This window comes from Saccopteryx bilineata, chromosome 2, assembly GCF_036850765.1.
Source record: "Saccopteryx bilineata isolate mSacBil1 chromosome 2, mSacBil1_pri_phased_curated, whole genome shotgun sequence".
Classification (NCBI taxonomy): domain Eukaryota; kingdom Metazoa; phylum Chordata; class Mammalia; order Chiroptera; family Emballonuridae; genus Saccopteryx; species Saccopteryx bilineata.
In genome coordinates this window covers 262,895,777-263,107,202 of record NC_089491.1, presented here as the reverse complement: position 1 = coordinate 263,107,202, position 211,426 = coordinate 262,895,777, and the positions used below count along the sequence as shown (strand labels likewise).

The 211,426-nt window shown below is 45.1% G+C and overlaps 6 protein-coding genes and 1 pseudogene across 17 annotated transcripts; 3 read left to right on the top strand and 4 right to left on the bottom strand.

Moving 5' to 3' along the window:
• Positions 1–1,512: 1,512 nt before the first annotated feature.
• OASL (2'-5'-oligoadenylate synthetase like) lies at positions 1,513–20,664 on the bottom strand. The gene is made up of 6 exons (XM_066255053.1): positions 20,269–20,664; positions 14,708–14,990; positions 13,349–13,524; positions 7,592–7,833; positions 4,772–4,919; positions 1,513–2,868 (listed from the first exon to the last, which is right to left on the bottom strand). Exons 1-6 carry the CDS (start codon positions 20,461–20,463, stop codon positions 2,380–2,382), a joined length of 1,533 nt encoding a protein of 510 aa, XP_066111150.1. The 5' UTR covers positions 20,464–20,664; the 3' UTR covers positions 1,513–2,379.
• Positions 20,665–31,300: 10,636 nt separating this feature from the next.
• LOC136323226 (sterol-4-alpha-carboxylate 3-dehydrogenase, decarboxylating pseudogene) lies at positions 31,301–32,399 on the bottom strand (annotated as a pseudogene).
• Positions 32,400–38,399: 6,000 nt separating this feature from the next.
• C2H12orf76 (chromosome 2 C12orf76 homolog) lies at positions 38,400–43,621 on the top strand. The gene is made up of 2 exons (XM_066260422.1): positions 38,400–38,583; positions 43,193–43,621. Exons 1-2 carry the CDS (start codon positions 38,451–38,453, stop codon positions 43,276–43,278), a joined length of 219 nt encoding a protein of 72 aa, XP_066116519.1. The 5' UTR covers positions 38,400–38,450; the 3' UTR covers positions 43,279–43,621.
• Positions 43,622–46,077: 2,456 nt separating this feature from the next.
• On the bottom strand, positions 46,078–79,821 carry ANKRD13A (ankyrin repeat domain 13A). Its single transcript, XM_066260405.1, has 15 exons — positions 79,463–79,821; positions 70,317–70,449; positions 69,194–69,318; positions 66,625–66,670; positions 64,871–65,014; positions 64,207–64,396; positions 59,559–59,625; positions 57,837–57,918; positions 56,849–56,910; positions 55,208–55,338; positions 54,175–54,332; positions 53,322–53,435; positions 51,865–52,025; positions 49,488–49,555; positions 46,078–48,406 (listed from the first exon to the last, which is right to left on the bottom strand). Exons 1-15 carry the CDS (start codon positions 79,556–79,558, stop codon positions 48,211–48,213), a joined length of 1,773 nt encoding a protein of 590 aa, XP_066116502.1. The 5' UTR covers positions 79,559–79,821; the 3' UTR covers positions 46,078–48,210.
• Positions 79,822–83,422: 3,601 nt separating this feature from the next.
• Positions 83,423–139,847, top strand: GIT2 (GIT ArfGAP 2). 9 transcript variants are annotated; one of them, XM_066260395.1, is made up of 20 exons: positions 83,423–83,666; positions 87,525–87,658; positions 91,156–91,268; positions 91,876–91,981; positions 94,147–94,233; positions 94,346–94,476; positions 96,138–96,232; positions 102,473–102,518; positions 103,993–104,041; positions 107,703–107,775; positions 108,025–108,122; positions 109,349–109,460; positions 114,890–115,032; positions 117,819–117,968; positions 121,646–121,894; positions 123,643–123,732; positions 127,527–127,609; positions 128,200–128,388; positions 135,640–135,703; positions 136,444–139,847. In XM_066260395.1, exons 1-20 carry the CDS (start codon positions 83,615–83,617, stop codon positions 136,654–136,656), a joined length of 2,277 nt encoding a protein of 758 aa, XP_066116492.1. In that variant the 5' UTR covers positions 83,423–83,614; the 3' UTR covers positions 136,657–139,847. The 9 variants fall into 9 exon arrangements, with proteins under 9 accessions (XP_066116492.1, XP_066116493.1, XP_066116496.1 ...); XM_066260396.1 differs by having other exon boundaries at positions 103,990–104,041; positions 117,819–117,923; XM_066260394.1 differs by having other exon boundaries at positions 83,424–83,666; positions 103,990–104,041.
• A 4,156-nt stretch (positions 139,848–144,003) lies between these two features.
• TCHP (trichoplein keratin filament binding) lies at positions 144,004–160,646 on the bottom strand. 4 transcript variants are annotated; one of them, XM_066260383.1, is made up of 14 exons: positions 160,494–160,646; positions 159,999–160,073; positions 157,403–157,561; positions 156,429–156,639; positions 155,361–155,417; positions 153,525–153,593; positions 152,752–152,925; positions 151,804–151,916; positions 151,572–151,638; positions 150,788–150,960; positions 149,304–149,385; positions 147,378–147,563; positions 146,682–146,825; positions 144,004–145,811 (listed from the first exon to the last, which is right to left on the bottom strand). In XM_066260383.1, the coding sequence occupies exons 3-14, from the start codon at positions 157,462–157,464 to the stop codon at positions 145,779–145,781; spliced, it is 1,371 nt and encodes a 456-aa protein (XP_066116480.1). In that variant the 5' UTR covers positions 157,465–157,561; positions 159,999–160,073; positions 160,494–160,646; the 3' UTR covers positions 144,004–145,778. The 4 variants fall into 4 exon arrangements, with proteins under 4 accessions (XP_066116480.1, XP_066116479.1, XP_066116481.1 ...); XM_066260380.1 differs by having other exon boundaries at positions 144,005–145,811; positions 157,403–157,596; XM_066260382.1 differs by lacking the exon at positions 159,999–160,073 and having other exon boundaries at positions 157,403–157,596.
• Positions 160,647–173,946: 13,300 nt separating this feature from the next.
• GLTP (glycolipid transfer protein) lies at positions 173,947–201,092 on the top strand. Its single transcript, XM_066260379.1, has 5 exons — positions 173,947–174,213; positions 194,988–195,046; positions 196,130–196,263; positions 197,984–198,134; positions 199,949–201,092. The coding sequence occupies exons 1-5, from the start codon at positions 174,111–174,113 to the stop codon at positions 200,129–200,131; spliced, it is 630 nt and encodes a 209-aa protein (XP_066116476.1). The 5' UTR covers positions 173,947–174,110; the 3' UTR covers positions 200,132–201,092.
• Positions 201,093–211,426: the final 10,334 nt, after the last annotated feature.

The window sequence follows — 211,426 nt, the reverse complement described above, 5'->3', positions numbered from 1 at the left end:
GGGTTGTCCCCTCCCTTGGGGCAGAGAGTGGCCTACACCATGCCAGAGAGTAAATGAGTAGCTGGATGAGGGCAGGTGGGTGATCTCTAAGCTGCAGAAACTGTGCTGTCCTTGTGAGGTCACTGCCTGGACCTGGTGCCCTGGCTGCCTTCCTGTGCCCAGAAAAGAAAGGGCTGTTGCCCACTCCCAGACATGTTCCCTTTTCCTCCTCTCCCTGCTGTGGATTCTCCCATCATCCACCTGGTTTTCCTCTTAAGGCCAGTTGAAGATGGTTTCTTGTAGTTTTCCAAGTTAGGTTTGTAATATGAAATGCTCCTGCCCCTAGCCCTACCTCTTTCCCTGTCCCCACCCCTGCAGAAGGCAATTACTGGTTTTTCCTCTGAATTCTTTTCTTTTCTTTTCTTTTCTTTTTTTTTGCATTTTTCTGAAGCTGGAAACAGGGAGAGACAGTCAGACAGACTCCCGCATGCGCCCGACCGGGATCCACCCAGCACGCCCACCAGGGGCAACGCTCTGCCCACCAGGGCGTCGCCATGTTGCGACCAGAGCCACTCTAGCGCCTGAGGCAGAGGCCACAGAGCCATCCCCAGCGCCCGGGCCATCTTTGCTCCAATGGAGCCTTGGCTGCGGGAGGGGAAGAGAGAGACAGAGAGGAAGGCGCGGCGGAGGGGTGGAGAAGCAAATGGGCGCTTCTCCCGTGTGCCCTGGCCGGGAATCGAACCCGGGTCCTCCGCACGCTAGGCCGACGCTCTACCGCTGAGCCAACCGGCCAGGGCTGAATTCTTTTCTATATAGGTTTTGTTTACTCCTGAAATCCCTGAGTCCAGACAAGGTACATATAGGACAAGCAATCTATGAACAACTAAAGTGAGGCACCTATGAGTGCCATCCCTCACTCTTCTCCTCTCCCTACAGGGAGGGGAAGGAAATCAGTAAGTCAAATTAAAAAATAATAATAATCCCCGTGCCAGATGTGGGGTGCCTACACTCCCAAACCCTGAGTGCCTCGCCTTACCCCTGTTGAGTTTTTAGTCTCTTGTGCTGTGCCTAGTGGCACATGGGCCGGGGAAGGAGACTGCCCCTCTCTAGGTTTCTATAAATGTCTTATTCAAGTTCAAACCTCCAGCTTGTGAATCAAATGTGTCTTTTTTTTTATTTGGTAAGCAAGTATTAAACTTTGGAATGGGGTGGGGTGAGGAAGTCTGTAATATGAAATAACTTGTTTTCCTCTCCCATTATTGTAAATAACTTTTAATGGCCAAACCCCAGATTTGTGCTTTTTTCTTACCTAGCTGCTAAAACCATTCTCTTCCACCTGATTTTACATTGGGGAAAGGTTATAAATGTTGTTCCTTTAAAGAAAAAATGGAGTCAATGGAACTTTAAAAAATTTATTGATTGATTTTATTTTATATTTTAAATATTTATTTTATTTGTTTAGGCATTTCAGAGAGATAGAAACACTGATTTATGTTTCACTTATTTATGCATTCACTGGTTGATTCTCCCCCCCCCCCCCCACTGGTTGATTCTTGTATGTGCCCTGACTGGGAAATCAAACCTGGAGCCTTTGTGTATCAGAACGATGCTCTAATCAGCTGAACTCCCTGGCCAGGGCCTGTCAGTGGGATTTTTTATACTGTGTTCTCCTTGCTCTCCCAGACTACCTCTCTTTTTCTCAGTTTCTATAGTTTTCACTCTCAGAGTTGAGAAAATAGAGGGATTAAGCAATCACCACTAGGACAGCATGAAGACCATCCAAAAGAGAATAAATAAAGGTTTGGGGTTTTTTTTTTTAGAATTTCTATGAGTTTATTTGAGCCAAACTGATGACAATTGCTGGGAAGCAAGATCTCAAATACTTCCCAAACAAAGGTTATTTAATCCCAACGTGCTATAGCAAGGGAGTCAGCCAACATCCCCTGCATTGGGCATAGACTCGAAGATAGGCAGTGGGCAGGTTTTACAGTGGAGAAGAGAGAAGACCTCAGGTATGCCTTGACTGGTGGTGGCATGGGGAAGCCGGAAGTGGGCTCTCCAGAGGCAGGGCATCATTCTATGTGACTATAGAGAGCTTATTTGAATCTTTCTGGTTGGGGCTGAGTTGGAAGGGATAGGGGGAGATTAGGGAAGCTGGTAGTTATTGATCAAGTCTTGACAAGTTTGGGTTGATTGCTGCATAGGTTGTGGTTTGGCTTCCCAAACTGGTGGCTGCGGAGCTTGTGGGTCAGAACCCTCTGGACATATATGGTCTGGTCATTTGTATATCTGATCTTTCACACCCGTCCTCATCCCTCCACTGGCTAGGATAACTCCAGCAGAGCTGGAAGGAGAGATGGAGAACCGCACAGAGAGGTTTTCCAGAAGAAATTAGCTGAGTTAAAATGGAACATATATGACTTTCTCAAAAAGAACGAGGGTGTCACTGTCCTTGATCCCATAGCTCCTAAAAACCGAACAATCCTGCAGGACTTGGCCTTGAAACTCCAGCTGTTGCTGATTTATAAACAGCCCCTGCTTGTCTTCTATCTGCTCCTTCAGGCCCAGGACGAAGCTGTTGGGGTCAATGGCATAGGCATGGCTTCCACCATTGGTATTCTTCACAAAGATCTGGATCTCGGGGGAGATGGTCTCCAGGAGATAGATGCGAGTGTCGGAAAAGATCCCGCCATCGGCCAGGGTGCTGCGGCTGCTAAGGAGCTGCCGCTCGCCGCCGGGCGTCTGGAAGGACAGACGCTGCAGGCCGAAGCAGCCCTGCCGCTGCCGGATCTTCTCTTTAACCTTCTTGATGGACTCATAAGGGTTCACTGTGAGGACCAAATCTCGGTAACCCTTCTGCTCCACAGTCATCTGGATGTCTCGTGCCCTCTGCACGGGAAGAGAAGAGAGAGGGGTTGAATCCATACTCCTCTGTCTGACATGCAGAAGTTCCCTTCCCCTGTCCTTACCTTTTCAACAGCAACAGCAGCAGCAGCAGCAGCAGCAAACATTTACCAAACATTGGAAGGGAGTGCCAACCACCTTCCGGGCTCTGTGCTGGGTGCCTTTTATACTCTTCTTAATGCATTTTATTCTCCCAGCAGCCCTATGAGGGGTGGCTTCTCCTATTACCCCATTTTACAGATGAGGAAATTATGGTCTAGTAGGGTGAAGTGATTCATGGAACATCATAGAGGTAGTAAGGAGCAGAGCAGGTGTATGAGCCCTCTCCAAGGTCTGTTCTTCACCATCAGAGGCCACACTCAGGGGCCCGAGAGTCCCAGGTGGCTGAAGAACACACCTGGAGGGTGCTAGGGAGGGCCAGCCCGCTAGCTGATCCTTTCTAGAAGGAATAGAGGCCTAGCATGGCCAAATCGTCTGATGTTTTGAGATAAAAATCTTTGCACAGCCCTGGCCAGGTAGCTCATTTGCTTAGAGCATCATCCCGATACTCAAAGAGTGTGGGTTTGATCTGCAGTCAGGGCACAGACAGGAACAAATCGATGTTTCTGTCTCTCTGTGTCCCTTTTTCTCTCTCTAACATCAGTAAATAAAAAAATTTTTTTAAATCTTTGCATGATGGTTTGTCCAGTCAGGAAAAATCCAGAGGCATACACTTCCTTGCCCATCTGTGGGTTTGTTGGGCTGGTGGGCTCCTGTCTATAATCTCTGCACCTTATTAGAGAACCTCTGGTTCTACCTGCCCCTGCTCCAAGCAAGCCTGACTTTTGTTCCTGCTCACACCTCTAGTCCTTTGGCTCTCAGCCCCCGCCTCAATCCTCTACCTGAACAGACTGCCTTTTTTTCTGAGTGTCTATATCCCTCCCTAGCTTCTAAGGCCCACCTCTGGCCCTCTCTTCTTCAAGAACCTTCTCTGGTGACTTCAGAGATAATATTTATGTCCCATTTCCAGAGCCCCACAAAGACCTGGCTGTGAACCCTGCTGCCTCTTAGCAGTGTGACCTTGGTCAATTAACCCATTTGAGCCTCAGTTTCCTCATCTGTAAAATGATGGTGATAATAATAATAATAATAATAATAATACTTGACATTTCTACTTTACAGAACTATCCTGGCTGAGCACGTTGCAAATTGTGAAGTACAGTGTGAATAAAATAGATTATTATGGCCTTTACCTCTCCCATATGTAGGTTTGGGTTCACATTATATTATTTAGCATTTTACTTTGTTTTCTGAGTATCTCCTCTTGTAATTCTTTCTAGAAGTTTCTTTTGCCCCCAGAGTTTGGGGCAAGGAAAGGTTTATTGATCGAGAAGGCTTAGCTCAATCACTTCTTGGCCTTTTGGCTAAGATCAAGGGAGAAGGCCAAGCTTGAAAATATGAGAGAACTAATTCTATAATTCATTTTATATGCACAAAATTCAGGTTTTGTGCATATTTCTTTCAGAGACTATTGTCCCCTTGCCCCCTTGCTCCCACCACCCACCCCACCCCAAGCCCAGTGCTGGAACAAAACAGCTGACTGAATCCACCTGCCTGGGTTCAGCTCGTGCAAGGAATGATTGGGCGCATGCAACTGATGCCCTGGTAGGTATGGGAAGAAGAGAGGAAAGGAGGACAAGAATTTGAAGATAAGAAATCTGAGGCTTAGAGAATAATGTCCCCAAGTTCACAGAGCTGGTGGGTGGTGCAGCCAGGCCTCAAACGGTCGGATTCTAATGCCCTATTGACTCTGTTGACACAGAAATAAATAAGTAAATGCCGTGTATTTATCTCATTATCTCATTCTGGGCTTCAAGCTCCTGGCAGAAGCCAGGAAAGGAGCCATTACCTTCACATTCCAACTGGTGACTGGGTTGTCCTTGTCATCGTAGCAACAGTCCTGCTTCAGGCACTGGCAGGCCCTCTGAGCGACTATGTCCCATCTGTACCCTTCTGCCACATTGTAGGTGGGGTCAGCCGGATCCAGGATGATGGGCCTGAAACACAGGGAGAGGGTATCCAGGCTCTTTCTGGTTTGGAGGCTTGCAAGCCAGAAAGAAACCTTCTCAGACATCATCTCTTCAAGCCCCTGAGCATCTGCTATGTCCAGATCCCTGGGCCAGGAAGGCCCAACAGCATTGTTTGAGAATAATGGGACAGAGATGATTAGATTTCCAAGAATTCCTCTTTGGGAGAGTTTTGTAGGTGTTTGTAAGGAATTTTGGTGACGTGTGTGGTAGGGGAAAGAGGATGAGTTGTCAAAAGGCATGCTGAAGCAATAAAGAATGCCCACTCAGGTAGATGGGCCTCTTAAGTTCAAAGACTTTGTTTTGCTGACAGGCTACATTATGTTTGAGGCTAGAGCAGCTGAATTGCTTTGGATAACAATAACAACAACACCCCTAACTACTGATACTGAGGCATTGGGCCAAACCCTATGTGAATTAACTTATTTTAATCCTTACAACAATTCTATAGGTAGGGACTAGTATTATTGTTGCTATTTCTATTTTCAGATGAGAAAACTGAGGCACAGGCCTTCCTAAGTTCTCACAACCAGTACATGGGATTCCTCCTCAACAAAGGAGAGGTTGGGCTGCCTCCAAGTGTCTTTCCTTTATATAAATGTTTAATAAATATATATATTTTAAAATTTTTTATTAATTGATTTTAGAGAGAGAGGAAGGGAGAGCAAGAGAGAGAGAGAGAGAGAGAGAGAGAGACATCGATTTGTTGTCCCATTTATCTACGCATTCACTGGTTGACTCATGTATGTGCCCTGACCGGGGATTGAACCTGCAACCTTGGTGTATCGAGATGACACTCTAACCAACTGAGCTACTCAGCCAGAGCTTGAATGAATATTTTAAACAATGTAGGCTTGAAGAGGGTCCAGTACACCTCCTTGGGTTGCTTGGCATGACCACATGTGTTGGATGCCAAGCCCATGATAAGCGCTAGCCTTGTGCTCCTATGGCTTTTGACTTAGAAGGGAGCTGCGACTTTATCTATGTGATAGAATGTGATAGTAGGCTATTGGAGTGAACTGAACATTTTAGGCTCCACGCTTGCTACTCCTAACATCCCTGGCTCCCTGAAATCATCCTGTCAGTAGGAGAGCCAGACTGTCTTATGGGATGGAGTCACCTGACCTAAAGCGATCAACTAGAGAGCCTTGTACCTAGTGATCAGACTGGTTCTGTCTGGAGTTTGTACCAGGGATGTTAGAGGCCTCAGACCTGGGAGTCAGAGGGGAGTAGGCAGGTGTGGAGAGAGCAGAAGCAGAGAGGAAAGCAGTGTGCGGGCAGTGAGACACAGTCAGGGAGAGAGGAATCTATAGGTTTGCCTCAGGTCCCAATAGTTTTGCAGCCTCGATTTTCTGGGCATCCTTATTATCAAGCCTCTTTTCATAAGGAGACCAGGTTTGTCTTCCTTGTATTTAAAAAAATAAAAAATAATAAAAAAGCAAGTCTAACTAGGCGGTGGTGCAGTGGATAGAGCATCAGCCTGGGACACTGAGAACCCAGGTTCAAAACCCCAAAGTCACCAGCTTGAGCGCAGGCTCACCAGCTTGAGTGCAGGGTCGCTGGCTTGAGTGTGGGATCATAGACATGACCCCATGGTCACCAGCTTGAGCCCAAGGTCTCTGGCTTGAGCAAGGGGTCACTGGCTCTGCTGGAGTACCCCTCACTCTCAGTCAAGGCACATATGAGAAAAGCAATCAATAAAAAACTAAGGTGCCTGACTGGGCGGTGGTACAGTGGATAGAGTGTCAGACTGGAATGCGGAAGGACCCAGGTTTGAAACCCGGAGGTCGCCAGCTTGAGCGAGGGCTCATCTGGTTTGAGCAAAGCTCACCAGCTTGAGCCCAAGGTCACTGGCTCGAGCAAGGGGTTGCTCGGTCTGTGAAGGCCCGTGGTCAAGGCACATATGAGAAAGCAATCAATGAACAACTAAGGTGTCGCAATGTGCAACGAAAAACTAATGATTGATGCTTCTCATCTCTCCGTTCCTGTCTGTCTGTCCCTGTGTATCCTTCTCTCTGATTCTCTCTCTGTATCTGTAAAAAAAAACACACACACACAAAAAAAACCTAAGGTGCCACAACTATGAGTTGATGCTTCTCATCTCTCTCCCTTTCTGTTTATCTGTTCCTGTCTGTCCTTCTATCTCTCTCTCTCACTAAAAAAAAAAAATAAATTCTAAAATGGTTTTCTGAGGGTAAGAAGGCTAAGTAAGGTAGGGAAGAACAGTGGTTTGAGGTACAAAGAAAAAGCTTATAACTGCTAAGATCCTGGTGATTTTGAAAGGAGGCCAACCAACCTGAGAAGTCAACTGTCAGTACAAGATTTCAGTGCAGCCCAGGATGGGTAGGTAGCTCAGTTGGTTCGAGAGTCATCCTGATATACCAAGGTTGTGGGTTTGATCCCGGTCAGGGCACATACAAGAATCAACCAGTGAATGCATAAATAAAGTGGAACAACAAATCTCTCTCTCTCTCTCTCTCTCTCTCTCTCTTTCCAAAAGCAATAAATTTAAAAAAAGTTTCAGTATAGCCTTAATACTTAATAAAGCCCCCTCCCCTGGAAAAGAGACACTCGATACTGCCTCTCCGTCAATTCTCTTTCTTCTCTCTCTGACATGTGATAGGCAAGCAGGGGTCCAGTACCTCTCTCTTTGGAGCTGTTTTCTGACACAGCCCTCAATGATTGGGTTCTGGAATGTGTAGTGCCTGGTCCAGTAGATACAGAGGAGCTTATAGTCCTGGAGTAGCTCCATCACAGTGGTGAGGCCTTCATCCAACCCAAAACTCTGATCCTCCTGTGTTCCCATTTCCCAGGCGTAGATGGTCAGTAGTTCGAGGGCATAGAGAGGGGGCAGCATGGCTCTGGGGCATCTGGCTTTCACATACTGTCAAAGAGATAAGAAGAGAGAGACCCCAAGAATCTGTTATAAGATGGCACAGGATGATAAACCGGAATATCCAAGTTTTTGTCTCAGTTCTGCCATCTACTGGCTGTGTAAGCTTGGCCAAGTCTGTCTCTCTGGCCCTAGATGGATTTCCCCATTTTAGAATTAAGGGGCTAGGTTAGTCCTGTGGGTTTCCAATTGTGCTTGACATAATTCCTGGGTTGGAGTTATGATGAGGTGTCTCAAGAAGTGAGCAGGATCCCAGCCTAAGCAGCTCTGGTTAATTCAATTTAAGGTACTAGATTTCAGAAAGATTTTCTTTAAAGAAAAGCTTCTTGCTCTGATTGGGTAGCTCGGTTGGTTAGTGTCATCCTGATATGCCAAAGTGATGAGTTCAATTCCTGGTCAGGGCACAGGCAAGAATCAAGCAATGAGTGCATAAATAAGTGGAAGAACAAATTGATTTCTCTCTCTCTCTGAATTTAAACGGAGCCATACAATTTATTTTCTCCATTATGAGTTAGATTTTAGTGGGATTCTTAAAACTTAGATGATGAATTGTAAGCCTTGGGAAGAATGAGGCCTTTGTTTCATTTTGGATCTTCGCTAGACCATTTAATGGTACATAAAAACAAAACAAACAAAGATCAAACCAGAAGAAAAGGTCTATGTTCCCTGCCTGGGCTGATGTTCATTCAGGATACTCTGATTTCCTCATGTTTAGGAGATACTGGGCTCCTCTAACGTTGCTGTCTGGGATATGTCCTGACCCTTTTTGGTATGATAAGCATGTGAGAAAATTGCTATTTTCCCACCACGAGCAGATACTAACTATAAACCTAGTAATCTTGGTAATCATTTCTTTCAACACCCATTATATTTTTTCATTGCATTGAGGCTTTTCTCCACAACCTGATTCCCTTGCTATTTCTCTGCAAGTTATTATTTAATACATGATTTTTGTTTCAGTTTCTTTCTGCAGTTGGAGGTCCCACTGAGGTTGTCCATCATGGGGGGACCTATTTCCCAAACTGTCTAAACTGTGTTGCCTGAGAAATGCACCACCCCCTCCCTAGACTGTTCACACTCAGACACGCCCCCCTTTCAACTCTGAGGGTGAATCTTGAATGCCAATAGATTTTATTCTTTTTTTTTTTTTTTTTTCTTTTTCTGAAGCTGGAAACGGGGAGAGACAGTCAGACAGACTCCCGCATGCGCCCGACCGGGATCCACCGGCACGCCCACCAGGGGCTAGCTCTGCCCACCAGGGGGCGATGCTCTGCCCCTCCGGGGCGTCGCTTTGCCGCGACCAGAGCCACTCCAGCGCCTGGGGCAGAGGCCAAGGAGCCATCCCCAGCGCCCGGCCCATCTTTGCTCCAATGGAGCCTCGGCTGTGGGAGGGGAAGAGAGAGAAAGAGAGGAAGGAGGGGGTGGGGGGTGGAGAAGCAAATGGGCGCTTCTCCTATGTGCCCTGGCCGGGAATCGAACCCGGGTCCCTCGCACGCCAGGCCGACGCTCTACCGCTGAGCCAACTGGCCAGGGCCAATTCTTGCTGCTGTCTCTCTCCTTCCTCCCTAAATCTACTCTGTTGCTATTTTTGTTTCTTCTTAGATTTTATTTATTCATTTTTAGAGAGAAAAGAGAGAGAGAGAGAGAGAGAGAGAGAGAGAGAGAGAGAGAGAGAAAGAAGGGAGGAGGAGCAGGAAGCATCAACTCCCATATGTGCCTTGACCAGGCAAGCCCAGGTATTCAAACTGGCGACCTCAGCACTACAGGTCAACATTTTATCCACTGTGCCACCACAGGTCAGGCTCTGTTGCTATTTTTGATTTTGGATTAGATCTGACTTTCGGCCAATTCTGATTCTCGTTCTTGTTCCTATTGTAGAGTGCCGAGTGCCACTTATGTCCCTGTTGATGACAACAATCTGTGAATATGGTTTTATGGTTTGACTACCCCATGATCTCTATTGGAAAATGGATATTAAGATATTAGGAATTATTTTCTGTTGTGTGGCCATCAAATAAGGTTTTTATAATATTTTGTATTTTTCTTTCTTTCTCTTACTTTATGTGCATCTTGAAAATTCTGTTATCTCCTGGGAGCCTCACTATTGTTGTCTTGCATATCATTATGAATATAAATGACTCAAAAATTTGTCTGCATGTCTGTATGTGACTCCCGGAATATAGCCTATAAGATTAGGAGCTGACTGATAGATGGATTTTATGCTATGTTAATTTTGACCCTTAATTAAAATAAAAAACCAAAAGGGTTAATTCTTTTTTTTTTTATAAAAGTTCAGAATTCTTTTTTTTTATTTTATTTATTCATTTTAGAGAGGAGAGAGAGAGAAAGAGAGAGAGGAGAGACAGAGAGAGAGAAGGGGGAGGAGCTGGAAGCATCAACTCCCATATGTGCCTTGACCAGGCAAGCCCAGGGTTTCAAACCGGCGACCTCAGCATTTCCAGGTCGACACTTTATCCACTGCGCCATCACAGGTCAGGCCAAAAAGGGTTAATTCTTTTTGTCTTCATGTATATAAAAGAAAAAGAATGATCTGATAACAATTTAATCTATCTGTGGGCAGATCCCTCTCTCCCCCCTCCACTATGGGGTATTTATGGAGTCTTATTGGGAATAAATTCATGGATAAAGGTTCATATCTTTACCAAAAAGGATTGAGTCAGAATTTCACCAGATTCTTCTATTCCAGAAGTAGATGACTTCATAAAAGCAGTTATTTAACCAAGGTCAAAAAAACAAGAATTGATTACCCTGGTTAATATTCTGTTTGATGGATATGTAAGAAAATAACTCTATTTAATGTATCTCCTATCTTCTCTATAGGGCTGTACTTGTGCAAACTAAGACTAAACATTCTTTGAGTGATATATTATTCCAACTGAAACCTCAGGATAAAAATTTATATAAAAATTTCTACTATAGGTTATAAACTAACAATCCTCAGAAAAACAAAGATAAGTATTTTGCAAAATAATAGCATATATAAAGTGGCTCTTTTTACAAAACTATTCAGAATGGTGGTTAAATATTCACAAAGTGACCTTAAGTTCCTTTTTTCAGGACAAAGTCATATTTACATTAGCTCAATAAAAAAAAAAAAATGTCCTCCTTCTTGCCTGACCAGGCAGTGGCGCAGTGGATAGAGCGTCAGACTGGGATGTGGAAGGACCCAGGTTCGAGACCTCAAGGTCACCAGCTTGAGCGCAGGCTCATCTGGTTTGAGCAAAGCTCACCAGCTTGAGCCCAAGGTCGCTGGCTCCAGCAAGGGGTTACTCAGTCTGCTGAAGGCCCGCGGTCAAGGCACACATGAGAAAGCAATCAATGAACAACTAAGCAGTCTCAATGCGCAACGAAAAACTAATGATTGATGCTTCTCATCTCTCCGTTCCTGTCTGTCTGTCCCTGTCTAAACCTCTCTGACTCTCTCTGTCTCTGTAAAAAAAAAAAAAAAAAAAAAGTCCTTCTTTCTACCAGGATAGAATTAGGAAAGTCAATTTATCAATAAATCAATAAAAATAAATTAAATCCATGAACAAATGTGTGTTTATGCCAGAGATCTCATCCAATTAGGTATAATCATCAATCTCACTATTACAAATTAAGGACAAAAAAACCCCCAAAACAGACCAAAAAGACAAATATTGTATGATTGCACTTATCTGAGGAAGCTAGAATAGGTCAATTCATAGAGACAGGAAGTAAGATGGTGGTTGCCAGGGGCTGGGGGAGGGGAGAATGGGGAGTTAGTGTCTGATGGGTACAGAGTTTCTATGTGGGGTGATGAAAAAGTTCTGAAAATTGAATGCAGTTGTGTTTACGCAACATTGTGAATGTAACTGCCACTGAATTGTACACTAAAAATGGCAAAAAACATTCTCTCAAACAAACGAAGAACTGAAGTCAAAAGGCTCAACTGAAAATACTTGGGGTAGTAAATTCCATCTTGTTCCCATAACTGTGCTAAATTAAACACTTCAAAGTATAAAAAGAAAACATCAGTTTGTTGGTAAATTTTTTAAAAAAATCAAGGACAGATCCTCGTATGTGGAAATGATGCCTATAAAGTCCTTCCTGATACCGACCTGATAGTGCTCTAAGGCTTATGAAAGCCAGCATTATAGATAGTAAAAATAACACTTTTTAGGCAGGCATAAGCGAGTATCAACAAACTTGGGACATCTCTGAGATCAGTGACATCCCTACAGTTAAGATTGGACAGATGAAACCTAAGGATCTAAATTACATGCTCCTGTGATGAGAAAAACACCTTTTGAAAATCAGCTTTGTTTTTCTGAGTTGCTGCCTCCACATTTCTCAGTATGATAACCCTGCTCACACCCAGAGTCTGACCATTTAGATAGAACTTGTGTTTCAGATTCCCATCATAAGTTCCTGCTTTGCTTTTCTCAGGGCACCTTTTAAAATAAAATAATTTAAGCCCAGGAAAAATTAGTGACCTGCATGCACTCCAACCACCTTATAAATAATAAGTACTACCTTGTTAACTTGGTGGACAGCCTGCACCGCCCCCACCCTCCCCTCCTCATTAAACCCCCTTGCTTCTGGGATCTGTAAGTAATAAATCTTGTGACTACTTCCTTTGTGTAGTTATATTGAAACTGCACCTTCAATCAGAACCACCCTATGGGTTTTGGTTTTCGCTTTCCCAAAGTGGGAGCTCAGATGCTAAGGAAGCTACCTGCTGACCCCTCACTCAGCAAGTTATATAATCTGCATATTCTTAATTCAATACACCAGTTTCAGCTTCTCAACGCAGTTCTTCGGTCCCTGGCAACCCCCTCTCCTCCCTGGACATGAACTGATAACACTAAACTACTACTGGCCATGAACTGATAACACTAAACTACTACTGGCCATGAAAGTCAGTAATGACACCAGGGACTATACAAAACTCCAGACAAAAACAAACTGATCCTTCCCAGCCCTATGTATGGGACTTTTTCATTCCATCATACAATACGAACTGTTTATGTCTCTATGTGTCTGTCCATCAACACATCTAACACTTAGCTAAATAAAACTTGTTGAATAAAACATCAATAATACCGAATCAAAGAACAGGTTGGTGTGAGTGAAATTAAATGAATCTTCCTCTTGTTAGTCCTTAACAGGTTAACGTGCAGCTATCTCAGTGAAATTAACATTAGCCAGTCTTAAATTGTGTAACTGGATGGAGCATGCCAAGTACTTGTTTACCGAAATTCTGTAAATTCTTTGTTTTCTTCCTTCCATCTGTTTTTCTTATCGCCCTCCCCTTCTCCCCCTCTTCCTCCTCTTTCTCTAGCTTCTTCATTATTTCATTATATAGTTCTAAAGACTAGCATTCTCCCCCCCTGCCCCCCCCCCCACCTACCTCCATTTCACCTTGAGGCAGTTGCCTGAGATGACAAATCGGGCCTTTGCCTCCACACACCCCCACCCCCGCCCTCCACACCTCCTCCGGCCCCCCTCCTGGCAGTCCCCTCACCTGCAGGTACCAGTGTTTTACCAACCGCAGCAGGCTCTTCAGCTTGGTTGGCCGATGTTTCACGAAGTTCCTCTGCAACTCGCAGAAGGAAGGAGAGAAATGTCCAGGGTCACCGTAGGTTTCAATCAGATTCACATAGACCTCAGGGTGTAACTGAGAGTTGGGAACAGAAGACCCTAGAGTGAGAGGAAGCAAAGGGAGAGGGTGTGGATTGAGGAAGCCTCAGGTTGCTATAATGCCCTGGCGTATTTCTACTTATAGCCTGAGAGAATAAAGAGAATTGTCCTTTTGGAGAAAAAATGCAGTTTTCTAATTCTTAGGCCACTCAAGGAGTATTGTCTTCCCTCAATGTCTCCAACACTTTCCCTTAATCAGAGGCGGATTAAGGTGGGTTGAGGCCCCGGGCACAGAAGAAAATATTGGGCCCCTTACATTAGAAAAAAGTGTAGAGTTGGGGTTTTGCGGGGCCCTTCAGAAGTTGGGGCCCAGGGCGCCTGCCAGGTGCGCCCACCTTAAATCTGCTTCTGCCCTTAATGTCTGTTTTGGATCTCTCTCTCAGATTTATTTGAACCTCCCATCACCATAGGGGACACCCAGTTCCAGGTAAGAAAGCCGGGCTCTGAAAACACATTTGCTGAGGGGTGTGCTGTTTTGGGGCATGCATCACGAATTCCTTGCCTCTGTCCCCCACTGTAGCTCTATGTGTTAATTTTTTTTTTAAAGTAAAGATTTTATTATTGATTTTTCAGAGAGAGGAGTGGTGGGAGGAGTGAGAAGTATCAACTCATAGTTGCTTCACTTGAGTTGTTCATTGAGTGCTTGTCCTATGTGCCTTGACCGAGCAAGCTCGGGGTTTTGCACCAGCGATCTCAGCATTCCAGGTCAACATTTTATCCACTGTGCCACCAAAGGTCAGGCTATGTGTTGATTTATCACGTGCCTTCCCTTTCTGTTCCATTCCCCTTCCCTCCCAGCATTTCCTGGGACTGCCTGCCCTCAAACCATTGGATCAGAGGCTGCTTCTGGAAAAGCCCAAACAATGACAGCCTCCACCCCCACCCCCCACCTATGATAAGTGCTACAGAAGCAGCTGAGGTTACTCTTCTAACTCCTTCCCCTCCATGGGCCTTGCCTCCTCTTGCAATCATATATTTATCTGTGTGATTCTTTGAGAAATCTGTTTCCCAAGTTGAGCTGCATGACAGCCTGAGCTGGATCAGTCCCATGCGTTGTGGTCACCAGCCCCGAGCATGACACGGGTTGAAGGGGATGAATGTGGCCATGAATGAGAAATGAGGCCGTTGCAGGTCTCTCGGGAAGGGCAAATGTGTGAGTTGGGTGGGCTGCCTCTCCCCTTACCCAGAGCCTTATAGGCAGGCACGATGGTGACAGTGATGAGCTCCTCCTTCCATCTGGTCTGGATGGTAAACACGAGAGCATCAGGGACTCCCGGGAACACCCCCAAGATCTGGAGCCCGAGGTCCAGCAGGTCCTGGCAAGTCATCAGCTTTCTCAATATCTTTCTCAAAACAGCATGGTGGTACCTGGCCTCCTCCTGGAAGCTGTGGAAACAGCTCAGGAACACCACCAGCTCCACCTCCGTGCTGCTCCTGAGCACTGTGCCGTTCCCGAAGGAGCCCACCTGCAGAACACAGAGCCTGGTTACCCTAGGCCACTGTCTGTACCAGGCAATCCCTGAGTCTCTTTATATGTTTAATAATCTCTACACCCCTGACGGATGGGGTGGGCAGTACCAATACTCACTCTTTACAGGTGAGAAAATTGAGATGTCAAGAAGGTAAGCCACTTGCCCAAGGTCACACAGAACATAGCCTGACTCCAGAGCCTAAGCTTCATATTTACCACACTGCATTGCTCTGATTCTGTCTTCTCATCTGCAGAGTCATGTTAGTTTCAAGAGAATATGAATGACTACTCCACAGGGCTGTTTGACAACTGGGGGAGGAGGGTCGGTCTGAGTAATGTTATGACATTAACAAAAGGGGCGTAGGATTGCTTGGTGGATAAGAGCCACAGCTGTAAGATGGAGCAACCTAACTTTGACCTCGACTCCTGCCCTTGTTTTTCAGCTATGTGATCATCCTGAATCCTACGTCTGTAAAATGGGAGAAATGAAAATGATAGACCATGAGTCACTGGGTAACTGGGATAATTAGATGAGGGAGTGTGTGCCAAAGGTTTGCTGTGCTGCCCACACACAGGAAGTCAGCAATATATTTATTTCTTCTCTCTCCTTTTTTTTTTTTTTTCTTTTACAGTGACAGAGAGAGAGAGTCAGAGAGAGGGATAGACAGGCAGGAACGGAGAGATGAGAAGCATCAATTATTAGTTTTTCATTGCACGTTGCAACACCTTAGTTGTTCATTGATTGCTTTCTCATATGTGCCTTGACCGTGGACCTTCAGTGGACCAAGTAACCCCTTGTTGGACCCAGCGACCTTGGGTTCAAGCTGGTGGACTTTTACTCAAACCAGATGAGCCCACACTCAAGCTGGCGACCTTGGGGTCTCGAACCTGGGTCTTCCGCATCCCAGTCCGATGCTTTACCCACTGCGCCACCGCCTGGTCAGGCTCTCCTTTTTTATTTAACTATTTAAAAAATTGATTTTTGAGAGACACAGAGAGAGAAGCATTCATGTGTTGTTCCACTTAGTTGTGTGTTCATTAGCCACTTCCTGTATGTGCCCTGGCGGGGGATCAAACCCACAGCCTTGGTGTTTCAGGATGATGTTCTAACCCAGTGGTCCCCAACCTTTTTTGGGCCACGGACTGGTTTAATGTCAGAATATATTTTCATGGACCGGCCTTTAGGTTGGGACGGATAAATGCACAAAATAAAATTATGCGACTGGCATAAAAACTGTGGTATTTTTAAATATAATTGTCGAACTTACGAGACAAGCATCAAGAGTGAGTCTTAGACAGATGTAACAGAGGAAATCTGGTCATTTTTTTAAAAAATAAAACATCGTTCAGACTTAGATATAAATAAAACAGAAATAATGTAAGTTATTTGTTTTTTTCTCTACGGACCGGTACCAAATGGCCCACGGACCGGTACTGGTCCACGGCTCGGGGTTGGGGACCACTGTTCTAACCGACTGAGCTAACTGGCTAGGATTCATTTCTTCCTCTTTATCTGGTTGACTTATATCATTCCTTCTGCTGCTTGGGATTCAGTTTCCTCATATGAATGGAAGGAGCCCAAGTTAGAGGATTTTGAAGGGGTCTCTTTGATATTCTGAGAGTCTGCTTGCTCTCCAGCCCCTGTTGCCTCTGGTATACAAAAGACCCACAACTCTCTGGCCTTCCTTCTTTCTCACTTTGGACTGCGAGGCGGAATTGCTGGAGTGAACAGACCTCAGGTCAGTTACTTCTCCTGGTGGGATGAATACTCACTGTGTCTGGCACTCCTGAAAGCCCTTTATAAATAACAAGACCTTTTCATCCTCACACCCACTAATGGACGTGACTACTAGTATAATTATCCCCAAAGTACAGATGAGAAACCTGAAGCAGTGGAGGCTCATTAACTTGCTATGGGTTCCTAGCTAGGAGTTATAGTCGTAGTTAAAGAAGCAGAATACAGGGTGGGGCTTTTTGATATTTTGCTTCCCTGGGCCTAAGTCCATGAGTCAGGCTCTGCTTCTGAGAAGGAGGAGTCTGCCATCCCCCTCCCCCGCTACTTTTTCCATTCTCATTTTCTACCTGCATTCAGACTCAGTGTTTCTGCCCCGTGTGAGAGGGTTGAGGATGGGTCCCTGTGTGCAGACGAGGACCACATTCCCTTGAAGACCTTTCTCAGTATTAAGACCCAGACAGAGAGGAAAGACCATTTAGAATAGGCTTCTTGTCCTGGCTGGGTAGCTCAGTTAATTAGAGCATCGTCTTGACGTCTTGATACACCAAGGCTGTGAGTTCAATCCCCAGTCAGGGCACATGCAAGAATCAACCAATAAATACATAAGTAAGTGGAACAACAATCGATGTTTCTATATTTCTTCTTTTCTCTCTCTCTCAAATCAATTTTTAAAACCTCATCTGACTGTATTATATGCCTTTACTTAAATCTTACCAAAAAAACCCCAGGTTTCATTATTTGCTTTAGTTCAAACCTATTTAGTTCAAACCCAACTCATTCAGGAACAAGCATTCACTCACATGGACCAGCCCAGGTCACCAGACTTTTAGGGTGAGGGGAGGGTTTAGAGGACAAATAAAGTATTATTTCTCATTAGCCATTGCTCTTTGGGTGTCTATATTATTTCATGGTTTCAAGGTGAGAAGTAGATATGGTCTGTGGGCAGAATTTGAGAGCTGGGTAAATGTCATTTCCTAATGTCAAAACTCATTCTGTTCGTAGCATCCTCCTGTCTGCAGACTTCCCTCGTTACATCTGCTACTGCAGTGGTCCCCAACCCCTGGGCTGCGACTGGTACCGGTCTGTAGGCCATTTGGTACCGGTCCTCAGAGAAAGAATAAATAACTTACATTATTTCCGTTTTATTTACATTTAAGTCTGAACGATGTTTTAATTTTTAAAAATGACCAGATTCCCTCTGTTATATCCGTCTAAGACTCACTCTTGACATTTGTCTTGGTCACGTGATACATTTATCTGTCCCACCCTACAGGCCGGTCCATGAAAATATTTTCTGACATTAAAGCGGTCCGTGACCCAAAAAAGGTTGGGGACTACTGTGCTACTGCATCATCTGGGTAGTCGGCCAGGTGGTCTGGGAGGATCTGTCTGACTCAGACTGGTGCCCCAGACCAAAAAGATAGCTCAGGCAAGAATTTATAACAATACTTTTTTTTTTTAAAGCATTTACCATGTGCTAATCAGTTAGCCTGCTTCCCCATTTGCTTGATGAGGGAGAGATGATGGTGTTGCTGAGGCTCCTGCCCAATTACAGATGAGGAGACCCAGGGTTTGAGAGATAAGGTGATGAATCTATGGTCACACAGCCAGTAAAGGAAGAAGCCAAGAATCACACCTTGGTCTGGCTGATGTCAAAATGCATGATTTTTTTACTTCTAAATCACATGACCACCAGCTTCAGATGCTGAGGATGGGTACAAAGAAAAGATGTAGGGGGTCGGAGGTGGTGTCTATGGCTTTTAAATCTTTCCCCAAGGCGGCTGCCCCTGGACATAAAACTAGAGCACTGGGCTGGAAACCATAATTCAGGGTGGGGGGTCTTAATTCCAGTCTTGCCTTTGTCACAAGCCTGCCGTGTGACCTTGGGACATCTGTCACCCTCTCTGTGCCTCAGTTTCCTTAATGCTTAAAAGAGGGATTGACTGAGACTGTCAGAGTCTCATGCCCTTTTTAGTTTTGACTCTATTGAATTTTGATTTTAACTAGGACAGGAGGTGACATAAGGCAGCTGGAGAAAGGGCCTGGGGAAAAATCTCTCTGGGGCACTCTGGAGCCCTTGCTATGGAGTCAGATAGACCCTGGGTCAAATCCCAGCTCTACCACTAGCTGTGTGACCTTGAGCAAATCACTTCACCTTTCTGTGCTTTCATTTAAAAAAACCTTTTTGGCCCTGGCCGGTTGGCTCAGCAGTAGAGCGTCGGCCTGGCGTGCGGGGGACCCGGGTTCGATTCCCGGCCAGGGCACATAGGAGAAGCGCCCATTTGCTTCTCCACCCCCCTCCCCTTCCTCTCTGTCTCTCTCTTCCCCTCCCGCAGCCGCAGCCGAGGCTCCATTGGAGCAAAGATGGCCCTGGCGCTGGGGATGGCTCCTTGGTCTCTGCCCCAGGCGCTAGAGTGGCTCTGGTCGCTGCAGAGCGACGCCCCAGAGGGGCAGAGCATCGCCCCCTGGTGGGCAGAGCGTCACCCCTGGTGGGCGTGCCGGGTGGATCCCGGTCGGGCGCATGCAGGAGTCTGTCTGACTGTCTCTCCCAGTTTCCAGCTTCAGAAAAATACAAAAAAAACCCCACCTTTTTATTATAAAAATTGGAAATATAGAGAATGGAATACAATGAACATGTGTATGTGTGTGTGTGTGTGTGTGTGTGTGTATACACACATATACAGTCAGCGATAGATTCAGCAAGTCTGAATTCCTCGCCACATTTGCTTCATTTAAACAAGTGTTTTCCAACCCCCAGTCCGTGGACCCATCTGCCAAAAATTTCGTGCTAGTTCACAAAAGAGTTAACTACCCTGATGTCATATGAAAATTATAGACCCAATGATCTTAGTTGAATTTGCTTATGCTCAGGGTGATTCCTGCCTTAGCGGTTCTAGAAATAATTTCCCTATTTTCATCAGTCCCAAGTGTAAAAAAAAGCTGAAAACCACTGAAACTACATTAAATTACAAACACCAAGAAACTTTGTCCAATATTTTAGCATTTGTGTCCAACAAAAGAGAACGTTTCCCCTATAACCTCAGAGCTATTACACTTAACAAAATCAACAATGATGTCCTTACATTGTCTAACATCCAGGTCATATTAAAATATCCCCAATTGTTTCTAAAGGGTATTTTATGGATGATCTATTCCCACCAGGAGCCAGTCAAAGACCTTGCTTTGCATTTAGTTGTTAGGAATCTTACATCTCTGAGCCTCTATTTTGCTCATCTGAAAAACGGGGAAAGAATAGTATTTACCTCACAGGGTGCACAAATTAGTGGCAATATATCACTATATTCTATGTAATAAGGGGTTAGAGGCTAGTGTACCCTGAAAAGTGAACTGTTATTAGCTTCCTTACCAGGTTGTTCTGCTCAAGGCAGCAGTGTGGTGACGTGCAGGCAGCTAAGGTGGGGTGTCTTAAGATGTTAGCAGCAGGGGCTAGGCAAGAGGTCTCCAGCATCCTCCGGGATGAGGACCCTCATACTGGGTTTGCCTGGCCCTGGCTAGGGACAGAGAAGATCAGCCTCACCTTCACCAACTTTAGCACCCGCACTGTCTCCGACCCACGCTTCTCCTCAATGGGCTCATCCCGCAGGAACTGCTCCACGATCCGCACAGCCTCCAGCACCTCTTCTTTCCACTCCCGGCTGGGCTGCAGCCACTGAGCCACGAAGGAGTCCAGCTTGGAGGCAGAGGTTTCATACAGCTCTGGGGACAGTGCCATCTCTGTCTGAGAGTACTACTCCTAGACAGATATATAGCCACACACTCAGCTCCTGGCATACACTCCCTCCCTTAAGGAGGCTCTTCCTCTGTTGTCCTCCAGCATCCTGTTACGATAAAGTCACATAGTGGAGAGTAACCAGGAGTGACCAGGCTGATCTGGGGATCCCTTCTTGGAGACCCCTCGCTGTAGCAGAGGCATTGAGGGACACTTGAGCTGAGGCCAGAAAGTTGGGGCCACCTTAACAGGCTTGGCTTCCAGCTTACCTTTTCTGCTATTGGTTTCGATTCTCAACTTTTTTGAGTTTCCCTTTGATGACGTTTGGAAAGTGAAATTGGCTTGAGTTTGGCCCTTAGAGGAGGCAACTCTCCTAATAGGTCAAAGCTGGATGGTATCTGGCAATCCAGTCACCCCATCTTGTCACACAAACTGAAGTTCAGAAAGAAAATGGACTTGTTCATGGTTGGGATGGGCACTAGGACCTCTGGAATCAGACAGAACAGACTTTATTTATTTACTAGCTGTACCTGGCCACGAGCCTCACGTTGCTGTGGCTCAGTCTGGTTAAATGGAAAAGAAAGAAAAGAGAAAGCTCACATTTCTAATATGTTTAATTTCACAATGCTTGTGGGTATACAATATTTTTTGTTGTTCCATTGTCTGTGCAGATATAGAGACTGTCTGGTTTGCCAAGTCTAGAACACGCAACATATAATTGTCCATGTGAGAAGCAATCTGTGTGTAGATCTAAAAATTTTAAAAAAATTTTTTTTTTTTTTAAATTTTATTTATTCATTTTTAGAGAGGAGAGAGAAAGGGAGAGAGAGAGAGGGAGGGAGAGAGGGAGAGAGAGAGGAGAGAGAGACAGAGATAGAAGGTGGGGAGGAGCTAGAAGCATCAACTCCCATATGTGCCCTGACCAGGCAAGCCCAGGGTTTCGAACCGGCGACCCCAGCATTTCCACGTCAACGCTCTATCCACTGCGCCACCACAGGTCAGGCCTGTGTGTAGATCTAAAGTGCACAGTTCTAAAGATTGGCCCTGATCCTTGTTGATGGTGATTGCAAACGCCACTCGAATTAGGAATTGCAATCTCTTAAATTGAAATGGTATATACATTAGAATCATAGGAATGTGAGAGGAATGAGGACATCTTCACCTTCGAAAGGTCCTGTCAAGATTGTTGCTTCTATGACGTTGCTCATTAATTTTTTTATAACACACAGATCCAAACACTTCATGTTTTACCATGAAATCCATCAGCGATTTCAGCTTCTGTCTGAAAGCACGTGCTGTGATGTCATACCTATCCACCTGCGATTGCCCAGGAAGTAAGAGCTGTTGTATATCGTCCCAAGCTGGATTACACACCCATAGTGACGAACATACGCAATTGCATCTTGAGCATACTCATGCATATGACGTGAACTGCTTATATATGAAGATGACAAAATCGTTAGTCTTCCAACGTTAGTTGTATTACCATCATTTACAACTGCATCTCACAAATGAATGTATTCTTCAGAGCGAAGCTTGGTCTGACTCAAACAGATGAATATCAAATGTTCTGTTTCAATTTTCGCATACATATCTACGATGTTTGGTAAAACAATTGACGGCATTTCAAAATGTGATTATCTTCATTCTCTCGAATCATTAATTGGTATGAATAATAGTTCATTGCGCTGCATTTCATATTTGTTTCTTCGCCACTGACTGGATTTATCATCTTAATGTTGAAGTGATATCCATCAGCACCATCCCAAAAAATGATTGGATATAGCATGGCATTGTAGCATCAATGAGTTTCTGCAACTTTTGTCAATTGATTGTTTCTTCAATGAAGAACAATATCTCTAGGTTGGAATTGATCTCCGACTATAACAATTGTCACTTCGTCTATACTTGAAGCATTGAATCTTCACACATGTTCTCCAGCAGCCGTTTTGTCAGCATGAATAACAATCTTGTGTGTATCAGATGACATCATGTCAATTGCTGTTTTGAACAAACGCACTAAATTGTTGTTTCATGAAGAAGCTCTTGCAGTTGGTAAATGATGGACCTTTTTATGCTGGTAGAAATTCTGCAGCGTGCATTTAATTCATCTTTGCCATCACCGATGAAATACATTTGTAGGAATTTATGTTGACCAACTGGGAATTGAAGCAGGGAGCCGACTTTATGATAAATTTGACCTTTCACTTTGAAAGTTGGCATGAATTGAGCTGTTACGATTTCTGCACTGAACGATGTCATTTGGAAACATGAGTTCTATTTCCTGATGTTAGATAGGAAATGCTTTGATTCGGCGGTATATCTGGCAAGCTAAGTTTTTAATGGCTCTGATAGTTCTTCAAGTTGAGGCAGTTTAATTTTTCTGGTGGCGCAACACATTTCTTTTGTTTCTCCATTAACTTTTAGAGCCTTACAATAAGGACACACTTCAGTCATAGTGCCGATGAGAACATGCCAGCTCAAACTATAATCATCAGCTGGGTTGTACCGGAATGTAAGGCGACGGTAATCGCGTGATTGCTGAGCACGGAGTCATGTTTGACGCTGATCTGCTGTTTCTCGTTGACATCTTTCAGCCACTTTCAGCCTGTCGCGTTCATTCTGTTGAGAAAAGCAGATCTGAAGCTGCAGAACATGATCGCCATGCTCGCAGCCATGCATCCTCAAGTTTGGCTGCATGTAAATGGATCGTAAATCGGAAACATTGAAATGGAATTGTAAAATATTTAGTATAGCGTGTATTACTTTTACGTCCAACAGATGGTGCTGTTTTTCAAAAAAGCATGTCTTTACCTGTCACAGGTGTGACATCTATATCTATATAATAGTGTGTATATAAAAAAGAGCGTATTTGAATGCAACGTTGTATCAAATTTCAAAGCAATTGGTGAAGAACTTACGATTTTGAACAAATGAACATTTACATTTTTATTTATATAGATTTTTAAATTTTTTAACGTTTTGGGGTTTTTTTTGAGAGAGAGCAAGAGAGTGAGGGACAGAAGGGACAAACAGACAGGGAGAGAGAGAGAGATGAGAAGCATTAACTCCTACTTGCGGAACCTTAGTTGTTCGTTGATTGCGTTCTTATATGTGCCTTGATGAGGGGGCTACAGCAGAGCAAGTGACCCCTTGCTCAAGCCAGCGACCTTGGACTCAAGCCAGCAACCTTTGGGCTTAAGCCAGCAACCATGGGGTTATGTCTTTGATCCCACACTCAAGCCAGCAATCTCAGGGTTTCAAAACTGGGTCCTGGCCTGACCTGTGGTGGCGCAGTGGATAAAGTGTCAACCTGGAATGCTGAGGTCGCCAGTTCAAAACCCTGGGCTTGCCTGTTCAAGGCACATATGGGAGTTGATGCTTCCTGCTCCTCCCCCTGTTCTCTCTCTATCTATCCCTCTCTCTCTCTCTCTAATAAAAATGAATAAATAAAATCTAAAAAAGTAAATAAATAAAAAAATAAAAATAAAATAAATTAAAAAAAAAAAAACTGGGTCCTTACCATCCCAGGCCGATGCTCTAGCCACTATGCCACTGCCTAGTCACACTTTCTAATTTTTTTTCAATTACAGTTTAGATTCAGTGTGTATTTGTATTAGTTTCAGGTGTACAGCATAGTGGTTAGACAATCATATACTTTATAAAGTATTCCCTTGATATTTCCAATGCCCACCTGGCACCATCCATAGTTGTTATTACAATATTATTGACTATATTTCCTATGCTATACTTTACATGCCCATGACTATTTTGTAACTACCACTCTGTACTTCTCAATTCAGTCCCCCAACACCCCTCCTCTCTGGAAACTATCAGTCTGTTCTCTGTATCTATGAATGTTTCTGTTTTGTTTGTTCATTTACATTATTCTTTAGATTCCACATATAAGTGAAATCAAATGGTATTTGTCTTTCTCTGACTTATTTCAGCTAGCATAATGCCCTCTAGGTCCATCCATGCTGTCACAAAGAGTAAGATTTCATTCTTTTTATGGCTGAGTAATATTCCATTGTACATATGTACCACAGCTTTATTTATTTATTTATTTATTCATTTTTCTGAAGCTGGAAACAGGGAGAGACAGTCAGACAGACTCCCGCATGCGCCCGACCGGGATCCACCTGGCCCGCCCACCAGGGGCGACGCTCTGCCCACCAGGGGGCAATGCTCTGCCCATCCTGGGCATCGCCATGTTGTGACCAGAGCCACTCTAGCGCCTGAGGCAGAGGCCACAGAGCCATTCCCAGCGCCCGGGCCATCTTTGCTCCAATGGAGCCCCAGCTGCGGGAGGGGAAGAGAGAGACAGAGAGGAAAGCGTGGCGGAGGGGTGGAGAAGCAAATGGGCGCCTCTCCTGTGTGCCCTGGCCGGGAATCGAACCCGGGTCCTCCGCACGCTAGGCTGACGCTCTACCGCTGAGCCAACCGGCCAGGGCCTGTACCACAGCTTTTATGTCTCATCCACTTGTCTATTGATGGGCACTTGGGTTGCTTCCATAGCTTGGGTATTGTAAATAACACTGCAATGAACATTGGTGTGTGTGTGTGTGTGTGTGTGTGTGTGTGTGTTGAATTGTTTAAGTTCTTATAAATTTTGGATATTAACCCCTTATCAATGTTTCATTGGCGAATATCTTCTTCCACTAAGTGTATTGTCTTTTCATTTTGTTGGTGGTTTCCTGTGCTGTGAAAACACTTTTTAGTTTGATGTAGTCCTATTTGACTACTTTTTTCTTTTGTTTCCTTCACCCAAGGAGATATATTGGAAAAAAAATATGAAGTGAAATGTTCATGATTGTACTGACTTTGTTTTCTTCTAGGAGTTTTATGGTTTCGAGTCCTATATTTAAGTCTTTGATCCATTTTGAGTTTATTCTTGCATATAGTATAAGAAGGTGGTTGAGTTTCATATTTTTCCATGTATCTGTCTCATTTTCCAAATACCATTTATTTGTTTTGTTTTGTATTTTTCTGAAGTTGGAAATGGGGAGGCAGTCAGACAGATTCCCGCATGCGCCCGACCGGGATCCACCCAGCACACCCACCAGGGGGCAATGCTCTGCCTATCTGGGATATTGCTCTGTCACAACGAGAGCCATTCTAGTGCCTGAGGCAGAGGCCATGGAGCCATCCTCAGTGCCCGGGCCAACCTTGCTCCAATGGAGCCTTGGCTGCAGGAGGGGAAGAGAGAGACAGAGGAAGGAGAGGGGGAGGGGTAGAGAAGCAGATGGGCATTTCTCCTGTGTGCCCTGGCCAGGAATCGAACCCAGGACTCTGGCACGCCAGGCCGATGCTCTACTACTGAGCCAACCGGCCAGGGCCCCAAATACCATTTATTGAATAGACTATCTTTATCCCTTTGTATGTTCTTGCCTCCTTTGCCAATTATTACTTGACCATTTAGGCATTGGTTTATTTTTGGGCTCTCTATTCTTTAAATGATGACTTGGAGGTATCCATGGGTGATAAGGAATGTGAGCAATCCATGTGAAGACAAATTTGGTTTTCCTCAGCATATGGATGAATCATTGGTGCTTTAAGGAAGGATGATTGATACCAAAATTAAGTGATAGGAAAGAAAATGAAACTTGAAGTACCAGTTGGGGTGGCCAAAGAGATGTGACAAATCCAGAGAACTTAAAAACCTCTGCTAAGTTGAGAAATACAGATCTGAGAAGTACCCAAGAAGCCACTGGTGACTACAGAGGATGCGGTCTTAGGGAGAGCTGGGAGCAGAGCTAGATTAGGGAGGGCTGAGGAGTAAGTGGGTGAGTGCAATGGAGACCAGGAGTGTAGCCCACCCTTGTAAGAAGTTTGTCATGAAAGGGAGGAGAAAGACAGGGTGTGAGCTAGAGGAGGTTGTAGGATGGAGGGTGTTCATTGTTTGAAATTTCAGTTTGAAAAAACCCTCACATGGCCAGATAGCTCTGGTTGATTGCCCGTTCAATCCCCAGTCAGGATACATAAAAGAAGAGATTGATGTTCCTGTCTGTCTCTTTCTCTCCCTTCCTCTTTCACTAAAATCAATAAATAAATGTGTTTTTCTTTTTAAGAGGCCCTGGTTGGTTGGCTCAGTGATAGAGCATTGGCCTGGTGTGTGGAAGTCCCAGGTTCGATTTCCCATCAGGGCACATAGGAGAAGTGACCATCTCCATCCCTCCCCTTCCCCTTCCCCTTCTCTCTCTTTCTCTCTCTCTTTCTCTCTCCCCACACACACACAGCCATGGTTCGAATGAGCAAGTTAGCCCCAGGTGCTGAGGAGGCCTCCGTGGCTTTGCCTCAGTTGTTAAAATAGCTCTGTTGGCCCTGGCCGGTTGGCTCAGCGGTAGAGCATCGGCCTGGTGTGCAGGAGTCCTGGGTTCGATTTCCGGCCAGAGCACACAGGAGAAACGCCCATCTGCTTCTCTATCCCTCCCCCTCTCCCCCTTTCTGTCTCTCTCTTCCCCTCCCACAGCCAAGGCTCCATTGGAGCAAAGATGGCCCAGGCACTGAGGATGGTTCTGTGGCCTCTGCCTCAGGCGCTAGAATGGCTCTGGATGCAACAGAGTGATGCCCCAGAGGGGCAGAGCATCGCCCCCTGGTGGGCATGCCGGTGGATCCCGGTTGGGCGCAGGCTGGAGTCTGTCTGACTGCCTCCCTGTTTCCAGCTTCAGAAAAATGAAAAATAAAAATAAAAATAAAAATAATAAAATAGCTCTGTTGCTGAGCAATGGAGCAGTGGCACCAGATGGGCAGAACATCATTCTGGACCGGGGTTGCTGGGTGTATCCCGGTTGGGGTGCATGCGGGAATCTGCCTCTCTGCCTCTCCCTTGATAAAAAACAAACAAACAAACAAAAACCTCAATCAAGACACATTTTAATTTAAAATTTTAAACTGACTATGTCCAAATTTGCATAAATTTGAATGGTCCCCCTATTGCCAATGATTGGTAGTAGGTTGTTTCAAACTCTAACAGTTTAAAGAGCAGTGGCAATTTCGCAAACCTCAGTCAACATTAAACTAGGTCTACAGACATCTGCCACATATTTATGATGATAGATAATTAGCTTCAAGACAATGTAAAGTTATTCAAACAATAAACATTTGGGACTCATATACTGTTTTTTTGTTCAGTTTTGTGAAATCTATGAGAGTTGAGCAGCTTTCAGTTATTTGAGTGCTAACACAGTAGATGGCATTTGAAGATTTTAAAAGGGAACTTAGAGTTGGTAATGTGTTGGTTTTATGGTTTGTCAAGATGCCAACCAGTTGGGCATGTTTCTATGGGGAGGGAGAAGAGCCAGTGGATAAGAAGGGGTGGGCTAGATTTGGGGTCTGCTACACAGGGCATGCTCAGTTGAGGATACTGTGGATTTTTTTTTTTGCTATTATTCCATCTTGTCCAAAGAAAGTATTTATTAATTTTAGAAAGTTTTATTTTAGAAACTTCTTACATCTGCAATCCTCCATGCTGGCTATCAGATATACTGAGCAGGTGGCCAGGACATAGAGGAAACTGATGAGCATTTGAATGTTCCCAGTGAATGGTGAGTTCTCAAAGACCTGCATCCTCTGCTTCACTGTGGGGGTCTCCACTCCATCCTTCAGGCTGGACATATCTCTACAGAGCTCTGAACAGCAGATTAAAGGTCCACCAGGGTAATTAGGCCAAGGGCATGTCCCAGGTTTCCCAGCAGGATACTGAGCTGAGGCAATGAGCACAGCCCTCATCCTGTCAGCTGTCTTATCAATAATTGTACCTGCTTCAGGGGGTGGGGTTGGCAGAGGTGGCCTCCCTGCATGGTGTAGGGAAAGAGGCTGAGCCATGGCTCCATGGCCTTACGCTAACTTCTCTGGGTTTCAGTTTCCTCGATGGTAGAGTGAGAGGTCAAGGCTGTGTATCAGTTATCTTCTGCTGTATAACAAATCACCCCAAAGTGTTAGTGGCTTAAAAAAACATACATCATTAAGCTCTCCTCTTTGGGGGCTGGCTTAGCTATGTGTTTGCTCTAACATTATGGTGAGCAAAACATGGAGGACCTAAAAGAGTATGTACTGTAAAATTTCACTTACATGAAATTTATAAAAGAGACAAAACTTCTCTATGGTGGTAGAAGATAGACTAGGCCAATTTGGAGATTACTGACTAGGAGGCATACAAGGAAGCTTTCTGTAGGCCTAGAAATGTTCCATGTCTTGATATGGGTGGTGGTTACATGCTGTGTACACATATAAACATGGATAAAGTTTACATTTCCTTTACTATATGCAAGTCACTCTCAAGAAAACAAAACCTAAAATTTTCAGTGGTGCCTGGGTGCTCAGGATATAAAGTCACACCCTTCACCATAGCCCTGCATAATCTGCTCCTGCCCACCCCCAGGACCTCTGGCCAAATCTGCCCCTCTTTCTCCTGGCTCTGCTTATCCTGGAGATCAGTTTGCTTTAACCTGGAGGGAGTCAGAATCTGTATAAATTCCACCCTCGATGAGAAAAGAGACCTGCAGGAAATCGCCAGTCACCTTCTCTTTTTCCTGAGTGATGTCAGTACCTACTCTTGGTAATGCAGCAACAGTGCTCTGATTAGATGCCTCTTCTTCCAGGAAGTCTTCCCAGACTGCCCACTCACACCCCTGGTAGGTTCTGGTTCCCTCAACTCTCAGCTTCTTTGTGATATTGATCTCACTGTTTTAAGCCTGTTTACTTATCTGCCTTGCGCCGTGAAGGCTGAGATCCACTCTGTCCTGTTCCCTCCTTTATCAACAGAGCTTAGCAAGGTGCCTGGAACGTAGTAGGTACACAGTAAACATTCGCTGAAATAAATGAATGTTTGAATGAGAGAATGAGTCATTTGATGGAGGATAAGAATGCAATGGGGCCAATAGTGATTCTATGCAACCTCCCTGGTATACAGAAGGTGAAATCTGGTTCCAGAGAGGGCAAGTGACTTAACTAAGATCATACAGTCAGTTAAGTACAAATTCAGCATAGCACCTTCAGGAGACATTGTTGTTCCCTGCCTCCCACACAACCCCAGATCTTGGGTAAAAGCTGGAACAGGTCACCTGTCCCTGGTCAGAGCTACTGAGCTGTTTCACCTGAGCCACAGTCGCCCTCTGCCTGCAGGAGGCAGCAAAGCTCATCACCTGTTACCACCAAGGGAAGAGGCTGCCCAGTCCCAGGTGCTGATGGAGCCCCACCCAAACCCTCCTGGCACAGGTGGACAACTTTTTCATGCTGGTGGGACAATTTAGAGGTGTGTTCTACAGTCTCTGCATTTCCAGTATCACTCTCTTCAAACATCCTATGCTCAGCTACCAGAATGATCTTCCTAAAGTCCAGCTCAAGGAGGTCACTGCATGCTCAAAAACCTTCACAGGCTTCCACTGTGGGACAGGACGATGTCCAAACTTCCTTAACTGGGAGTCGCAGGGATTTATAGTCTCTTCCCAATTTATCTTCACAGTCTTACCCACCACCCAGTACTTCTTCCTCTCCAACCACATCGAGGTGTTGTACAAATGAGCACATGTTCATGCCCCTGTACTTTTGCCGTAGCAGTTTCCTGTCTGGAATTCCCATCTGTTCCTTAGTAATAATAGCTAATACTGAGAATTTTCTGTTTACTCAGTAAATATACCAACTGACCTACTGGGCCAGGCAAGTATAACCTTTGACTCCCCAAAATTTAACTATGAATAGCCTACTGTGGACAAGAAGCCTTGCCAAGAACATAAACAGATGATTGAATAATTTTGTACATTATTGTATTATATACTGTATTCTTTTTTTTTAATAAAAACTTTAATAAACAATGTCTTTATTCCAGCCTCGCCAACTTAGGACAAAGGCAGAGAACAGAAGTTTTTAAGATTACATATCAATTAGTCTAAGAAGAAACCAGGTTCTGTAAGCAGAATATCACCGGAAAATAGAGAACACTGAATCATATGTGCTTGGCATTCTGGAAATTGGTGTAAGGGTTGTGAGTATGAAGGGTTCTATGAGGGAAGTCAACCTCTCTGCACCACCTAATAGAATTTCTGCCCAAACTCCAAAGAGATAAAGAAGGCTCTCTTCTGTCCGACCTTCCTGATGCCTCAGTCAAGCAGCCAGATGTCCTGTATCAGGAGAGCAGCTGAACAGCTCAGTTAACATGCCACAGGTGCAGCCCACCTCTGTGCCACTAAGGACAACAGGTCCCTGTTGATAAAGAGAAATGTGTCCATGACAGAGTACTTTATGAAACACCAATGCAGGCAGGCACTGCCACTGGGCCTGAGAGAACTTGGAGGCATGTAGAGGAACAACCAGGGACTGGGGAGGAGGGTTACAGTTGTTTTAGCTTTTTAAAAGTGTTTGCTCTAAACTCTGTCTCTATTTAAAATATACATTTGAAGTTTCACCATGTGTTTCTGACTTGCATTTCTTCTGCAAAATTTGTACTGTAGCTCCTTGAATAGTCTGTGGCTTCTATTCTTGTAATGGTTTGCATGGAAATAAATCTAGTTCTCCATTCTCAATTAGCAAAGGGGTTGTTTCTTGCCTACAGCTTCCTTCATTATGCACAAGGACAGTGGGCCTGATAAGAAATGCAGGGGAGAGGGGGGATGGGAGAACACAAAACAGTAGAATGCAAAGCTGCCTGCTAAAAGAAGTCCAAATATGATCCTACAAAGAGAGAAATGTCTGCTGTTTTTGCCCTGCTTATGGTCATGGAAAGGCTGAGTGTGCTCCCATTTAACTGGCAGGAGGGACCCAAGATCTGAGGAAATTTATTGATTCACAGGGGAGAGCTACTGGCAGGAAAATGTGGTGAGAGGGCCCACTTTTGGGGGCCTCACTTGACCCTCCGCAGGTGGTGGAAGCTCTGCACAGTTCCTTCCACAGCGTCGCCCATGTTGACTAGTGGCTGGTAGCCCAGGACCTTTTTGGCTTTCTCACAGCTGTAGTAGTGGAATGTGCCAGCCAGTGCAACCCGCATTGGTGTGAAAGTGGGCTGGAGCTGGACGACAGGACTGATCACCATCACCAGGAAGGACAGCAGGATGGCCAGGTGGTAGGCCACCCAGTAGGGGATGTGGTACTTGGGGGCTTCATAATTCAGGCCTGTCAGGATGCGGGACAGGAACGTCCAGAAAGGGATGGGTTCGTCATTGGTGATGTGGAATGCCTTTCCACACAAGGCTGTGTCTTGGGAGAGGTGCTCTGCAGCCAGAATGTGTCCGTGTACCACGTTCTCCACAAAGGTGAAGTCCACCAAGTTCTTCCCATTTCCAATCATGAACTTCATCTTGCCATTTTTGGCTGCCTCAATGAGGATGGGGACCAGTTGGGGGTCCCTTGGACCAAAAATGCCATGGGGGCGGATGGCTGTGGTTAAGAAATTCCTCTCAGGATCATTGGCACCCAGAACTTCTTTCTCCTGTAAGATCTTTGTCTCCGTGTAGTAGTCAATGGGTTTCATGGCGTAAGGAGGTCCTCAGTTCCATTCTTGATGTCAATGCCCTCAAAGATGACACTAGCACTGCTGGTTAAAACAAGTTTCTGAACACGAGCCTTTTTGCAAGTTTCAATGACATTCTTGGTGCCAATGTAAATCACTCTATAAGAGTTTCTTGTTACTGGATGGTGGGGGTGATGCACAGTGGAAAACTGTGCTTACACCTTTCAGAGCTGGGTACAAGTCCTGTTGGCTGCAGAGGTCACCCAGAAAGAACTGCACCTGGGGGTTGTCGAAGCCCTGACGCATATCGAATACATTGACGGTGTAGCCTCTTGCCAGCAACTGCTGCTCCACCATGTGCTGTCCCAGGAACCCAGAGCCTCCGATCACTGGGCACTTCTTGGATTTTGGAATGTCTTCTGACAAATATGTCCCTGTGACCTGATCTCTCATTGGTTCGCAAACAGCTTGTTCTATTTCAGCTCTAGATATGGTCCTGTTCGTGATCAACCCTTCCATCCTCAGTGGTCTCCCTTGCCAGTTTCAGCACAACTGCAGCCCAACTCTGGTCACTGGCTGCCACCCTTTTCCTCATATACTGTATTCTTATAATAAAGTAAGCTAGAGAAAAATCATAAGAAAGAGAAAATACATTTACAGTATTGTACATATTATTGAAAAGAAATCCATATATAAGCAGACCTCTGCAATTTAAACCCATGTTGTTCAGGGTCAGTTACACATCAAATACAATGGAAAAATCTACAGAATACATCTCAAAGATTTACCTGTGATTCTTTGTGCCCTTAAGTACAAAGACAAAAACAGACGATGTAAGACCATGTCACTTGAAATATTTCTTCTCTGTGTCACCAATTTGATTTACTATTAGTTTCAAGTGTTTCTGTTTTTTAATTTCTTCTTGATTAAATTGCTTTAAATTATGTAAAAACAATTTACCTAATTGGAGAGTCAAAACTAGAAAACAAGGTACATTCAGGAAAATGTAGCTTCTTTCCCAGCTCTCATGCCCCATTTGATTAGTTTCTGGTTTACCTTCCATTGGTTTTGAAAACAAAAGCAATGCATGCACATATTAATATTTCTCCTTTTTACACAAAAAGTGGCATAGTATGCACATTCTTTGCACTTTGATCTTTTCTTCAATATCTCAGTTAACATCCCCTTTCATTGAATGAAATGGAAAGCTGTTGAACCATACATATAATAGTGCTTATGTAGAAAATTTAAGATTACCCAAACTTTCAATATATATTCTGTGTGCATATTGTCTATATATGTCTCTGTATATAAAGTCATGCAGAAGGGTCTGTAAGGGAACATGGCAAACTGATGAGAGCAGTGTCATTTCTAGGGAGGGCAAGTGGGGCTTAAGGGTGGTCAGAGACATGTTTAACTTTCTCTGCAATAATTTTATTTGTCCTTACAATAGCTATATAAAATAAGCACTAGTGTTCCCATTTGGTGGAGGAATGAACTGAGGCATGTGTGGTTGTCATTAAATAATATTTCTGGTTTCTGTTTCTGGGAGCATGGGAAGACTGCACTTCCTGGCCCCTCATGGATAGGGCCAATGAAGTATGAGTAGAAATGACAGTGGGAATAGACATTTGGGTTGGAGCATTTAATTGTTGGCTCAGGTCCCTCCAAGCTAAAGCTACCTTTCTCTCTCTCACTGTGATTGGCAATATTTAAAATGGTGGTGGCTCCATCAGTGGGGCCCTTTAACGTGGAGAAAGCAGTCTCCAACTGACCCATAATAGACACATGGCTTGCATGACAAATAAACCTTTGTTGTAAAAGCCACTGAGATTTTAGGACTGTTTGTTATTGTGACATATATTGTTTATCCTGGCTGATATATGTTAGGAAGCTCCAACAGCTAGGACTTCACCAGGGTAGGATCTAACCTAGACTTGGATGATTCCATAGCCTTTGAAGTCCAGGCAGGGTAAGCAATGGGCATCTTCAAATCTTTGGCAAATCTTTCCATTCTCTCCTAACACAGCTTAAGCCCCTCCTACCTCTTACGGTTGCAGCTACTGGTTGAGCCACTATCAGCCAAGCCACTCTGTGAACAGGTTGAGCAAGAGAATTTGTGGAGACTGGGTTGCCATAGGGGCGGCAGGCTGCTCACAAGACATCCATCAGGTCCTGGGGGGCTGTGGGGTTTAGAAAGGGCAGAGAAAGAACCCTAGTTGAACCTAAATGGGTCACAGAAACCTCACCCCAAAGCAAGCAGCTCACTTGTAGTCCAGCACAGAGATAGGAAAAGCCCCTGAATGTTACAGTAGGAAACAGCAACCTCAGTCATTGTCTGACCCAAGTCCTTGAGCCTACCTGATCAGTTGAAAGCCACCACCATGATTTGGGGCCCCCCAGCAAATAGGCAGAGCTGTTGACAGTGACATGAAGAAAGGGGAGCCTGCTGGGACTTTCTGGGTAAAGATGGACGGTCTCCAGACCCCATAGATAGACTCTCTAGTGGTGAGAAGAGGAGACTAACTCATTGGATGAGACAGAGCTCATAAGGGCACCTGCGCTGTCCGTGGTTCTGAGCCATACAGCTTCTCCACAGGAGTCACAAAGAAGTTGGTAAACCCCCCCAAATCATGGGGGGGGGGCTTGTTAAAAGCCATAAGTCTGTATGTAAAACTTTCTGGTGATTCACAAATTAGAAACCAGAGATCATTTGTTTAAAAAATGCATCCGCTCACACCTGCAAAGACCTAGTGGAGAGTCTAGACTTCCACATTCGCCAGGCTGTAACAAGGAGGCACCTCAACCTCTTTCTGGAGGGGAGGCAGTTGGTGGTGGTGTCAGAGAAGGCTGCGTGGAAAGCCAGGACATTTATTTCTGTTGGATACTGAGGAAATCAGTTCTCTACTTCCTGGTGTCAGTCAAGTTTGGAGAGAGCCAGGAGTTCACTTCCACCTCCACCCAGAAGTAAAGAGGACCATCCTCTCTCCACCAGGGAGATGTTAGAAGAGGCTTTCTCCACCACACAGTGGCAATAAGGACGTCGCCCTATCTATGGTGTCAGTGAGGTCACAGGGAAGCACTAAATAATACACTCATACTATTACCGGCGAAGGGGTTCTTGCCTTCCCTTGAGCCCCCAAGTATGAAACAAGAGAGGAGGCGAAACATCCAAATAAGGAGTTTACTGAAAACAAAGTGGTGGGAAAGGAGAGAGAGCTTGATGCATCAAGGGAGCATACACTAATAAAGAATATGGCTCCCCTAACTGCTGCCAGGGTCTAGCTTATTTAAGTATCGCGTCTTCATTGCAGGAGCCCAGTGGATTTCTTTGCTTAACAGGTTCCCGCCCGGAACTATTATCTCGACCCCGCGCAGGCGCGGAGGTATTTGCTTTTCATTTTCCGGCCGTTGCTTTCCAGAAATGGCCTGGTTCTGCCGTGGCCTGGTATCCACCGCGCAGGTGCAAAACCGAGCTCTTTGCTTACAGGGATTCTTTGCAAACTCCCGCAAGAGTCCATCAGCGCATGCGCAGAGGGAAGCTCTGCTTTCTAGGAACGAGCCGTTTGCTTTCCCGAGCATTTGACCAACAGCACATTTGCAAAGCGGAGTTCTTTAGGGCTTGCTTTAAATTTAACCAGGCGAGGCAACAAACAAACAAACGAAAAACCCACAAAAAACAAGACGACGACAACAAAAACACTGAGCAGCATTGCCATTCGTTTAAGAGAGGCTCAGCCTGTCTCAGTACTGGTCCTTACTATTGAGGGGTCACTACAGCCCTGATGAGTAGTTGTAGTATCTTCCACCACTCCACCACTAAAGAAAACCTCACCACTCAGGAGTTAATAAAAGACCAAGTGGGGAACTTGGATGTCCACACTCACCTGGGAGCAATGAGGCAGGACCTTCAACCTTTCAGCAGTGTCAGAAAGTCCAGCTGAAACAGAACGTTTAAATAAGGCCCAGAGTCTGCTACAACATACCCCAAATGTTCAGTTTTTAATAAAATATTATTCATCATACCAAGAACCAGGAAGATCTGAATGGACTGAACAAAGACAATCAATAGATGCCAACCCTGAGATAACAGAGGTGTTGGAAATGTTGAGCAAGGATTTTTTTAAATTTTTTAATTAAAAAATTTTTTTTTTATTTTTGTATTTTTTTGAAGTTGGAAATGGGGAGGCAGTCAGACAGACTCCCGCATACGCCCGACCGGGATCCACCCAGCACGCCCACCAGGGGGCGATGCTCTGCCCATCTGGGGCATCGCTCTGCCGCAATCAGAGTCATTCTAGAGCCTGAGGCAGAGGCCACAGAGCCATCCACAGCGCCCGGGCAAACCTTGCTCCAATGGAGCCTTGGCTGCAGGAGGGGAAGGGAGAGACAGAGAGGAAGGAGAGGGGGAGGGGTGGAGAAACAGATGGCCGCTTCTCCTGTGTGCCCTGGCCGGGGATCAAACCCGGGACTCCTGCACGCCAGGCCAACACTCTACTACTGAGCTAACCGGCCAGGGCCTAATTTTTAAAAATTGATTTGAGAGAGAGAGGAAGGGAGACAGAGGAAAAACATCGATTTGTTCTTCCACTTATTTATGCATTCATTGGTTGATTCTTGTATGTGCCCTGATCGGAAATTGAACTCACAACCTTGGTTTACTTTAACCAACTGAACCTGGCCAGAGCCTCGGACAAAGATTTTAAAGCAGCCATCATAAAAATGCTCAAAGGAACAGTTAAGAATATGTTTGAAACAAACGAGAAGCTGGTGGGTATGGTTATCAAAAGGCAACGTGATAACTTAGCATCCTGTTGTTACTATTATCCCTCTTGATGGCATGTATCACAATTTTGAATTACATAATTCTCCTAACTAGACTACTAGACTAGAAGCTGTATGAGAGCAGGCACTTTATGAGACAGACACTAGAGAGGAGAGAAAGAGGACGGGGGTGGGGGGGTGGGGGGAAGGAGCAGGAAGCATCAATTCCCATATGTGCCTTGACCCTACAAGTCCAGGGTTTTCCAGGGTTTTGAAGCAATGACCTCAGTATTCCAAGTTGACGCTTTATCCATTGCACTACCACAGGTCAGGCAGCACTTTATATATATTATTTATTTATTTACAGAGACAGAGAGAGAGTCAGAGAGAGGGATAGCCAGGGACAGACAGACAAAAACGGAGAGATGAGAAGCATCAATCATTAGTTTTTCCTTGCACCTTGCGACACCTTAGTAGTTCATTGATTGCTTTCTCATATGTGCCTTGACTGCTGGCCTTCAGCAGACCGAGTAACAGCCAGCGACCTTGGGTCTAAGTTGGTGAGCTTTGCTCAAACCAGATGAGCCCGCGCTCAAGTGGGCAACCTCGGGGTCTCGAACCTGAGTCTTCCGCATCCCAGTCCGACGCTCTATATTCACTGCGCCACCGCCTGATCAGGCAGCACGTAATATTTTTTTAGTAAATGAAGACAATTTCCTTTGGGATCTCCTTTAGGTATAATCATCTAGTGTTGACAGAGTGCTTTTCTATCATTTTTTTTTTTTTTTTTTTTTTGCATCACACATCCATTGTGAAGTAGATATCAACAGCATAACTACAGATTAAGCCTTAACAAAAATGTGAGGTGGTAAATCCTAGGAACTCAGAACTATACTTTGTCAAATTCTAATGTTTGGGCCAAACACTTAACTAAGTTTAATTTCCTCATTTATTCAGCAAACAGTCGTTGAACATAATATGCTATTGTTGTGGGCTCTGGGACAGAGCAGGAAGCCATAAAAAAATGTTTACGATAAATGGTGATGAATTAAGAGAGATGGAGAATGAAAGAGGGAATAAGAGTAGCGAGTGTGTATATTGAGAGAAGGGGGGAGTTGTAGTTCTGGCAAAGGATGTCCAGGTAAGGGCCCTCAGACAAGATGGGATTTGTAAATGGGAATACAGTGTCTATTTTAGAGACTTGTGGAGAAGATTTAATATCGAAATGCACGGATTCGTAAAAAAATTTCGATAGGTCCAGTCTGACCTGTGGTGGCGCAGTGGATAAAGCGTCAACCTGGAAACACTGAGGTTGCCGGTTCGAAACCCTGAGCTTCCCTGGTCAAGGCACATATGGGAGTTGATGCTTCCTGCTCCTCCCCCTTCTCTCTCTCTCTCTCTCTCTCTCTTTCTCTCTCTCCCCCCCTCTCTAAAATGAATAAATAAATAAAAATTATTAAAAAAAAAATTTCGATAGGTCCAAAATGAACCTAAAGAACCTCTACGGAGGGAGGCCTGGGGCCCAAAGGAAGGGGGAACGTGGGGCATGGCGGAACGGTGATAGATGCGTACATTGCTCTGGACGGAACAGTGACTCAGCGGAAAGCTGGCCGGGGTGGAAACGCTGATTCTTGAAGAATCGTGACCGGGGCGGCCCTATAGTTACCCTGGCAGCGGCGCGCTTTTGACCAAAGGAAGTAGCGGCGGAGGGCGGTACGCGGGTGGAGACAGTGGCGGGGCTTCCGGAGGAAGTGGACTCGGCAGCCACGAGCTCGGGAATATGCTGCGTGCTGTCTGGTGGTGGTTGTTCCTCGGACTGTGCAGCCTCCTAGTGGGGCAGGCGGAGGCCCCGAGCCCAGTGGATTCCCCAGAGCAGAGTCGGCCGTACGCGGTGCTGCGTGGGCAGAACCTGGGTGAGCGGCTGCGGGCTGACAGGCGGCGGGATTGGGCCTGCGCTTCCGCCTCTTGGGGCATCGGGAGCCTGGCACGCGCGGGGCGGACGGCGGGGGATGTGTAAGGGCTGGGAATTCAGATGCGACTTCCCCTCGGAAGGTCTGAGCTTTACCGCTCAGTGCAAGGCTTGGTACCCACTAGGCTCTCAAATATGTGTTGGTTGTATGAATGACCTGCGAGTCCGGAGACCTGGGTCTCGGTCTGGGTCCCCTGCTATTTAGCTGGGAGGCCCAGGCTGGCAGCAAGGCGTATAATAGTAATATCCTATTTCTTCTTTTCTAATGGAGGCAAAAGTCATAGTAACAACGGTAATTGACGTTTGTTGAGCATTTCCTGTATACCGTGTGCTGTGCTAAACACTTTTTTTTGCTAAGCACTTTGTATATGCGATTTCATTTAAGACTCACAGTAAATAAGAAAGGGATGGTTTTCAGCTGTATTTTACACATAAGAAAAATGAGTGGTGGCGGCTAGTACTAAAACCTAGGGTTTGTATGGCATCTGTTAAACACATACCTACATACATGGCTAGGGAAGAGACCCTGTAGCTTAAAGCTTGGCAAACTTCAAAGTAACTCTGTCTCCTGTTTGGCCAAAGTCCTTCCTTTCCACTGTATCTCACTGGTGGAAATAAGTTGGCAAGACTTATCTAGAGATTGGGATGAACCTGGGATGGATCCACATACTTACAAACACATAAACGTACATTTGCTTGTTAAAAGTAACATCATTTTGAACTCTTCCCACAATCTGAGATAGTCACACAATTGGGAGTGCATGTAACTTCCAGCAGGTTGCTGCTTATGTTAATTTAAAGCCCAATTCCATATATATATAGTCCTGTACCACAGATCAACTTGAATTATCAGTTGTAGGTCCCATTTCTCGCTTGAGCACATTGTAAATTTTAGTTGTGAGATTTCCCCTCAAAAATATAGTAGGTTTATGAAGTTAGTAAATTGCTTCTTTAATCAGAAGGCTCTTGGCAAGACTTATCTGGATGTCTACAGAGTGTCTACATAGTATCATTTCTGGATTATCTTGACTCTACATGGACTCAGTGTCTATCATGTATTAGTGTACCTAGCACTCTTCTAAAATGGTTTCCACACATTGCCCTGCTTTATTCTTTAAAATAGGGTTTCTCAATCTCGGTACTACTGATATGTTGGACCAGATCATTCATTGTTGGGATGGGGTAGTGGAGACACATTCGTCTGCCTACTGTAAGATACTTTGTCTACGGCCATACCACCCTGAACACGCCCGATCTCATCTGTAAGATACTTAGCAGCATACCTAGCCTTTACCCACTAGATGTCAGTAGCACACCCTACTCCCAGTCCAGATAATCAGAATATCTCCAGACATTACCAAATGTCCACCGGGGTTAAAATTCCCCTTGGTTGAGAACCATTGCTGCAGAATAGTACTATTCAAAGGGTGATCTGCATACCAGTGAGACCTGAAAACTGCTACCTAAAAAGAGATGACTGCAGAAATTGAGATTGTGCAGAAATTTAACAAGTTGACATTATTACAACACCCAAGCAAGTAGAGACCAGTTGTAGGGCCCTGAACTGGAATGATTAGTTATGCATAGTGGGGCTGCTTAGTGGTCTGGGATAGAGTAAAAGTTATAAAACTCATCCTTTACTAAGATCATTTGAGAAACACTGCCCTAGACAATCCTGTGCAATGGTTAATTTTACAGAAGAGGAAACAAAGATAGTGTGTAACTTAATGTAAGGTCACATAGTCTGTAAATGTAGGTGGGAATCCAGACAGTCTGACCTTTTTTTTTTTTTTTTTTTACAGAGACAGAGTCAGAAAGAGGGATAGACAAGGACAGACAGACAGGAACGGAGAGATGAGAAGCATCAATCATTAGTTTTTCCTTGCAACACCTTAGTTGTTCATTGATTGCTTTCTCATATGTGCCTTGACTGCGGGCCTTCAGCAGACCAAGTAACCCCTTGCTCGAGCCAGTGACCTTGGGTCCAAGCTGGTGAGCTTTGCTCAAACCAGAGCCTACGCTCAAGCTGGCTACCTCGGGGTCTCAAACCGAGGTCCTCGGCATCCCAGTCCGACGCTCTGTCCACTGTGCTACGGCCTGGTCAGGCTAAACCCTGAATTCTTAACCATTGTGCTGTGCTGCCTATCTTGGTCATAATGATGGCGGCTTTCATTTATTGTGTGCTTATTATATGTCCTGCACTTCATTAAATGCTTTTCATAGATTACCATATTTAGGCCGCAAGAAACCTTTGAGAGATGGGTTTCATTTCTCCATTTTACAGATGTGGACAACTAGTCAACAGTGGAGAGTGACTATAAGGAAGGATCTCAGTAGTCTTAAGATTCTGTCTGGGTCTGCCATTCAGGCAACTAATAATACATGCAAAGTACAGGAGAGGTAGAAAGATAAAGAATGGGAGAAATGATCAAGCCCCAAATGGATATTGTATACCTAACAACTCATGGTTTTAAGTGCTTTTAAAAAAAAGAGACAAGATTTCCATTCTCCAATTTCAGTGTCCTGCATTCCTGTTTGAGGAGTTTTGTTTAGAGCCTTTCCAAAATGCAAGAAAATGGTTTAAATGGAATAAGACAGCTTTAGGTCCAAGTGCAGTCAGAATCTTAGAAACTTGTGGAATTGAGGACTTTGAAAGTTAGGGCAGCCTGGCCTGTGGTGGCGCAGTGGATAGAGCGTGGACCTGGAATGCTGAAGTTGCTGGTTCAAAACCCTGGGCTTGCCTGGTAAAGCACATAGGATAAACAACCAAAGAACAGCTAAAGTGAAGCAACTATGAGTTGATACTTCTCACTCCCCACTCCCCCTTCTCTCTCCGTAAAATCAGTAAATAAAATCTTAAAAAAAAAAAAAGGCAGCTATTTAAGTAACAAAGGCTCTTTAGCTCATAACTCATAGTTTTTAACACACACCTTTAACATTACTTTTGGCCTTTTGGAGTTATGACACATTGTCTTTGTCACCTTCATGAGACACTGAAAATGATGTGATTTCTATGTGGTTAGTTTTTAAATAATAACTGGGTGCAGTGAGGGGGAATTGGTTGGGTGGGTCACAGATACCCACAACTTCCTGATTTAGATAAAACTATGGTCAAATCTTAGAGTTTTGAAAGGAACAGTAACTGGACTGGAAAACTAGGCTCCAGCTGGAACCTGGGATGGATCCACATACTTACAAACACATAAATGTACATTTGCTTGTTAAAAGTAACATCATTTTGAACTCTTCCCACAATCTGAGATAGTCACACAATTGGGAGTGCATGTAACTTCCAGCAGGTTGCTGCTTATGTTAATTTAAAGCCCAATTCCATATATATATAGTCCTGTACCACAGATCAACTTGAACTATCAGTTGTAGGTCCCATTTCTCGCTTGAGCACATTGTAAATTTTAGTTGTGAGATTTCCCCTCAAAAATATAGTAGGTTTATGAAGTTAGTAAATTGCTTCTTTAATCAGAAGGCCCTTGGCAAGACTTATCTAGAGATTGGAATACTTTATTCTTTAATGAATCTCCAGTTTTTATAAAACATAGTTGGGCTCCCTGCTTTATTCAGTTCATGTCAGTCTTTGCTTACAACCCTTTTTCTTTCCTTTTTTCTTTTTCTTTCTCTTTCTCTCTTTCTTTTTTTTTTTTTTGTATCAAGTGAGAAGCAGGGAGGTAGAGAGACAGACTCTCGCATGCACCCCGACCAGGATCCACCCAGCAAATCCACTAGGGAGCGATGCTATGCCCATCTGAGGCCATTGCTCTGTTGCAACCGGAACCATTCTAGATCCTGAGGTGGAAGCCATGGAACCATCCTCAGCACCCAGGCAAACTCTGCTCCAGTGGAGCCTTGGCTGAGGGAGGGGAAGGGAGAGAGGGAAAAGAGAGAGGGAAGGTTGAAGAAGCAGATGGTTGCTTCTCCTGTGTGCTCTGGCTGGGAATTGAACCTGGGACATTCACATGCCGGGTCGACACTCTACCGATGAGCCAGCTGGCCAGCGCTAACCCTTTCAATTTAGAATAAAATCTATGTTTCCTTCTACATGGGCTGGCTGCAGCCTTCCTCTCTGGCTTCATTTTCTGCCTGTCTTCCCTCACTGTTCCCACTTCTGCCACGCATGCCTGCTATTCATTGCCTTTTTGGCTTGCTCTGGCTTCAGGGTCCTTTGATGATCTTGGGGCCTGCACTGCTCTCCCTGAAGATCTTCACATGGCCAGCTCCTTCATTTCACTAGGTCTCAGCTTGTGTGTCCCCCCTTCAGATGCTTCCTCCACCACCATACCTACTGTTGCCCAACCCGACCCCATCGCTGTCACATTAGTTATTTTTCATGGTGGCTCTTCAGACTATGTAAAATGCTCTTATTTGTTTACATTCTCTTCCCCAATGCATGGAGACTTCCAGAGAAAGGGTCTATTCATGGCTGTTTCCACCCACGCAGTGCCTGGCACCGGGTGGCATTTGGTACATCATCGCCAGTGAATGGATGACTTGTAGAAGCTGGAGCTGCCATTAGGAGGTAACCTGTATTCCTTTTGCAGTGTTGATGGGAACCATTTTCAGCATCCTGCTAGTGACCATGATCCTTATGGCATTTTGTGTCTACAAGCCCATTCGGCGTCGATGACAGCTGAGCAAGCAAGTTCTTCCACGAGTATTTGGGAACAGAGTCAGATGTGTTGCACACAAGTCAGTGGAGAAGTTGGAATCCAAACTTTCCTGCTTGGAAATGACCTTTGGTCTGGACAGTTGGTAAATGCTAATTGATTTAGAAAAAACATCTAGCAATTATTTTTTCCTAACACTGTAATGCAAATAATTGGCCACTGAGTCTGCTTCTCAATGTTTCTTTTTATATGTGGCTATACTTGTTAAAAGTAAGACCTAAAGCTCAGTGTAAAGATGGAGTGCTCATGAGAAAAAAAAACACGGTAACCTTATGAGTGATGTAAAAACCACATTGGAAAGGGCTAATCATTAATGTTTGAGACAATTAAGAGGAGGACAACATGTAAAGACATTTATTACTTATGAAACCATTTGGTGACAATAGGTTGAACATCACAAATATTTTTTTAAATGTTTTAGAGAAAGATGAAGGGAGAGAGAGATAAGAACATTGATCTGTTCTTGTACGTGCCCTGACCAGGGTTCAAACTGGCAACCTCTGTGCTTTGGGACAGTGGTCTAAGCATCCACGCTTTCCGTCCGGGGCACAAATATTTTTATGTATACTGAGTTTGCCTAGAGTACTCTGGTTGCAAAGAGTGTCAGTTGTGAGGAGCTTAGGCCCTCACTACTCCTGTAGCATGAGGCTCTGCACTCAATGCCCCAAATGACGTCAGGGTCACGTCAGGTAGGCCTATGGTCATGTGTACCCTTGGACTGAAAGGCTATGCGGTTGGACTGAAAATGTTTCTAGTTGGCCCATCTGGAAAAGAACTTCCTGCTCAAACATATGGGTCTCCTTTGTATGGCACTTAAATCTTTTCTAAAAGTTGTGGCAACTTTTCAGTTTTGGAATCTAAGAGACTCAGCAGGAACTCTTTCTTTTCGGCCCTGGGTGGGGAGGATTCATCCAACTTAAGTACCTGTTTACTGTACCAGGCAGAGTGGTGGGTATATAGATAGCGTTTACACATATTTAACTTCAACTTTGAAAATGCTGCTGTTTGTTTGCACTGTTGGTGAACTGGATTTTTCTCCCTGTTGAAATGACACTTTTGTACTTCTGTATTTATTTTAAAGGTGCTAGGTTTAATTTTGTTATTAAATTGAAATGCTTATCTTGTGTTCCATTCAGGCACAGCACTGATATTTTTTAATAACCCACACTTAATGTGAAATAACTGATGTTGGATTTCGTAACTTTTTGACTTAAATATTTTGTTTATAACCCTTACATTGAGCCATTCAAATGTCAAGTCCTCTGTACTTTTCAGCAAATGCCAATTAAAATTAAAGTCTTATTGTTTTATTCCGAATTATGTTCCAAGCATTTAAAATGCAGGTGTGTATTTGAATCTGATTTCATAAGGAAGCACTGTGAAGTGGAATTTAAATTCATATGTGAAATAATAGTGTCTCTACGGCAAGATATTTCAGAAAACTGAGCCCGAATTAATCTCTTAGGCTGGCCTAGGGCTTGGAAGTCCTGGATTCTTGTCCCAGCTCCTGTTACAAACAGGCTTAACTTCTCCAGAGCCTCAGTTTCTTGTCTGTGAAATGGTGATACCCACTTTATCTTTCTTAATTATGGTGAAGATGAAGTGATTAGAAAACTAACCCAAGTGAAGGTGGGATTACTGCCCTTAGCCTGTCCCGTAGAAATCTGTGGTTACTGAGTAGCAGGAGTGGGTGGGACTCCGGGAGACTGGCATTGACAACTAAGTCCCATCTCCTCTGGAATGCCACATTTTGATGCACTGCCAAGAAATATCTTGCCACTTTTAGGATTTTAAAAGGAAATGGCACAAACTTGTCAGGCCTGTAAACCTTATGACCTGCTCTTTGTTAAGTAATCACCAGCCAGGCAGTAGGATCATGTTCATTTTCTGAAAAGGCTTTACAATAGTTATTACACATACAATCCCAAAACTCAGCCTACGTCTTTATTCCAATGTTACCATCTGTTCAGTATGAGATTTCAAGCCAAAGAAAGACATTATAATCTTTGTAGGAAGAGGCTTATTACAGAGACAAAACCATCAATTCTGGGAATTAGGCCGAAAACCTTTCTGTACCAGAGACCGACCACCTAGTACCTTCAAATAGAATTATTTTCCTGACCATCTTTGGGAGTGTGGAGGAGGGTGATAGTCAAACCCTTGACCTCATAAAACTGAACTATACTCAGAATACCTACCACATATCCAGATGCACACATAGGACTGATTTATTTACACCAATCATTAAAATGAGTTATTTTAGCAAACACTAATCTTAACTTTCTTTGAAGTTGAGACTAAGAAATCTGCAAATGCTGCTTGATGTTTAGGGGCTCTGGAGTCATATTTTTCCTGGCTGGATCTCAGTTTTAAATTACACCTATTTCTAGACGTAGGCCTAGTTTGGACTTTGAACTCCATCGCTGTGCTACTGACATTTGAAGTTGCCATAGTCCAACTTGTCTTTGATTCATCTGTGTTCTGCAGGAAACTTTTCAAATTAAGTAATCCCTAGGTATTGTGTTTTGACCAGAGTAACAGTTTTCTTCATAGTGCCCCCCCCCCCCGCCTCAAAGTATGGCTGTTTACTTTCCCTCTAAAGCAAGGCAGTGTTGTTCTGTTCCCAGAAATACCAAGGTCTTGTTTAATATCAAAATATTTGGTGTAGTTAAGCCTAGAAGCCCTAATCATCACCCGAACTTCTAACAACAGCCTCACAAAGCACTTGGGCTTCAAAGGAGAGAGCATATTCAGTCACGTTAGAAAGTTGATATTGGCTTGGTTTTCCTTACTCCACAAGAGCCAGTCCATCTCCAAGAGGAGGTTGGCTGCAGAGGTCTCAGAGCAGCCCTGACAATGGCCTGCTATCAGTTTGAAACCAGGAACACTGGGCTGTGGACAGTGATTGGGCAGGAAGGCTGAGAGGAGCATGTCCATTTGTGATATACAAAAGGGCACTGGGAGGGCTTTCTAATATTCCAATAACACAGGAAGTGTGGGTTCATTCAGGCACTAGAAAACAACGTGAAAAGACAAAACTCAAAGGTTGTCTAGGATATTATATGAGCACCCTCTAAGGAAGCAGTCTTTATTTGCATTTGAAGAGTGAACACAAACGGAACAGGTTGACCAAAAGCTCAGTCCCTTTTTAATTGACTTCCTGGGACAAAGAGACATGGGGAAGCAACAATGGAATGCAAACATAAAAGATTACCTATGGTTCACCTCAGTGAGTAAACAGTGCGGCCTAACTGCAGCCATTCCCAAGAAGTGTCCTCACACAAGGTAAACGCTAAGTAAACAAAATGCCAAGGTATGTATCTGAAACAAATGTGATGCTGTATATACTGGCCTGGTGTGCAGAAGAGCAATTTTGGTCAGACCATGACAAAAAAAAGGTGATTATATGGAATCAAAAGCACATTTCTTTGTGACTAGGAACGTTGTACTGGCAATGCTAACTGTGTAATACAGTCTGTAACCGGAACAGGACTTTTAGGTTTCTCTTCACACCCCAAAAAGAAGCCCAACAGATACCACACTGATGTAAAACAGAGGACAGTTTACCAGGCAATTTCAGTGCATCCCGTGGGATTGAGCACAGAGCAGGCCGGAGGGAGCACACCCTCAGCTGTTCCCCAGGGTTCTGCATGTTCTGCAATGGTTATTTACAGAAGGGTTAGACAAAATAGTTAACTACCAAAGGTATCCCAAAAAGGCCTGAGAAAATCTGGTTAAAATGTATAACCTTGTATTGCTACTGATGGGAATAGTTTTTATATCGTTTAAAAATAATAAAAAGATTCTGTTAAAAAATATATTTATCCAGAAAGATGTTGATTTGAACTCTAAAAAGCAATGTGAATCACCACTTTCCCTTTTGAATGCAGAGCCATTGAGTTCCTTTTGTTGCTTCCTTTCTAATTTCCACCCCTTCCCAAGGGAGCCCAGGGCTCACAGAGGGTGGGTCTCCCTGGACCTCTGCATGGAAATCCTGCACCAGAGGTGTGGGGCACACGTGCGTGGTTTGGTTTTATGCTGTCTGGTAGTTTGGCCAACCTGCCCACTGCAAAAACAAAGCTCGGGTTCTTCCAGCTGTTCCTTCAGGGCCAGGATTAGCTGCCTTGGATTTAGCCTGGAGGATCCTGCTCTCAAAGGAACTGCTTCACAAAATCAAATCAGATCCTTCAATAAGTAAAGTGAGGTGGTTTGAAATTAGTAATTTTTTAAGGCTAAGGCAACATCCATGGTCATTAGTATATCTTAATTTGATGCAAATAGCCCTCATCTAAAATAAATTGTTGTACACCACTCCTCTCTAACTTCAGCTGGGGACGGAAGGAATGGAATAAGGTAGAGATGGAGGAGGAACAGTGATGGTATCCTAGAAACCCTGTATAAAGGTAAAAATAAGAGGAGGTCGGCACAGATAACCCATTTCTTTGGTGAACTGTGAAGAAGGATCATAAATTTTCATAAACCACACTCTACAAAGGCTGCTGCTCTCAGATAGAAAAGCACCCTGACTCTGCAATAACTAGTTCTGTTATTACTCCTTGGTAACAATTAACCTACAAACCTGCGGGGATTGGGGTTTTTGTCTAAAGCTGGTAGTAAAAATGTGACCTGCAAGCCAGTATAGCTCATGGAAAGTGACGATACTCTCCTCCCCTTAGCCTGGGGATGCGGCCTGCCGGTCCCCAGCCCGTTAACTGGGGAGTGTCGTGGCTGGACCTGGGAGTCCCTGGTCCTGCACCTCTGCATAAAGAAGCAGGCAGCTGCCGTCTGCTGTGCACATGGAAGGTGCAGTCCCTTAGCCCCAGGGCCCTGCTAATGCAGCACCCGCGTGCAGCCCAGAGCCTCCGCGGCATGCAGCCCGTGGGCAGAAAGGTCTATTTCTCAGTGAGAGACAGCTCTAAGACTTGCTGCAGCTCTGCCTCCTCCTCCTGGAGCCGGAGCTCCTGCTCCACCAGCTCTTTGGCAGAGAGCTCCATGGCCAGCTGTAAGTCGCTATCAAAACTGCTTGTCTCGCGTGCGGTACCAGGGCATAGGCCTTCTGAGCTGGTGAGGAGGCTTTCCTGGATGGCCCTGGGTTGGAAAAAGAGGGAGGAAAAGAAACAGTGATTATCATCATCATCATAGTGGAGGCAGCACTAACTACCCTTCTTAATGGCTTCTCAAGTGCATGCTGTGCCAGCCACTTTATGCATGATGTGCATGATGCCATTGGATCCCACATAACTCTGGGGGCGTAGGTGCTATATACAGATGAAACCTGAGGCTCAGAGAGGTTAAGAAACCTGCCCAAGGTCAATTAGTTACTAAGTGATGGGGCTAGGAATTGAACTTGGATCTATTTTGAAGCAAAACTCAAGTTCTTCAACAGGTTTTCATATGCCCAAAGTTTAAGAAAATGCTTTGTAGCCTGACTAGGCGGTGGTGCAGTGGATAGAGCGTCGGACTCGGATGCGGAATACCCATGTTCGAGAGGTCGCCAGCTTGAGTGAGGGCTCATCTGCTTTGAGCAAAAGCTCACCAGCTTGAGCCCAAGGTCACTGGCTCGAGCAAGGGGTTACTCAGTCTGCTGAAGGCCCGCAGTCAAGGCACATATGAGAAGGCAATCAATGAACAATTGAGGTGTTGCAATGTGCAACGAAAAACTAATGATTGATGCTTCTCATCTCTCTGTTCCTGTCTGTCTGTCCCTGTCTATCCCTCTCTCTGAATCTCTCTCTGTCTCTGTAAAAAAAATAAAAAATTTAAAAAATTAAAAAAAAAAGAAAATGCTTTATAAAATGAATCTTTCTGGTTTCCTTCCTTAAAAAGAAAGAAAATGTAATCATCTCTGTAGCTCTTCCCCAAAATGCCATCATTCTTAAAATTATATAAATATCCCACTGAGGACATTGAGACCCTGTGTGATCAGTCATTGCAGATCAGACCAATCAAAATACATTTCCTTGAGGCCTGTCTGCCAATGGCACTGGCCCATGAACAAGTCAGCACTTCTGCCCATTTCTGGAAACTCAGCCACCAAGAGATCAGAACTATTTAATGCCACAAGGAAGCAGGGAGCTAACACTTTATCAAGTTTCCCCCATCGGGCAGTGTTACGTGTACAAAGTGCCTGTGCCAACCTCGGTTTAATCATCAGGATTATGTCAATTACCTCTCATACTGAGCATCATAGACATGTGTCCGGCCAATCCCTCCATTCGAAGCTGGTCCTGAAAGGTCCTAGGAAAAACAAACATGATGGATGTGAATACCCCTTAGAAGGAATAGGTGTCATAAGGAAATGACAGCAATGAGAATGAAATTAAAAGTATTGACATGTCCGTATTGACAGTGCTCTGTGAAACAGGGGCTTTGGTTATCTTTAAAATGACACAGTGCAAGGTAGCACATGGTTCTCTACCCACAGCTTCTCATACTTGATACAAAATAAGTCTATTAAAAGCAAAGTTTAAATGAACAAAGCAGGTGACTTCTAAGGTTAGAATATATAATTCAATACCGTCATGTACCACATAACAAGGTTTCGGTCAATGATGTATATACATCAGGGGTAGTCAACCTTTTTATTTTTTTTTAATTTTAATTTTTGGTAGTCAATCTTTTTATATATCTACTGCCCACTTTTTTTTTTTTTTTTCTTTTTCTTTCTGAAGCTGGAAACGGGGAGAGACAGTCAGACAGACTCCCGCATGCGCCCGACCGGGATCCACCCGGCACGCCCACTAGGGGCGACGCTCTGCCCACCAGGGGGCGATGCTCTGCCCATCCTGGGCGTCGCCATGTTGCGACCAGAGCCACTCTAGCGCCTGGGGCAGAGGCCAAGAAGCCATCCCCAGCGCCCGGGCCATCTTTGCTCCAATGGAGCCTTGGCTGCGGGAGGGGAAGAGAGAGACAGAGAGGAAGGAGGGGGGGCGGGGGTGGAGAAGCAAATGGGCGCTTCTCCTATGTGCCCTGGCCGGGAATCGAACCCGGGTCCCCTGCACGCCAGGCCGACGCTCTACTGCTAAGCCAACCGGCCAGGGCCTACTGCCCACTTTTGATTCACTGTTAGTAGTAAAATTTTCTAACCACCTACCGGTTCCACAGTAATGGTGATTTATAAAGTAGGGAAGTAACTTTACTTTATAAAATTTATAAAGCAGAGTTACAGCAAGTTAAAGCATATAATAATAATTACTTACCAAGTACTTTATGTTGGATTTTTGCTAAGTTTGGCAGAATAAATCTTTATAAAACAACTTACTATAGTTAAATCTATCTTTTATTTATACTTTGGTTGCTCTTCTACCACCAACCATGAAAGCGGGAACGCCCACTAGTGGGCAGTAGGGACCAGGTTGACTAGCACTGGTATACATGATGGTGGTATAACATATAGCCTAGGTATGTAGTAAGCTATACCACCTAGGTTTATGTAAATGCATTTATGATGTTCACACAACAATGAAATCACCTAATAATGCATTCCTTGTATCCCCATTGCCCTTCGTCAAGCATTACATAACTGAATCTGTTGTCTGTGACTCTGACTACTGCCCTCTGCAAAACTATGATCAACAGGTTATGTAAATATTGGAGGAAAAAATAAGCTTACTTATTAAAGAAAAGAAAAGGCGTACTGGGCTGATAGTGATGTCCAGGGCTGGGTCTTCTCCCAGGAGGCCTCTCAAAGGAAATAGGCTCTGGGGTGTGGCCCTTGGCCAGGTAGCCTCAGAAAACTGAATGGCTCTAAGAATGGGTCCATAGGAAGGGCGAAGAGTTGGGCTCACATTACTCAAGCTCTGAGGTTCAAGGAGAAAACCAGAATGCAAAAAACCTGAGCCTGGGACGTCCCAGGAGGGAGGGGACAGGAGTCTAGACCTCATGCCCTGGATTGTCCCTGGCAGGTGAGGCCTTAAGGAAGATCCACAAAAGAAAACAAAGGCAACTGTTCTTAACGCTGGTCTGTCCTGTCCTTGGCTCTACTTTTAGCTAGACTCAAAAGAGTTTGGGATTATACCCCTTATAACAGAATAAAACATCTGAGTAAAAAAAAGAAAATGTTGACAAAGAATCCACCCACACTTTCATCACACCCTTAATTGGGCAATCAAACACAATGATTGGTCTTCCTTAGGGAAGAGTAGTCTCCAAATACCTTATTATGAGCCTAATGACACATAATAATATTCTAGGGAAAATATGACAGTTTAAATTAGCACGAATTGACTGTTTCAGTACCATAAAATCATATAGTACATCCCACAAAATACATAATGATTAGTTACACGGGTGAATATAAGGAAAAGGCAGGTTTGTCAGCAGATATCCTGGAATGAGCTGATGGGGCTATGCAGATTGTATGAGATATGCATAGCTCATATAATTACCTTTTGGAAAACACCAGGTATATAAAATGCAAAACCATCTCTGTCAATACCAGAAATGTGCCAAAGTTGTTATTTAAAGTAATATTTTCAGGTCAGCTTCAAAGGCCAAACAGGAGGGTAAAACCTGCCATGTCCTGCCATTTATTCTGAGGAATGCACCTGACTCCTGCTAGACTCCAGTAAGCTCTGCTGGATGGCAAACTGCATTATCTCGTAATCTTCATCCTGCAAATGCATGTTTTTGCCATTGTCTTGAACATGGTACGATTCAGGAACTTCAAACACAGACTGATCAACCTCAAAGTTGGTGCCCGGGGAAGCTGAAACACAAAAGGGGACAGTCCGGTGCCTGGGTTAGTAAAATAAATTTCCACATCAACTCTGTATACACATTTTTTAAATTAAAAAAAAAAAGATAAAATTAAAACGATTAAAAGTTTGCTGCTATGTGAGAGAGATTTTGAAGAATAATCCTGACAGACAAAAGTACCAGAATACTGCTTTCCTCTTTTTGCTTTGATTATATTTAGTGATAAAATTAATGCAGTCATAAAAAATACAGAAGAATATACAGTAAAAAGTGAAGATCTCCGTACATTCTCCTATTTCCAAATTTCAGAGGTAACAAGTGTTTTACGCATATGTCCTTTGAGAAAAGTGCTATGTATATATAGTCACACCAGTGTTTTTTCTTTTTTTATTATGAAATACAGTGAAGATATAAGAGAGAGATAATGTGTCTGTGTGTGAACTTAAATTCAATTATATTCCTATATACTAGCAATGAATAATGGGAAAATAACAAGAATAAATCCATGTACAATAAAATCCACAGTATCAATGGGGTTGATGGGAAAGCCTGAGGAAGTTTAGGGGGGATAATGGAAATGCTCTTGGTCGTGACTGCGGTGGTGGTTACGTGTGTACATTTGTCAAAATGCATTGAACTGTCAAACTTAAAAAGGAGAGCATTTTAGCCCTGGCCGGTTGGCTCAGCGGTAGAGTGTCGGCCTAGCGTGCGGAGGACCCGGGTTCGATTCCCAGCCAGGGCACACAGGAGAAGCGCCCATTTGCTTCTCCACCCCTCCGCCGCGCTTTCCTCTGTCTCTCTCTTCCCCTCCCGCAGCCAAGGCTCCATTGGAGCAAAGATGGCCCGGGCGCTGGGGATGGCTCTGTGGCCTCTGCCTCAGGCGCTAGAGTGGCTCTGGTCGCAACATGGAGACACCCAGGATGGGCAGAGCATCGCCCCCTGGTGGGCAGAGCCTCGCCCCTGGTGGGTGTGCCGGGTGGATCCCGGTGGGGCGCATGCGGGAGTCTGTCAGACTGTCTCTCCCTGTTTCCAACTTCAGAAAAATGAAAAAAAAAAAAAAGGAGAGCATTTTATTGTATACGCATTACACGTGAATAGTCATTTTTAAAGAATATATTGCATTCTTAATACAAGTAGGGTCATACATAATCTCAAATTTTGTTTCACTTAATCTAAACTAAATCTATAATTTTCTTGATTCAGCCTGGAGAGCTACTTTATAAGATACCCCAATTTCAACCACAATAATTAGTGTAATGACTAAATGTCTGAATTAAAGAAGAAAAAAATAAATCACACAACCCACCTGAATCAGCCTGGGTCCCGTCCACATTTTGAGCTACAGTTTCTTCAGCAGTGCTACAGCCGTTAACATTTCCAAATGTAATCCGTGCATTTAAGACATGAAACAAGGGAATTTCTAACAAAATAAAAGCTTTTATGAATAACTCTCCTGCAAATAATAATTAGCCATCATTTAATAGTTAGCTATGAGTGCTTACTATGCTGGGACCATGCCAAGTATATTTTGTAAGAATGATGTCACATAATCCTCATAACAACCCTTCCCAGTATATAAATAGGAAAATCAAGACTCAGAGAGATTAAGCATCTTTTCCTAGATCACAGTGAGTAAATGATCGAGCCAGGGTTCAAGTCTCATGAATGTATAACGATCCAAAATGTAAATTCCTCATCGCTTCTCAGCCTTTTGGCTAAGATCAAGTGCAAAATGTAAATTCCTCACAAGTAACATGCACTGTATATCATATCATGAATACTACTTCAGGCCCTAAAACATATTTATGTATCAAAGATCATGGTGTCAATTGTCTTCCTCAATTAACTACCTAATTTAAAGTTTCACTTAAGATCTGATACTGAAGAAATGCATGTGTCACATTTTTGGGTTTTTTTTACATCGGTCAGCGCCATCAATAAATAGAACTGATGGATAGGTAATCTCCTAATGTTGATATGGAAAATGACCAAGAATCATGACACTTCTTTAAGCCAAGTTAAACTAGAGGATTCTGACCTCCTCTATTATGTCCACTGCATGCTACTTTTGATTCAAGTGCTCCATTCCCTAGAGCACATTCTGTCACCCCCACAAAGTACAAAACCTACAAGTGCTCCTCTGGTTCATTCAATGGTACCTATTTTGACAGGAAATCCAGATGGGAATTCCAATTTGATGAAATCTCTCAGTCTTGCAAAATGAGCGCTAGTTCTGGCCATCAGGTCAATGATGGGAATGACCTGCTCCACGAGAGAGAGAGGAAATTCCTCACACATCCACAGCGTTGCTTTAAACCTGCAGGATTTGACCAAGAAAAGATGAGTTCTACAAAGTAGTCTAAACAACACCAGCCTCCTTACGCCACAGTCTTCCCTGTTATCTTACATCTCAACTCAGTGCTATGATGGGACTAGCTCTACGAGGAATCCAGAACACTCTGAAATCCAGCAGTCAGGGAAACAACCTCTACTACAACCTGCAAGAGCCTTAACTGAGGGCAGGCATGAAGAAACTGCTACTGTAGAAACCATTTCGTTTGATCAGCTAAAGCTTGCTGGCAGTAAAATGAAGAATTCTTATATCCAATCTATATTCTACTTGGAGAAGGGCTAATAAGATGGGCAATCTACTGTTAGCCTTTGTCAAATAAAGGAATTTAAATTTTTTTTTTTTTTTCATTTTTCTGAAGCTGGAAACAGAGAGAGACAGTCAGACAGACTCCCACATGCGCCCCACCAGGATCCACCTGGCACGCCCACCAGGGGCGACGCTCTGCCCACCAGGGGGCGATGCTCTGCCCATCCTGGGCGTCGCCACGTTGCAACCAGAGCCACTCCAGCGCCTGAGGCAGAGGCCAAGGAGCCATCCCCAGCACCCGGGCCATCTTTGCTCCAATGGAGCCTTGGCTGCGGGAGGGGAAGAGAGAGACAGAGAGGAAAGCGCGGCGGAGGGGTGGAGAAGCAAATGGGTGCTTCTCCTGTGTGCCCTGGCCGGGAATCGAACCCAGGTCCTCCGCACGCTAGGCCGATGCTCTACCGCTGAGCCAACCGGCCAGGGTCTAAAATTATTTTTAAAGGGACAGAATAATGACTGAACATGACCTGTAAGACATCAGAATTCTGAAACAAATAAGAATCTGAAGTTGAAAATGGCCATTGAATCTTTCTTACTTTTGTGTTCTAATCGTCAGCTCCTTCGGCCTTCCGATGTCCCTGTCTTTCAGGTCAAACTCTTCACTGAAGTATTCGTCTGGTGTGATGGCTGTAGGGTTGTTTGCAGAGGCACATTCTGTGGTGAGGTCCTGCCGAGCCAGAACTCAGGGGAATCAGAAATGCCAACTGATGCTCACAAGTGGAGGCCTATGGCACTCAGTCTCTGAGGTGGGCATGTTAACCAGCTACAGATCAGGAAGTTCTAGTCATTAACTTTTTTTTATTAAGTTACTGCACAGAACAAGAAAATCTATGAACATATATTATCAAACTACATGGTGAGTCTAATGGATTTCTCCATCTCAAAATATTTCTCCATTCTTTTGTACTTTTATCTCTGGATTATAAGAGAGAGAGAGAAATATATGAAAGCATAGGAGATCTGGGGGGGGGGGGCGGCTGGAGTTTAAGTTCTAGCTGTCATTCTCTAGCTTGGGACCCTGGAAAGGTAGTTTCATTTTTCTCACCCTCAGTGACATCCATTGTAGCAATTTCACATAGTTATTGTGAGGATCACATGAGAAAATATTTGTTAAGCTGCTCTGTTAAAATGTGAAGTCCTGCCTGATCAGGCGGTAGCACAGTGGACAGAGCATCGGACTGGAATGCAGAGGACCCAGGTTCGAAACCCCGAGGTTGCCAGCTTGAGCGTGGGATCATGGACATGACCTCATGGTTGCTGGTTTGAGTCCAAAGGTGGTTGGCTTGAAGCCCAAGATCGCTGGCTTGAGCAAGGGGTCACTCGCTCTGCTGGAGCCCTCCCCCAACCCCAGTCAAAGCACATTTGAGAAAGCAATCAATGAACAAGTAAGAAGTCACAACAAAGAATTGGTGTTTCTCATCTCTCTCCCTTCTTGTCTGTCTGTCCTTATCTGTCCCTCTATCACCAAAAAAAAAAAGTGAAATCCTGAAATCCTTTTGTTTTCATTTTTTTTTTTTTTTTTTTTGTATTTTTTTTTTCCGAAGCTGGAAACAGGGAGAGACAGTCAGACAGACTCCCGCATACGCCCGACCGGGATCCACCTGGCACGCCCACCAGGGGGCGACGCTCTGCCCACCAGGGGGCGATGCTCTGCCCCTCCGGGGCGTCGCTCTTCCGCGACCAGAGCCACTCTAGCGCCTGGGGCAGAGGCCAAGGAGCCATCCCCAGCGCCCGGGCCATCTTTGCTCCAATGGAGCCTCGGCTGCAGGAGGGGAAGAGAGAGACAGAGAGGAAGGGGGGGGGGTGGAGAAGCAGATGGGTGCTTCTCCTGTGTGCCCTGGCCGGGAATCGAACCCGGGACCCCTGCACGCCAGGCCGACGCTCTACCACTGAGCCAACCGGCCAGGGTTGTTTTCATTTTTACAGATAGATACTAGTTTATAACATATAAGAAAGAAAGCCCCTGATTTCTAGAATCACTACCCTTCCCCTAAAATCTTTATTTTTAAAGACTCACTCATCTAATTCTCTTCCAAGAGAGTGTCTCAAATTCCGCTTGGGAGTATTCTTTAGCCTTTTCAAATACAGTGGTCCGTTCCAGATTCAGTAAATGCCATCCCAAGGACAGAAAAGTCATCTCCTTTACACTGCGCTGAAAGCATGCTGCTTCAACTTACCCCTTGAGCACCAAACTGGTGTTCCACAGTTCCCAACAAAGACTCCAGTGGGTTCCTGTCCGCTATAGAGGGGGGAAACGTTTAATGTCTAATATTATACTCAACTTGTGACTACAGATTCTCATCATATTTTAAAGTTGCTGATCCAAGCTACCTGCATTAGGAAATCCATTTATGGAAAGACTCATAAAAACCACCCACAATAACCATCAGCTATAATTTATCCTTTGGAGGACACTTTTATTAGGGTCTCTAAACTAGATGAACAACAGTTATAAGAATTAAAGCAGATAGTGAAAGAGGCTGGATTTGAGAGTGAGCCAGATCTGGATTCCTATCTCATCTTGGTTGGTCACTGCCCATGTGTCCTGGGCCTCAGTTTCCTCATTTGTCAAACTGCAGTAATTATATTGTGGTAGTTACAGTGAACAACAGCGGTGATGGTAGTTAACACTCACTGTGTGCTAGTCACACACAGCAGGCACTGCTCTAAATACTTACATGAAGTAACTCATCAGCTCCTTCCAATAACTCTAAGAAAGGCATGAGAGCACCTCCATTTCATTGCTGAGGAAACTGAGGCACAGAGGGTCAGCAACTTCACAAAGCCGCAGAAGCAGCCACTGGTGCAGGTGGGAAATGGCACCCATTTATTAGCAGTGTTTTGACTCAGAGTCCAAGTTCTGTCCAAATCTTTCAATTTGATAGTTTGGACCAAATCATTTATTCCAATGACAAATATTCTCCAATAACCGTATCGACTTTTTCATCCAACAATTGTTCTCCGTAACATATAAATAAGCCCTCATGAATGGTTTTAATTATGGCTGAAGCCAACTATGAGAAATATCTCCAAGAATGAGTCAGACTAAGGCATGTTTTATAAATGGATGTGATGGTTAGGATTAGCACAACCAATCACATCAACCCCCAAATTTAACAGAGCCAACCAAAGTTCTCTCTAGATTTAAAAGGTGAGGAGGATTACCTTTATATCTCTTTTTTTCTTCCTCAGTCAGATGTTCAGTCCGTATTTTGGTTATCACGCTCACATTATTTACTGTGTAAACCTTGAGAGACGTGTGCAAGAGAAAACAGTGATACAGGGAATCAAAACTCAAAAAATAAACATAGTAAGAGCAAAAATGCTGAAGCCAAAAAAAAAAAAATCCAGCCAAATAAAAATGAGAAATGGTTAACAATCATTAGGACCCTTCAGAGGAAATACACAAGCGATAAGCTTAGAAATGCATCAGCAGTCACTTTGCATGTCTGAGAATTTTAAATACTGAGGAGTTAACAGAGACAAGTTGCATCTTCCTACTGGCCCTTCCTGTTGCTAAACACTCTCAAAGAATGTCCTGCAATTTAGGTCTCCCCACTGGACTTCTATTGTGCTAACACATCCCAGCCTGTATTCATTTGTCTACTGCAGGGGTCAGGAACCTATGGCTCGCGAGCCAGATGTGGCTCCTTTGATGGCTGCATCTGGCTCACAGACAAATCTTTAATAAAAAAATAACAATGTTAAAAATATAAATGTTCTCATGTATTACAATCCATTCATTTCCTACTGCTCATATTCATGGTTGCGGGTGGCTGGAGCCAATCACAGCTGTCCTCTGGGACAACACCACATTTTTATTGGATAATGCGTAACATACATGGGTCGTATGGCTCTCACGGAATTACATTTTAAAATATGTGGCATTCATGGCTCTCTCAGCCAAAAAGGTTCCCGACCACTGGTCTACTGATTTCTGGTCCCCTTATAAGAGGACTGACTTAGACAGCCATCTGCTGGCAGAAGGGAAAAGGAATGAACACAAGTTTCTCTACACTGATGAGCTTTACAACCAACAAGTCACTATTTAAAATGTATGCTAGATAGTGACAAAAAAGATTAACTGCCAGTGTAGATGCTCTGTTATCAAGGTTGACTTGGGAACCATGGGGGTTAACAGAGAATTAATTGTATTGGCCATATGTTCAAAGGTTTACGAAACGCACTCGGCACTGGAACAACTGTTACTAAATGTATTTTGCTGAGCATGATGTAAGTATTCTTTGCTGCCCAGAGGTCACCAGAGGATTCTGCAGTGCCTGGCTCCATCACCAGGAGCCATCAATCCCTGCTGTACTGCAGGGCCCAGGAGGGGCCAGGAAACAGGGCTGTCCTGCAGACACAATGCCAGCTGTCGTCTCCACTATGACAACTATGTTCTAAATTCACCGATGACATGTCAGTGGGCTATAAGCCAGTTGGTTACAACTAGGCTAACTTTAAAAAAAAAAATCCATAAAAGTTATTTTACGATTTTTAAAAAAATCCACTCAGGTTATAAAAAATGATGAACAATTATGCTAAATCTAATCATCTATTTTTTTTCCTTTCTTCCTTTCTTTTCTTACTTTCCTTCTCTCTCTCCATCTCTTTTTTTTGTGATTCCTACCAGGACAACTGGTACCTGTACTCATTTCTCTAAAATGCTGTTTCTGTTTGGCATAACTCTCTAGTCCTCTTTGGGACATACTATGGCATTTTCTGAAAGTCAAATAAAATAAACATCCAAGTGAGGGACACGTTAGACAGTATGCAGTCCCCAGATAATCTCCATGGCACAGAAGCATGACAAAATCTGAACAGACTCCGCATTTGCATAGAAGCTAAATTGCTATAATAAATCTTATTTTAAGAGTTTCCTTTTACCTTTGCTTCGTAACCATTAACAACTTCTGCTTTATCTGTCCTCCAGCCCCAGAATCCGGATTTAGTTCTGATAAAAAGTGAACACCACAAATTTCTACATGTACAACATGCCATTCAGATTTATCCCTGCAGCCTTTATAGTTTTTTTCCCCAGCTTAAGTTAGTGAAGGGCCCCTGGAAACTATGGTCCAACTGTCCACAAAAGGATGTTATGAATAACAGATGGCTTATGCATCCCCTGCCCCCCTCCCAGCTATTAATCAGTTGGCCTCACCCCGGCACAGCCAGCCTCCGTTCTTGGCTTCTTTACAAAAACTACCAGCATAGGTGACAGAGGTGGTGACATTTATCGAACAGCTGTCCTAAAGAAGGGAGTGAAGATGACCCGTGTCTAAGGGCTCGCCACACAGTGGTGTCTGGGTCAGAGCATATATCTGGGTCATCTTAACCAGAGGCACAGATGTCCCCATATACAGCCACAGCTCAATTGAGGAATTCTTAGAACGAGGAGGCACTGGCCATCCTTGTTCCCCAGGAAAGAGTGGGCAGGACGGGAACTCATCCAGCAAGCCGCTTGGAGAAACCATCAATGCCTGCAAAATGGCTTGGGAGTCAGTCATGTGTTTTATCAGGCTTGGTGCAGCAGGGGGGAGGGATGTTAAAAGCAGTTTTTCAGCCCAGCCATTGATCTGTGGAACTGCTTTTAAAGTAGCCCAGCATTCCAGCAGCAGCTGCAGCATTGGTAAAGTGCCCAAAAACCCAGTTATTCCACTCAACACACTCCTGGAAAAACTGAACACGGGAACCAAGAGCAGCCAAGAAGCTCTAACTCTTTTTCAAAGCAGCACACCCTACCACTGAGGGGAGGCCTGGCCAAACTGCCCCTTTGTTTATGACCCTGGTCGGCCAACTGCGGCTCGCGAGCCACATGCGGCTCTTTGGCCCCTTGAGTGTAGCTCTTCCACAAAATACCACATGCAGGTGCTATGATAAGGAATGTACCTACCTATATAGTTTAAGTTTAAAAAACTTGGCTCTAAAAAGAAATTTCAATCGTTGTACTTTTGATATTTGGCTCTGTTGACTAATGAGTTTGCTGACCACTGGTCTAAGACATCACATCCTAGCTCTATTGAGACTGCTGCACTTGGCCCTGTGTAGGGCAACTTCCTGCCTCGTGCTCTGATCCTGGACATGGGTGAAGTGGAACATCACATGGGAAGCTCCAGGAATGGTAGCAGGTTAGTCAAGTCACAAAAAAGGTCCGTGATTATTTGCATATTGTGTTTCTAAACAGTTTGCTTCTCTTCTAATGGGATTTGGTAAATAAAAGGCCAGATGAGGTATAAAATGTTTTATGTGTGTATTACCACCATCATCAGAGAAAGGACCCAAGTTTAGTTTTCCTATTAGTTGTTCGCAATTAATACACCATGACCCTCGGAGGGAATGAAGGAAATCCTAAAGGGATTATACAAACTACAAACTATGTCCAAGTGACATTTCAGAAACAAAATAATCCTGGGGTACAGGGGGCCAGGGACCACACTAACTGATTAATAAACTAGAGCCCTCTCTTACTCATTGATAATTGAAAATCAAGATATTCCTTTCGGTGAACAAATTCAATCCTTGGTTCCTTGTCACTAAGTCACTTGAGATTTCAGCACGGGAAATAATACTTTCCTGGCGCACAGTCATCTGAAGGACCAAAGGGGGACTAGATCTGTTCCCCTTCATCCTTCACACTTCACATCTGCTGAGAAACAGAGCTGCGCTTTCCTCCCTGGAAACCACACCCCCCACTCACCTTCATCCGCTCTGGCCACAATCCTGACTATTTCACTTCCTTTTCCATTCCTACTCTCTGGTAGTTCAGTTTTACTTATTTGAAAAACTAAAGAACTTATTTTGATATTTCTTCAATAACGATGCAAGACCCTGAATTCCATCTTGTACAGTAACCTCCTCTGGGGTAATCTAAACAAATACCAATCCCGATAGCAACATGCCCCGATCCGGCACCAACTCCTCCACAAAGGCCGTTCACTTCTCCACCATCCTGCCCATAAATCCACTGACAGTTTAGTTATTAAATTCAATGTCTACCTCCTAGTTTAAAACCAGGATTCTAATAACTTTTTGGCACTTGACTAACTTTACATGTAGAGGCATCTGAAAATGATATGAGAACTCCCAGCTTCCCTCTTTTGCCAATTTCCCCTCTGCTTGTCGCTGCTGAGACCACACACCAAAGGCCACGTAGCAAGTGCTGTGGTTTGGAGGCTGCAATACAATTTGGAGAAAAGCTATGATGGTGGCAGGGAGTGTTTTGTTTAAGGTGAGCTGAGCATAATCTTTCAGAGAAGAGAAAAACCCAAACTGCAACCAGAGGGTAAATATTAGGTCAAAAATTTATGCAGGGCCCTGGCCGGTTGGCTCAGTGGTAGAGCGTCGGCCTGGCATGCAGGAGTCCCGGGTTCAATTCCCGGCCAGGGCACACAGAAGCACCCATCTGCTTCTCCACCCCTCCCCCTCTCCTTCCTCTCTGTCTCTCTCTTCCCCTCCCACAGCCAAGGCTCCATTGGAGCAAAGTTTGCCCAGGTGCTGAGGATGGCTCCATGGCCTCTGCCTCAGGTGCTAGAATGGCTCTGGTTGCAACAAAGCAACGCCCCAGATGGGCAGAGCATTGCCCCCTGGTGGGCGTGCTGGGTGGATCCTGGTCAGGCGCATGCGGGAGTCTGTCTGACTGCCTCCCCGTTTCCAACTTCAGAAAAATACAAAAAAAAAAAAAAAAAAATATGCGGGAAAGGCATTAATTTACAACCATCAAGCCCCAAGTAACAGATTAGAAAAAATAAATGGATGAAAATGACTATCATAATATAAGTGATTCACATCCAAATTCAAGCAAATGAATACTCTTCCAAAAAGGAGGAGATATGCACAATTCTATGTAGCAAACCTCACTCAAGAGTGCTTTACTCGTACTCAAATCCGTAATGCACGTGAAGCTCACTGATCATAGTTTAATTCTGAGTACCACCAAAAAAGCAGCTCTTCTATAAATTCTCTCAGCAACCCGTCAGTAGCAAAAGGACAGTTAGCTTGAACCATCTGAAAACCATGTTTATACAAAATGCGACTTAGTCTTCAGGACAAATGGAACATGCCATCTTCTCCCATCCACCCTCAGTGGGAAACAGCCAATAACTAGCACACTCTCTTCAGAAACTGTATTCAAGAACAACTAGCAACTCTGCTGACAAACTAGAGGGAACGGCGGCTCTTCTCATAACCTCTTAGGGCGTAGACTTCAGAGACTTCATCTCTAAGTTCACTTCTTTTTTTTCGGCTGAAGAAACAGAAACCTGGAGAGATTAAGCCACTTGCCCAAAGCCGCACAGTTAGGAGCATGCTCAGTTCTTTCAGCTCCTGTCGCCACTGCTGGGATGTCGCATTGACAGCAGGCTCCTCTATCTGTCAGCTTTATGAACAGAGCTCTGTGCTAAAAGTGCCCTCCTCTCTGCAGAGGCATACACCAAAGACTAGAGATGTCTTCCCAAGACCTGTACTGGTAAAGCCATGGTCAGTCCCTAAACCGTGCTACCCCGGAAGACAATGGCTGTCATCTGGAGAGGCTAGTGACCAAAGGCTGGCAATGGGGCACTGACTCCGCCTCAGGAGGGGTGCCTCTACCAAAACAGCAGCACACCTGGTGTTTGGGTTTTCTCTTCTGCTACAAACAGATACCCTAATTCCACTGCTTGATGTAAAATGAAAGAAATAGGGCACTTAAGAAGTCTTATATTTGACTAAACAGAAAACTCAGTTTTATTAATGTATTTTATATTGGCAACAAGAAAAGAAAAAGAAAGGACAGTTAGTATACTTATGAAGAGAAAAGGAAGCCTGAATCCAGGATAACGTTCTTTGTGTTAGCTCACGTACTGCTTGGTATACAGAGAGCTGGATGTGACACCCTCACTCCGGCCCATACAGACTCCCGGCTCAGCGAGCCCTACGGCAGAGACACTCAGGTTAGCGGCTGACAGCGTCTACTTCCCTTATGAATGCCCTACACACTTCTGCACAGCCCAGAGGCAGATGACCACACACATCTGGGTTAACCGAGGTTTCTTCGGGGAGAATGTGGAATAGAACTGAAACCCTCCAGACTCTTGTTCTAAACTATTAGGTCTCACTGTAGGGGAGATGGGGAGACAGAACCACATTTAACTCTCTGAACGGTGTGAACATGACTGATATCCACATAACCACATTTAATACTGGATCACTTCTAGCTTCTGGAAACTCAAAGTTCCATGGTTTGGGACTAGGGAGTCTGGTGGATCCCCAAAAACCAAAACAAAAATAAAATTCAAGTAAAATCCTTTAGAAAGGGCCCATAAAAGAATATGAAGACATTTCTTGAAGATTTAACCAATGTACTATAAAAATGATATAAGATGAAGGACTTCAGCTTTGGTTTGTTTGGTGAGAGCAGAGATTAACTTTAAAACACTAGTGGTTAAACTGCCCTATTAGAAAAATCCCAAACCACCCATAACTTCCAATCAATACATACATGCCACTCAAGATGGCAGTAAAGGAGTGAGACATTAAAATGCAGAACCTACATTCGTACCTTTCAAAAGCAATATTTTTAGTATCAAGACTGGTGTTAATGATTGGGCTCGTGAGTCGCCTCTCCACCTCCCTGGCTGATGGCTTCATCATGTCCAGAGAGAGGCGCTCCATTTCCTGGGAAAGATCAAAGTGTTCAGTGGTGACCACTCTGTCATCATGGTTAACTTCCATCAACTCCGCCCAGTTGTCTGTTCATGGAAACAAGGGCATAACTAAGTACAATACAAGTAAGATGCAAAAACAAGAAAGCCTCATATGTTAAAATGCATCATCCTTTTCCACAACTCATAAGAGGCTTTGGGTCATTTTCCCCAAAGATGCAGACTTTTAAAATAATTTGCATTCTTTGTTAGCAACACATTATCTGTATACTTTTTAATATATATGATCATAGGCCCTGGTCAGGTAGCTCAGTGAGTTAGAGCGCCGTCTGATATGTATGCTAAGCTCACAGGTTTGATCCCCAGTCAGGGCATATACAAGAAGGAATCAGTGAGTGCACAACTAAATGAAACAACTAAGTGAAACAAGCTGATGCTTCTCTCTCTCTCTCTCTCTCTCTCTCTCCCTTCCTTTCTCTCTCAAATCAATGAAAAAACATAAAAAGAAAATCACTATAGCTTAGTGTGAGCAGTGATTATTACTACAGTGGAATCACTTACCTTCTCCCTTAAATATAAAACTGCGCCTCCCTCTAATCCAGCTCATGTTCTCAAATCCCAGCAACGTGATATCAACCCGCAGTTTGGCACCGCTTTTCCAAATGCGACAGACATCATTCGGGCACATTCTGGAAACCAAGGGCACTGAAGAAGAGAAGCGTACTACTGAGAGAAACTGAGGGCCAAGCAGGATACCCAGGCCCAGGAAATCAGGTTTCTGATTTTAATGAAAGGATAGGAGTAGCAAGAAGCTGGCCATCATATAGAACTGGACCTGGCCCCCACACTTTGCTACAAGAAGTCACTCTTAAAAAAACAAATTCAAATAATAAATAAATAAATAAAAATATTTGATCCCTGGTCAGGGCACATACTGAATCTCTATAAAATATATATATATATTTAAAAAAACAAAATGCCTGACCTGTGGTAGAGCAGTGGACAAAGTGTCAATCTGGAATGCTGAGGTTGCCAGAAAACCCCCGACTTCCTCAGCCAAGGCATATAAAAAAAGCAACTACTACTAGGAGTTGATGCTTCCCAATCTTCCCCCCTTTCTCTCTCTCTCTCTGCTCTCTCTAAAATCAATAAATCTTTAAAATAAATTAAAAAAAAAAGAGAAATGGACCTTCTGTTCAATAGCTCTTTATAAAAGTGCATGTCTATGGCCCAAGAAAGCTCTAAATGAATTCCCCAAGCGTATTCTCAATCCCAAAATGAGCCCCTCTTGTTGATTGCCATCAGAGCTAAACTGTGTCCATCTGGCCTTTCTTGTTTGCATATGCTATGCTTGCCAAATGGCTGCACCCTACCACCATATTGTCATATCCACCATTCAAAATATCAAGTGTCTGAAATGTGCTGCCTTTTAACAAAACCTGAAATCAGAGTGATTATTTGCATTAGAAAAAACTCATTCATTTCACAGTAGAATCTGAAGTTCTCTTCCTTTATATACTTTTTACTTCAAGGTTTCATTACAAATACGACTTCTTGCCTGAAAGGGAAGTCTGGATGTGAAAATGGCTGAAAACTGGGAATTAAGAGCTGTCGTTAACTGATCTACAAGAAATAAAAGTAGAACAGCTATAGCCCTGGCCAGACGGCTTGGCTGGTTAGAGCATCATCCTGATGTGCAAAGGTTGTGGGTTTGATTTCCAGTCGGGGCACATTCAGGAACAGACTGATGTTTCTGTCTCTCTCCCTAATCCTCTCTCTCTTTAAAATCAATAAATAAATTTTAAAATAAGTAGAACATCTATAAAAATTACTGTCAGTCCATTTCCCTTATATAAGATTTTGGAGAAATACATCCATTTTGTAAAAAAACAAGCTAACCCAATATTCATCTCATCTTCTTCCTTAGACTAACAAATTTAAAAGAATCAAGCTTAAGGAAATTAGTATCTAAATTATGACATATCTTACTAAAATATTAGCCTCTTGAGAACTAATAATATAGACAAATGTCAGCTAGAAACGATGAAAGACAAAATTGTCTATATGTTACATTTATGGATGCTTGGGAGAAAAAAGTCCTGTGGTGTTGGAAAAAGACCAGAAGGAAAACACCCGAGGCATTGACCGTAGTTGTGCTTAAGTGAAGTAAGAGGTGACTATCTTTTCTTATTCTTACCTATACATCTTCTAGATTTAAAAAAAATACATGTCACTTTTATAAAGAAAAAATAAACCTATTTTCAGGCTAAAGAAATTTGAAAATAGTAATAAATTACCAGCCCACAGCCACTCACCCCAGCTGGTGAACTCCCATTTCATTTGCACATAGAAATCCGGAGTCTGAAGGACAAAGGTTTAAAAGAAATTACCGTTGGTACTATTAACTAAACACAAACATAGTAAGGGTTAATAGAATTTTATAAGTGGAGGAGGGAGAGAGAACAGAGAAAATAAGAAGAAGCACAAATTGCAAATCCATCAAAACAAATGCTTACTTTATATTCAGGCTGTGATTTGTTCATGATATAAAATGTCTAGACAGTTAATAAAGTTAATTGAAAGCAGTAAGTTTGGAGGGGGATAAAAGTCAAATCTGATTTAGGGGCTTAGTCAAGTTCCTAACAGTAACAGAAAGAGGAGCATGGGAGGATGGGCTGAAGTACCAGCAGGCAATGAACATAACAGGCTGCTCTAAGCAAAGAGAAATGAAGGTCAGTTCCATCTATAATATATATTAAAACAGGAACTTGACTGTAAAAGGCTTTGTGTTCTGGAAAAGAGCTTCGCATTTATCAGACCACTCTGTGAAACCAAAAAGAAGCAGCTAGACATCCCTTCCCCAAGGAGTTGATATTTTCCTCCAGTTAAAAGACTGCTGCCCCCACTTTCCCCTTACACTTCTAGAATTTGGCTTTTTGAAGTTTTACACCATCATGGCAGCCCCATCTAAGATGATTTTCTGACCTGCTATGAATTTTACAGAAGGTGCTTGGAGCGCTATTTCATTTCTTAACTACCATCTTTTTTCATTTCAACAGTTAACATTCAAGAAGAGAACTGCTAGAAATTCCAGGTTGGTTTTCTGTTCCCTCCCATTTCCAAGGTTTTGCTGTGGTTTTTACAGAAACAGGGCAGGAAGACCAAGACTGTGGCCTGGTTTAAAACCAGCTCTTCCAATGATGGGTGATGACACTCTCCAAGGGCAGCGGATAAGAAAGGCAAGCATGTTAGGAGACAAAACCTCAACAGCCTCTGCTGCCAATAAGAACACAGTTCATTTTATCCCGCCCGTAACTTCAAGCAGAGAACATAACTCAGTGTGGTTCACTGTTATGGATCAATACAGGTACAAAAAAAAAAATAAAGAAAGAAAAAGGAAAAGAAAACCATTTACACTGGATTTTTAAAATGAAGGGTGACTTCATGTTAAGTAATTTTTGTTTTGTCAAATGGATGAATGAAGTTTTTAGTTACTCCTGCAGTAAGTTAGATAATCCATGTGATCGTTGTACACTCAAACACACATCTATTTTAAAAACAATGCAGCCTGATCAGGTGGTGGCGCAGTGGATAGTGTTGGACTAGGATGCGGAGGACCCAAGTTAGAGACCCTGAGGTCGCCAGCTTGAGTGAGGGCTCATCTGGTTTGAGCAAAGCTTACCAGCTTGGACTCAAGGTCGCTGGCTTGAGCAAGGGGTTAGTTACTTGGTCTGCTGTAGCCCCACGGTCAAGGCACATATGAGAAAGCAATCAATGAACAACTAAAGTGCCACAACGAAAAACTGATGCTTCTCATCTCTCTCCATTCCTGCCTGTCTGTCCCTATCTATCCCCCTCTCTGACTCTCTGTCTCTGTCAAAAACAAAACGATGCATATAATAATAAAAAACCCAATGCATATAACCAATTCATATGTCATGGAAGGCTTCTTTGCAGTACATGGAAAATTAGTATCTTAGGCAGGCTTTAGTTTGTATGAAATAGAAATATTTTCTGAAAGAGTGCTCAGATAATGAGCAGTGATAGTCTAACCTCTAGAAAAATTGTTCTTTTATCAACAGAACTGTGTTTTGACTAACACTGTAAAGCCGATTTATCAACAAATATCTTTGGAGCTATTTGGGGGAGCTCACTTCTAAGTGCTTAAATTGAAAACAAATGACATGAAAACTGAACCACTAGCACTTTTGTGTCTTCTTCTTCCCTAGGAATATTGCACATGGTTGACTGATAAGATGATTTTTTCAGTAACAAAGATGATCTGAAGAATGGCAACCATCATCCACAACAATCCAGAAGCCTAGAAGTAAGATTTTTTAGAGAAACTTCTCTAAGTGTCACAGAGCCCATACAGTTTAATTCGCAAGACAGGGAAACTTCCCCAAAGCCAAAAACTGTACATAAAATAAGGCAATGGATTAGAAGTTGCAAAATACTAACGGCTAGAAGTGACAGGTGTGACCAGGAGAAGTTGCACACAGAAGACTTCTCAGACTCAACAGACCCTGAAAATCACTAATGCCTAACACAATCGCCCCAAGATGACCTATGCACAGGATGCTACCTTTAAGAAACCAGACACCTATACAAATTGCCTGATGTCCATTTGTCTAAGTTCTAATTCTTAAATAGCACTTAAAAGGGTAAGCCTAATGGCCTAGAAATATAATTTGTGGAGGACCTTATACTTTAACAAATTGGAAAGGAAAGAAATAATGCTACTTAGTATTCAATACATCACATTCACATTAGCAATTCATAAAACTCTTTAGGAAGGCACACAGGAATGTCAAACTGTGACTCTGGCTCGAGTGTCAGCATTTAACTTGAATGATAGCAGTGTCTTGAGGTATTTATGAATACCTCAAGAAGTTTCTGGAGCAGTTCGGGAACTCCTTCGAGGGCCATGGATGTGTTGTTGTAGTCTCGATGTTGAAGAACTGTGTACACCATCTCAGGGTCACTGGTGCTCACAGCCTCGTGTAAAACTGGAAACAAAAAGATGAAATTTAATCACCTAGTGTTCTCACTCTTCCTGACCAATTCCAAAGCTAGTATGGAAAATATCCATATAGATCAAAGAAAGACCAACACTTTCCTCCTGGGGGACAGAGGCTGCAGTCCCACATTATCATTTATGACCATCATTTATTTTCTTTTTTTTTAATGTTTATTTTATTGATTCTAGAGAGAGAGAAGGGAGACAGAGATACAGGAACATCAAACTGTTCCTGTATGTGCCATGACCAGGGACTGAACCCGCAACCTCTGCACTTCAGGACGATGCTCTAAACAGCTGAGCTATCTGGCCAGAGCTGACCATGATTTCTTATTGCTAGCACTTAAATAGGTAAAAAAAGAAGAAACTAGAGAACTCTTCACTTGGTCAAACCCCTTCCATCCTTCCCTTATCCTCCTTTCTTACCACTGGTCATGAAATCCTGACGTCTTCAGAGAGCTGGCTTTAAACATGTGATCGAACAACCATCCATACATACAGACCAAGCAGGTGGGTCTTGTGCTTCTACAATCCCTGGCTCAGGCAACACAAAGCTACCCTGATTAATAATGGGAGAACTTGCAAACAAAAAAAGTGACATGCCAGTATTTCACTGGAAAGGCCATTTTAGCCAACATTTCTTTTTGATTTTGCCAATCCTGATGGATTCATCATAGTTACCACCAGATTTCTCGGGGGAATCAGGTCTCCACACTTGTGTGTAGTGGGAAGGGTTTGCACTGAGAGCTATTTTCTAGATGAGAAGTTGCTGTTCACCCAAGGGCTTTTGGCCCAGGGTACAATTCAGGCCATTGTGCTGCAGATCAGTCAGCAGCATCTGAAGTTTTCATCTCCTCGCCCCAGCCCCTTGTCTCAAGAGAGAAAGTCTTATGATAAAGATGGCACGGAGGACAGTGATGACTGAGACCAGCCTTTATTCAGAGCACCTGAAATGAAAGGCTTTAAAGATTTTAAAAGCACACTTGCCTGTCCATCCCTCGCGATTTTCTTTTGTAACATCAGCTTTATGGCGGAGCAAGACTCTAGCAGATTCCAAATGTCCCAAAGAAACAGCAAGATGCAATAAGGTCCGACCTCGTGGATCCAGCACCTCCACATTCTGTAAAGGAAACACTGGCATTTATATAACTGGATGTATTTTATAAAAATTTGGCATTGTATTTGAGAGATCATATAAGTATAAAAACAGAAGACAGTGTTTACACATTAATTGCAGCAATAGATAGAAACATCAAAACCTGCATGTGGGCACAGTAGAAATAGGAATTTAGAGACTACAAATAAAGATGAATGTTACTGAGTTCCTTTTTCTTTAGAAGTAAGTGCCTAATGAATAAATGCTGGTTGTAGGCCTCAGATCATCAAACACAATCTTAAGCTCTCAACCACACTCAAATTAAGTCTAAATAAGGCTGTCATGAAATACCACCACCCTACAACAAGAAACGTAGGGGATTTCTTAAGCACATATCAGCATTCAAGTGTAGAATAGGAAGTGCAGGCCTTTAATCAAAACTGAAAGTAGAGAAATTTGGGTCAGAATAAATTATATTCCCTAGCTGGATCCCCCACCAAAACACCACTCTCATGATTGTGTCTTGAGTTCCAAGTGGACTGAAGTAGCCACATTCATGGGTCCTGCGGACAAGAAGCATCATCTGCCAGGTATGGATGAGGACATATTTATTTATTTATTTATTTTAGAGACAGAGAGAGAGTCAGAGAGAGGGATAGACAGACAGGAATGGAGAGAGATGAGAAGCATCAATCATTAATTTTTCATTGCGCATTGCGACACCTTAGTTGTTCATTGATTGCTTTCTCATATGTGCCTTGACCGCGGGGCTACAGCAGACCAAGTAACCCCTTGCTTGAGCCAGTGACCTTGGGTCCAAGCTGGTGAGCTTTGCTCAAACCAGATGAGCCCGCGCTCAAGCTGGCGACCTCAGGGTTTCAAACCTGGGCCCTCCGCATCCCAGTCCAACACTCTATCCACTACGCCACCGCCTGGTCAGGCAGATGAGGACATATTTATAAGTGTGAGAACACACACATGCATGCCATCAGCCCGTTTCCCTTTGAGGGTTTTCTTCCAGGTGCTAGACATACCTATTCAGCTATTCCTCTTCATTCCTGTTCTGGCCCTCCTGCTGGCACCTGCATTGGGTCTCCAGAGCCAAGTGCCTGCTTCTCTGGGGTGAACTCAGTCTGAACGACTGGACTCTGCCTTCCAAAGACGGCTCTGAACTTTCTTCCAGGGACACAATAAGTTGCCATGCAACTTTTGGAATTTAAAAACTCTACGTGCCATAATACTTCTGAGAAAATGTGCTTTGTCTTGATTTGAGATGCTAGTTGTTGTGTGCATGTATTAACTGCAGCCTCCAAACATATCCAGAACATTCCACTGACTGGCCACAGGAAAGGAAGGAAAGGAGCACTATGGGTAAACTACTATCCCACAGGTATTGAACCTTCCTATTTTGCTAAGTATATCATGGTTATTGTGCAGTGAAGATGGAAACTGTTACTGAGGAATAACAGAAGTGGTTGAAGACATTTTGCTAAGTGAACGAACACACGTCCTCCTGGGCCAGTCTCAGGCTTCAGAGTTTTTTCTCAGGCACTGAAATACCAATGCTTCTCTTCAAACAGGGTCCACACCACCTCCCAGGATTCTCTTGCTTTCCCCAAGGGTATGTGGCCTATCTCACTGAAGAGAGAAAAAAATGCCAAAGGGTAGGTTCCAAAAATATAAAGAACTACTCAAGAATAAAAAGACAACCCAATTTAAATTGGCGAAGGATTTGAATAGACACGTCTTCAAAGATATATAAATGACCAATAAGCACATGAAAAGATGCTCAACATCACCAATTATCATGGAAATACAAATCAAAGCCACACTTCACACCCACTAGGATGGCTACAATCAAGGCAGACAATGACAAGGGTTGACAAGGATGTAAAGAAACTGGAAGCCTCACACATTGCTGGTGGGAATGTAAAATGGTACAGCCAATTTTAAAAACAGTTGGCAGGTCCTCAGTGTTAATCATTGTGACTCTGTGACCCAGCAGTTCCTCTCATAGGTATTTACCAAAGTGAAATAAAAACATACAGCCATACTAAAACTTGTACACAAATGTACATAGCATCATTATTCTTAATAGCCAAAAATAGGGGGAAAAAACAAATGTCCATCAAGTGGCAAACGGATAAACAAACAAACAAAAAATATATATACAATGGCATTTTATTCAGCCATAAAAAGGAATGAAAAAAATAAAAAAAGGATATGAAGTACTGATATCTGCCACAAGATGGATGAACCTCAAAAACATAGTAAGTTAAAGAAGCCAGGCACAAAAGGTCACCTGTTATATAATTCAATTTATATGAAATGTCCAGAATAGGCAACTCTATCAAGATAGCAAAGTATATTAGTGGCTGCTTGGGGCTGACGGAGTTGGAGGAAATGGGGAGTGACTGAGGGACATAGAGTTTCCTTTTTGGGGTGAGAAAATGTTCTGGAATTTGATAGTGGTGATGGCTGCACAACTCAACGAATATACTAAAAACCACTGAATAATACACTTTAATGGGTGAATTGCATGGTACAGGAATTACATATTCAGTAAAAGGATTTAAAAATCAGTGTATGTATATGTTTTACGTAATACAAAAAACTAACATATCATCAACATACTGTTTGATGAGTTGCGTAATTTCTTTTGAGTTTCAGTTTGCTCCCTTGTAAAATGAGAGCAATAAAAAACACCTACCTTACTGAGCTCTTACAAGGGTCAAAGCACAACACCTAACCCCATAGTAAGCACTAAGAATAATTAGTTCTTATTATCATACACCCACACTATGCAGTTTCATATAAGCTGTCACTTTCTTCCTAAAAAGGGATTTGTTCAAATTTCATTACAGTTGACAGGGAGGCTTAGGGTCTTCAATTAATGACATTAGTTCAGTGAGCAAGAGCTTTCAGAAATTTATTGGAATCATTTTTTTCTTTAAATTTCTTCAGTCCTGAGCTGTCCCAAATTAAAAATACCCAGCCCATTCCATTATAATAGTGCCCCCCCCAAGAAAAGGAATGAGATTTCTGCAATACCTCCTTTCTATTTATTAATTTAAGCCCACCAACTTTTCTTGCTCAAAGCTTTCCTTACCATGTTACTGTTCTCAGGAGAGTAAAAGGCAGAGCTTTGAGGCCAGGCTGCAGAACTAGACATCAGGCCCACTTTTCGGGTCCCTCCCTAGCCTCAGGTGATTTACTCAACCCTTCTGTGCCTTGGTACCAGCATGAAGTAAGTGCTTCATAAACTATCACTGTTAGCCCTTGGGAGGCAGTGCATTGGACAACCACTGTTATTCCTGGGCAGTCAGACTGCCCTGGTTTGCTGTGGCTGTGGCCTGAACTGTTTCCCCTACTCTAAGTCAGTGGGAAAAGAAAGGTATTCACAGGCCTGGTTCCCTAAGGTTAGCCAGAACTCCTGACAGCCAAGAGGAGCACCTACGAGTAAGCTCTAGGCTCTTTATCTTGAATGCCTGGCCTCTCACTCACAGAAGGCCTCCTGTCAACAGGCACTGACTTGAATGTGCACCCGGTGGCCTTGCCCAGCCTTGCCACAGGCTGGGGTGAGCATTCTGGGGTGGTTCTCTGTTGAGCTCTGAGTACTGCTGCTTCCTAGACCACTCTCTTCCTCTTGCCTGAATTTTGTGCTTTCACCTGCTGGTACCTAACAGGGGGCTGGCCCCTAGCATCAGGCCTAATTTGCTACCCTATGTCCCACTCGGTCCCAGGGTCTTCCCTGCCATCTAAAGTACTGACTGACCTTTGTATTTGTCCCCTTTCATTCATTCATTCTCTCAGTATCAGTAAGAAGTTTTTTTTTCTTGTTTTTTTGATATTTTTTCAAAGTGTTTTTTTGATATTTTTCCAAATTGGGGGCAGGCAGACAGACTCCCGCATGAACCTGACCGGGATCCACCGGGCATGCCCACCAGGGGGCGATGATCTGCCCATCTGGGGCATTGCTCTGTTGCAACCGGAACCATTCTAGTGCCAGAGGTGGAGGCCATGGAGCTGTCCTCAGTGCCCGCCTGGGCCAACTTTGTTCCAGTGGAGCCTTGGCTGTGGGAGGTGAAGAGAGACAGAGAGAAAGGAGAGGGGGAAGGGTGCAGAAGCAAATGGTTGCTTCTCCTGTGTGCCCTGGCCAGGAATCGAACCCAGGACTTCCACACGCCAGGCCAATGCTCTACTGCTGAGCCAACCAGCCAGGGACAGTAAAAAGTTTTTATTCACTCTCCCAGCATTGGTAAGAAGATCAAAGATGTTTAAACAGACCTCCTCTCTGCTAAATGACAAATGACATAACTTTATTTTGTACTTTATCTCAGTATTTGACAAGAAGCTAGACAGCCCCAATACTGAGGAAGTGCAGATGCAAAACGCAGCTGACCTAAAACTAGATCTATCCAGTCAGTTTCTAGTCACTGTAGGTAACGCAAATCATTTCAACTGCACCAATCAACTTCAAGGCCCCAGTGAATAGTACAGACAGTAAATCTGATGGGTTAAGAGGCTCTGAATAAAGTGCTTCTGCTGAGCAAATGTTGAAAGCGTGAAATAATCTCATAGTTGGCAAAGTTAGTTACTACACAGCCAACTCCAGCTATTAGCAGGATGGTGGGTTGGGGACTGATACACAACACTCAGAAGCACATACTTATCAGCTTCATCTGGATAAACTTGATTCTTTGTGTTGCTGTTCCCAAAACAAAATAAAATTCTTACAGCAACCAGTGCGCCTGCTTCAAGTCTCACTCATGGAATGGAAGGAATGAAGGAATGGAGGAACGGATAGCAGAAAACTACTGGCAAATAAAACATTAAGTGAAACAGGCCCTGGTCGGTTGGCTCAGTGGTAGAGCGTCGGCCTGGCGTGCAGAAGTCCCAGGTTCGATTCCAGGCCAGGGCACACAGGAGAAGCACCCATCTGCTTCTCTACCCCTCCCCCTCTCCTTCCTCTCTGTCTCTCTCTTCCCCTCCCGCAGGCAGCCGAGGCTCCACTGGAGCAAAGATGGCCCGGGCGCTGGGGATGGCTCCTTGGCCTCTGCCCCAGGCGCTAGAGTGGCTCTGGTCGCAACAGAGCGATGCCCTGGAGGGGCAGAGCATCGCCCCCTGGTGGGCAGAGCATTGCCCCTGGTGGGCTTGCCGGGTGGATCCCGGTCGGGCGCATGCGGGAGTCTGTCTGACTGTCTCTCCCCGTTTCCAGCTTCAGAAAAATACAAAAGAAATAAAAAACCATTAAGTGAAACAGCTAGTGTTATTGCTGGGGTAGTAGGAATTTTTTGTTTTTAATTATACAACCAATATGTGTTCCTTGTAGAAAAACTGGAACATACATAAAAGGAGCTAAATACCCAGGATGATCATCAAAATAACAGCAGCAGCTACTGCATATGGTACTGTGCCCATCTCCTATGTACCTGCGTTTTCAGAAGGGTTCTCTGCCTTATTACTCACAATCCCGAAATGGAGGCACCTTTAGTCAAAGAAATATAGTGGGAGGGTTAAGAATACAAGATTAGGATAGAGTCCGACTTTCTGGGTTCACAGCCTGGTTTGGTTACTGGCTAAGTGTACAACAGAGCCTCTCTACCTCAGTTTCCTAATCTCTAATATGGGAATCACACTAGTACCTACCCCAGAGAATTAGTATGAAAATTAAATCTAAAACTGCACGTAAAAAGTTCAGCACAGCACCTGGCAAAACAGCCTTCAGTGTTACTCTAGCCATTTTCAAAGGGGATAAAACAATTCAGGCCCTAGCCAGATAGCTCAGTTGGTTAGACCATCTTCCCAATGCATGGAGGTTGCCGGTTCAATCCCTGGTCAGGGCACATATAGAGACAGATCGATGGTTCTGTCTCTCTCCCTTTCTCTCTAAAATGAATTAGGCCCTGGCCGGTTGGCTCAGCGGTAGAGCGTCGGCCAGGCGTGCGGGGGACCCGGGTTCGATTCCCGGCCAGGGCACATAGGAGAAGCGCCCATTTGCTTCTCCACCCCCCCTTCCTCTCTGTCTCTCTCTTCCCCTCCTGCAGCGAGGCTCCATTGGAGCAAAGATGGCCCGGGCGGTGGGGATGGCTCCTTGGCCTCTGCCCCAGGCGCTAGAGTGGCTCTGGTCACGGCAGAGCAACGCCCCGGTGGGGCAGATCATCGCCCCCTGGTGGGCAGAGCGTCGCCCCTGGTGGGTGTGCCGGGTGAATCCCGGTCGGGTGCATGCGGGAGTCTGTCTGACTGTCTCTCCCCGTTTCCAGCTTCAAGAAAGATAAAAATAAATAAATAAATAAATAAGATAAAATGAATCAATTAAAAATACATAAAAATATAAACTTATTCTTTAAAAAAAAAATTCAGCAAAGGCAAATAATGTACCCATTCTCACAACTTAATCAGCATTAGTACTGGCCATTAACTCAACTGCCTCCAAGTCACAGAATTAGGTAGCTGTTTCATAATCAACAGAGGGTCTCAATAAATATGAAAGCAACAAAATATTTCCTGCTTCATATTTTAGTGACATCAATTATAAACTTCTTGACCCCGAACCAATTATACAATCTGCAGGGCCCAGTGAACAATAAAAATGTAAGCTCCCTTATAAAAAAAAATTATGAATTTCAGGACAGTAACAGCAGAACACTAAACCAATCACAAACCCCTTCTAAGCACAAGGTAGCATGCCCTTAAAGCCAACCTCTGTCAATCCTTCCCAATGGCCAACTTTCAGGAGTGAAATTAGATTGAGTGTGTTCAAGATGTTCTTTATGAATACATTTTAACAACCTCTTTCCCAAAGGGAACAGGTATACTATGAAATGATCTGCAGTGATAACCAATAACAAAGTCAAAACCAAGTAACTAGTAAGCATGAATAGTCCTCCTTGACCTCCTAGATAGTTGAAGACATTAAGGACCAACTTACTCCAGGAAAATCTGCTGCAAAATTATAATTTTCTAATCACAATTGTCCTTAACATTTTTTCAAGTTAAGAGTCACTGAGAACTTTCAATGAACACTTTTATCACAGCTTGCAGGAAAAAGAGATACTTCAATTATGTCACATTTTAGATTTTAAACCAAGACTTTGTTCTTATCAAACAAGTTTTTCTGTCAAGACAAACTGCAGTTTATTTAAACTCTTTTCTTCACCTACAATGACTAAAAAACGAGTTATTTTCAAACATTGGTACTGAAAGAGTGTGTGGTTTAGTGATGATGATGAATCTATCAGATGGGATGTTAGTTCTGTGACTTTGTACTTTATCTCGATATTTCACAAGAAGCTAGACAGCCCTGATACTGAGGAAGTGCAGATGCAAAACGCAGCTGACCTAAAACCAGATCTATCCAGTCTGTTTTAAAATGTCCAAGGTGAGACTTAAGAGTTAAGAGCAAAATGATGGGGGACTCCCTCTGTAAAAGAAAGGGACTTAAATCATCAGGTATAAGTACTAGGATGCCCCACGGTGAATCATTTACTCCGGGGGCATGATCTAATTAAGACCAATGACTCTTACAGTAAAGTTTATTTTTGTTGGCTAGAGGATTTAAATATTTAAAAAGTGAGGTGCTCTCTGGGGGTATGCCTGTGCCTTTCCCTTCCTTCCCCCTCCTCCTTCACTTCTTCCCCCAGGTCTGTATTCCTTGCCCCTCCCTTCTAAGCTCTAAGGGACCCCATGAGACTTGCAACCAGGGGAGCAGTGGGCATCGGCAGCTCATCTCAGACTAACCCCTGAACCTGTCCCCAAGGTCCCCTTTCCCCTAACTTCCTTTCCAAAAGGCCAATCAATTATTCCTTTACTTCCTGCACAAAAAGAAAAAGAGAAAGGAAAAAAAAGTGACTTGTAACTTCCAGTGGGTGCTTAACAAATTTAAAAATATGGCAGGATGCAAGAACATCCTTAGAAGTGACCAGTCATCAAAAGAGGTGATGCTGAATTTTCACCAACCAAAAGACAACCAATGCTCCTTTGGTCTACAATTCCTTGACAATTATAGTGTGTCAATTGTGATGTATACAAAAACCAGGACTTCAGTACATAGGATAAAATAAAGTCAACAAGAACAATTGCCCCAAATAACTACAAATCCTTATTCTAACTGCTAAGTTTATTAGCTTGTAACTTCAAGGCACCAATAACTACTAGAATTGTTGAGATGCCTTGAAAACAGTTTCTCAAGCAAAACCCTACTGATATTTTGGGCCAGATAGTATTTGGTTGGGGGTGGGGGGGCTATCTTGTGCCCTGGAGGTGGATGCTGAACAGTATCCTCGGCCTCTTTCACTATTAGATCCCACCCACTCCCTACTTGTAACAACCAAAAATGTCTACATTCATTACCATTTGGAGGGTCAAAATTACCTCCAACTAAGAACCACTGCTTTAAAAAGATGGCAATAAATAAAAAATGAGGAATCACTGTACTTTAGAACAGGACAGGATTTTAAAGATCCTGGACACCAGTGATTCTCACACTTTGGTATCAGTCTCCCTGGGCGAGAGAGGAAAAATGCCTTGCCCAAGGTCACAGGGCAAGTCAGAACCTGGACCCAAACCCAACCAAGCCCTTCCTTACAAAAAGGGTGGGTGGGGTGAGGGGTGCGTATTGTCCTTACCTCTTTGGGAAAGTCAGTGGAGCCTAACTGGTTAAGACGGTGCACCCTGGAACAAGCCGGCCAGTTAAAATCCTGACTTGATATTTAATAGGTAGGTGGGCGACCTTGTACAAGGCACATACATAACCTCGGAGCGCCTCAGTTTCCCTTTCTGTCAAATATAATAACAATACCTACGATTGTTACCAAGTCAAAAAGAGTTAATGTAATAAAGCCCTCGGTACAGGGCCTGGCACATAGTAAGCACTCAATCCGCGTCCTGTTGTTATTATAGCCCCACGGCTGAAGAACTAAAGGGGTCCACGGAGCTCCGAGGGCAGAGGGCTGGAGATGGGCTCAGGGAGGCTAAACGACCCCAGATTGTCCCCTCCTCCCCTCGCCGGGCGCAGGACCCCCGCCCCGCCCCGCACCTGGTCCTGCAGCTCCTTCTCCAGCTGCCGGTAGTCGTTGTTCCAGACCAGGAGGTGCAAAGGGAAGTGGCCGATGGGATCGCGGGCCGAGGACATGGCGAAGAGGCCGCAGCCGGGCCCTCACCACCCGCTTGCCAAGCCTCAGCCCCCGCGGGGTCTCCGGCGCCCGCCTGCCCGGCGGCCGGTGAGCGAGAGAAACAGGCGAGCGAGTGAAGGGCGCGGTTCGCGGCTGAGCGGGCCCGGTGCGGGGCGCGCAGGAGGTCGGGGGTCGGGTCCGGGACCGGTGGGCCGCGCCCACCCCGCGCCCCGCCGCGGTGCCGCCCGCGCTGACAGCTCCCGAACCGACTTCTGCCGACCTAACTGCCCCAAACCGGGAAGTGCCGGGAGCGGACCACCGCACACCGCGGCAGGGGGAGTGAGAGACCAGTCACCTGTCCCGGGGTCCACTCAATTCCACCCACCTCCGACTTCACACCGAGAGATACAGTGCAATCCCCTAAATGATTTAAAATTCTCTCCCGTAGTCCAGGACCTGGACATAGAAAATTGAGACTACCCGTCACCAGCCCTTTTCCCCTGCTGAAGCAACCTCATTTGGTTCGGTCCACAACTGGACTCCATCAAACGACTCTGCGGTTTGGGGGTGACAACAGGATCTGGGCCAAACCATTCCACCTACTGACTCCCTTGCAGCCTTTTTGGATCTGGGCAAATGCTTCCATGATTGGTCAGAAGCCGTTTTGGAAGTGGACAACACCAAAGAGTTCTGATGGGGGAACTATAAACCCTGAAGAAATGGCAATAAATATTTTCATCGTATGGAGATAGTTCTTTCTCATGGTGTCTCAAGGAAGGGCATTTTTGAACTAGATAGTTCCTTGTAAGTGTTGTCCTATGCTTTGTAGGATATTGAGCAGCATCCCGGGCCTTTCTACCCACTGTCGGTAGCACTCTCCAGAAGTATCTCCAGACATTGTCAATTGTCCCCTGGAGGAGGAAAATTACCCCCAGTTGAAAACCACTGTTCTATCAATATCTGAACTCCAAACTCGGTTATGATTCAGTTACCTATGGTGATGGTTTATTTCACATGAGTGTCTTTTTTTAAATTGAGTTTAGAGAGCCTAACCAGGTGGTAGCACAGTGGATAGAGCGTTGGACTGGGATGCCAAGGACCAGAGCGCAGGCTCATCTGGTTTGAGCAAAAAGCTCATCAGCTCAGACCCAAGGTCGCTGACTTGAGCAAGGGGTTACTCGGTTTGCTGAAGGCCCCGTGGTCAAGGCACATATGAGAAAGCAATCAATGGTGTCTTAATGCACAACAAAAAACTAATGATTGATTCTTCTCATCTCTCCGTTCCTGTCTGTCTGTCCCTATCTATCCTTCTCTCTGACTCTCACTCTCTCTCTGTCTCTGTAAAAAACAAAAACAAAAAACAACAAAAAAATTGAGTTTAGAGAGAGGTGAGAGAGAGAGAAAGGGTGTGTGTGTGGGGGGAGCCAGAAGCATCAACTGGCAGTAATTGCTTCTCATATGTGCCTTGACCAGGCAAGCCTGGGGTATCAAACCCGTGACCTTAGTATTCTAGGTTGAGGCTTTAGCCTCTGTGCCAAGGTCAGGCAAGTGTCATTTATTTTTGAAGCTAGCCATCTGAATTTTGGGTTATGGCTGAAAAGACTAATAGATAATAGCCAGACTTTACTGCAGTCTATCAGTTTAAAGTTCATTCTTCGAATTTCAACCTAAGACACTCAAGTACCTTGATTCAATGAACAATCAAGTCAATTTATGGCCACTCACCAGCCTGAGGTTTCTGAAAAGCTGTTTACAACCATACCACATAGCTGGGTGAAGCTATTTCATGCATGCAGAAAGCTTACTCTCTGCCTTCCCTGCTTGTATACACCCAGCTTTTCAGATGCCTGCAACAACAGCTGTTCAAGAATCCTGGCCTAATCCATTCTCTACATGTGTTGAGTTCAGATTTGTGAGTTGGCCATCCAAAACAGGATGTAGGAACATCAGGATGGCACCCAGAGGCTGTAACGATAGAATGTGTGGGAATTACGTGGTTATACTCACACCACACATTTATCAAACTGGAGAGATGAACCAAAGACCAGAGCTGCTGAGACCCTTCCAGAACTTATTATCCTTTCAGAAGCCTTGTGCAACTTAATCTTCTTTCCCTTTTCGTCCCGTGTTTATTGAACATCTCTCTTCTTCATTAGTTGGAAAACAACACAATGGCTGCTTACCAGAGTAAACAGTACCTGGCCCATAAGAGGTGTGCTCAATATTTTCTGAATGGAGCTCATAGTTGTGCTACGAGGAATAAGTGAAGAAAACAGGATTAAGTCAGTAAAGCTAAGCTGACTTACAATGAAGTCTGTACAGTCAAGTTGACAAAACTGGTTCAGACCAAATGGGCCAAAGCATGAGGAATACAATTTATTGTACTTAAACAAACTTGAGCTTGAGCACTTAAACTTTTGAACTTTTCAGTTATGCACCAATTCCTATAGATAGAAATTCCTATAGATGACGCTCTAATTGACTTAGGGAAGAATGAAGAATTTAGGAAAGAATGTTTGCATTTCTAGACCACCTGACATCTGGAAGATCACTATCTCAACTCAATCCAGAAGCTAAAAATGCAGGACTGTTTCAAGAATCTACTTTTTATTATAAGAACTCTCAATTTTTCCCATTTCTTTGGAACACTCTGGGTGTTGTTACATAGTAGTGTTTTTGACTTGAAAATCTTAAGACCCTTGCACAAGTCTTTGTGATTTGTAGTCAATGCCTCCCCACTCTTTTGTGCTTGGTTGACACATATAACGCACACAACAAATATTCATTAACATTAGGCCACATCTCTTCTTCACATTGAATACACTCACCTCATTGTGTTTATCTCACAGCATCCTGTAAATTACTCTAGGTTATTTATTCTTATTCTCAAAAGATGTGATAGAAAACAAGAGTAATATCAATAATAATAGGAGTTACTATTATTGAGGGCTTACTATGGGACCAGCACACCACACTTTTCTTTCAATTATTCTCTTTGTCCTTAGGCAGATAGTAAATAATTAGTTATGCAGGTTACATATGAGTTTTTGAATATTCTTCCTCTTCCTCTTTCTTCTTCACCACCCTTTAGAATTATAAAAAATCATTCTTAATAGCAGGAAAATTAAGGTTAAAAGGTAGATAACACATTATCTCCATTTTGTAGATGAGACTAAAACTGCAGCTTAAAGAAACAGCTAACACTTCTGTTTTATTCATTTTATTGTATGTTACTGCAGTTGAATGTGAGCTCCATAAGCACAGGATATTTTGTTTTCTTTGCTCACTGTTGTTTTTTTCATTTCCTGGAAGAGTGTGTAGAACATAGTAGGTGCTCAATAAATATTTCTTTAATAAAGTAATAAAAAAAATGAAGATTATTGACCAAAGTTATAGTAGGGGCCTGACCAGGCGGTGGCGCAGTGGATAGAGCGTGGGACAGGGATGTGGAGGACCCAGGTTCAAGACCCCAAGATCGCTGGCTTGAGCAAGGGGACACTCGCTCTGCTGGAGGCCCCCCCCCCCCACATATGAGAAATCAATCAATGAACAACTAAGGAGCCGTAACGAAGAATTGATGTTTTTCATCTCTCTCCTTTCCTATCTGTCCTCTCTCTGACTCTCTCTGTCTCTGCCACAAAAAAAAAAAAAAAGTTATAGTAGGGACTTGACTGTTGAGTGCTTCAGTAAGGTAGTGACTATAGAGTTCTGGTCATTAGATTTTGCTGCTTTCTCTGGTATTAATCAGTGCTGGGACGAAGCGACTCTCTTCTAAGGAGCCAGACCCAAATTCAAGATTTAAAAACAATATAAGCAGGACATAAGATGCTGGGGTACATACCTGCCCTCACTCAAGATGGCGACAAGGCAGCGTGCCCTTTCCGGTCACATGACTGGCCTACGCCAGCGGGCACCTCCCCACGCGTGCGTGCTGCGCCCGGCTGCGAGGCGCTGAGGGGAGAGGCGCTGAGGGGAGAGACGCCGCCAGCGCCGCTGTGGGGACCCGTTAGAGCGGAAGCGCTGCCGCCTTCGCTGTCCCGGGGCTTCAGGTACCCGGCAGCTAGGAGGCGGGAGCCATGTCGATGCGGCTCCGGAGCAGCGAGGTGTGCGCTGACTGCAGCGGTCCCGGTGAGTGCCACCGGCCGGGCCCTCTCCCCGCAGCTCTCCTGACCGAGACCCCTGCCCCGGGGCCGCCCCTACGGGTCAGGAGGCTTCCGGCGGTCGAGCCCCGCACTCCGTGGCCGGGGTCGCGACTAGGAGGGCCAGGGGCAACCTTGGTGTGGGAGCCGTCCCGGGCGTGTCAGAGCCGGGCGGTCAGGGAGCCGCCGCCCTCGGGTCCCTCCGGTCCCTCTTGTCCCCCTCGTCCCTTCTGTCTCGGGCCTGGCGGAGAGGGGGCGGGCTCGGGGCCGGGGCCGCTTCTCTAACAGGAAGGGGTTTGGGCAGTGCACAGGAAGGCCAATTACAGAAGTGCCTGGCGAGTGTCCTCCCAGCTGCGGCCCCCGGAGGCTGCAGGTGTCACCTCCTCATCCCCCTGCAACCCAACCGCCCGGAGCCGCGCCGCTCCGCCAGCGACCCCTGCCCAGCGGGGGCGACCTTCGCCGCTTCTCTCCCCCGGGACTAGCCAGCAGCACGTAGTTGATCCTCCCTGCTCCTGACATTCGGGCTCCCGCTCGACTGGAGACCGTCTCCAGGGTGTCGGGGGTCTTGCCGACGCAGCCGCACTTGAGGGTCAATACGTGTCTCAAGTTTTGGCATCTGAACGGCCCGAGTTCAAACTAAATGTTGTCTTTGGGTGACCTTGGGCTGGTGGCTTTGTTTGGCTGAGCCTTGATTTCCTCATTTTTTCAAGTAGGGATAATGAGGAGTACCACAATCAGTGGTTAGGAAGACGCAGTGCATATTCTTAGGATCATCTCATTTTAGTGTTTTTTTTTTCCCTCTTTTTGTATTGTGTTCTTTAGTACAGAACCTCTGCAGACCTTTCAAGCAAGAGTTCTAAATCGTACATTAATTACAAGTGACAAAACAAACACAAAGTCACTGGGCACTCAGGCAGTATAGGCATTTGGGGGCATTGCAAGGCCCAGGCCATTTCTTCCATGCATAATTTTCAGATTTAGAGTTCAGTTCCATCTTAGCCATTGTAACTGAATTGACTGGACTCTGTGCTGTTTTTGGTGCTGGGATTTCTCTGCCTTGAATTGGAAGTAATTCAAAGGTAAGATGGCTTCCTTGGCACAAGAGCGTATGATAAACAATCTTAATGAAATCATTGAGCAGCAGTGTGTTTGCAACTGTGCTGAACTTCATCTTGTTAAATGGAAGTGGAGGTAGATTTTAAATAGTACTGTGATAACTAAAACCTTATGTGGTTATTTCATGGCCTGTGTGATGCCAGTGATGTTACCAATTTTCTTTGAAGATAGGGAGAGGGTTGGAAGAGTTTAAGAAGAGGTGTTTTATAAACCAGGTAGTTTGGGTTATACAAACCCCTTGTATTCTCTAAAAACGTTATTTGTTCCACTTCCTTATTTTCTTGCCAGTTTTCAGTTGAACTGTCTGTGATGTGTTTGATTCACATGAGTCTAGATGCAAACTTCCTCTTGGAATGCATATGCTTTAGTTCTCAGTGGAATAATACTTGGGCTCTATTGCCACTCTAAATACTAGCTTGTATTTCTGCAGCGTTTTGTGCATTTATGAACATTTTTTCTTCCATTGTATCATTTTAGTTGTCTCATATGCCTAATCTACAGAGACTTGAGTCACTTCCTTCCTGTTTTGAATATAATTAGGCTACCTTAAAATGTTCTGTGAACTTGGGCAGCCAGGAATTTGTGCTGCCTTTTTTTTTTTTTTTTTTTTTTTTTTTTTTTTTTTTTTTGCAAAACCCTAGTGAAAGAGTTACCTTTCTGATTAGGGATCTCTTTGAGATTTTGATGAATGCCAAGGCATTCTCCTCAGAAAATGCATGCATACTTAATTTTTCATACAGAATTTACATCACAGACATTTCTGAGGCTCATTTGTTGTGTTCCTGGAGCCCAGGTTAAGTAGGTCTGGCATTAAACTTCAGATAAACTGGAAGGAGTTCACTCAGAGAATTATTCCTACGAACTCAGTTTTACTGTGTTGTTAATGTTCTCATATTCTTCCCATGGAATTCTGAACCATGATGTTTAAGTGGTTAATCGAGAACCTTGCTTAATGTGTTAAATCCTTGTTGCCTTTTTCCTGTTTAGTTTCCTTCAGGAATGTTGTGAATCTGCTGAATAGATATGTGATAACCAAAGCTGTGATTCAAAACAGTCTCATTTGTCACTAGTAGTGGTACCATACTGTAAAAAGCAGTGTTGTGTATCTTTGTAGGGATCCTTCATCTTGATGTTTCCAATCTTTGCTTTCTAGAATGGCATGATAATACTGAATTGTTTTATTTCTGTCTACTTGATGGCAAACATTTAACCATGATCACATCTAATAAATATTTTATTATTTTTAAATGAATCTAGTTTATTTTAAATATATTCTACTCTGCGTTCAACTGAGACTTTTACTATAATAATACAGTGTTCATATGAAACATTCAGTGTTTTAAGTATTAACAGTCAAAAACTTTTTTGAGTGGTTATGTATTTCAGTGGGCTCTTGAAAATATCTGAATGGTACTTAGAAAATAATGTAGAAAAGTTATGATAGTTATCATTACTGAGTACTTACTATATGCAAGCAACTTGACTTACTTTTATATCCTCACTATCCTGCGTTTTGTTATTCCCATTTGATCCATGATGAGGATGTAAAAAAAAAAAGAGACTTGCTTAGATTATTATGTGAGAAGTGGGAGAGTTGGGGCTCAAACCCTGGACTGCTTGTCTCCAGAACCAGTCCTCTTAACCACCAGTCTTTGACTCTTAGGATTTGTCTTTGATTGAAATCCCATAACTCTTCATTATATGGTTGGAAAGCATTTGAATAAACTGTTAAAAATGGTAAAGATGGTATACATGCATTTTAGAGATTTTTGTGGACATTGGAGAATTTTCTTTCTTTTTTTTTTTTGGAGAATTTCTAAATACAACCCTTAGACCAGGCAGCTTGAGTGGCACCTATTGTCATCCCATTATGCATCTGATGAAATGTAGGTCTGTCTTTTTTTTTTTTTTGGTTTCTAAGTATTCAGTTTACTTAACCCAGTGTGAATTATTCTTACTGCTTACCAGTGTAAATTGTTACTTGTTTCAATAGCTGTCCAGTGAAATTTTATGGGAATTCACAGGAAAAAAGTATTACATACACCAAAAATATTAATCGTTTTTGTTTTACGTCTTTGCTTCTGTGAAGCCACTGTTATTACAGATCTGTTCTTTCATATAAGTTGCAAGATTGGATTCAGTTTATTTAAAACAACTAATGGATATCCTAGAACATCTCCCTAGTGGAGGAGGCCAGGTTTCCCAGTTTGTCCTCAGAACCACAATAGCCGAGCAGTTTTATAGTTTTGTCACTCGCAATTTTCTGCCAAGCAGATAGACATATAGATTTGTAGCAGTCTTTTCACCATTTTCTTCAGATAATGCTGTGAGGGTTATTCACTGTCACAATTATATTATCTTGTCATCTGGAGATGGATTTAAAATATTTCATCTATATCCTCTCAATTTGCTTCTCATGTTAAATGAAAGAGCATGTGTCTGAAATGGTAGATCGCATTAGGGCTTCAGACTGTGGCCCTGAACCGAAAAGGAGATAACTGCTTATAATAGGACTTCAGCTCATGTTTTTAGTCTTAATTAGCATTGTACCCAATCAGCCAAGATAGGTAGTATCATCAGACAAGCTCGTCAGCTTGAAATGTTAATTAGCATACTAAAACAACAAAAATGTCTTATTTTTCTGAAAAACCATACCTCATTCACTTTTTGCCATCTGGCAGTAAAAAATCCAACTGGTGTCCTTGCCACTGAAATTTTCTTTACTTTCCAGATCCTTCCTGGGCATCAGTAAATAGGGGAACTTTTATATGTGATGAGTGCTGCAGTGTCCATCGGAGTTTAGGGCGCCATATCTCTCAAGTGAGGCATCTTAAACGCACACCATGGCCTCCAACATTGCTTCAGGTAAAGGAAAATTCTTCGTATGGTTTATAATTTAAGTTTTGGGGGCTCACCCTGGCCAGTTAGCTGAGTTAGAGCGTCATCCTAAAACACTGAGATTGCAGGTTCAATCCCTGGTTATTGTACATATAGGATGTGAGAAGTGAATATACAACTAAGTGGAACAACGAATGAGTGCTTCTTACTCCTTCCCCTCTCTCTATATCTCTTCCTCTCTTTAAAATTAATGAAAAAAATTTAAAATTATTATTTATTTATTCATTCATTTTAGAGGAGACAGAGAGAGAGAGAGAGAATGGGGGAGGAACAGGAAGCATCAACTCCCATATGTGCCTTGACCAGGAAAGCCCAGGGCCCTGAACCAGCGACCTCAGCATTCCAGGTCAACACTTTATCCACTGCGCCACCACAGGTCATTGCTAAAATTAATGAAATTTTTAAAAAATGTTTTAAAGGTTCATTGTTTTAGCAACTAAAAGTTCTACTCCGTAAATCATACAAAAAGGTTTGAATCATAACTGAAGAGAGGTGCTGTACCCATCTTAAATTCCTCATAGACAGATAGGTAAAAAGTCATTAAAATTTCTTGGTATTGCCTGACCAGGTGGTGGCGCAGTGGATAGAGCGTCGGACTGGGATGGCGAAGGACCCAGGTTCGAGACCCTGAGGTCGCCAGCTTGAGCACGGGCTCATCTGGCTTGAGCAAAGAGCTCACCAGCTTAGACCCAAGGTCGCTGGCTCCAGCAGGGGGTTACTCGGTCTGCTGAAGGCCCGCGGTCGAGGCACATGTGAGAAAGCAATCAATGAACAACTAAGAAGTCGCAACGAGAAACTGATGATTGATGCTTCTCATCTCTCTCCGTTCCTGTCTGTCTGTCCCTGTCTATCTCTGCCTCTGTAAAAAAAAAAAACAAAAAAAACAAAAAAAAATTTCTTGGTATTGTTTCACTGCTGACTTTCTAGAATGTCTCCAGAATATATTTATTTATTTATTTATTTATTTATTTATTTATTTATTTATTGAGAGAGAGAGAGAGAGAGAGAGAGAGACAAGAAGGGAGAGATGAGAAGCATCAACTTGTAGTTGCAGCATTTTAGTTGTTCATTGATTGCTTCTCATGTGTGTCTTGACCAAGGGGCTGACCTTAGGCACAAGCCAGCAACCTTTGGGCTCAAGCCAGCAACCATGGGGTCATGTCTAATATCCCACACTAAAGCCAGCAGCCCCATACTCAAGCTGGCAAATCCATGCTCAAGCTGGTGACATCAGGGTTTTGAGCCTAGGACCTCAGCATCCTAGGTCACTCCAACAGTTGTTTTAAACAATCCAACTTTTCCATATATCATGATGAATGTTTCTCAACACTCCTGCCTTAGAAACTTTTTGTTAATGTACTTATCCCTGACTAATGTACTTATCCTTGCTAATATTTTAGGACATTAAAAAAAATTAATTTATTGATTTTAGAGAGAGAGGAAGGGAGAGGGGGAGAGACAGACAGACAGACAAAAACATCAATCTGTTCCTGTATGTTCCCTGACTGGGAATCGAACTGGTAACCTCTGCACATTGGGACGATGCTCTAATCAACTGAGCCATCCAGCCAGAGCATTAGGACATTTTTTTTCCTGCTTTGATAGAAGCACAGACTGGGATCCCTCAGAAATTTCCTAAACATCTGCTTTAAGTTTTTTTATTAACATTCTTGTTACTAGTTAGAGACCAAATTCAGTTAACATGTTTTGATTGATTGCCTAATACTTTGCTAAGTGTTGTGTGTTACTTTATTTGGGGTCCAGTGTCATGTCACCTGTACTTCTATTTTGGGGTACGCATTCTTTGAGTTCTGCTGGAACTAAGAATTAAGCATGTGTTTTCCCTTCACTTGTCTTGAGTACATATTCCACTAAATCTGTGGCAGCTGCACACCATGTCCCTCAAACATGCCTGTATAAACCAAAGGACCAGAACAAGTGGGTTTGGGTCTCTGATGTAACAACATCTCCACTAATGTAAAAAACAGATGGGGCCACATCAGCAGTCATGCTTTGAAATGAAATTGGGAGATATGGCCTGACCAGGCGGTGGCGCAGTGGATAGAGTGACAGACTGGGATGTGGAGGACCCAGGTTCGAGACCCCGGGGTCGCTAGCTTGAGCGTAGGCTCATCTGGTTTGAGCAAAAAGCTCACCAGCTTGGACCCAAGGTCGCTGGCTCGAGCAAGGGGTTACTCGGTCTGCTGAGGGCCCACGGTCAAGGCACACATGAGAAAGCAATCAATGAACAACTAAAGGGTTGCAATGAAAAACTGATGGTTGATGCTTCTCATCTCTCTCTGTTCCTGTCTGTCCCTATCTATCCCTCTCTCTCTCTGTCTGTCTCTGTAAAAAAAAAATAAAAAAATAAAAATTGGGAGATATGGTTTATTAATAACTTTTATTCACAAGTTTCTAACAGCTCTCTTTTTTTTGTAATTTTTAAAATATTTATTAATTGATTTTAGAGAGGCAGAGAGAAGAAGAGGGAGAGAAAGAGAAAGAGTGAATGAGAGAGAGAAGCATTTATTTGTTGTTCTACTTAGTTGTATATTCATTGGTCACTTCCCGTATGTGCCCTGACCAGGGATTGAACCACAACCTTGGTGTCTTAACAGCTCATTCTCATGTGCAGATGGGTGTTTACTACTCTCAAGTCTGTATTTACAGATTTTATTAGAGGATCTAAATAAAATCTATGGATGTGTAGTTTAAAATGCCAGGGTTGACCCTAAAACAATAATTCCCAAAGTATGGTGCATGAGCCAGCCACCTGTGGTACTCAAGACAGATGTAGATAATACTCCAATATTTCTTTTGGTGGTTGTATTATTTTAATGTGTATAAGAAAACTATAACTAGCACATCAAACCATAATTGCTAGTTAAAGTTTAAGACATGAGTGGAGCCCTGGCTAGGTAGCTCAGTTGGTTGGAGCGTCACTGTGATATACCAAGGTTGCAGGTTAGATCTCCATCAGGGCACATAGAAGAATAAACCAATGAATGCATAAATAAATGGAACAAATCAATGATTCTCCTTCCCTGTCTCCCTCTCCCCTTCTCCCTTCTGCCTTCTCTCTGTCTACAATCAATCAATCAATAAAATTTAAAAATGAGTGGATTTAAAGAAATAGGATTAAGTGGATAGTCTCTTGCAAATAGTATTTGGATAGTCAGTCTTGGGAAACATTGCCCTAAAAAATGTCAAAGTACTTTTCCCTCATAATCTATAAGAACAATATAATCAAACCCATTTAGATATGTAACTATCCTGCTTGTCAAACCTGAATTCTACGTACAGATTCATCTTTGATGTTCTAAACTGAGAAAATAATGATGTGCATGATGTGTCAGTTGTGCTAGTGTTTGTAATGGGGCTTTGTTTTTCCAGTTCAGTCACTGATTCCTATTGAATATTTATGGAAAGAAATGAAAATACGATTTTATACTGCTTGTTTTTAGATGGTTGAAACCCTATATAATAATGGTGCTAATTCTATATGGGAGCATTCTTTGCTGGACCCTGCCTCTATTATGAGTGGAAGACGTAAAGCTAATCCACAGGATAAAGTACAGTGAGTGGAATGTTTATAAGTACTTCTTTTTCTTTGTAATACATGGGGCCCACTGAAAGGAGTGTAGCTATTTTTGACCAGCCTTCACAAGGGCAGCACAGGAGGTACTTACCTAAATTGTTCATTTAGCTCTTTGCTATTAGAAATGCAGAACAGGGCCAGGCATGGTTACCCAGTACAAGTCACTGGTTTCTCCAGTTTGAGACTAAGGCTTGGAGGCTGTGGGTATAATCAGATTTAAGCTGAGGTGCTCAAACAGGAGGCCGTCAGACCAGAAATCTAGGTTTTGGGCTCCAGGCTGCCTGATGCTTTGCCTATAAGATGAGATGCAATGCTGCTTTCTCACACTGTTGCTAGGTCAATTAAGAAAATTACACAGAAAAAAAGATGCTATAAAAAGCAGGCTTTCTGCAGTCCTGGCCATTATAATGACTAATATAGATTTTCAGACTAGGTCTTACCCACTGCCAAAAACTTATTTTAGTATTATTCATTTTATCCTTGAGTAGGGGATGTGGGTCACTTCCTTCTTTTTAACAGCCTAAAGAATGGGGAATGTTGTATCTGAACTGCAAGTGAACTGTTCTCTTTTTTGTTTTCCAACCAGTCCTAATAAAGCAGAATTCATCAGAGCCAAGTATCAGATGTTAGCATTTGTCCATCGCCTGCCCTGCCGGGATGACAATAGTGAAGCTGCCAAAGATCTTAGTAAGGTGGGTCACACCTTTTAAAATCTCTAAAATTGCTGGATGAAACAGTGTATTGTTTTATTTGGGAAAAAACAACTTTGAAAGGAAGAAGAGAAAAAACAAAAACCGCTTTCTAGTCACTAAATAGTTAATAACAGCTTTTTTTTTTTTTTTTGCAATTGATCTTGTCTTTCTTTAATCTTAATTCAAATGTCAGCTATTCATGTTAGTAGAGGTTAGGGCAGAAAGGAAAAATAAGTATCTAGAAAACTATTGTTGATTTTCAACCCAGATATGGGTTGAAAATTATATTTCTATAACTCTTTTGTTTTTCTTTCCTATTTTGTTTGTTTAATTTTGAAATAGGAACCCTCTCAGTTTGTAGAAGGGACTAGAAGTTTTGTGGGATGTCTTCAGGTCTCTAGATTACTTACTGAGTAGGATCTTCATGAAGCAGGTTGTGACTCAAAGCTGTAGTATATAGGATGGTTTATTATACATACTTTTAAAATGAATACATGGTTTTCTTTATATGGGCCTTTGCATGTTTTTGAGAGATGCTACACAAAACATGCATCTCTGTTGGCAAAGCACTGCTTTTGGCAAATGCTCACACATAGCATGGGCACTCACAGCTCTTCAAAATTTTAAACTTTGCATAGAAGTGTTCATGCCTTTGTTTTTTTGTTTTTTGTTTTGTATTTTTCTGAAGTTGGAAATGGGGAGGCAGTCAGACAGACTCCTGCATGCGCCTGACCGGGATCCACCTGGCATGCCCACCAGGGGGCAATGCTCTGCCCATCTGGGGCATTGTTCTGCTTAGTGACTTCTTTGTTCATTGTCAGTCGGTTTCTTTTTTTTTTTTTAATTAATTAATTTATTTTAGAGAAGACAGAGAGGGGGGAGGGAGGAGCAGGAAACATCAACTCCCATATGTGCCTTGACCAGGCAAGCCCAGGGTTTTGAACCAGTGACCTCAGTGTTCCAGGTCAACGCTTTATCCACTGCGCCACCACAGGTCAGGCCTGTCAGTTGTATTGTTCTATTGCAACCAGAGTCACTCTAGCGCCTGAGGCAGAGACCACAGAGCCATCCTCAGCGCCCGGGCCAACTTTGCTCCAGTGGAGCCTTGGCTGCAAGAGAGGAATAGAGAGACAGGGAGGAAGGAGAGGGGGAGGGCTGGAGAAGCAGATGGGCGCTTCTCCTGTGTGCCCTGGCCGGGGATCGAACCCAGGACTCCTGCATGCCAGGCCAACGCTCTACCTCTGAGCCATCCAGCCAGGGCCTCTTTGTTTCTTGTTACTGTACTCCCATTTTTGTTAATTTTATTTATTACTAAGATTTGGTATGTGTTTTTTAACCACAGTTTAAAAAAAAATTAAAAAATAAGGTTTAGATACAGATATTAGGATAGATATCTTTATTCCTATTATAAGGGTTATCGCATTTCAACAATTTGAGGTTAGACTCGAAGGAAGGCAGCTCATCTTCTGAATCTATAAGCACTTTTCTTTAGTCATACAGAATTTGGTGTACCACAGGCCCATTTCCCACCCTGAAAGACTTCATTAGACATTGTATTCAAGGCCACAAATAGTGTTATGGAGAGGGTGCAGTATAAGGCAGAACCCTGCAGTATGCAGTGTAGGATATGAAGCCCTAGAGCCCTAGGTCAAATAACAAATAATATAACAGCTTTATTTTTAGCATATCCTATGTAGCAGGTTCCATGGTAAACACTTTGCTGTATTATGTACTCCTTACAGTAACCTGTGAATAGGTGGCATTATTATCGCCATTTTAGAGGTGAGAGAACCAAGGTTCAGATGGCTTAATGAAGCTTCTGAAAGTCACAAAGCTTGAAGGGTGTATGGTTTGAAGTTTAGGTCTGTCAGACTTCAGAACCATGCTCAGCTGCCTCCTCATACTGCCACTCACTCAAAGTATAATTATGCCACTGAACAGGGCCAGTCAGCCTTCCCAGCCCTAGTTTCCTTATCAATAAAATGGGCCTGACCCCGCTTTAGTGCCCAGGGATGGTAGTGACCAGCAGGGAGAGACTGCTTCATCCACGTTACTGAGCAAGTATTACTGATCTAACATATATTGAAATGGTCTGCCAGCTGCCCTAGTATATCATCACTCTTTACTTTTTTAACAATATTCTTTTTCGTTTGTGTGTTTTTCAGCAACTCCATTCAAGCGTGAGAACAGGGAATCTTGAAACCTGTTTGAGACTGTTATCTTTAGGAGCACAAGCCAACTTCTTTCACCCTGTAAGAAAGCATGAATTGATCCACATATTAAATTGAAACTTAGTGGGTTGTGTCAGGTAGCCTTTTCTTTATTTAATTTGCTTTTTTGTCTATTCTTGTTAATAATTCTTAGGAAAAAGGAAACACCCCACTCCATGTTGCCTCCAAAGCAGGACAGATTTTACAGGCAGAATTATTGGCAGTATATGGAGCAGACCCAGGCACACAAGATTCCAGTGGGAAAACTCCTGTTGATTATGCAAGGTAAGGGACCTAGAGTCTTCTCACTTCTTTCTGTTTGGGCTTACATGTGTTGGGTAAGATGCATTGATAAGTTGCTAAATTGTGTATGATTAACATTTAACCCCTTAAAAGATTTACATTTAGTTATTTTGCAGATGACCTTTCAAAGAAATATGAGCTCTCAGCCTGGCAAAGTCAGGGAAGGTAGAACTATAACAAGTCTGTTTAGCTTCCAGTCATATATGATCATTTATAACATTGTGGTATTTGAGCCAAAGTTAGAGTCCAAATCAGGTACTAAGAATGGCAGAACACAGTCCTCACTTTTTAAATATTTTTAGTCATTGCTTCAACTTAAAAACAAATGTGGTTTGGCCTGTGGTGGCAAAGTGAATAGAGTGCCACTGGTAATGCTGAGGTCGCTGGTTCGAAACCCTGGGCTTACCCAGTCAAGACACATAATAGTAGTCAACCAGCAAACAGATAGAGTAAAGCAATTACTTTTTGTCCCCCCGTCCTTTCTCTGTAAAATCAATAAATAAAATCTTAACAGCAAAAAAAATGTGTGTGAATAGGTAGATATGTGATTAAATAAGTATATTAAAATTTTAATTTTAGGATATAGGTAGTAAACATCTATGTGATGCCTGTATAGTTTTTTAAATTTTTCTTTGTTTAAAAAATTTGTGAAATGCTGGAAAAATGACTAAATAAACCCACAGTTTAACCTTGGAATTTTTTTGGGAGTACCTCACATAGAATAGTCTGTCAATGTAATTATTGATGTGCTTTGTTACTAAAAGAACTTCAAGTAGCTTATATATTTATTTCATGAATGAAGGAAGGCAGACTTGATATTTTCTGTTATGGAAATTGAAAAGGGGGTGAAAGCAGCTACAGGTGTGGGTTAGCTCTCTTACTCTCTGAATTGAAGACTTCATGTGGTTACTAAACTCTCATCCAGATTCAAACTGGCTCTGTCAGAAGCATCTAGGGGAAGGACCTTCTTTAAAATGTTGATGTCCAGACCTATCCCATCTTTACTGATTCAGAATTTCCAAGGGCCGAATAAAAAAAAAGAATTAAAAAGCCTGACCTGTGGTGGCGCAGTGGATAAAGCGTCTACCTGATGCTGAGTTTGCTGGTTCGAAACCCTGGGCTTGCCTGGTCAAGGCACATATGGAAGTTGATGCTTCCTGCTTCTCTTCCTTTCTCTCTCTCTCCCTCCCCTCTCTAAAATGAATTTTAAAAAATAAATAATTTCCAAGGGTGCAGCCTGAACATACACATATTTTTTAAGGCACTCTTGTTAATTTCTGGGAATCTCTACCCTAGACCATGTATTGATTTTATCTTCTACCTTATTAGATAAAGTTTTTCTTTTCTTTCTTTCTTTTTTTTTTAGATGCTTTATCCCTCTCATAAGTCCCTGAATTCCTTACTAGGTATTTTGTTTTGTAAATTTAAAATAGGAGAGGGAATAGTTCAGATTGTGAAAACAGTTTATAAATGTGGGAATTGAGGTAGACCTTGATAGCTTACCTCACACAAAAAGGTTGATTATTCTAAAAAGTCATGTTTGATAAATTGCTCAGGTGTCTCAGGAGGTGTCTCTGTACTTTTCTATTCTAGAGCCAGTGGCTGGTGAGCAATATAAATGGTACTTTGTTTTCTCTTGGTAGGCAAGGAGGGCACCATGAGCTGGCAGAACGCCTTGTAGAAATACAGTATGAGCTGACCGACAGACTAGCCTTCTATCTCTGTGGCAGGAAACCAGGTGAGTGAAAGGACAGCAGCCTCTCCACACCTCCATTTAGTCAGTCCCCGGAAAAACAAGTTGAGACACTATTATTTATGACCTCTGCTGTAACATAGCCTCCAGAAACTTGTAAATAAGGGTTTCTATTTGGAATGATAACTAGCATTTTGAGTTATATGTAAAAGATGTTGGTCAAATCTCCTTGAATTTTAGTTGTTATAACTTTATTTTAGCCTTAGCTTGGTGATGGTTTCAAGTATCAAAAAGCATAATCAAACCAAAACCAAATGTGCACCACATTTTTCACATAATGAGACTAGGAATGGAAGAGCAAAGCAGTCATTTTTGTAGTTATTTGAGAAATTCTGCTATCTAAGGAATGGAAAAAAGTTCAAAAGTGAACTTTGCTTTTAACCACCTTTATTTGTGTGAGGTAGAACTGAGGTTGGCACACCGTGGTCTGTGGGCCAAATGCAGCCTGTCACCTATTTGTTAAAAATAAAGTTTTATTGCAAGATAGCCATGCCAATTCCATATTGTGTATGACTGCTTTGGCACAGCAGCAGAATTGAGTAGGTTGAATAGTTGTGACAGAGACCATATAGCCACAGAGCCTAAAATATTTATTTGGCCTATTACAGAAAATAATTGCCAACCCTTCATGTAGAATTAAGAGTCCCTGGTGCACCGGCCAGGGCACACAGGAGAAGCGCCCATTTGCTTCTCCACCCCTCCGCCGCGCTTTCCCTCTCTGTCTCTCTCTTCCCCTCCCGCAGCCAAGGCTCCATTGGAGCAAAAGATGGCCCGGGCGCTGGGGATGGCTCTGTGGCCTCTGCCCCAGGCGCTAGAGTGGCTCTGGTCGCAACATGGCGACGCCCAGGATGGGCAGAGCATCGCCCCCTGGTGGGCAGAGCTTCGCCCCTGGTGGGCGTGCCGGGTGGATCCCGGTCGGGCGCATGCGGGAGTCTGTCTGACTGTCTCTCCCTGTTTCCAGCTTCATAAAAATTAAAAAAAAAAAAAAAAAAAAGAGTCCCTGGTGTGGATCCAGTTCCTGGTGAGATAGACCGAGCATACCTCACCTGTCTCCTGAATATAATTAAAAACCCTGGACCAAATACATGGAATAGTTATTTAATGACTCTAACTGGTAGATTAGGGAACCCAACATACCATCAAACTGGTGGTGAGTATTCTGTTTGTTTTGGCCTCCACGACAGCCCGAAACCTGGAACTTATCACAGATACAAAGAAGCCTTCTCTGTCTGATGTGAGGAGCAGGAAAAAGAATTGGGGGATTCCGTTGGGTTTTTTTACCCCTCCTTCTTCCTTTTCCCCCTACCCGAGCCCCCAGCAGTCCTGTGGCTACAGTAGTAGCAACAGCAGTGACAGCACAGGTGCCTAAATCTCTGGCCAAGAGCGTGAGGGGAATCCTGTTGCTCTTATTTTTCTCTTTATTCTTCAACACTTGCCCAGGAGACAAAACCTAACCTAGTCAGTTCCCTGTTAAAACAATAATGTTAACATTGTCCATAGAATTTAAGGAAGACTCAAGAGTCTCACAATATAATATTCAAAATGTCCAGGATACCATTCATAATGACTTGACATATGAAGAACCAGGAAAATCTCAGATTTGTATGAGAAAAGGTAGTCAGCAGACACCAACCCCAGATGACACAGTTGTTGAAATTATCAGACAAAAATTTTAAAGCAGACAGTAACACCATGCTCTGAGAAGTGTGAACATCTTGAACCAAATAGAAATTTAGAAAGTCTCAGCAGAGAAACAGAAGATATAGAAATGAACCAAATAGAACTGAAAAATATAATAACTAAAATTTTAAAACTCATTGGAAGTTTAATATAAGCAAGTTGGAATTGACAAAAATAAGAGTGAGTGATTTGAAAATAGATCACTAGCCTAACCAGGCAGTGACATAGTGGATAGAGCATCAACCAAGGATGCTGAGGACCCAGGTTTGAAACCCCAGAGTTGCCGACTTGAGTGTAGGCTTATCTGGCTTGAGCGTGGTCTCACTGGCTTGAGCATGGTATCATAGACATGACCCCAAGGTCACTGGCTTGAGCAAGGGGTCACTCACTCTGCTGGAGTCCCCTAGTCAAAGCACATACAGGAAAGCAATCAGTGAACAACTAAGGAACTGCAAGAAAGAATTGATGCTTCTCATCTCTCTCCCTTCCTGTCTGTCCCTCCCCCACCCGTTGCTTGCTAAAAAAAAGAAAATAGATCACTAGAAATTATCCAGTTTAAACAATAGAGAGAAAAAATGAGAGGAAGGAAAATCAAACTGGACAGAGCCTCAGGGGCCTGTGGGACAATACCAAACAGTCATATTTGTATCATCAGACTCCCAGAGAGAGATCAGAGTGCGATACAGAAAAATATTTGAAGAAATAATTGACTAAAAACCCTAAATTTGTTGAAAGACATACACTTACAGATTCAAGAAGCTCAGAGAATTCCCAAAAGGATAAACTCAAATTCTCACTCATAGGCCCTGGCCAGTTGGCTCAGCAGTAGAGCATCAGCCCAGCGTGTAGAAGTCCCAGGTTCAGTTCCCGGTCAGGGCACACAAGAGAAGCGCCCATCTACTTCTTCACCCTTCCCGCTCTCCTTCCTCTCTATCTCTCTCTTCCCCTCCCGCAGCCAAGGCTCCATTGGAGCAGAGTTGGCCCAGGCACTGAGGACTGATCCATGGCCTCCGCCTCAGGTGCTAGAATAGCTCCAATTGAAGCAGAGCAACGCCCTAGATGGGCCAAGCATCACCCCCTGGTAGGCATGCCGGGTGGATCCCAGTGGGTGCATGTGGGAGTCTGTCTGACTGCCTCCCCACTTCTAACTTCAGAAAAATACAAAAAAAAAATCTCACTCAGATACATCAAAATCAAACTGCCGAAAACCAAAGATAACAAAAACATCCTGAAAGCAAACAAGGAAAAAAATAACATAAAAGAATGATTATTTGAATGGCTATATATTTCTTGTCAGAAACCATGGATATGAAAAGGAAGTGGAACAATATTTTTGAAATGCTGAAAAAAAAAGAATTGTTAACCGTTTTCAATAAAATAACCTTCTGGAATGAAGGCAAAATAAAGACATTTTTACAATGAAAGAAAACAAGAGAATTAGTTCTAACAAATGTTGAGGCCCTGGCCGGTTGGCTCAGCGGTAGAGCGTCGGCCTGGCGTGCAGGGGACCCGGGTTCGATTACCGGCCGGGGCACATAGGAGAAGCGCCCATTTGCTTCTCTACGCCCCCCCTTCCTCTCTGTCTCTCTCTTCCCCTCCGGGAGCCAGAGCTCCATTGGAGCAAAGATGGCCCGGGCGCTAGAGTGGCTCTGGTCGCTGCAGAGCGACACCCCAAGGGGCAGAGCATCGCCCCCTGGTGGGCAGAGCCTCGCCCCTGGTGGGCGTGCTGGGTGGATCCAGGTCGGGCGCATGCGGGAGTCTGTCTGACTGTCTCTCCCCGTTTCCAGCTTCAGAAAAATACAAAAAAAAAAAAAATACAAATGTTGAAGCAAGTTTTTTGAGGGGAAGGGAGTTGAAACGGGAAGGAATCTTGGAACTTCAGAATGAAAGAAAAGCAACAGATATGACAAGAAGTTGGATAAAAATATCAGACTTTTTCCTCCTAAGTTCTGAAAACTATGTATAACAGTTAAAAATTATAACATCTGATGGGGTTTTCAGCATATGTAAATGTAATACATTTGACAACTACAACAGAAAAAGGGAGAGAGAAATACGGAGATAAGATTACATTCTTGGGGTGGGGGGAGGGTAGGGGCACAAAGAAAACCAGATAGAAGGTGACGGAGGATGGGTTTGACTTTGAGTGAGGGATATGCAGCATAATCAAAGGTCAAAATAATCTAGAGATGTTTTCTCGGAACATATGTACCCTGATTTATCAATGTCACTGCATTAAAATTAATAAAAATAAGATAAAAAAGATTACATTCTTAAAATGATAAAGTTATTTGTTTCTAAGACTATAAAAATTTATGTATATTATAATCTAGCACAACCACTAAAAACATACTATGTAATAATAGATGCTCAAAACCTGTAGATGAATTAAAATGGAATATTAAAAATTAATCAAAAGATATTTTGATTCAGAATATTCAAAAAAGAGGAAAGGGGGAAGAGAGGAACAAAAAACCAGGCTCAAACAGAAACTAATAAAATTATAAACTTATATCCAAACATATCAAGAACGACATTAAATGTTAATGAGGTAAACATATCAATTAAAAGCAGACATTGTCAGAAGATTTAAAACAAGATACAAGTCTTGGCCTGACCTGTGATGGTGCAGTGGATAAAATGTTGACTTGGAGCGCTGAGGTCACCAGTTTGAAACCTTAGGCTTGCCTGGTCAAAGCATATATGGCAGTTGATGCTTCCTGCTCCTCTCCCTTCTCTCCTCCCCTTTCTTTCACCCTCTCTCCCCTTCTTACCCCTTTTCCCCCTCTCCCCCTTTCCCTCTTTTCTCCCCTCTTCCCCCTTCTCTCGCTGCCTTCTAAAAATGAATAAATAAAATCTTAAAAAAAAAAAACTAAGAAACATGCCTGACCAGGAGGTAGCATAGAGGATAGAGCATTGGACTGGGACGCAGCAGACCCAAGTTCAAAACCCCAAGGTTGGCCCTGGCCGGTTGGCTCAGCGGTAGAGCGTCGGCCTAGCGTGCGGAGGACCCGGGTTCGATTCCCGGCCAGGGCACACAGGAGAAGCGCCCATTTGCTTCTCCACCCCTCCGCCGCGCTTTCCTCTCTGTCTCTCTCTTCCCCTCCCGCAGCCAAGGCTCCATTGGAGCAGAGATGGCCCGGGCGCTGGGCATGGCTCTGTGGCCTCTGCCTCAGGCGCTAGAGTGGCTCTGGTCGCAATATGGCGACGCCCAGGATGGGCAGAGCATCGCCCCCCTGGGGGGCAGAGCACCGCCCCTGGTGGGCGGGCCGGGTGGATCCCGGTCGGGCGCATGCGGGAGTCTGTCTGACTGTCTCTCCCTGTTTCCAGCTTCAGAAAAATGAAAAAAAAAAAAAAAAAAAAAAAAAAAAAACCCCAAGGTTGCTAGCTTAAGTGTGGGATCATAGACATGACCCAGTGGTCACTGGCTTGAAGCCCAAGGTTGCTGGCTTGAGCAAGGGGTCACTTGCTCTGCTGGAGCCCCCCCCCCATCAAGGCACATATAAGAAAGCAATCAATGAACAACTAAGGAGCCACAATGAAGAATTGATGCTTCTCATCTTTCTCTCTTCCTGTCTGTCTGTTCCTGTCTGTCTGTCTCTCTGTCACACAAAAAAGTCCTAACTATATGCTGTCCACAAGAAACTCATTTTAAATATGATAACTAGATATGTTAAAAAAAAAAAGGTATAGCCTGACCTGTGGTGGCGCAGTGGATAAAGCGTCAACCTGGAAATGCTGAGGTCGCCGGTTCAAAACCCCATATGGTCAAGGCACATATGGGAGTTGATGCTTCCAGTTCCTCCCCCCTTCTCTCTCTCTCTCTCTCTCTCTCTCTCTGTCTCTCCCTCTCCTCTCTAAAATGAATAAATAAAAAAAAATAATAATAAAAAAAAATTAAAAAAAAAAAAAGGTATAAAAGGATATATAGTACAATGCAGACACTAAGTAAAACAAAGCTAAAGTGGCTATATTATTAAATGAAGTAGACTTCAGAGCAAGGAAAAGTAGGATCCTTGCTACTAGCCAGGTCTTTGGGAATTTGTAGCCAATCTGGCAACTTCTGTTCCCCCACATATAATGCATAATTATGGGAAGACTAATTGCAAAAGAGAAATTGAGAAACTCATGCCAGTAGCTCAGTGGATAGAGCATCGCCTCAGTGTATGGACATCCTGGGTTTGATTACCGGTCAGGGCACACTGGAGAAGCAACCATCTGCTTCTCCCCACTCCCTTTCCCCCTCCTCTCCCTCTTCCTCTCACACAGCCATTGACTTGATTGGTCTGGGTGTATCCCCAGGTACTGAGGATAGCTCCTTAGGAGCACAGCCTCAGACGCTAAAAATAGTTCAGTACTAGAGCATTGCTTGGCCCCAGATGGGGTTGTTGGGTGGATCCCGGTCAAGGCCATGCCGGAGTCTGCCTCACTATCTCTCCCCTAACCCTTCCGCCAAAAAAAGAGAGAAATTGAGAAAATAATGGTGTGTTCCTTTGCCGGTTTTATCAGTATATGAATAAAACTTTGGCTTGGTTTCTTTTTCAGATCACAAAAATGGACAGCACTTTATAATACCTCAAATGGCAGACAGGTAAGGTCATTGAAATACCAACCAACTTTATCTGTCACTAATATTTCCTTGGTTGTATATGTTTGAGTGTATAATATTTTATGTTTAACAAAGCGCATACATTTTTCTCTTTTATGGCTATACAATTTGGAAATAAGACGGCTGTAAGTAAACCACCATATAAAACTTAAGTTGAAAGAGCATAAAAGTTGAAAGTAACAAATTTACTAATAAGAAAATTGGAGTTAATAATATTGTCTCACAGTTTTAGCCAGTTGTGGTAGTATAATTGTGTCTATAGATTATATTCAAAGAATACTGATTACAGAAGTACAAGGGGATCCTCAGGTTACGACACAGTTCCTTTCCTATGGCAGTGATGTAACCAAATTTTGGTGTAAGTTGAAACACACCCTAGCCTACATCACTTACCTATCCTAACACAGTTGTAAAATCATAATCTAGAACATAAAAACACAACTAAGCCACAGAAAAAGTCCAGCTCTCTCACTGATATGCGGTACTACTGCGTGTTCTTCCACCGTGTGCAACCAAACAAGTTCACCACATAGTCTGTAAGTATGATGCTAGTAGCATAAGCCGAAACACTCGCATCTCAATTTTTTTAAGTTTTTATGGGAGTGAGTGTCGTAAACTCGAAACGTCTTATATCGAGACTGTCATAACCCGAGTACCCCTTGTATATTCTTTGTCCATAGCAGGGGTCGGCAAGTTTTTTTGTTGTTAAAGGCTAGATAGTAAATATTTTAAGTTTTGTGGGCCATACAGTCTTTGTCCCAGCTACTTAACTCTGCCATTGTAGATGAAAGCATCCATGGACGCTATGTAAATGAAGGGCATGCCTGTTCTGATAAAATTTTATGTTTGGATGCTGAAATTTGAATTTTACATGTAATTTCCACAAGTTATGAAATACTCTTTTCCCTCCCCCCCCCCATTAAAAATGTAAACATTATTCTTAGCTCATGAGCTAATCAAAAAGTGGGTTGTAATCTGCTGACCCCTGGTCTGTAAAGTCAGATGAGTTCAAGGCTGCAGGAATGAACCCTTAATTTAGCCAATTACCTTTGCACAAATACTGTCAAGAGTTTATGAAATGATTAATTGCTATTTCAGATATAATCTTGCCATTCTAGTTTTTAACATTCTACCCTTTTTATAGTTTCTTCTACCATACTTTTTTTATACTTAAAAAATCGTGACTTTTCACATTAGTTTCTGTCTTTTAATTAGTAGGTGATAATTTTTCTTTTAAACATGTTTACATGATTATGGTATTTCTAGAAGGAGCTACTTTCACCAAGTTCTTTTCAAAGTTTCCTCTCTGATTCTATTGGGCTATAGAATTTTTGGCTCTAACCATGCCCATAAACTCTAATTAACATCTCCATCCTTTGATGAACTTTATCTTATGCAGGGCTCACGGAAATGATTTTATTTATTTGCTTATTAGTTTTGTACATTTTCTTAGCAGCCTGGATTTGTCTGAATTGGCAAAAGCTGCTAAGAAGAAACTTCAATCTGTGAGTATCCTATTGAACTCCTAGTGAACTCCAGTATGAGAACTGTATCCTGCTAATACTGCTCTCAGCTTGTTACCTGTTGCATCAGATGACTGTTTATTCTCTTAGATGTTGTTAAATTAGAAGCAGACCATCGAATATATAGCACTGAAGACTGGAAGTATTACTAAGTTCGGTATACCTAGTTTTTTGGTTCTGCTTCAAATAATGCCATTTTTCTGGTCATTTTAAATGTGAAGGCTGTGCCTTTGACATTGGGAAATTGTTTCTACTTACAAGAGTTCCTTGTTTCTCCCAATGTAAATAAGTAAGTGGGACACACTTCTTGGGATTTCTTCCTGATAAAGATTGATAAAAGCAGATGTTGAAATGGTGAGTACCATAGATTCACTTGATGCCATTGGGATCCAGCCTCCATTGTAACTCTCACATATCCCATGCCTTTCATCTGAGGTTTGTAAATCTGCTTTTAAAATCTGGTGATCCTGCCTCAGGTATGTGCCCAGAGTTTGCCCAGTTCTGCAGCTCAAACCTCACTTTAATCTGAGTATTTCTTTCCAGCTTGCCCACCTCAGGCTTAGTCAGGAGTCAGCCTCTCTGGGATTTCTCTTTGTATAGTCCCCACAAGTGAAGCTTCCCGAAGGTGCGTCCTCAGTTGTTTTAACCACCAGATTTCACTCCGCAGCTCTTCTCATTGCTCTCTGGATCAGAACCAAGATTCTTCTTTGCGTAATTTTAAGGGCATCAACCAACTTGCACCTTTCAGTTCCTGCCCTGCTTCCTATCTGATTGTGTGTGTGTGTGTTGAAATATTTCGTTGTGTGTTAGCACTCTCTGAGGCCATTAGCTGCCTTCAAGTCCTCTTTCAGGAATCCTCTTTCCCTCTTTTTCCTGCAGCATTCCCCTTTCCCATTCCCAGCTTCCATCCCTTTCATATTCAAGCAGCTAAAATCTGACCACCTTTGCAATGTGGGTAGTAGTTTTCCCAAAGCCCAATTGAAATTGTAGCTCTCCTCCAATTTATGACTTTTTCTTCATTCCCCTTTTCACAGAAGACCCTTTACTAAAACGTCATATAATATTAAGTACTAAATATTACATAAAATGAATTTATTATTACTAGTATTTAACTGTAATATGAAATAAATGTATTTTATGCAATTTGTTTGGTGTCTCTGTGTTCTGTATCTACAGTTTTGTGTGTCTGTTTTATCGCCTTTCTTAAATTAAGGAGGTCATATAGTTAAGATAATAAGCTTTGGAGTTAGATAGCACTAAATATTTTGTGATTTCCTTTTAATTAGAGTATGTACGCCAATTTTTATTTTAAATCCAACAAAGGTAAAACCCACGTTCCCTTTTGACTATCTTACATTTGCTAGGCTTAAAGCTGGGGCTGTGTCTGTCCTATCTAGCACGTGGCAGGCCCTAGGTAAATATCTAGAACCAACTCAAGTACAGCTCCCAAGAACATGGACTCTGGGTCAGACTGGTCAGGTACAGATCTCAGGTCTGACAGGCTCCTTAGCCTCTCTGTGCCTTGGTGTCCTCTCCTAGAGAGGGAGATAATGATGCCTAAAGGGTTGCAATCCAGAACTTCTCGGTGAGACTGAGCTGTTGTTGTTGGCCCCACCCTGTGGTCTCCTCACAGGTGAGAAGGACAGTATTCTCACAACATATTATAAGTGCCTATTTGGTGTTTATCCTACAATATCTCCCCACTTTCTCCATCTCTACTTACCTACATACTTTCCTCCCTCCCTCCCGCCCTCCTTCCCGAAAAGCTAAGAGATATATATAAGACTAATGTATTCCTTAAATTAGCGAATGTTAACACTACAAGGGACTTAAATGTGGATCTCAGATCTATTGCCATTTATTGGCTTTGTGACTTTAGGTAAACTAACTTCTGTGCGTCAATTTCCTTATCTGTAAAGTAGAATACTAGTAGTTCCTATTTCATAGAGGTGTCATGAGTGTTAAATACAATGATATTAATATAGTGCTTGTATGTAAGCCCTTAGTCAGTATAGTGTTGCTGTTGCAATTATTGTTAGTAAAAATAACATCAGCTTAGAACTCTTACGAAGGAAGAGACTAGATATTTATTACGCAAGTTCAGGTTTCTACTCGTTCCATCACTATCCAGCAAAAGTTTCAGAATTTATTTTGTTTTAAATGTAATGTAACCACGCTAGAGAAACTTTGGAAAATAGGAAAGGGTAATCATCCTTATCCACTATCCTTTAAATGGATTCAGGCTCAATATTTTGGTATATTCTGATTCTTGTTTCAGATACCATATTTCCCCATGTATCAGACAATCCCATGTATAAGATGCACCTTAATTTTAAGGCCCAAAATTATTGAACTCAAATTTTATTCATCATAAAATACATACAACTCCTCATCACTGTCAAAACTCCCATCTATGAGCTTGTCCTCACTATGTGTGATGACAGATCACTGTCTTCAACAGTGAGTGCAAAAACAAGCAGAAAATGCAAGTAAAAAAAAATCTACAACCACTGTATAAGATGCACCCAGTTTTTAGACCCCAAATTCTTTTTTGGGGGAGTGCATCTCATACATGGGAAAATATGGTATGTATCTTTAAAAAAAAATTTTATAACTGATTTTAGAGTGAGAGAAAGAGAAACATCAATTTATTGTTCTACTTATTTATATATTTGTTGGTTGATTCTTGTATGTGCCCTGATGGGGAATCAAACCTGTAACCTTGGCATAATGGGATCAGATTCATCTTTTTTAAATTGTAGTTTAATCATAATTATAGAATTTTATATCCTGTTTTTCTTTCCTCCCAACAATGTATTGTACTCATTTTAGCAAGTTCCCATGAGGCCTATGTGGCCAGAATTTAAAATTGCTGCATAAACTACTTTGTGGTGGGTATGTGATTGGACATGCACCGAGAGCCCCGTCTCAGTGCTAGGTACTGCTTATGGATTGTAGAGTACAGCAGAGACGAGAACAGACTCAGTCAACCCTCGCAGAGTGGGGAAGCAGTCAACTTAAAAAGTAATAGCAACCAAGTGTCAGAGTACATTTTATGAGAAAAAAAGCACAGAGAGAGCTGGAGATACCCTGGCAGGGGCTTAGCCTCATTGGGGCAGGGATCTAGACTCTGAGAGAACTATTTTGTTGGCTGACCCTGCACAGTGTACTGATCAGACAGGCTATGCTTTATTGGGGATGCTCAGTTCTTCTGGGGACTGGAGGAATACTGATGAAGAGGGCAAAGAGATTTAACCAAGTTTTGATGATATTTTTGTGCAATGGCATGCACAAAATGGCATGTTTTAGCATCTTTATCTTGCCAGGGGTTTACGACCCCTTATATTTGGGGGCAAACATTCTCACGAATATGTATTTGAGATAGGCACTTTAGAGCCTCTTGCCTCCTTTATAGCATAGTCCTGTCTGCATGCCACAGACCAGTGAGGCTGCTATGGGAAGCAGGTATTTCTAGAGGATCTGTATTATTTTGGAAATGTTACTGTCTGTTACAGTGGGTATTTACTAAGCACTGGCTTTGGATAAAACATTGGCAATAAAAGGGTAAATAAGTCACAGTCCCTGCTCATTCTGCTAGTGTTAATCCTTGTCCCTTGTGTTCCTGATATTTTTTTACTTTCAGCTAAGTAATCATTTGTTTGAAGAACTTGCCATGGATGTGTACGATGAAGTTGACAGGCGAGAGACTGATGCAGGTGACTTAACATGTGGCTATCTAATAAGCTTGTTATCAGTGGGCAGTGACAAGCTGCCAGCCTCAGTGTTTTACTTGCCCAATTTCTACTGTCCTGTTAACACATGTATGGACATTTACCTTTGTGTATGTTGGCTTCGGATTGTGCTTCCTTGAGTCTCCCTAGTAAGGTGGGGCCGTGGCTCTCAGAGGAGTGGGGTGGCACACCCATGGTGATGAGATTCTATCTCTGGCTCTTTCCTCTGGCTAGTCTGGCTTGCTACACAAAACCACAGTACCCTGGTGACCGAGACAACTGTCGTCCCCTTTCTTCCCGTCAATCCTGAGTATTCATCAACACGGAACCAGGCAAGTGACTGAGTGTGAAAAGTAACCAGTAGTGATATTTTGAGAATAGCTGATACCATGATATTTTTTTCCAGGACAGGCACTTAAAATTTTTTGATTGATTCAAATGTGAATAGCGTTTACACACACACAACTCACAAATTGATAAGAAAAGCAGTAGATGCATCTAGTCATGAAACAATTCACAGAAGAACTAGAAATGGCCTTCAAATGTGAAGAAATACTTAACTTCATCAGCAATCAAAGAAAGCAACCTGAGGCATTAATGAAAGTTTCATCAGTCATATTAATAAAATGAATAATAATGGGTCCTTCAAATCAAAGTGATGCAAAGTGGTAAAGATCTGGCAAGGTGGGCTTTCTCATGCAGCAGATAAGAGTTTAAATTATTGCAGACTTTAAAAAAGCAATTTGTTAACCTGTTTCAGAAACCTCCAATTTAAGTATCCATCCTTTCACATGGGAATTCCTTATTTGCAAATATACTCCAATAAAAATGCAAAGATTCATGTACAGCAATTTTCATCAAAGTGCATATTCAATGATAGAGCATTAAAAACAACCTAAGCACCCATCAAGAGGAGAAAAATGATTAAATTATGAGGGTCTTTTAATTTTTTTGATTAGTGGCTATATGTAATGAAGTCCAGCATATAGACTATAACTTTTTTTTTTTAATATTTTTACTTACTGATTGATTTTAGAGAGTGAGGAAGGGAGAGAGAGAGAGAGAAACTTTCATTTGTTCTATTTATTTATGTATTCATTGGTTGATTTTTGTATGTGCCCTGAACAGAGATTGTACCTGCAACATTAGAATATGAAGATGACATTCTAACTGAGCTACCAAGCAGGGCTAACTTTGTTTACCTTGAAATTTTAAATTTTTTCTCCAAATTAATTTTTTTCCTTCCAAATTAAGTTTTCATTACTAGGTCTGTTTCAAAACTGATTTGATATTAGAGACAAAAGGTTTTGGTTTTGTTCTCAAAAATAAATATGTGTTGTGAGAACTTAAATATTAATAGTTCTCTTATGTAAATGGTTTTAAACTGATAGCAAGGAAATGTTATTGTGTGGTTCAATTATGGCTATGATTGATGATACCTTGTTTATGCTGGAAGGGCTTTGCCGAAGTCTAACAATAGCCTGCCTAGTTTTATATGAATATTTATGTGTGTATTCTTACATTTGGAAATATTTCCAATTATTTATTTCATCCTCAGGGCAGACAGAAATTAGCTCGGTTTAATGCCCATGAGTTTGCTACCCTGGTTATTGACATTCTCAGTGATGCCAAGAGGAGACAGCAAGGCAGTCCTCTCTCTAGTTCAAAAGGTAACTGTTTCAAACCTCAAAATGTTTGCTTCCTTGGCCTTCTGCATTTCACACAAGTGTTAGATTTAAAGTTATAAAGTAATCAGAGCAGCCATCAACAAAAGCTCTGTACATGTTATTGGTACTGTACTAAAGCCATACCACATGTTGTTGGTATTATATTGTGAAAAAAAGATTACCTCTTTGAGCCCTGATAATTACTATATAAATATTTTAGCATTATTAATTGCTAATCAGATATATCATATATGCAATTTTTCCCTCCTAGGTCACCTATCATTATTCCTATAAAATTGCATCCTGAAATTAACCCAAAATTCTGACATAGCTCTTGTTAAAAGTAAAGAAGATAAGCCCTCTTGGCCCTGGCCGGTTGGCTCAGCGGTTGAGCGTCGGCCTAGCGTGCGGAGGACCTGGGTTCGATTCCCGGCCAGGGCACACAGGAGAAGCGCACATTTGCTTCTCCACCCCTCCGTCGCGCCTTCCTCTCTGTCTCTCTCTTCTCCTCCCGCAGCCAAGGCTCCACTGGAGCAAAGATGGCCCGGGCGCTGGGGATGGCTCTGTGGCCTCTGCCCCAGGCGCTAGAGTGGCTCTGGTCGCAACATGGCGATGCCCAGGATGGGCAGAGCATCGCCCCCTGGTGGGCGTGCCGGGTGAATCCCGGTCGGGCGCATGCGGGAGTCTGTCTGACTGTCTCTCCCTGTTTCCAGCTTCAGAAAAATGAAAAAAATAAAAAAAATAAAAAAAAATAAAAAATAAAAAAATAAAAAAATAAAAAAAAAAGAAGATAAGCCCTCTTGATTGAAATTACAGTTTACCTGCTGTTGCTTACCTACAAAACTGAGTTCTAAATATTTTAAATTTGTTACTATAAACTTTAGATGTCTACAGTGAGAATTATTGTGGTTCAGAATTGTAAAGAAAGCAAGCACCAAGTGCCTATTTCTTTGTTTTTTGTTTGTTTTTTTGACAGAGATAGAAACAGAGAGAGGGACAGACAGGAAGGGAGAGAGATGAGAAGCATCAGTTCTTCGTTGTAGCACCTGAGTTGTTCATTAATTGCCTTCTCATCTGTGCCTTGACCAGGGGGCTACAGCAGACCAAGTGACCCCTTGTTCAAGACAGCAACGTTGGGCTCAATCAAGCTGGTGAGCCTTGCTCAAACTATCAATAGATGAACCTGTGCTCAAGCTGGCAACCTCGGGGTTTTGAACCTAGGTCCTCCGCATCCCATTCTGACACTCTATCCACTGCACCACCACCTGGTCAGGCCCAAGTGCCTATTTCTGAGGTGCCTAGTTCAGAAGCTCAGAGTCCTGTCTCTGTGCTTAGGAACATGCTTCATTCAGCCCCGAAACTGTATCCTTGTTTTTTTCTAATTATAAAAATTATACATTTTTTTATTGTAAAACATTTAAATAGCCAGACCAGGCGGTGGCACAATGGATAGAGCGTGGGACAGGGACGCAGAGGACCCAGGTTCAAGACCCCGAGGTCACCAGCTTGAGCCCAAAGTCGCTGACTCGAGCAAGGGGTCACTCAGTCTGCTGTAGCCCCCCAGTCAAGGCACATATGAGAAATCAGTCAATGAACAACTAAGGTGCCACAATGAAGAATTGATGTTTCTCATCTCTCTCCCTTTCTGTCTGTCCTATCTGTCCCTATCTGTCCCTCTCTCTGACTCTCTCTGCCCCCCCCAAAAAAAGACATTTAGATAGAAGAAACACGTATCATAAAAATTAAGTTTTCAGCCTGACCAGGCGGTGGCACAGTGGATAGAGCATCGGACTGAGATGCAGAGGACCCAGGTTCGAGACCCCGAGGTTGCCAGCTTAAGTGTGGGCTCATCTGGTTTGAGCAAAAGCTCACCAGTTTGGACCCAAGGTCACTGGTTTGAGCAAGGGATTACTCAGTCTGCTGTAGCCCCGTGGTCAGGGCACATATGAGAAAGCAATCAATGAACAACTGAGGTGCCACAATGAAAAACTGATGATTGATGCTTCTCATCTTTCTACATTCCTGTCTGTCTATCCCTATCTATCCCTCTCTCTTTCTCTCTGTCTCAGTTAAAAAAAAAAAAAATTAAGTTTTCAGTCAACATCACATTCCCCAGAACAGTAAGTACTCATTAACTGACAGCAATGTGTTCTTGATTTTACTTGTTCACCCAGGAGTAAACAAGTTCTAAGAAAGCTTATTAAACTTCAGTGAAGGTGCAATGATAAGGGTCTCTCATAAATTTAGAGTATCAAGATGTACATACTCTTGATGTGGTGGTTCCATTTCTAGGTGTTGAGGGGAAATAATCAGAGGTGTTTTATATGACACTAAAAACATTAGAAACAAATAATAGAGCAATATTTAGTCACATATTTGAATAGTGCACTTTTTCAGAGAATATGTGATGACATAGTGTAAAGTAATAATTGTTTTCTAAAAATTTTATTTATTGATTTTACAGAGAGAGGAGGGTGGGGGGACAAGAAGTAGTTGCTTCACCCTAGCTATTCATTAGTTGCTTCTCGCATGTGTCTTGACCGGGCAAGCCCAGGGTTTCAAACCAATGACCTCAGTGTTCAGATGAATGATCTATCCACTGTGCCACCACAGGCCAGGTTAAAGGAATAATTTTAAAAATAAAGGTTTAGCCTGACAAGGTGGTGGCGCAGTGGATAGAGCGTCGGACTGGGATGCGCAAGGACCCAGGTTCGAGACCCCGAGGTCGCCAGCTCGAGCGTGGGCTCATCTGGTTTGAGCAAAGTTCACCAGCGTGGACCCAAGGTCCCTGGCTCCAGCAAGGGGTTACTCGGTCTGCTGAAGGCCCGCGGTCAAGGCACATATGAGAAAGCAATCAATGAACAACTAGGAAGTCGCAACACGCAACGAAAAACTAATGATTGATGCTTCTCATCTCTCTCCATTCCTGTCTGTCTGTCCCTGTCTATCTCTGCCTCTGTAAAAAAAAATAAAATAAAATAAAGGTTTAGTTTAGCCTGACCAGGCAATGGTGCAGTGGATAGAGTGTTGGAATGGGACTCAGAGGACCCAGGTTCGAAACCTGAGATTGCCGGGTTAAGCACCAGCTCATCTGGCTTGAGTGTGGGCTCACCAGCTTGCGTACGGAGTAGCTGGCTTGAGCATGGGCTCATAGACATGCCCCAGTGGTTGCTGGCTTGAGCCAAAGGTAGCTGGCTTGAGCAAGGGGTCACTCACTCACTCTGCTGGAGTCCCCCAGTCAAGGCACATATGAGAAAGCAATTAATGAACAAGTAAGGTGCCACAACAAAGAATTCATGCTTCTCATCTCTCTCCTTTCCTGTCTGTCTTTTCCTATCTGTTCCCTTCTCTGTCTCTCTGTCTCTGTCTCTGTCACAAAAAAATAAAAATAAAGGTTTAGTTTAGTAAATTCCAATTTTGTAAGTAAAACATTTATATACATATATGTATAAGTGGATATACCACATATAAATACAGATTTACAGTCAGTCCTCATTGTTTGCAGATTCCGTATGTGCAAATTCACCTATTCACTAAAATATATATGTAACCCCCAAATGAGTACTCACAGCACTTTTTGTGGTAATTTGTAAACATATTCAGAATGTTGAAAAATTTGAGTCACTGAAAACACATTTCCAACTGAGATTGAATAAGGCCACATTTTACCTTTTGTCTCAACTTTCATATTATAAACAGGTGCTCTTTTCAAGGTCTATTTAGTGTTATGTTTTCCGCATTTTTGTGCTTTTGTTGGTGATTCCACTATTTAAAATGGCCACCCAGAGTAGTGCTGAAGTGCTTAGATTTGTTAAGCACAAGAAGACTGTGATATGCCTTATGGAGAAAATGAATGTGTTAGGATAAGTTTTGTTTAAGCATGACTTCCAGTGCTTTTGGCTGTGAGTTCAATGGTCATGGATCAACAGTATAAAAAAGTATCTTTAAACACAACACACATAAAACAGGATTATAGGTTGATGAATTGATGGAAATGTAACCAGAGGTTTGCAGGAATCTAACACTTTGTTTCCACTCAGAACAGTGGTTCAGTATTTTCTGATAGTCTTCACAGCAACTTTATAGACCATAACTACTGCAAATAATGGATATTATACACACACACACACACACACACACACATGCACTTAGGGAATGGAACAACACATCAATGGCTATGAATGATTCATTAGTTTCAAATTTTCTTTGTTGAATATTCTATAGTCATGATATATATTTTTTAAATATTAATTTTAAAAGTTAAAATTTCTTCTTTTTTTTAAGTTAAAATTTCTTAAAAGTAACCATAATTTATCGTCCAGAGAGTTTCCATCAAAATATCCAGAAACAGGCCCTGGCCGGTTGGCTCAGCGGTAGAGCGTCGGCCTGGCGTGCGGGGGACCCAGGTTCGATTCCCAGCCAGGGCACATAGGAGAAGCGCCCATTTGCTTCTCCACCCCTCCCCCTCCTTCCTCTCTGTCTCTCTCTTCCCCTCCTGCAGCCAAGGCTCCATTGGAGCAAAGATGGCCCGGGCGCTGGGGATGGCTCCTTGGCCTCTGCCCCAGGCGCTAGAGTGGCTCTGGTCGCGGCAGAGCGATGCCCCAGAGGGGCAGAGCATCGCCCCCTGGTGGGCAGAGCGTCGCCCCTGGTGGGCGTGCCGGGTGGATCCCGGTCGGGCGCATGCAGGAGTCTGTCTGACTGTCTCTCCCCGTTTCCAGCTTCAGAAAAATACAAAAAATAAAAATAAAAAAATCCAGAAACAATATTGGAAGTCAGAGGTTAGCTTGAGTTGTCCCAAAGAAATTGGAGAGACATGGATGATTTGTGAACTCTTATTCAAAATGTACTAGAGCCTCTGGAATCATTCTTGCTCCCCTGTAGACCATGCCTTCCTGACATGCACAGGGTGCATGTGTCTACTGGGTCATTCTTTTTTTTTCTCTTTCTCGCTCACTGGCATCCAGCTGACTAAATACCGTCAGCCTGTTCTTTGAGCATCTAGTTTCTAAGTTTCCACTAACAATTTTTTTTCCATCTTGGCTTCATGTTACCTCGTCCACAAGTTTCAGTTATCATTGAATCACAGCAAGGCTTGCATTAGTACAGTTTTATCTTCATGGTTTGGAGCTGTACTCTGTCTCACTGAATGACTAGAAACAGGAACCTGCTTCATTTATCTGAGCAGCTCTTCCATATACTGTCGGATTATTGGCTCACACTTGGTGAGAAAGTCAGAGGGATGCTTCAGTCTCTCTGCACAGCTTATAGTTGGCTGCCTGTCTGACTGATAACTTGCTCTGTTATCTCTATATTGCTGCAAATATAACATTTTTTTCAGTTTTTTAAATGACTAAACCCCAAAATCCTCCCAGTAGTTTTTTTTTTGGGGGGGGGGTTGAGCCTGAAGTAAAGTTATTTGCTTCTATTGATAGACAATGTGGAGCTCATACTGAAAACAATCGATAACCAGCACAGTATTGAGAGTCAAGACAATGACCAGCCGGACTATGACAGTGTGGCATCAGATGAAGACACAGATTTGGAAGCCACTGCAAGCAAGGCAAACAGGCAGAAGGTGAGGTGACACACAGAAAGGGAGACTGTGTTTCTTTTCAAAATCTTTCCTCCTGCAAAATTGCCTTACTTGAGGGCTAGCCCTGTAAAAGTGCAATGGAGGTAAAGTTGGGTTTACTAATGGACTTGGACCAAGCAAAGGTCAAGCGAGGTAAATAGTTTTAAAGGAGAGGGTCCTTTGTCCCTGAGTCAGTTGCTGAATCACATAGCCTGCTGCAGTTGTGACTTTATACAACTTGTGAGGAGGGACTTGTGTGTTTTATTCTTTCAACAAATGTTTACTGAGTGACTTCTCCGAATAATACTTTCCTGAATGAGGTGTGGTCCCTTTCCCATGAGGCTGTCACTGCCTAAAAGGAGAGAAAGCTGCAGTAAAAGGTGCATAGTTATACGTGTCATAAGAAGCACAAACAGAAGGGGGTGGGGGGTAAGAAGAGATGCAGCTTGTTCCTGAGGAGGAGTCTTTGTAAGTGGGATGGCTCTTGATGTATCTGAAAGAGTGCATGGGTTTGAGCACATGGAGAGGCAGGGAAGGGTGGTCTAGGAAGAGAGAAAGTGACATAAGGGTATCTGGGGTGGGGAGTGAGGCACCAGTTATGTGTAGAGATAGCCTAAAGGAGTGGGACTCAAAACTGCTGCTGAAGGCAGAGGTCACACCATGCACCAGACTGAAGAGCATGGACATCGGTAGGCAGTGCAGAGCTCGGGATGGTTTTATTCTTTTCTTTTTTTCCCTGAAGTGAGAAGCGGGAGGCAGAGAGACAGACTCCCACATGCGCCCAACCAGGATCCACCTGGCATGCCCACCAAGGGACGATGCTGTACCCATCTGGGGCATTGCTCCATTGCAACCGGAGCCATTCTAGCACCTGAGGCAAAGGCCATGGAGCCATCATCAGTGCCCGGGCCAACTTTGCTCCAATGTAGCCTTGGCTGCAGGAGGGGAAGAAAGAGATAGAGAGAGAGGAGAGGGGGAAGAGTAGAGAAGCAGATGGCACTTCTCCTATGTGCCCTGGCCGGGAATCGAACCCAGGACATCCACACACTGGGCCGATGCTCTACCACTGAGCCAACCAGCCAGGGCCTTTTTTTTTTTTTAAGTGAGATATAGAGGCACAAGCAGGGACAGACAGGCAGGAAGGGAGAGAGATGAGAAGCATCAGTTTGTGGCACCTTAGTTGTTCATTGATTGCTTTCTCATATATGCCTTGACTGGTGAACTCCAGCTGAGCCAATGACCCCTTGCTGAAGCCAGCAACCTTGGGCTTCAAGCCAGAGGCCTTTAGGCTCAGACCAGAGACCACGGGATCATGTTTATGATCCCATACTTAAGCTGGCAACTTCAGGCTCAAACCGGATGAGCCCACAGTCAAGCTGGCGACCTTGGGGTTTCGAACCTGGGACCTCCACATCCAAGTTGACGCTCTGTCCACTGCGCCACTGCCTGGTCAGGCCCAGGAAACTTTTAGCCGGGGCAGGAGGTGATAGTTGGCCATTTGGGGTCCTGTATTTTGGGGGAAGTGTTTTAGAGAATCAGAGAGTGTAGGGAAAGAACCCATTTAGGGTACTCCTAAAGAGCTACCCAGGCCACTTCAAGGCTTGGGCTGCAGAGAGTCCAGGTGGGAGAGAGATCACTGTAGCAGAGTGTGAGCCTGGGAAGAGGGCAGCAGGGGTCTGGCTGGTTCAACCTTTGCCGTATTCCCAGGACCTTGGCCCAGATCTGGCTCACAGAGGGGCTCAGCAAACACTTGAGAATGGATGAACAGGAAGATAGAGTAGACAGGCCCTAGCAGTTAGTTGGATGTTTAAAGCAGGGGAGATAGACTTATAGTAGATATGTCAGGGATTTCCAGCTCACACAACTGTGAGAGTGGTCATGTCATTGACAGATACAGGGAATACGGAGAGGATGGCAAGAGTCACTTGTCTGAAACACCCTGCCTCGTTTGCCCAGCAGCACCAGGTTCACTTGATGAAAGTCATGACAGGACCCTATATGACAGGGTCCTCTGTGGACTGACTGGCCTCCCACGCCTCTCCACCCTGCACACCCACTCCCTCTAGCTGAGTTCTGCTGCTGGCTGGAATGTTCTTCCTCTAGACAGACACTTACTAATATCCTCACCTCTTTTAGGCTATTGCTCACATCTCACCTACCCAAAGGCTATCCTGTCTAATTAACATGCACCCACCTTCACCCCTTTTGGCTCCCCAGCTCTTTACTCTTCTCCATTTTATCTATTTTCTACTGCAGTTACCGTAACCTTCTATCATATTATAGTTACTTATTTTTATTTTTTCCTTCCTCACTCTGTTGGATGTAAACACTATGGAAATAGGAATTATCCATTTGATTTTCTTATATACCTGAAGTCCCCCTAGAACACTGCCTCATGCTCAGTAAAAATCTGTTAGAATCAATTAATGAAAGGAATGAATAAAAAAGAAAAATGAAAGAATCATTTCTTGGATTTTTAGCTAAGGTTGAGTGTAGAAAAATGAATGAGCAAGGAAAAGCAGACAAGACAAATGCACTTAGGAGTCCTTGTCAGAGTAGATTTAGAGCCCCATGGCCTATTCTGTTAGAAACTACTGACTTTAAAATTTTTCAAATATTACAGTGACCCCACCTTTATGTTTTATTTTTGCATTATCCTCAGAAGCCTTGATTTGGTTTGATTAATTTTACAATCCAGCTGGCATGGTCAGAATTGAAATTCTTTAGCTGTTAGTCTTGAATGTTATCATCGTCTCAGATTGTGAACATTTTCCCCAATTTATTTTTAGAGCCTAGATTCAGATTTATCAGATGGACCAGTCACTGTGCAGGAATTTATGGAGGTCAAAAACGCTCTAGTGGCTTCTGAGGCCAAGATACAACAGCTAATGAAGGTGAATAACAACTTGAGTGACGAGCTGAGAATTATGCAGAAAAAGGTAACACGTTAATAAATGCCAGGATGATTGACGCTTTAACCCCATAGTATAAGGAAGAATCCCAGGCACAATGCTTGTGGTCAGAGGGAAGAAAAACAGTTATTGTAACAGACCTAAAAACCTGTGGACCAAGCTGTCTTTTTGGAAGCAGTATGTATTTGGATATTTCAGATGAAGTAGCTTTGATAAGAAATAAGTCTAGAGTAAGTTTCCCAGTAGAAGAAACATATAGCCCATTAAGTATTTGTATCAGTTGTAGTAACCCTTGCACTATTCTGTGCTTCCTGGGATCCTGGATATCACTCCATGGATGTGATTCTTCCTATTGCTCGTTCTACAAGAATAATCATGCCGGAAAGACAAAGCAGATGAAAGCCCTGGACGGATGTATGTATTTATTAGCATCCAAAATCATACCCCACCCATGTCATGCAAGGGGTGCTGTCCCTGTTCACTCTTAGATTCTAAGTTGTTATTCACCCCTACCCTGGCAGCCCTGTCCCACATCCCTGCACTTTATTTTTCACCAGCACTTGACACTAATTTATGATGTCCTCAGAGCCTGGAGCAGGGCCTGCCACAGACTAGGTTCTCAAGGAATATAAGACCTTTTATTTGCATAGTGAGAGCTATACACTAGTAAGAAACAACCCCATTTGCTCAGCAGTTTCTCATGCATTGCCTTTAAAGAGTCAGAAATATGTGAATCCCTAAGAGAAATGTGGCCAGGAGTAGCAAGGAATTTGCTTAAGATGGGAATTACATGTGTAATTTTTTATGAGAAGTGTAGGAAAGGAAGTTGAAATATTCTAAATTCTGTCACAATATTTTGAGGGTACTGATCCCATCATTTCATTCTCTACAATATGGGATTTTATACGCTTCCCTCAAACAGTAACAAAACAAAGTTATCTGATGACTATTGCTTCAGAATCGTCATCAAGAGCAGAGGACATGGTGCTTTTCATTTGTGGCTGGGCCCTTTTCAACAATGCTTCCTAAAGGAAAGCCACAGACCTAGTGAGAGTCTTGTGCCCCTCTGCTTGTCAGGGAAGTACACTGCAGCACCCCTGGCTTGGGGCTTGCTTTAGGATTCTTTTGGTATTGAATTCTAGATTATTTTTTGAGAGCTTTTTGAGGTAAATGGCTCTACTGCCTATAATAGAAGGGAACAAGAATGCCTGAAGATCAGTCAGATTTTAATCAAACACTTGTTCTGTGCCATATTGGCTCTGTTTGGGACTGGTATGCCACTGTGAACAGGACAGACTAAAAGCCATAACATACTGGGCTTGCACTTCCACTGTCTTTTCTAAAATATCTTTTAATAAATTATAGTTTGACCCATTAATTGAACTAATAAATTTTTTGAGGTGCCTTTTTCTGAAACATGCTGACTTTGCCCCGTAAATCAACCGGCTAAGCATCATTTTTTTTTATTCTCTGATGCTACTTTTAGTACTTGTAGATATCAAAGATAACCTATCTCTGAAAGCAAATGTCTTGAGTTTCTTTAAGAAATGCAGAATGAAATTATTTGCTATTGCTCATGGATTAATTCCTCAGTTCTTAGAATTGCTTTCTGAAACTATTGAATCATCTATAACTTTTCATTTTCTGTTTTATTCCTTCCAAACAAAAAAAAAATGTTGTCTGGTTGTTATTAAGATAAGCATCATTCAAATTTATCCAAGGACATCTCTCTAAATACAGAACACTAAACTTCTTAAAAATTGAGACCAGGAACTTGTGCTCATTAACATACATGCAAGCAAAATCCATACTAGATGTTTCAGAGACACAGAAAGTGTTAAGATAAAGTTTCAGATTTCAAGGCCCTGTCTAAAAAACTCTTAAGAGAAGGTTTTTACACACACAAACATGTGACAAGACATCCCAGTTCTTCATTGACAGGCATGTATCAGTTATGCTTCTCACTCTTAGGACCTTAAACCATTTCACTTCAGAACATGGGTTCCCTAATACATAGTTCTGACAGACGCTTTATGCCTGTCTGTATCCTGGAATGTAGGAATTTTGAGTGGCTGCTTGTCATTTTGCAGCTGTTTCTTCTTGGGAAAGGGAGTTGCAAATACGTCATATCCTGAGAGCCTTTGTGCTGTAGAAACTCTCTATCATTCCTTATGGAGTCGCTCTTCGAGAAAACTGAGAATGAGGGTGTTTCTCCGGCAGAGGCATTAAGTTAGGCTTTCACTAAAGTTCGGCAATATTAATATAAAGTGTATAGAATATGTTTACTTAGCAAAGATGTATTGATTTTATTTCAAAGTTAGGTTAAAGATTTTTATATCTATGTGTGTATATATATATATATATATAGTTGACAAAGTAGCATGATTTGTATCTGATCTTTCACATTTTAACAGTTGCTTGAAAAAGATGCTAATTAATGAAGAGGAGCAGCCACTATTGGTGTATTTTTCACAGATCGGTGCTTTATAAAAATTGAAAGTAACTCCTAACACTGAATGGGTTTGCTACTGAAAATGTAATGATCTTCTGGTGTGGACCTAAGCCCTGGCCCTGGTGGGAAATTTGGTCAGATTTTACAATCTGTCAAAGAGTAGACAGCTGAACTCCCACCACACCCAGCTTATAAGATGTCATGGAAGATGAAGGAGCACCAGAGGGAAAGGACACTGTACAGACTGGACTCAGTTAATTGTGTTTAAAATGCCAGACGCCAAAGAGTAACATGATTCCTTGCTGATCCCTTAACTCTAATTCATCAAACACCGTGAAGCAGCCTGCATGTGAGGAAAATGAAAAGAGCTTTCAGGGTCTCTAAGTGACAGTCTCTAACTTAAATTGGGTGGTGCCAAGCAGATTAGAGTGTTTAAAATGATGCCACCACAGTTGCGATTTCGAGTGACAAAGCCAAAGGAGAGGGGCCCACATATCATGTCCCTGGCTGAAAGCTGGTCAATCTCCAAAGGGAAACAAGCGTGCTACGTGGAGCATTCAGACGAAGATGTTAATATAGTTCAGTAGGTCTTCGGTTTTTTTTCATGATATGTTAATATAGCAAACATACCATGATTCGGTTCCCTCTATTTTTAAAAAAGTGCTACATTGTTTGGAACATCAAGAGTATTATATAATAAAGATTTATTGATCATAATTTTTCTTGTTGGCTTTTTGGGAAGCAGTAGCTGATCTGATTTTTCATAAGCTGAACTTCACTGTCTTTCTTGCTTTGCACAGCAACTTCAGTAACTCTTGTGCTGCTTCCATGGTGTCCCGCTGGCATTTTTGGCATTTGCAAATTGCTCAGGGCTCATTTGAAAAGCAAGTTACCTAAGCGATGTCTTCAGGGTCTTAAGCTCTTGCTAGAAACAGCCTCAAGATAACCCAGAGTTCAGCTTGCCTGCAAACATTTTCCAGGCCCGTCATGACCAAATTTTAAGTGGTTAGACATTCCATTTTTAAAAAGTCCAAACTGCAGCTTTTCCACATTCAGAAATTAAGCTATTTAATATGCTTCAGTGATGAAGTGAGTTGATTGCGTTCTCATTTATGGTTGCCTTTTACTTTCAACCCAGCTAGCTATTACTGTTCTTATTGTTTAAAGCTTGTAATTGTTTGTGTTTATTTGGTGTTTGCTTTTTCTGCTTGCTATAGAAAAACACAGTCCCACTGCCAAACATTTCTTTCAGCTTCAGACACTCCAGAGTGAAAATTCGAACCTCAGGAAACAGGCCACAACCAATATATATCAGGTGCAAACTGGTTCTGAGTACACAGACACTTCCAACCACTCTTCCTTAAAGCGACGTCCATCTGCCCGGGGCAGTAGGCCCATGTCCATGTACGAGACGGGATCAGGTCAGAAACCATATCTCCCAATGGGAGAAGTGAACCACCCTGAAGAGAGCAGGACGCGACTCCAGCCTTTCCCCGCACATGTAAGTAACACCACTGGTGCTTCTGCTGTCACTCTCTGTCCAGCCTGACTCCTGCATTCCCTATTCTGACCCTGCAGGTACCCACATCTCTGCTTTGCAAAATTGAGCTATGAGAGTTGTCCTTGTGTTTGCTGTGTTAACATGTCGACAGATGTTTGTGGCAACATCGCAAGCACACGGGGCCATTGACCGAAAGTTTTTCAACAAGGCTGGGGATTCTGGTTCTTGCTCAGCTCCCCTCTCCTTTTTCTCCCTCATATGCGTAATATCTTTCCCAGCCAGCCAGTATTGGAATTTTTTTATAGCAAATTTTCTTCCCCACTTCCAAAAAACAAGAACAAAACTAAAAGTTGTCAGTAGAAGTAAGTGCCATCTTCTTTGAGATAGACAGGTATGTGCCCCTTTATGAACTGGAGCCCTTAGAATTTAAGGTGCCTCTGCCCCTCCCAGTTGAGCAGGCGGCATCTGTGGTCTGGACATACAGGGTAGGTCAAGAAGCCTCTGGGCCGCCACAGCTTCTGCATGTGTAGTCAGTGTGCCTGCTTAGCGTCCACATCCCCCCTATCCCCTCTGTGGAGAAAGCAGTGCTTAGTTACTTCATCAGAATGAGGTGTAAAAATACTGCATTGATTTTGTAAGTGTTGTATTCTAAAGATTGTGTTCTGTAATAGGCTGCTAACATCTTATTTTACAGTGGAATAAGTACAGTATTGTGTGTGAGGTTTTCAAATAATAAATTTCAGATTTATCCTAAAATCTTCTGACAAAATGTTATAGACGTTTTGAACTAATATAATTTTTTTAGAGTAATATTTATCTTTTTTAATGTCACAGTTATTGTTTTTCAGCCAAATTTTATAGAAATTTCCAAAAAATTCTCAGTAAATTCAAAGTAAAGAATATTTCATTTTGTCCAGCGTTAGTGTGGTAAAATTACAGTATTTATTGTAATTGGGAGTCCAGTACTTCAACTTTTTAAGTTGTTTGGGTTAAATATTCTAAAGCAATTGATTTGATAACATTTGTATAATGGGAATGTCATTGAACTAAGTTTAGAATCTTATTTTTGTGTAACTGAAAACAATTTAGGAAAAGCAAACTTTGTTAACACTTTTCATACTGTACTTTTTTATTTTAGGAACATTTAGAATATAAGAATGTCATATTGCAAAAGGTTTATGTCTACTAAAAAGTAGACTAATAACATACCGACTTTTAGCCTGACCTGTGGTGGCGCAGTGGATAAAGCGTCGACCTGGAAATGCTGAGGTCGCCGGTTCGAACCCTGGGCTTGCCTGGTCAAGGCACATATGGGAGTTGATGCTTCCAGCTCCTACCCCCTTCTCTCTCTCTGTCTCTCCTTCTCCTCTCTAAAATGAATAAATAAATAAAAAAAAAAAAAAAAAAAAAAAAAACTTTAAAACTTTAATAACATACCGACTTTTAATCATTTATCTGTCCTCATTAAAAACCAAATATTTGTTTAAGGATATTTATTTTTTAAAAATTTGACAAATTATGCTAGTATTCTTCTCCCTTATTAAAAAAATAGCCTTATAAATTCTGAGTAGTTTCTGGGAAGCATTTCACTAAGGGATTAAAATCTCTGAGCATCTGTCAGCGGCTAGTGTGGCAGTCAGCCGCCTGTCACAGAAATTTCAGCACTGATCTCAGTGCATAGCTTTTTAGGAGGAGCAGGGTTTTTGTTGTTTGTATTTTCCCGAGTGTGTTTCTTTTTCCCCTTTCAGATTGGGAGGAGTGCGCTTGTGACCTCCTCTTCGTCTCTGCCTTCCTTCCCCTCCACACTTTCCTGGTCCAGGGACGAAAGCACCCGAAGGGTTAAGTACACTCTGAATGGTCTGCTCTCTGGAGGAGGGGCAGTGCTCCTGGGAGCTTTGTGTTTCTGGCCCTCCTGACTCTCCACTAACCTAACTGGCCTTCTGTCCTGCATGAGGCAGTGCTTCCCTCTTGGTGTGTCACAGGCACAGCAGCGTGTATGGATGCACACAAGCATGCACACACATCCACAGGAAGCGGCCTCCCTTTTGTCTAACTCCACATTACTCTCTTTCACATACTATTTAACAAAGTCTGCAATTTACCCCATAACATTTATTCTGAGCATACTGTCGTTTTAAACAATCAGAAAATTAGCTGGCTGCTGGTTAAATATTGTAGTAAGGCAAATCTATCAAATTTGTTCAGAGCTTCAGTCCCCAGATTAAAACATACTAGTATGTTTGGACTAACTGAAACATTAAAGCATCATGCTTTTTTTTTTTCTTACCCTCTTAATATATTTATGTCAGCACCATACTTGACAAAATAAGGTTTTGTGGTTCCTGTGTCTCATATATGCATTGCAACAGATAGCAGAATTGGAGTTGTCGGCGGCTGTTAGTACGAAGCTGTTCACTTTATTAGTTGGTCAGATTCAACTTTCTGATGTGTAACTTATATTCCCAGTAAGGATATGTGATTCCAATTAATAGAAATGAAATATCTCATTTGAAATTTTAATGAGTCAAGTAAACTTTGATCTACTGTGAAGTGGTTTTTTTTTAAACAAAACTTTTTTTTAGTAGTTTTGAGAACAGTTGTACCTCTACTAAGATGGAGTTTTATACAAGATTAACAAGTCATATAAACTGAAAATCTTGAAATGTTCCTGAAAGTTTTGTCATGAATTTAGGTTTTTATGACGTCTGTATTTTCTTTAAAAATTGCAAATATATTAAATAAACTGAACCAGCACCAGCTATACAGTAACTTTTCTATTAACAGCTTTGTGAGAGCAGCACTTTTAACTAATGGATCTTACCTCTGCATGTTTACAATAATTTTCACAAAATTAAATCTGGCTAATTTGAAATCCTGTACAAATGTTTTTGTGGACAACAATGAAGGACTTAATTTGTAAGTAACTGATTTCCTGGGTGGTTACTGCTAAACATTATTTTCAGAGAAACATTACTGAGAAACATTTCCTGAGTACTTTTATTAAATATATGAGTTATTACTCTTCTAAAATGTTTTGGTGAAACTTAGTACTTTTGATCATTGTTGGGGGCAGTATATTTGATTTGTAATTATCAAATGTACATCAAGGAAGGCAAAAAGATCCATTATAAAACTGTGAGATTTTCTGGGCTTAATTCTGTTTTCTAGATTTTCCACTGGAGCAGCTCTGGATGAATTTTCCAGAATAATTATTTAAATGAAAATTTTTTACATTGTGTGTGTGTGTGTGTGTGTGTGTGTGTGTAAAAACTAAAGGAAAAGAAAGTTAAAGATGGTCAGATATTCCCTGTGAACGGCAAGATGGGTTTTTGTTATTGGGATTACTTTCCAAAGAGCCTGCTGTCAGTGTTTACTGCACTGGACAGTGCTTGCCTCTGGTCTTCCATCTAGTCAATAACTCACTGGTTGGTTCATAAAGCCAGATCAAAATAAGGCAGCAAATGAAGCAGAACTGTTTGTTTGTTGGGGATATAAACAAAGGGATCTTAAAAGTTAGTCAATTTTACAGAACTTAAACTCTCCATATGGCTCCATGCTATACTTTTAATCATTTGCCAGATGAATTTGAGTGGGTAAAGTATGAATTTTAGGAGCCAAGCTCCTAAAATACAAGTGTCTTATATTAAAGTGGCTAGGCCCAAGTAGAGTATTTGGGGCAAATGGAAAAGACCTCAGACAGAGAAAGAGAGCGTTTGCCCTGGGAGAGGAGAGGCCATGGGGATAGTAAGCAAAATGTTATTTGCATAAGGAGTCTCTGCACCTGGGGGCTGGCTACCTTGCCTGTCTACATGATGGCCTTCAGAGGTACAGGCAGCATTAGCAGTAAGGAGCAAATAAGTAGATTTTATATAGCCTTTCTTAAACTGACTTACTCTGTAGTAGCCGCTCTTGGATGAAACTATAGGGTCTCCATATCTTTTAACAAGATTCTTAATTTATAATTGACCCTTAAACAGCAAAGGTGTTAGGGACACCAATTGATCCACATTAAAAAATCTGCTTATAAGTTAAGTTGGCCCTTTTTCATATGTGGATGTCCAACTACCAGTTGACCCTTGAATAACATGGGTTTGGATCAATTGAACTGTGCAGGTCAACTGAAAAAAGTATAAGTGGACCACGCAGTTAAAACCTTTATTCTTTAAGTGTCAACTGTACAGGTATATCTCAGCCACATTTTATGGTAGTATTAATAAAATTACTTAGTCACATGTTTTGATTAACTTGGATTAAGTTCAACATGTAGAGTTGGAAGTAGCTTAGATTTCTGTTTCGCAAAGTAATCAGTTTAGGTTCTCAGTCAGCTTCCACTGATTTCTGTTCTAGATGAAGAAATTCTTAAACATTATGGATAAAATAAATACTGAGGGAAAACTGTTTTTATTAAACACTTCAGAACTAACATATTCCACTTCAAGGGAATGTGGTCCTCTTTAAATTTTGTCAACCTGCAAAGCCCTGTGCTTAGCAGTACTGCCATTTCCTCAACACAGTTTTAGTATTCCTCTTTTAAATCTGTATTCCATTTTTGAATCTCCACAGTTGCATCAAATCTTTATATTTTCAAGGTTAATTATTTGGGGAAACAGATAAAAGTGGTTGGAAACCACTGTCCCCAAGTGTCACACTGGGATAATCCATTTTGGTTCACAAATAACATGTGGCAATAAATTAGCAATACCGCCTGACCAGGTGGTGGCGCAGTGGATAGAACGTCGGACTGGGATGCAAAAGACTCAGGTTCGAGACCCCGAGGTTGCCAGCTTGAGCGAGGGCTCATCTGGTTTGAACAAAAGCTCACCAGCTTGATCCCAAGGTCGCTGGCTCGAGCAAGGGGTTACTCAGTCTGCTGAAGGCCCACGGTACGTATGAGATAGCAATCAATGAACAATTAAGGTGTTGCATTGTGCAAAGAAAAACTAATGATTGATGCTTCTCATTTCTTCGTTCCTGTCTGTCCCTGCCTATCCCTGCCTATCCCTCTCTCTCTGACTCTCTTTCTGTCTCTGTAAAAAAAAAAAAAAAATAGCAATACCGGTTTTCTGATGTGGCTCATACAAACCATCTCTGAGGTAGTTCTTGGAAAGCCATATGTGATCATAGAGCCCCAGGCATGCCATCTTGGAGGTATCCGGAGACCTGGCTTCCTGGTCCTGTTTTTCTGCTGACTGTGGCCTTGAGGGTATTATTTTGCTCATCTAGTGTTAGACTAGATCATCTATAGGCAGCATCCAGTGCTAAAAGTCTGTGGGTATATAAGTGCTGGCACATTTGCTATCTAAATGGGTCTCATTATATTATAGTTAAACTCATATTTCTTAGAGAACTAAATGTGAGTGTGTTGCCTTGTGTGTCTGTGTTAGTTTATACCAAGGATCTGTTTATGGAGTAGCCACAGAGCTAAGAAGAAAATGGTGCAAAAAAGAAAAGAAAGCATTTCTGGATACACAGCTCATCTTTTACTAACTTCTTAATAAAGAATTGGCTCCTGTCCCAAATGAGATCTGGGCCATGAAAACCTTGTAGCCTAAGAGGTAATGATTCCTGGGAAGGGTTCCCAAGGAGTGTCTCATGCTCTAAACTAATGGGGATCGCCTTTTCTCTCTTGTAGGCATCCAGACTGGAGAAACAGAACAGCACACCTGAGAGTGACTATGACAACACTCCCAATGACACAGACCCAGATGACCTGGGGTACATCTGCAGGAAGGATGTACTGGGGGTCAGGCTCTTAAACCAGAGATCCAGCAGGCTGTGGTCAGGAGACATAGTTCATCACCTGCACCCTTTACTCTATTTTTGGACCCAAAAAGGGTTAAAATATTGAGGCACAAGTTAATAGTTCAACACCTCTTCTTATCTCACATTTCCACAGGGGCCTTTTTTCTTTTACTAGCATGTTTTGTGTCTATAAGTCTCTATGATGTACTTAAAAGCGACTTTAAGTCAATGTTAGATTGTACTTTCACTCCATGGAACTGGCTCATTTAGGGATGGCTTTTAACATCTTGCCCTCCCCATTTCGGTTATTCCCTCCCTTTCCCAATCTTTACTCTTTCTATAAAAGTCATAATTTCCAGCCCCGTGGTAAGTGAAATAACCTCCACATGAGCTGTGGTTGCCTGTTGCTGAAACAGCCTTACCATGAGTCTCCCGCCAGACAGGATAATGGAAACCACAAAAGCAGCCTGCCTTTTGTGTTCAGCAAATGCCCATGCAGTGGCCTAGAAGCAGAGAAGCAGCTGATAAGCACCTGTTGCATTTAGCCTCTTTAATGTTCACAGGTCAAGCAGGAAGGGGAGGCAGAGGAGTATGGTGTGGCAAGGTGACAGCTCAGTACCAGATACGGTAGAACCCCCCACAGCCCCAAGCCCCCTCCTCCCCAGCACCGAAGATGTCATCCGGAAAACTGAACAGATCACCAAGAACATCCAGGAACTCTTAAGAGCAGCCCAAGAAAATAAACATGACAGGTAAAACGGCTTGAAAATCCCTGGGAGAATGTGCATACTCTCTGGGGGAGATGCTGCTCCACTTGTGACCGGGGATTGTATTTCGTGTCCTGATTTTAAAGGTTTTTGAAATTTTCAGGCTTATATATCAGGCTTTAGAACAAAATTGTAAATTTGGGGGGTTTTTTAGATGGTATTTTTAGTCTTTCATTCTTTTTATGAAGTACTCTGAAAATAAATGTCTCTAGAAGTAGACTTGCTGTGTAGTTGTTGTAGTGACGTTCCTAGTTCTACCTGGAGAAGGGAGAGAAGCAGCCTAAGACCTTGCACTTGATTCTTCCTGGCACCAATGCTCCCTGTGATCTCCTTAGCTAGGAAAAAGTTTGCTGCCACGAAAAGTATCCTGAAATGAACCTGATCTTATGTCTCCCCTGTGTGTATGCACTTTTGTGTGTACATGTATAGTGTGTAAACGTCTAAGAAATAAGCAGTTTACAAATAAAAGTCAATCAAAACACCATTCAAATAACTGCTCATTGTGAGCAAAACCATTTCCTGCAGTCTCTTCTTGCCATAGGGATGGACTGGCTCTTGTACTGACTAATCCTTTTCCTCTCTGAGCACTTCAGGTTGTTAACTGTTCGGGGTGACATCCTAGTTTCATGTGGCTGGCCCAGTCTAGACACATTCATGAAACGTGGTTTAATCTCATCCTGTTGAGTTTGGTCAAAGCCCAAGAACAATCTCATTTTTTTCATTAGGTTAGCAAAGCTTAGTGCCCTTGGTGATGAACCACTCTTCCTACCTTGTGTATATAAAAGTTGTTCAAGGACCACAGTTCTGTCCCTCCTTTCTCCCCCCTGTTCTCTTCTTCTACGTAAAGATGTACCATTGTTGTTTGCATTTTCTCTGCATTCCTGGCACTGTCGTGCTAACCTTCTCCTTTAAAAAAAATAAAAAGATTTTTTTAAAGACTTTTTTCATTTTAGGTGGGGGAAAGAATGAGAGAGAAAGAGAAGGGGGGGAGGAGCAGGAAGCATCAACTCCCGTATGTGCTTTGACTAGGCAAGCCCAGGGTTTCAAACAGGTGACTTCAGCGTTCCAGGTTGACACTTTATCCACTGCGCCACCACAGGTCAGGCTATCTTTAGTATACAGTGCAGACTTTTTCCAGTGTCGTGGTTTCCCACTCGGTAGGAGAAGAAGAGTCAGTTTTGGTTGAAGGAGAGGAGTTAGTCTTCATGGCTAGACGACTGGAGGATCCTCAGAAAAAAAGATGAACCTGCATAATGTCTCAGCCTCCTTCCACAAAAATTATGCAGCTTTTCATCTTCCTCCTTCCCCAGGCATCCTCTTTATCGCATGCTCTCCTGCCTCACGGGCTATCGGTGCTTAGTTCCTCTTCTCAGCACAGCACAGCAACAAGCATCTTCGTCATCTTATTACCAAAGCAAAATGTCTCTCAACTTTTCAAGCCCAGTCTTTTTTTTTTTTTTTTTTTAATTGCTGTTAGAGAGGGCAAGGGGGAGAGTGACAGACAGACATTGACCCATCGCTCCACTCATCCCTGCACTCATTGGTTGAGTCTCACATGTGCCCTGACCTGGGATCAAACCCACATTCTTGGCACATTGGGATGACACTCCATCCAACTGAACTACCCAGCCAGGGCTCAAGTCCAGTCTTTCAGTAATTTTCTATTTTGTGTGTGTGAGAAAGGCAGGGAGAGAGACAACATCAAGCGGTTCCTGAATGTGCCCTAATTGGAGATCTAACCCCCAACATTGTCATTTTAGGATGACGCTCCAACCGACTGATCTAACCGGCCCTTTAGTATACAGTGGGCCAGTAACCTTGATACCAAGATCGACTCCTTTTCTAGTGCTCTTCCTCCATTTAGCAATGTGCTTCACTTTTCATTTCCCTAGTTCAGGAGTGCCATGCTTACATTTCAAACTTGAAAAATAAATGTGCTTAGGTTGCATTGTTCTCTTTGGTAGTTGTCAAAAATATAAATATCTGCCCTGCAGCCATTTCTGGCTTCAAAGATCGCAATATGGTGGTTGGTACAATTTGGGAGGTTTTTTTTAATGTACAAATGTATTCAATAAATGTTATAATCTGATTTCTTTTGTAAGACCATGAGACAGTGATGCAAAAGATTTTAATTATTAGCTCATTCTTTTGCTTGAAATCAGAATTGGTCTAGAGGATTTATATTTCATAAATTGATCTTCTATTAAGATCTCTGATTACTTACATATTTATGACACTTTTATTTATAACCTTGCATTGTGCATTTTTAAACCCATGCCTTTTACTCTTGTTTTCTCCTCTTGTTGATCCATTGCTTGTGCTTATCCTAAGTAGACCAGTAGCCCATGTGGGCACATTCAGGCTTGGTCCTGCTTCCTTGGTGCAAGCAAACTCCCCTCAGCCCCTGACTTTCCTTCAGCCTGGTTCTATCCCTGAGGCCTCCAGCCTTATTCTCTCTCTCTCTCTCTCTCTCTCTCACACACACACACACACACACACACACACACATACACAATTATACAATTCAGGATTACTACATATTATGCATAAAAGCCTTTTTGAGGGAAGGTAACAATTTGAAGTTGTGAGCGTGAAGTCCCTCTGATAGAGGAGAACTTGCTTATTACTCTGTGTGTGCTTTCTTTTGTGGTTTATTGAGGATTTTCTAAAATATCTTATAATGAATGAGTTTTTTTTTTTTTTTTTTTTTAAAGATTTTATTTATTGATTTTACAAAGAGAGGAAGGGGTCAGGGGATAGAGTGAGAAATATTAACTCATAGTTGCTCACTTTAGTTGCTTGTTGCTTGCTCGAGTATGTGTCTTTTTTTTTTTTTTTCATTTTTCTGAAGCTGGAAACAGGGAGAGACAGTCAGACAGACTCCCGCATGCGCCCGACCGGGATCCACCCGGCACGCCCACCAGGGGCGATGCTCTGCCCATCCTGGGTGTCGCCATGTTGCGACCAGAGCCACTCCAGCGCCTGAGGCAGAGGCCACAGAGCCATCCCCCAGCGCCCGGGCCATCTCCGCTCCAATGGAGCCCTGGCTGCGGGAGGGGAAGAGAGAGACAGAGAGGAAAGTGCGGCGGAGGGGTGGAGAAGCAAATGTGCGCTTCTCCTGTGTGCCCTGGCCGGGAATCGAACCCGGGTCCTCCGCATGCTAGGCCGACGCTCTACCGCTGAGCCAACCGGCCAGGGCCATAATGAATGAGTTTTTGACAGATGTCCTTAGAAAAATATTTCTTCTCTATGTAGCAAGGGGAAAGGGGAAATTATATATATATTTTTAATTAATTAATTAATTTTTAGAGAGGAGAGAGAGAGAGGGAGAGAGAGGAGAGAGAGAAGGGGGGAGGAGCTGGAAGCATCAACTCCCATATGTGCCTTGACCAGGCAAGCCCAGGGTTTCAAATCGGCGACCTCAGCATTTCCAGGTCAACGCTTTATCCACTGCGCCACCACAGGTCAGGCAGGAAATTATATTTTTGAATCAAAACAAAAACTGTAACTGGCAAAACACAAACTCTTAAGCATGGTTCTCAGTTAATGTGGTATTAACAGACATACTGGTTCAAGAAGTATTTATGTCTGATAAATACTATGGACGTGGAGTTTTTGCTGTGTTGCTGTGGACATAGACTTTTTCTCTGAGTGTCTGTGTGGCCAGATGGGTTGTTGCTCCTTAAAATTTGCAAGTTAAGGCCCTGGCCGGTTGGCTCAGCGGTAGAGTGTCGGCCTGGCGTGCGGGGGACCCGGGTTCGATTCCCGGCCAGGGCACATAGGAGAAGCGCCCATTTGCTTCTCTACCCCCCTCCCCTCCTTCCTCTCTGTCTCTCTCTTCCCCTCCCGCAGCCAAGGCTCCATTCGAGCAGAGATGGCCTGGGCACTGGGGATGGCTCCTTGGCCTCTGCCCCAGGCGCTAGAGTGGCTCTGGTCGCCGCAGAGCGACGCCCCGGAGGGGCAGAGCATCGCCCCCTGGTGGGCAAAGCGTCGCCCCTGGTGGGCGTGCTGGGTGGATCCCGGTCGGGCGCATGCGGGAATCTGTCTGACTGTCTCTCCCTATTTCCAACTTCAGAAAAAAAAAATACAAAATAAAAAAAAATTTGCAAGTTAAGCCCTGGTTGGTTGGCTCAGTGGTAGAGCATCGGCCTAGCATGCAGGAGTCCTGGGTTCAATTCCCGGCCAGGGCACACAGGAGAAGCACCCATCTGCTTCTCCGCCCCTACCTCTCTCCTTCCTCTCTGTCTCTGTCTTCCCCTCCCGCAGCCAAGGCTCCATTGGAGCAAAGTTGGCCCGGGCGCTGAAGATGGTTCTACGGCCTCTGCCTCAGGCGCTAGAATGGCTCTGGTTGCAACAGAGCAACACCCCAGATGGGCAGAGCATCACCCCCTGGTGGGCGTGCTGGGTAGATCCCAGTCAGGCGCATGCAGAAGTCTGTCTAACTGCCTCCCCGTTTCCAACTTCAGAAAAATACAAAAAAAAAGAAAAAAAAATTTGCAGGTTAAATAACTCTTTATGCATTGGCATTTTTGTTATTAAATGGTATATGGTTCTAACTGCTCACAAAGGTAAAAGTGAGGATTTCCCATTTGAAGGCATTTTGGGATAATGTAAACCATTTGTTAAAATGTGATGGTTTCATTAAAATGTAAGTATTCTTTTTTCTGAAATTTTTTTTAATTATAGTTGACGTTCAGTATTATTTTATATTGGTTTCAGGTATATAGCATAGTGGTTCCACATTTATATAATTTATTAAATGATCTCGGTAAGTGTGGTACCCACCTGGCACCAAACATAGTTATTGAAATGTAGGCAGTCTTGATTAAAATAATTTTGATACTAGATTTCTTACAAAGATGAAGTACAGTGGTTGCTGATGACAATCTTTAAGCAGAAGCCAACTTCATGACTTAAAAAATGTGGAAAGAATGTTACTCAAAGGCTTTAAGGGCCCTGGCCGGTTGGCTCAGCGGTAGAGCGTCGGCCTGGCCTGCGGGGGACCCGGGTTCGATTACCGGCCAGGGCACATAGGAGAAGCGCCCATTTGCTTCTCCACCCCCTCCCCTCCTTCCTCTCTGTCTCTCTCTTCCCCTCCCGCAGCCAAGGCTCCATTGGAGCAAAGATGGCCCGGGCGCTGGGGATGGCTCCTTGGCCTCTGCCCCGGGCGCTGGGGATGGCTCCTTGGCCTCTGCCCCGGGCGCTGGGGATGGCTCCTTGGCCTCTGCCCCAGGCGCTAGAGTGGCTCTGGTCGCGGCAGAGCGACGCCCCAGAGGGGCAGAGCATCGCCCCCTGGTGGGCAGAGCGTCACCCCTGGTGGGCGTGCCGGGTGGATCCCGGTCGGGCGCATGCGGGAGTCTGTCTGACTGTCTCTCCCCGTTTCCAGCTTCAGAAAAATACAAAAAAAAAAAAAAAAAAAGGCTTTAAGTACTAGGATGGCTGCTGCTGAATGGCATTTGGTTTTATGCTGTAGAAGGGAAATTTTAAAACACAGTCATGTGTGCAAAGTCAGACTTAGGTATTTACACCATATTTCCTAACATGCTAAAATCAGGCTCCCACATCCGTTTCCCTCTGGGCTCTGTGGGTCAGTTCCAGAAGCAAAACCCAGGCCTGGTGGTAGTGTGGTATCTAAGAATTGTCACTTAATACCGTCTTCAGTTTGCCTTTGCCTCTGTACCTTGTAACACGTACTACTCGGTAGAAATACAACATTTTTAAGGTACAAGAAACTAGCCCATTTTTTGCTTGTCATAATACTAAGAAGAAGAATCCTGAGTGAGGGCCCTGGCCAGTTGGTTCAGTGGTAGAGCGTCGGCCTGGCATGTGGAAGTCCCGTGTGCGATCCCTGGCCAGGGCACACAGGAGAAGCGCCCATCTGCTTCTCCACCCCTCCCCCTCTCCTTTCTCTCTATCTCTCCCTTCCCCTCCCGCAGCCAAGGCTCCACTAGAGCAAAGTTGGCCCGGGCGCTGAGGATGGCTCCATTGCCTCTGCCTCATGCGCTAGAATGGCTCTGGTTTCAGAGGAGCAATGCTCCAGAGGGGTCGAGCATCGTCCCCTAGTGGGCATGCTGGGTGGATCCCGGTCAGGCACATGCGGGAATCTATCTCTCTGCCTCCCACTTCTCACTTCGGGAAAAAAATAAAGATGTTAACTGGAAAAAAAAAGAAAAAGAATCCTGAGTGAAGCCAGAGTCTCAAATCTTCCAGTTCTCATCACCTAAGAAGTCAGAATCACCAGTCATCAGTGTAAAGAGGCTTTCTATTAAATAAAGTGTGAATTTGTTGCCTCTAATGTCAGGAGAGGCCTGTGGTGTGGTAGTGAGGGTCCCGGGCTTAGAAGCTGGGTGGCTGGGGTTGAAATCTGCTCTCTTATCAGCTGTAAGATCTTGGACAAGTTCTTTGCCTCTCCAGGCTTCCATTTCCACATTTGAAAAATGGGTGCGATAGTAATACCTACCTCACAGGGCCGTTGGATTACATGAGTCTGCAAAGCCCAGAGCATAGAACCTGGCATCCAGTCATTGCTCCTGAAGCATCAGCTCTTGTGCTGTCATCTTGGGCCCCTGGGAGGCCAGGCAGCCTGGAAGAAAGGATGAAGACAGGCAGATTTTAATGTGCTTTGTTGTCTTTGAGCTTGTCAACCAGCAAAGTGCTGACTGTGCTCATAGCATTTTATTACAGAGCCATGGCAACTTTATGAGGTTACCCACTTAAGTGGGTAAGTGACTGAACCAGTATATGAAGCTAATCTCAGTGTTTCCTCCTTATCCGAAGGAAACCTTTAGACATCCCAACAATTCAGATGCATTGGCTGGAAGGAATTTGGAAATGTCTGTTGGTTTTTCAGTGTTGAGGTGTAGGCTACAAGACTAGGGAATTTTTTAGTATATACTTTATTTTTAACTTCTATGACCTTCTTCATGGAAATCCTTGTTTCACTTTTAAGACTTGGGAAGATGAGAAATAAATGACCATTTTGAGAAGATATGAGAATCTTTACAGATGGTTTTATGGTCTCACCCGGTTAGTAGTGTATATTGTCTGTGCTTCATACCTGGAGACTGTTTTTATCAGATTGAATGAATTTTCGAGAAAGGATGGGGGGGACTGTGATCTATAACCAGGTGCCTTCTGTTGGTGTGGAATATAAATGAAACCTGTGCTAGCCGCTGAGGGTTCTCTGTCTCTGAATTATTTTACTCTCTTTGAATAACCTCTTCAATATTCTTACAGTTATATTCCCTGTTCAGAGAGGATACATGTGGCTGTTACAGAAATGGCAGCATTATTTCCCAAAGTAAGTCGTTTCCTGCTTTCTTGATTCAGATCTTTTTAAGTAAACTGCAAGAAATTTCTTTGTGACCTTATTATTGTATTAACCATTTGTAGCATAGTCTTAAATCTGCAAACAATCTTTTAGAGCATTGAAATGTTTTTGTTCTACATGAATATTGGTTTTAATAAGACAAGGTCTGAGCCCAGTAAAAAGCAAAGCATTAATATAATAAAATTTTATCTGGAATATTTCATCCACATGGATTAATATTTTTCAAGAACTACCTCAGAATAGCACATACTACTAAAATGATACTGCATGCACTTTGACCTTTGAGTTAGAGCACCTCAGCATCTCTCACACCAGGGGTTGCAAAGTATGCAGTGTTTGAGCACCCCCATTGAAAACATGCATGACAGGAAGGAAAAGTCCATGTGAAGACAGAGGCAGAGAGTAGAGAGGTGTTGCCACAAGCCAAGGAGCTCCAAAGATTGCTGACAACCCACCCAAAGCTAGGACAGAGGCATGGAACAGACTCCCTCAGAGGCCCCAGAAGGAACCAACTTTGCTGACATCTTAATTTCAGATTTAGGGCTTCATAAACTGTAAATGAATAAATTTCTGTTGTTTAAAAAAAAAGAAAAGTACATGACAGAACTGCTGTTCATTATGGAACAGCTGAACTTGTTTTCAGAATTCTTGTCCCTGCTCTTGGATGTCCACCCTGCATTTCATGGCCAACGGCTATGTTTTCTATTTAGAAACCCAAGTCTGACATGGTGAGGACTTCCCTTCGCTTACTAACGTCCAGTGCCTACCGACTCCAGTCAGAGTGCAAGAAAACCCTCCCGGGGGACTCCAGCACACCCACAGACATCCAGCTGGTCACGCAGCAGGTCATCCAGTGTGCATACGACATCGCCAAGGCCGCCAAACAGCTGGTCACCATCACCACCAAAGAGAACAACAACTGAACAGCACAGTGCTGACTCTTCTATTTTTTAGGCTTTTCAAAGTGCGGTTACAAATTTAGACATGGAACTCGACCGATTTTTATCAGAAACAAACATTTAATGAAAGTTTAAAACTTAAAAAAAACAATTCAGTATTATTTTTGCATGTTTTCTAACAAGTTTTCAACTGTTAATTTAACCCACTTGCCTTATTTTGTGACTGTTTGCCAGTTTGCTTTCTGATGTTCTGTTCTGTCAGTGACTGTTGAGTTATTGATCAGAGACATCCAGAAGCGTAGCTTCATTGTTTCAAGTTTGTTACAACTTTTCCAGCCCTTAAAACTCCCTGCCTATGGTTAAAACTTTAAATGAGATGTTTCAGTAAAACATTTTCTTGAGAGAGTTGGGTAAAAAAAAAAATATATATATATATGTCAACATTATCTGTTCCCTACCAAGCATTGTGCAATAAGTGAATTTTCTAACCTATTGCAAGACTCTCTAAGTTTGGAGTATCTCCAAGCATGTATGTAGAGACAGGACTTTGCCACTTTCTAAAAATGGTGTAACGATCTTTCTTAGAAGGAAACCATGAATTGCTCCATTTCTTCTAGCTGTTCTAGCACTAGATGTTCTTTAATTTTTCTATCTTGATCTTCTGTCCCTTTCTATTGTACTATAATCCTGAAGTCTCCATGGCGTCAGATAAGCACTCATCCTCCAGATTGGGTGTTATTTGGCCATGTCCAGGTAGGAGCATCGCCATGTTGTCACACGTAGTTTACTGCTCTGCCTTACCACAGGAAACCAGACTTTCATTCCAGCCGTGCAGCCAAGAGGAGGGACAGCCCCACAGGCCTAACTCCTTCTTCTCCCCACCTCTTTCCTCTATCACTGCCATGAACCATGGGAGAGAAATCATCTGCTCCCTGACCTTGTATTGTGCCTCTCCCCAAAATGCCGTTACTCCTTTAACCACTTAAAGCTTTCTCACACAACCTGCTTCACATATCCCGACACCTTTAAGGACTTCTTGTAAGGTAAGATGTATACAGTCATCTGTGAGTTTATCTCTTTTCCATTATCTTGCTAGTACTAAAAAATTGGGACGTTCAACTTTCAAGAATTCCTTAGGGAATGTTCTGACTACCATCCATCCCAAAGCTACAAAAGAGTACAGGTTTAAGTTCTGAAACATATTGAGTTTGTTTTCTAAGTGGCTAAAGAGACCTTTTGTATTGAATGTGAAAGCATGTCTCTGTACCTGATCATTGCAGCAGCTTTGTGTGGGTGTGGCTCAGACCCTGACCTAGACCAGGGAAGCCAGGCAGCAGCAATGAAGGAGACTGAGGTGAGCCAGGTGTGGCGCAGGGGGTGGGGACTGCGGTGGGCCGAGGCCCACCAATGGGCACAGCGGCTGCCTAGCTCTACTCGGGCTGCCGTGTGGAAAAGTGGGCCTGCGGTTGCCAGAGCTTTTATTTCTCAAGACTCCAGAAATCTGGATGTTATCTGTGCCATCTATCTCTCTGTAAATGTTGGTGACTGGTCTAAACATTGTCACAGCACATATGGGTGAGCTGTGGGCTCTAGGCTGGCAGCTCACAGCCTTTGCCCTGCGGCCCTGTGAAGTGTAGTATGAGAGCCTGGCTTCCCTGGTCACACCTGGTTTAGGCTCTGAGCCTCGTGTAACGTATCACCCTAGTCTGTGAGAAGTTGCTGTTAATCCTCATTTTGCCCATATGCTCTGTCCCATAGTGCTCATTCATACCCATGAAGAAGTCAAAATAATCAGAGTTGCCTAAATGCATTCTAAATAAGCCTGTACTTTCACAGACTGTTTGATTTACAATCACTTTATAGCTTGACCGTAAGCTGTCGTGAAAGGAGCACCGTGGTGGTGTTTGGTTTACTCAGTCACTGTATGTGGATGCTTTGCCAGGTTTTGCTACACTGAATAACTTGGGGAAAGGGTCCACATCTCCAAAAGACTCGTCCACGTGCTCGTCTGCACAACCCTAAGTGCCATGCTCCTGTTGGATGCTGAGGAGATGCCTTCTCAAAGGATGTCTTCTAACTTAAGTTCAAGCACTGTCTGAAAACCTTTTCTGCATGTTGCACATACTTAGCTGTCCCTCGTCTTTCTTGTGAACACCTGCCCTCCTATTGGGCGCATGTGGGGTCCTCAGGAGAGGCCCAGCAGCAGTCTTGAGTTGGTGACCTTGGCTTTCCAGGGAGGACAGACTTCTGAATAATGAGTCATCTATGATGGGTGGATGAAGTGGTGTCTTCACCTGAACACTCGAGGGCCTGTGATGAAGGATATTATTTCTGTGCCCTAGAGAATATCAAGGAACGCGGGGACCAACAAAAGTGTTTCCAGCTGTAAGATCACCACAGAATTTGCTGTTAACCACAGTGCCAAAACTCCAGAAAGAAGTTCCCCGGGGGAATGACACATGGTGGGGGAGGGCCGCAGGCTTCCCTCTCCCTACGCCCTGCACGTTTCCTCAGCCTCATTTGAGATCTGGTGTCAGAGGTTCTCTGGTCCTGTTGGCAAATTGCACCTTGGCTGAACACTTTGTTCACTGCTTTTTGCACATGGGTTCCATAGCCTTGCACTAATGTCTGTGTTCTTTAATGTTATTTTTTCACCCTGTATCCTCAAATTCCCATTCCCCCCTCCCAAAGCTGGTGGGACAAAGGTGCACTTTACAAAACTGGCACTCGCTGAAGAGGAGATAGCTCCGCCCCTAAGCTCCTTTAAACTGAAGTCATCTGCCTCAGATTGCAAATAGTTCTTATTTGCCAAAGAACAATCAGGCCCAAAGATCAAATATAAATTTTATATAATTGGACCTGTAAACGCACAACTCAGGAGCTGTTGTCCAATTCCTCAAGCGACTTAAGCTGCAGAACCAGGAGCGAGGCTAGCGTGTTGGTCCTCCGCAGCAGCTGTGAGCTTTCCAGACCTGTCATTTTCATTCTTTGCTTGTCCTGGTAGGTCAGCCTTGTTTTTACAAAATGCTGCATAGGAAAAATGAAATGCCTTTTATTCAAATGTGTTTTATCCATGTCACCCTTTATTCTGTACTTACTTTTTCATTTTTATTGTACATTCTATTCTGTAATTATTGTACAACCCTTTAAGCGTTGTAAAATTGTTTTGGAATTTGTGCCTGCTAGTTATGCAATAAACAGGTTCTATAACTGTCTTTGTGATAAGTCTATGTTTCCCATCACTTAGTTGATGCTTCCAGAGACTCTTGTCAGAGTTCTGAGAAAGTTCTCTTCACGTCACCTCATCTTTAATGAGATGGTATTGAATATGCTTTCATCGTGGGCACTCTCTCAGTTTACGGGAATGATATCCTTTTTCATCCTTTGCACTCAGCAGATAGCTCTGTTAAAAGAAATCCTGCATCAGGATATCAGTGCCAGGTATCTTATTGTGATGTATGTAATTCACTCCTTAAGTTTAATTTTTTAAAATTCAGAGGACAGCAGTTGAGCACATGTGCCCTCCCGTCCTCTTACCAGCTGATCTGGTCGTGGGGTTAGTTTAGTCTGTTAAGGCCATCGGTCTCTTTTTAACTTTCAGAGCAAGACCCACTGTGCAGGTTCACATGGGAGACTGTAGAATGTAGACTTATACCTGGGTTCATCAGGGTCACTCTTAGCACCCAACAGTTGTCCTCTAGAGAGGTGACTTGGGGCTCTCCTCACAAACAGAAGATGGGCGAGGGCAGGACCTGGTTATTACAGGTGCTTTGCCAAGAGAGAAGTCTAGGAAATATGGAGTGTCCTCACTGTGAGCCAGCTTGTCTGATGTCCTGGACCCAGCAGGTCACACCTATCAGTACCTCCTAGGAGGGCCTGCTGAAACCACCTTTGGTTTGTTTGATTCAGCAGCTGGGGGGGGGGGGGGGGGCGCTGGGAGTTGAATCTCTGACGGGCCCAGGGGACGCCGATGCTGCTAGTTGGACCACACTCTGAAACACTGCTGGAGACCCATTTTCAGGGCCCTCTTCACCACACAGCTCCTTGCCTTTCTGCTTTTAAACATGTTTTATACTAATTCTAATAGCTACTAATATTTATCAACTATTTACTCTGCGTCAGGCACTGTGCAGGGTTCTCTTTGTGGATTAACTCTTTTAAGCTTCACTACAACCCCGTGAAGCCAGAGTAGTAGTTCCTGTTGTACAGAGGACAAAGTTTACACTCAAGGTGAAGTCCCACATTGAGGGAAGAGGGGAGCATGTTGAGTTTCTGTTTGTCTGGTTTGTCTTTATTGGCCAGCTTGGGCTTTCATCACCCTAGCAGAGCCTGTGATGAGGTGTCTCTGAGAATGTGGCCTCATGAGGACGTGAAGTCCCATGGCAGCTACATTGCCCTGGCGCTCTCCCTGGATTAGAGGGAGACACACCAGGATTATAATCTCCCTGGATAATTAGGGTGACGTGAGACTGTGAATACATGGCTTTATTGGATAAATGGGGCACAATCTCCTGTGGCCCTTGTGTGGAAACTGTCTCATCATTGGGACCCCTTTAGCATTTATCGAATGACCGACTGAAAGGACTGTCCTCTGACTCCCCAGTACGTTGAGCAGCACTTTCCCATCCGTGGGCTACACAGGGGTGGCCTCACCACAGGGACCACAGCTCAGTGAGCACCTGCGGGTGACCTGCTGCTCAGCAGGCTGGTGTGCAAGACTGTCCAGGAGTTGGTCGCTATGGCCCACAGACGCCAGGAAGAGACTGCATAGTCCCCACCTCTACCAGCCAGCCACCAAGCCAGAGGCTAGAGCCCCACGAGGTGAGTCAGACTCCTTCACTGCTTCACAGGGGTGCTGTGTCAACTCTCCACAGAGCAGGTCCCAGGATAGGGTCACTGGGGCCAGGAGACACGTTTGTGAACCCTTGTTCCATCCCGCCCCACTGCTGTCTTCTCTTTCCCACACCCAGGCACTTGCTGACTGTGCTCTTCCTGGGCTCCCAAAATGTCTAAACACACTAGAAACTTCTCAGCCTATTTCTCCCAGATTCAGCTTTTCTCCAAGAACCCATATCTCTTCCTCCTCCAAAATCTCTCTTCTCACCCCTTCCCAACACCTTCCCTCTTTGGGAATCATCTTCTCCCTCTTCCCTTTCAGGATGCCCCCTCCACCTTCCCCTCCGAGCTCTAGTTGAAGGGACCTCCCTGTGTCCTGCCCCTCCCCTCCACCAGCTCTCCACTCCCCTTCTCTTTTGGAACCCCCAAGCAACTTCCCCTCCCTTTTTCTCTTGGCTTAGTCTTGCAAACCCTGTCTCCTTCCCAGGTCATTTTTTCCGCATGAGCCCCAGAACACATTACAGAGAGGGAAGTTTTGAAATCTAATGTGGACCCGAGCTCCAACCTGGATCAAAAGTTGGCTTAGTCTCCCCTTGCACCATACCTGGCCATATGCTTCCCTCTTCCAGCCCTCCCTTTACAGGACCCCACTCTTTCAATACTGTGTTCCTGCCCTGTTCCCTTCAGACCCAAGGGACTGAGTCAGTATTAACAATTCATTGTCACAGCCACTGGGCTAAGTACAATTTCATAAAATAGAAAATTACCTCCGTTTTGCAGATAAGGAAACTGAGGCTTGGCCCTCAGAGCCTAGTTAGTAGTGGTGAATCGAGTTTACCACCAGCCTCCACTGGTAGTGGCCCATCCAGGATGAGGAGGGCGAGAGGAACATGGTGGACAACAGAACTTCTGGTAGCAGAGGAGGGTGAGGAAAGGCCATGGCTGAGACCTCGGCAGAAGTAAGGTGGGAGGGACACGTGGAGCAGACGTGGTGGCTCCCGTCTCCTAACATTTCTCTGGCCTGGGAGCGAGTGTCAGAGCAGGGACACTGGGGTGCTGGTCTCTGTGTAGTCCTCTGCCTGCCTCCAGGCAGGGCAGGGAGGGGAAGCTTAAAGGAATAGAGCCTGGGTGGCCAAGTTTGTGTTTTTTCCTCCAAGTCCCTATTTTTGCTGCAAATATTCCTCATCTTTTCTGTCTGTTTCAGATTGAGATACTTGGCAACCGCAGCTCAAGTAAGATTCTGATCTATGAGTGAAGGATGTTGCCCAGTTCAGCTATTTCAGGGATCCAGGGACTTCACAGATTCCACGTGGCATGGTGATGCACCCCCAAGTTGACCATTCTGGAAGAAGATGGAAGACTTTCAGGTGTATATTTGGAAAAGATCTCTGACTGCAGGATGGAGAAAAAAAATGAGGTGGCCGTGTAACTTCAGCCAGAAGTCAGTGGTAGCCCAGAAAGATGGTGGGAGAGGAGCAAAGTGATGGACTCGGAGATTTCAGGTCATGGTGGCAGGACTTAGTGTCCCGAGCTTTATGGCTCCTGCAGTGGGCAGGATGGTTGGTAGTGCCATTCACTTATCTGGGAACATTGGACAAGGGCCAGATGGTTGTTGCTATTTAACAATGGACGTTTCGGAGAGATCATTTGATAGTCTTGTGCTGAGTTTGAGGCACCTTTGAGACACATAGTGGAGATGTCAGAGTGGTGGTGGATAAAGGAGTCTGACCTAGAGAGACAGATGCTGCTGGAAGCCAGAGGCCTGGCTCACATCACCTAGGAAGGGCCTGTGTGATGAGGAAAGGCCTGGGCCACAAGGCTGCACCACTTGGGTTATAACTGGCAAAGGCCAAAGTCACTCTGCAAAAGTGAGCAAAGAACCCCATTTGTATCATCAACCCAGATGGAGTAAGAAATGTCCGTGTTAACGGTAAGCTCTGTCTCGGGAATACCAAGTCAGCAGCATGAATGACAGTGCCGCTCGGCTTGGGGAATTTCACACATGGGGATCCCCACGCAACAGTGTCCTGTACTCTAAATGTTTCTACACAGAAACGGGATGTATGATGCTTTCTGTTTTATTAAAACTATCCAGATCAAGAAAAAATACTTATTATATCCATAAAGAAATACGGATGTGCTAAATATACATATTTATTGCACAAATGGCCCCTTTAGTCCCATGAGTTACAACTGGCTCTGTGCCTACCACTGACATCTGCTCATCTGTGTACTGGCTTGATTCCTGTCACTGTTCTTGTTCAGCTTTGTAACTTCCCCAGGCCTTCGCTGCATCCTCCCTGGAGGGAATATGTGCTGAATGAGCAGGAAAAGCAAACTGGTGCATACAGAACAAAATAAGAATCATTTTATATTAGTTCTGGCTTCAGTACCATCTTTTCTAAAGGAATTAAACTTTGTAGAAGAATCTGCAGAATAATCTATTAATCGTTAATTTTACAGTAGTTAGAAAAAGGTGTTTAAAAACAATAAAATTAATATGCATATATATACATGATATATATATATAGCCATAACATTGTCAAACTATATACAAAGTAGGAGGAGTGTGGGCCATACCAGAAACAGTAAGACAATGGAAGCTCTAAATTTAGAAACATATTTTAGAGAGAGAACATTTAAATACATTAGGGTAGAGAAGTGTTTCCAATGCTAATCAGGAAGATTACCTACCAGCAGGCTTCAAAAACAAGAACTTCGTAGAAATCATACATTTTCAGGAAATATTTGAGTACCTATTTACCAGGCTTTCTGTCCACATCAGTTCTATACTGGAGCTCAGAAAATATGATTGCTAATTTCCTGTGGAAAAGAGGTTCCAATGGAAATGAGAAGGGTGACAACACCACTTCTGTAAGGAAAATGAATATAATCTAGAAAAAGTGATCATAGAGAATATCTAAACCTGCAGATGTGGAGTAAATAAATCAAAATCTATCATTCTACACAACCCACATTGCAGCAATCAATAAAATCAACAGTAACAAAGCCTGGGAGTGATGCAGTCAAACTGGAACTTTATTTCACAATTAGTGAATATCTGTAGTGGGAGTGAATGTAAGTATGCATAATGGAAGTGGTGCTCAGGGGATCACAGCCAAAGAAATTCAAGACAAGAAAATGAAAAACAGATTAAGGATGCAGTTTTCAGCTTGATTTGTTTTTATAGCACAATGGAAGCAAAAAACAATGCAGCCCTTAGACTCAAGATTTTTAAATAAACTCTGGTTTTTAATAACCTGGTACAGTAATAAGCTGTAATTTACTGAAATGTGCAATCTTGAACACAATATAATGAAAATTGAAACTTTAGAGAAAGAATATATATTAAAAATAAAAAGAACAAGTCATAAAAATATTGCTGCTGCTAGGAACTTGTAGCTAATTATAGAGATTAATCTAGAACTATGTCACATTGATATAACAGTGGAAGAGATGTTTTTGGCTGATTTGTGGTTGCGTCTAATCTAGTTTCTTCAGGTTCAATGCCCCTTCCTTTGGGCATGTAAATCCCAGAAGGCTGTATGTGACTGAGACCTTACTAAGACACTGCAGGTCCAAAGTGTCATACCAAGTGGTTAGCCAACCAAGTGACCTTTCAAGGTCTGCTTTTGAGTTTCAGTAATATACATGCTAGGATCACCCCTCCACACACACAATGCTCTATGGAAATTCTACCAAAATGCTTCTTAAAGAAAGAAAGACATTTCTCACCACCGTCCCGAAAGCATCCAGGGACCATGTCAGACTGTCACAGGGCTCATAATTCTTTTCTTTAGAAAACAAGATAAGACCTTTTTGGGACCACTAACTTAATAACCCCGAAATAAACGTACATGCTTGTCTTCAATAGAATAAATTTAAGTGTTAACTTTAAAAATTAAAGAACTTCCCTCATAGCTCTAGCGTCACTGGAGGTTGACAAGGGTGAAACACAGGAGACCATGAATCCTGTCATGCAACCCAACTTGTAACTCCGAGCATGGATTTAGAACTCACACACATGTGTAAGTATATTACAGGACTGTGACAGCACTGTCGATGTTTGACTAGAAAAGCCCCTTTCTTGAATAAGAAATGCAGGAAAGGGCTTTCTACTGGGTGTTGCATATCTACAACACCTTAAAGTCTGGCAGATCCTTGATCCATTTAACCATGGATCTGCAATGGCTCGCTGGGCTATTTTGCAGTGACCCCAACATTAGAACAGGGCATTGTAAAACTTTCTGGCGGCTGCATATCAGAGGCCTCAGCATCCTTGTTCTCTGTGCTCACAATACCAAGGAACGTCAGTTCCAGGCAATTTTGGGATGTCCGTAAGGCTGAGGAAAGAGAAAACATGAGATTGATCAGATCAGCAGTCTCTGGAGCGCTGGGAATTAATCCATTTTAAGTAAGAGCTAAAGCACAGCATAAATGGCTGTTTTCAAAGTACCAGCCCTAAGTAACATTTTCACATGTGCTCTATGACATACTAATCCTGAGACCGTCACTGATCCACGGTCAAGTAAGTTTAAAATATTGTTCCCTACACCTCAAGAGCCCCAGCCATTTAGGACATGAACATTCTGCAGCAGGTGTAGCACCTGCTCTGGTTGTTTCATTGGCTTCCAAGGGATCTCTGACCCCAAAGGAGCTGGCCTCCCTGTCTTGCAGCACTTCAGGGCGCCTGGGTGGCCCTGATAAAGGAGGGGCAGAGGCAACATGCCTGTGAGCCCTCAGTCAGTTCCCCGATGCTTTAGCCATCAGTTCCCTCAGAGCAGAAGGTCACTTAAGTACTTGAGAGACGGGAAGAAGAAAGGAGGGGGGTAGGATCAGACTATGGGAAGGGGCTTTGATGTCTGGATAGTCAAGGCCCAGAACTGCTGCCTCTCCACCAGCTGTGGCTGACATTTCTCAGACTGCTGTTTGTCCCCAACCGGGGTCAACAGGCATACAGCTTAGCAGGCAGGACGGACCTCAACCCTTGGGTTGCAGTGACAGGAGCCAAAGCAAAATCCCCTCCAGGGCTGTAGGAGGCCCCAAAGATGGAAACAGACCATGTCAAGGTTCCACTAGAACAGGAGAGGGAACAGACGAGAGAAGAGCAAGGAAGAACTGAGCTGGCTGAGCAGCAGAGCGGGCATAGGCTTGGGAACAGCCCTGGTAGAGCAGTGGCCAGGCTGAGTGGCTGGGCAGTGGGGCACATCTACCTTGGGCCGGTATCCCTGCTTGGCCATCTTCTCTGCCTCCTGCTGCAGCAGGGCATTGGTGAGCTGCTCTGCTTGCCTCACTTCCTCCTCTGCCTCCTCCTCCTGCTGGTCAGCTTCCCACTCCTGCAGCTGGCGCTCTGCGACCTGCAAAAACAGTGAGTCACCCCGAGACAGGGCCCATGGGGCAGAGGGAAAGCCTGTGGATCCACCCTAGCTGAGGATCAGAAGAAAGTAACAGTGATGGGAAGTGCCAATAAGTGGGAAGGACATTTATGGTATTGGAGAGGTTATGTACCTTGTGAAAAACTCTGGATGTGGCCACGTGTTTGGAAGATTATTCTGTGTTACCTATTAGGTACTGAATTGAATAAATAGAGAATTGTGGTCCAGCAAACGAAACGCTTTCAGATGCAGACAGGAAAAAGAGAGGGTGGCCCCAGTAATGACAGCCTTGTTCCCACGTGAGAGGAAGACCTGGGGTAGAGCTTGAACCTGCGGGGTCAGGGTTTCAGCTGAAAATAGGAAGGGAGGCTCTGAGCTCTCAAATGTGGGCTTCTTAGGTAAGTGGTGTCAGGCTGCAGAAATAAGTCAGGGCCTCTGAACCTGTGCCGCGATGCTGTGGGAACCACAGCAAGCCTGTCGCTGCAGCTCACCCCACCTGCTGAGGCTGCCTCCTGCCCAAGGACTAGGCCCCACCTGAGCTTCCAGCTCCTGTTTCCTGGCTGATTTCAGATCTTCATTCTCCTCTTTCTCACGACGAGCTGACTCTCTTGCCTCCTCAAGGTTTTGAATAAGTTGCTCCCTGTGTCTCAGGGACTCCTCTTGCGCCTGTCGGTTTTGTTCAATCTTTTCTTGTATTTGCTGTTGTCTCCCTGTCAGGACCTGGCCTCAGCAGAAAGGAAAAGGGAAGGATTTAGTTGGCATTAACTGATACCTGTTCTAAAGCTGTGGACAGGCTGCAGCTGCACCTGTGCCTGACCCAGCCTAATCCTCAGCCTGAGGCCTAAGTACACCAGACGAAGGCAGGCCCAGACTACAGAATCAGTCCAGTGTCACCCACATGTCCCGCCCGCCCCCATTACACAAAACGTCCACAGATTGTGTGTTCTGGAGACACAGCTGAGCAAAAGCTCAAAGGAGGCGAGATGGAGCTCCTTCCCGAGGCACAGAAACACAGCAACCAAGTCTATCTCACTCCCTGTCGCTGGGTTTTAGAACTAATAAATAAGCCACAAGCCACACAGATGACCAGAGGTGAAGTCTGGGTCATTCCTCCAACCTTTTGGATTTAAATTTACTACTCAAAGCAGTAGAAGCCGGTTGTGTTTGAGACCAGGTGACAAGCAGAACTATGGCCTACCACCAGCCCAGACCATGGTCAGGAATTTGGAACCAGGATGGCCAGAAGCCAACTGCCATATCCAAGTTAGGTCTCTGGAGGGAACACATGAAGTGGCTACGATGAAGAGGAACATTTTAAATGGGAAAATCAAAAGAAGCTGAAGAATACCTGGTATTCACAAAAGTGAAAAGACACCAATTGGGCCTCAATTTCCCAAGGATCCCAAAAGGCAGCATACTGATGTGCACAAATATAATTCCATTTTATTTTTTATTTTTTGTATTTTTCCAAAGTGAAAAGCAGGGGGAGGCAGACATACAGACTCCCACATGCGCCCAACTGGGATCCACCCAGCATGCCCACCAGGGGGCTATGCTCTGTTGCAACCAGAGCCATCATTCTAGCGCCTGAGGCAGAGGCCATGGAGCCATCCTCAGTGCCCAGGCAAAATGTGCTCCAATGGAGCCTTGGCTGCGGGAAGGGAAGAGAGAGACAGAGAGGAAGGAGAGGGGGAGGGGTGGAAAAGCAGATGGGCGCTTCTCCTATGTGCCCTGGCCGGGAATCGAACCAGGGACTTCCACACGCTGGGCCATCACTCTACCGCTAAGCCAACTGGCCAGAGCCATAATTCTGTTTTAAACTATGTTCAGGTAACATTCAGTACAAGGACAATGAAGGCTTCCCCCGCCCCAAAATATTTCCTTTTAGTTGGTGTGTGTCTTACACACATTACTAAAATACTGGCAAATAAAATACTTTATAGTCCATTTCTGGTTGTGCACCCGAAAGGGAAAAAAATCCTAAGTATGGAAAAACTTCTTGCACCAAGAGCTTTACTTCAGTGTTTCCTATAATGGCTCAAAATTAGAAAAAAAAATGGGATGGAAAAACAAACTACAATAAACTCAAGTGATGGCAGATTATGTAGCCACCAAAATGATATTTACAAAGAAGATGTGAGAGCATGTTAAATGCTTGGAATCAAATAGCACAGTATAGGAAGAACTATGCAGGTACAAATGCTCTGTGTAGGAACAGAAGTGCAAAAGGAAACAGTAACCATGACTATGCAGATGATGGGGGTCTGGGTGACTACTTTCCTACACTCAAGCTTTTTAAATTAAGTTTATATTAAACTTTTATAATGATACTAAGAGTTCATTTAAAATAACCAGAGAGGACTCTGTTCCCAGAACATCTGGCAGGGTCAGTAACATGGTCATTAATTCCCAGACACCCACCCAGGACTGGCCAGCCCACATCCATCACAGTGGGGATACCTCAGTCATCAGTCTGTCCCGTGCGCTCCTCTCTCGGGCCCACTCTGCCTCTCTCTTTTCCCACACTTCCTTGGCTTCCTCCCTAGGGAAACACAAAACAATGGCAGCAGGCTCCTTACCACCACCGATGGCAGAAGGGAACTGAAGGACCAATAGGGCTCCAAAGCATCAGGCAGCACACATCTGTGAGGCCAGCCTTCAAATAAACTTATCCACACCGACTTTTAACAGATTAAGAACAAGGTCACAGAAAGTGTTCCTATAGTACGTACTTTAAGTGACCTGTTAAAAACTCCATCTCTTGGCCTGACCTGTGGTGGCGCAGTTGATAAAGTGTCGACCTGGAAATGCTGAGGTCGCCGGTTCAAAACCCTGGGCTTGCCTGGTCAAGGCACATATGGGAGTTGATGCTTCCAGCTCCTCCCCCCCTTCTCTCTCTCTATCTCTCCTCTCTCTCTCTCTCTGTCTCTCCCTCTCCTCTCTAAAAATAAATAAAAAAACCCCAAAACTCCATCTCTTGGCCTTGGCCGGTTGGCTCAGTGGTAGAGCGTCGGCCTGGCGTGCGGGGGACCCGGGTTCGATTCCCGGCCAGGGCACATAGGAGAAGCACCCATTTGCTTCTCCACCCCCCACCCCCTCCTTCCTCTCTGTCTCTCTCTTCCCCTCCTGCAGCCAAGGCTCCATTGGAGCAAAGATGGCCCGGGCGCTGGGGATGGCTCCTCTGCCCCAGGCGCTGGAGTGGTTCTGGTTGCGGCAAAGCGATGCCCCGGAGGGGCAGAGAGAGCATCGCCCCCTGGTGGGCGTGCCGGGTGGATCCCGGTCGGGCGCATGCGGGAGTCTGTCTGACTGTCTCTCCCCGTTTCCAGCTTCAGAAGAAGAAAAAAAAAAATTAAAAACTCCATCTCTTTATAAAAAGCACTTGTGATGACCTGTACCCGGGCAATGAAGTGAATGAATGAGTCAGGACTCGAGGGGAAGGCACTGCCAGTGCCTGAGCTCTTTGGCCAGGTTCCCTGGTCCCTGAGAGCTTGCCCTGTGGCCTGGTGCTAATGGGTGGCTTCCCTGAGTCTCCATGTCCCAAGTTCCTACCACCTGGCTGGAATACCTGGTATTCAGTAAGTGCTCAATAAATGTTACCTGTTATTTATTTCAATCTACTAAGTTAATTTTTAGGATCCAGATCTCTTATATAGGACTAATAAGAAGCATGCAACATCTCCATAACTTATACAATTTCCTTTCAGATTTCTAAGATTTTAGATGAACAGATCCTTACTCTAAACCCTAATGATTTCTATCTTAAATAACTTAAAGGAAACACCCCCACAAGCCAAGTCCAAGAAAGATGTGCTCCACATGAATGAAGGACAAATTACCAAGGACAGGTGTTTCAATAACAGACCACCCTCACAGAGACCTGCGGGGACCCCAGCTACCAGAGCAGAGGCCAGCAGTGTGCAGCCCAGACTGCTGCTGCCTCTCACCTCAACAGCATCTGCAGCTCTGTCTCCCTCTCCCTCTCCAGCTGCAGCTGCTCCTCAAGGACCTGCTTCATCCATGCCACATCAGCCACAGCCTGCTCCCGCCGGGCCGAGTGCATGTGCTGGTTCTCCTCCTCCTTCTCCAGGAGTGCCTGCAGGATTCGCTTGTCCGCCTCCTACAGGGGAGAGGAGGAAGTACAGTGTGGTGGTGCAGAGCCCTTTGGCAGCCCTAGACTCCAGTCCTGCCAGCCCTCTCCTCTCTGGACCTGGCACTGAAGCTCTCATGATGCTGCCAAATGCAGCTGGAGATGGGAAAAATGTCAGGGGAAGTGCTGTGTGGCACTGTTGCCCAAGGACGCCCAACTGTAGCAGACAGGGATGGGGGGAATGGGTTTGCCCGCTCACGCCCCTTGTCCCCCTCTCAGGAGGGAGCCCACCTAAATTCTTGACAGGAACACTGAGCAGCTAGTAAGAAGCAGCAGCTTAATCTTAGTAGACTGATCACAAAGTATGGGCTTTACTGGTAGGTAAGAATGCTGAGGAGTGCAACTTCAAGTACATTTTTTAAAAACCTACCACTTCCCTACATATGCATATGTATATCTAGGATATGGGCCCACACAGACACCTCTGGGGAGGAGCAGAGACTGCAGGGGCCGGCCGGGGGGGGGGGGGGGGGGGGGGGGAGCTCACTGTGTTTTACTTCTTACCAGGTGCATTCATTACTGACCAAAGGAAAACCTTCTTCAAAAGAGGGTGAAAGAAACTCCAGGCTGTCTGCACTCACCAGTTCCTCCTGGATCTGCTGTGCACGTCTGTTGAGTTGCACATTATACTGGTGTCGCAAAAAGCATCTAAACATGAGCAAAATACAGGTTGCCTTCAGTGTCTTACAAAGAATTAAACGGAGGTTAGACAGATGCTTACTACAGTATCCTTTCTGGTTCCAGGGCCACCAGTGCACATGTGAGAATGCAAGAGGCTCTGAGGGCTGGGCGGGGCCGCCCTCCTCCACACACCCCAGCTCCGCCCTCTGCCGGAGCGCTGCCATCTGCTTCCTCTCTTCCTCCAACCGCTCCAGCTCCCACCGCTGCTTCAACAGGTGCTCCTGTTCCTTCTTCAGTTTGGTGGCCTGTAGTTACATTGAGTGTCCTCCATTAAGATCATGAGATTCAGAACTTCCTTTATTCCTCATCTCCATTTTCTGCAGACCTATGCAAGGGCTGACCTGGCCACCTGCTTAGTCCCTCCCACCTCTGAGGCTCCGAGCCTCTTGCACCAGTTAAACTCTCACATTTATCCCAGCTCAGATGAGCCATTTCTTGCGAGAGGCTTTCCCAACCTGTCCTGTCCATGCCTTACTGTGATTTACCACCTGCCTCCTCTACCTGACACCACTTCCACCACGAGGGCCAGGTCTGTGGGTCTTGCTCAAGGCTCTAGCTCCAGCACCCAGCCCGGCACTCAGCACCTCGAATATGTCGTCAGCATTAAGATCTAACTATTGAATCATTCCAGCCTGGGGAAGGGGTGCTTTCTTCATCCGAATGAGAAGATCCTTGGGGAAACTGCACAGTATTCTAAAAGGAGCCCCTGGGCCAAAGACCCTCACGGATTGTGCCTTGAGACCTACAACCTGCTAGCCAGGGAGAGCTGTGTGCTAGATCAGACTAAGTGAAGTCCACTGAGTGCATGGGAAACTCCAAGTTCAAGAAGGCGCTCAGATGGCAGGTCTCAAAATATCTGAGAGAGCGTGTTATCTCCAAATGGGTAGAATCTAGGCACACCCACAACCTAGGAATATGGGAAAACCAAAGATGGCAATAAATGTCAGAAGGGAGAACCCAGCATTGCTCTTTTTCTTCGAATCACCTCCCCAATACAATCTCTGTAGAACAGCTTTTGAAATGCCCACTTTATAACAATGAGCGGCTGAGAGGAGGTGATAGGCCATGACATGACCTCACCTCCATCTCCTTCGCCTTCAGCTCCTCCATCTGCTGGAGCAGCGCCTCAGCCTGGAGTTTATCCTCCAACTGCCTCCTCTCCTCCTCTGCTTTCATTCGCTCCTGCGCTTCCCTTCGAGCTGTTTCGTATTCATTTTCATACCGTTTGTTCTCTTCCTCCTCCGTGGCTTCTTGCTACACGGGGCCAAACGAACCGAGATCAGTATCTGGGACACGCAGCCAGCACAGACCCAGCTCTTGCAGCGTGCAGCTAGCCGCAGGCCCGGCTTCCCGTTCCTGGCGTGTCTCCGAGGAGCCGGCACTTCCCAGCTGTGCCACTCTGAGCTCAATGCTCACCGTGGGAACTGCAGGGCTGACTCATGCTTCCCTGAGATGGAACTGGGAGCACACAGCACAGTGCAAGGCACTGTGCTAGAGCCGAGGAGGGGCTCAACAAAAGATTTTCTAAAAGCAAAGCAGTGGGTTCCTAGCAGGATAGGCCTTTGTCCCCAGCAGTGCAGCCAATGCCAAGCTCAGAAGTTTATGATGCACACTGTATCAAGAGAGACTGCCAGCACACCCTTTAGATGCACATTCCCTGACCATCAGCCAGCCCTGGTCACCTGAGAATGATCAGTTCAGATTGTAGGATGTATAAGAACAGCAGAATTCAGTTTTAATGTGTTAGAGTCTATTCCTAAATTGGAGTTATGAACATTGAAAACAGGCAAATTCAAAGACATGGTGAGTCACCCACTGTAGCATGTGGGACTACTCCCAGTCATATACCACACCTGCTTTTTTTCTTCTTTCTGCGTTTCCCAAGAGTTTATCACATGCTTCTTGTGAAGGTCCAATTCAATCTAAGTATGAGAAGGGATATAAATTAATTTCCTCACTGGTTCTTCTGACTGATGTCCACTGGGAGCACAGTCACATGCACTGAAATGTGACAGTGACTTTCTTTGGTGAGGACTCCAGTGGCCCAGGTGTCTGGTAAGGGAGCATGAGATGACCCCAGGGCATGTCAATTGGAAGACCCAGGGACCAGGCTTCTACACCCCTCTCAAGAGTTGGAACAAAGTCACTGAAGCTTTTCTCCCAGTTCCTGGAGTTCAGCAGACACTTAAATGGAAATACCATCTCAAAGGCCACCCAGTTGGTGTGAAGTGTGCCAGGCCTCAGGGCAGCAGGAGCTGTGGAGACATGGGGTGAGCTCTGGCACATGCCACAAGTCTGGATGGTCAACAAGAGATTTGGGTTTAGAGAATCTTGGATCAGAAAATGAATCACAGTACTCTGTCCAAAGGCTTTTATTTGGAAAATTGTTTATAAAAAATTTAAATTGGCCTGATCCGTGGTGGCGCAATGGGTAAAGCGTCGACCTGGAATGCTGAGGTCGCTGGTTCAAAACCCTGGGCTTGCCTAGTCAAGGCACATATGGGAGTTAATGCTTTCTGCTCCTCCCCCTTTCTCTTTCTCTGTCTCTCTCTCTAAAATAAATAAATAGAATCTAAAAATTTAAATTGTCCTTCTCAACTTATAAATACGGACGCTTGCAACTAAATGTTCTGAATACACTTTTCTGAGTGAATGACTTTGGAGGAGCCGACAAACGGTCAGGGAGAGCAACTTCCCTTGGATAGTGCTAACTGCACACACTCCAAAGCACCAAGATGCTCCATGACTTGGTGGCTGGCAGTTTCTACATGTGATTATGAATACCTAAATTAACACCACCAAACATACACAAACTGTTAGCTGAGCTGAGATGAGTGATGGGACTATCTGCCTCCTGCCCCATCTCCCCCTCTCCCTCCTCCGGACCCTGGATTTGTCCTCCTCTCTCCCCACCCCAGCTTAGCCTTCACCATCACTCACCTAGGCAGCTAGAGCAGGCCTCCATCTGGCACCACCTCTTTCCACCTTAGCATCGCTGCCAGAGCTGCTGCTCCCCAACATGCAGCTGGGACCCACTGTATCCCCACTTAAAATCATCCAGGTGTTCCCCTTGCCTCTGGGGAAAGCACACAGGCTGCCCGAGGTCTGTCCCCACCTGCCTCACCAGCCTCAGCTCTTGGGCCTCTCCTTCTCAGACGTCCCAGCCTACCAGCCCCTCGTAACTCCCTGGACTTGCTCTGTTCTCATGACTCAGGCCCCATTCTTGCACAGTTACCTCAGTCCACAATGTCCTCTCCTCCCCTCTACACCATCTATTAGTGGTCATGTCCTTCTAAAGTCCTCTACCCCAGCAACCCCTCTGGGATGCCTGTCTGACCTCCAGCTGAGCTGGGGGCACTGCCCTGACGCCCAGCTTCCCAGTTCTGCCCAGCACCCTGTGTTCTGCACTGTGACAAGCTGCCCACTGTTTCCTCCACTAGGCTGGGAGCTCCCTAAAAGCAGAGTGCCACCTCTAATCTGCACACCCTCACAGGTGGACACTACAACAGATGTTTCAATAAACTGGTTAAACAACCAAATGAACCACATCTTCTGCATGGAATTCTTTTCAGGTGGCTGGACTGTTCCCTCCTGTCTCAACCCAGCACAAGATGCAAGTTTAAAACAAGTCAGGAAACATAATTTCATCTACTTAGGCCAATCAATGGACAGATCGCCTTGGTTTTCACCTCTCGAAGTTTGGGGTCATTCTTTTTCCAGTGTTCATACAAAAGTTGTTCAGCAATCTGTCAAAACACAAAGAGGGAAACCTGATGTCGCTTTTTAAATCCATTCACATTTCGGATAACCCACCCTGGAAGTCAGCTCAGACTAAGAGCTCCTCCACCGGCCTGCTGTCCCTGCACCTGCCCTTCACACCTCCTTGCCTCGCACCCATGGCTCCAAAAGCCAGACCCCTGAACGGAATCAGGTGGCACTGACAACTCTTATAGTGGTGATGGGAGGGTGCTAAAATCTGGTCTTACATATGGGTCCTAGATGCTACAGATCTGCTTCAAAATGTGCAGCAGGCACCCTGGCCGGTTGGCTCAGCGGTAGAGCGTCGGCCTAGCGTGCGGAGGACCTGGGTTCGATTCCCGGCCAGGGCACACAGGAGAAGCGCCCATTTGCTTCTTCACCCCTCCGCCGCGCTTTCCTCTCTGTCTCTCTCTTCCCCTCCCGCAGCCAAGGCTCCATTGGAGCAAAGATGGCCCGGGCGCTGGGGATGGCTCTGTGGCCTCTGCCCCAGGTGCTAGAGTGGCTCTGGTCGCAACATGGCGACGCCCAGGATGGGCAGAGCATCGCCCCCTGGTGGGCAGAGCATCGCCCCTGGTGGGCGTGCCGGGTGGATCCCGGTCGGGCGCATGCGGGAGTCTGTCTGACTGTCTCTCCCTGTTTCCAGCTTCAGAAAAATGAAAAAAAAAAAAAAAAAAAAAAATGTGCAGCAGGCTTAAAAACACAGATCAGGGCTCACCATTCCACACAACTACTTTGGAAGATAAAATACACCAGTCCCGGGCTTTGTGGAACTACAGAACTGGAATAAAGAAGAAGAACTCGGATGTAGTGATTAAAAGGGCCAAGGAGAACAAAGATGCCTTATGCAAAACGCACAAGTGAAGAACAATTTAGAGTAAGTACTTTTCCCAGCTGGCTCTGGCATTAATTGCCATCTCATGAGACCAGATCGCCCAGGGGTGACCCATGTGCACATCACTGACCAGTGTGGGACACTCCTGAGGGCAGTGATAATTTACCAGTTTTCTTTGCTCTTCCCGGGCTGACTTGAGATTCCTGTGCTGCTCCCGAATTCTTTTTTCCCGTAAGTTCATGCTCAGCCTCAGCTCCCCCAGTTCTCTGGCCAGCAGGTCCTGCTCCTCCAGCAGCAGCTGCTGGAGTCTCTCCCGTCTGGCCTCCAGATGCTTCCTCTTCTCCTCCTTCACCTTCTCACGCTGGTAGGCATGCATGCTGGGTGAGAAGGAGCCCACCATAAATGAGTTGTGCTACAGCCAGATGGATCACTCTGCTAAGGTATGTATAACATGTCTGTGACATGGGAAGGAGTCCTCCAGCCAGTTAACAGAGCAGGTCACAGAACACTCTGCAGGATAGAATCTAATCTTTTACAACAAGAAAAGGTATAGTACGCTTATATACGCGCATGATAACGGCACTAGTGAATATTATTATTCGAGCAATTACCATGTACCAGGTAAAACCATGGATGGCTCATCATGCAAATCCTACAAAGAAGGTTCTGTTTCAGCCCCATTTCACTGATGAGAAAACTGAGGCTCATTCAAGCAGCAAGCGACACAGTCAGGATGTCTACCTAGGTCTGTCTGCCTCCAAAGCCTGTTATTAATTTCCATATTTTTCCATATATTTTTACAAAAACGGGTATATGTGTGTGTGTGTTTATACACAAACACAAACGGGAAAAAGTATGGGAAGACAGGCGATCAAGCTGGGGATATGGGGTTACAAGGAGACTTTCAGATTCTAAATACATTTTTTATTATTTTGCTTTTTCTCTGCAAATGTATTACTTTGCTGATGATCCTTTTTCCAATTTCCAGTTGGAAAAATATCACGATGCAGCCAATCCATGCTGTCCAGTCACTCCCTTGAGAAAATAAGCTATCAAGCCATGTTCTATGTCCTTAAGGCTACATCCCCTGACCAGCAGGTAGCCGCCCCCTCCTTCCAATTTCGGTCACCACACAGTCACCTCCGCTGGTAGGACGTCTTGGAGCTCCATTCTGCCTGCTTGGAGCTGCAGATGTTGGACATCCTGAAGTAGCGGCTATTCTCATCCCACTGCTGCCGAAGCCGAGCCTCCTGCTCTCGGTGTCGCTGTCGTGCTACCTGCTGGTCCAGGAGCCTCCGGCTACACCAGTAGGAGGGCAGAGTGGGGAGTGCCATCTAAGAACAGCAGTGGTAGGAAAATGAGCCTGCTGTGCCCCCAAGAGCCCTCTCAAGCTTGGCCTCATCCCTTCAGTGAGTGATCCTCACCCCCTGGCTGCACACTGGAATCATGCAATGGAGCCTGGGCCCCACTCCAGACCAATCAAATTCAGAAGCTCTTAGTGTAAGCCCCAGACATCAGCATTTTTAAAAAGTGATTTGCCGGCCCTGGCCGGTTGGCTCAGCGGTAGAGCGTCGGCCTGGCATGCGGGGGACCCGGGTTCAATTCCCAGCCAGGGCACATAGGAGAAGCGCCCATTTGCTTCTCCACCCCCACCCCCTCCTTCCTCTCTGTCTCTCTCTTCCCCTCCTGCAGCCAAGGCTCCATTGAAGCAAAGATGGCCCGGGCGCTGGGGATGGCTCCTTGGCCTCTGCCCCAGGCGCTAGAGTGGCTCTGGTCGCGGCAGAGCAACGCCCCGGAGGGGCAGAGCGTCGCCCCTGGTGGGCATGCCGGGTGGATCCCGGTCGGGCGCATGCGGGAATCTGTCTGACTGTCTCTCCCCGTTTCCAGCTTCAGAAAAATACAAAAAAATAAATAAATAAATAAAAAGTGATTTGCCATCAGGGCTGCAAATCCTAAGATTTAAATAAGCCTGAACTGCACTCAGCTGTGGTACAGACAACATCAAGGCACTAGAGACAGAGACGGAACCAGTCCTAGCAAATTTGGACCAGGCACATTGGAGACGTTTTTTTTATTATTATTATTTTTTTTTTTTTGTATTTTTCTGAAGCTGGAAACGGGGAGAGACAGTCAGACAGACTCCCGCATGCGCCCGACCCACCCGGCACGCCCACCAGGGGCGATGCTCTGCCCCTCCGGGGCATCGCTCTGCTGAGACCAGAGCCACTCTAGCGCCTGGGGCAGAGGCCAAGGAGCCATCCCCAGCGCCCGGGCCATCTCTGCTCCAATGGAGCCTTGGCTGCGGGAGGGGAAGAGAGAGACAGAGAGGAAGGAGGGGGGGGGAGAAGCAAATGGGCGCTTCTCCTATGTGCCCTGGCCGGTAATCGAACCCGGGTCCCCCGCACGCCAGGCCAACGCTCTACTGCTGAGCCAACCGGCCAGGGCCCACATTGGAAACTTTTATGTTCTGCATAAAGTAACGGATAATTTAAGGAACATGTCTTGATATACTGTGTGTCCGTAAAGTCATGGTGCACTTTTGACCGGTCACAGGAAAGCAACAAAAGAAGATAGCAATGTGAAATTTGCACCAAATAAAAGGAAAACTCTCCCAATTTCATACCTATTCAGTGCAGTTCGATGTGGGCTCACGCACAGATTTTTCAGGGCTCCTTAGGTAGCTATCCCGTATAGCCTCTCGCAGGCGTCCCCAAACTACAGCCCGTGGGCCGCATGCGGCCCCCTGAGACCATTTATCCAGCCCCCTGCCGCACTTCCGGAAGGGGCACCTCTTTCATTGGTGGTCAGTGAGAGGAGCACTGTATGTGGCGGCCCTCCAACGGTCTGAGAGACAGTGAACTGGCTCCCTGTGTAAAAAGTTTGGGGACCCCTGCTACAGACTCGTCATTGACTGATGGCCTACCACAATGAGGTTTCTCAACCAAACTGCCGGTTTCCTTCAACTGCTTATCCCACCAAGTAATGTTATTCCTATGTGGTGGCACTTCGTTATAAACGCGCTGATGTTGACATTGCACTTTGGTCACGGATTCGAATTTAGCGAGCCACAGAACACACTGAACTTTCCTCTATACCGTCCACATCTCGACTGGCATGGCCGTGGGCTGCTCTGCTATATACATAGTGTTATGTCATCATCTGCACATGCGCTCATGCTGCCACATCATCCTACAGAAACTGGGAGGGTTTTCCTTTTATTTGGTGCAGATTTCACATTTCTATCGTCTTTTGTTGCTTTCCTATGACCAGTCAAAAGTGCACCATGACTTTACAGACACACTGTATATGAACTTTTTCATTATCATCACCCCACTATTTGGCAGGGGTGGAAACAAGTCCAAAGAGGTAAAGTGACTTGCCCAAGATCACAAAGCATGGAAGAGGAAATAAAAGAGCTGGCTGGAATCCTAATTCCCAGTCAGTCTGAGACCAGGGCCCAGGTGCTCAACTGCAAGACGCTGCCGGCTGGGACCAACATGCCCTGGCTTTGTCAGCGCCCAGGGAGGGGCCTCACCCAGGTGTCACACCTGGAAGTGTTCTGGGTTAACATGGAGGACATATCCCTCATCGAAGGGATGGAGACACTGCGACCCAGAAAAAAGGGTCACACAGCAGTCTGGGGACCCAAATGAAGACTTGAAAGCAGACAGTAATCTCATGCGGTTATCTTTCATCCTGACCCAAAAGCAAGGTCTAACAGTGCTTGACCACTTACTAAGGTGCTTAAGGAACGTCTCCTGATAAACAACGGTCCTGGGTCCACACCAAGTCTCAGATTCAGTCCTCCGACCTGGGGGAATAAACGGCATCTGTGTGCCAAGTCTAGCCTGCGGCGGCCTGTTTATATCTCCGTCTTGGGACTGGCAGTCTTGACAGGCTTTATTCCTTGCTCTTGCATGCTGCCCATGGATAAATCTTTGGGCTCGGCGTCAAGAAACTTCCGGCTCTGCCGACAAGCTGGGCTGCTCCCTGAACCAGTCGCATCCCTCTCTTGGCCTCAACATACACACATGACAAAAGGGTCATAGAACAAAGTGTCGGACCCAGATCGCGGTGGGAGCAGCGTGAGCACGGGATGCGGGGCCCGCCGGCGCCTGCGCTCGCGACCCCGATGCCCGCCCTGGTTCCCGCCCGGGTTCCCGCCAGCGCGCGGCCACTGCAGGTCCCGACCCCAACTCCGGCTCCCGGCCAGACCCAAGCTCCCACTCACGTTTCTCTGCGTCCCGGAGTTTCCGAAGAGTCCCTGGCCCAAAACCCCGCAGCCCCAACAAAACCCGCTAATTCCGCGGCCTCCCTCCGGGGCCGTGCTCAATCAAAGCCGGCGGTTTCTACGCTCGTTGCCGGGACGACGGAGCGCCGCGAGGGCCAAGCGGCCTCCAGCGCGCGAGGCGCCGCGCAGAGAAAGGAGGGTGTGTTTTTTTCTCTGACGCCGCCTCGTGGTGGGCGGGAGACCAGTCGCAAACGTCGCTGGTCCTGGAAACGAGGAAGGATGAATGAAACAAATCCATTCACTACACAAAATTCAGGATGGTGGGTCCCTGGGGGGGATAAAGATAAGGGTTGGGGAAGTCAAGAGGATACAACAGGGGATGAGAATACAAACTAGTGGTTCTCAAGCCTGACTGCACATGAGAATCACCCGGAGAGGTCTTAAAAATGCAAATGCCTTAAAAAAAAATCCAGGTGCTCAGACCAAACTCCAGGCAAATCCCATTAGCTTTTTTGAGGGAATGAGTGGTTGACTAGGTATGTTCAGTGTGTAGCCAGCTGGGAGAACCACTGATGTAAGTAGACATAAATCACTGGTAACTTTCTATTGGATTGGTTGTAGGTTCAAGGGTGTTCCTTTGACTAGGCAGAATATTTTATGACTCACATGTGCTATGTGTATTATTTTATAAAGTATTATATTTTAAACATCTTATTTATTGGTTTTACAGAGAGGAGAGAGAGCAATTACTTATAGTAATTGCTTCTCTGATGTGCCATGACAGGGCAAGCTCAGGGTTTTGAACCGGGGAACTCAGCATTCCAGGTCAAAGCTCTATCCACTGGCCACCACAGGTCAAGCTATATGTATTATTTTATATATTGACTATTACATTTAAAAGATAATTACAAATATCCAAAAATTCATTGTTTCATTTTTCCATTCATTTTTTCTTCCCTTTATTTCTCCATTCCTTTACTCATTTCTGTTTTTCCTGGATGTAGTATCCTGTTGAACATCATGGCCTATATTCCCACCCACCACACTAACTGTGGGGTCTCAGGCAGATCTTTTCATCTCTCATCTGTGAAATAAGAATGTTAAAACAACTGAAAGGAGGCCATTAGATACGGGTGGTTCTCATACCTTAGTAGCCTACTCAAGCAAACTAATCTAAGCTAGAATCAATGCCTTAGAATCTGAGAAATTTAAACTTAAGAACAACCAATCACAGAGCCAACTCACTTCTCCCAAAGGGGCAACTACTTCATCTGTAGCCAATCAAATAATTTCCTGGCTTAGCTACTGTGTCTTCTCTATAAAAGCCTCTCTGCCACCTCTGGTTTGCCGCTGCCCAGTTTGAGTTGATGTTTGCTCCAATATACTCGTGGAAGTCAGTCTATTGGTGAGTCTGAACAGAAGGACACAAATCACACACTCAACACAGATTTGCCGGATTGGCCCTTGTATAACCATCTAGGATTTCCTTGTGAACAGTGGGATGGACAACACTTTTGCAAGTGAGTTGGTGGAGCTCAGCCTAGCTCTGGAGCACCCGGAGTCCATCATTTTTCTGGAAGACTACAAAGATTTTGTCAAGAGCCAGCAGAGCAGACAAAACACTGAACGCCTTAATTATATGGCAGGCTTTGGCCAGTGAACAAAACCCACCCTGAAGCCAGACATGGGCTTTGAAACAGTTTTCATTCTTCCATCATGAAAAATAATTCAAATTTAAACTATTTCTATAGCTCTTTCACTTACTATTCATTTGTTTCTTCTTCATAAATCTATTATTTCTAGATTTTTGTATAATGTAATGATGGGCAGTAAAATTGGCTTATCTCCTCTAAAAAAAAAGATGGCAAAAAGGAACTATCATTGTTTGAATACCTACTATGTGCTAGGTGTTTTTAGATGCATTCTCTCATTTTAACCTCCCTCCAAATTGTGAGGTTCCTGCCCCATTTTGCAAATGAGGAAACAGATTCTGAGAGGTCAAGCAACCCTCTTGAGGTCACACAGCTAGGACGACGAGAGCCATGATTTATACCCAACCTCCAGAGCTTGTGAATCTCTATTCAGTCTGCTTTTCCAGGAGCTTGTGGCTTGCAGATGTAGCTCTTGAAGGAGGCCACCAGATGTGGGCCAACTGGGCCATATAAAGAGTTTGGCAGTATTAAATATTTAGTAACAAGGTGTGACTGTGGCCCACAGTGGGCTGAGAGGGGAAGGGCTGGCAGGAAACCATCCAGGTGGATGCAGCACACACTGGTCCCTGAGCCAGTTACAAGGGGCTTGGACTGGCATCTTTCAGAATCCTAGTATGGAAAGAGAAAAAAGGAATGAGGAGATGGCACAATAGCAGCTCCCCATTAGCTGAAATGTGGCAGTGCTGGAGGCTGTACCGTGCCCTCACTTAATTCACAGGTAGCATTGCCAAAGCACACTTATCTGCACTGGGTTTTCAAGTATTTCAACATCAGCCACTCCAGCTTCTCACCTGGGTGGGGCTCCCACCCTCCCTGAAGACAAAGGAGGAACGCAGATGTAGACAGGTGAGCTCAAAGACCCAAGTTTTGTGTTTTCATAGTAATAACAACAGGAATAATAATAAAATTAGATGTTTAATGAGAAAAAAGTGTCAAAGGGTATTCACTAAAAACCGTGGGTATCCCTAGGGGACAGGATTAGGGGTGATTTTTTTTTATCTCTTTGAGGGAGAGAGGAAGAAAGAGAGACAGGAACATTGAGCTGCTCCTGTATGTACCCTGACCAGGGATCAAATCGGCAACTTCTGCACTTCGGGACAATTCTCTAACCAACCGAGCTATAGGGCCAAGGCTGAATTAGGGGTGACTTTAATTTTTATTTCTCTCTGGGGTTTTTTTTTTTTGTTTTTTTTTGTTTTTTTCATTTTTCTGAAGCTGGAAACAGGGAGAGACAGTCAGACAGACTCCCGCATGCGCCCGACCGGGATCCACCCGGCCCGCCCACCAGGGGCGGTGCTCTGCCCCCCAGAAGGCGATGCTCTGCCCATCCTGGGCGTCGCCATATTGCGACCAGAGCCACTCTCGCGCCTGAGGCAGAGGCCACAGAGCCATGCCCAGCGCCCGGGCCATCTCTGCTCCAATGGAGCCTTGGCTGCGGGAGGGGAAGAGAGAGACAGAGAGGAAAGCGCGGCGGAGGGGTGGAGAAGCAAATGGGCGCTTCTCCTGTGTGCCCTGGCCGGGAATCGAACCCGGGTCCTCCGCACGCTAGGCCGACGCTCTACCGCTGAGCCAACCGGCCAGGGCTGGGTTTTTTATTTTACAGTAGTCACTGTTATTTGTGGAAGTAAAAAAACAATAAACAATGGCTTTTTTGGTTAATCATAACAACCCGCATCTCCATCATGCTTTATTTACACTTTAGGAGGTGCTTTCAATGCATGGATGGCTCACAACCCTGGCTGTAGGTGTGAATCATCTAGAGCAGGGGTCCCCAAACTTTTTACACAGAGGGCCAGTTCACTGTCCCTCAGACCATTGGAGGGCCAGACTATTAAAAAAACTATGAACAAATCCCTATACACACTGCACATATCTTATTTTAAAGTAAAAAAACAAAATGGGAACAAATATAACATTTAAAATAAAGAACAAGTAAATTTAAATCAACAAACTGACCAGTATTTCAATGGGAACTATGCTCCTCTCACTGACCACCAATGAAAGAGGTGTCCCTTCCGGAAGTGCGGTGGGGGCCGGATAAATGGCCTCAGGGGGCCGCATGTGGCCCGCGGGCCATAGTTTGGGGACCCCTGATCTAGAGAGAATTTTGAAATCCTGATGCTTGATCCCTGAGACTGAAGTTCTGAGTTAAATGGTCAGGGATGCGGCCTGGGCATCTGTATTTTTAAATAAACTTTCAATTTCAGAATAGCTTTATTATATGGCAGGCTTTGGCCAGTGAACAAAACCCACCCTGAAGCCAGACATGGGCTTTGAAACAGTTTTGAAATGCCCATCATTACATTATACAAAAATCTAGAAATAATAGATTTATGAAGAAGAAACAAATGGGCCCTGGCCGGTTGGCTCAGCGGTAGAGCGTCGGCCTAGCGTGCGGAGGACCCGGGTTCGATTCCCGGCCAGGGCACACAGGAGAAGCGCCCATTTGCTTCTCCACCCCTCCGCCGCGCTTTCCTCTCTGTCTCTCTCGTCCCCTCCCGCAGCCAAGGCTCCATTGGAGCAAAGATGGCCCGGGCGCTGGGGATGGCTCTGTGGCCTCTGCCCCAGGCGCTAGAGTGGCTCTGGTCGCAACATGGCGACGCCCAGGATGGGCAGAGCATCGCCCCCTGGTGGGCAGAGCGTCGCCCCTAGTGGGCGTGCCGGGTGGATCCCGGTCGGGCGCATGCGGGAGTCTGTCTGACTGTCTCTCCCTGTTTCCAGCTTCAGAAAAATGAAAGAAAAAAAACAAACAAACAAACAAAAAAAAGAAACAAATGAATAGTAAGTGAAAGAGCTATAGAAATAGTTTAAATTTAAATTATTTTTCATGATGGAAGAATGAAAACTGTTTCAAAGCCCATGTCTGGCTTCAGGGTGGGTTGCAAAGGTTGTACAGAGAGTTCTCTTATATTTCGCACCCATTTTTCCTTGTTATTAACATCCTGTGTACATTACGTACCAGTCTTCCCCAGTCGCATCACCCTGGACCGCAGCTGAAAACTTCTACTTTTTTTTTTTTTTTCTGTATTTTTCTGAAGTTGGAAACGGGGAAGCAGTCAGACAGACTCCCACATGCACCCGACCGGGATCCACCCGGCATGCCCACCAGGGGGCGATGCTCTGCCCATCTAGGGCATTGCTCTTTTTTTTTTTTTTTTTTTTTTTCTTTTTCCATTTTTCTGAAGCTGGAAACAGGGAGGGACAGTCAGACAGACTCCCGCATGCGCCCGACCGGGATCCACCCGGCTTGCCCACCATGGGGTGACGCTCTGCCCACCAGGGGGCGATGCTCTGCCCATCCTGGGCGTCGCCATGTTGTGACCAGAGCCACTCTAGCGCCTGGGGCAGAGGCCACAGAGCCATCCCCAGCGCCCGGGCCATCTTTGCTCCAATGGAGCCTTGGCTGCGGGAGGGGAAGAGAGAGACAGAGAGGAAAGCGCGGCGGAGGGGTGGAGAAGCAGATGGGCGCTTCTCCTGTGTGCCCTGGCTGGGAATCGAACCCGGGACTCCTGCATACTAGGCCGACACTCTACCACTGAGCCAACTGGCCAGGGCCAAAAACTTCCACTTTTAAGGATTAAGCACCCACTTGAATAATTCAGGATAACCTCTCCATCTCAAGGCTTTTAACTTTGATCACATCTGCAAAATCCCTTTTTTTTTTTTTTTTTACAGGGACAGAGAGAGAGTTAGATAGAGGGATAGACAGACAGGAACAGAGAGAGATGAGAAGCATCAATCATCAGTTTTTCATTGCGACACTATAGTTGTTCATTGATTGCTTTGTCATATGTACCATGACTGCGGGCCTTCAGCAGACTAAGTAACTCCTCGCTCGAGCCAGTGACCTTGGGTCCATGCTAGTGAGCTTTTTTGCTCAAGCCAGATGAGCCCATGCTCAAGCTGGCTATCCTGGGGTCTCGAACCTGGGTCCTTCCGCATCCCAGTCCGATGCTCTATCCACTGTGCCACCGCCTGGTCAGGCTGCAAAATCCCTTTTGCTATGTATGTAAGGTAACATTCACAGGTTCTGGGAGTAGGACAGGGACATTTTTGAGGGGACATGCCCTTCATCATGATTAACTTTTAGTTATTGTCATTCAATTTTATTTATTTATTTATTTATTTATTTATCACCTGGAGGCTGTGGCATCCCTCCAAACACGCCTGGCCTGTGGCACTCACCTCATTCCTCCCAATTTGGAGGTCATTGCCCTGAAAGAAACCTGTAAAGGGTAAGCCTGCCCTCTTCAGGTGTGTGCCCTGGACCTCCCACTACACCTCCATTGGCACATCTTCTGAAAACCAGGTGAACTTATCAGACTTTATTCCAGTAGGCCTGCTCCTATAGGCAGAGGAAGCTGGAAAATGGAATTCTGTTCTAGAACCTTCCATTCAGAGCCATCAGGTAGCTCAACCTGCTGTACTTCTACCCAGCGGGATACATTTATCTGATGTAATGTTAGTAAACTCCTTGGGGGATTCGTATCACTTTTCAAGGCCAGACTGTTATGAAAATGAGCCTCCATTGAGTTCCAAATTATTTCATATCTGAGCTTCTGTTTTCTCATCTGTAAAATGGGGATCGTGGTACCCGTTTATTATTAACAGTCGCCTTAACCCAGTGCCGGGCACATTATCAGCACTTAATAAATGATAACAGTTGTTGTTCTGATTGCCCCGATACTGAGAATTTTCTGCATAGCACCTGCCTCTATGAGGGCTGAGTTGGTTAGAGCATCATCCCAACACACCAAGGTTGTGGGTTTGATCCTCGGTCAGGGCACATACTAGTATCAACCAATAATGCATATATGAACAGGTAGAACAACAAATCCATGTTTCTTTCTCTCTCTCTCAAATCAAATTTTTAAAAAAGTGCCTGACCAGGTGGTGGCGCAGTGGATAGAACTTTGGACTAGGATGCGGAGGACCCAGGCTCGAGACCCCGAGGTCCCCAGCTTGAGCGCGGGCTCATCTGGTTTGAGCAAAGCTCTCCAGCTTGGACCCAAGGTTGCTGGCTCAAGCAAGGGGTTACTCAGTCTGCTGAAGGCCCACGGTCAAGGCACATATGAGAAAGCAATCAATGAACAACTAAGGTGTCGCAACAAAAAACTGATGATTGATGCTTCTCATCTGTCTTCGTTCCTGTCTGTCTATTCCTATCTATCCCTCTCTCTGACTCTCTCTGTCTCTGAAAAAAAAAAAAGTGATTGTAGAACTGAATGGAACAAATAAAGCTATCTTTTGACCTTCATATTCTCCAATTTAATAACAAAGATAGTTTGCAGTAACATTTTCAGTGATATGGTTGGGTTTCCTTAGAGGGCTTCTCCTCTGAGGCCACCCATGTGGGTGGCATTTCTCCCTCATCTCTGCTGTCTGCTCTTTCAATCCCCAAATACTATTCTTATCTAGAAACTGAAAAAAAAAGTTCAAATATTTAGCTTTGGTGTGCTGCTCTGTTTTCCTGGGATGGCAGGCAGTGAGTGGGCCTGCTGGCGGGTGCTGCCTTTTTGCTAATTAGGGAGAAGCAGACGGGCCTGCGAAACAGTGAGGCGGGTTGGCATGGCAGCTCTTCACACCCGGAGAAGTTGGCTCAACAAAACCCACTTGGCATGTGTATTCCTGCTGAAAACCTGGCAGTCGGAGAGGTGACATCATTGGAATCAGTTACCCCACAGTTGCCAGTACTGGGTAGAAATAACTCAAGAAATTGATTCAGAATGACCGCACCAGTCATCAAGGGCTGCCCGCCAGCCTGCGTGCCAACTGCGATTTACGTTAACCCACTGAAACCTCACAGCAGCTCTGGGAGTAGTTACCATTATTACTGTCCTCTTTTTTATAGATGAAACAACTGTGGCTCAGAGTGGGGAAGCGTGGTAGACCGAGTAATGGTCCCCAAAGAGATCGGGTCCTAATCCCTGGAACCTTTCAATGTGATCTTATTTGGAAAAGAGGTCTTTGCAGGTGTGATTACATGAAGGATCTTGAGATGGAGAGATGGTCCTTTATTATCCAGGGCGGCCCTAAATGCCCTCACCCGTGTCCTTGTAAGAGAGATGCAGAGGGAGACTTCACACAGAGAGGAAAAGGCTGTGTGAAGATGGATACAGAGACTTAGAGGGATGCAGCCATAAGCCAAGGAATGCCTGCAGCCACCAAAAGAGGAAGAAACAGATTTCCCTCCAGAAACTTCCAAGGACCTGCAGCTCTGCAGATACCTTGATTTTGCTCCAGTGAAACAGATATGGACTTCCGGACTCCAGAACTGTGAGAGAATAAATTTTAGTTGTTTTAATCCATCACGTCTGTAGTCACTGTTACGGCAACCACAGGAAACTCAAACAGGAAGTGACTTGCCCACGGCCACACAGATAGAAAGGGGAGGTGTTGGGCTTTAAACAGTCAGTTCTCAATTAATGTTTCTTATTATTTTAATATTACTGTTTGCATATAGGGAGGCTGAGTTATAAGATGAAGTGTCAAAAACACCATGACTTTGTCCATTTCAACAGATGCTTTTGGGGAGAGACGTCTGAGTCACTGCGATGTGATGATTCAGTTTGGGAAGAAGCTATTAACAACGGGTGGAGCTGGTTCAGGAAAATGATGCAACTTTGTAGGGTAAACACCTCACCCCTACTGAGTTGATTCCAACCAGGAGAATTCACTCTACTGGCCAAGCTGGTCCTGCAAATTGAAGAGGAAATTTGCAACTGATGAGGCAAGTATGATGGCCCAACAATCCAGTAAGATGAGGTGGCTTTTCTGTATCTGATAGTATGTCCCCCACAACAGTTTATCTATTGTCTAATTCTTTGTCCTCCAGAGTAAACACTCAATAAATATTTGTTGAATGTGTGAATGTCTGCCCTACTACAGTAAGCTAAAGGTAGGAACTGATGGCCCATAGCTAAAGCCAGCTTGCCAAAGGTTTGTGTTTCTCTTCCCTTTCCCCTCCCTTCCCTTTTCCTCTGTTCCCTTCCCTCCTCTTCCTTTCCATTTTCTTCTTTAAAAATTGAAAAATTCACCTGACCAGGCAGTGGTGCAGTGGATAGAGCGTCGAACTGGGATGTGAAGGACCCAGGTTCGAGACCCTGAGGTCGCCAGCTTGAGTGCGGGCTCATCTGGTTTGAGCAAGGCTCACCAGCTTGGACCCAAGGTCGCTGGCTTGAGCAAGGGGTCACTCGGTCTGCTGTAGCCCCCTGGTCAAGGCACATATGAAAATCAATCAATGAATAACTAAAGAGCTGCAATGAAGAATTGATGTTTCTCATCTCTCTCCCTTCCTGTCTGTCCCTATCTGTCCCTCTCTCTGATTTCTCTGTCTCTGCCACAAAAAAAAAAAAGAAAAAAACGAAAAAGAAAAATTCAACCCAAAACCCATTGGGTGGGTCCCATCAAGGTGAGCATCAGCAATGGGGGGTACATGCTGGTCCACAGAGGGATGTCATAGCCTAAATGGGATAAGAAGAGTGTAGCGAGGGTAGCCTAGGTTGAATGGCTGGAGCTCATGTGAGTGAGGAGGGCATCATCATGGCAAGGCAGCCTGGTTTAGGGGGTCAGAGTCTGAGTGGGGTGTAAAGGGCATCTTTGTTGGGGATGGTCATACTGGTATTGGATTAAATAGGTGAAGAGATTAAAAATCAATGAGAACACCAAGTTTCTCTCTGTCAGAGAAGGGAGTTATTAATATAGAAAGAAAAAATAAACTAGAATTAATCTGTGACTTAGATTGAAATTGGACCTATAGGGTGAACTTACATCTACCCAATATAGATAGATGACTATAGAAAAAAATACTATATATAGATAGAAATGTGTGTCTGTGTTTGCACTCATGTGTGTAACTGTCTACCGAGAGGATCTAGGAGCAGTGATACCCAATAACAATAAGCACATGTAGGTCTTGATTTCTACTTTATTTTTATTTATTGTATTTTGTATTCTTAAAAAATCATATTGAATTTATTGGGGTGACATTGGTTAATAAAATTACATAGGATTCAGGTGCACAATTCTACACTACATCTTCTGTATACTAGATTGTGTGTTCACCACCCCAAGTCAAGTCTCCCTCCATCACCATCTATCCCGTGTCTGCCCTCCACTGCCTCCCCCTACCCCACCCTTGGTTTCTAAATTGCATTCTCCACTAGAAGTAACCTGGGCTTTTTTGAGAAATGGCTGATTCAGGACTAGGGAAGGGAAAGTACAAGGTGAACCTGGAATATCTTATGGCAGAAAGTGCTTTAAGAATGATGGTGAGCCTGACCTGTGGTGGTGCAGTGGATAAAGCATCGACCTAGAAATGCTGAGGTTGTCGGTTTGAAACCCTGGGCTTGCCTGGTCAAGGCACATATGAGAGTTGATGCTTCCAGGTCCTCCCTCCTTTCTCTCTCTCTGTCTCTCTCTCTCCTCTCTAAAATGAATAAATAAAATTAAAAAAAAAAAGAATGATGGTGACATGTCAAAGGACACAGAAGCCAGCTTGAAAGTTAAGTGAAAAATTTGATGAGAGATAGGACATTTACTTAGTCTCAAAGTAACTCCCTATGAAATATTTCTTAATTTCAAAGAGGAAAAGAGCCGAGTCACCATGGAGAAGCCTGGAAGACAGCACCTTATTCAAGTGATCCAAGTTAACTGCATTAATAATGGGACAAACTGAAGTCATGTGTCGTCTGTTATGATGCAATGAGGACAGAACATTACTTCTGGGATAGTTCATGATGCACAGACTCCACAACCTTCATCTAATCTAAGATGCATGATCTGAATGCATGATCTGATCCACAGGAAACACCAGACATACCTAAACTAAGGGACCATCTCCAAATAACTGCCCTTTCAAAAGTGTCCACGTCATGAGAGTCAAAGACCAAGGAATGTTCCAGACTGAAAGGGACCCAAGAGATAGGACAAGTACATGCAACATGAGATCTTGAGCTGAATCCTTTTGCTGTAAAAGGACATTATTTGGACAAATGCTGAAACTTGAGGAGGTCTGCGTATTAGATGGTACAAACATATCAGTGTTAATTTCCTGCATTAATGGATGCATTGTGATTCTGCAGGGGAACATCCTTGCTTGGAGGAAAGACACATAAAGGGATAGGGGCATTGTGTCAGTAATTTATGCTCAAATGGTTCAGGAATATCAAATTATTTGTATTGTCCTCATAATTTCTCTGTAAAATTGAGATCATGGTCGAAAGAAAAAAAAAAGTTGTGTGGCTTACCTGGAAGTTTTTTTTTTTAAATTAGAATTAGTTGCCAACATCTAAAGATCAAGAAATCTTACAAATCTAGGTTTCTTATGTTTCTTGAGAAGTCTGAAATGCTCACAACTCTGGGCAATGAGTGCCCTTTGGATGGGTACTCCACGGTTCCCACCACTCCTTACCGTACAACACAGCTCACAGGATCCATTTTTGCTACCAGCCTCGCCCCTGGTACCAGTTCAATCCCTATCATGATAATAGACATTTCATTGACCCAGAGCAACAACCTATCTCAGCATATCGAACTATGTTCTGTGCCAAGAGAATTCTTCTAGCTTTGTATTTCTTGTATTAGCCATGGTCTCCGGTGTTTTGGCTGGGATGGCACAAGTTGAGAAATCAGGGTGTTGTCTGAGGCTGGAGGTCCCAATGTGGGTTGTGATCTCTGTGGAATTGATAGAGGTGTCTGAAAGGTGGGTGGAGTTCTGGCTCTAGTCAAGGGTGCTGGGCGGGCTGGTGATGCTTCAAGAAGATGGTATCTGAGGATGCCTGAGGTGGTGAGGTTGGGTGTGGTGGGAACAAACTAAAGTTGATGACTAGGGCACCTATCAGTGGGAGATCTGCCTGATGGGGCGTGCAGGGTTTGGGTAATGAGCAAGAAGAGATGCTAGCTTTGTGTCCCCTGGACCCTCTCATTTCCTGACTGTACTTGGGTCATGCCCTTGGTTTGGAACCACTGCTTCTCTCATCTGCCCCTTGAAAGATTACATCAAAAATATTTAATAAAAAAATTTAATAAGGTTTGGCCATTCTTTTTCTGGCACTAGTGATTTCTCATTGTCCTTAGAATAAAATGCAAGCTCTATACCACCTGCTACCTAACCCAACATGCTGCAGCCCCTGCTCAACTCTTCATGCTCAACTCCTATCCCTCTACTCCCTCCCCAGGTCTCCCTGGTTGCTTGTACACACCAAGCTTTTTTTTTTTTTTTATAAAATTTTTTTTCTTTTTTTTAGAAAGCTGGAAACGGGGAGAGACAGTCAGACAGACTCCCGCATACGCCCGACCGGGATCCACCTGGCACGCCTACCAGGGGCGACGCTCTGCCCACCAGGGGGCGATGCTCTGCCCCTCCGGGGCGTCGCTCTGCCGAGACCAGAGCCACTCTAGCGCCTGGGGCAGAGGCCAAGGAGCCATCCCTAGCGCCCAGGCCATCTTTGCTCCAATGGAGCCTTGGCTGCGGGAGGGGAAGAGAGAGACAGAGAGGAAGGAGGGGGTGGGGTGGAGAAGCAAATGGGCGCTTCTCCCATGTGCCCTGGCCGGGAATCAAACCCAGGTCCCCCGCACGCCAGGCCGACGCTCTACCGCTGAGCCAACCGGCCAGGGCCAGCAAAGCTCTTTTTAACCTTAAGGTTTTTGCACAGGCTCCAGCCACTCTGGCTGTCTCCTGCTTCTTTAGGTTTCAGCTTAAATGTAGCCATCTCTTCAAAGGTACTTCCTGCCCTAACCCCCACTTCCTATCTCAGCCACGCCCTCTGTCACCCACTGTCGCTTCACTGTTTTATTTTCTTCACTTACACTTTCAATGTCCAAAATTGTCTTTCTTATCCGTGTATTGTATTGTCTCCCCAACTAGAATGGCGTCTCCATGAGAGCAGGGATTCTGCTGTACTGTAATCACTCCATCGTCAATGCCTAGCACAGTGCGTGGCAGGCACGTAGTGGGGGCACAATGAATATTCATTCTGGAATGAATGAGAAGCTCTCAACAATGGTGGGCTAGATTTTTGGAGAAGGTGGGCATTGGGTTTTTAGGACACAAGCATTCAGATGGCATTGTGGCTGAGATGAATTGTGCTCTACCTATCGTGGGAGGTTGGGGTGATGTTAGGTTGGGGAAACATGCGCCCTGTTAGGTGGTGGTTGAGTTGGATTGTAAACTGGGCTGTTGAGATCAGACTGGACTCAAGATTTCAGAAAACAGGAGTACTAGTTAGGCATGGCTGAGTTGGCCTGTAACTTGAGCAATGAGTGATCCTTGACGGAGAAGATACAAGTTTCCCCGTTGGTAGTAGCAAAAAAGAACCCAGCAGGTCACTTGGAGCTGTTGGGGGATAGGCGGGGGAAACAAGCGTCCTAAGGGGTTCTGGTTGGGTTGGGCAATAACCTGGGCTAGTGTGTGGGTTGAGTTATGACCAGGACAGCTCCACGCCCCCATCAGGCGAAGACCCAGCCCAAGCCAGCCAGCCCGGGTTGGAGAGACCACGCCGGGGCGGCAGGAAACACACCTGGAGCGGCTCACCTGGGCGCACCTGGAACCACCAGTTCGCGCGCTTCCGCGCCGGGGGCTGACCGGTCCCGCCCCTCGACGAATGGAAGCGCGGAGGTCCGCGGTAGCGGGGGCGGATTGGGCATGCGGGCACAGTGGCTGGCGGGGATTGGGCGCGGGCTGGCGGGGGCGGGACGGCGCGGCGGGCCCCTTAGACGCTTGGCCGGCGGGCGGCGCTGAGCGCTCGGCTACGCGGGCGCGGCGCGAGCGGAAGTGGCGACGCTGGCGTCTCCGGAGTCTGCGGAGGGCGGCAGTGAGCGCCCCAACGCTGACAGCGGCGGCCGGGGCGGCGGCGTGGAGGCCCGCGGCGCGGGCTGGGGCATCACTGAGGGCCTCGACCCCGAAATGGCGCTGCTGGCTGAGCACCTGCTGAAGCCGCTGCCTGCAGACAAGCAGATCGAGACCGGGCCCTTCCTCGAGGCGGTGTCCCACCTGCCGCCCTTCTTTGGTGAGCCGGGGGGAAGCGGGGAGCCGGCCTGCAGCCCTGCCCCAGAGCGCTTCTAGATGCACCCGAGTCCTTTCCCCGAGTATTCCCAGACCGTCCCTGCCCGAGACACCCCAAGTCCTATTTCCCCAGGCACCCAAGACCCTTTTTTTCTCCAAGCACCCCGAATTCTTCCCGCGCCGGACCGCTAACAAATCCTCTCTCCTCAACATGTCATATCCTCCATATCTTCCCAGACATTCCTACACTCTCCATCTCCCCGAGACACTCCAGTCTTCATCTCCGGACAACCCTCCATCTCCCCAGACTCCTCACATTCCACCATATTCATCAGGTGGTCCCCCAATCTTCCACTCCCCTGGGCTCCCCGATTGTCCATCTTCCCCAAACACCCTTTACTCTTCCACGTCCCCAGTTCTCCAGCCCTCCGTCTCCCCGCAAGCATCCCACCGCTTCTCCCTCGGATTCCTTTATTCCTCACCTCATCATTCCCTTTCCTTTTAGAATAGTTCTCAGCTCCCTCTCCTTAAAACGTATCCTCCCATTTCATAAACCCTCACTTTTCCTTAAATTCTCCCAACTTTTCTTGCATGGGACTTGTGAACACTTTTTTCTTTAGAAAGCTCTATTCCAGACCAAAGATCCTCCCCCCCACACACACACACACCCCTCCCTGCACCTCCCCTAAGGGCAGGAAGCCTGGCAGGGTAAGAGGGGCTTTTAAAAATTTTTTTACTTTTTAAATCTTTTTTTAAAAATTGATTTGAGAAAGAGAGAAATATGAATTTGTTGTCCTAGTTATTTATGTGCCCTGACCGGGGATTGAGCCTGCAACCTTGGTGGATTGGTCGATGCTCCAACTACCTGGCCAGGGTGAGGAGGGGTTTTGAAAATGAGTCACAAAACTCTAGGGCCCCTTTCTAGAGGGAACTACCTAGTTTCCTCCATTTAGAACAGAGATCAAGACTGGGGGTGGGGATTGCTTTGTAGGATGATGTCAGACATAGGGTGCTTGGCTTGGGCTGTGAAAGACCACTCCCCCATTTGCCTGTATGAGGCCCCGGGTTCGATCCCTGCCATCTCCACCAAAAAAAAAAAAAAAAAAAAAAGACCATTCCCCCATATGTCATGTCCAGGAAGATCTTAGGAGCCCTGGGAAGGCGGTCCCTAAGCTAGTTTCAGACCCTCCGTCCTCCGCTCCCTCCACCCAGCCCAGGCCCTGGATGGAAAATGGGAAATAGAAGATGTACCATCTGCCCCTGCCCTTTGCCTTTCCGGTCCTAGGTGTACAGGATGCAACCTGAGCCTCTGTTTTCTTGTCTTCCATGTGGGCCTGCCCTGTGGGTTCACTTGGTGGCATTGCAGGAAGATACCAGTGCCCAGGGCACAGTCCAGCTGAAACCTACACACTGACAGAACCTCCACAGTGGCTTGATCCAGGACAGCCACTCAATTTACTCCTAGGGTGTGGTCAGGGCTCACTGTGGGCAGTAGATCCCTCAGTGCTGGGAGCTCTGGGGTGGTTGTGGTCACCTGGAGTTCAATCTTTCACCTCTGGGGCCTCAGTGTCCCCATCAGTGAAATGGGGATGCTGACCTCTAGGGCTAGCTGCAAGGAGTAAATGAAATGGTGTGTGTAAAGGTGTGGGGCCTTAGTGTCAAATAGATCTTAGCTGGGGCGTGTTAGGGGTTTTATTATTTAAGTTCCTAGATCCAGTTTGGTTCCTTCATATAGTAGATAATTAATCAGTGTTTGAACTGTACCACTGCCTGGTTTGTATGATTCTCAGACCTGTGTAAGAAACCTGAGAGTGGGATCTTGGTTGTTTTTCATCCGCTGCTACATCCCCAGTACCAGAATAGTAACAGTGTCTGGCATGTGGCAGGGGCTCAGTTGGTACTTTTATTTTATTTATTTTTTTTATTTTTTTCATTTTTCTGAAGCTGGAAACAGGGAGGGACAGTCAGACAGACTCCCGCATGCGCTCGACCGGGATCCACCCGGCACGCCCACCAGGGGCGAAGCTCTGCCCACCAGGGGGCGATGCTCTGCCCATCCTGGGCGTCGCCATATTGCGACCAGAGCCACTCTAGCGCCTGAGGCAGAGGCCACAGAGCCATCCCCAGCGCCCGGGCCATCTTTGCTCCAATGGAGCCTTGGCTGTGGGAGGGGAAGAGAGAGACAGAGAGGAAAGCGCGCGGAGGGGTGGAGAAGCAAATGGACGCTTCTCCTGTGTGCCCTGGCCTGGAATCGAACCCGGGTCCTCCTCACGCTAGGCCGACGCTCTACCGCTGAGCCAACCGGCCAGGGCTCAGTTGGTACTTTTAAATGTACAAAACATTCTTTTTTTTTTTTTCCTGAAGCTGGAAACGGGGAGAGACAGTCAGACAGACTCCCGCATGCGCCCGACCCGGATCCACCGGCACGCCCACCAGGGGCGATGCTCTGCCCACCAGGGGACGATGCTCTGCCCCTCTGGGGGGTTGCTTTGCCGCTACCAGAGCCACTCTAGCGCCTGGGGCAGAGGCCAAGGAGCCATCCCCAGCGCCCGGGCCATCTTTGCTCCAATGGAGCCTTGGCTGTGGGAGGGGAAGAGAGAGACAGAGAGGAAGGAGGGGGTGGGGGTGGAGAAGCAAATGGGCGCTTCTCCTATGTGCCCTGGCCGGGAATCGAACCCGGGTCCCCCGCACACCAGGCCGACGCTCTACCGCTGAGCCAACCGGCCAGGGCCCAAAACATTCTTATTGTCAGTATCATAGTGTTGCGATAACATTCAGTCTCCAGGCAGGGGTTAGGGAGCTAACTGACTTTAGTGTTGAGTTGTTCATGTTTGTGACAGTTTCTCCCTCCCCCTCTTTGGCTCCATGAATATGTGCAGGACAGCTAGCTTGCCCTAGACAAGGATTAAGAATCTGTTTAAGCTAGTGGTTCTCAGCTGAAGGCAGGGGATAAGGGTGCGACAAAATATTACAGGCATCTATCTAGTGGGTTGAGGCCAGGGATGGTGCAAAACATCCTATGTGCACAGGTCAGTCCCCTCCACAAAGAAGTGATCCAGCCCCAAGTGTTAGCAGTGCCATGGTGGAGAAACCTTGAGTTAAGCTCTGTGGCCTTTTCCTCCCTTATCTTTTGCAAGGTTGCCCATCAGTTCTGCATTTGGGGGCACCTTCATTTGATGCGATTATCTGGTTGGTTTTAGAGGAAAGGGGATGGTGGCAGCTGGAGCCAGCAGTGATCTGGTGCATCCCCTCCTCCCTCTCCCTGATTTCAAAGGACCCTTGTCTTTGCTGCTAGTCATGTGCTGTGGGCCATCACATCTGTTGATAGAAGCACCATTTATACAGAAGTCTCAGCGGGTTGGCCCACAGAGGCTAATTCTTAGCACTGAAAAAGAAAAGTGGTAATCTATTTTGAACCACTATGCTCTTTTGAGGGGAGAGTTTCTCCTGGCAATTTAAGTTTTGTTGTTGTTGTTTTTTACAGAGACAGAGAGAGAGAGTCAGAGAGAGGGATAGATAGGGATAGACAGACAGGAACGAAGAGATGAGAAGCATCAATCATCAGTTTTTCGTTGCGACACCTTAGTTATTCATTGATTGCTTTCTCATATGTGCCTTGACCGCGGGCCTTCAGCAGACCGAGTAACCCCTTGCTTGAACCCGTGACCTGGGGTCCAAGCTGGTGAGCTTTTTTTGCTCCAGCCAGATGAGCCCGCACTCAAGCTGGCAACCTTGGGGTCTCGAACTTGGGTCCTCCACATCCCAGTCTGGCGCTCTATCCTCTGCGCCACTGCCTGGTCAGGCTTGGTGGTTTAAGTTTTAAGAGAGTTCTCTCTGAGACTCAGGGGTTGCATGAGATCCACCGTCAGTTCTAACACGAGTTTTGTCTAGATCTGGGGAGTGTCTGGTCACCTGACAGTCTAGGTGATGAATGTGTCTCTTGAATGGTGGAAGTCTGGGACAATGGGTGCAAGAATTCTGAAAGGCACTGAAGTGACAGTCCCTCCCAGTCATGCCTTCTGTACAGCGGCACTGCTGACATTTTGGGGATGGATCATGCTTTGTGATGGGGGCTGTCCTGTGCTTTGTAGGATGTTGAGCAACATCCTAGGCCTCCATCTACTAAATGCCAGTGGTACCTCTTCTCCCCAAGTTATGACAACCAAAAATATCTGTAAGGAGACAAAAGCACCCCTGGGTGAGAACCACTGCTCTTGACATAAATATGGCAATGGGCTGAAAGCCGTGTTTGTAAAAAATATTTAATTTTGCAAGGAAGATCTGTTTTTCTTTTTTTTTTTAATTTTTATTTTATTTATTCATTTTAGAGAGGAGAGAGAGAGAGAGAGGAGAGAGAGACAGGGGAGAGGAGCTGGAAGCATCAACTCCTATATGTGCCTTGACCAGGCAAGCCCAGGGTTTCAAACCGGGGACCTCAGCATTTCCAGGTCGACGCTTTATCCACTGCGCCACCACAGGTCAGGCAGGAAGATCTGTTTTTCAAAAGAATATTGAGCGAGAAGAAATGATAAGTAGAAATCTCCCTGGCATTTATTGAGCACATACTATGTACTAAGTTCTAGGTGAATTAGTTCACTTAATCCTCTCACAGCCTTTTCAGTTAGGGCCATTTAAAGAGAAAAATCTCTGCTGACATTTCAGAGCATTTTTTAAATCAGTCTTCAAGGGAGAATGTATAAGTTGCTTTTTCCACCTAACAGTACAGCATGACCATCTTCCCCTGTCAGTCATCTGTTTTCACAGCTGCTTAGAATTCCATTCTTTGAATGTGGCTGTAATTCATTTAACCAGTTCCCTGCTATTGGACAGTCACATTGCTTCTTTTTTTTTTTTTATTTAGTAAACAACACTACAGTGAACATCCTTGAATTTATTTCTTTGTGTATGTCTTTTGTTATTTCTAATTCCTAGACGTGAAATTGCTAGAGCAGCCACATTTATTAAAACTTTGTTGGGTGTGGTTTGTGATAGAGTTGCTTGGGCTGGTTGAATGCTGATTCTTTGGACACAGGTCAGATGTGACTTAGAGCAGTAGTTTTCAACCCGTCGGTCCACCAGAAATTTCTTGCCAGTCTGCAAAAGAGTTAACCACCGTGATGTTGTATGAAGGTTATAGACCTAATCCTGAATCACTCAATTTGTGCCAGTTTTTACTGTGTCCACTTAGAGGCCAGCCCTTTGTACATCTTCTTTCTCCATCTTGACCCCGTAATCGGATCTCATCTCTGACTGATCAGCTTGCATCTGACTTGTGTGGGGCCTGCTCTCTCATCTTTTAGGTCAATTATCCAGCTGTTCTAGAGCATCAACAATTGGAGAGTAGAGGGAGGGGGAGAGAAAGAGGTAGGGACTTAGATGTCATTTAGTCTTGTCACTCCCTGCCTGGAAGGCTCAGTGGCTCCTCATCACCCCACCTTAAACTCTGTATTGCAGCCTTTCTGAAGCCTGACTAATGGTGCCAGGCTATCACTGGCCTCTGGAGCCTTACTTGTTTCAGTCTCGCTGCCTGGTGCTCCGCATCTCTCCAGCCTACCACCTTTCTCCTGCCTGGCTGTGTTCCTCTGATCCTTAGGAATCAGCTTAACAGTCACCTCATCCAGTAAGTCTTTGCTGACTCCTCTGGACTCCCGTGGAACCTGTCACATTCTGAGACTTGTAGTTATTTCAGTGCCAGGTTCGCTGAGTGGACGCTTTGGTTCTATTTCCATTTTTTCTGGGTTCTTTCTAAAAGTGTTTTTTCTTTTTTTCTAAATTACAATACATGACCAAATTACAATACATAATTCATATCCTGTACCCATGGCAGACATTATTAATCAATCATGAAACTGTTTTCCCCTTCAAGTGTAGACACAGCCTCAGTATCTTTCTTTCTTTTCTTCTTTGTAAAACTTATAAATTGATTTTTTTTTTAGAGAGAGAGAGAGAGCGTGAGAGAGAAATACTAATTTGCTGTTCCACTTATTTATGAACTCATTGGTTGCTTCCTGTATGTGCCCTGACTGGGGATCAAACCTACAACCTTGGCATGTCAGGACAACGCTCCAACCAACTGCGCTACCCAGCCAGGATCTCGATGTCTTTCTTAACACCACCATTCCAGGTCAATTAGAATTGATGCATGAGATGACACCTGTTTTTTCTCACCAGAGAGATTAGGTGACTTTTCCAGGGTCACATAGCCAGTGAGTGATTATAGAGCCAGACTAAAACTCAGACCGCTGGACTCCTTATGAGTGCTTTTGCCCTTGTGCCTGCCTGCTTCCCGGACTTCCTGTCTGGAAGAGGAGGAGACCGCTGGTGGAGCCAGCCTGCTTGGCGACTGAAGACTTGTGTTGCCACCACAGTGAATTGTCCAACATGCTGGGAGCCACAGACCAGATATACAGGTTTCCTCTGAGGCGTGTGCTTCAGAGTTGGCCTGCCAAGTGGGGTCCATCACTACTGCTTATTTGAATACAAATTTTAATAACTGGGGTGTGGGAGTCATCAGTGGGTAGGCCCAAACAGGTCAGTTTTTCCTTTAATTGGGACATTGCATTACCCAACTGGGAACCAGCCTCTGCTGGTTCTGTGAGTAAGAAGTTCTCCTTCCTTAAGAGAACTTGTTTTCCCTGTTTCAATAAGCACTTTAGCCTGACCGGGCGGTGGTACAGTGGATAGAACATCGGGCTGGGATGTGGAGGATCCAGGTTCGAGACTCCGAGGTCGCCAGCTTGAGCGTGGGCTCATTTGGTTTGAACAAGGCTCACCAGCTTGAGCCCAAGGTTGCTGGCTCGAGCAAGGGGTCACTCGGTCTGCTGGAGCCCCCTGGTCAAGGCACGTATGAGAAATCAATCAATCAACAACCAAGGAACCGCAACGAAGAATTGATGTTTCTCATCTCTCTCCCTTCCTGTCTGTCTGTCCCTGTCTCTGACTCTCTCTGTCTCTGCCACAAAAAAAAAAAAAAAAAAAAAAAAAAAAAAAAAATTCATAAGCACTTTCTAGGACGTGGGACCACCAATTCCATCCGTGCCATGTTTTTAAGTTTGTACAAATAACAGCCTGACCAGTGGTGGTGCAGTGGATGGAGCGATGACCTGGAACACTGAGGTCACCAGTTTGAAACCCGAGGTCGCTGGTTTGAGCCCAAGGTTGCGTGATCTGAAATGGCCTGCTTGAGCAAGCTGTCGCTGGCTCGGCTTGAGCCTCAGGTCACTGGTCCCATTCCCGTTGAAGGCACGTATAGGAAGCAATCTGACTAAGTGGAGCAATAAGTTGGTGCTTCTCTCTCTTTAAAAAAAATGTTTATACAAATACATGTTTATTGTTTATTTTTTAATAGACTATCCAGAGAAACAAGAAACTGTATTAGCCCTCTTTCTGTAGCAGAATAGTTTGGTGGGGTGTTTGTTGAGAGCCGGAGTCCTATAGACTATGTGCCTGGGAGGGACACTTCTTGGAGGAAGAAACAGTGTCCTGTGGGGCGAAGAAGCCAAACGCACACTTGCTGCAGTGGAGTCTGCAGTTTTAAAACTGCCTGCAGGCTGCTCTCATCAGCTGGAGGTGCTTTTGCAAGTAGGAAGTGAGGATTCATCAGCCTTTAGGAGCATCTACTGTGTACCTGATGTCACATTGGTGCTTCATGCCCAGGATCTCATCTGGCCTGAGCAAGATTTGAGTGACAGCTGATGAGAGGGCCACTGCTGGTCCCCATTGTGTTAGCCTGTCCGTCTGGGCTGTTTTGAAGTCTCAGTGGGAAGAAGTTGCTGTGAACCTGGGCGTCTTGACCACTGCAGTCTGTGCTCAGAACACCGTAGATAAAAAGAGGAAAACATGGGTGTCGGCATGAAGCCAAGCCAGCCTGAGCTGGAGTTGGGTTCTCTGGTGCCAAGGCTGTGTGTCCATGTGCAAGTTCTGCCCTTCTCCGAGCCTTCTGTAAAACTGGGAAACGGGGCCTCCCAGGAGGGGTGATGGAGGTGTTCTCTCAAAATGATTTTGGTGCTCACTGCCTGGAATCACTCCATTTTTGCACAGGTAGGACAGATGGCCTCAGGCCTGTAGAAACTGCTCCTCTTGCCACATAGCCCTTGGGAAAGAAGCTCTTCTAAGAAGTTGCCTCTGGGTCTTAGTGACTGACTACCTGCTGAGCTGCCTGGCTCAGAAGTCTGAGAACTCCTTCAGCGCCCTTATTTATGACATCTAAAGGCAAGCGCAAGAGTACAGACCAATGGCGCCTGCCTGCTCTGTCCAGCAATGGTATTTAGATCCTCTTGATCCTCTGTAGAACAACGGTTCTCAACCTATGGGTCCCAACCCCGGCGGGGGTCGAACGACCAAAACACAGGGGATGCCCAAAGCCATTGGAAAATACATATTTATTATACAATACATTTTTAAATAAAATATGTATTTCCGATGGCTTTAGGCGTCCCCTGTGTTTTGGTCGTTCGACCCCCGCCAGGGTCGCGACCCACAGGTTGAGAACCGTTGGTGTAGAGAAATGTTTGGTCCTGAGGTCTGGCCTCTATTCCTGGAGGAAATAGATGGAGAAGTGGGAGGGAAAAGACCCAGGCATCCTCTCTGTCACTTGCTAACTCATCTCTCTCCTTGCCTCCATTCCTCATCTATGTGGGATCCACTGCACAGGGCTGCTTGGAGGAACAATGCCCCCCATGTGAGTCCCTTGGAGGCAGAGTTCAGGCCCTCTGAGGGCACAACACTACGCCTGGCGGAGCATAGGTGCCCAGCCAGGTTCAGACTAAAAGGGAATGGAAAGAATGCATGACAAAGGGCTTTGTAAAGTACAGTGCATGACCCCTGTCCTAGCTTGCCTAATCCCCGTTCTGAGTGGTTCCCATGTGTCAGTTACTGAACCAGCACAAGCTGGTATCTCATTTCCAATCCTTATACTGATCTTACAAATTAGAAGAAATCGGCACCATTCTGTAGAAGGAGAAGCAGAGGTCCAGAGTAGTGAAGGGATTTGAGCAGGTCACACAGCTAGTAAGTGGCCCACGGGCATTGAAGCAGGCTGGCCCTGCCACCAGGGAGGCCAGCACACTCAGGGCCACTGAAGTCTTGCAAGGCAGGAAAGGTGGGGGAGGGAAGACGATGGGAAGTTCCCATTTAACATAATGTGCTTTTTTCTTTCTTTTTAAGTTTACAGAGAGAGGAAATGGGGAGCCAAAAGTATCCATTTATAGTTGCTTCACTTCAGTGGTTCACTGCTTGCTTGTCATAGGTGACTAGACAAGGCAAACCCGGGGTTTCGAACCGGTGACCTCAGTGTTCCAGGTCGATGCTCTATGCACTATGCCACCACAGGCCAGGCAACATGCTTATTTCAATGAGTTTATTAGATTGGTAATGTTGGGCTCTAGTCTTGGGTTTCATTGTTTCTGTGTAAAAATGGCAGGGAGCCCTGGCCGGATGGCTTGGTTGGTTAGAGCATTGTCCTGATATGATGCGGTTCGATCCCTGGTCAGGGCACATACAGAAATAGATTGATGTTTCTCTCTCTCTCACTCTCCTCTTCCTCTCTCTCTCTCTCTCTTTAAAATCAATAGGCCCTGGCCTGTGGCTTAGTGGATAGAGTGTTGGCCCAACATATGGATGTCCTAGGTTCGATTCCCAGTCAGAGCACACAGGAGAAGATACCATTTGCTTCTCTCCTCTTCCCCCTTCTCTTTCTCTCTTTTCTCCTCTTGCAGCCATGGCTTGATTGGTTTGTGTGCATTGGCCCCAGGCACTGAGGATGGTTCTGTGGAGCCTTTACCTCAGGTACTAAAAATAGCTTGGTTGTGTGAGCATAGCCCCAGATGGGCAGAGCATTGGTCCCACAGGGCGCTTGCTGGGTGGATCCCAGTTGGGGTGCATGCAGGAGTCTGCCTCACTATCTCCCCTCCACAGCCCCAGATGGGCAGAGCATTGGTCCCACAGGGCGCTTGCTGGGTGGATCCCAGTTGGGGTGCATGCAGGAGTCTGCCTCACTATCTCCCCTCCTCTCACCTAAAAAATAAAATCAATCAATAAAATTTTTTTTAAATGTGGGTGAATATTAACTCCTTTTGTTACATTATTCCAGTGCTCCTTGTAGCAGGGCCTTTTTTTTTTTTAAGCTGTTATAGTGATGACTGTATCTGAGCTTTTAAAGTACAGAGGATCAGCCTGACCAGGCAGTGGCGCAGTGGATAGAGCGTCGGACTGGGATGCAGAGGACCCAGGTTCGAGACCCCAAGGTCGTCAGCTTGAGCGTGGGCTCATCTGGTTTGAGCAAAGCTCACCAGCTTGGACCCAAGGTCGCTGGCTTGAGCAAGGGGTTACTCAGTCTGCTGTAGCCCCATGGTCAAGGCACATATGAGAAAGCAATCAATGAACAACTCAAGTGTTGCAACGAAAAACTAATGATTGATGCTTCCCATCTCTCTCCATTCCTGTCTGTCTGTCCCTATCTATCCCTCTCTCTGACTCTCTCTCTGTCTCTGTAAAAAAAAAAAAAAAAAAGTACAGAGGATCAGTCCTCTCCATGGTCCTATAAAAACCTGGTTATTACCTCTGCAGTTAGGCAGCCAACGCTTGCTCCCTATGTTGGGAAATGACTCAGTTTCTGCATTGCTGTTTCCCCAAGTTCCTTGCTCCATCCCTTTGAGAACTCTTTTTTAATAGTCTGAAGTACAATACATCTAATGTCATCACGTTATGACTGGAGGATTCCTGCTCATTTTACTCCTATCAGTCAATCGGTCAATACCACTTTCCTCCCTACCTCTCTTCTCTCCTTTCCTTACTCTTCCCTTTGGTTTCTTAATTACTGGAATTATTCTTTTCTAGATTTCCTCACTAAAAAAAATGCTTTGGCCTGACCAGGCGGTGGCACAGTGGATAGAGTGTCGGACTGGGATGCGGAAGACCCAGGTTCGAGACCCCAAGGTCGCCAGCTTAAGCGAGGGCTCATCTGGTTTGAGCAAAAGCTCACCAGCTTGAGCCCAAGGTCGCTGGATTGAGCAAGGGGTTACTTGGTCTGCTGAAGGCCCACGGTCAAGGCGCATAAGAGAAAGCAATCAATGAACAATTAAGGTATTGCAATGCGCAACGAAAAACTAATGATTGATGCTTCTCATCTCTCTCCATTCCTGTCTGTCTGTCCCTGTCTATCCATCTTTCTGACTCTCTCTGTCTCTGTAAAAAATAAAAAAAAAATAAAAAAATGCTTTGCCTGTTGAGAAAGATGAAAATGATCGTCTAATTTATAATGATATAATTTATAATAATAAGCATGAAGAATGAAGAATATCTTTTTTTTTTTTTTACAGGGACAGAGAGAGAGTCAGAGAGAGGGATAGACAGACAGGAATGGAGAGAGATGAGAAGCATCAATCATCAGGGTTTTTTTTGTTGTGACACCTTAGTTGTCCATTGATTGCTTTCTCATATGTGCCTCGACTGCGGGCCTTCAGTAGACCGAGTAACCCCTTGCTCGAGCCAGCGACCTTGGGTCCAAGCTGGTGAGCTTTTTGCTCAAGCCAGATGAGCGTGGCTCAAGCCAGCAGGTCTCGAACCTGGGTCCTCGGCATCCCAGTCCGACGCTCTATCCACTGCGCCACCACCTGGTCAGGCGAAGAATATCTTCTTTTTTATTGAGCATTTACTAGGTGCCGGAAACTGCTTAGCTCTTTATTTATACAAGCTCACTGAAGCCTCACAAACAACCCTATGAGATGGGATCCATTTTAAGCCTCTTTTTACAAATAAGGAAACCAGGGCTCAGAGAGTTCCATTTCCCTCAGGGCAAAACCAGTAAGAGATATTTTCTCACTGCATTCCCAATTCAAGGCTGGGTTTTGCCAAGGAGGCAATTGTGGGAAAAGTGAGTTGGTGTGTCATGGGGGCAATTTTTTACTTTTTTTTTTTTTTACAGGGATAGAGGGAGAGTCAGAGAGAAGGATAGACAGGGACAGACAGACAGGAAGGAAGACAGATGAGAAGCATTAATCATCAGTTTTTCGTTGCGACACCTTAGTTGTTCATTGATTACTTTCTCATATGTGCCTTGACCACGGGCCTTCAGCAGACCAAGTAACCCCTTGCTCGAGCCAGCGACCCTGGGTCCAAGCTAGTGAGCTTTGCTCAAACCAGATGAGCCTGCGCTTAAGCTGGCGACCTTGGGGTCTCGAACCTGGGTCCTCTGCATCCCAGTCCGACGCTCTATCCACTGCGCCACCGCCTGGTCAGGCATGGGAGCAATTTTTATTATTTTTTTATTTTTATTTATTTTTTATTTTTTATTTTTATTTTTTTATTTTTTTTGTATTTTTCTGAAGCTGGAAACGGGGAGAGACAGTCAGACAGACTCCCGCATGCGCCCAACCGGGATCCACCCGGCACGCCCACCAGGGGCGACGCTCTGCCCACCAGGGGGCGATGCTCTGCCCCTCTGGGCGTCGCTCTGCTGCGACCAGAGCCACTCTAGCGCCTGGGGCAGAGGCCAAGGAGCCATCCCCAGCGCCCGGGCCATCTTTGCTCCAGTGGAGCCTTGGCTGCGGGAGGGGAAGAGAGAGACAGAGAGGAAGGAGGGGGGTGGGGGTGGAGAAGCAAATGGGCACTTCTCCTATGTGCCCTGGCCGGGAATCGAACCCGGGTCCCCCGCACGCCAGGCCGACGCTCTACCGCTGAGCCAACTGGCCAGGGCCCATGGGAGCAATTTTTAAAAGCAGTATTTTGGATTGTTTTGAGAACATTCTTTCCTCTTTTTTTTTTTCCATTGATTTTTTTTTTTTTTTTGAGAGAGAGAAAGAGGGAGGGAGAGAGAGAAACACCAACTCATTGTTCCACATAGTTGTGCACCCATTGATTGCTTCTCATACATGCCCTGACCGGGGCTTGACCTGGTCCCCTCAGAATCAGGCCAGCAAGCCCAGGATCAGACTGGTGACCTCAGTGCTCTGGGTCAATGCTCTATCCGTTGCACCACCGATCAGGGCTTCTTTTCCTTTTTAGATAGTAGAATTTAGAGAAGGAATTAGTTTTAGGAAGGTAGGCATTCTCAGGGCTCTTATCCTTCAGAATAGGCCTTATTACACATACCACACGCACACACACTCACTGCACCCCCACATACCCACAGATTAATAAATGATTCATCTCCATCAGCTGTAATTTGAGTGCCTCCCATTATGATCCCTGTAACCCAGGACTGTAAAGATAATTTGCCCCCATGTGTTTGACAATGGAACCTTATTATCCAGCTATTGAGAAAAAAATTGACTTTGAAATAGAACCTCCCAGACCAGGCTCCTAGCATCGTGACACAGTCATCCTGCTCTTCCTTTTGGAAATAAGTATTTATGGGCTGGGGTAGGTGTTCCCATCCTGAATCACACAGGCTGAAAGGGAAGCTGTGCATCTTATAGACAGAATGTTTTTTGTTCTAGAATGAAAAATACTCCCGAGTTTAAATGAGAGGGTGGATGATTCGGTCACCTGGTTAGTTGCCCAATGTCGGGAACATCACTTACTGTAAGATCTGGTTGTCTGCAGCTCAGATGGAATTTTCAGATACGTGTTGTGGTCTAGCTTGACCGGTGCTTTCCAGCTATGTCGAAGCCAGAAAAAGAGGAAATGAGTGGGCCTGACCTGTGGTGGCATGGTGGATAAAGCGTCAACCTGGAATGCTGAGGTCACCAGTTCAAGATCCTGAGCTTTCCTGGTCAAGGCATATATGGGAGTTTATGCTTCCTGCTCCTCTCCCCTTCTCTTTCCTCCCTCTCTAAAATGAATTAAAAAAGAAGAAAAAAAAAGGAAATGAGTGTCATGTGGTGACTGCTGGGAAATTCTGCTCTCTGGGCAATCTTGCTATTCTGAACTATGGCAGAGACCCAGGAAGGAAGTCCTAGATGTCCCTTGTCCAGCCAGAATTGTCACAGAGGTCATACACAAAGTGCTTGCTTGGTACCTGTCTTTTCTTATTTTGCAGGTGTTGCTGATATAGTTGATTATTTTCTTTCCAAGTGTCTAGCAGAATCAAAGCAGGAGGAAGTGGTCATCAACTGTCAAGAGTTTAAAAATCATGCTGTAAAGCTTTGCTAAAAACCTGAAAATGTGATGTGTAGAGCTGTTTAGTGAAGGGTTTAGGGGGACTGTGACATTGCTGGGTCACACTTTTATCATCATTTATATTTTCTATGATGGCCCTGTTTAGAAAATCACACGTAGCTTGCTATATGGAGGCGGGGACATTTTGGTTCATGTCGATGAATTCCATCCAGAATGGATGTACCAGAGGTCTGTGCCTTCATAACATTTGGTAGATGGAAAATATTTGTTTTAATTTTCTTTTATTAAAAAAAAAAGAAAGCTTTTGGCCCTGGCTGGTTGGCTCAGCAGTTGAGTGTTGGCCCAGCATGTGGAAGTCCCGGGTTTGATTCCCAGTCAGAGCACACAGGATAAGTGACCATATGCTTTTCCACTCCTGCCTCCTCCCCATTCTCTCTCTTGCACTCTCTCTCTCTCTCTCTACTCCCATAACCATAGCTTGAGTGGATGGAGCAAGTTGGCCCCAGGCGCTGAGGATGGCTCCATGGGCTTGCTTTAGGTGCTGAAATAGCTTGGTTGGTGAACAATGGAGCAGCAGCCCCAGATAACCAGAGCATTGCCCTATAGGAGGCTTGCTGCGTGGATCCCAGTTGGGGCGCATGCAGGAGTCTGTCTCTGCCTCACCACCTCTCACTTAAAATAAAAAACACAATAAAACTTTTTTTTAAAGATTGTATTTAGCCTGACTTGTGGTGGCGCAGTGGGATAAAGCATTGACCTGGAACACTGAGGTCGCCTGTTCGATACTCAGGGCTTGCCTGGTCAAGGCACATATGGGAGTTGATGCTTCCTGCTCCTCCCCTTTCTCTCTCTCTCTCTCTCTCTCTCTCTCTCTCTTTCTCTCCTCTCTGAAAATTGAATAAATAAAATCTTTAAAAAAATAATAAAAAAAAGAACATAAAGATTGTATTTATTGATTTTTAGAGAGAGTAAAGAAAGAGAGAAAGCTGGAGGGGAGGAGCCGGAAGCTTCAACTTGTACTAGTAGTTGCTTCTCATATGTGTCTTGACTGGGGAAGCTTGGGGATTTGAACCAGTGATCTCAGCATTCCAGGTCTATGCTTTATCCACTGTGCCACCACAGGTCAGGCCAGGCTATTTAAAAAAAAAACCTTAAGAAGTTTATTGGTTTAAGAGAGGAAGAGAGACAGACAGACAGAAATATTAATCTGTTCCTGTATGTGCCCTGACTGGGAATTGAACGCACAACCTTTGCCTATTGGGACAAAGCTCTGACCAAGCAAGCTATCTATCCAGGGCTAATTTTAATTTTTTTTTTTTTTAGTATTGAGATTAAGTGTTTTCATTTCTTTTGTGAATTTCCCATTTTTCTATATGGTTGTTTTGGGTTTTTTTTTCTTATTGATTTTAGAGCTCATAATACATATTAGGAATGATGAATTTTAGTCTAGGATATCTGTTACACAGATCAACCCCTTCCTCCTCAGTTTATTATTTGGCTTTGATTGGTGACGAGAAGCCATATAGAAGGTTTCTAGGTTTTGTAATCAGATTTATTGATATTTTTCTTATGCCTTCCAGGTTGATTAGCATGCTTAAAAGAACCATCTATACCAGGGGTCCCTAAACTACGGTGCGGGCCACATGCGGCCCCCTGAGGCCATTTATCTGGCCCCCGCCGCACTTCCGGAAGGGGCAACTCTTTCATTGGTGGTCAGTGAGAGGAGCATAGTTCCCATTGAAATACTGGTCAGTTTGTTGATTTAAATTTACTTGTTCTTTATTTTAAATATTGTATTTTTTCCCGTTTTGTTTTTTACTTTAAAATAAGATATGTGCAGTGTGCATGGGGATTTGTTCATAGTTTTTTTTTATAGTCCGGCCCTCCAACAGTCTGAGGGACAGTGAACTGGCCCCCTGTGTAAAAAGTTTGGGGACCCCTGATCTATACTAAACAGAAGGGGCTATTTGCCACGTGTTCGAGATAACCAAGGCGTGGCTGTATTATTTAGACTCTGTGCCTATTAGAGTTGGTTCTCAAGATAGGATTGTTTCTGAATTTTTTGTTCATTTTCTGGGTTTACTTTGTTTTTGACACATCCTTTCTTGTTGGAGGTAAGATGAGAAGACCAAGCCCAAGCCCCTCCCTCCCTCCTGGCAGGTTCTGGGTGGCATTTGAAAGAGCCTGTTTTGCTGACAATAAAAAAACAAGTTTGGGGAAACTGTAAAACAGGTAAAACAAGGACGGTAATGTGGGGGCAGGGCTGTTCTGTGGGAAAGGCTGGATAATCTGCTAGAAGCTGTCACGCTTTATTCGGAGCAGGGGCCAGCTTGAGTTTAAACTATTAGAAAGGCCGCTGTGCGCTTGGGGAATAAAATCATCTTCTGGTTTTCCTGTCAGAGTCCCCTTGTTGTTGAAGTCACCCAAACAGATGGAAACATTCTGGAAAGAAAGGCCAGGGAACAACTGGTTCAGTCTTGGCTCTGTCTGGGTGATTGGCTCTCGCTTTGTGACCCTGGGCAAGTCACTTGGCTTCTCCAGGACTGGTGGCCTTGGACTGCACCAGAGACAAACATAAGATCAGAACCTTCAATGGGTCACGTGGAAACAGGTGTGGGCGCCTCCTGCTTGCTCAGCATCTCTGGGCAGTGGGAAGTGCGGGACCTGAGCCCAGTGCTGTTAAGTCACTTACCTAAAGTCACATCAGAGTTGAGATTTGAACCCAGGACCGGCTGACTGTAGAGCACTACACGGCTTCCCCCCACATCACAAGTGTCCCGTTTGCAGATGCTTCCAAACTGGCCTCAGCATGCACATTTATGTGTGCAGAGAGGTGCATGTCCTGCCGAGGACTTCCTCTGGGTACTGCATGGAGGTGAATTCCGGGGTCCTCCCCACACCCGTTTCTGTTCCACTCTCAGCTCCGAAAGTACACTTTAGTTCCCACATTACTACCCCACAGTTGAGCAGGAGCTCTGTTCCTGCATGGTGGCCACGACACATAATAACAATTGCTGTGGGGCCAGCTCCTGCTGACCAGGGCGGCCTTGTGACCCACATAGTGCACCGTCAGGAAAATAAAAAACAAAAAGCCTTTCTCCCTGCCACCAGGGCAGGGCCTCTCTGAACTGCAGAAGAGCTGTTTTCAGAGCCGAGAAGCCAACTAACGTTTTTCTGTATCTTGAAAATGCATGTTCGGTGACCAGAGTCACTGGGAAAAGCTTAGAAACCAGCCACACGTGGTTGACAGTGAGCTGTCCCCAGTCCATGGTTCCGTATGTGCTCCGTTGGAAGGCTTCACTTGCAAACCAGCCCGTAGCAGTAATAGTCCTGGCCAGCGCTCTGAACATCACGCTGCACTTATGACGTCTCTCCCCCTCCCAGCAGCCCTCACGGGGTGCCACTTTTGTTCTCATTTATAGGCAGGATACTGAGGTCCATGCCTCTTCCCATAGCCTCTGCCATCTGATTATATGGGTGGTTAGAACCAGTGGGCTGGGTCAGTCTGAACTGTGAGGAAGTGGGTAGAGAACCTGCCTGGCAGGAGCCATGCCTCTACATTCACGTTTCCCTCAATCTGTTCACTCACTCATTCATGCCACAGATATCCAAACTCTGGGGTCCAGCTCTGTGCCAGAAACTGGGGACGCAGCAGGCGACACTGAGGCGACCTAGTCCCAGTCTTCTCACAGGTCAAATTCGTGGGATACATGGACAGAAATTACACGCAGGAGTCCAATTGCTGTAACATCGAAGTGGACTTGGAGGAAAAGTAGAAGAAAGAAGTAAGATTTCCATGAGCAGAAAAGAATCCTGATACTTTTTCTGACATTTCATATGAAAAATTTCTACACACAACAAAGTTAAAAGAATTTATAGTGGATATTCATATACCTAGCTTCTGCCATTAATATCTTACTGTACCTATGTATCCCTATAGCCATCCATCAGTCTCCCTCTGTCTAAGCACACTGTACACTTTTGAAAGGTGAGGATGTAAAGTCATCGGCTGGAGCTAAGAGCAGCCACCCTTTGGAAGGGTTTTGCCAGTCCCCATGTAGCCCATCACGACACCTGCCTGGCCCTGTGTGGGTCGGAGTTGCTGACCCCGGCTGTGCAATCAGGAGGGGAAGAGTCACTGGGGAGAAATCTTGGCTCCCTTGCATTGTTGTTGAAGTCCTGAATGTCTTGTCCTTTGGGGGAACCAGTAGTAGGCATCCCGGGAGAGCACGTTCCAGGGCCAGCGATTCCATGACCCCCCCAGGTTGGTCTCTGCGGGATGCACTCAGTGACACATCAGGCAAGAATCAAGGGCAAAAGTGGTTACCTTATGAATACACTTGGCAGGCCTGTCTAGGAGGCCAGTCGCCCAGGATTAGGCAGCTCAGGCTGCCTGGAACCCTGGCCCAGCACCTCGGGGAAGCTCCTTGTGGCTAGCCTAGGGGACGCTCCAGCATGGCCTTGTGGAGGGAAATTTGCTCCCACAAGCATGGGACACAGGCCCAGCAGTGAGCTGTCTCTTGATGCTCACTGCCCAGCCCGAGCCCTGGTCCCAACGAGGGGCCCCAGGAAGGAGGAGAGTAGAGGTGTCAGGGTGCAGGCCAAGTGTGTTCCCGCTCAGTGGAAACTGGAGGACCTGGAGGCTTCTGTACACAGCTTTGTGACACCTGAGTGACATTGTCTGGACCGTGGAGGCTGACCCTAGTTAAAATACGGAGTCACAAAAATTATCAAATGCCACTTAATGAGTGTGCACACCCTGGATGCTCTGCCAAATGCATTGAATGCATGATTCTTAATTCCTACAACAAGTCTATGAAATATGTACTATTTATTAATGCCCCATTTGCCATGTGAGGAAACTGAGGCACACAGGCGAGGAGACTGGCTCAGCTGGGGAATGGTCAGGCCAAGAGTCAAGCCCAATCTGTCTGGATCCCTAACCTACCTTCTTTCCATTTGGTTATGGAAAGTATTCATTTCATTTGAAGTGTCTAGTGCTGTTTCTCCAATATACCTCTTTTCATAGTTGTGGTTAGAATGTTCCAGATGGCCAGCCAGGTGTGCTGGGTCACCTTGATAGAATTTGACCTGCAGGTGTCCCTCCGCCTGTCCTCCCCTCCGTGAGGTCAGTTGGCATGCATGCCTGGTCCCTGGCAAGGGGAAGTGGGCACTGGTGTTATCCTCCTGTGGATTTGGTACCCACTGTGGCCTGCTTGGGCACCTTTGTCCCCTGGGCTCTGGACTCAGTAGCGAGGACAGTGAGCAGGTGTTGTCTGTGTTCAGCCTCTGAGGGCGAAGTCCACGTTGAACCTTCTCAGGAGAGAGCCAGCCATTCCCTGGCCGGTTCCTCTGCGAGCCCCAGCAGGAGGCTGTGACCCATGGGATGTCTCTGGTCTAGTGACAGCCTGCCAAGTGGGTCACAGAGGAGGGAAGGAGCAGAGACAGGCTACAGGGTGCTCACGTTTCACGTGGAGCCCGGAATTCCAGGCACAGCCAGTTTCTGGACCTACATTTCATTACCTCAAAGCTATCACCTATTTTAAGATGCTCAGTTGTTTTATGAGCTGCCAAGAAATGAAAAATGCCTCCAATTAAGAACATTCTGTTTCCAAATATGAACAAAATATGTGTCTTAGAAGTGGATTGGGTTTTTTATTTTTGTCTTTTTTTTACATTTTATTTTGTTTATTGATTTTAGAGAGAAAGAGGAAGGGGGAAAGAGACAGAAACATGGGTTTGTTGCTCCACTTCTTTATACATTCCTTGGTTGATTCTTGGATCTGCCCTGACACTGAACCCATCACCTTGATGTACCAGTACGGTGCTCTAACTAATGGAGCTACCCGGCCAGGGCAGAAGTGGATTGTTTTAAGTCATCCTTGTAGCACCTCTATGATCGGTTCTGTTGCCCCATTTGTTAGATGGGAAAGTTGAGCCTCAGAGAGTGAAGAGATGTACACCTAAGCCCAAATGACCAGAGCAGGGAGAGTGGGGAGTGGAGGCCAAGTTCATGCTCTGTGAAGTGACTGATGCCGTTGCTGGTGTGTTTTATGCAGAGTCTCAGGACCATGGGGCCTCGGGGTCGTCAGCTCATTCCTTACAAGCTGGTGAACGGGAAGGCCATCTTTAATAAATCTGGTCTCTCTCCTCCCGCTTTGGAAGACTCCTCGGTCGGCCTCCTGGCCAGCTGGTTAATTAGCAGTGATCTGCCTTGTTGGCCAAGATGGGCTTTTCAGACCATTAGTTCTGCAAGATACTACACAGCTGTGCTGTCCAGTATGGTCACCACTAGCCACATGTGGCTATTTAAATTCAAATGAATGAGAGTTAAAGTTACTAATTCTGTTCCTCCATCTCACTAACCATATTTCAGTTGCCCAGTGGCCTCATGTGACCCTTATTGCAGATTCAGAACGTTTCCATCACTGCAAAATTTCTAGGAGATAATGCTGTTCGAGCACCAAGCGGTGCTGTGGACCAAAGGCTTTGCCCCTCCCCCAGGTAGTCCAGTTGCATTTTAAAGGCTCTGACAAGCCCTGCAGTAAGAAATTGGTCTCACCTGGAGCCTAGCACACCAAATTTACTTGCTTGGGAACCACTTTAATGCCTGTAAACAGCTCTTTCTTTCCCTAAACACTTCAGTGACACCCCCTCCTGTCTGCAGGCCTCCACGGCCCTTGCTGCAACTCTAAATCTCTCTCCTCGTTGTCTCCCCAGATTGCCTTGGGTCCCCAGTGTTCACGCCCATCAAGGCAGACATAAGCGGCAACATCACGGTACGTACTTGGTCCGGCAGCTGCAACCCTGTTACCGTATCAGAAATCTAAACCTGCCCTAGTTACCAAGTCCCTGACCCCTGCTGCAGGCTCCCCAGACTGAGGGACGGGAAGGAGACGTGGAAAATGAGCTTGGCCCCCAGCTCACCTGAACTGGGGCTGGAGGCTCTGGGTCCTAGTCTGCGGTCATGTCATTTAGTCACGGCCTGACGGGGACCACAGTCTGAGGGCTGATTTGAGAAAGAACCTACTGGTTCTTTATTTTATTTTAATTTTTACTTACTGATTTTAGAGAGAGGAAGGGAGAGAAAGAGAGAGAAACATTGCTTGTTGCTCCACTTATTTATACATTCATTGGTTGGTTCTTGTATGTGCTCTGACTGGGCATCAAACCCACACCCGTGGCGTGTCAGGATGACTGAGCTGCCCAGCCCTTCTCTTCCTCAGTCCTGGGAGTTCCTGTGCTTGCCCCAGCTCCTGAGCCTCTCTCCCCGGGTGGGTCCTCTTAGGGCCTGGCCTGGGCCTTGGCCACGCTGCATTATCTCATTTCTTCATCCCAGCAGCCTTTGAGGCTGGTTCTGTTGTCATCCCCATTTTACAGATGAGGGAGCCCAGGGAGGCTGAGGGACTCACCTGAGGGCACATAGCAAGGAAGGGCAGAGGTGGGATTCAGACCCAAACTGCCACAGTGGAACTTCAGATTCTTGGTGTCTGAGGTCCTGCTGACAGTGGTTGGAGGACGTGGATTCCGGAGTCAGGCTCTGCAGGAACCCGCTCCCGTCTCAGTGGCCGGCTGCTCCCAGCTGTGTCCCCTTGGGCTCCTCAGGCCCCTCTCTGAGTCTCAGTTTCCTCATCTGCAAGTCAGGATAATGACGGAGCACCATCGGGGCTGCCGAGAGCATCACAGAAGGCCGTGGCCGTGGTGCACTTGGCACATCGTGTGAACAGTCCTGGTAGTTACTGTTACAGCAGCACTGTGGGCGAGCTCGTTCTCGGCGCTGGCGGGGAGGAGGGGCAGGCCCCGGCGGGTGCGTCTGTGGGGACAGCCTTGCCAATGAGAAAGCCCCATGTGCTCCGTTTCAGAAAATCAAAGCTGTGTATGACACCAACCCAACCAAGTTCCGGACCCTGCAGAACATCCTGGAGGCGGAGAAGGAAATGTACGGAGCGGAGTGGCCCAAGGTGGGGGCCACACTGGCGCTAATGTGGCTGAAAAGGTGATGAGCTTGGGGGGCAGAGTGTGTTTGTGGCTGTCAGGCCTGGGGGCCCGCACTGCCAGGGACATCTATCTGTCCCTGCCACTGCCCCACCTGTCTGCTCTGGCGGGGAAGGAAGGTCACGTAGGTGCTCTGCTTATGTGATGCTGGTCAGTGGCTGAGAGAAAGCACGCCCAGGGCGGAGGCCTGCCTGGTGGCAACGCTGCCTTGTCCCTGTCGCGTCAGAGGCGTGGCAGGCCGGCGCACTGGGCGTTGTGCTAAGCCCTTTGTAAGCCTGATTGTATTTCGTGTGCGGTGACCTAGGTGTGGTGTGAACCCCATCTCACGGAGGAGGCCACTGGGGCTTATAGAGACCAAAGGGGCAGACCTAGGACCGAGGGACTGGGCACAGTCGTGCCAACTGCATCGGACAGAGATGTCCCTGTCTAGGGCTGTCATACTGTGCACGTGGTAGATTGGTATATTACGACCGCTTGACAGAAATATAGCACCTTGAGGAGAATTTGCACAGATTCGTCCTGGGGTCTGGGAGCGGGTACCATGACGAGGGATCCAGATGGTCTTACCCCAGAGTTGACAATGCTCGTAGCCATTACACATGTCTTCACAACAAATACTTGAGTCCCCATGTAGTTGTTCCCACCTTCCCGATGAGGCCGCCCCGGCTCGGAGGCCTGGCAGCCTCCTTGCTCAGCTCAGTGGCTCTCCACCAGCAGCGCTGCGAAGCGGGACCACGCCCTGCTCCACAGACGTCCCAGCGTTGGCGCTCTCTGGGGCCTGGAGCCAGCAGGGGCGCTCCTCCCTTCTCTGACCCCCGCCCATAAGCTCAACCCCTCTCCCCCCGCAAAACATGCACTTCTTTGGTAAAATAAAATGGAAATTCTGCTCCCGGGAGAGTGTGACATGTGGGCACTGGGGGAGGCAGCCCGGAATTAACACCTTTACATTGTGTTTTAGGAATTGCTCCACCAAGTTCCCCACCTTTGTCAGGGAGAGTCATAGACTCGGAGGAACGCCCCTGGGTCCATCCACTGTATTGGTTTCTCAGGAGGAGCAAAGCCGGGGATGACAGTCAGATCAGTTCGCTTGTTCGTACCCACATTAGGTATGGGCAGAGCCAGGCTGCTGGGAGGCCAGTTGCCCGTGGATGCCAACAAGTCAGGCACACAATGAGCACCTGTTGAGTGCTTCCGTGGTGCGAGGCAAGTAGGATGCCACATTAGTGAGGCACGGACCCTTGGAGGGTGTCGTGATCTGGGAAGGGTGGGGGTAGGGGTGGATCCTGGATCCTGACAGCAGGATATCAGAGCCTGGAGCAGAGAGGTCAGGGAGGGCTTCCTGGTGGAGGGTTGCCAAGCAGAATCTCCATGACTGAGCAGGAAGGAACCAACTAGACTTGGCCTTGCAGAGTGGGAGGTCAGGAGAGGCGTGGCATGTCTGCAACTTCATGAGGAAATGGCCAAGGTAGGCTCAGTCCCTGCATCCCAGTAGGGACCACATTCAGGGGCTGTCACCAGGCCTAGTGTTGACAGGGTACTTGGAGTGGTCACATTACATGGAAGCCAAGTGTGAAGATAAAATTTTGGGAATTAAGCACCAGCTCACAGTAGGTACTTAATTCAGAGTAGTCAGGATATGCCGTGCACAGGGGGTGCTGACTGGGCCACAGACAGGAGTGGACAGTGTCCTAAGAGCCTTCTGTCTCCTTTCTTGGACGCAGAGGCCTCCGCTTCATCCAGGTCTTCCTCCAGAGCATCTGTGACGGGGAGCGGGATGAGAACCACCCCAACCTCATCCGCGTCAATGCCACCAAGGCCTACGAGATGGCCCTCAAGAAGTACCATGGCTGGATCGTGCAAAAGATCTTCCAGGTGAGCTGACCCACGCCCAGTGGGTCACCAGCTGGTGGGGTCCATTCCCGCTCTGCCACTCCTTAGCTGAGGTCCCTTGGAGCCTGTGTTTGTCCCCCGGGGCTCCGGAATGGCTCCTCTATGTGAGGGGAGGCTGGTGTGCTGAGGGGCACTTTCCCAGCCCCATCTGTGGTCATGGAGGGTGTCATGCCAGATTCTCCATGGTGTTCTGTTGAGGTAGCTTGTCCTAAGAGGCCTGAGTGGGGGTCAATGGGAGAAACTGTGGCTAAGACTCTGAGGCCCGCAGCATGATGGTGGGCTGGGCTTATCGGCTCCTTAAATTCAGCCCAGACCCTAACACTGGGCAGGGAGGGGAGGGAGGGCCCCTGTGCCCTTGAGGCAGACAGGGCTCATGGCAGCTTGTGTTGGAGTGACATTGACCATTGTTTCTGGAAAGGGCTTCAGCACCAGCCCCTAGGGTCACCCAGCTCAGAGGCCCACTTGAGCGGTGTTGAGAGCCCCTCAGGGTTCCCCATGCTGTGACTGGTCACCTTGCCTCTCATGGCCTCTCATTTCACCTGGCCTGTCGCGGGCACCCTTCCTTCTGCCGCCCCAACCGCCTGCCCAGCCTCAGCCCAGGGAGAACCGGGTCTCATGGGCCAGTCTCTTTCCCATACAGCACAGGCTAAGGGTGGGAAGTTAGTCAACTGGTGGGAAGTATGGACACCTCTGGGCCATCTGCCCTGCCCGGACTGGGGACAGAGCCTGTCCCTGTCACAGCCTCCACCCTGCTCCCAAGGACCTTGTAACCACCACCTCAGTAATAGCAGCATGTCCTGTGAGGCTGGCTCCAGGCGGGCTGCCCATGGTTGTAATCTTGACCAGTGCACCATGAGGTGGGTACCATCCTTATGCCCATTTCACGGATGAAAAAACTGATGGTCAGAGAGGTGAAGTATCTTGCTGAAGGTCACACAGGAAGAACATGGGGGCTGGGATTCTATGACACTAGCCTAAGTAGCCTCATCCTTCAAATGGGGGTAAAGCAGGCCCTGCTTCAAAGGGTCATTGTGAGAATGAAGCGAGCTTATCTATTATCAAGTGCTTGGCACATGGTCTGCACTCAGTACGTATAATTGAAACGGCTACTATTTCTTTTCATGACAATATTATTATTTGTAATTTCCTCACCCATTCAAACTCATAGCCTTTCTATCTGATTGCTTTTTTTTTTTCTTCTGGCCCTGAAATTCTGTAAATTTCTGATTCTCTGGATTTTTCAAGTGTCAAGGAGGCCCTGAAATTTAGACAATGTCACCCCCAAAGGACAAAAGAGGCCACAGATTCGTGGTCCTCTCCCCTAATCAGAAAGTAGATTTTCCTAAGAAGCAGTTCATCTTCTCCAGAGCTGGCTAACCCAGAGGGCAGGGGTTCATCCACGCTGAGCACCTCCTGTGTGCCTGGCGCTGTGCTGAGCACTTTTCTTAATCCTCACAAAAGCCACCCGATTAGATGGGTGCCAGGATCATCTCCATTTTACAGATGAAGGAAACTGAGGCTCAGAGAGGCTAAGTAACTTGCTTGAGGCTCACAGCTAGTCGGTGACACGAGCAAGAATTTGAACCCAGGTCTGCCTGTCCCCAAAGCTGGGTTCCTTCATGCTGTCCCTCAGTGGGGTAGGAGGGACAGCATGAAGGACTTGCTTCCAATGCCATGAACAGTGCAGACCCCTGCCCAGCACGGACCTCGGGGAAGTCCCCTCCCAGAGCCCCACCGTGCCCGGCCTGGTGGCTCGGGCCCCTAACGCTGCCACCTCTCCTCTCACCCGTCTCAAGGCAGCGCTGTATGCGGCACCCTATAAGTCCGACTTCCTGAAAGCGCTCTCCAAGGGCCAGAATGTGACAGAGGAGGAGTGCCTGGAGAAGGTCCGCCTCTTCCTGGTCAACTACACGGCCACCATCGATGTCATCTACGAGATGTACACCAAGATGAATGCCGATCTCAACTACAAGGTGTAGGTGTGCCCGATGGCGGGCACACCCGGGCCACCTGCAGAAACAGACAAACCAGAATCACTGTGAATCAAGCTGGCAGGCTGCCCCTGGCCTGCATCCCCCAGAGCGGCCCAGAGTCTGGCTGGGGTCTGCAGGGGACAGCCCTGGTTTTTTAAAAGTCATTTTTTTGGGTCTATCCTAATGGAGCAATAAGTAATGATCCTACTTCTGAATCATGTTTGAATTTCACAACAGACTGTACCTTCATTTCAGTATGGTAAAAAGCAATTAACATTGCTAATAAATCAAGTCCTAGGGTTTTTTGGTTTTCCCCCCATGCAGTATGTAACTCTGGGGGAGCCCTGTCACACACCCCACTTTAAAAATGAGGATCTGGTGCAATGATGTTTTGGGTGTTTTAAGGACCACAGAGAGTTTGATTTGAAATTATACAAGATCCCTACTGTAGATTTTTTTAAAAAGCAAACTGACGAGTGTTCCCTTGTGGTGGCACAGCCTGGCCTCACAGCACTGTCCTCAGAGACCCTGCTCTTTCTTACTGTCTGTTTCCAGACGGTTCTTTATAGCTGTAAACCACCAGCAAGCCTTTGATGACCACGACCAAGGGGACTTTATTTTAAAACTATCAGGTACAAATAATTGACCAGAGATGACTGCATTTGCGTTCTTCTGCATAATGATTGTCTTCAGGGACAGCTTTTCCAACCTGAGAAACTGCCTACCTTGTGTGTTCTCCCAAGGAGGAGACAGTGAGTCCTCCAGATGCCGAGACCCAAGGAACCGCCTCGCTGCCTTAACTGCCCTTCCCGGCGCTAAAAAGAGCTGTATTTTTGAAAGTGTTGGGGTGAATAGAGGAACCCCCAAAGAATTGACATGTGTTAAAAAACCCAGTGAGGAACAATTGGTGATTTTTATGCAGAAACTAAATAATTCTTAATAAATAAATCTCTATTTTGGAATCACATCTTTTGCTGTTTTAGTTCTTGAGTCTTTTTCTTCCTGGTTTGGAGGTAACAACCAGAGACCAGCACAGGACCTGTTGTCTAGCGTTTGTAGTTAAAAAAAACAAAACTGGTTGCCACATTGAGAAACTGGGGGAGATTTCACATAAAAGTCTTGATTTCTAGCTTCTTTTGAAAAATCAGACTACCTGGACAGGATAGGTGGGTGGATATATTCTCCACTTTGCCTCAGTCCCCACCAATCCCTGTTGCATCCCCAACCCTGTGGTCCTTTGTTTGTACTTTATTATGGGCTGATGCTTTTTCTTGATACTAGGGTTAAATGTAGGGGGAATATTCAAATGTCGGTGGAGGTGGGGGAGGGGGGCAGCAGAGAAGGGGCAGGATTCATTTCAAAGCAAAGACAAAGACCTGGTGGCTTGACCTAGAGCAGGCTGTGTGTGTGATGTGCAACCAAGGGATTTTAACTTGATCTTGATAATTATGGAACACCTCCAAGGGACTTATGTACTATGCAGTCAAATACCCAGTTTGGAAGGCTTCCTCTGTTATGACCAAAGGATGGACATTTGAACTGTTTTTACTGTCTCGGATGTAATTATATTTTCTAATATTGCCAGTGGTAGGAATACTGATCTTTCTAAACTCCAACTGCTCTTTAGGGTTTTTGCCCCTTTGGATTTCCTAGATATATAAAATTCTGCCAACAAATTAAAAGAATTCTGCAGCTTCCTTTTAAAAAACTTCTTCATGTCTCTAACATTAATGAGACAGAGAAGGCAATTTCTTTTCAGAAGATCGGGATTTTCCTACGACAGCCTCCCTCACTTCTGGTACCTGCCAGGCCCCTGGGAGCACTTTGGGTCCCCAGAGACAAAGCCAGCGGACATCTCTACCTTCCTATTTTATCCTTGTCAAAGTGGGACTGAGTTCTGCCTAGGGCAGAGAGGACACATTGAGTGCCGGCCGGATCCCAGGCCCTGCACAAGCACTTAACACACCCCATTTCAGATGAGGAAACTGAACAGCTCGGGTGGAATGAGAGGACCTGGCCAGGGTGACCCAGCCAGGACTGCGGGCCTCAGGGTTTCACATCTGACTCCATACCTCCCCCTTAGCCTGTCCACTTCTGTGCCGGAGGCCAGTGAGCCCGCCTTCCGCCACACCTTCCTGTCGGGACAGCCTCACTGACCCAGGTTCGTCTGATGGTGCATGGAAATCTAATGAGCCCCAAAACTTGGCAAGAATTTACTCATTTGTTGACTTGTTGATTCATTCCATTAAAATTCACTGAGAAATAGTTCCAAAACCTTACAATCATCTCTTACAGACAAGGGACTGAAACTCACTTACCTGTAAAAAAGCTCAGTTTCCTTTGTTATTACATGGGGGTCTTGCTAATACCCACCTCACAGGTTGTGAGGCTTAAGTGTTACTGTTGGTAAAACAATTAGAAATGACTGAAGCACACAGTATATTACCTTCGTGTTAACTAAAACTGCAGGATAGCCTGACCTGTGGTGGCGCAGTGGATGAAGTGTTGACCTGGAAATGCTGAGGTTGCTGGTTCGAAACCCTGGGCTTGCCTGGTCAAGGCACATATGGGAGTTGATGCTTCCAGCTCCTCCCCACCTTCTCTCTCTCTGTCTCTCTCTCCTCTCTCTCCCCCTCTCTGTCTCTCTCTCTCCATTTCTCTCTCCTCTCTAAAAATGAATAAATAAATAAAAAAAAATTAAAACTGCAGGATATATTTATGTGATGTGGCGTGTATGGTGATGTGGTCAAGTCGTGGAGTCCTGGCTCTGCTATTTAGTAGCTGAGTGGCCTTAGACAACTCTCTTCACCTCGGACCCTGTTTCCTCATCTGTGCAAAGGGGATCCTAATCATTCCTAGCTCACTGTGAGTCGGTGAAACTGCCCAGGCAGATGCTGGGCTGCATAATCATTCAGTTTTGACCTAATAATCATCCTTTTCAGGGGTTGGGGCATAGGAGCATGGAGGGGAAACGTATCCTTGGGTTTGTGGGTTGGTTGATGAGTTCCCCTGGTTCACTCCGCCCCACACTGGGCTTGGCGCACCCCACTCCCCGGGCGCCTTCACGAGAGCATCTGCAGATTCTGCGGGGTCCGGTAGATGGCGCTGTCAGCACTGCGCCGCAGCCGCAGCCTCTGCTGGTTCGCCCTTCCCAGCACCCGCAGCCTCCTGCCAACGTCCGACACGTGTGTTTTAGGGGGGCATTACCCCCCCCCCCAACGTGTTCACGGTGGTTTTTCCAGGGTTAAATGAGGAGCACCTTTTGAGCCCTGTTAGGAAATTTTGAAGCATCTCAAACCGGTGCACTGGAGTTCTGACTTCAGGACAACCTGTGTGGAGATCAAATGTGTGTTTTACTATTAATTTCTATTACTACCCCTAGCACTGCCACCATCACCACCACCACCACCACCTGTTTTTAGGTTCAAGTGCAGGTTCTGTAACTTTGTAGCTGTGTGATCTAGGGTAGGTCAATTCACCACTCTGAGCCTAGTTTCCACACCTGTAAAATGGGACAGGGCCACCTCTACTCTGCAGGATTACATAAAATAATGTGTGTAAAATGTCTGGCACATAGAAGCTGTTCAATTTATAGCTTTTATTAATATTTTTATTCATTATGATGCTATGGCCTGCCAGGGGCAATCCAGCCCCTAATGTGATTAAGCCGTAACATGCTCGCTCCTGTTCTTCAATATAAGGCAGGGCCCACGTCAACATATTAACAGGATCATTCCAGGGAAGGCCTTACAATCTGCTTGCTATTCCTCCCTCCGCCCTGATCTGCTGTGTGATTCTGCGTGAGTCTCTTCTCCCCCCCGGGTCTCAGTTTGCTCATCTATAAAATCAGGGGATCAGACAGTTTAAAGCTCCCTCCCATAACATTATACTGAGTGAAATAAGTAAATGAGAAAAAACTAAGAACTATATGATTCCATACATAGATGGGACATAAAAATGAGACTCAGAGACATGGACAAAAATGTGATAGTAACCGGGAAGGGGTGGGGAAGGGAGGGGGTGGGGAAGGGGGGACACAAAGAAAACCGGATAGAAGGTGATGGAAGGCAATTTGACTCTGGGTGAAGGGTATGCAACATAATCAAATGTCAAAATAATCTGGAGATATTTTCTCTGAACATATGTACCCTTATTTATCAATGTCACCCCATTAAAATTAATAAAAATAAATAAATTATTTTTTAAAAAAGCTCCCTCCCAGCTCTGACAATCTACAACAGACACCACTTGTCCTGTAATCATCCCCTGGTTTGTATTCATAATTCCACTGAAATCAACTCTCCATCCACAAGCAGGGATACTGGTCTCCCTTTGAGACATCTAATAGGGCTACCTGTGCAAAGTGCTTAGTGCAGGGCCTTGCACATAGACAGTGCTTGATAAAGGGCAGCTATGAAGATGATTAACCCTACCCCGGCCAGATAGCTCAGTTGGTGGGAGCATTGTCTTGATACTCCAAGGTTGAGGGTTCAATCCCTGGTCAGGGCATATATAAGAATCAACTAATGAATGCATAAATAAGTAGAACAACAACATCCATGTTTCTCTCTCTAAAAATCAATAAATTAAAAATAAAAAACGGCCCTGGCCAGTTGGCTCAGTGGTAGAGTGTCGGCCTGGCGTGCAGAAGTCCCAGGTTCGATTCCCGGCCAGGGCACACAGGAGAAGCGCCCATCTGCTTCTCCACCCCTCCCCCTCTCCTTCCTCTCTGTCTCTCTCTTCCCCTCCCGCAGCCAAGGCTCCACTGGAGCAAAGATGGCCCGGGCACTGGGGATGGCTCCTCGGCCTCTGCCCCAGGTGCTAGAGTGGCTCTGGTCGCAACAGAGCGATGCCCCGGAGGGGCAGAGCATCGCCCCCTGATGGGCAGAGCGTTGCCCCCTGGTGGGCGTGCCGGGTAGATCCCGGTCGGGCGCATGCGAGAGTCTGTCTGACTGTCTCTCCCCATTTCCGGCTTCAGAAAAATACAGAAAAAAAATTTAAAAACACACACACAGCCTGACCTGTGGTGGCGCAGTGGATGGAGCATTGACCTGGAAATGCTGAGGTTGCCGGTTCGAAACCCTGGGCTTGCCTGGTCAAGGCACATATGGGAGTTGATGCTTCCAGCTCCTCCCCCCCCCCGTCTCTCCCCCCCCCCCTCTGTCTCTCCCTCTCCTCTCTAAAATGAATAAATAAAAAAAATTAAAAAAAAACACACACACACACACAAAAACGATAATTAACCCCAATCACCTCTTGATCTAGCCCAGAGAGGACTGTTTGGAAGATGAATCACTCTGCTGTTTGCTGAGCACCTACTACTATGTGTGAGGCCCTGGACTAGGCCCAGGGTTCCTGCAGGGCCAAGATAGGTAAGGCCCACCTTCCAAGGGGCTCATGATCCAATGGGGGATATTTGGATGGGAGCAGCAGGCCAGAGGGCCTCTCTGAGGAGGTGACTTTGGAGCTGAGACCTGAAGGGAGAGAAAGAGACTGACTGATGATAGTGCAAAAGCCCCGAGGCAGGAGAGAAAGCAGCATGTTCTAAAGACAGAGAGAGGCAAAAGTGTGTGGAGCCGGGAGGTGGCGGTGGGGGAACACTGAAGGATGAAATCTGGAGAAGCTGAGGCCAGTGTGTGTTTGGTTTTTGTTCTAAGAACAGGGGAAGTCATTAGCCTCTATGAGTAGAGGGAGACAGAGCCAATTCACAGTTCAAAAGCTGTAGTTAGCAAGGATCCTGGACTCGGAAAAGGTGCTGTCTCCATCCTTCCTGCCTGGGAAAAATCAGGCCTTCATTACATACGTGCTCGGGCAGGGGAGCACCAAGCCTCTGAAAGTCCTGGGCCTCCCTCCAGACAGTGCTCACTCACTCCTCTTACAATTTCACTCACCATTCTAGGGGCCTCCGTGGAATCCCGGTAGCCCACCCAGGAAGCTAACTTACTGGGACCCCACTGGCACCAGCCTAGATGCCCCCCTCCTTCCCTACATCACAACCTCAGAGGAAGGCTATCTTTGCAATGCCCAGGGCCAGCTGTGGCCTGGCCACACCCATGGGCCACCAGGCCTGCTGCCCAGAAGACTGGAATCACAGCATGTGCCTGAGCCTCTGAGAGTGGCTGTGTCCATGGCAACAGTCATCTGAGGGGAAGGGCTTTTTCTCCACCTGGCCTCAGGTTTCTGCCCCAGGGAGAATTCCAGAAGAGCCTCATTGAAGGGCCCTGGCAGGGCGGGGCCTCCAGTCTCTAGGCCAAGGTCAGCTATTTGCAGGGCCAGGTATACGAGCAGCTGACTGTCCCCAGGCAGTGGGTCCTGTCTCCACGGCTTCTCGGCTTCTCGGCTTCTCGGTAGATGTGGGGAGATGTGACTTCAGGAGGGCTGCTGTGCATGTGGCGGGACCCCAGAGGGAGAGCGTCAGACCCCCACCCTCCTGGCCTCAGGCAGGTTACTCACCCCTCCTGGTGTGCTTCTCCTCCTGGAGCGGGAGACTTGAGAGCAGTGCCTACAGGGCTCCGTGAGGCACACAGCACGTGCTGCATAAATGTGCACACGCCAGCCCCCTCGGCTTCTCCTCCTCATGGCTCGAGCCTACCTGTGGCACGCCCTGGAGAAAGAGCAGAAAAGCTAACCAGAAGTCTTCCCCCTACCCCCCACACCCCCGAGCTCATCCAGGTGGGTGCCAGCAGGGCTTCCCATGTCAGAGGTGAGGGGACTAAGGCACGTGGGGTGGTGCCAGGTGGCTGCTAGAGGGGCTCAAGGGTGCCATTTAACTCAGGCAGTCCTGGGTTCAAATCCTGACTACTGACAGCAGGTACCTCGGGCAAAGGGCTTTCACTGTGCAAAACCTCAGTTTGTCCATCTGTGTACAAAGGGCTGGGGAAGACCCACCCCTCTGAGGGCTGAGGGGAGGAGGGGCGGAGGGGATGAGATGCTGTTATGTGAGGGGCCGAGAGGCCTGGGATCCAGTCCCACACAGTGGTTTTTCTCTGCATCCATAACTCAGAGACCCACTTCAGGCCCCCAGGGACCTGGACACCAATTCTCGGCCTAAGCTAAGCTCTGGAGCAGTGAGGCCACTAGCCAGGCTAAGAAGGTTCCCATGGAAGAAAAAGGGAAGAAGGCAGAGGCAGAACAATACAGGGTGTTTTCGGGGTACGACACAGTTCTATTCCTACAAGTGACGTAACCCGAATTTTGGAGTAAGTCAAAACACACCCTAGCCTAAGTCACTTACCTATCCTAACACAGCTATAAAATCATAATCTAGAACGTAAAAACACAACTAAGCCACAGAAAAATAATACTGTGTATTCTTCTGCCATGTGCAAACTGGTTTGCCCACATAATCCGTAAGCTGGACGCTAACAGCATAAGCTGAAACAATCATGTGTCAATTTTTTAAAGTTTTTATGGGAGCGAGCGTCTTCAACTCGAAATGTCATATGTCGAGACTGTCGAAACCTGAGGACCCTTATACCTGGAAGTGGGGGAGGAGAGCCATGCCAGGATGCCTGCCATCTTCTGGACTCATAGTTCCCATTTTTAAAATGGAGACAATGAATTGGGGACACTAATACCAACCTCACAAGATGACTGGACAAAAAGATTTATGTGGTGTAAGGGAGAGCAGGGGGTAAACTGAGAGCACTCCAGGTGGGATGTTAGCTAGTCTTGGTGGGGAAAGTGTGGTGACTGCGTGGGACAATCGACTGAGCAGTGACTATGTGCTCATGAGCACTATCGTATTTAATCCTCCCGACCTAGTGAGGGAGGGGCAGTTACTAGCCCCACTTTCTGGATAAAGAAGTGAGTCTCAGAGAAGCAGAGTCACCTATCCAAGGTCACACAGCTTAGATATGTGATAGAGACACACCCACATCCAGAGAGAGAACATGTCATTTTAAGAAAATATATTTTGGAGTAGCTTTATTGAAATATAATTCACATACCATACAATTCACCCATTTAATTCAATGGGTTTTCGTATACTCACGGTTACGTGCAGCCATCACCACAGTTAATTTTAGAAACATTTTCATCAGCCTAAAAAAAAACTCCAAACCCTTTAACTATCACCCTCTAAACCTTCCTATTTCCTAGCCCCTGGCAACCGCTAATCTACTTTCTGTCTCTATAGGGTTGCTTTTTTCTTGACATTTCATATAAATGGAACCATACGATATACAGCCTTTGATGTCTGGCTTCTTTCACTGAGCACATTGTTTTCAAGGTTCATGCATGTTGTAGCATGAATCAGCACTTCATTCTTTTTACGGCTGAGTACTAGTCCATTGTATGGATAGACCACATATTGTTTATCCACTCACCATTGGAGTTGTTTCTATTTCTGGCTGTTATGAATAATGCTGCTTTGAACATTTATGCACAAGTTTTTGTGTGGTCCTATGTTTTCATTTCTCTTGGCTGTGTCCCTGGGAGTGGAGTTGCTGGGTCACATGGTAACTATACTTAACATTTGGAGGAATTGCCACATTGTTTTCCAAAGCAGTGAGAGAGGGCTCTGGTTTCTTCACATCCTTGCTCACACTTGTTACTGCCTGTCTTTTGGAGACCGTATTCATACTATGTTACACTACCGAGTCCACTGGGCTTGGGTTCAAATCCTACCAGCTGTGGGACCTCAGGCAAGTGGCCTGTCTGTGTCCTTTTTTTAGAAACCAGCATACGCCTGACCTGTGGTGGCGCAGTGGATAAAGTGTCAACCTGGAAATGCTGAGGTTGCCGGTTCGAAACCCTGGGCTTGCCTGGTCAAGGCACATATGGGAGTTGATGCTTCCAGCTCCTTCCTCCCCTCGTCTCTCTCTCTCTCCTCTCCTCTTCTCTCTCTCTCTCTCTCTCTCTCTCTCTCCCTTTCCTCTCTAAAATGAATAAATAAAAAATTAAAAAAAAAATAGAAACCAGCATAACAGCCCTTCCCTTCCAGGCTTTCAGGAGATGAAATAGGTCAGTGGCGGTATCAGGGCTATGCCAAGTGCAAAGCAAGATACATAAGTCTTGTTTATATAACTGGGTGACAGGTGAGGGGGTGCACAGGTGCACCAGGTGTCAAGTCTGTGACTGGCTGACTCATCTGGCTCACCATCTCTCCGCAGTGCATGACATTGAGTCTGGCATACAGTAGGTGCTGGCTAAGTGCGGGCTATAGGTGCTGCCCAGGAACCACTTTTCGTGGAAATAACTGGGCTCCCTGGGTCCCCCGGGGACCTGCATGAGCCCATAGGACTCAGCCTGTGCTGAAATTGTTTTCCTTCCCTAAGAGGAAAAATTTTTTGTCAAGAGTCCCTTCCTTCCAGGACAAGGACTAGAGAGTTTCACCAGCAACAAAAACAGTAAAATAATGGCAGTCGTATTCTAGTAGTGACCTTGTTCACATTAAGTGAAAATAGCAAGTGTTTGCTGGATGGTCTGAAAATCTTACTTTCTCTCCAATTCACCCCTTCCATATTTTCTTTCTTTTTTTTTTTTTTGTATTTTTCTGAAGCTGGAAACAGGGAGAGACAGTCAGACAGACTCCCGCATGCGCCCGACCAGGATCCACCCGGCACGCCCACCAGGGGCGATGCTCTGCCCACCAGGGGGCGACGCTCTGCCCCTCTGGGGCATCGCTCTGCCGCGACCAGAGCCACTCTAGCGCCTGGGGCAGAGGCTAAGGAGCCATCCCCAGCGCCCGGGCCATCTTTGCTCCAATGGAGCCTTGGCTGCGGGAGGGGAAGAGAGAGACAGAGAGGAAGGAGGGGGTGGGGGTGGAGAAGCAAATGGGCACTTCTCCTATGTGCCCTGGCCGGGAATCGAACCCGGGTCCCCTGCACGCCAGGCCGACGCTCTACCGCTGAGCCAACTGGGCAGGGCCCCCTTCCATATTTTCAATCAACCAGTATTTTTCCCTCATTTTTTTTTTTTTTTTATTTATTTATTCATTTTTAGAGAGGAGAGAGAGAGGAGAGGGAGACAGAGAGAAGGGGGGAGGAGCCAGAAGTATCAACTCCCATATGTGCCTTGACCAGGCAAACCCAGGGTTTCGAACCAGCAACCTCAGAATTTCCAGGTCAATGCTTTATTCACTGCGCCACCACAGGCCAGGCCTCCCTCATTTTTTTATTGTGGTAAAATACACATATCAAAATTTACCATCTTAAACTATTTTTAACTGTACAGTTCAGTGGCATTAAGTACATTCCCACTGTTGTGCAAACAATACCACCATCCCCCCCCAAACTCTTTTCAAATTGCAAAACTGAAACTTTGTACCATTAAACAATACCTTCCTATTCCCGTCTCTCTCCAGCTCAGTCAACCAGTTTTGTTTTGTTTTTCAGAGACAGAGAGTCAGAGAGAGGGATAGATAGGGACAGACAGGAACAGAGAGAGATGAGAAGCATCAATCATCAGTTTTTCATTGCGACACCTTAGTTGTTCATTGATTGCTTTCTCATATGTGCCTTCAGCAGACTGAGTAACCCCTTGCTCGAGCCAGCGACCTTGTGTCCAAGCTGGTGAGCTTTGCTCAAACCAGATGAACCCGTGCTCAAGCTGGCAAGCTCAGGGTCTCGAACCTGGGTCCTCCGCATACCAGTCTGATGCTCTATCCACTGCGCCACCGCCTGATCAGGCATCAATCAGTATTATTAAAACACCTACTCAGTGTCAGCAGTTGCAGACAAGACAGTTGTGGTCCTTGCTTCTTGGGAATGGATATCCATTTTTCAGATGAGGAGACTGAGGTGCTGAGAGGGGTGTGCTCCCACCTAACCAGAGGCAGGGCAGAGTTTGAACCCAGGCATCTGGAACAGAGGCCAAGATCCAGCCACCTGGCCCAAGGTGAGTCACTCCCTCACCTGGGGTGCTCGGTTGCCCAGTCTGTGAAATGGGGATCAGAAAGGAGTTGGGATAATTAAATTAACTACGGTGATGCTGAGGGTCGCATCTCATCTCCATGACCTTGGAGAAGAGTAAAGCACCACCCCCAGCCCCAGCCCTTCCAGTCCCTTTCATTAGCCTCCTGTTGGCCTGGTTCATCCTTGTCTTTTTCTTTTTTTTTTTGAGATGGGCCTTTCTGCAGAAATGGGCCCTAGACTAGTTCTACCCATTACTCCTCTGCTTCTCAACCTGGCCCAACCCCAGCCCCAGGCTGGGAGGCCTCCTCAGATAGGCTTTCCATCCGAGGCAGAGGCGTTAGGGACCCTGTGTTTACATTCCTCAGCACAGCCAGTTAGCTGCCTGTTTGCTCTATTTAATATCCTGGAATCGCAGAGGGAAAAGTGCCCCCACCCCCGCCCTCAT

Bases quoted from the DNA above. Each gene is read 5' to 3' on its own strand.
- OASL (XM_066255053.1), bottom strand. From the start codon at position 20,463: ATGGCACTGTCCCCAGAGCTGTATGAAACCTCTGCCTCCAAGCTGGAC. The intron at 14,991-20,268 runs GTGAGGCTGATC...TGTGTTCTGCAG, and splicing joins GGGTGCTAAAGTTGGTGAAG to GTGGGCTCCTTCGGGAACGG. The intron at 2,869-4,771 runs GTAATGGCTCCT...CTTCCCGTGCAG, and splicing joins TCACCAGTTGGAATGTGAAG to AGGGCACGAGACATCCAGAT.
- C2H12orf76 (XM_066260422.1), top strand. From the start codon at position 38,451: ATGCTGCGTGCTGTCTGGTGGTGGTTGTTCCTCGGACTGTGCAGCCTC. The intron at 38,584-43,192 runs GTGAGCGGCTGC...TTCCTTTTGCAG, and splicing joins GCTGCGTGGGCAGAACCTGG to TGTTGATGGGAACCATTTTC.
- GLTP (XM_066260379.1), top strand. From the start codon at position 174,111: ATGGCGCTGCTGGCTGAGCACCTGCTGAAGCCGCTGCCTGCAGACAAG. The intron at 174,214-194,987 runs GTGAGCCGGGGG...TTGTCTCCCCAG, and splicing joins CCACCTGCCGCCCTTCTTTG to ATTGCCTTGGGTCCCCAGTG. The intron at 198,135-199,948 runs GTGAGCTGACCC...ACCCGTCTCAAG, and splicing joins TCGTGCAAAAGATCTTCCAG to GCAGCGCTGTATGCGGCACC.
- TCHP (XM_066260382.1), bottom strand. From the start codon at position 157,596: ATGGCACTCCCCACTCTGCCCTCCTACTGGTGTAGCCGGAGGCTCCTG. The intron at 153,594-155,360 runs GTGAAAACCAAG...TCTCATACTTAG, and splicing joins ATGACCCCAAACTTCGAGAG to ATTGAATTGGACCTTCACAA. The intron at 152,926-153,524 runs GTGTGGTATATG...GGCCCCGTGTAG, and splicing joins AGAAAGAAGAAAAAAAGCAG to CAAGAAGCCACGGAGGAGGA.
- ANKRD13A (XM_066260405.1), bottom strand. From the start codon at position 79,558: ATGTCCTCGGCCCGCGATCCCATCGGCCACTTCCCTTTGCACCTCCTG. The intron at 65,015-66,624 runs GTGAGTGGCTGT...TCTCTTCTTCAG, and splicing joins ATGGGAGTTCACCAGCTGGG to TGCCCTTGGTTTCCAGAATG. The intron at 53,436-54,174 runs GTACCATTGAAT...TTATTTTGTTAG, and splicing joins TGGATTTCCTGTCAAAATAG to AAATTCCCTTGTTTCATGTC.
- GIT2 (XM_066260394.1), top strand. From the start codon at position 83,615: ATGTCGATGCGGCTCCGGAGCAGCGAGGTGTGCGCTGACTGCAGCGGT. The intron at 91,982-94,146 runs GTGGGTCACACC...TGTGTTTTTCAG, and splicing joins CTGCCAAAGATCTTAGTAAG to CAACTCCATTCAAGCGTGAG. The intron at 135,704-136,443 runs GTAAGTCGTTTC...TTTTCTATTTAG, and splicing joins TGGCAGCATTATTTCCCAAA to AAACCCAAGTCTGACATGGT.